The sequence below is a fragment of the Erithacus rubecula genome, assembly GCF_903797595.1.
Source record: "Erithacus rubecula genome assembly, chromosome: 9".
Taxonomy (NCBI): domain Eukaryota; kingdom Metazoa; phylum Chordata; class Aves; order Passeriformes; family Muscicapidae; genus Erithacus; species Erithacus rubecula.
Window position 1 is genome coordinate 10,654,986 of NC_136660.1, and position 288,358 is coordinate 10,943,343.

Below are 288,358 nucleotides of genomic sequence, written 5' to 3' on the forward strand. Positions count from 1 at the left end.
GCTAAGCCACAGTATTAAAAACACTTTATAAAATCTGTTCTCAAGGGCTCAGCATCCTTGTAAAATCAGGTAGTGCACATTATATGTCAAGGCTATTGCTGTAGAAACCTGAGATCATCCCCTTGATGTGCAGGGATACTGAGTCACTGGTTCAGCACTGAGGAATTGTGTTCACTTGAATACTCTATAGGAAGCAGCATCCCTGTGCTTTCTAAAGTATCCTCTCATGTGAGAACAGAGTGAGAGGCAAATGTTTTTGGAGATGGGTTGCCCACCTCACAAGCTGAGATGTGGGCAGACACAACAATTGTTCAACAAGCTGCTGCAGGAACAGAAAATAATTAATCAGCTCCCGTTACCCATGATGAGGACAACAGAGACAATCAATGAATTCTGTCAGGACTATCAGGCAAAGAAAACAGCCAACCCCAAACTTCCTAATAACAAAAGTACTGAACTACTGCAATAGGATGACAACAGCAACTCAGAAATCCATAGCACTGGAGCATTCAGGGAGTGCAGGCAAAACCCACAAACATGGGTTGCATTGTGGAATAGAAATGGAATCAACACAATTCAGGACCTTTTCTCTGAACTATGATTTCAAAAAATCTTCATCTTTTCACAAAATGGAATTGGAAGAAAAAGGACCATTTTCAGATTTTCCACCAGCTTCAGCAATTATGAAACATTCTCCCCAGTTAATATTACAGCTTATTTATCTACAGACAAAAAGTCCTTTTTTTTTTTTATAACATGGTCTTGTATTCTGTCTCCATGCAGTTCTTCACATTTCATAAGTAAACAGAAACACAAATATCTACACACAGCCAATGGCAGCTGAGTGCAGCCATCTTTTCAGCCAAAGTAATCATTCATACCATTTATTTAATTGGTTTTGAAAACATCATTTTTCATATTTGTAGACATATAGACATAATAACTGCCATTCAAAAAAACCCACTTGCATTACAGTAAGTTCAGATTCTTGAATAAATACATTTCTAACATCAAATGTAGTATTTTGGGCTGAAAACCAAAGAAAGAAAAGATACAACTTTTGTAGTGGTTTTGCATTTGGAACTGTACTTTTTAAGTCAATGATTTCTGTACATAGCAGATCACCACTGCAGTGGGTTTGCCCTTAACAGTCAAGGCTAAAGTCTATTTTACTTTTCAAAACTCAAATTTCATTAATTTAATCAAAATAATTTAATCAAAATAATGTTTGAGAGAGAAGATAGAGCAGATCTAATGCTTGAAATTTGTTACTGGAGTTTAAAATAACAAAATTTTCAGCACCTAAATTAAAGTGCAAAATTTTTAGTTAAGTATGGAGTCTTAAACAAAGAAACAAATGTCTGTAAAGGAAAAAGGCAAAATAATAATGAAAAACGGTTTGTTCTCTATTTGTAATAAAATACATGGAGGTGGGAGGGGATGGAATTTAGCAGGAGTAATGACTTGGATATGGGAGGGTAAGAAATAAGTACATGGGTTACATTGCTTCAGAAGAAACAGGAACATGACTGCTTTCCAGAGAGTTTGCTGATTTCTTGGAAGGCACCCAGCCACTGAACAGATAAAGCTGACCAGTCTGAAGTATGATTCTGCAATTATGTGATTTTCACAGAATCACACAATTAACTAGCTTGGAAAAGACCTTTGAGATCCTCAAGTCCATTTTTTTGCATTAAACTGTAAGTCAAGGAAAAGGCCCAACCCTAACCTCATACCATTTGTATATTCAGTGACTATTTAGCATGTAGGGGAAAAATAAAATCATGCTAACTCTATTTTAAATAAAAATACTTTCTTTTTTTTTTTTTTTCCTAGATGCCCTCTTGTTTTCTTGTGTATGTCTGAGACGGTTTTGAATACTGCAATGGCAGAGATGTCACAGCTTCCTCAGGCAGCCTGGGCTTTATGTCAGCTAAGGGCAAGTGCAGTTGCACTACCAGTTTTTGTATGCAACACTGCCAACCTCTGACTTAGAATTCAATTTGATTCTTGACCTCCTCATTATCTCTGCAGCAAAGACTCCCAATTATTTTGGCAGTAAGTAACCTAAGGACTACTCTGGCATATGCAAATCTTCACTATCTGATCTGAAGAAGGTTGTCAATCATCCTCTCCAGAAAATAACGTTCCTGTCATCAGCTAGAACTTCTAAATAAATAGACATCTGAGAGAGTTTTACTCATGCAGCTTTTGTAATATGTAGCTTTACAAGTTTAATTGGAATTGGAATTTACTCCATATTTACTCTGACAAAAGCAGTCATTGACAAAACAATGGCAGCAATCCTCCCAGCCAAACTGGGTATATTCTTCCCTAACCTCTTGCATTTAGTCTAATTTCAAAGGAGAATGGAATTTGCAAAAAATTAATAAAGCATCCCCTTAGGAATGTAAAGGACAAGGCAATAGAAAGATAGATTTCAAGGGAGTCCTTCTTATTCTTAAAATGTTTACGTGATCACTTTTATAATAATGTTAATGTCTTACAGGTATGATGTCAAGTGGGTGATTTAGTGACATTTTTAACAATGTGAAAGGTAGAAAGAATGGTACTAAAGAAGGAGCTACCAGCTCTGTGGTTCACTAAATGTGAAAGAATTCAGTCAGTCACAGTCACTTTAGTTCTCTACTCACTCCTATCCTGCCATGGAGGACACCCAGCTTCAGCCACTGCCATCTGTCACCTCAGAGAAACATGTTCAAGAATTTGGTTATATTCTCTGTCATTGGTACCTGTCTCTGCCCTGTCTCTCTCCACTGAATATTCACAGTGGTGCAGGATCTCAAGGGACAATTCCAGTCCCACACAGAGGGGCTGAAGCACAGTCTTTGTACAGCAGGTTCCTCCATGGCACAAAATCTTTTCCTTCTCCTACTCAACCATTTTCCACTTGAATACACTTTACAATTCTGGTTGACTTCTAAGAGCCCTGAATGAACCCTGGATAGACATCTTAAACAAACCTGATTGTCCATAATAATGCACTTCTCCATGGCCACTACCCAGCTGTACCAAAGATTATTTATCCTGATGAATTTAGGTCCACAAAGAGTTCAGATTAAATACTCTTGTGGATATAGTTCATGCTGTTCACTCACAGGCTGAAGGAGAAGTCTCTCTGTACTCTACAGAGGCACATGGTTCACCATGCAGAGTTAGATGTGGAAATTAATGGGATTAAAAGAAGGTTGCCATGTTTTTCAAATTTTCAGGGGGAAAAACCCCAAAGCATGATTTTGCCTGCAATCAGACTAAGGAAACATTTCCTAGGCTCTTGAAAATGGGCTGCTGTTCTGCTTCATTATTAGAGTCCAGTAAATCCCTAGTACCTTTAGTACAGTCAGAATTATATATATATAATTAAATCAAATGAAAAAAAAAATCAGAAGGATTCATATCTCATTCTCACAGGACCATCCTTATCCAATAAGACCAGAAATAAATAACCCAAATCATTTTGTACTCTGCAGAGGGAAACACAGGCAGAACACCTAATGGATATTTAACTGGTGCAATCATTTGGACTATCCTACATTCAGCTTTCTAATCAAGATTGTATACCTATCTTAGCTCTTTCACTTTTTGCTGTAATTATTTTCCCAGTTTTCTGGGGGATTTTTTGTGCCAATTAGTCAGGATTAAGATCATCTACACACAGTCATATTGCAGGAATATAAAATATGAAATTTGACAAATATTCAGAGCATCTGAGCATAGCTTGGCACAGAGGTAGTAATACAACTAGTTTAATAAAGGCCATTCAAAAGCCCATAAAAGCCTCCCAGATTTGGCAAACTAGTTAGCCAACAATGAGAATCTAAACATTTCTTCCACTTCTCTAGTGAAACTGAAGTATTTACAGCCCTCACCAACTTCTGTGCTGTCCTCTATTAGCTTCCTAAGGAAATATTTGTATAAACAAACTTGTGCATACGAGGGGTGTGAACGTAATGAAATTATTAAACCACACTTTGGAGACTTATGGTGATTAGTAACTAGCAGTGTTTGCCCAGAGAAATCTTTGTCATTTGGTGCGAGTAACCCACTATAACAGCTTCCTTTTTCCTCTTGAAAATTATTTTGGGAATCCCCAGGAGGGGCTCTGTTTCCAGCACCGATTTCCCATCTGCAGAGAGGTGTGCTGAGATGATAAACCAGAGACTCGTGAATTACCCCAACCTTGCTCTGTTAGGAGTAACCAGGAAATGTTTCTCTCCCCAACTTGTCTTATGCACAATTTTGTGGCTCTAAATTGCTTTTCCTATGTTTTTTTTTTCCTCCTCTGATGCCAGAATTACCGCCCTTGCCCTTGGTTTCCCCCTCCCAGATGAGCAGCCTATAAAATTGCTGCAAGAAGCCAAGTGCTGCTTTTCACACAGCCACAGACAGAACTCCTTCACTGAACATACTCAGCGTAGAGCATCCTACAGGAGAGAGATGGCAATGTGATCGCCGAAATCCTCGCCAGCCTCCACAGGAGAGATGAGGGTGTGATCGCCGAAATGCCGGGGAGTCCCTCCGAGCGCGGACTACCGAGGAGACAGCAGCGGGGGGGCTCTAAAATCGGGGAGTGCCTCACCTATTAGGAAGAAACTTTGGGTCAGCGCGCTGCGGGACGGGCAGCAGGCTGGGCAGGGCAGCCCGCAGGCACATGGTATATTGCACATTGTGTATTGTACACCGTGCCCGTGCCGCTCCGCTCTCCCCTCCCGGCGCTCCCCGGCCGCGTCCCGCTCCGCTCCCCCCCGCAGGCTGCGCGATGGGACGCGCCCGGTGCCGCTGCCCGCCCGCCCGCGGCTGTCACTCGGCGCAGGCAGTCCGCGGCCCGTGCGAGGAGTGAGCCCCTCGGCCCTTAGGATGACTCACTGGCGGCTGCCATTCAGCTCTCTTTTCCTCGCAGTGGACGGAGAACAACCAAAAAGCTACACTGGACTAGACCAAGGTAAGAGATTTAAGTGTCTTTTTACCCGGCAGCCACGCGAGGCTTCCAGGGTGCCAGGCTGGGCAGCGCCGGGTGTGTGAGCACCTGGCATTACATGCCAGCAGTGTGTCCTTGTGTGTGTTCCCCCCAGCTACCCCCGGGGGGACACGCCAGGTCATAACACAGCCTAGGCACTGCGTTTTCTCCCCTTAATGCAACTTTTGCGGCTGCACTGCCACCTGCTCCCGCGGATGCAGCTTCCCGGTATCGCTGAAGGATGAGGCTTTTGTGCCGTGCCGCTGGAACGGAGCGTAGCCGGCTCTGTCTGTCATGGACTCCGTGTGGGCTCGTTCCCACAGCGGCTGTTCCATCACTTTAATGAGTTGGAATTCCACAGCCCGCAGAAACGCTGCCCTGCCGTTCCCCCCCTTTCGGAGGGGCTCTCCTATGGATGCGATGCATTTTCGGGCTTTTCAAAAGTGCTGCTCGCTGGAAGCAGCAGAACAAGTCTGCTGAGGCACAGGCAGTGCTGTACTACATATTCTGTCTGCATTCCTCTCTGCTTTTTCTGCTGTGAATCAAAAATTCAGCGTTGCAGGAGGGTTTTTGCAAGGACAGTAAATGTCTCCGGCACAGCAATTTAAAGTAAAGGGAGAAGCTGCTTCTCCCCATTCTGAAACCCTGGCAAAATATTCTTCCATTTTCCGAGGAGGTACAGCATTTCTAGCAGAGTTGCCTAAGCAGGTTTCTGCTGGGGCTGATTGACAGCTTTTAGTTGTGATTTTAATGGAAATCTTTCACTGAATGTCTACAGCTTCATTTCTGTCAATCCAATGCTTTTTAGCAAATGGCTTTCTTTGGAGGGTGACACCTTTTAAATTAACCCAGGGTCATATTTTTCTAGACCTATAAACAGAGTATCAGACCAGCTAGTGCACATTGCAGAGTCCCACAATCTTACCTTTGGATTTTAATGGTGCAACTGCAGTGGAAGACATTTGGTTTGGTTTCATACTGTGGAAAGTGTCACAATTGCAACTATTTATCTGTGTTTCCTATATGTTAGTATGGTGTTTCTCTGCAATATCCTACACGTCCTATTTGTTTGGACATTCTGTGTACTGACAATATTAAGGGATGACTTTTAAACCCCTTTTTTAAAATTGCCCTGACATTACTGCCATGAAAAGGACTCTCTGCTCAAGGCAGATGACAGGTCCCACATTGATCACACCAAACACAATTAACAAGCAATTAACAAGAAAACACCACTCAGCTTCCCAGTAGCCACCAAGACCCACAATCCGTTGACCCATCATGAATATTTTTGGAATGAACTCAAACATGGCACCAATAAACATTCCCCTTAGCTCATACCCCCTCCATGCATTCTTTAAAATAGATTAGTGGTGAAAAGGTTCTTTCAGAGAATTTTCAGGGATTTAATACAGAGCTTCAGGAAGAGGTAGGATAACATCTTGATGTGTCAGCATGGATTCTACATAATTTAGTAGAATATAGTACAGAATATAGTACAATTTTACACTTGTAAAAGTGGAAAGCATTTACCAACATTATGTTTTAAGATTATTTCTAGTCATTTAGACAAGTGCAGAGACTTTGATACTTTTTTTTATATTTACTTCTTTCTCTTAGCATTTACGTATGGTGCCTGACTGCAAGGGTATCAGATTATTTCCAGGGAAAGTAATTTTAAAGCACAATTCAGACAACAGATCATTGTGATTCTATTAACAGTTGATAATATTCATGGCACTTATTTTTAAGTTAATACCTATTTATTGTACACCAGCTCTTAGTCACTTGCTAGTGAAGCACATGTCATGGTCTCTGGGGTCTGAGCAGCTATTTTTGAGCCTGTCTGGCTAATGTCTAGAATACAAAATTATTCTGTTCACAAGTTGGGCTTTTCTGTGTTATTTTCCTTTCTTCAGAGATATCAGTACGTTATCAGTTCTCATCTGGGTGGCTCCTTTCAGGTGGAATCTTAGTCCATTTAAATGCTGACAATTTACTGTGATAACAGTTTATTGTAACTTAGCAACAAGAGCTAAAAAAATCAAGCTGCAGCCATAACACATGCAAACCTTGTATTGTGCTGCCCTGTGCTCAGCAAATTAAACCCTTGAGATAAATGACATTCTAGACCAGTCAGTTTAATATCATTAGCTGGGCTGGCCAGTTGCTCTAATTACAGAAGTCAAAGATTGCAGGAAGCAGCTGCAAAGTCAGCACATGTCCAAGGAGCTGTTTGTAAAGCAGGAACACATGCTTTAACTTGAGTCTTTTTTGTTGCAAGATGAATTATTGAGGGAACGTATGGCATTTAGTATCACTGACAGAAAAATGGTCTGGCTGTGGTCCAGGTGGCAAGACTTGTGTGAGTGGCATGGTCTTTCTGTGAAGCTTTGCTTCTGGCATAATATTTTCACCAAAATAGACAAACAAACCCTTCCAATTTTATTTCTCTATGATCAGACCCTTGAGTCATTCATCGCTGCTGAGCTCAGTAGTGGAGGACAGCACAAGGAAAATCAGCACAAGGCTGCCTACTGTCCTACCTATTTTACTGAAAATAGAGAATCCACTGTCAATGGAACACGTCCAGGGAGCAATAAGATACAGAGCTGGTGCCCTGGAACTGGGAGGAAGCATCTCTTGAGACATGCTCAGCTCTGGAGCTCTGCTTGAGCCTACTAAACCAGCCACAAACCAGCTGAAAGTAGAGTCAGGCAGCTGCTCTGATGGGTGGCCAGGGATCCTCTCAGCTCCAAGTTTTGCATCCCTCCTGGAATTTCACCTCCAGAAATGAATTCAGGGCAGGCAGGAGTTATGCTGTGGTTAGTTAAGTGATTCAGTCTTATAACTGGTTTCATTTGAAAAGAAAAATGTTCAGCCAAGGTCTCTCCCTCAAAAAATCAGCTTGAATAGAAGGTTCTTCAGTTCTCTGGTATTTCTGTGTATTTCATTTGAACATAAAGCTCCACTCAAAGATGAAGAGCTCTAAACAAATCAACAAGGTTTTCCACATCAGGAAAGAACAAGCTCTTGCTAACAACCTCTAGAAGGTATCAAATCCATCCCAGCTACTTGATAAACCATATTCTGCACAGACCTGCAAAAATGGATTAAGTTTCATCTCCTTTGAAGCAAACACACTTAGGCACTTTCATAGCTCTCTATCAATGTCACTGTAGCTCCAGCAGCTGTGGATCTATTCCCTGCACCCTGAGCAGAGCTGTTACCTCCTGCCCACTGCACAGTACTTTGTTATAAACTAAGCCAACTGCACCTACAACTAACACTTTGAACAGTTCTGTTAGTCATAATTAAGATGGTATTTTGAGTTGAATTTACACCAGCCCTGTTTTTAGTAAAGGGAACACTTTGCACACTTGTATGTTGCTTTCCATGACCTTCTTGTAACACTGTCATCAATTAAGATAAATCCAATCTTAGTCTAAGACTGAGGATGTTCATAGGGGTTAAAATAAAGCATGTTTGTGATACAAAACAGGCATCCAACCCTCGTGATTAGGCATTACCTTTTGAGGAAAGCATTTTTCTTTTAGTAAAGAAATCTTAAAATTCTAAGATCATGGAATATTCTGAATTGGAAGGACCCATCAGGATTGTCAGTCCAGCACCTGGCCCTGCACAGCACCAGCCCCAGGAGCCACACCCTGTGCCTGAGAGGTGTCCAAACACTTCTGGACTCAGCCAGCCTTGGAGCTGTGACCTCTGCCCTGGGGAGCTGTTCAGCCCAAACACCCTCTGGGTGAAAAACTCCAAGTTAGTGATGAATGTACTTGGTGGATAAGAATTGCTTTCTTTACCTTCAATTCTGGCATTTTTCAACAAACTTTACCACACTCTTTTAGCATTTTCAGCCCAGTAGAATCTGAATGTTTGACTACCTACACTAGTGAAGAGCACATCCAACTGAAAAATAAAGGAATAATGTAACAAATGTGTAGTGTATCTCTGTATATATGTGCGGAAATAGTGTCAGATTCTAATATAAATACCAGGTAATATGCCCAATTTCAATCACTACTGAGTTTGAACAGACTATTCTTTGAAATAAAATCAGGAATTTTAGGTTTCTGTTTAATTATTTTGTTAGGACTAACTAATTTTCCATTAAAATCTGTATTGTTTCTGTATTTATTTAATCCAGTGGTCTGTATTTTCTCTAAAATAAAGCACAGATGATGCAGATTCCAAGGCATCATTTTAGCTATTTCTTCCTCAAACAAAGTAAAAACAATGTTGTGTTCATCCCAAAGTAGCTTTTCCCATACTCAAACTCTGTCAGATAATCTGGATTTGTGAAAACTGATGTCTTTCTAAACTGAACCAGCAGGAAAATACTTTTTGCTTCTTCTTCATTTCATGAGCATGTGAAAAGTCATTTCACTCAGTATCAGCTTGCTTGTTTGTGTTCCTTTGACTGTAATTCAAATATCAAAAATTATGAGGAAGCTAAGTATGCTAGACATGTATTCTCTTCAGGTTTTGAGGCAATTTCATTACTGAGTTGTTGGCTAGTTAAAGAATGCTGTGTTAAGGACAATCTGTGTGAATAAACTAACAACTGTCCAATGGGAAACACTTCTGAGGGCAAAGAATGCACTCTAGAGCAGTTCTGAATGACACTTCTGAAGTGCCTGTTTGACAAAATCTCAATTTTCACTTATACTCAGCAAAGTATGGCTTTTCCTTTCTGTTTCTCCTTGTGTCTTTCCCAACCTTTTCACATTAATGGTGTGTATTTAAGAAAAAATGTCCTTATTCCTCAGGGCACCAGCAATGCTGGGTAATGTTTAGCAAAATCTGCATCATCCAGGTGATCTGTAGGTTACATAGAGAACAATACCAGGATCCACAAGGTGAAGCAACCAGAGTAAAAACCTAGTAAATTGTTGATTTGTAAGGAAGCTTTGAGCTTGGAGCCACACAGTGCTTAAAATCATGTAGCAAATGATTTTTGTGTTGTAGAGATATTGGAGGTTTATGGGACAAGATCAATGCATCAAGATGTACAAGAGCACAGGGTGTGTGATGGTAACAGAAAATGAGATACATAACTCTCTGTTAAGGACTTCTTTCCAACTTTTGCAATGGAAAGACTCAAATTTTTTCCTAAGTTGCAAACAGTACAGATTCTATCATGATACCCAAAAAGATAAAGCATTCAAAAATCCTATGAAACTGTGTGCTGTATACACATACATGTGCATGTGTGACACCTAAAGAACCCAAAAACCACTCTCATAACAGAAATACAACCACAGCTTTACAAATCATATTTGATGCAAGATTCTAGGAAAATAATAAACTTAAATGGGTATCCTCACATAAATAGAAAAGAACATGGAGTCTTTGGGCAGAGTAGCCTTTCTTCAGTTCCTAAGCATCCCTAAACTCTGACTTCCTCACAACCACATCCTCACAACTTTACAATCACTACTGTGTCATGTCTAATACATTGAATATATAATAAGCAAGAAATTATCCCACAAAACCCCAGGCCAACATTCAGGCCCCAGCCATGTCAGGACATGGTTCAGGCTTTCTTCTGGGGGCTCCTGTTGGAACCCTGAAGCCTGGGAGTTTTGAGTTTTCTGTGCTTTTTGACACTGACCCCCAGGAGAACACTGCTTTTGGCTTGAGGCTTTGGAGAAGGCTTCCAAATTTGAGTGATGGAGTTGGAATCATGGGTGTGTAGCTGAATAGAGGTGTGTGATTTCACAAGGTGAAGGGTTTGGAATTTAAGAGTTTTATGATATAGTAATAGGTATGGGATTTGTGCTTTCAGGCAGTAGTTTTTGCTTGGATAGCTACTGCTGCACTGCAGGTCACAGAGGTTTGGTTATTGAGTCAAAAGTATAAATAATATGTGTTAGCTCTTTATTGGACTGTCTAGCTTTAAAAGACCTTGTAACCAGCTAAATTCACTCTCCATTTTGCTCACTTTTAGCTGGTAGCTAGAAGTGTTGCAGAACTCTCTGTCCTTTAGATAAGATTTAATAAACAACCAAGTCTGAACATGAGAAATTTGTCTCCTTCATGTTTTAATTCTGACTCTCAGTGAAGGCAGAAGAAAATGAAGACAAGCCACTAATTAGGTGGTGCAGCCAACCCATTTACAGACACCACTGGGGTGTGTGCAGCAGGACAATGCCCTGCTCTGCCAGGAGCCACCTGGCACTGTGCATGTCCCATCTACTGCTCTTGGAGAGCAAAACAGAACAGAACTGGGCCAGCACAGAACAAAAATAGACAACCTCTATGTCACCAGGACCTCAGAAAGCACCTGCTCTCTTACAGCCATTAACTTCTTCCTAGCTGGTGACTGATTTGAGAGGAAAGGAAGCAATACAGAAAGCCTTGCACTTCTAAGAAAGCCAAATATTGCTACAGCTAGTTTCTTTAGGAGGGAAATGAAAGAAATAGTTAATTAAACCTGCTGTCAGTGGTTTGAAATATTAACCTGACACTGATGTTTATCTCATGTGAAACAGCTTTAATGATTCTATTTATGCCTTTACATTTCACTCCTTGTTTTGCTCACTGTCCTCTGTTGCCACCAGTATTATTACACTTTCAGCAGTAGTAATAAAACAATTACTGAGCCTCTCTGCTGTTTAATGGGTTTGAAACCTCAGGAGCTGAAAATAATTAAGTTGGATTTTTGTGCTTGCAATGAAGTTTGATATTTGATGAAAAAAAAGAAAAAACAAAAAACAAAACTAGTGGAAAGATCCATAAATATTAAAGTCAAATGGGACCACTGAATGAGTTTGGCTTCCAGCATATCACAGCAACGCTGTCATTTCATCCAATTTTACCTGTGTCAAACCTAGTATCTTATATAGGTAAGTCCACTATTATAAAAATAGTTTCAGATCTCAAAAATAATGCAAGCTGCAAGTGGAGGACCTTAAGCTGCTCATCACAACAGAGTGGGATCATTGCTGTCTCTTCACACCAGCTAACCTAAAACCCCCTACCTTGCAGTACATTCATCCTGTCTAAACATGGCAATTTAATCTCAAAATGCATTTCTCACAGAAAGCTGACAGAAACTTTGAAAATAAAGGGAAACTGGTCAAAAGACCTGAGCTAGAATTCAACAGAGATGACTGGCATTTCTACCATTTGTTATAAAAAACAAAAACCAGACCCCAAAACTTATAATTTTAGAGGTCACATGAAAATTGCAACCACATCACGCTACTAATTTTGGGAGTTTCCTGCCCGAATAATGTACTTTTTCCTCAGCATTGTTGGGGAAAGAGGCATGGTTTAACTGCTAAGTTTAACATTAATCAAAATATTATCAGTGCTCAAAAGGTAAATGTAAATGTTAACTCTGCAATTTCTTGCAAAGAGAGTGTATAAAGTTGTCTGGAGCCAAATGCATACATAACAAAAATGATTTAAAAATGGAAGGATGGCTTTTACACAGTAGGAGAAAACAGGGCAAAGAGAGACAATCCTGTGCAGCATTACAGTGGGATTTACAGAGGAAAATTCCTCAGTTTCAACATTCCCTACAGCTGCCTGAAAAATCTGTTTGCAGCATTGCCTCTATTGATGAGTAAAATGAACACAGCTTAGGCAAAAACGGAGCAATAAAGCACACGTGAAGATGAAGGAAGGAAATAAAGAAAGGGAAAAAGAAAAGAAATAGATATTTTCTCCATCAGTACTCTCAACATTTCTGACACTTGTAGTGGATTTAGAGATGAATCAATAAGAAATAAGATTAAGGTAATAAATGCATACAAAAGAAAACAAATACAAATTGCAGAATCATTGAGGTTGGAAAACACCTCCAGGATGATCAAGTCCAACCTTTGGCCAAACACTACCTTGTCAAATAAAGCATGGCACCAAGTGCCACATCCAGTAATTTCTTGAGCACTTCCAGGGATAGTGACTCTACCACCCCCTGGGCAGCCCTTTCCAATGCCTGACCGTCCTTTCAGTGAGTGGAGAAATTCCTCCTGATGTCCAACTTGCCCTGGTGTAGCTTGAGAACATGCCCCTCATCCTGTCAGTGGCTGCCTGAGAAGAGACTGACCCCCTGGCTACACCCTCCTTCCAGGCAGTTCTACAGAGTGATAAGGTCTCCCTGAGCCTCCTTTTCTCCAGCTGAACACCCCCAGCTCTCAGCTGCTCCTCACAGGACTCATGCTCCAGACTCTTCACCATCTCCCTTCCCTTTCTCTGGACACACTCCCCCACCTCAATGTCCTTCTTGTAGTGAGGGGCTCAGAACTGGACACAGGTGGAATGAAACAAAGTTTCAAAGGCAGCATACAGGTGATGGAAGCCAGGGCTGGAAGCCAGGGCTGTCCTGTGGTCCCTCACTGGAACAAATGTCTTTAGATGTAAACCTTCTGACCAGGCATCAGTCCCTTCAGCTCACAGTGCAGTGGGAGCAGGGATAATGCCTTCTGGAGGTGAGCTGGGGTGGGGATGGGGGCTGGTGCTCTTAGAGTCCAGATACCATAGGAGAGCATGGCTGTCACCCTGACATGGCTTTATTGCACACTACAAAATCAATTCAACACCTTTCATCGTCCTGTCAATCACATTCTGAAGCGCTGCGGGACAAATGGATTTTCTCTGAGACAGTGGGATAGGGATCATGAATTCTGATCCTTCTGTTGGACAGTTCAGTACCCACTGCCAGTGCACAAGGTGTCCATCCAGAAGAAATAGATTATCATTGATGATGATGTATGGGACAGTGATTTTTGAGAGGCACAAAAGAAATAAAAGACCTAGAAACAACCACTGAAGTACAAGGAACATGGTGCAAACATCTTAAAAATCCTGAGGTAGTACAGAGCTGTAGTATGCTGAAGAAAGAAATCCTGAAGAGAAATGTGGGTGCCAGTATATCACTAATATAAAAGTGGAAAGCTGTAGATCCAAGTGGGGATTTGATTTTCACCTGTTGTGACTCAGAGCCATGCTAAATCATTACAACCTCTTTTCAGTGAACATCTTAGATTGCCAGAGCCAAGCTTTCTATGCCAGTTAACCTGCTGGGGATGAAAACTTCTGTGATACTAGCTGAGCATTTCAAGTAATGAAAACAAGAAGAAAAATCAACAGAAAAGCAACCTAATATGTATTATTTAATCTGTCATCACAGTATAGTCACTAAATAACAGCATTGTCTTATCTTCAGATTTGTACTGTTAATTCAAAGTGACTAATATCCCATTCATATAATGCTTCTTGATATGTTTTGACAGCCAGAAAATTGCTCCTCTGCCTGAACTTAGGAAACAATTTATTTTCTGAGGTGAAAATGTAAATACAAGGCATAGCAGAAACAGCTCAGTCATCCTTTGGTAAATATGAAAATTAGTGCTACATACATATACCTCATTAAGAAACCTACAATCATACATGTCTGTGAGTACTAAACTACTTAGATAGTCGAGCCTAATATTGCTAAAATGTTGTTACTGTTATGACAGCACAAGAGGGACAAACGCAGAAGAGAATAAACTAAACTGGGAATTGTCCCAGAAATAGTGTGGAAGTAGTAAGGAAATTAAGTTTAAGGTCCCCACTGTGGAATATAGACTGATGTCCTGTAAGTGTTGTTTAGAAAGCCCTGTGCTTTCATCACCCACCCCTCATTTCTGATCACTGCCCCACTCTGTCTCCACACTGCCAGCTCTTACCTAGGTCTCTGTGAATATAAATAAACAACTGTCTTCAATAGGCCAGGCAGCAGCTGACTCCAGGGTTTTAAAGGTCAATAATTTCTTTTTAAAAATCAATATGTTTGTAACTGGTTTAAAAGCTTCCAGCCTAAAAATGTGCTTAAATGGACAATCCAACAGGGCTGTTTTCCAAGCCACATGAATTTTAACAATGCTCACACTTACCAGTTTTCAGATTGTCACAAGGCCTTTTATAAGGAATAGGGAATTCTGAAGATTAATTCTGCTCCTGTCCAGGGAACCACCACTTCATCATCCCCTATTCACAGTTTATTATCACAGACAATGGATATTATTCAGCTGTGATGACTCAGGTACATTGAAATGGGAAAAGGATGCAAGCAATAACCAAACAATGGCATTTTGCTGTGTCAGAGAGAAGTGGATATGGTGTGCTCATCTTCCCTGAAATGAGCACTTTCTTTTAGCTGACACTGTTCTCCAGACATTTCTGTAAGTCATCACTGTTTCAAAAAAAGAAAGGATTGTCTGTAATCCAAGAGAAACAGTTCAAGCTAACACACTCCCCCAACGTGTATAAATGCTTGTACAATAAAAAAGTATCTAAGTCAGTGGAATCACTTGTTCTTCTAGAAACTCTTTGTTTGGGAAGCTATGATACATTTAATTTATTATTTATAGACCTGAGCTTTCATATCATAATAAGCCATATCAAGCAGACTTGAATGCTAGCATTTGAAATAAGTGTGATTGAGAAACGTATTGGGTTGAAAAGAATTCAAATAATTTGATTTCCCTTTGTGCTCCATCTTGAACTGCATCCACAAAGCAGCAATAAATCAGAATAACTGCTACCCAAAGAAAGCCTTAAAGTAAAGGTTGCAGCAGGGTACAGCTGATGCAAGCAACAAGTGCCTCCATGAAAATAGCTCTAAGTGTTGCCTTGGTCAAGATTTTTAGGCTCCAAGATAAGCCTCACAATTCCCTTGTAAGAGGGGCTCACAGAAAATAGGCTAGGGAGTAACACAGGACCCACAGGAACTCAGTTTGCTAAAATTAGGTCAGCACTGGTTTAAAATTAGATTCAATGTTCTGCTGACCGAACTGAAAAGAGGAGGAGTAATTTTTAATCACAAACTCTTGAGGGTAATGATATATCTTGCTGCAAGTGACCCAGTACAAGCCATGGACTTGCACAGTGGTTAGATCCTTCCTCTTCCAACTCATTTGAAGCCTGAACACAACCAGAACTTATAAATTAACTACGAGGGACAAATTGTTTCAAGTCAAAACGTGCAGCACTATTTAGACAAATGATTACACCCTATACTTACATGGCATTCAGTATAAGACTTACTTATCTACTTTAATTGATTTCTCAATTAAATTGTCTGATGAGATTGCTTTTGTTGGGGGGCATGGGGGGCTGTGAAACTAAAAATAGAAAAAACAACAACACACAAAACCATAATATACTTCAGTTCAAATCACCCAAACATTACATATAAGTTGGTGAAGATTGTAATTATAAAAAAGCATGAAGTAGCAACCTTGGAACATACTGAACGATGATCTTGAACAATAACTTTCTAAAATCAATTCTAACCATCTCTTGTCTTACAATGCTGCTCTGAGGCTTAGAAATTAAGCTCTGGGGAGAAAGAAATACTGCTTTCTAGTAATGAATGGATTGCCCTTGTACTACTGAATCACCTGAGCAAAACATCTAGACCCAAGCAATCAGAAAGAAGGCAACACAAAAAACAATCTCCAATTCTACCTTACCAGTATTGCAGGGCTATTTCAAAATATTTTATTATAAACTTGTTTGACCTACAGTATTATCATTCTGATCTGCAGCAAACTATTCCTACCCATGCTGCTGTTCAGTCCCACTGAGGTCACAGCCCCTGTGCACCCCTCTGCAGAGGGCTGGGTGCATGGACTGACTCAGACAGCAGACAGCAAGTGCAAACATCTAGAACCATGTCCAGAGGAGCACCTACTGCACTAAAAGTCCAGAAAAGCCATTTTCTGGATTGCCATAATATGTAAGGATAATGGAAACTGCCAAGGTTGTAAAGCAGACCTTGACAGCTCTAGGACAGGATTTCCCTGTGTACCTAGGGAATAGGCTAACTAGTGGAAGGTAGGATTTTCTTGGTTTGCAGACATAGTGACTCCAGAAATTTAGCATGAAATAATCTGACCTGGATCTATCAAAAATTTCAACAAAAAAAAATATCGTCCAATTCCTCCAGCATCTCAGTAAAGCAAAAGAAAGGGCTATCTAGTAAAAAAGTCTAAAAATTACCTTCTCCCACCATCCAACATCAATACTAGCTCATGGTTAATAAATGGCAGGTTAGGAAATAAAATCCCAGGCTGCTAGCCTGGATCAGCCTGGAATGGAGATTCTTAATACTATTGTAAAGGCTGTTTAGCTGGAATTGTAAATTGCAAGGAGTGTGATTCCCTCATTCTGCAGAGCTTGTACAGCACATCAGAAGGTTAATGAATGCCAGGGTGAGAAGCACTAATGAGATAGCAAACAGTGCTTTGAAGAGATCTGGCTTTTGGCAGCTGGAGAAACACTACCTTCCTTTCATATGATCAGTGACTAGGAGCTGAATTCCCAGCCAGGTCTCTACTGAGATGCTGAGTTATGGAGGAGCTCCTCTAGCCTGTGCTGCCATAGCTTTGGAGGCTTTACCATACAACTTCAGATCCAAATGAATAATCACATTATTTCCCTTAGCATTCTCCAGGGGCAATATAATGGCTACTTGCAATGCTGATGCCTTTAAGCTTTCCCAGCAAACTTCCCTGTGCAGTCTTATCCCCTGCTGTGTTCCAAATAGCTTATGTGAAACCAGGAACAAGCAACTGCTTAGGGAAGGGACAGTCAGTGATAATGGATGCCATAACCAATTCATGCAGCATGCCAGCAACAGCACTATATTTATTGCATTTATTGCAGGTGTGACAGCCTCCATGAGTAATGAAGTGCTAAAATGCATGTTGCTGTATCACAAGCTGCTAGGAAGCATATTGTTCTCATATGTGCTGGGGGTCTGAAACGCCAATTGTGCTTATTTTCTAAAACTTCTTGGGTGAAGAGCTTGGCAATCTGCATGGGGTATTTTGTGGCTGATTAATTTTATAGATAGTGCTAGGTAAGAACCCTCTAACTCAGAGAATCCAATAGCAATTTTAATCAAACTCTAGTTGCTTGCTAATTTGGAGACATAGGGTGCCACTTTATTGGCTTCTATAGACTGCTTGCTCTGCTTGTTATAAGTAGCTGAGAGAAACCTTCTGGCATACCTGTTCCTTTCCAGAGGAATGGACCTACACAAGGGCTTAAATGTAAACCTCAAAGTTTCATACAAAAAGCAATTTAAGAATAGTGCAGCTAATAGACTTATATTCCCTCTTCAGGTAACTTTCTAACATGACAACAATTACAAAAACAAACTCCAGATTTGAAAACAACTTGCAAACTGAAACACAAAATCCAAGAATAGTAAAAATACTACTTGTCATGTAGACTACTAGCCAGGTTGTGGAATGTTGCAAACAATCCTATCCCATAAGCAGCCAGCTAATATTGCAAAATATGCATGAACCTGTGCCTGATCCTTCAAGGAAATGTGGAACCGAATGAGGATTTGTAGGAAATTCTATTTCAGCATCAAGATCAGCAAATAGTATTGTGTAGATTCCTGGGTTTGCTCCCTTTCTATAATTTACACTTTTCTGCAATCTCATTGTGTAAATCAACAAAAGCTTCTGAGCCCCTGTTCACAGTATGAGAACAGCAACTATATGAATCCAGGGAATCTCTGAAAGTCATTCTGCAGAGGAGGATTTCTTTTTGTCATCTCGTGCAGCATCTTTCTGCCCAGACTCCTTTGAAAGTGTCTATGCTTCAAATCTTACAAAGGCTTTACAATTAATAAGTTTTCTTAATTCCAGGGTTAGATTCAGTATAATTTTCCTATATGGTCTGTACCAGCCCATGGATTCTTTATAGATCAGGGTTTTATCCTTGAGTTTGCAAGAGTTTTGGGTGGGTATCTTTGTTTGGGCTTTAATGTGTGCTGCTTTTTCCTAGATGGCATATTATATGTCAGAGACAAAGAATTAGTTTCTCTGAAGGGTTTTGTTTATTTATTTTTTTGTGGTTTCAAGTTGCATTGTTCACTGAGGACACACATTATGGAGGCACTGAAGTAGGAAAAAAAACCCTTCAAACCAGGACAATGGAGATTTTTGAAAACCCGAGGACTACACAACATAAATGAATTTGAGTACCCAGTGATAAGAGAATCAGTCATAGAAATAACTTTTCTATGACTGTTTCTCTTCTCACTGGGTACTCAAATAGCAGGCTTGAAATAAAACTTAAAAACTCAGAAAACACTACTAAATGCAGAGGACTTACTTTGTTGATCAGTCCTATAGAAAGAAATGGGAAAAAACCTTGTGGTCATTAAAACTGATAGATACAGCTCATTAACTAAACTATACTACCTCTGAAAAAATCACAATTTTCTGAATTCCACGCCTTTCCCTAAACTAGAGCATATGATTCCATGGGTATTGTACAGATCAGGGCATTGCTTTAGACACATTGGCTGATCTTCCCCTACAGCTCCTAGAGCAGAGGCAGTGTGGAGATTGCCATGCAAACACACAAGTTGTGCCAGCCTGCAACATCCACCACAGATGTTTTTAGTAATTTGTACTGCAACTCCAGCAAAGGACTGCAGGCTCCAAGAGGCTCAAATCCAGCTATCTCAAATGGCCTCATACTGTCTTTTACTTTAAAAACACAGGTACAAAATCAAGTCATCAAGTTGAAGGTGTGTTTGCTGGCTCTGTCTAAGCCCTTGTTACACGTGCATTGCCTATGATAAGCCAATTAGGCTCTTTTGAGACCTGATACCATCTGTTGGAATCACTGGCAGCCCAGCAGGCAGCAGTGTCTCAGTCCCTCAGTGGGTTTCACATTTTACCACTCAGAACTCCCAGTCACCCTCCCCAGTGCCAGAATGAAATAGAAAAGAGAAAAGCTTTAGTCCTTTTCTATTGTGGAATGAGGAATAAGAGTCAAAGCATGCATTTGTGCATGTGCAAAGTCAGTTCTTGCATTTCCACACTCACAGCACTCCTGATTTTACCTTGAAGAGATGAAGGTTTTCTGTTGCCACAGCAACCATGTTAACAAATAGCAGCATAGCTTTTACACAAATGATGTGATTGTCAGGAGTTGGAGGTGGTCTAACAGGCTTTTTATTAGATCCCCCCAAAATACACACTTTTTAGCTAAATCAATACTTTCTTTTTTCTCCATATTGTATATTTCTCATTTCACAATAGCAAAGGTTTTGGTTTATATAGGATATACCTTTACCAAGAGCTCTTAAATTTAATATACCTTATCTTTCGTGCCTTAGGAAGGCATCACATGATTGCAGCGTTCTTTAAAAGGCATAAACTGATTTGCATTAATGCTTCAGTGAGCCAACTGGGGGGCTATAAATACAGCTCCTGTCTTCAGGATTACTTAGCAATTTTGCTGCTTTGAAGGGGAAAAATAAAAGCAGAGGAAGGAATAATCTTCACCATCAGATGGAAAAGATGTGAGATTGTTCTGTACATCATACAAAAATTAATGATGAATCTGTTGCTTCATTTAAAAAGCAGAGAGTTATAAAAGCTAAATTCTGCAGTCTCCAACACTTGAACATTTCCATTTCATGGGTTTAGACTAAATTACTGATATTCCACTACAACAAATATTAACTTTGGCAGATTTTACTTCTAGAGAGAGCAAATTTTGTTTTTAGCTGAAATATAATAGCAATAACAGTTAGCACTTCTTTGGTCCCTTCCATCTTCATTCTTTCCTTCAAAGCACTTCAAGTATCAGATATAAAATATCAAGTATTAATTGGAAATACTGCCACATTTTAAGGATGAATAAATTAAGATTCCACCTCAAGGGGATGGGAAAAGTCTGAGGCATAACAAATCATAGGCCCTGGTAAACAAGAAGAGGTCATTAGCTATTCTGAACACCTAAGCACTTGCTCAGCCTTTTATAAACTGAAGAAGACAGATAAAGTTCCCCAAACAATGTCATAGTTAAAAATTTATGGATCTGTTTAAATACAACCACAGTGTCTGTGCAGACACTTGCTTAAAAAACAGCCACAAACTTTAGCTGGCTGAAGTATCCTTTTTGAATTCACATCTCATCTCCTCAGCCAAAGCAATGACTTAGCTCTTGCATTAAATTTACTTTCCACTTCACACAGCTATTATATGAGCTCAAAAAATGGCTTTCCTCCAAACTCTTAACTAACACCATGTCAAGAACTGTTCAATAGAATTACTCTTTCATGAACCCCAGCAGCCAGCATTTTAGACTCTAGTTACACATTTCCACTTCATTGTCCATTCCTACCTGAGGAAAAGGCTACAGTCCTGAGATCCAATTAAACGGCAGGTAGAGTAGATAAATTCAATTAAGTCCTGCTTTTACTTATTTTGTATCAAACAAATACAGAGGGGAAGGGTCTACTCTTGTGACATACAATTTCTTTTTACCTCTACAATAAATTCTGTTTGCATTGGGCACCTTTCATCCATATCTGATTGGTTTGGTAAAGCCATAGATAAACTTCTGTTCAGCTGTTTAAGGCCACTCTCCTCTTTTTTACACACATGCTACAAATCCAAGATGATACAGGTGCTGCTAGGAAGAATAACTTTTGAGAGTTTTCTTTCCCTCCCCTATTAGCCTCCCAAGTCTGTGTAAAGGCTTAGAAAGATCAGCTCCAACATTTTGATAATATTGGCAGCAAATATTCCTTTGCCAACAAATGGCAAAGGAGCCACCAGGACAAATTTCCATTTTCTGTGTCTTTGCAAGCTGTATCACCTTGCTAGGTATAAGCAGATGCTTATTTCACCTACCTTTAAAGCTGACTGAGCTCTTCATATGTTTTATGTGTCTCTGGTAGGCAGCACCTTGGAGAGCCTGCACGAGCCAATCACACTCTGTGCTTATTTCCATTGGGATTTCTCTCCCAATATATTCTAGTTATGCCTAAAAGATTTATAGAACAGTTTCCATTTTAAAAGAAGAGCTCACAAGCCTAATAAACCATAGAGCAGATCCACTTCACCTACACCAGGCACACAGAGCAGTTTGATAGCTTTCAATTCTAGCACAATAGACATTTTGAGGATTTCTGTCAATGAAAAAAATATGCCCACCTGACACTTCAGACAGAATTTAGGTAGATATACATTAGGCTATAACTGTATAATATGGGGTGATATTCTGACTATTAGAACTAAAAGCTACCAAGAGTGTAAAAGCTGTCAAATGGATGTTAAATGTCCATCAGCTTAAACAGTATTGATTTTCCATCTTATTAACAGTAGCTTTCACAGAGTACCCTTCTTCACCAGGGTTGCTATAAGGTTTGGATTTTTTTGGTGGTGTTGTTGTTTCAAGGATTTGGAACTCCTCATAAGACATTTAATTGAAAAAGACTGAACTTTTTCCAGTCAAGAATTAACATTTTGATTTATAATAAAAAGTGCTCAACAATAATTAGTAGGCCAGGGTGCATAAGTGGAACAGGCAAGCCTCTATTTCAAAACTCTTAAGAAATACCTCTTGAAACCATAATATGACAAGTGAGAGAGGTTTATTGCCAGTGTCTCTGTGCTGCTTGGTTCTGGTTTAACTGTGATGTGCACTAGATGCAGCATTTTCCCTGGGTTTCCCAGGAGTTCTAGACGGTTTGGAGGAGAGCTGGGATTAGTTTGGAGTGATGTGGCTCAAGGTTTTCACCTCTATTTATTTTATACATATTGGAATTGCAAGGCAAGTGTCTGAAATAAAAACTTAAAAGAGCAGGGGAGCCAGACATATTCTACATAGGCAATTAAAAGGGTTTTCTGCAGCTGCTTTTTCTTCCATACATGACTGGTCACAGGCAGACAATCTCATGCCAGAGTTGCAAGCAAGACCTAAATATTCAGGCTTTTGAAGTTCAAGCAGAATATCATACATTGAGTAACTCAGAGACCTTAGCACTAGAACATCAAAGCTAAGCCACAGGAGAACTGAAAGTATGGCTTGACAAAAAGTTATTCTTTAGCTGTACCACACTCTGTCTGTGCCACATTCTGCAATGCTGTGCAGAGACACCCAAAATAACCTAAGCATGCCAGCTAATAAATTAGCTGAAGTGCCTTAATTACTTCCTCATCCAAGTTCTTGAATTCTTTTGAGAAGCATCTTGCTGAAATGGTAAGTATAGGCATCTCTACATGACACTAAATTATGTCCCAAAGATTTAGAGCAGTAGGCAGCTTTGACAGATTTCAGATTTAAAAAAAAATGAAGGAAAAAAGAAGCCCTTTGACTTTTGTAATTAACTGCCTGCCCACTGCATCAAATCACACACTATATGAGAAGTCAGTTAGTATTGGGTTTTTTATTTATTTGAGAAATGCTGTTTTGGTAATTAAGTAAAAGTGCACATGTGGCATGTTCAAGGAATTTTTATTGTGCTTGAGAAAGAAGCCAGGCTGATACAGCCATGGAAATTGAACCACTCCATTAAAGCAGAGACAAGTATAGCATGGATAGTAGAAGTACAAGCTGCCTCCACAGCTCTGACAGCCAAATTACATCAATCACAGCCACGAGGGCGTGGATTTAAGCATAAGAGCAGCACTGCACCTCTCCAGCCATACAAACCTTGGCCTTACTGAGCCAGGGAGTGCCAGCTGCATGGTGAGGGCAGCTGCCCACAAGTCATTAGTCAGAAATCATCAGTTTACTGAACATAAAAAGTCAAACAGATGACAGAAAGTAACAAATTTTTGTCACAATAACCAGAGAAAAAAGATTCTTTGTGCCATTACTAATCTTATGAACCCCCTTTTTTTTTTTTTTTTTTTTTTTTTTTTGTTATTTTAGCAGATATCCATAAGAGAGATGCTGCCCCCCAGTTTCAGTTTGTTGATACATGGAAAACAGAACTTTATTCAACCATGCACAGCCCTGACTTTTGCTGCTGTATTTTTCTGCTGAGAATTCTTAAAAGACATTACCCAGTTCAATGCTGCTACTGCCCAATTTTTGTTCTTATTTCTGTGCCAAGAAAAAGGAAATCACCATCAATGTTGCATGTCTTCCTGCTATCTCAACATGTACAGAATGCAAAACCTTTTGCAGAGGACAGCAGTAATATGACAACAGAGAGAGATTAGGAATACTAGATTCTTTGCCATTCTAGCTCATTTTTCATACAACAGATATTCCTGAGTTTTGTAAACAGTGATATTAAGGCCCTTCCTGGAAGCCATGAAATGGTGCAGTCATTTTGGTGAATTCAGAAGTGGAAGTTGAAAGGAAAAGACACTACACCATGCCACCAGTCTCAGTCTCTCACACAGGCAAAATTCTGCTGACAGGTGCACCATGAAACACATTCTGATGCTCACCAGGCTGGGTAGGGGGCTGGAGGGGCTTGGTGGGGAAAGGATACAGGAACAACATGGAACAGCTGCAGTATTTGCATCACTCTCTCAAAACCCAGTTTCAAGTCCCACCCTTGTGATCTTGGGCAAAATATGCCCAAGCTGGGCCTGACATCCTCTGAAGTTCTGCTCTTTAAGTTAAATCAGTCCCTACTGTATAACCTCAATGCAGCCACATTGAGGCACTGGTCAGAAAGGAATGCAGATAGAAAGGCAGTCTAGAAATTATTGCAAGAGCTTTGTTCAGGCTGCAATGTTTTGTTTTTCTATGTCTGACATATACAAAGTTCCAAAAACTCCAGAGAAGTTTATAAAGAGTAGGCATTAGGCAGGAAAACTATTAAAAAATAGTTTTAATTTAAGAATCCTGCTTACTAAAAGTAACAGACAGTAGAGAAGTCATTGCTTAACACAGAAGACGGGAGTAACATCTGTAACCTAGAGATAGGTCAGAAAAGCCCTGGTGGCTGAGTTTTTTGTTTTATTCTGGAGGAGTTAAAAACAGTATTAAGGTAAAGAATAATCCTTGAGAAGGCTATCAAGAAGGTGGAGCCAGGCTCTTTACTGTGGTCCTGGATGTGAGACAAAAAAGAGCTTCAGACTGGGTATAAAAGAACAGTTTTCCTCATGAAGGTGGCCAAGCAGTGGAATAGGCTGCCCAGAGAGGTTTTACCATCTCCCTCCTTCCAGGTTTTCAAAACCAGATCAAATAAATCTCTGAACAACCTGGTTTGCTCTCCCAGATGACCCTGAGTTGATACGGAGCTTGAACTAGAGACCTTGTGAGGTTCCTTCCAATGTGATTTATCCTATGATCCTAGGATCTGCCAAAAATAACCCAGACATAATTATAGCAAAACAATCCATGCATAGGAAAGATCAATGAATAATTCAGTCAGAGAAGGCATTTATAAAACAGACAGGAAAGCCTTACATGTAACTCTTTCAGATGCATATGGAGACATATTCATTTTGCAATGTATAAAGTCTTCTATCTGGAGAAAAAAATGCTACTGTACTTGTGAAGAAAACAAAATGAAGGTACTTTCTCATCAAAATTGTCCCACTACAATAATCTCCTTACAAAGTAGAGTGTTTATGATGAACCAAGATAATTTTTACTCCTTTCACAAGAGAGCAGCATTTATTTATTTTATTTCAGGGAAAATTGACTAAACCAAATGAACAGCAGAAGTCTTCACCCTATGCCAGCAAGGAGTAAAAGTCTAGGAAAACTCATAACCTTTTCATTCCTTAAAAGTTTAGTAGCTATTCTCCTATCCTTACAATATTCACCAGGTTTCTTTTTCTTTCTTTCCCTCTCAGTCAGTGGGTAAAAGGCAAGTTGCACATTGTTGTCCTGTGATTCATTCTGAATTCAAAACTACCCTTTTAGTATGACATGTGGTGTTAATCACCATCTTCTTGTCACTTGATGTCAGAGTTGGCAATTTTCTAGCATCTTCACTGAGTGTCCATGTGTACACCATTTCCCATTTCTTTGCTGCATCCAAGTCTGGGTAGCAAGTGCAATTAAACCCATCTATTTCTATAGAGTTTTTTTTTTCTTTTTTTACATATTCAGAACCTCATGTTTAGACAGTGTTAGATTAAACTACTCTCAATCCCAGTGGATATAAATCAACATATCTTTTAGTACACAGGTTTTTTGTTTGTTTTTCTTTATCCATGCCAGTGTACTCCTCTAAGCTATTTATTTGTATGAGAAGAAAGCCAAGTACATTTTTCCACCCCTGCCAATAAACTGATTGTTCTTTGGCTCAAACTGCTCAATATTTTCCAGACTAGAGAAGGGAAGTTGCTTGTCCTCAACAGCTTGGCAGTGTTCTGATATATTAAACAGATGCTTGTGTTTTACACCCAATTCATAACTACTTATCACTGGTGGACTTAAAGATTTTATACATTAGCTCTTCTTGACTCCCGGGGCCAGGATGTGCATTAAAACACCTCATTTGTTTCTCTTTTGTGTTTGTGCTTTGTGTTAATTCTGTTGGAATACTTTGTTTAGCTCAAGTTGCAGCATTAGGACTGGCATGTGATTCTTGGTCCTTCTGAGGACCTAAGGTTTCACAGACAATTCCTCTGCTAAACCTCTTGTGTTTGTTCTCAGCAGGAAGCACACTCAAGGAAAGCTGTGAAAACTACAGACAAGTAACAGCAATGTATAATGAATTTATAAAGGAAATGCACAGTCTCACTAAAGTGTTCAATTCTTGGACAACTGTCTATGAAATGAACAGTTCAAAATTCCCTTTTGTAATTCTACAGCTAATACATATCAGTCTACCTGCAGCACCAAGGGTAAATGGAAAATCTGTTTTGAGTTCATAAATACTTCCTTAAAATAAACCCTAATTTCTAGAAGTGTATGGTGTTAGGAATTATGTTTATGCCATCCATTAACTCATTCCCCAATAACTCAATTTCTCAACCACCTCACTGCACCCTCCACACCTACACAATGCATTTTAACCAATTTGCACACCATTCACTCAAAATGAATAATAATTAAAAATAGTTATCCCATACTAGAGCAATTCAGCCTAAAAAGTGATAAATTTACACAACAAAGAACAACATGAACTTGGAAAAGATTTGCATAAACACTAATGCACAGCTAATGTAGTAAAGCATCCAGCATAACACACAATAGAAAGGATGTTTTCCTTTCAGGGTTAGGTCACAATCCCAGTTGTTACAAAGTCACCTCATATAGAGAAGATAACATGGGAAATTTATATTGTGGATACTGTTGATAATCAAGGAGCAGAGCAAAAACAAGATAATATGAAGGAGATTGAAGAGTAAAAGGAAGGCACTAATGAAGGATAGTATAGCATAGTCAGAACAAACAGAATATAAGGATTATTTGAAGAGCATAAAAATGTATGCTTGGTAGTAAAAATTCACTAATTTCAAACAAAATAGCTCTAGTTGAAAAATAAATATGATTCCATAGAAAAATATTTTAAAAACTTAGTGATAATGCTGTATAGTATTATCCCTAGTAATAAAGAACCAAATTTAAATAAGAACCAAAATTAAAGAGTAGTCTCAGATAAATGGGGATTTTTTTCCATGCTTTCACACTAAACCTACTCAGGAAAATAAACCATAGATGGTCAATGTACAAAAGAAAGAATAATTTAGGTCAAAAATTTTATTTATAATATCCAATGAAGATACATCATCACAAGTAACAGAAAAATATTCACTGTTCTGGAAATATAATTGCATTCAATAGCAACCAGACAAAAGGTATAGTAGGAACTTATATAATAATCAAGGACATAAAGCACTGATGCATGAAACAGAATCTTAGCAGACAAGTAGCTTGTCACTTCAGAACTGAACAACATAGGTTATGATGTGAAATGGTAGCCAGCAATATTCTTGGTTTGAAACTGAAGCACAGTTTGTGCACTGAGGTTGCTGCATCACCAGAGTCTGCCCAGTTTCTGTGTGGGTTTGGGTGTGAGACTGTTTCTGCAGGCAACACGGGGAAAATTCGTACACAGATTTTGTCCAAGCCTCTGTGGAGGGTCAGTTGTTGGGAAGGAGGCAGGAATTGATGTAACCCTGCATCACCTGCCCTCTGTGCCAACAGCACCTCTGCTCTGAGCAGCTTTACAAGCACTCAGTTATTACAGAAAAACAAAAAGTCTCCAAATACATTTTGGAACCATCAGAAAGTAGAGAGTATCTTTTATTTGGAAAAGTAAGAAGGTTAAGATTGTATCTGGCTTAGATGCACAGGGTATGATCAAGGGATGATTTTGCATGGGTCTATAAAACTTTAAGCAACAGGAATAATAATAAGGTCACCTGTGCTACTCTCTGTGTAAAAATGCAAATAGAGTATTTTTTACACTAAAATAAGAGGGTTTTCATTCCATCTGTCTAGACCCTAGAATTCACTGACACAGGATGGAGCAATCAGGAGGGAAAAGAATTTTAAACTGGCTGATCACACTTTGCACATTTGTTGCCCCCTCTATCCTGGTCTTAGTGAACAAGTAGAAAAAAATTATTTGTGAAGAGAGATGCATAAACCTTGCTACTGCTACATAAACAATCTGGGTTTGAGGTCTCATGCACCATTTTTATTGTTCAGTTATGTGCCACATAACAGCTTATTCTGCTTCTTTTGTGCTTAAATTTAATCCAGAATCCTTAACACCCATGCACACAAGATGTTCTAACACAAAATTTTCTAAGTTTTGATTTATTGAAGATGTATTAGCCTTATGACTAATACTGGTTTTTTTGAACATGCAACTCTGCTGTCCAATAGGCCTTTTGAGAAGCCATTGCCAGCTTTTCATTATTGCTATTTTAATTTTTTTTCATAGAAGCATGATCTCCTATTTTACAGCTGCCAAATGAGTTAAGAAAATAAGTAAAAATCTTGTTCATACACGTTGATCTCTACATTTGAGTGTAGGCAGTGTGTTCCAACAAGACACACTGGACAACGAATTACAGTCATTATGTTTTTTAGGGGGTTTCATTCATATGACACCTCTTTTAAAGCATACTTTCATACTGTTAATTGTACATTGAAAAAACCACGTTGAAAATATATGTTTAAAAAGAAGTAGCAAACAAAATATTAAGTCCAAAACCAAAGGGCCTACATAAGATTTAGTATCCCAATGGCTTCAAACCTTCATATTTACTGTTCCAAAAATATTACTTATGGTGTCAGAAAATGATGTGTGAATCCAGGACTCTAAAACTTGCATTAGCACTTGAATTTAGTCACAATTAAATTCAGCAAAGTGAATCATGCACCATGTTTCCAGAAATTCGTGCTGTTCCAAAAACCTAAACTACACAGGATTTATACTTTTATTCAATTCTCTAATTTACCTGCCTCTGCCTGCCACTAAACCATACTTCACTTGCATTTATCTCTCTTTCAACATAGCCAGGATAAAATTGTCTCAGCATTAAGTAGCAGAAAACCAATTCCCATATTTAAGGAAATTGTAATTTGGAAAGATAATGAATCAGGGGTGTCCTGGTTATCAAAATCCCTGAATAATTTCTCAACTGCAGGTCACAGCTAGATCAGGCAGAGTCCTGGTTGAACTGCAGTTTGGTTGCCTCTGGCTGCCCCCTTTCCCAATTTTGTCTAAATTGCATACATCCCAGGTGAAGCCACACTTGTTTTTTAAGCTGTCCTTTGTCCCCTCTGCTGCCAGTTGCTTACTGACCTGTGTCAAGCCCTGTGATTTCCCTCCAATACTTACATCACCTGTGCCCCACCAGAAACAGCAATACTGGGAATGCTGACCCATGAAGAATGCCATATGGCTGCAGATGTTCCTGAGAGCCATGGTGTCTAACCCACCTTACAATCAGCCAGATGCCATGGTAATTAAAGGCTGGACACCATCCAGAGGCTACTGTATAACATACTTCCAAAATTCTTCAATATGTAGAGATACAATAATTTTATCAATAATTAACTTCAGGAAAAAAGATTTAACGAGAGTTACAGCAACAACAACAAATATAATCTAGGATGTGCACTTACAGAGAGATCTGTGGGTCATCCCCACACACACACTGTTGATCTCATTTATGTTCAGATATTCTCTAACCAACTATAGTGCAGTGAACAGTCATAAAGGTGCATTTATTTTCACTCATCTGTTACTCATTGAATTGCATCGTTTTTGCCAATAAGAAAGCTTAAAAATAATTATCACCACCAGCACGAACATTTATGCTTCATTGCTCAAACATTTGTGCTAAACAAACCTCAAAGGGGTATGTCCTTTACCAAAGCAATCTCATTAAAAAATTTAAATGCATATTCAAAGGAAAACCTTCCCTAGTATTTCTCCCTTAGCTCTGAGATCACATTGTCCACAGCTTTCAGTCAAGCATTTTTATGACCATCAAATTAAATGAAAAATATTGTGAAGTGGAAGATCCTGTACAGCAGCTTACAGACCTGAAAAAAGTGCAATACACTAGCCAAACTTTTTTTTATATCTACAGAAGTCAAGACACATCTTCTTTGCATTCTCTAGAGAAAAGATCCTTATTGATTATCAGTACATCTCCTTGGAGATTAAAATTACTGAATGCTCCTTCATTACAGAATATTTTTATCTTCAACACCCTCAATAGATATCTTCAAAAAGGATGTGCTTACAGAGACAATACTTTTTCTCTCTGAAGACAGGAAACCTATGGCAAATCTATAGAGTATATTTTAATTTAACATCATTAGCTAACTCTGCCCATCCGTGGTCACACCATCAATATTAGAGCCAGGCTTTTAATGCCATTCTAGGTTATGTGTTTGGACACAGCCAGAGCAAAACAAATGTCCGTGATCATTTGACTAGTTTTGATTTTACTGCTTATTTTACCTCTATTCATTGCATAAATATTATAACAAGAGGAACCTTCAGATGAAGTTACCTCAGTAAGTAATTGAACTTTGATCTCTTTTACTGATTTCTATACAAAGTGACCATTCAAAACTAAAAGTTATTTTAAGGAAATTTAAGAGGAAAAGTTTCCCTAAGTTTAAGGAAACATAAGAAGAAAAGGGTAAGAAAGAAATGTGTAGGACCTACAGGCAAGTTTTTCTTGCAAGTTTTGGGAGGCCCACTTGTTCTAAGAACCTACCATAATTGGGAACAGATGAAATGGCTGTCCATAAGCCTTTGTCTTAACCTGATTTAATCAGTGTGCATTCCTCTGAGCTCACAGGCACTGTTTCATTCTTTGCAAAGTTTCTTTGTCTGGTCTGGGAATCTGGAGCCTGTCCAATCTGATTAGTTCATCAATAAAGGTATAGAGGACAAAAGTGCTCTTCTACTAAAGAGTTTGCTATTCATTCAACAGCTTCATCTATGTTACTATCCTTGACACCTTCTTGCAGGTCTCCCTTAGGACCAATTTACTGTTTTTACTTCTGAGAGTGTGAAAAAGAAATAAAATCAGGCAGGCATCAGTAATATCAATTAGAAATAAATATAACATGTCCCACTATGACCATAGGTTACTCAGAAGAGATGTGGGTGAAGATAAGTGAGTATTTTGCTGTCAGTTTCTAAAGAATGAAACATTCCATTGGAGTCACCCTTGTGCCCTCTGGAGCCACCACCCTGCCACTGCCATTTCTCTGTGACTCAGGGCAGATGCATAAGCACAGAGGAGATAAATGCAGCTGTGATATGAGCTGCTCAGATACTGTGGGAACAGAAATCAGGTAATTGTCCTAGGCAGAGACATTTGCCTGGACAGAAAATGGTATCTTCCCTAATACATAGTAGGATCTATTAAAGAGATTATTAACTAAATATAAAAGTAATTAATATCCCTTTGGACTAAAAGACAGATTTAATAATTTAGTAAGGGGCATAAGTCTGCCTTGAAAGAACAAAATGACAGAGCATCATCTTTCCAATGTTAACACTGAAATTTGGCTGTGCAAAATTCACACTGCAATCTAAAACTCAGTCATAAGAATAAAGAGCAGCCTTACAACACTTTTTGGATCACAATTCACACGTGCAGATGAGGTCATGCCAGCCCTATGGTTCGTGGCAAGAGCATGACAGTAACCAAGACAACAGCACAAATGCTTCCTGCAAATTCCTCTTGTCAGGGTTTAGAGAACATGGTGACCAGTGTATTCTTTCCTCCAGATAAAGCCCAGTTATTTATCTTAACACAAGTTCTCATTAAGACTGAAGCTTGTCTCAGCTAATCATCATTAATTCTTGCTTTATCATGCCCAGTTTTAATCAGCTGGTGCACAGTTAGGGGCTCAAATTGGGGTGCAAAGAATCCATTAGTTGTATCTCAACACTCAACAGAAGTAAATCTAAAATTCTTTGTGGGAAATTGCACAGGGTAGAAATATTTCTGTGAGAATTGGCCCTACAAGTATATTTCCCTGCCAATGATACTCTTCTTACATTGTATTAAAAGAGTACTTAAGCATACCTATTTATTCCACTTTATTTCTCTTAAATCTAAATGCAGTTAAGTCCTCCAAGTTTGTGGATTAGCATTGCATTGAAATTTGATGCCTTCTTTAGGAAAGGATGAACAATTCTTGAACTCTGGCAACTCCAGGATAACCTGAATACATTTCTAAACTTTGAAATAGTTTTCATTTAATTTCAGTGCACCTCTGCTCTTACTGCTCTCTAGGCACTTGAATGCTTATTTGTACAAAATCTTCTGAGTTATGTTCATCATTACTTTCAGGTTCATGGCTGCTTTAGTTTCCCTGACAACAACAGAATGAGTTTATTCTTCACATTCATTTGTTTTCCCACTAATAAATTTCTCAGGTCACATAAGTTCATTTCAAAGAGGTGTCTTGTTTTGTTAAGTGCCATAATATGTCAGTCATCCAGACATGTGATGTCTTCAGCTTCCTAATTCTCCTTGTGCTGTGTCAGGACACACCTTCCCTTGGCACTGACCCACACGCCCAACCCAAAGCTTAGTGATGCCTTCTCTCTTCACAGCATCCTCTAGATGAGCTGCATTTTCTAACCTCCAGTTCTTGGTACACAAAATTACATGCAAGAAAACAAGTTTCTGTCTATTCTGGTAGCTAGTCATTATCAAATGCAAACTAATTCCTCCCTTTTGAAGACAGAGGTACCATCTGGAGACGCAACAAAAGTAATTTTAATATTTTTTTTTAAATACTCTTAATGTTATCTCTTGCTTAATAAACTCCAAAGTCATAACAACTTCTTTTAAGCAGAAGGGCTGCAAAATCCACCCACCCAAAATTTGCCACAGGTATCTGCACTGAAAAGACACCACAAATTTAGGACTCAGTTCTTACTAGGATTTCTGTATTTTATCAAGTCACTGTGATAGGACAGAGTGAACAAAATGCCAAACTTCAATTTCTTCTACAAAATCAGTTCCCTTTATATTGATTAAATTTTTCTATCAATAGCTAATTATTTCCTAGTACAAAATCTCACAACTGAACTTAATTTTTTTTTTTTCTGAGAATCCACATTTTCTTGTGTGCTATACAAGAATCTAAGCTACTTCAGTATTTTTTGGCTTTTGAAACTTCTCAACTTTTGAAATTTTTCAAAACTGTCTATGTTCTCAGGATAGGTTTTATGGAAGAAATCTTATTAATATTTTATAATATGATGATGAGAAATAAATTTGAGGTTAGCTAAGAGACTTAGGGCATTCTCTGTGGAATCTTATTGTTGCCATTAAAACTGCAGAGCTGCACTTTTCTGCTTCTTTACTTAAAGATCAAATAAACTTTTAAATAAAAAGAAATGATGGGTATGGAGCATTGCAAGCTTGCCAGCTATTAAATAATTGTATCTTCACACTTCCCACCCTAATGGTGGATTTGGAGAGATGTTACTCAATTAAAAACAATCACAGAAGTTGATTGGATGTTAAAGCAGAAATATACAGTAGAAATCCAAGAAAGCTGTTGCTCATTTTAATGTTGTACTTTTCCCTCATACTCTTCTGCTGTGTTGTGATTAAATTAAAAGACCCAACAGGCAGAAAAAAATGTGGGAAGTTGTTTCACTGATACAACTTATTCTGGGAATTGAAAAAGACTGAGACTTTCTAAGCATGCTCCCAGCTTTCATAAGAAAATCATCTACAGGTCCTTCTGTAATGATAATTAGAAAATCAAATATTCATTAGTGGTGGTAAAGTATTTACAACAGATCAAATACATATGTTCTTCCATAGTCATTAAATGAATAATTATAACATACTTAGAAAGAATTCAAAGCATTTTAACAAAGTATATTTTGTTGCTACTTGTAACTATTGACCAAATTTACCAAAGAATCCTAGGTTTAAATGTGGGACTTTCAGCTTTTCCATAGAATTCATGCAGATTAAGAATCACATACTCAAGACTACACATGCTCGAGACTACAAAAAATAGTCATATGTCAGAAAGGATTTGAAGAAATTTAACTTTTAGAAGTTAAATATATTGGGAATTTTCAAAGAAAACAAAATTTTTTAATAGGCGTGGAGGATCTTGGAGAATCATCTCTCCCCTCCTCTCTCTTTTCAACACACTCTTCCATAATGTGTCCAAATTGTACAATTTCTAACTCATATCAGCTTAACTATCTTATGGTGCTGATTAAGTCTGCGTGTACATTCTTTCTTTATGGTCTTTTAAAAGTTCCAATGTTGTCATCCATTTAACTAAGCTAAATTAAATTAAAGTACATGAAAAAAACCAGCCTGCCTCCACAAATGTTTTTTAAAGATACTTAAACTATTAACAAATTTGCAAACATATTAAATTAACAAGGGCACATGCTTTTTTTTAGTCATTAATAAAATAATCTTTCTTTTCTTGCATTAAAGATGAAATCATTAGACACCTAACTGTCAGACTGAATTTCCTTCTGCTTATGGCTTAAACTGGCTCTCTGATTACTGCTGAAAGGCTCCACTAACAATCCTAAATACTGTCAGTCTTATTTTAAATTTCATAATGGAAAGTTCTAAATTTTAGATTCTGAAATGTAAAGATGTACCAAATATACCATCTTTTCTATGCACAGGTTCATAATGTGACTTATTAATACCTGTGTAAAAAGATTGAGTATATTGCCAATTATAAATAAAAATATTTTATACTTAGGTATTTTACATGCACGCAGTCTTCACTTGGTAGCTGGTGTACTAAGAAATGTGTGCATTAGTATTTTACATCTATAGCACTGTGGCACTAGCTGGATGCAGGCTTGCTCCAGACCATGCATTGGCCATCACTGCCACTAGTCATAACTACAGTTAACACAAATGGGTTTCTTGTCACTATAGCTACTATAAATTCACTATTTATTCTTTACCTGAAGCACTGAACAAATTACAGGGAGAGGGCAATAAGCAATCTCTGAAGGCAGCCAACAGCTAGGGCTGTCATCCATGACAGTAAATCATCATTTCTTATCTTGTGTGTACACCCAACACAATTCCATCTGTAAAGTACAGCTGGGACCTTTAAAAAGTCCCACAGGTTAGCTGTACAATGTTTTCTGAAGAGGTCATTTGAGACAATCTGAGCTAGATTTGTCAGAGTAACATCACAGGATCTAAATGTGCCAGAGCCAAGCTCAGCACCCTTCATTCCTCCAGCAGTGGATTCTGCAGAGCTATGCTGGTTTGTTTTATTCCTTTCTTTGCAGACCCTACACTGCAGAGATGTAATTGTGCAAAAAGCTCACAAGACTTTAAAGACTCTCCCACATGCTCCTTGCTTTCCCTTACTTAAAAAAAAAATAAAAATAGAGAAACAGACACTACACCTAGTGATGAATTCCCTGCTAAAGCTGAGGTAAAGATGTTTTCTGGATTACATTTTTAGTGTACAAAGACTGATTCAGAATATTCTCTACTTGTGTGACAACACATTCAGCAATACACCTATTGGAATGGTTTCAAAAGCTATTTGCTTCAGTTTTGTTTTCTCCCAGACAGCACAGACATGGCAGGTGTTTTGAGGTCTGGGACAGCTAGAGTTCTCTTCAGTGATCCCTTGCCTACACCATTACATTGCTTAATTGCTGTGACAGAGATTTTGGCAATAGCAAGTGGAACTTCTAACAAGAATTTTTTAGTAAAATAATCTCATTTTACAAGTCATGGTTTAACCCCAGCTAGCAGCCAAGCCCCAGGGTGTGATTCACTCACTCACTCCCCCACCAGTGGGATCAGGGAGGGAATCTGAAGGGTAAAAGCCAGAGGACTGAGGACAAACACCATCACTTCAAATACTCCCTCTTTCTTCCCCTCAGTTTCACCTGCAGGGCATGATGTCACATGGTCTGGAATATCCCTTTGGTCACTTTGGGTCACCTGTCCCAGCTGTGTCCCCTCCCAGCCTCCCAAGCACTCCAAACTTCCTCATCAGAGTGTCAGTGTGAAAAGCAGAAAAAGCCTTGGCTCTGTGCAAGACCTGCTCAGCAACAGCAAAAACATTCTATATTATCAACTCTGTGTTCTGCATAAAGTCAAAACACAGCCCCACACCAGACACTGTGCAGTAAATTAACTCCACCCTAGCCAAAACCAGAAGAACAACCTAGCTTGAAGCCTTCAAAAGCCCTTGAACTCATAATAATTATTTATTCAATAATTTAGCAACCATTTTGCAGTTTAATGCCATTTTCCCCCATATAACACTCTTCTGAATCAATATACCATTAGAGTGTCAAAAATAGTTTAAGGATCAATGAGCTATAAAACTCACATTGCTGCAAAACCTTTATTTTTTCAGTGAACTGTAAGCTGGTCCTTTGCTTCATTTTTTTTTATTTCTTTTCATTCTACCTTAGGCCTTCCTCTGCTATGTCAGTCACTCATGGTCCACCACAGACAGGAGTCTCTATGACAGGTATAATAGATGAACTTGATAATCATTTGCTCTTCTCTGCTTGTCAGTTATTTACATCCCCATCCTGATTCTTCCCCCAGCTTTTTTAAAAATGCCATTAGTTAATATTTGAAAAGTCATCTTGCTTCAAAGCCCAGACCTTAATCAACACCAAAAATAAGGGGGGAAAGAGTTTTTAACACCAAGTGCTTCTGCTATTTCAGATGTTTTTAGCAGGGCTGACAGAGGTACCTGTTCATTGCCACAGGCTCTGCCTCTCTGAGGAATGCTGTGCACTGCTGCAAGACATGAATAAGAGTTTGGAGGAGAATACTGCCATGGAAATACTTACAAATGCCTTCATTTCTGAGTCACACTACCACAGGGAGTTTCTGCTTGCTGGGAATGACTCAAGTGTTTACTGCCCAGTTGCAAATTATATCCCAATTATGTCTGGATTCTGAAAGTATCCCCTTCTCTCATAATTTTCTTTCAGGCTGAGCTACAGCTCCTCCTCATGAAGCAACTGTGTTTGTTGGTTTTGCTGTTCTGTTCTCTTCTCTAAACACATCCAATGGATGTCATAGCTCCAAATACAGACTGATTAAAAGCCTTTGCCCAAGCACCTTTTGATGCTAAAAGGTATCTAAACAAAGATCAATTATTTTCAGAAATGCTGCCTGTTCCTCAGCTCCAACACAGTCATTTATAATCAGACCTTCATGAGAAACTGTCATCTATTTTCAATAAATATTCCAGCTGCAGGGTAAAGATGTACAGCTTCACTTACTTCCATCATCCCTCCAATGCAAATTCATCCTTTATTAGGGCATAAGGTGATATTTGAGTTATTTGTTTCTGTGCAGAAAGATTCTCCAAAACTTATGCACACTTATTGTATTTCCTTATCTAATATGCTGCCAATTTCTTGGTCTTTCTGAATGGTCCAGGTTCAGTGGGCACTAAGTATTAAATTTTAGTCTTATCATATGGATCTTTTTCACAAGTCTGTGAAATCTAGAGTTTCTAATAGCTATTCCATGTTCAAAATGTAATATCCATCAAAACACCTTTGAATGCTTTAACCCTTCTAGTAAGTGCTTTGACTAGCAAATGCAACAGAGGTCAGTATCTCACTCTTAACCTTTCTAAACATTTTGTCTTTATCTGCATAGTTCCATGGTTTGATTTTTTTAAAGTGAGGTGTAGATTCTCTTTACTTTGCAAGAGAGATAATTGGCAAATAACCTCTTTTATAATGAAACAAGAATGACAATATAAAGGCTAATCATTTGCAGACAGTCATGTGCTGCTGCACAAATTTGCAACTTAACTGTGGCTCTCAAGAGATGATCAGAACTACATTATGAGTTGCCAAGCAGAGCCTGCTCAGTCTGTCCCTTGGTCAAGCTCTAGTAAGTTACATGACTTACAATAAGTCCTCTAAGCAACAAAAAAGTGTCAAGTCAAAGTACAGCCCTCACCTTTCCAAGATTATTGTGGAAACCCTGCATCTCAATTTGTCTCTGCACACTTCACTTCAGCTTAGATTCCCTGGATGCTTTCAAAGCAGTTGTAATTGGATGCACAGCAGCTGTCATCAGGAAAGGCAGAACTGCATGTTATTGATCCACCCTGCCTTTGTCCTCTCCCTTCACTGCCACCCTGTCCCCTTCTCTCAGGATGTTGTTGGTGATAAAATACTTGTTCACTTAATTATTTTCATTAATGATGAACCTCAAACTTCAAAACATGCAACAAAGACAAGACAGTAATTAGGTATTGAATTGTCTTTATCAGATTAAGTTCAGTTAATCCATGATTGTTCTCATTTAATTATTTCGGAGGGTACATATTTTCTTCTTAGAATTACCATCCACTGAAAACAGTAATCTTTTAGCCCTAGTATAGCCAGCCATTTTATGATGACATCTTTGGGAGATGTGTAGAAAACATAAAACTGAAATATTTTCAAGCCAATTCAGAAGGGCAACAAGAAATCTCAGGAAATTTGAATCACCTTCTGATAAAAGGGAAAAATCAAAAGTATAAGGGAAAACACTATTTCTTTGAAAGTTTAGGAATGTATTATCTGTCTTATAAAATTATGTGGCACTTACTGGTTTATTTTCTGATCTCTGTAGCATTGCATCAAAGCTTGTTGATCTTAACCATCCTGCACACTCTGAAACCCTGATGTGCAGATTTCACTGCTGTGAAGCTGCTGTCTCCCTTCTTTCCCTTCTTGTGCAGTGTTGCAAAGTTATCTGTGGCACATGCCCTCCTCATAGGTCTTCTAATACAACCAAAATGCTCATACTTACAGGGCAAAGATACTCAGGTTTCAGTAAAACAAATCATTTTAAATAGCAGCACAGCCTTGTAACAATGGATAAAGTGCCTTCCATGAGGAGTAAAAATGTTCTCACTTAGTCCCTAAGCTCAGAAATATATTTCCTCTAATACTTACCTGCTCACAGAATTCCCTCTACTTCACAGATAATGTTTTCCCTTGAAGGGTAATTCACTGCAGAACTGCTCCCAGTAGAAAGCACAGGCCAGAGCAGGCCAGCTTATCCATTTTTCATACCTATATTGTCCTCCAGATGCATCTTTTAAGCTTTGCACAGTTTAGATAACCTTGTGTCCTGAGGCATAAAATGAATGCCCTTAGAAACAAGATCAGCACTCTGGCAAGCCTAGAGCTCTCCCATTTAAACACTTGGAATTTAAATAAAATTGTGATGATGATTAAGCCAGAAGCACCACAGAGTAACCACTAGAAAGCCAGATTGGGGCTTTAGATCAGTCTAAGGGAGCAGGATCTGAGCAGTGTGTGGAAGAGCCTCCTGTAGCCCCTGGCTGCAGATCATTCCTTGGAGTGTCTGTAAGGATGTGGCTTTGTCCCTACATCTGCTTGGTGCTCTCCTTCACTTGGGGGTTTTTGTCTAATAGTAGCAGAGGAATTATGTCCTGACTATGAAGAAGGAGTTAGACTAAAGGTTGTTATGAATCAGCAGCAAGCCTGTCACCTGTTTTACCACTATTTCCCATCAAATACAGCATCACAGCATCACAGCATCAGCCCTTAAAAACCACCAGTTTTATGGGACTCCACACAAGTGATATACAATTAATAATCTTGTGGTTATATTAAGTAATCGGAGTGGTTCATAATACTACAGAAATATATTATGTATAATCAAAATCTTGAAAATGGTAAAAATTTAATTGTGGAGATTGTAAAAAAATACTGGAAAAATGTAATCCCCTTTAAAACCAATACATTTATGTTTCTGATATAATAGTCTCTAAAAGAGTAGGAAAGACTTCTTGGAAATTCTTAAAAATCTTGTAAATCTTTAAAAATCACCATTGTCTTTTTTCTCTGTTAAAAGAGCAGCCCAAGTAACCAAGAGCTCTGTCAGGAAGAAGTTGCCCCCAGTCACAGCACTTGTGAACAGCAGTGGTCTCTGAGTGCTCTCAGTTCAACTAACACCACCCAGGGAGATAAAGCACTAGTAAAAACAAAGTTTCACTTTAATTTCTTCATTTCTGTGGATTAAGAACAAATACATGACCAACTATCAGGCATCACCTCACTTCAGACCTGCATTTGCATGTCTGCACTTTATCCCACTGAATTACATAGATGGAAAGCCCCCCAATTCATAAATGTGATAGAAGCAAAATGACTTCCCTAGAGAAAAAAAGAAAAAAAAAGGTTAATCAGTTGAAAATGCAGCATGGTTCCTATCAAAGACTCATTTAAATGTGATATGTGCAGTGCAGTGAAATGAGGCAGATAGAACTTCAATTCCTTACATTGTAATTTTCTTCTTATTAAATGTTTTAGCTGTTCCTATCATGGAAATAGTTCTCTTTTCAGGGGCTGCCCTTTGTGGCTCTCTTGAAAACCAGTGCCACTTCCTTTACCTAAATTTGTTGCTATAAACCAACACATCAAGCACTGACTGAAATTTTTTATGGGTTAGAGTCTTTTAGAGTTTATTTGTAAAATATCCTTTCACATCTCCTGTTTTATAATCATATTGGCAATAATTAATGCACCTTTTTGGCCTGACAACAATAGTGATTCATTAGCAAAAAAATTACCTCTCATCCACAAACATTTTAGAAAGCTTAATGGATATTTTAATGGCAGCAAAAAGATAAGGTTTGTCAGTGAGTAACAGACATGTTAGAGGGTATTCCTTAAAAAGGCTGCCTTTCAACAGTCTGAGTAAAGCTCCAGAGAGTTAAAAAACCAAACAAAACCAGCTCCATACAAAAAAAATCCATCCCTCTAAGAATTTACTCATAATGACTATAGGCAGCAAATCAAAAACTGGAAAAAAGATACAAATTAATTTTGTGTCTCACGACCAAAGCTGCAGGGAACAGTTTACCAGAAATTCAAAGTCTGGTGAATAAGCCCCTAAAGGCTCACTTGGAAAAGCTTGAAAACAGACTGGCATTTTCCCATCAGGCATGGGATGAAAAGCAAACCTGGGAGCTGCCAGTATTTATCTCTCTGCATTTGGAGACTGTGTATTTTATCTGTGGAGGAAACCAGCTGGGGAGGGGAGAGGCAGAAAGGCTTTATGAAACCAGAACAAACACTTTACAGTTCCATTTTTTTCCCTCACAGCAATTTCCCTGCTGACATTAATTAAAATTTCTTTAAGGTTATGCACTTGGAGAGTTTGGGAATGTTTTTTTTTCCTTAAATAGCTTATTAACCATATGACAGTTTTTGTTCTGCACAGTGCATTCAATGCTCCAGGACCCAGCACCAGCTCCATCACCTTCAGAGCTTGCTTCTACAAAAGAAAGGCTCCAACACACCAGCTGCAGCACATCCTGCTGGGATCAGTTAAATCACTACTACCACAGATATTTTTCATGTTTCTTTGCCCCCTCACATAGCATTACAAGAACAGCACTTGCATGAATAACCATGTATCCCACAGACCCTGCCCCACAACTGGCAGCACTGTCAGGGCTTCCTTTTCTACATTCCATGCATCAAATATTTCTGTTTATACAACAGAGTTGATACTGATTTTAAAAATGTGGCCTCTCACCATAGATGGCAAAGTTTGCTCTCTGCCTATTTGCTGGGATTTCTGGTTAGAAAAGCTAGACGACTTTGGGTGTGTGCTGATGGCCAGCAGCTGAGACTGGAGCATCTTGAACAGATCATGAGCCCAGGCAAGTCTGGAATAAATAATAAAAACAAACAAACAAACAAAAAACACCACTGTGACATTTCTCCAAGTTTGACAAGTCTGCAGAACTTGGCAGCAAATCTTGTGAGAAAACATTAGTATTGCTACTGTATATATTAATGTTTACTTAGTAAAAATGAAATAAATCCTTGTTCTGCTGCAAAGTGGAAACAAACACACACAACTTGCTTAAAAGGTGTCACCATACACACCACCACCACATGTAATGAAATAATTAAGGTTCTTTGTATTGCTCTCTAAAATATGCTTTAATCAAACCAACACAGGTGACAGACGAGTGTTACTCTGTCCTAATTTACAACATGTCAACTGAAAAGACAATTTTCTGATTATTGTTAATTGTGTCTGAACAGAGCTCACCAGAAACTGTCTCAAGACACAGGCCTTGTTTGAAGGCAGAGATTTTAATTGCTAATTAATTAAATATCAATACACACACCTTGCAAGGGATGTGACTGAACCCTCCAGCAGCTGATGATGAAGTTTTGACAGACCCAAATTATAACCCATTGGAGTTCAAGGCGATAAATCTTGATTTCCCAGATATTTTGCTAAGCAAAATTCCATTTTTTTCTTGATGTTTTTATAAATAATTCCTAGATTTCTCAAATAAAAGTTATCACCTATAAACTCTGTGATTTTAAATTACATTAAATCTGCAACTTTTCAGATAGGCAAGAAATTATCAGTGAAAGGCAAAAAATACTTTACAGTGCTAACTGAGAGTACAACTCCAAGATTTAGTAGGAAGATTTTTAGGCTGAATAATGGGCTAGAGGAACTTTGAGTTGAGAGAGGAGAAGGGAAAGAACATCTGTAATTTGCTTGATTTCTAGTGTTGTGTCAATGATCTGTGAATAGCTGCATAACTACTACCTTTGTGATTTTTTATTTTAACCAAAAAAAAGAAAACAAACAAAAAACTTTTTAAAAACATTGTTATTTAACAAAATAATTATGTTACTTAAGAATAAATTATGTTACATTCTATCTTAGTGGAAACATCTCAGCCTTTAGACATCAATATTGGCTTTGAAAAATTTCACCATATACTTTTGTACATTACTTCACTCTTCGCAATCTAGTGACACTGACATGCCCTAAAGTACTCAGGAATTAATTTCTGGGTATTAACCTCTTCTGTGGGGAAAAAAAATAGTCGAAAGAAAGGGAAATTAATGGTTTTTTTGGTGACATACATGCAACTTCAGTAGCAACAACTTGCTTCTCTCTGCCAGCACAGAGTGCAGAACTTAGCTGAAGTAAAAAGCGAAAACCCACAAAGCTTCTCATGGAGATGAGTTCACTATTGTGATGATAACTCAAATGGACTGAAAGCTGTAAATATTGGGAATACAACTATTTTGTGATATTTGGATAAATTGTAAGGAAGTCTGGGATTTCTTGTTTCTAGGCATTTAGTGGAGATACTGCTTCAGCAATTTGATGCAGAAGGAATCCGTTCTAGAGAGAAGTCAACTAGTACACACTTAAAAAAGAATAGAAGGAAAGATGAAAACAAACGAATTTTAAAAAGGGGCCTGAAACAAATTCTAATCTTCTGGTTTGTACAGATGAATACTGAGAAGATTAAATAAATATATATTTTTAAAAAGCCCTAAATTCAGAAATGTTTCCAAAGCACTTGTCTTTGGCCAGCTGTTCCCCAAGTTTCACAATAGCATGGTTTATAATTCATGTTGAAAGGCCATTTAATTATGAGAAGTGATCTGTGGGTTTGCTACGCAGTTGTCAGTGAAAAGAGATGTTGAGCAAATTAAGCACTCTCCTGCTTGTAATCAATCATGAACATGGGTTACACACACTGCCAGTCACAGAAAGCAATTATTGAGACCCCCACATGATGGAAGTTGATTAGGCACAAATGTTTTCAGTCCGTTCAATGGAAGTTTTGAACACTCAGCAACTCAAAGGGTCAAGCCTCAGCTTTATGTGGAACTGGCTTTTCCATGTACATCACACTAACAGAAGAACTACTCTGCAATTAGTGCAATCACTGCAGACAAAAGGAAAAGGATATAACTAAGATTAAGCAACACTGGTTTTGGATAATTTTTTTTTGTTGGCAATCTGCACCTGTTTGTTTTATTCTTTTTTCTTAAGAACAGCCCAGTGGGAGTGGAGGAAAATATCTCTTTGGTTAAGACCACAGTCAAACCTGACTCCATGTCTCCTTAGATAAGCTTATCTTCAGTACAGTCTGAAGGAAATGATAAGAAGGACCTTGCTCCACTCTGTTCACATTCCTACTATATCATTACTTGTTTGGTGGAAACTAGCTCCTGATTAGGTGGCTGGAGAAATGGGAGGTGATTTGCATTCACATTGTCAGGATTTAACTTTTCTTCCAGGTCTTTACTGGTAAAAATCTCATCAGTATGATGGTCTAATAAAATTCAACAAACCAACCCAATCAAATATTTATAATCAGTTTATAAAAATCTTCCTTCTTTTTTTCTGCAAGGTCTTTTCCTGTTCCTTCCTGGAGTGAGTAGAATTTATATTACAGCATAGATCACACTAGCATTTCTGGGGTATTTTTTCAAATAAGAGCATCATTCTTATAACTTAGGTAGGCCTGATTTTTTAAAATGTTATCTGCAATGTGAGACTCTCTAGAACTGACCTGTAATGATAACATGGTTTTGAAGCATGAAGTTGCATCCTCAGTCTTTAGCACCTTTAACACAGCAACACATGCTTCTTCTACACTTCTTCATCTAACCATAGGACTGGTTTCTCAGGGAAGACAAATCTGGTGCTGTGTAAATTAAATTAAGATGTGCCTAAACCCCCCTTCTTTAAGTATTGCTTTGGCCAAGGGGCTTTTTTATTTATTTTTTAAGCTAGCAGTGGCAGTAGAGGAAAACCTCATCATACTTGGTTCAAGAAATACAGCTTTCAAACCAGCTGGTTTCTTAAGCTGCAAAAGCTTGTTGGAACAAAAGGAACATCCTGACATAAGTAAAATGGGAAACACTCCAATACAATTTTCCCTGCTTTGAAATACTAAACCAAAAGAAAGAAAAACCTCAAACCCAACCCTCACACAAAGAATCTGTAATGGTAACCACAACCCAGCACTGCTTTCACTGGTTCTGAGGTTTATATCATGTTTTTCTCCAGCAGCAAAAAGTAAAGTCTTGTTAATGCAGAAAAAAATAACACTGTAATTGATCAAACTGAGGTCTGGTTCCTCCTGATCTGTAAAACTAATATTCTCACTACTTTTATTTTCAGTCTTAACCCTATACTTGCTTGAACCTTTGATAGCTGTTCTGGTTCCCTTATCCCAGACACCTTTGTGTACAGCATATTAAAAAAAAATAAATTAAATGTGGTAGTGTTAGTTATTCATCAATATTTCATACCCATGGGTAATTAATTTCATGACTCTATAGTGGCAGCAAATTGCACCACTGCTTTGTATTAAATGTCAGTTTAACTTTGGAAATGGTTTTATTTACAGGTTACTGTAAAATGAGTTTGTTTGCTCCTTATGTTCCTACAGCACATGTGAAAGTTAATTACAAGAAAGAACTAAAGCTAGTGAAACAATAATTCAGTGCTGTTGAACAAGGCTATTTGAGAAAAGGCATTCTCCAGCAAACTATGATCCATTAACATAATAGGAATCACAAAGCCAAGGCAGCATTTGTCACCACAGATAAATCACATTTTTACATTGGGAGATAATTCAAGTATGATGAGGACAAATCACAGTGAGTTTCTCAGCTAGGTTTAGAAGAGGTGTGAGATTTGTGAAATACACATCCACCTAATACTAGCTTTTAACATAAATCACACTATCACCAGAGAACCATTTCCTCCAATATCTCACCTACAAAACTGCATCCTTATGTCCAAATTGGAATGATGCAAAATAGGCTGCTTCAGGATTAATGTATAAAATATGAATGTGCTAAATGAAATATTCTAGAGGCCTGACAGTCTTGAGATTGTAAGTATTTATCTGAGATATAAAAGACATGCACTAAATTCCAAGCTTTTCTCTGCCTCTTTTCCAATGCTGCCTTTAGAAGGAATATAAATCCCTTTTCTGCTTGGAGTAGTGAGATTTTCTCTTGAGTGATTATCATTTCCTACTGTATTAAATCTCCCAAGTATATAAGATAAAAACTGAAATCAAGACAACTCAAGATTGCAATGTAATTAATGTATATCCTCAATGCCTACCAGTCTTGGAGTATTTGCTGAGTATCTCACTACTTAGACAAAAGCTGGAGAAAAAACTTTTCCAGTCAGCAGAGGAGACAGATCTGCCTTTAGGTGTTGAAGTGGCATGCACCAGGAGGTTTTATTCAGTTCTTTTTGCTCCTGCATTACCAATGATATGCTGATAGGATGGTATTCAAATGTTTTCCCTGTACCTGGAGTACACAGTGTCACCTGAAGGCAGCAATGAGGAATCAGGTTTGTGGCAGTAGCCCAGAGATTCCACACGAGCCTTTGCAGACCCTAACTGGAAAGAGCATGTCAAAGGCTGAGCAGACAAATCAGTCTCACTTTTTCCTGATTTAACTAAAATTTAAAAAAGCATTTGCATTCATAAATATGCTTGCATGCATGCTTACTTACAGAGCATAGTTTAGAAGTTTGATCAACAAAGTCAGATTAACATGGTAGAATATTATACTGGACAAACTGAACAAAACTGTGTTACACAGTATTCAAAAAACACATTTAACAACCACTGCAAAAACAAAATCATGCAAGTACATTAAGAAATTTGAAATCTGGTGTGTTCTGAGAAATGAAATTTCCAAAGGACATTTTCTGGTCTGCTGTAAAATTTTAATCTTGATTCAGGCTTCAAAACCAGAAAAAGTGTGGAGTGCAGTTCCTTTTTGGGTGCCTCTTACCTCAAGAGTGATGGCAAGAAGTGGGCCAAAAAAAGCTACTGCCAGCACTTCTTTGGCATGATGTGTACATAAAACGTTCACAGTGTCTTCTTTGCAAGATGAATGTGTCAGGAAAGGGCAGAGGCACTTAATTTGCAAACTTCTTCATGACTACAGTTCAAGAGACTCAGCAATCCAGGCCATTCACCCTGCACACTTGGCTTTCAACAAATGCTTGCTGTTTTTACATTGTTAAGGGATTAATATACTATAACTGTGGCAATGACATGACACAAGTCACTTAGCTTTATTCTTATCAGCTGCATACAATGGTGTACTCTTCACAGCTAGGTGATTTCTCCCTTCTGACACTTTATAGGGGTTTATTTCATGGGGTATCCTTTGTTGTTGTGCATCTGTCATGGGAAATGAGGTTCACTAAACATAAATCTTTTCAGCCTTCTTTTTAATACTGCTGGAGAAGAGAAGAGAAGGGAAACAAACTCTAAGAACTGACAGCTCAGAACTTTTAGCAAAATTAATTTATGGCAAGAAGTTGCAGTGTACACCAAAATCCACTTTTTAAAATCACTGCATACTACAGTGGTGCACGCTGATTATCTGTTTTGAAAGAGCAACATGTCTCAAACGTCTTCTAGCCTTTATTCACTGCTCATTCTGACATGCAAGCACATGGTTTAGTAATGGGATTATATTTATATCAATCCTATTACATGATCGGATTACAGTTTCTGATCCCAGGAATGCTTTTCAGCCCTAACAGGAATTTTACATCATGCAGCTTTAAGGACCAGCAGTGAGTCAGTGAGCATCTTAGCTTTGAAATATTTGCAGATACAAGTAGGTACTAAATAAGGCAGTAGAGATGTTTATAGCTTGCACATATGATAATTGTACTAATTTCATTAATTCTGCTAATGTAATTCATTTATTTTATATTGTTGCTCTGTTCTAATTAGTCAATTCAGGAAATTAAAAGTGACATTTAGTGGGCTATGTTTCAAGAATAACAGACAGGGCACTCAAGAGACAAAGCCTACAGTATGTTTTCCAAGACCCTTCAATTGCAATAAAGAAAAATTTACCCCTTCTTCCTATATTTCAGTCTCTGTCTTGCCAACTTGAAGTTTATATTTTCCTCTCCCTGGAGGAGTTATCTTTTATCATGTCAAAATACAATATGAGTACTTTTATGGCATTTAAAGAGATTTATTTCTTAGACAAATGTGTCAATTCATGGAGTGAAGAGTGGTAAGAAAGGCCTTCACTATGTTAGACTGTACTTGAACAGATAATAAACATTCATGTTCATTAAATTTTAAAACCTCAGTGCTATCAGAACTGTAGTGTTGAGATAGAACAGGTGTAAAGCTTTTAATGTCTTTATGCTGGTGCCCATCTCAAAGGCACCCCTTTACTATAAGCATCCTATTCATCTTGCAGGAGAATTAATTTTTAGAGTGCTATGGTAGCATTCAGTCATCTGTTTACCTTCCATTGACAAGAGTTAAGGGTTAATTCAGTGTGATCTGCCAGGATGGCTCTGCTTTTACAAACTAGTATTTCATTGCATTTACTGTTAAGAGAATGTACTCTGGTGGTAAGAACAGGAAAGCATGTAGGCTGGTGATAAATCTCAGTGTTAGCCCATTCTGAGTCAGTATCAAAAATAGCTCTGAATTGAGGACAACACTCTCGTTATGTGTCATGAGAAGACTCACAATTAATTATGAGCACTCATAGTGACATGCCCATCCTTCCCTCCCTGGCTCAGAGACAAAGGTACAAATCCTGTCCTCTTAACTCCAAGTCAACGTAGGCACTGAAAAGATCTAACATACTCTGCCAGACTCAACCCTAGCATAAAGAGACATCAAACACAATCTTCTATCTCAAAACAACAGAACTCCCTTAGCAATCTGTGACATATTCAGCTGCATTTTGCAAGAATTTCAATCTCCAGTAAGAAAAAAACCTGTAGTGTTTCAAAGTGATATCCATCAAGCAAGCTGAAAGATTTATAGGCAAGCATCTCTTTAAACACCAGAAATTAAATCTTGTAGAGCATATGATTCAAATTCTGATGCATTTAGTCTTTGATTTGGAGTTTTGTGAGATTCTTAATAATATCAGAGAAAATAATAATACAAATATAGGTCTTATGCAACTGGCTTTCAGGTATGTATTATGAACATATTTTTAATGCTAGTCACTTGACATTCCTACTTTTGCCTTAATGTAGGTGTGGAAAGGACACAAAAAGAAAAAAGAAAGCTGTGGATATTTTTCTTCATTTAGGTAGATTACTTTTTAAAGATGAACAAGAGTTTTTTTTTATTTTATATGCAGAGATAGATGGTTGACACATCAAAAGTGTGGAAGATCCCCCACAAAGGGAGCTTGATTGAAAGTCTAGTGAAATAAAAGGAAGGGTGAATCCAGAAAAGGATCATTTGCTTGTGAAAGCACCTAACCTCTCCCAGCCAAGAAAAAGATGGGACTGCATATTCCCTGAGAGCAGTGCTCTGGCACTTCAGCTCATTGAATTATTTTAGTTGGCTTTTTCCTTAAATATTTAATCCCAAAGTTCAGAATCCAGACTCTTTTAAATTCAGAATAATTTGGTTAAAAATAAAAACACTGCTGATTAGATGTGGACAAAACTTGCGGTCACTGACAAATTTGAATATTTTATTCTTACAACATTTATTCTTAACAACATTTTGCTTAGGAAAATGGTGAGTGAAGAGATCTAATTGCCTGCACAGCAGCCTCAGCTGGTGTCTGCATCCCAGAGTCACAAACTGGGACTGGGATGTACCACATGCACTGCAAGGTAGCAACCATAACTTCAGAATTTAACAGAGGAGAATTGGGTCAACACATTTTGGGGGTAAAAACTGCATACAGTGCAGAGCAGTGAGCAGCCATGATGATTTGCCAGATGTGATCCTGCTTGCTGTAACACATTCCCCATATCAGCACTTATTATTAATCAAACCTTATAGGAAGCTGCCTGCAACAGCATTCTGCAACCATGATTAATTAACCGGTAGGTTTTAAAGGGGGAAAAAAAAATCACTTTTTGAGAGCCAAGGGTCTCTAGATTAATAGCTTGTAAGTACAAATGTAGGACTGCAGCATGTCAGCTTCTCAGCTGATTTTGTCCATCTTGAGTGGCAGAGGTGCATGTCAGGAAAATTAAATGTTCTCTGTCTTCACATCCAGAAGTGTGGCACAGAAGCAGCACTACATGGTGCTGAATTACCTCTGAAGAGTCAAACAATGATGATGCCTGGCTTTCTGCAAAGCACAGGCTCTCTAGTGAGAAGATAGAACCCAAACTTGATAGCTAGTAACAAATGTCTGTAATTCAGAGCAAGCTTTTAACTAAATTGCTTCTGAGAGAAAAAAAAAAAAAAAAATCTTAGGCTGACATAAATGACAACTCTCTCTCCCTGACGTCTGCATGAAAATCAAACAAGCATTTGACCTTAATATATTGCTGAATAGCTACACCCTACTGGAAAAAAATATATTAACTGGGATAAATACTTTATAATTTAAGTAACACACATACTTATTCTAAAAGCACTTTTGATGAAGAATAAAAAGTATGCCACGCACTTTTAACAATTAGTCATTCTAGTTCCACAAGTCAATCATATAAAATTCACAAAAATATTATTCACAAAAAATAATGGTTTTGCAACAGAATGATGGGGTTTTTTTCAGTGAATGTTTTTTTTACATTCACAAATTGAGGTTTTGGTTTCTAGATTGGCAGGTTCACCAATGCAGGAGTAGACACAACTCCTGGGGCTCTTTCATTCCAGTGCAGAGTAGGAATATTTAGGGCACATGACTTGTTCCCAAAGCAGGATTACCTTCCACACCTTTAGCAGCCATTCATTGTCTAATCCCCAGCACAGCATTATCATGACTCTTTATGTAGCATCTGACAGGCACAAGAGCCACACTCAAGTCATGGATCATTAGCCACAGGTTCCCCCAGTCCATTATTATAGTTTACAGAACTGAGGCCACTGGGCTCCTAAATTTGGTACACATGCAATTCCTATGTCTGTCAAATGCCCTCTGAGAAGTATCTCAGTTTCCCTGCTATAGATAATACCTTTTTTCCCATCTTTTAATTTTTCTAACCCTATTTCATTCATCCCTGTAATACATCATCACTTAAAGAATTTAATATGCATACACCAACCTTTGGCCAAGCCCAGGGACCTAGAGTGTGCTTAGGGTTTCCAGGACTAGTTTGCCTGCATCTAATACTAGTGTATTTCTCCAGGAGAAGGAAAAACCCCATCAACAGCAAAACCCCTCAATAATCATATTCAGATACCTATTTGTGAAAGTAACATTCATTTTGGCAGCTAGCCTCTACTCCAGAAAATGGAATCACTCTCAAAGTGCACAATCTGAATGTTAACAGCCTTTCTACCCCTGGGCAACAGCTAACACCATAACCAGCCTCACTGGCCTTGGTGACAGTGTCACACTGTTCACTCAAGGCACTTGAAAAATCAAACCGATTAAAATTTGGAGCCAATAAGAACCCAGATTTTTATTTTTGTTTTTAAGAAGTTCTGATAATTTAGGACTACTTTTTTGGTCACATGGAAGCAAATCAAAAGTCTCAGAAACCTTTCCTTGCCACACAGTCAAAATCCCTTTCTCCTTTTCTTTGTTTAAAAGAAAAACAGATCCAAATGTTATTGTGACCCTATTACCTTGCACCATAGCAGTGCATCTTGTGACATGTCAGGAAGGACATCAGTTACCATGGTATGACACTGAAGATATTTCATCTTTCCTTCATTTTCTAATAAAAACAAATGACATGGATATGTACATATAGATAATATTTTCATTATTCAAGTGTTTTATTTTGCATCTGCACAAAATAATTCAGCAATGAAAAACTGACAATACTGTTGGTGCTGACTATCCCTAGATTAGAAAGTTCTATTAATAGTTCATTTTCAGGGGCAGGAAAGAAACCAAAACCCCATCATAAGAGGAACATAACATGCTGAAAGATTTCCTTTTTGTCTGTTAATTTTCCATGGGTGTGGTATTTTTGTACCCCCACCAAAGGTCCCTTAGCTGCTTGTTACCATCAGTGTGTGCTCAGGGGTGAAGATAGAGCTGTTTAGGAAAGGGTAAAGTTGCAGGAAAAAAGCTTTTGGGGGATGGTTTTCACAGAGACTTCTTAGCATGAGCTCTTCCAAGCTCTGCCCAAGCAGAGTAGTTAGTGAGTTCTTTATAAATAATTGAAAGAGAGATGCAACAATACATGCAGACCTGAACACAGTGACACATACTGTGACACTGCCTGAAAGAAACCCCAAATCCACATACTCACGTCCCACCTTCCATCCAGTGTACCCCAGCTGGTTGCCAGACAACCAAAAAAATATAATTATGCCTGTGGATTAGGCATGGTGAAGAAAGCACAAACATGCAAAATAAATGTTTCTTTCTCTGAGTGGCTCCTAGCATTGAGGTGGCCCGAGCTCAGCTTGCATGCAGGTGGCCCTGGGCAGGTGACAGCACTGGCAGGCAGCAGCCCTGGTCCACCAGTCCTGCTGCAAATGCTTTGCAAGGAGCTCATTAAAAGACAATGTAGATCAGATAGCTCAGTTCAGCAGTGAGACCACGCTACCCAACATGATTAAGGGGTTGTGGCAGTGCTTTTCTGAGGAAAAGAGCAACCACAGAAGTCAGATACCATCTGGTTGCTTTCGCTCCACCAACCAGCACTTTCTTGCAATTTCTCTGCTCTGGAATGGGATAAACCTAGTGAGAATGACTGCTGGTGAGCTTGGAACACTACATCAGGATCTGTGTTATGCCCAGCAACTAATGTCACATGAGTACTACACACGTGAACGTGCACTTGTCTTATTTTCACCAAAGGAAATTCTCCACTGTGGAAAAAACTCTGCCTGCCAATCTGTTAAGTGATGACAGTTCAGTCCTGAATTGCAGCATGCAGGTAGAAAGGAGACCACAGAGTCAGCAAGCTGAATATGTGGCTCCCAACAGTCATACATAGGGGATAAAAAAGCAGTATTGTCATCACTGTCATGATAAGGAGGACAGAGAGGCAGAGAAAACTTCTTGTCTCTTCTGTAACAGGACAAACTCTGCAGTCAAGTTATTCCAAGACGTCCATCACCATAAATGTAACACCTTGGAATGGCAAAGTTTACCACAAAAGAGTAGAAGCATTTTTTGGAAGAGACTGCTGGTGGTCATCAAAGCCAACCTCCTGATCAGTTTGGGACTGTGGATTAAATGAGCCATAGCTCTGAGGCTTGCATTCTTGGAGGGATGAGAGTCCAGAGCCCCTGCAGAAAGCCTCTTCTCATGCTGAGCCATCCATCCAAGGAAGAAACATTCCTCCTGTTAAAGCCTTGCAGGAAGGGGACTGCATGGCCCCATGCTGGGGTTGAACCAGATGTACAAAGATGCCAGCTCTGGGTCCTATTGCTTGTCTCCAGAGACACTTATTTACCTTTATTTGATATTATTCTGTTATTATAGCACCTTTTATAGATGGTGAATTAAAAAGGTTGACTTACAAAAAAATCTCTCTCTTGACAGCAATACTTCTAGAAACTGACATTATTTGTCATGATTGAGGTATTTAAGAACACACTGAAATTGGCTTAATTTTCAGATAGACTGAAGTGAGTTTTATTTTCATGTCTTAGTCACCTTTTCCTACAAATATGTTGAGTCTGAAGATGAATTCTGATGATATAGAACTCAAATATGCATTTCTTTAAGTAAGGAGAAAATGGACTTGCATTTCGAAACAAGCCAGGCAAAATCAGTTCTTTATAAATCATGTTTTTAGACATAGGAAAGTGAAAGCCTGTGGGTTTAATCTGTGAAATTCTTCCACACTTGGACATGCACCTCTCATAGTAAAATAACCCTGCAGAGCAGCATTTTTGATTTGAAAATATCCATCCACTGTTCTTAACACATAGGTGCAGAAGGGACTGAGAGGAATGATGTAGTTACCACTCAATGGTCAGTGCTTCAAGGACAGCACTTGTTTCACTTGTGAGCATGAGAGAAACAGAATAAAGAAATAAAGTACTGCATAGAATTCCCTGCATTGATCTTCATTGATCTTCACCTTCAGACTTGCTTTCTTTTTGTCTGTGGCTCCATTCAGTGAGGCATCAGCTCAATGTTTTCATGGACTCATTCCCCGAGAGCTGCAAAATTATAACAGTTCCTTGTAAATCATCCATATGCAGCCTAGGGTTCACACAGTCTGTGAGGAATTGCATTCCTATTTTTGAAATCCAAGACTAGCAGACCTCTACAGATACCTTCAAGTAAAAGTCAATTCCATGAAGCTCTAACCCGTCATCCATGTTATATCCTTCTCCACTCAAAAAAAAAAAAAAAAAAGAAAAGGGAAAACTGTAGCAATTTTTAAATAATAACAATATTTAGGCTCTGTGTATGTTAAATACATGTAGATGTCAGCAAATCCATGGGTTTGGGGCCCACTTTTGGGCCTTTTTGGGGTTGAGGGTTTTTTCCCCTTGAAAGAAATCCTAGCACCATAGGAGAATAAACTGCAGATTTTCCTAGGAGGTTAGAATCACGTCATGAGTACAGAAGATTATGTGCAAAGATAATTACTTCCCATAGCCTGATTTGCCCTTTCATGATTTCCTTAAAATGGTGTGGTAAGCACTTAACACCTATTAGATGCACATCAGTTCTACCAGAAAACTCATACCTACAACTGCTTTGCTTAACCACTAATTAGCCAGACAAAAGGAGCTGTTGCCCTAGCCATGCTACCCTATATTCCAGTGATTTGTCATACCAGATGCTAACATCCAACCTATACTTCCCATATTAATGTCTCTGCCTGACACCTATGACAGCTACATGGAAAATGTCCTTTTCCCCAGGCAGATTACAATACATACAGTAGATCTCCTGACAGCATTACTTGCCAATTCCTCTCTTTTCAAAGGCTTTCCACTGGGATTATTAAAAATACGTGGCATTACCACCATGCTCAAATGCATTTCAAGGCATTTAACAAAGGCTGAACTGCATCCAAAGACCAGCAATGAAGTGAGAAGGGTTTAGAGAACAAAACTTATGAGGAGCAGCTGAAGAAAGTGGGGTGGAGGGGTTTAGTCTGGGGGACAGGAGGCTCAGGAAGATCTAGCTCTCTACAACTACCTGAAAGGAGGTGGTGGCAAGGGCTGGCAAGGGCAGAGGGTCATTGGTTTCTTCCAAATAACAAGCAACAGGACAGGAGTTGCATCAGAGGAGGTTGAGGTTGTATATTAGGAAAAATTTCTTCTTGGAAAGATTTATCAAGCACTGTAATGGGCTGCCCAGGAAAGTGATTGGGTCACCATGTGTAGCTGTGACATTCAGGGGCACAGTTTAGAGGTGGATTTGGCTGTGCTGGGGTAGCAGCTGGCCTCCCTGATCTCAAAGGTCTTTTCCAAGCTAAAAGATTCTGTGACACCAGCACCACATTCATCCTCAAATCAGAGGACACATTCCAACTGAGGACACTGTCACCTCAAGCCCACCAGTATTCAGACTAGTCAGCTTCCAGCACAGGCAGCAGCTTCTGCTTCCAGACCTGACTAAATGACTGAAATAAAAGGGCCTGTGGCTGTTGTATACTCATGAGATATAAAGAATTCTTGTTAATTTCCTAATTATTTCCCAAATAATTTTCACCAAGAAATGCTTCCTCCCACAACTGCATCATCTCAGCATGCACCACAAGTAGCCTGCACTGGGTTTTGAGCCTTCCTCCTGGAGCAAGCCTGCAGTCAGTTTTCACCTCTTCTGCAAGAATCCTCTCCTCAACTCTGTTACCAGTCTCTCTACTGCCAACAGCACCTTCAGTGTTTTCAAGGTAATCTACACAAAAGAAAAGTAATTTGCAATGCACACTGACTGACATTTAGCTCTCACCACACAGGCAAGAAAATCATCAAGGCAAAAAACGTCTGATGTAGAACAGGTAAAATAAAGCACGTCAAGGGAAGAATAAATTGTATGCCAAAATGTTGAGAGAGACAGACATGTTTTTTCTTTCTAAGACATCTGCAAAGGAAACCTGACATCAGCTGAATCAAACTCCCTAGGTTAGGACATAATAAGGAAATGAACTTAAATACAGCACAGTGCTCTCCATGTACCATGGTACCATGTACTAGTGCTCTCAATTGTCCATGTGCTAAACAAGCCTAGCCTTTTTTTCTACCAGACAGAGTTAGAAGTCTTAGGAATAATAAGAGAGCTCTCCTCCAGAGACTGCTTTGCAGATTAATTTGCATTTAGTATTTACTTAATAAAAGAGGTGTGCCAGTTGGTAACATGACCAAGGAAAGGGTTCATGTGTAAGAAATAATTTCCAGAATGGCATCACACATTTCAGGACCGTGTTGTTTGCTCTGACAGGAAAGATCTTGACTCAGAAGTACAGAGGCATGTTTCAGTACATCTTGACAACTTTTGCTTGTGTTCTCCCAGGAATTGGTTGACAAATTCATAATAAAAAAAGTTATATTTTACTTAGCAAGAAGAAACAAACTATTTTCCCCCACATTACAGGAACAGCATGTGGGAAATAGGACAAGAGTACTCTCTTCCATAAGGAATTGCAAATCTGTATCTAGTAGTGACTGCATCATGCAGACAGATTGCCAACTGTGTTTGGGGATTCACAAGAGCAGAGCCCACCAATCTGCAATGAATCACTTGAGAGCTAGTGAGAGTAGGAGCAAGGGCCACTTCTCCTTGGCAAGTGTGAGACAGCCCCTCTTTCAAAGAGCAAGGAGTGGGCAGGGAAATAGTTTATGAGTCCAACAAAACCATTATGTGCTATAAATCTTCTTAGAAATTAAAGCATGTATCTATCTTCTTAAATAAGTCTACCTTGAAAAAGTGAAGCAGAACTAACCTAGAGTTTATAAGGTCTTCTAAAGCCTACAGAGATATAACATTTTAAATCCTACTAATCTGGTATTTATACCAGTATAAATAGCTTCCTCATCCCTGTTCATGCACAGGCATGATTCATTTTACTTCTTGTACTCCCCCTTCCTTTTTCCTCTCCCTACAGGCATCTACTTTATTTCTAAGTGTAAGTGTAAAGGAATGAGAAAAAAGCCTGAGAAAATTTAGAACTAAAATACTAGTTATGCAATAGAAAATGCAAACAAAAGGAGGAAAAATCCCAGGATAAGAATAAAACTGTAGGCTTTGACCTATGTTAGAATTCAATCCTGCAACAGAATTGCAAAGGCTGAGGACTATAAAACTGTAGTATATTATTTGCAGGATTGGTCAGAGCTGCTTCCAGTATATGTGTTCTAGTCAATGTCTTAAAGCATGAGTTCTGCAAAGCACTTGAACATGCAGCTAACTTCAAATGTGTGCTTAAGTCACACTGATTTTAAAGCAGTTTAGACACAGAGTATTTGCAGAATCAGAATCAGAGGTGTCAGAGCCTGACTGTCAGCTGCCTGCAGTGTTTCAAGTGAGGCACTACATATTCCTGAATTTCACTCTTCAGTTTTGAACCACTGCATCAAGGAAAGCTTCTATTAACATTTTCATGCACCAAAGGCAGCCCATGTGCTTAAAAAGATATGCCTCATGTATTCTTCTCTCATCCTTCCATTGACTAAGTTCAAGAAAACCTGTGTCCAAGTATAATTAAGCCTTGACCAACACATTAAGGAGAATAAGTGACTAGAATTTTAGTCAAGATGTAAAGTACTAAAATTTCCAAAGGACAAAATGCAATTTTGCCTTCATTTTATTTTGGTATTGGTGAAACCCATTTATTATGGTTTTGATTTTGAGGTTTTTTGGTGGCTTTTTTACATTTTTCTATCCATATTACCACTTTTTAGAACAGGTACAGACTGCATCTATAGCATTGCTAACATACACACTGCTGCTTAATACAGAAAAATGAAGGATTAATTATAAACCACAAAGTGGAAATCACAGGGTACAAAATGCATTTTTTCTCCAGACATAATATAAATTTATGTAATGAGGAAGGAAGGGAGGGAGGAAGGGATAGAGAAAGAGAGAGAGAAAGAGAGAGAGAGACAGAGAGAGAGAAAGAAAGCAAGTATATACAATTTACTAGATTTCAACTAGTGTTACAACTGAAGAGATTTATCATAGAAGATAGAAAATAAGGGACAAATAATACCCTTGCAAATTTGGTAGGGAAATCACTCCAGTCACAGAACTGAATGAAAGGTGAAAAAGAACCAGAATACACGGGGTCAATATTTTTCAAGTCTCTTACACCAGGACAAACTGTACCTGAAATAAACCTCTAAAAGTTGCCAGTCTTGCCAAACATTTGTTCCCAGGCATCTCATTAGCTTTCAAGACACGCTGTCAGTACCCTTGCTGAGAGCACTATCAGTGGAGGCTGCAATGCCAAGCCAAGGTTCTGGGTTAAGTGGCTGTTAAAGGGAAGTTATTAATAGAGCACTCATTCTGTGAATTATCACTGCCATATCAATTACATCACTTGGATGCCACAAAAAGCAGGGCAAGCTGAGATACCCTAACCTGAGCCAAACCCAGAATCTGCCCCTACTTTTATCACTTCAGAGAGATGATGCTGAACACTGAGCTTCCCCAGCTGTGCCACACATTTGAAACATCTTGGCAGAGAGGATCAATTTACATCCGAAAAGCAAAAATCTGCTGCCTTGAATACTTGGGGTTTCTGCATGGCATTACAGTTGTCAGCATTGCTGCAGTACAAAAAACAAGGAAAGGCTTCCTTCCTTCTGAAGAAATGCTGCAGGGTTAATCCATGATGAAATGGGAGCCCCCAGCCCACCAGGGGAATTGCTCTGACTGGGAAGAGCCTGGGGAACAAGGACAATGTCCCCTTGCAAAGCCCAGGAAGAAGGGAGGGAGCTGTGAGGATTTGGACAGCTCTGGCTCCAGGCAGGCACAGGTGATGGAGATTTTCCAACAGAGGCCGCTGCAGCCTGTGGTACAGCCCTGGCCATGGGAAAGGACAGGAAAACATGGACGTGTGCATGGATCACTGCAGTGTGTGTATAAATATATAAAATAATTATAGATATATATATATCATTATATTAATACAATTCTATATTAATTATGCCTCACCTGTCAGGAACTCCAATAGGAAATTCAAGCTTTCTTAGTCTCTGCAGAGTCAATGCAGCTGTTCCCTGCCTGACAACCTTGCACTGTCCTCTGCCATCTACATTTGGCTGTACTGAATAAATATGCCCTGTGTGCAACGTTTATCCTACTTTTTTCTTTCAGATATATTTGCTCCTTAACTTTCCAGGCAATATGGGTTTTTACTCATGTGTAAAGCTCTTATAGTTTGATCATCATCCAGAAAGGTAATTTTAAATTCTACTATATTAGTAGTCATTCCCAGGTGTGTAATCATGACCAAATGTGAATATTCAGAAACATTTTTGATGACTGATGGAAAAAAAAAAAAAAAAAAGCAGTACAAATGCAGCTAACATGTTCACAGTCATATGCACATCACTAATAAAAAAAGACAATTTTGTAAAATGCAGATAAGTGAACAGTATATTCACTGTCTTCAGTCACATTGAAGCTCATTTTGTCACAGCAAGTGGTACATCCTTCTCATTTATTCAAAGCTGTAGCTGTATTTTCTGATGCAATGCTTATGTAGAGCAGAGTTCTGCTCTTTTCAGCATAACAGAAACTTATATGGGGCTGATACTGACTTAACTGAGGTGGTCCCCAATGGAAATGCAATAAAACTAGATTTTAACTGAAAATGCAGGAAAGGGCTTCTACTTAAGAGCCTTGGTAATCAGTGAAGACATTCCCTGAACACAATGGGTGGAAATCCTTGCTTCCCTTGCTCCCCAGTATGGGAGCACAGATGTGGTGGCTCGGGAGGGCGAGCACAACCGAGGCCCCGTTTCCTCTCCACATGTTCCTTCCTCCAAAGGACAATGACAGGCATATCAGCAGCCAGGTTATACTGGCACAGCAGGCAGAAAAGCCATTCCCTCCAGCAGGGATGGGAAGGACATCCCAGTCCAGGACTGCACAGCTGCAGCCAGGCTTCCACAGAGCTCGTCTGTGCCAGCACTGCCATGGGGTTTGGACAGAAACAGCCACTGGAGCTCTCTGCATGTATCACAGCAAACATTGACTTGAGAGAGAGACTGTGAGGATGTGCTCCTCCTTGGGCTCTCTCCTGATGTTTCCACCATGCAAAGGAATTATTTTGGTGCAGAATACTGCAGGTGATCTTCCTGCAGTGTTTTGGGGCTTGGGATGAGGGGGGGGATATTTTTGATTAATATTAACTATCTTAGCAAACACTCTGATTTCAAGCAACATGTGAAATGAGATTAAGTGCAACTCTACACAGAAATTTTCTCCAAGCTTTTTTTTGTTCTACAATTTAAACCAAATTAAAACTACTTTGAATGGTAATGGTGATACTAAACAATAGTGAAACTAAAGTGAATGGAAACAACACAGTCAACATTCTAAAACTGCACCTTACATGCTCTTATAATAAAATCTCAAAACAGAGTCCAGGTGTATTAAAACATTGTTAAATCCATCTTTGCACTTGAAAATATCACTTGGTAATAACACTTGATAAATAAGACATGGACTCTGTATTTTGAATCTTTTTCATCAGTCAGTACTTGCAAACTCTAATATGAACCTGCAGTCATCAGTGGTGATTGAACATTTTTCCCTAACCTGATTGCAGAGAAATCATAGGGAAAAATGTCCATAATTTTGATGCTCACACTCTTGCCTTGTAGGACAAAGCTAGAAATGAAATCAGGGAAATAATGGAATCAAAGGGAAATAAGTAAACCTATTTGTCAAGTCTTTGATTCACATGCAGAATGTGCAATAGAAATACTTCTACATATGTCTGTTCCATGAAAGCATGCATATCAAGATGTCTTCTAAAATTTCATTAATGGATCATTAATAGTTGGATTAATGGACAGCTAAATCATGCCCAGGAGGGTTTCATCTGTTTGCCTGATCATGGCCTTTTTTCACCTACTCACAGAATGGTGTATAATACCTAGGCCTGTAATCTCAAAAGACTGGGGTTGGTCTACATCAACTATTTAAACTAAAGAAAAAATTTTAGAGAACATTCAGAATTGTTTAGACTTGGATTGCGTGGCAATTTCTAATATATAATCTGAAGAATAGCATAGAGAGGCCAGGATCTGAAGGAGAATGTCTGAAGGCACACCAGCTACCCTTTGGATTTCGTTCTTCTAATTTTTTTGTTATTTTAATTATTTTGTTACTCAAGAACAAACTTTGAATTTCTGCATAAGAGAAACCTTATCTTTCAACAATTTATCAACACATATTGAAAGCTCAAGAGACTCTACTGTTATCTGGGTAATTTTGTTAGAAATACTTGCAAACACACTTTTTTTTTTCCCTGATTAAGGTTAAAAAGTCAAGTTTTTCAGGAAATAAAGTTATATGCTGACTTCTTCTTTGGCACCATAACTCTGCCAGTGTTTCCAAGGGGTTAAGTTTGAAAATGAGTGATTATGAAACTAAATGTATGTCTTGCACATGAAAACATTAATTATGATTTCTCAAATGAATACAGAAAAAGCCACACATCTTTTAAAGAACCATATGTTTCTGCTTTTAAAATGAAAACAAATTAAAATATCCACAGGAGCTTTTGTAGTGATTAAAATCTGCCAACCAACTGAGCTAAGTAAGTTAATTAGCACCAAAGAAGCCTCAAGTGATCTGCAGTTTTAGTCACAATTCCTTTGTCTTAAATTTAGATGACTAAGGTTACTTTGCACATGGAAAAGATTTAGGTTGCATGGTACAAAAGACAAAGAGCAATCTTGGAATGATTTCCACCTCATTTCTTTTCTACCATATTTCCTATGCTTGTCTGGAGCACAGAGCTATCAGATAACAGCAGCCATTTTACAATCATTACTTTACCAAATGCAAATGCCCACAAGGTTACTGTTTAATCCAAGTCAAAAGGAAAGATCTGATAGAGGTAAATTCCCAATCATAGACAAATTTTAAATGAACACAAAAATGTGCCCTTCTTGGTACCTTTTAAGCCTCAAACTGTTAGAAGCTCTTCATACTACTTTAATGCTATCTTCTAAAATAGTTAGTATTACAATTTTTCCCCCCAAACTAGCAAGCTTTACTGAAAATAAGTCCCTGACTTTTGCTAGGTGCTGTCTGACTGCGACCAAGAGCATTTGCTCAACAGCCATTTCACCCAGTCATAATATCACCAGCAAGGAAAATAATTTTTACTTTACTACTGCAAATAGGTCTGCAAAAATACTGAGAACAATTTTCTATGAATACTAGTAGAAATTTTAAATTAATCTCCATTGTATATATGAGCATCTGTGTTTATTTTCTCTGAATAGTCTATTTACTGGCAGCATTTCTAAATGAATAAAGTTACTGGCAGCACAATTCACGTAAACAGAATTCACTTCTTGCAAGCATTCTCAAAAAACCAAATTGAGAAGGAGTTCTTCCAGTGAAGTAACAAAAATAATAAATGCAAAGGAATAAACTTTATTGGAAGTTAGTGAAACACCTCCTATGTCAAAACAGGATCAAGCACCATGCATTGGGACAGAACATTCAGCCAGTTTTCCTATACCACATATTCACAATTGCTTGTTGATGATCTGATGAAATAATTTGATAAATTTTCTGTGAAATGCATCTGGGAAAAATTTCATCCATCAGTGACAGTTTGAAGACATGAAAAAAAAGAGAAGAAACTAGTCAAACAATTAGTACCAAATTACAAAAACATAATTAATTTAGACAAGAAAAATGCAGTTTTTGTGCATTCTGCAGGTGCAGAGAACCAAATGGTTGGTTTGTGCACAGATTGTGATTTCTTGCAATTTAGAAAAAAAGGTGTTTTCAAGTACACTTTCCACCACCAAAGCAGCAGGGGTGAAAGTGCCACTGCAGCCCAGTGCCCTCAGAGCTGTCTGGGACCTGAAGCATCCGAGTGGAACCATCAGAGGTCCTGCCAGGGATGCTCAAGGTATCTTAATACCAGCTTCTGCAGGCTGACATCCTCATCTCACACAACCAAAATACTTGGCCAACTGTCATGTAAAATTTCAACAATTTTTGTAATTTTTCCAGCCTCTAAAATTTATCAGCTACCTACTTTAACACCCTGACACAAACCCTGTTTTGCTTAACACAATCCTATTATACCATCACACCCCAATTGGTAGGACAAGCTGTTTTTTCACTCACATTACTGTAACACCATGAGGGAAGAACATATTTCTAATTTTACCAGTATCATTAAACTCCCTTTGCAGGGTTGCTTTTGCATTTGTACAAGATCACCTTGTCTTTCACTGCCAGTCAAGAGTTATCTGAGCAGTGCAACCCCTCAGAGTTGAGCTCAGAGATGAGATCAGAGGTAAGAGCTATCACACCCAGTCAGGACAATGCAGTCTCACAATTACAGCATTAAATCTCTGGGGGAAATAGTATTTATTTTATTTACTGAATGTTATTTACTGAAAAAAACCTGAGGCATATAGTTAAGGGAGCACAGGGCATGGAAAAAAAAAATAAATTCATAGTCTTCTTTTCCTGAACTGAGCCCGAGTCTTGGCTCAGAGAGAGGCACCTCCCAGTGAGAATGTGCCAAGCCCTCTAACCCCTGAGAATTAGGGATTTTAGTGTGGTTATCCACAAAAGGAAATGATAATGCATTTGGAAAACCTGACTGTAATGGGAGTTTCCTTCATCTCAGTGAGATTAGAGAAAAGTAAACAGTCTGCTACTGTACTAGAAGTCATTAGTGTGTTTACAACTGACAGAATTCAAGTAGGTGCAATAAAGAAAAATCTCTCTTGATGGATGGTTGTCTCATTTAATTTTTCCCCCAGCATATAGTTTGTGCAAAGAAATGATTAATTTATTTTAAATTAGACCATCTGATATTGCTTGGAAAACCAGACAAGTTTTGTGAAGCTGTAACTTTATGTACCATCGGCATTTAATTATACTTTTAGTTTTACTTGATTTTGTTAAACCACTGATTTGATAAAGAGTAGGGAGAAGCACAGGGATATTATATTTGCAGCCTATTACATTTGAAGGATTTTTGAACATGGTACAGCAGGGCAGACAAAATTTTCTCAAGCACAACAAAACAGCAAAACTTTGTAAACACAAAGCTTCTAGTTTATGTATTACTAATAAATTAAAAAAATATTAATGGGCATTAATTTGCATTACCATTCTAGAAAACATTGCTGTACTTTCAGGTCTCAAAATAACCCTTTACAACCAGCTGTGAATCACACACATCAAAAGTATTTTCCTGCATTGCCTTCAGTCATCAACATGAGCTAACCAGCAACATTCCTATTAGATATCAAATTAATAGGCATTGATGGAATTTGCCTGCTAATAACTAAGACTTTTGCTGACATTGGATGCAGCAGATGAAAGAAAGGGTCCTGATGCATCCTCTCCCATAATGAATGTTGATTTTTTTTTTTACATTTTCCTTCATAAATATGCATCACTTTTCTACTTAAGTAAAAGATCTTACCTTTGTGCTGCAATATGCCTGTGCTGCAAAGGTTTAAATCTTAAGCAGACACAATCGTGTATACCAAACTCTAAATTTAATAGAAAATATAAAACAAGTTGCAGATACATTTAGTTAACAATTACAGTAAGGTCCACCTGCAAGAATATGTAGTAATCAGAGGATAGAAAACTAGAGTTGCTAGTAATCAATTATCAATCAAGAGGGTAACATCATTAAAGTTTATTGAAATTAATAACTTCTGTTCTGAAGTGTTACTGTAAATTATCAGCAATCACTGTTGTCTACAAGTTTCATTTATGGGTGCATAAACTTTCAATACTTTATTTGGAAAAGGGCAAAGTAATGTATTTCTACAATTCCTGCCTCTGTTCTGTCCGAATACCAGAACTGACACCCAAAGAAGACTTAAAACTAAATATAAATAAATAAATATATATATCTATATATAAAATTTTATGATAAATTCCATCATCCATTCCCAAAGCCAATAATTTTTTCTGTATTTATTTTGTGTCATTGGGCATTGCATGCTCTTTTAGCAGATTTTTCAGATGCAAATACTTTTTCAGTAGAAAAAGTGAGGAGTAATTAATCTTGACTAACACTTTGAGTTTCTTCAGTATTCACAAAACATTGGCAAGTAACTTGGCCCTTTACAAGATTGATTTCCCAAGGACTTTTTGCTATACTTTAGTTGCCAAAGAATAAAATCAAATGCTGTGTGTCAAGTAGAATAGCAATCCAAACTGCAATTTCAGGTACCTTCTTTTGGGCACATGGAAGAGAGCCATTCCTATCAGAATAAATAATGCAGTGAATTTCTTCTAAAGATCACAGAAATGTAGCAAGGCACAGCTGGAAGGGAAAGGTGAAGAGAGGATCTAAGCTAACTGCTGCTTTGAATTAGTAGCCTTGCAGATATCCATCTAATCCATTTTTAAACACTTCCAAGGAAAGCTATTTTGCAGTCTCCTAAGGACACAGGAATACAGTTTACTTCTTGATCTACAAAACTTGCATTCTTAATTTGTTACTTAAATCTCCCTTGCTGCAATTAAGCAACTTAGCTTTTGTCCTGCCCTTGGTGAGAATACTTCCCTCCTTATGTCATTATATTTCAGAGTTTTGAAATACTGCTCTTGTCTCTAAATTCAACCAAACAGCTCCTCAAACCCTCATAAATCACATTTTCTAAACATTTCTGTCATTCTGTTGCAGTTCCTTAGACTCTTTCTAGGCAGTGCCCATAGCCAGGCCAGCCTCTCCACCTGCACACCCTGGCAGGACCAGAAGGAGAAGATTTCTGCCCATGATTTACACACACTGACCTTGCTAATTCCATACTCTTTTCTTCTGCATTGCTGTCTAGCCAGTTGCTCTTTTTTTTCTTTTTTTTAATTTTTTTTTTTTAATTTTTTTTTTTGACCTGTGGCTTTGAGTCTTAGTGCAGGACTTTGCTGTTGTTTTCCTCAGTGTCATCTTGGCCTGAGGCCATCATCAATTACCAAACTCTGGTCTCCTCCCTGCCAGTTCCCCTCTCAGCTTGGTATCATCTGCAGAGTTTTTCTAATCCCTCTTATAATGTCTGAAATTTATGGGGAGTGCAAATAGACCTGCAAACGTATTAATCCCTCCTGGGAAGACAGATACACTTACCTCCCTTTTGATGAATTTTATTGATAATTATTTTGAGGTACTTCACAGCTATTTGTTAACTCCCTTCATGGCAAGTTTGCTGATCCTATTGCTCTTCAAACTACAGACCACTGATCCTGATCAACATAATAAACCACTTCCTGCCCAGCCACAAGTCATTCCATTTAAAATACATGAGATGAAGCTGGTGAAGAATCACTGCTAGACAACACAGAAGTAGAGCTCTGGTTTGCTTTTTCTTCCTGTTCACATGTCCAAGTGCTGCCTTTGCACTCTGGTTGGATGGGATGCCATCCCCCATCTGCAACAGAAATGGTCACCAACATTCAGCAGTACTGTCCTAAATCTTTATATGATCTGGAATTAACTGGCTCAGAAGGCTTTCATTGCATATACTAGTGATTGTTTTATTTATTGCTATTTTTAATGGGCTATTTGCAATGTGTTGTCTTCCTCACCATCCCCAGTGATTACATGCAGTATCTGATCATTTTTTAAGCAGGATGAAGAAGCCATTATATGCTTCATCAAAAGGTTCTGTTTTCATAGATAAAATAATAACATCCTTTCACAATCACACCTCAAGCTGAGACTTTGGAAGTTTCCTACTAGAGAAAGACATATTTGTTTTTAACATTCAGCAGAAAGTTCATTTTTTCAGAGAGAGACCCCAAGGAAACCACACACACTGTTGTGCATTAATTTTAATCTGAGGTTATATAGGAGTACAATATTGAACAATTTTTGGAGAGCTGTGTAATGGCTGAGTTATTTACTGCAAACAATCCAGCAAATACAGACATATTTCCCTGTCTGCCCTCCATCACATTGACATGGCAATAAGTTATTTAACTGCTACCTTTGTGGTGGTCTAAGTCTTCCAAAAATAATAATTAAAGAAAAAGAAAATGTTAGAACATACATCACAGTTACTCTAATATTTAGCTATTTTAAGTGCTGGAATCAGAATTCATAAATCCTACTGAAGTGTTTCAGTGTATTCAGATTATTTTATTTTAATTGTGCTTCTTACTAGATCAGTCAGATTCTACTTTTGGTTCATAGAAGAGAGCATTGTGAGAAAGTTTGTGCTTTTTTTGCTGTGCTCTTGTTTTGCTTTATGATTTCTTCTACTTACTAATTCTGAAAGTTATGAAGGTACTAAGGATGGAGAGCAAGATACAAACACAGAAGATATTCTTTAGAATGTGTCTTTGCACATGCAGTCACTGCTATAAACACCAGTTTGACAGGTATCATTAATGATGAGAAAGCTGAGTTATAAGAAGCTTCTAGCAAATATTTTGTCCCAGATACCACTCTTTCCAGAAGACTATAGTTTTGGGTAAGCACTTAGCTAGAAACTAATTGGAATGTACTTGTTGTGTTCAAAATAAATGCCATAAGCAAGACAGTCAGTATCACCTCACTGAGTTGAGTAAAATGCAGTAAGGTGGAAGGCATTGGAATGGATTTCTTTGCCCAGCCAGGCTGTAGATCACTGCAGTGAGTGGCAAATGGTGGTGTCACTGTGGGGTACAATAGGAGGAGGCAGAAACCCCTGTGCTCTGTATGTCTCATGAAAGAGATTGATCTAAATCAGAAATGAGTTCTCTGCAATTCATCTGTTAAATTTGTAGCCAAGAAGCATTTTCCTTATGGAAAACCAAAAGCAATGAAAGCAGAAACATTACTGTGATAGAATATTTGCTCCTGTAAGTAGCTGCTTTTGGTAGATATTTCTGGAATTTGAATTAAGACAGATTCTGGGCAAATGCAGAAGGCAAATTCTGATAAGGGAACTGAATCTACATCTCTTCAATTTTACACAATCATTACCATTCACGTGGATTAATAAGGCTGTATCTCACCATTAGCAGCCTATTGACTGATGAAAAGGTTCAGGTTTTGTTCAGTGGGTGTCATCTCTATTTAGAAGTTAATGCTTTAGATAGGAAGTCAGAAATGCAGCTTTGGAAATGGCACTTTGAGTGGCAGAGAAGAACACAAAACAAAACAGTAGAATCAATCATGAATAGGAGCAGGAAGAACTGCACTATCCAGCCTGGGGCTTTCCATCATTAGCTCCTCACTGGAGGGTGGCACATTTCAAACACAGCATGCATGCAGAATTAGAGAGACATCAGAAGACAGACAGAGTCAGAAACCCTTGCATGAGTCTTGGTCTATACCTTAAAAGAAAACACACATTAAAGGAAAGATAACATAATTTGATAAAACTCAGCATGCTCCAAAATAATTGTTTTCTTCAGTAATGTATTTATGAAATAAAGATAACAGATTCTGAGGAAAAGAATGGAGTAACAATATCAAGCTCTAAAAAGAATGGACTGAAAATGGAGATGGAGAGCACCAGACTTGAAAATTAAGTTCCTTACTTTTCCTCTGTAGCAAGGCACCTACCATGCTGCATTAACTTGCACATCTAATGGTGTCACCCTGTCACCAAAAACACATCCCAAAGTTATCATCACTTTAGCAGATCTAAGAACTCTAAACCAAGAACTTCAAAGTACTTCCCGTGCTGCTTTGGATCTCACTATCATGTAAAAACATTGAAGCATGTTTATATCTGGGAATTTGAGTTTGTCCCTCTTCCCACCAACCAGAACCTATTTGGAGAGGTTCTGACTGTGACTCATTTCTCAAATGTTCATAATGGGTCAGTTTGAGCTAAGAGCTGGGGCATCCTGTTCCTGATTACTAAAATACAGGGGCCAATTTAAGTCCCTTTTTTTTTTCTTTAAGGCGATTGCTGTACAAGTGAAAGATGTCAAAGTGACGGCTCTGTAAGATAAACTTCACCATTAATCACAGGGTGGAAACAGTTCAGCACAAAAGGCAGCAGAGCAGCCTTCACAAGCAGCTGTGGTAGCTCATTTCTTACTGTGCAGCCTCTGCATCTGAGCCAGCAGCAATTCCCCAAGCAATTGCTTTCCTTGCTTTGTCTTCTCAGCTGATACCCCAACACATGCAAACTGTGCTTGGGTTTGGTTCTTAGTTATTTTGTTTTGTTTCCCAAAGGTGGAAAAACATTTCACTAATGCAAATATATGGTATACATAGCCCTAGAATGATAAGCCATTTAGTGTAGCTTAATCAGATAACAACCCATAATATTTCCTTGATTTTGCATTAAAATCCTTACTGCACACCTATTTTCAGCTCTTGAACTGATTTCCAGGCAGCGTTTCTAGGGTAGTGTGCCAAACCAGCTTGCAATCAGATTCATAAACTAAACTTGAACATTGCTCATGTTATTAAAATGGGTTTGTGATGGAAAGAAGAGTTTCCTGATTTATTCACCTTTCATGGATTTTTCTGTAACAAATTAGCATTGAAATTTCAACCTACTTTTTAGCATCCCAAATGACAGAAGCTTGGAGAGCTGCTGAAGGACTCAGAGCTCAGAAACAAGTCTTATGATCTGGTAACAGGCAGGAAATCTGCAACTATGTGGAATGCAAACAACATTAATTCCTCTGAAGAAAACATATGAAGACAAAATGCTAAATCACAATCCATAGCAAATTTGTCTAAATGATGAGCAGTTCCAGACCAATAGCCTTAGGCTTCAAAATTCTTTCTGCTTGTAAAAAATGAAAACAGAGAAATGAAAAATGGAAAGAATGAAAGGCTGCAAAAATGGAAAGAAATGTACAATTAAAAGCATATAAATGTTCATGTCTTTTAATGCCTCCTAAGAACATGATGTCCAAAAACTAGATAGATAATATTAATGAAGAATCATGATAGAGGAGCTGAAAAGCAATGGAATTTCTCAGTCTGAACCCAATAGTTGCCCTAAACAAAAATTCTGCTATCCCTGAATTGGGAAATGTTTGAAAATCTTTGGCCAGATCCACAGGTAATAGAAAAAGTATAAATTTCTTAATATTGGAACTTGCCTGGTGAGATGCCCGAAGTACAAGATATTGGATGACATTATTTAGATTTCATGAAAGGCAGCACTTTGTATTTTAAGCTGTGAGAGGGGGCAGCTCACCAGCTCCTAACAGTGCAGAGAGCTGGAGCCTGGGGCACACAGGTGAGCACAGCTTGGAGGGGAGGGCATTCAGAGCTGGAACACACTTTACAGACTGCAGAACGACTAGAGGTTTGCAATATTCCCCAAGAACACAGCAGTAATAACAGTAACTTAGCTGAGCTTCACTGGTCTGCTCAAATGATGCCCTGACAACATTTTAAAAGAACATATAAAGGGTGAGTTTTAGCCAGACTTTCTCTCTGTTACATATAAAGGGTTCCCTGCCAGCGTTTGCCCAAACTCCCATTTCATATTCTCTCAACCCTCTCACCAAATCATGCAATAGTGTTTTGTCTACTCACTTTTCATTTTTAACAAATGACAGCTGCATTTCAAGGATGCTTCACAAATCCATTCTTGGCCTGTAAAGCCCTTTGAACAAAATTCCCTGTATAAATGTAAAATATGCCACAAGTATTGTCAAGGCAACACAGGTTCAGAGAAACACAGCAGTTGCTAGGAAACACCACAGCAAAGAGAGATGGGGAGTTGTTTACTGACATATATTTGAAACATAATTATTCTTATTTGGGGTTTAGAATCTTAAACCATACCTATATATTTCTAGTTAATAATGATAATTTGAATTCTGTTGCTGAAAGAATCCATGTGTATCCCAGCATCACTGAATTAAATTCCCCTAAGCTCTAAGACCATAAAGAAACTAAAAATCATGGACTTGTATAGAATCTGTTGATGGGTTTGGAGCATTTGTTAGGAGACAGGATTGTACCATGCTTATCACAGAAAACTGACTAAACTGCAGGAATTTCATCCATTCTACGTGGGATCCAGCGGAATTTTTATCAAGCCATTGGAGACAGATGTTTAAAAACAAAACAAAAAACTTCTCATTTACTTTCAGGCAAGAGAATTATTTGCATAGTTGTTTGAACAAAGCACATAGAGGAAATCAACATTCCTGAAACTTTTGCAAGCAATAAGCAGCACAAAAAATAAGCCATACAGTATTATATAAGCTAGTCAGGTTAACAAAAAAATATCAGAGCAAGCACTCACATTGTCTGAATTTATTGCAAAATGGAAAGAATTTCCTCAATGTAGCTGAGACAAACAGTAAATGAGTGGCAACAACAGAAAACAAAAATGAGGAAATAGAAATTTTTTAAGTGCAATCATTCAGCCATATATTATGGGCAACAACAGGAAAAAGCATGTTAGAAAAACTTTGCTAAGGTTACCAAGTCAAACAGTATGAAGCTGGAAATAACATAAAACAAAACAAAACAGCCTTTCCATCTATTTTTTTAGTACACATATACCATGACTGTATGGGTGGGATAAAGACTGAGGAAACCCATTTTTCCAAGAGAGTGTTCAATACCTTAAGATGTTGCATTTCTTCATTGATTTCTTTCTCCAAAAAGGTAACAAAATCCAAAATTTCACCAAATAGTCATGCTCACAAAGGAGAGCTATCCAACACTTAAGTGAATCAAAGAAACCAGAGAAAAAAGTGCTACAATAACTGTTAAGTATTAATATTATGCTTGTAAAAGAAACAGAAGCTGTAAAAGCTATTAAGCTATAAAAGTAACATTAAAATGGAAGGTCTCAATTTATCAACATTTGACACTGCAAATGTAATTTTATGTATAATGCAGCATTCACACTTGGAACAAATATTAAAATACCCAGAAATTTTAACATGTCACACTATACTGAAATCAGTGTCAGCAGTAGTGAACTAGTTTGTTAAAAATTTTGATAACTTACTTGCATTACAAAACTCCATAGAAACAAACCAATTTCAACAACCTCTTATTCTATACAAATAACAAAAGAAGAAGATCCACAGGAGGCATTTCAGTAAGATGAAATTTCTTTCTCCAAAGTTCATTTTTAGACTGCAATTTATATCAAAGAAAGAAAAGCCAACACCCAACTGTGAATAAACCTTTTAGATTTTGATGGAGAACAGAGCATTTTGTGTGACAAAGGCAGCTGTGGCTGCTGTCATTCTTTCTGGGGAATAAAAATATCACTTAGCTGGACTCATATATGGCCCCAACTAGGTTGGGATAGTGTTGGGCTCATTTGGAGTTTCACAACACACTTTTATGTTCCCAATTTCAGAGCCTCAGGGCTTCCTGGGCTCACCTAACACAGGGTGTGAAGCCCAGGCACCTGCACCTCCACCTGGAAAATCTGCCAGAAGTAGAAAGTCAGCCCTCTTCTAACCACATCATAGAGATCCTGAACAGAATACAAAGTGCACTGACACCACTCTAGGAAACAGACAACTGAATGGATTATCACAAGAAAGATCCTGCACTTCTACTACTGAATTTATTAACAGAAATTAAAACGGAACAATGTACAAATATATCCATAACAACCATCACAGGCTGAGAAGTTGTCCATCAATGAGTACACAGACAACCAATTTTAAAAACCCTTCTTGCCAAGTTTTGAGGTTTTGATGTCATCATAAGTAGAATTACATTGAGAATTGTCATGAACCCAATTATTATTCCATTTCATTCCATGTGCATTTTCAACAGCAATTTAAAATGAAAAAATACCAATTTTCCATTGTCCATTTTTTATAGGCTTCATTCTTCCTCATTGTAATTATCTGTGGATAGAAATTGTACACTGTAAGTGTTGCTTTTAGGATGACTGGTCATAAAAAGTGGGTACAAATTCTAGGATCCTAGTAGCAGAAGAAAGATCCATTATATCTGCTGCATTCATGAACAGACTTGTAAAGTCCAGATGAGTTCCAAGGAGCATCATCTGTCAGTCTCCCAAACCCTGATGGCTTCGGAAGACAAGTCTGCTAAATGGACACCCTATCTTCCAAATAACTGATTTTAAAAAGAGCCCTTAATCCAATCATGCTCTATTGGTGTTCATAGGACCAAGATAATTTTAGTGCCCCACAAGGTTCTGTAAAGGAAAAAATTATAGAGATCTATAGTATAAAGTGTACTTCTCCCACGTACAGTCATTACCCAGACAGTAAACTGGCACCTCAGCTAAGAAAAATGTGTCCTACTGTGAACCAATTCGAATTTCCACACCAGAGCATAAGCCAAACTTTGGGAAAGAAATTACTGATTTTGGTCTGCTCTTGAATAGTAAAAGTTTTCTACAGGCAGGAACATGGAGAGGCTTCTAGTCAAGCACGCAGGTGAAAGTTTAGTCTAAAGATTAGCAAAGTACCTGCATTTTGGAAGCTTTCCCCAAATAAATGTGCATAGTTATTAAAAAATTTGAACACCTGAAAATGTTCATCATTACTTGCCTTCTTAGTAAAAGGATATAAATCAAGGGGATTTCAGAATTTAAAATGTGCCAAGGAGGTAACAGATTTAGGGATTAACTTATTCCTTTTGCCTGAAAAGTGTTTGTAACAATTCTAGTAGCCTTGATTTCAGTCTTAAAAAAACTAGATAGGAATATGATATGTTTTCATCAAAGACTGAAAATAGAACACTGACATAATTTATGAGTGTATGATGGGCAGTAGATGGGAAATAAAATACACATATAGAAAACTAACAAAAACTAAATACAGAAGTAACTGAACCCCTGAGCTATGCATTAGAGAATGTTGTGCTCCAGAAATTAGGGTCACATGCTATTCAAAGACCATTTACTGATACCTAACAATACACAAGCAGAATTATTTTTTCCCTTTGTGTATTTATCTTTGTATCACCCAGCAAAAGTGAATATACCAAGATAGATGGTACAGCAGCTGTCAGTTTAGTGACAATTGCTTCAAAAATCTGAATCCTTCAGTGTCCAGTATTATCTCCCTAGCAACTTTCTTACAGCTATAATTTACTGATAGGAGCTATATAGAAGCAATATATTATCATGTCTCCAGCAGTGGTGTAGCTTTAAAAATATTTCCTTCCTGAGATCATCTAGAGGGTTTCAGCTTCCCCCAAACATTTCACAGCAGGCAGAGCTGTAAATTTGTACTATATATCACCTGCAATTTGATCATTTGATCATCTGTGTCAGCCAGCATCAACTCTACTCCAGTACTCACTCCTGCAGTGCAGCTCCTGTCTGTGCTGCAGCTGCCTGGGGTGGCCAGGATTGATGGAGATCCCCCAAGAATTCACTACATAATAACTGCCCTACAAGTCAGAGAGCTGATAAACAAGTCAATGAAACCCATGGCTGCCCACAGATCACCTGTGGGTTCCTTGAAGTTCAACATTCATTGCAGCCTTCCCAGAGCTCAGCACTCCTCAATTCAGATAAATATATCTCACCAAATGTAACAATGTCAATAGGAAGGCTAGCTCAGAAATGCAGTCTTCACAGACAGAAATATGTGCTTTGCATTTATGAATATTATGTTTTAGCTCTTAATTACTACAGTTCTTGATCTGGAGTCATCATTGGAATTGTGATGGACCACTTGAGTCAGAATTCTGATTTTGCCAGGAACTGCAGTCATTGCCATGCAGGCTTACAGAAATTGTTTCCAACCACTCAGCTAGTTGTTTGGTGCCAAATATGGTTTATACAGATTAACAATAGTGTGCAGATTTAAAGAAATATTGCTCATCTTGGCTCTCACAAGGATTTGTACAGAGTTTCCCACCATTCAGATTATGTATTTGGTACTCTTATATTAGTGCTCTGTTGAAATAGAAAGGCAAGCACAGAAAACCTGAGCCGGTTACCTGAAACCAGCCTAGGGAAGACTATATGGTTCTCTGGGGTTCCATTTATCATGAGTATCCTATAATCATTCATTCCTTCTGCCCTCTGGTGCTCTGTACTTGTCCTGTGCATAACACCATTATAGGAAATCTAATTGCAGATTTATTAAAAAATCCAGATACTGAGCCTTTCTCAATCACATAGTAGATTGGGCTAATACCGAATTCAAATCTCAAATTAGAACAACATTTTAGAGATTAGCTTCAACACTCACACTTGCTGCTGTTATATTTCATGGTGGTCACCTGTCCTGGAATGTTTTCTTTCCATCTCACTGCAGCACTAGCTTAGGCTACTTGAGGCTGAAGTTTGCTAACTCACAAAGGTAAAAAAACCCAACAAACAAATGGTATCTGCAGAGGGATTTGCTGAACAGAAGATGCAGAAAAAGAGTATTTGTTTTTTCTGTTTTGCAAATGTGCTAATTCAGAGAGCAAGTGACATTGAAGCATCAACCTCTTCCAGTTCTGACAAACCCACACCAAAGAGCATCTACCATACTCTGTTCTACTAGCAAGTGATTCTCATTCTTTTCCTCATTAAAGCTCTTCAAATAAAATCATCTCTGGCTTCTTAAACTCACATTGGTCAGGATGAACATAATGTCTGTCACCAATCTTGGCTTTCAGGCTTTATTAGTCATACATTTAATCTGCTGTCCAAGGCTTCAGCTAGTGACTTTGTTCTATCAATTTTTGTGTCAGGCATGCTGTGTAGCTATAAAGAATGATTACTGTAGCTATTTTTCAGGAGGCTCTTTATTTAATATACAACTAAATTCTCAGTTCAGCATCTAAATGAGGTGTATGTTTGCAGGAAAAACTAACAGCTCAGGAAGGAGCATTATGGACTGCTACACAAATAAATTCACGCTCCAAGTCATCTGTTTACCTATTCAAATTATTGAGGCATTTCAGGTCAATGCAGTACAAGCATGCCCTAAAACATTTTGAGAAGACAAAGAGGGACTCATCTTAGCAAAATAATCAACTTCTTAGCAAAATTCTAGCAAAGACTAAATATAAAATCTTTCTTAAGCAGACCAAGCTGAAGTTTGATACAATGTGCAAACACCACATACATTTTAAAGCTATATTTCGCTTACACAGTGAGCAATTCCTTGTACATTCAGTATCTTGAGCTGCTGCTGAGGGGCAGGAAGGGCAGGAAATGTTTGCAGAACAGCTGTGGGGGAACAATCAGAGGAAGAAGTGGCGTGCGGGTGTCAGCCCTGTGGGACATCCCGATTGTGTCACACCTTCCTTGGGGTCCAGAGGACACGGGAGGAGGCGAGGGAAAGACTCTGAATGCAAGGACAAGTTGTGCATTTCTTCAAAGATCATTATGCCTTACAGACCTGGGCAAGTGAGCAGTGGGTCTCCACTTTGGCCTTCGCCTGAGGCTGCATGTAAAAGGTTTCAGATGTGAGCAGAGTGGTTCTGTCTCCTGGCAGGGAGGAGGAAACTCAGCCAGTAGGTTGAACCAGCTTGTTTGATGGCTTGTATTGGCCTAAGCCTTCTGCCAGATCAAGGAAGAAGTTTTTTGCTGCAGTGTGTACTGCTGTTACCTCCAAGTCTGTTTATCCTCATGTTCAGAACCAGGCACTTCTCCATGCAGATGACCAGCATGGGACAGCAATGGAAGTTCTAGATGACAAGACGCTTTGCTGGCACAACCACCAGAGAGGGATCAGAACCTGCAGACCACTATCTTACCTAATATGCAATATTATACAAACTGGTATTTTCATCTGTGGCCTTCACAATGCTTTACAAATGCTTTTAACCATCATGATTCCTAAGTGACAAATGTTTAAACAATCTTAGAAAAGTCACCTGGCATGTTGCAGATGTTGCCAAGCCTTTAGCATTGCTTTCATATGCATTTTGGAGGCACCCATTAAATGAAAAATAAAAGGGGTGAGATGAAGCCAAGTAAGCTGTTTGATGACATTGTATTTTATGGTAGCAATATTCAAGCAAAAAGGCAGCTCTCCACTTATTTCAGCAGCTGATGACTTCTCAGACCCTAAAATTGTTGTTGATAGAAATACAAATGATAGTGCAAAGACAGGAAATGCTTTAGACATAAGTGCAGACACAGCCACAGAAATCACTGAAGAGTAAAAATTGATTCCATTTGCTAAGAAAAAGCAAACACTTGGAAAAGATTAGACTGGGTTATTCCATTAGAAAGCTGATGAAGTTTAAAGCTCTGTGGTGGCATTCAGATTAGGTCTATGAAGAGCTCGTTCTGACAGAAACATGCTGACTAAGAAAAATCCCCTTCTATATTTAAAAATTGTAGCAGATGGTGCTAGCAGTAGGATGCTGCATCAAGTTGCTATGACTGTGGGCACTGTCATCTATCACTGAAAGTCTCAAAATGCCATCACTCTACTGCAGGTCTCAACCTGAACTCTGCAAAATGCTGCAAGCACTTACATGATTTATTTGGTACAGCACCCCTGGGTCAGGCTTCTCTGGAAAAGCTTCAAAAATTACATTCCTATGGCTTAGGAGGACTTGGGTTGTTTTTAAAGGAGTCAGGATATTGGAGATATGTACCCTGCATTCAAAACAAGGTATTCAAATACCTTAAGTAAAAATGTTGCCCCAGTTCCAGCATAAAGCCCAGAGCTTTTAAAAATCTTGTGTATTTGTACACAGCATAACACAGGGGTATTCAGGCCTGCTAGGATGTCAGAAGGGGTGTGAGCTGGAACCTGGCTGAGAGGGGACAGCTGGCATCTGTGAGAGATGAAAGGTGACTGAGAGGTGTCATCTTCAGCCTTGCTGGAAGCCACCAGGGCTGAGGGACCCTTCCCTGAATAGGAGGCTGCCAAAAAACCCATCAAGCTGACCAAAGTGCTGCCCCCACCTCTCCTCCTCCTCTGTGCAGAGGAGCACAGGGGGCTGGAGCCCCGCTCCCACTGCTGGGAGCAGCACTGCCCCACCACCCCTGCCTGCACAGCCAGGGCAGCAGCCTCTCTTCTCCTGGGGCTCTGAACACACTCATGGCCATGGCACAGCCAAAAATCAGCCACCACTGGGAGCCCATCCCCTCTGGGTCCCTGCTGCCCCTCTGCAGACGAGCAGGGCGAGACAGAGCAGCAGAGATATTCCCTCAGCCTTGGGGAAATCCACACTGCCTCTTTATGAGTTATTAAGCCCACAGCCCTGCTGAGCGATGATTTTTGGAATTATAAAGGTATTCACTACAGGAATTTTTTGCTCTTTTTCTCTCTCTCCATGGCAACCAGGCTATGGAAGCACTTGAGAGGAAGACAGCGCCTCGCAGTACACAATGTGTTTGCAGCACATCTCTTTCATAATGGGTTAAGCATCTTTAAAACTGTCTTGGAAAAATTGCTTGAATAAAACAAAACCTACACAGCATGATTTTTTTTTTTCCTGCCTGCTTTAATGAAAGGATGTGGATATAGTATGCACTCCATAGAATTTGTCCAGAATTCTGACAAATGGTAAAGACAGCAAAACGGGACCTAGTTTGTTTTTTTAGAGTTAGAAGGCACACCTAAAAGAACTGGCAAAAATACTAGAGAGAAAAAAAAAAGGCATAAGCAATTTGCCTTTTAAAGACCAATCTGTAAGGATTTGTGGAAATGCCTTAATTTAGATTTCTTTTTTTTTGTCAGTTCTCAAAATTCAGGATCCTGTTTCTGCATATCTTATTTGCATGTCAGTAGCTGATGTCTTTTGTCAGTTGTAAAAGATAGCAAAGAAATAGAGGGGGAAATTAACATAACTAAAATAATACATGTTTATAGAAGGAAGGAATTGATAGCTGAAGGACTCCTTTATCCAAGACAGTAGCATTTATCCCAATCACAATGAAACAGCATATTTTCTCATTCCTAAAATAGCTAGAATTATTACTGTGCCTCTAGGAATTTTACATGCCTGTTAGGATTATGACACAATCAGTAGACATGCAATAGTAATGATGAACTTCTTCAATTTAACAACAATTCTTTAAAAGAGTTGTCAAAAATCAGACTGATTTCCATATAAAAACAGCACTTCATTAGCAAGAACTGTCTTGCCTTCGTCTTGTTATCCTTGTTGAGGCAACCAGAATTGTCTCCCTAATACTTATTCAAGCACAGATAAATTCCTTGCCTTAGGTAATATCTGATGACAGCAATTTCAGCCAGTTAGCTAGAGCAACAAAATTGTTTATTTATACTTGCTTCTTAATCCATTTATTCTCATACAGTAGAGCACAGAAAACGAAAAATCAAACATCTTTCCCCATTTTTGGAAGTCCAAAACCCACTACAGTCAACCAACAGACTCCAAAGTGTCTTCAGCAAAATGGAGAGTAAGATTGAGGGCATCTCTTCTCTCTTCCTTCTTTCAGTACTCTTAACATGAAAAAAAAAAAGGACAGTGAAACAAATAAAACTCTTAAGAACTGTCTGAAAACAGCTTTTAAGCTTTCTAAGCAGTGTCACAGAAAATCAGGAAAATAATTTTATTCTCAGATACTAATAAATGGAATTTCCAAGGATGAAACATAATGAATGCTTCCACTAATGAACACTCCCCAAACACTTGTATTGATGCTGGTATCCATTTACTGAAGAACAACAGCCATCTACTCTTATCCAAATTCAAAACCAGAAGGAAGAGAATAGCCCAACAGTACAAATTATAACAAAATTCTTAACTACAATCAGTTACTTATTATGGTGTATCATATCCAAAAGTTATTATATTATAATTTTGGATAACATATACATAATTGAAATCTACTATCTGGGGGGCAAAGTCCCACTGTTTTTCAAAGTATTGAAGATTTCTTGGACATTGACTATTAATTACTATGATATTAATCACAATGTTGCAAACTCAAATTCTTCCCTTCTTTACCAAATGAGTTTTGGAAAGTGTCCAAAGGCATCTCATAATTGTGTTATTGCCCCCTGTAGAACAAATACAATTTTACAATCCAGCCCCACTATCTTATTTCAATATTCTAAAAATCATTTATTATTGCCTACTGCTCAAGTAAGTTCATTTACTCTTTTTTTCCTTTTTCTTTTTTTATATGCTTTATTAGTAGCCCATAATGCACAATAGGGAGGAGGCTTATTTCTTCTGGAGAACAGTATTTCCATGGCAATACACGTCACACACAGCAACAATCTCTTATCTTTCCCCAACACCTACGACTGCTGGAGCTTAGCTTAATGTTGTATAATAAAACACAGGACAAAGAACACAATCTCAGTGGAGGCTTTAGTGCTTCCCTCATGTATCTAGATGTTATTCTTGGTTTTATAAGAGCCTTTAGGTCATAATGTTTCTTAAGCAACTGGAAGGTCTTTAATTAGAAGCAGGTGCATACAATTTTGGCTCACATTTCCCAAGACAAACTCACCTGGATAGACTCTTAATGAAGTAACAGAGTGGATGACAAAGGCTACAAGACCAGATGTTTGCTCTTGCTTTTTTCGCAAATATTCAGATGCAAAATTTTAATGTTGCAAAACCATTAAAATTGCTGGGTTTGATTTTTTGCTTTGTTTGAGGCAGTAAGGGGTTGTTCTTTGTTTTGGATTTTTTTTTTAATTCACAGTGCTTGCAAAGCAAAGGCACACAATAGGACATACAGTAGGACTGTTTGTTGGTACATTTATAAATGTCATTACATCAGTATAGATAATGTCAATAAACTCATCTTTAATCTGACATACCAAGCAGAATTGCAGATCTGTCTCCAAAACATGCAACTGTCCAAGTCAATTAAACCTATTGCATCTGAGCATTCAAAGTTAACACTGAAATAATAATCCTGGTCAAATTCTATAGATGTAGATGAGATGATGGTGTAGATGGTTCACATGTGAATGTCACTCTGAAAAAATGAAGATAAATAGAAATAGAATATTTGTATCCTGATTAGTCTCTGTATTAGTGGGGAGTGCTTAAAATTTTAGCAATGCAAACCTTTCAGCCTTAATGCCAGCACAGCAGCCACAGTTGGCAATATGCGTCCTAATTCCCCTGTCCACAAGGCAAAATAACAATTGCTAGGGAAGGGTTGAAATCTGTTTATTGTGCTGTTGCAGTTAAACCCAGAGCCAGTTTTCACTGTACCAGAAAGACAGCATGACTGACATAGAATTGAAGATATTTTGACATGCAAACTGATTATTTTATTTCTAACCCTCACTGATAATTATCCAACTTTCAATCTGATCCAGCTAAGTGGGAGCACAAAAGCCTATTATAAACTCAAGCATATGGCACTGATCAAAGGAATTTAACTTTCTTTTCCAGGCTAAAATTATTTTCTTTAGTAAAACCAGAAAACAGCATTGATCTGCTGCTTTCTTCTTCATGTTTCACTGCAGCAAGACAACAGGAACTCAACTGCATTGTCAACAATGGACATTATCTTCAAGAGGAGTGACTTCAGTCCTGCCACTCATTTAATGACAATATGGTTTCTTAGTAGGAAAAAGGCTGGGTGATTACTTATGTGCAAGCAACAATTAAATCTGAGAAAAAGACTGCTTTTGTAACAATAATCTGGAAAGGCATTATATCATTCCCTGAAAAATGAGCAGTTAATGGATAGAGTGCCTCAAGAAAGGGTTGGCATGGACAAGACTAGAATTTAAATTGCATAAAGTGAAACTAAAACTCTGATTCACTCTAAATAACATCTCCTACAAAAGAAACATCTGGTCCAAAAGAAAATTCAATGATCTGGCATTGCAGTAGTGCATTAAATATTGATACTGGTGTTGACATGACCGTGCTGCCTAATGCAAGGATGTCACATTAGGGTCATTCTAAATGGCACCACACTGAAAAGTGGCTTGGTTTTGCTGCTGAATTGTCATTTCCAGCTTTGCAGTGCCATTCAGGAGCAGTCATGGCCCTAAGTGGAGTCTTGCTGAGGAAATACAGTAACTGTTCAGTGAGTGAGGAGGGGGAGGAGGGGATATAGATCCAGTCTAAATCAGGCAGCAATAACCACTTTATGCAACCATTCTGCACATTCTGATCAGCACTCATGGAGACATTTCTCAGCCTCCTTGCATAAACACATCTCTATACATCAAATGCTTCATGCTGCTGCCACATCAGTGGCAACTGTAGCTCTAATATATTCATAGATCTTCAAGCTTTTGATCTGGAAAATACTCTGACTGCAACAATATGTAGTAAGAACTAGAAACTTTTCTCATCCCTTTCTTCACTCTGGATTTTTAAAGAGTTTCCCTGTCCCTTTTTAAAAGAAGCTTCTTTGCAGTGGTGTTTCTCAACAGCCCAACAGGAGTAGCCAGTGAAGAAAGGTTCCAAGTGCTTTGCATTTACCTCCTCTCATATATTTGCTTGGTTCCTCACAGAATGCAGAGCTAAGAGGAGAAATATAAATTCATTGCAGCACATTGCAGCTCCAAAGAAAGATTTATATATTACTTCTCCCCCAAAAAATTGCCTTTTCAGAACATCACAAGGGCAAATGAGTCCCTTTACTCCTACACAACATCATCAGAAATAATTCCCTGTTATTGGTCAATAAAAAAGCTCCAATCCAGATATCACAAACTAAAGAAAGTAGAAAGGCTAAGCTCACAATTTTACTTACAAATGACAATGCTTTAGCATAAGAACAACCTAGCCTTCAAGCTGTTCACAGAGCTGTTTCCATAGCAGATTTTGTGCAGTGTTTGGCTTAGTGTTAAAGTCTCTATGTTAAATTGCTGGAAGAGGAACACTGCATCAGTAAGGATGGTTATCATGCATTTCTATTTTTTGTGGGCAATGCCAAAGAAAATAAACCATTTAACAAACTGCAGCATTAGGGAAGATAAAGACATCTCACCAACTGATGGTGCATGCCAAAAAACTCTCCTCCCCTGAAAAATGTGAGGAATTTGCATTGATAGCTCCAAGAGTTTACATATGGTTCAGTGATATATTTAATTCCAGAATGATCAAAAATTGTTGGGTGGAGGGGAAGAAGAGAGAAGACAAATATCTAAATATAAAAACTGAAATAAATATTAAAGAGGTAATTTTTTTTAATAACTTATGCATGCAAATAGATACATGAATCAAGGAAAAAACAAAATATATACAAATAGTTTTAGTCTTCTATTTGTGTTCTGTGGGTCATTGTTCCCAGATTGATTTCTTTTTTTCCTTATTTAATTAGACTGAGGAATCTGAACAAACAGCTACTGAGAAAAAACCTGTATCTTCCTGCATGAAGAGGAAATGAAATATAAAATAATTAAATGAGTATGCCAAGGAGAAGGCCATTAAGGCTGCAAAATGATTGTAGCAATAATTGCACATAGAGGTAAAGCATTCCAAAGCTAGGGAAGGTCATGATTAGAGAGGTCTATATAGTCTTGACTTGACCCTCTGTAGTATTTTGATCCAGCCTTAAAGTGACATAAATCACACCCTGCTCACTCTGTGTTCACAGCAGGCAGTGCTCAGAGAGCCAGGCAGCAACAAAAATTCAGTTTAGTCTCTCTGTTCAGGGTAAACTACCACGGGCTGGCTGAGGACACAATGAGAAATTACATACTAAACAAAAACTGCTTTAGGACAGGTCTGTCTGCCAAAACTTTCCCTCAATGCCAAGAGCTTCACCAAGAGTCCTTACTGCACCTCTAGGGAGGAGAACTCCTCTCTGCTCTTGGCAGCTCTCAAGTTTCTTACTCAGCACTGAACTTTGGAGTGCAGCTTCAGACCCAATGCAGAAAATCTCTTAAGCCCATTTCCTTTAGACCAGTAGCAGCCATCTAAAACACCTTCCAAACAAAAAGCATGTTTCTAGTTGTTCTAAAGCCAAGCAGCTTCATCCCCAGCTTTTTACAGAGCCTTTGGAGAGTCAGAGAGATTGAAACAAATCTGAACTTGCATGACACAAAAAAAATCCCTCTGATTCCCTCAAAACCCTCCTGTCTCAGTCATTTTCTTCAAAGCTGGGCTTTCTCTTACTAGGCTGGAGCAAAAAGGTTTCTCTTCATTTCCCCATAGGTTTTGACCAGCTTTTATTCTCTCCTATTCTAAAAATTTCAATGATATTCATGTATTTTCCAACTGTTTTAATGCAGTGAGAAATAAGGGGAAAAGGGAAGACATTGGCCCATTCTATAAGCTTCTGAAGGCAGTATTTTAAATTCCTTCTTTTTCCAAATACTTCAATCAAACAGGTTTGCCTTTTTTTAAAAAACAGAAATTATTTGTCCCAGTGACCAATGGGGGACAAAAATTTACAAGCATTCCTAGATTAAAGAAACTGAATTTGAATGGCAAAATACTTCTTTAAAGATTAATATTCCAGCCTTTTTATGAAATTAAGCTGTGTGGTCCCAAACATTCAAAGGACTGCTGAGAGATTAAGAAGAATGCAGCAGCTCACTCAGAAGTTGGGGTCAGTTGTAGGGAAGATACAGGGATTCTTACTCAGCACATTTTTTCCAGTGTTTTGTTACAGAAACTGTTGAACAATTTTTATAAAAATAACAATAAAAATCTTTATAAACAAGAGAAAGGCAACATCCTTGAGAAAAACAAAACCCCCTCTTTTGACATCTATCCTTGCTTTTCAATAATGAAAAATGTGCCTTAACTTTCCTAAGAGATTAAAAGAACTGGGAAAAAAAGGCTTGCTTATGTATTCATGTATTTTTAAATTTAAAAAGGTCATGTTTTCAAGTGAATAGTACAAAAAATAGCTTTAATCAGATTTTTATCCAAATCTGTATTTCTCAGTGAGAAAATATTTGGGCAGCACTCCTCTAGAAACTTAGCCTGATGCTTTTTTTACAATGAGGTAGGACTGCCACATTTTTAACCAGGTGACTAGTTGAAATAATTATGTTTTAGTACCAGATTGTAACCAGGCCATTTAGCTGACATGGCTATCTGGATTAAGTAGCACTGGCTTCTTTTTGTTTAGCACACATTATAGCAGTTTGATGTTGATGTATGTGTCTTGAACCCAGGACAACAACATCAGCAGGCTGTTTTCCTAAACCAGGTTTTCCCAGATCCTGGAGGAGAATTCCTACAAATGTAGACTTCTCTCTTAGGGATGATTTGACACATTAAGAGGATATTTCTCTGGCATGCACTGACTATAAAGAGAATAAAACCAGACCAGCTAGCACAGCAAAAGTATCTGTAATGTGAGGGGGGAAACCAAGCATTTAAAATGAGCAGTTAAAACACAGAGTCTGAGCCCTGGAATAGAACAATTCTTTGGAGGTCTCAGTCCAATGCTTCTGTTGGTCTTGAAGGAAGCACATTTTGCATCTCCCCTTGATAAAATCACAGAACTTCTATTAAAAAACATACATTGGAAGCTAAGGAAAGATATGCTTACATAGGTGAAGCTGTGAAAGGATAGGGATTTCTCTGGTGTAAAGTGACCCAAGACATTTTATCTCTTAGGCAGGAAATGCCATTAATCTAGGACAAATTATGGTTTACTAATGAAGACACACACTAAAGAGGACAAACCCAAAGAGTATAACACAAAAGTCACTGAGGCTGTTATACTAGGGCATGTAACTTTTGGGCAACATGGAATTTCAAGGAAAAGAAAGCAATAAGATTACATCCATTTTAGGACCATTTTCACAGTGATTTAAGTAGCAAATTTAATCTAGTGGTTGGTTGCTAATGGAATGCCCTCACCTCAGCAATAGCTTATAAACCTCCAAAAATTTTGAAAACCTATTAGCCCTTTTTTCCTTGCAATTCCAATGAAGCAGAAATTGTGTACATTAGAAATTAAGAAATGAAAGAAAATAAGAAAGAACATCTGTTGTACTTTTGCTACTAATAAGGCATTTTCCTAAAGAAAGCAAAAGGTCAGGCATACTTGAGCAGCAACTGAGATTCATACAAGGCACTTTGTTGAACAAATGTAGCTGAGCTCAAATGGATCAACTTTGTAAACAATGACAGAACTCAGTTTCAAGGTCAACATAATCCTTGCCTCCTCCACCTAATCCTATGATAAGGATGATGGTTTTGACAACCTGTGGAACTCCCAGCCTTTCCAGCTGAGCTGAAGCAACCAAAAACACACTTTACAACACTATGACTTGGTAGTTTCTGTACTTGGCCTACAAGCAAGTGCTGTGCACTGTGGAAAAATTCTGCAGCAGTAATTTGACTGACTTCATATTCACTTATATCTTTAACTTGAACACCAGCAGAGTGAGCTGCATTTGTTTTATCACACAGCTTAAAATTAACCACTTAAGCACAAGTTCTTACAAGTAGTTTCCCATGGAAGACTAGCATGTGCCACTAGATGCATCTTTAACATCTGAGATTTCCAAAGGGTAACTGGGATGTGGAGGGCATCACAAAAGTAAAGCCACTGAATTAAAGGAGAGAATACATTTTTTTTTTAATTGTGGAGGAGGAGAACTTGTCAGCCTACACTGCAGCACTGCTGAAAACCACCAGAGTGCTGATATGAATCATAGTTGAGTCAATTATGTAACACTGCAGAAAAAATAAAAGCCATCCTGGTGGGTAATGACAGGAATACTACATGCAAGATTGGAGAGGCAATCAACCCTTTCCTGTCAATGCATTCAAAGGGAATACTGGGCTCAAGCTGTAGTTCTTCACAGGAGAAAGGACACAGACCACACACAGTGCCCAGGAGAGAGAAGCAGAAATAAAAATCCTTTTTTGGGAAATGCACATAGATTACTTAATTCAAAGAGCACCACATTTTATTTTTCAGTAAGAAAAATATTTCTATAAAAAGGACAATATGAATTGTTCTGAATGGCCACATGTACATTGAGGGTTAGGAGGGAGAGGGAAGGGAAAAGGAGGCTGCAAAGAAAATATCTCCTTTTGCAGCAAGAAGAATTAATATTATATATTGTTATAGTGTCGATTTGTTCTTGAACAGGGCAGGTAGTCTTGGATGTAGTCTTGGTCTGACAAACTTTGCAGAATACAGAGGTGAACCCACCAGTGGACATGAAAAAGCAGAAAAGCTCCTTACAGAAAATAGACCCTAGTTACATGCAAATGGTAAACAAATTTCTTAGAAAAGGTCTTTCTTGATATTTGTTACAAAAAAACCCCCAAAACAAAAAAAAAAAAAAAAAAAAAAAAAAACAAACCAAAAAAAAAAAAAACAAAAAAAAAAAAAAAAACCTAAGGCACCAGAAAACATTGCAGGCAAATTTGATCTTCCTCAATGTAGGGTGCTAAACTAATTAATATGTTGAGAAGAAAGAAGCCTTCCTTCCTACTATTCTATTATTAGATGCAGTGAGAAAAATAATTTTTGAAAGTAAATTACAGGATCTACACCACAGCTTTAACTGAGATTAATAGGAAGAGAGTAATGAGGCTCAATTTCTAATAAAACTTGCTATAAGACACCTTAATGAAGTTTTAGGTTGGTCTATTTTCTTCTGAAACATTATTTAAACGTATTTCAGTGTTAAGATATTAAAAAGCATTAAAGACCTTAAAACAGCAGCTATAGTCAACATATATTGACTATATGACTTAAATTATACTTCTTATCTTGAACAAAAATGATCATCTAGAGATTTTAAATGAAAATGGAGCAAATTTATTAGCTTAGTGTGGGCTTGAAGGAAAATTTAGGGTGCATACAAATTCCCAATAATCTCTTAGTACAGAGAAATTGAAAGATGTCCAAGAGATGTCCATCAAGTTGTTTTCCAGCAGGTGTGTTTCCTAAGGAATGCCTTGCCTCTTAGCCATGACCTTGCCACCTCACCAAGGTGCTGGACAGTATTTCAGTGGTCCTTGATGGCTGCCTAACATCTTTAGGAGCTTGGACAACTGGAGCAGCAGAGCACTTGCAACAGCTACAGCATGTTGCTTGTTTCACTTTCTAAATTAACTGGTGACACCTCTGCTACTTTAAAATGTCTATGCAGTGTGAATCTGGGTGTGGTGCATCTCTTCATTTCCTGTGCAGGAGCCCTAGGTGGTAAATTGTCACTGTCTCTCCTGTCTGCATGAGATGGTTCACTATCATACCCATGAATGAATGGATGGCATCCCTTTTATTGATTTATTTATTTTTCTGAAAAACACTTTTGCAATGATTTGATGAAGCTCTGAGAGGAATAAGCATGCCAGGAATTATTTACCTGACAGTACCTATTATGTGCAGTCTTGTGCAACTTTCAGCAAGTCTTCACTGATGAGTTGCTCAACATTCTTCTGTGGGTGTTTGAAATAGTTTTCTAATACACTCTGGCACTAAAAGTTATAACAACTGCACGTACCACTGTCAGTTCTCTCACCATATCTTTTAGAAAATGAAGTTTCAAGCACTGTGTGTTATTGTACATATTCTACTCTGCAGCAGCTATTTTTGAACAGATCACAGCAGAGAGTTTCTGTGTGCACGTTTTCAAGCTTTAATATGGTTACTTGGACAAAGACTATTAGATTTAGCATGTTTTACCCCTTTTCATTTTGTTTTTTTATTCCAAAAATGAGACACAAGAAAAGCTTGAGATATAGACACAGGGGTTTTTTTATGTAAATGTTTAGCTGCTGTTTATTTGAAACTTATGATTTCCACACTATCTCTGATTTCCAATTTACAGCTGTGTGTGCAACTTGCACAGTCCTTGCTATCCTTTATCAGTGCCACATGGTTCTGAGTTCAGTGAATCAATCTACAAGGTTTCCTGTCAAACACTGGTATTGGGGATAATAGGGAAGATCCTGTTATAGATTTTTAAGAATCTCCCACATCTCACTAATTCACGCAACCTTTATTTACCACAGAGTGCCCTGCATGTAGATGTGAAATGCTTTGTGGGGAAAAAGCATTTACTAGTCCACAGCAAATTCGTGTCATTAGAGAGGCATTTATAATGGGATTTGACTTAATGGAGATGGAAACCTACAGACACTGTGTTAATGCTTTACAGCAGTAAGCTTGTAGCAAGCTTTTAGCACAACATAATGATTCACCAGGCTAAAATTATACACTGAGCAGTGCTTGGTGCAACCAGCACATTATGTTTTCAGTACATACTCACACAACTTGGCAAAACACAGCTCCTTCAAATTGCAAACATGATTTATAATAATTGGCACTATCTTCCAATTGTGCTTACACTAGAAGTTGTGGAAGAAAAAAGGGTTAAACTTTCCATACACCATCACTGGCAACTAATTTTATGGCTCCCTTCACAGACTTTAATATTAAAACCCCTGATACTGTTGTTTTTGGGAAATTCATAATGAATAAAAGCTAAGTATAATGTTTTCAGCAAGAGATTGTTTACAGAATAGGCTCTTATCAGCCATCTATGGAACCCTTTTACATGACCTTGTGGGATGCCTTTGTAGAGCAATGAACACCAAAAATTAGCATAAGATTTTTGGCAGAGTTTACTCTGCATTAGCTAGAAATTTTCATTAAATGCAGTACATCAAATTATCAGAAGGGTGATATGGCGTATAAGATGTTCTTGTATTTCTCTTGCTCACCCTATGGGCTTTTCCAGAGCCAAAAGAACAACTCTATTTGTCTTTCAAGGTGAATTTTAATATGCATGAGGAGCAAGAAAGTGATGGCTACTGTGAAAAAAGCTGTTTATCTAAATGATAGACATGTCATGGGCATCCTGAGGACAAGCTTCCCTTGGCACATGCTGCCCTCCTGCTGATCTGAACATTTGGAAGGGTGTCCTCCTCTATACACAATTACTCCTTCACCTCTCTACTAAGACTATGAGCAGAAGTCTTCTCCTTCTATTGCACCTGGGATGCCTCTCCAGCTGCAGATGTCTGACTCCAGTACTCTCTAACTCTCTAAGATAGAAAGGATGGATAGAAACATGTCAGATGACAAAGTCTGTTCAACACAGGATGTAAAACCACATCTCTGTGAATTGTATGAGTGTAACTGGGAGTAGCTACTAAATGGAACATTAGGAAATAATCAGAAATACCAATATTCATTAACCACATTTCCATACTGCAGTCTTACTGCACCAGAAGTTACATCTAGATGAACATGTTCAGGGACAGTAGTGAAGGCAAGTTAGAGATTGGGACATGTCATTAAATCTCAGCACCATTTTAATCACGGGCAGTGACAGATGATGACCAAAAAAAGAAAATCTGAGAAAGACCCTCAAAGATGTTTGGTTATCAGACACATATCAAACTGACAAATTTTATTGAATACCAAATCTTTTGGCAAGCCTCACATTATTAACTTTGTTAAAAAGCATTTTTATGTGAGATGCTCCATTGCTAGCATGTTCATTAATAAAACTTGTAGAATATTTCTTTGCTAGCTGAGGACAAAAAATCCCCTCATCTAGAAACAAAAGGAAACTGGAAGAAATTGCTTCTAGATTTCTGGAAATTTGTAAATATTAACAAAACCAGCAAAAAAAACCATGGGAGCTCTTGTGCAGCCTGCAGATGGGCTTCTGCTTACAATCATTGTGCAGCTTTCCAGCATTGAGCATCCTGGACCTAAACCAAGCAGAGATATCTGAATTTAAGTGACAAGAACAAAAGGTGATTTTTCATTTTGGAAACCAAATCTCAGAAATGAATACCTGGGGCAGTTGCTGAGGCTGCAGTTTCACAGCAGACCAAGACTGTCTGATTGCCATCCCCTGCAGACCAGCTTCTGCACCCACTTGCTCCTGGCCATGTATTTCAAGCTTCCTTTCACATTGATTCCCACCGCTGATCATTTTTTACAAAGCTATTTCAACACACAAAGTCAGTGGGAAGCTCATCAAACTAACAAAAGCAAATAGTTTTCTCACAACGTTCTGTGATGGCAATACTGAATAGATGGCAATAATGGCTGAAATTGCTCCTGCAGTTTCCCCCCTGCCCACCCCACAGCAACAGCAACCAGAGGAGAGGCAGAAATTATACTTACTCTCCAGATCTAACTGGAGGCTTCTTAGGTGTGTGGAGGTTAGTTAATTCTCAAGGTTTGTCCTTTGGCATTGTATGAACTGTAAGAACAAGCCAATCTGTTTTTTTGCAGTTTTATCTCCTGAATCAGTAACCAGGAGCAAGTCAATGCAGATTTAGCAACATCTACCATTTGCTATTTACCACAAAATATCAAAACACACAGTGTAACAATACATTTTAAATAACCAAAGTAGTCTCACACCAGAAAGAACATTTTCTTTATATGCTATAAGAAAAAAAAAGCATGTGTTTCTTAGCTTTACTAAGCTAAATATAGGGACTAGCAAAGCAAACTGAGTTTCTTCTCTATATGTCTAATGCAAGGAGTATCAGTTTTGCTTTGGAAGACAGGGAAAGAACACTCAAAGACAACCACCATTCCAGAAACAAACCCCATATTTTTGGAAGAGGAGCTTACCAAGTCAGCCAGGAACAGTTTTATAAAACAAAAAAAGTATTTTTTGAATGCAAATATGATTAGCTATGTTCTTTATTACTGTAGTTCAAACTGTGGATGCAGATTTTTTTTCTCTGTACCATTTGAAGAATTCAGTGATTCCTTGTGTTGCTACTTGTGGCAGAGAAGAATTCATATATTCATTTTCATATCTCTATGACAGAAATCTTACAGAACCACAGTATGGCAGTACTCAAAAGGCAAATAAGATCAGCTTTCCTAGCTCTGTAACTTCTTATACTCCCTGGCCTGCAGCAAGGCTGCCCTTCTTCCCACAGATCATCTGTGACCAAATGACTGGGCTGCAGCCTGTGCTCCCTGACACCAGGGAGGGAAAAGCAAGCCCACAAAAATGTGTTCACTTCAGTTGCTCAATAGTATAGAAAATTAGCTTATTGCTAAATGTTTCTACAAATGTTATTATGTTTGTCTCAAGTTATATTTCTGAGTGACTATGGGAATAGGAACTTCTTTTTGGTAGCTATTGCTTCTCACTCTTTCCTTTGTCTATTGTGATCACCATCAGTATTTCACATGTAAAACCACTCATGTATAACTAATTAATCCAAGCAGGACTCTAGCAATCACTGTGCAGTTTTTAAAGTTATGCAGTTATGTGTGTCTGTATATATACATACACAAAAAAAAAAAAAAAAAAAAAAAAAATCCCTAGAGTCTTAACAAAGCAGTTAAACTTTATCACCAGCCCATGGCATGCAATGCAATGACCCTATTCAATGGCCTGGGCAGTCTCTGGATAAATAGCAAAGCTGGGATCAAGACATTCCTTTTGTTTTCTTCTGTGGGTTATGAACAATGAAAAAGCAAGATTGCTGAGTGACCAAAGAAAAAATTATGCTGCACACTCTGCACAAAATCAAAATAAACAAAAAGCCAAACAAACACACTGAAAACCAAAAGGGCACAAAATCCAAACCCAGCCCAAGGAACTCAAAGCCAACTTGATGAGCTAATAAATTTTACCTTTAAAGTTCATCATTACCACATCACTGAGAAAGGTTTACAGCTGATTTAAAAACTGAAAACTCATAATTGTCAAATAAACTTTTCTAAAATAGACTATAAAAGCAATTTCTAGCAAGAATAACATTTAAATGAATGGAGGCAAAAGAGGTGGCAAGCCTGTCCAAATGAAGAATGCTTCTTTTACAAGATGATTAAAAAAATAGAAGAGACATTTAACTATATAATTACAAAAAACTTTATCACACAATGAAATACTTCTTGGACTGAAGATATGAAAAGGTATGTTCAGATTTGATTAGGTCTGAATAAAAGCAATGTTCCAAAAGGTCACAGAATATGAATTTACACTCCAAAAGACAAAGCTTATTTTTAATAGCAAACAGAGAATTCCTGTCTTTACACACAATATTTTAAGCAGTAGCTGTGTGAGTTCAGCAAGTTTCTGTAGGTTACCCTACACTGAACATTTCATGGAGGACCTTCCCAGAACTGGGAATAACACACAGTGACATTTCTACTATTATTATTTCCAGATCAGAATGAATAACAATAAAAATTTTCTCTTAACACTGCAGAATAAATTCATAGCCTAGTGAGCTTCCCTGTGACTCTCTGCTCTCCAGAAATTGGTGTAATGTTATAAAATCTCTGCTCACAAATCCTCACTCAGGTTATTACTGGTTCTGTTCATTAGCCTTGCATAGGTAAAGCTGATCAACAGAGATTGTCTGTGATTAAAGCACAGGAGCAGCCCCATTTATTCTAGGCTGAGAGCACTATACCCACAACATCTCTCAAAAGATCTGACTGAATTTCCTCTGATATCAACAGAAATCTCCCTGCCAACTTTGAGAGGAGATCAAATCCAGGGAAGCCAAATCCAAACCCAAGAGACAAAAGCTCAGAATAACTCCCTAATATTTCTGAATTGTATGTTTCACTTTTGTGCTTTGTTGTGTGGATACAAGAGGCCTTGACTCCTTGGCTGACAGAGGACAGTCAAGTATACAAATTATGTATTCTAAATTTTACTTGTCTTCATCTGGAACAAGCTCTTTCATAGCAGGCTTGTGAGGTGGCAGGAAGAAAGCTGATAAGAATTGCCTAAAAAACTGATTCTAAAACAGAGTTGACATTAAATGACACAAATTAATTCTCTCTACAAATGTAACCCAAATAATTTGCTTCAAGAGAATATCTTGATGTTTTTAGTAGAAGTAATGCAGTCAGAGGGTCAGTTACCCTAACCTGTAGCCCTTAAAAAAATGAATGCTGGAATTTTTGAGGTTGAAAAGAGCAGGTGAGCATTACAAGGGGGAACAGAAGGACCCACCAGTTCATGAAAAAGGATATCATAGATGGGTGTAAAAAGACTCATGGGATTTTACTCTTTTAAGTGCTGTCAGTTGAATTTGTGATAACAGTCACAAGAAATGCAGCAGATTTCCTGGAAGCACATTCCTGCACATCCTTGTATGTTTTTTGCTAAGCTTGGGAATAATCTCTTCAATATGAATGAAACAACAACAATTAAGTGCCTATATGCATTCTTTATAAATAATGACTGGAGAAAGGAGAGAGAACACAGAAATGTGAGCTTTGCACAGATGATGCAAATATGAAAAAGGACTAGAGCCCTGGATTATGACATTTTGAGTTACAGCCCTATTTTACTCTACTTTTCAGGGATATTTAGGCCTCATAAACACAAACAGATTAGCATCAGGGGTTTTTTTTAGCCATTTTTGCCAAAGATACTTGGGGTTCTTTGAGCAATGGCTGTTCAGGTGATCAGCTGCTCACCTGAGACGTGCTGGTGAACAGGCTGAAGGGTGTATTTGGAGCAGGACAGCTCAGCAGAGTCAGTATGACTGGGAGTCAGAATGTTGGGGCAAAACCAGCAGAAGCTGTCCAGGACACCAACTGTTTTATATCCAGGATTTGTTGTTGTTGGAGTTTGTGTGCAAAAGTCACAGTAAATTGAGCATAATTGTATTGTCCACGATGTAAATCTGAAATTCAGATAGCTGAAAACATTTGATGTTTGTTCAGCTAATTAATCCTCTAATAGCTGCAGTACTCAGATGAGAAGCTCACGAGAATAGATACGTAATTAGTTTTCCAACATTCCATTTGTGCCATAAGACTGTTTTGCAGCTTAGAAGGGGAGATCCTTCTAAGAGGAAGATGAGCAGAGCATTTTCCTAGGTAGAAGCAGGAGGGATTCATTGTATTGCATCCAGGGATGCCTGCTACAATGCTCAGGAGGACACAGGAAGGAAAACTGTTCATTCATGAACTCTTGGAGCACAATAAAGCGATGAGAAAGAGCCAATACAAGTTTGCTGAGGACAGGTCATGTCAAAGCAGTCTAACTCCCTTTTAAGACAGGAACTGCACAAGCAAGACCACAATCAGCTAAGAATCACAGTGGAGCCACAGTTATCAGTGACCTGCTCCTGTGTCAGCCAGCTGTCTCCAGTGGGGTTATATGGTGTCTACCTGCATGCTGCCCAGTCTACTAAGTAGTTTAATATCATCAAAAATTGTGTAAATTAAACATGAGAATTTTAAGAATATTACTTGGGAGATATACTTGGGAAGACAACACTTAAATTCAAACTGATAGTTCCTGGCAAATTAGAATTTAAAGACAACAGGACAAAGTTCAAGTTAGACACCTGCAAGGTGAGCCCTGAGAACTGCTAACAAATCCACTCACACAAAGAGAGGAACTCAGTAAGCAGGAGGTGCAGCAGATCACAGTGTGAGCCAACAATGTAACAGTTAAAAACAAGATTTTAAGAGATGAAAGGAATTCTGTATGCAAGCAGTAGTGGTAACTAATCCACTCTTTAATGCTAGTGTCTCTCAGCTGGAATACAGTACCCAAATTTGATCTTCAAACTATAAAAACCCGTGCAGCATCCAGAGAAAAGCAAGAGAGATGAAAAATAGCAGAAAATATCCCACAAAGAGACTGCACTGGCTTGCAGCACACACAAACAAATCTTTTGTTGAAACTTTTCAAGGGCCACTTCAAATCCATGTTCCATGAGTACTGTGTACCTTATCTTTGGTGAATTTCAAGTGAGGTCTCAGGTCACTTCTAGGGCCCATTTCTGTGATGCTTTTCCTGAAATATTTCCAATAAACCAAACCAAACCAAACTCTAGCACTGCTTTCATGGTATAAAATAGTTTTTAAAAGAAGAAAGGCTTAAACTTGCAAAATACAACAACTGAATTACATAATTTCTATAATTCAAAAGTAAAAAAAATAAAAACCTACTTAATCTATACCTAATTAAACTCTGTAACATTCTTCTCAAGAGGAGCATACCTAGTCAAAGAATTTAAGAAAGCAATCACTCCTAGTGTCCCTAAATGCTATAACAATCAGAGAAATTAATGAAGATGAGGAAGGAATGCTGCTTTTAATTCAGATTTAATATCCAGTAATTGGGGGAAAACTCCTCTTACAGTTGCAGAAAAAAATGAAATTAATAATAATACCTGTCTTCCAAATCAACCAAGATGCACAGTATCACATAATAATAATAATGAAGGACTTAAGAAGATTCAGAAAAAAAGCATTTTAAAATATTTTGACACTCTGGCACTGACCTCAGCAGAAGGAATTGCATTAGGTTTGTTAAAAAGCAGCTAGATCAGGCTTTCCACAGGAGGCCACGTGCCACCTAAACTGTCTGTAAGAAATTGAAACTCACTTTCATGATGCTATGATTAATTATGAATGAGCTTTACAGTATGATTTAAAATGAAATCTTTTTTCAGTTCTGTGAAAGCTAAGAGATGCTTGAAATGACTTTGCTTGTAGAAACTATACATTATCTCTACTGTAATGCTGCATGAAAAGTAGTTTTTGCCCATGTATCTACAAAAGAGTGATGAAAGGTCAAAGACAGACTGTTGTGCATGGGTTTCCTTGGAGGTTTTGTACCAATAAATGAGCTGAGTGTATCACTGTACTGGATGCCATGAGGGCTGGATGGTTTGCTGGCTTTGCCATTAACTCAGAACAGCATCAGATGAAAATCACTGAACACAGTACCCATTGCTTTCTTTGGAAAACAAAGTTAGTGGCACTCCTTTATATTTTCTGAATCCTTCCTTATCTATGAAGGAAAAGCTATTTTTAAGTGCCTTATTTTAAGCAATTTAACATCCCCTAGCCAACAAACTTAGCTGCTCAAAAACAATCAAATAAAGTCCAGTTCCCCCAGAAAAGATTAATTTATTACTGTTTGTATCACATTTAAGAGTCCTGAGACAAAAGATGAGACAAAAAATTTGTGAGACAAACAGCAAGAGTTGATTTCAAGAACGAAACATTTACACAAAGCCTTTGCTTCAGCACACAAGAGCAAAAGGGAATGCCTGCAAATGAAAGGATTGGTAAAGTCCCTGATGACCTGACTGAAGGGTGGGGTAAAAGCAGCCTAAATCTGTGTGAGCAGGGCCAAGTGTCTCTCAGCCAGGTGGGTGCTGGCAGGTGCCACCCTCAATGTGCAAAGCAGAGGTGTCAGAGTGAGATGGCACTTGCCCTGCACCATCTGTGCCTCTGTGGCCCCAACAGCAGAGCAGAGCTCCTCTAGGGCTCCCAGACTGCTCCTGTATCATCTTGTATGAGCCCCATTTTCAGCCAGTGGGATGATTTCAACAGAATTAACAATTAATTCAGCTGGGAATCACGTATATATTATCACTATCTTGAACCTCTAAGTTAAAATAAAATGTGACTAATGATGACTCTGAACTTTATTGTTAAAAGTTGGCATTTAGATATGCTTTAGTCCTGATACATTCCAAGAATTACAGCAATAGTTATACTTGGTACACCAGCTCATGCATTAGTAGATCAATTGGATGATGCATTTTTGGTGGCCAGGTCACTGTGACCATCAAAATCAGCTGATTAGGTTTAACTTCAGCTAAAGACTGAAATTGGATTTTTGAAGCAGTGTGAGCAGTTCCAATTCAGAACATTCTGGGATTCTGTAAAAACACACACCCCTCTGTCATAAACCAACACATGGACTGATGAAAATAAATGTCTTAAATAACCTAATGGGAGAGAAATGGTATTTCTCACCTTTACTGCTGATCAGTTCAGCATGTATTTACTCCTGTCCCCCTTAAAGCACAGATGAGTGTGTGACAGAGTGGATGTTATGCTCTGTTGAACAAGCTCAGTGACACCTACCAGGGTGCCTGGTCACCTCTGGTCTTTACCATGTCTGTCAGATTGAGGCTGATTCTCCTGAGATCAACTACAAAACAGAAGGATGGGAGGGCAGGAGGGGCATATCTGCATGGAGGCACCACACAGCTGCAGAAAACACACCAGCACCCCACCATGCCCTGGGGATCTTTTCCTTGTGTTGGAAAAAACAATTCCTGGGTACCACATGCTTCATGCTTTACTAGTACCTTCTGCATAATCAGCAACAGGGAAAAGATGTCCAAAAAGAAAATAAGAAAAAAAAAGGGCAAAAAGCCCACCCCAAAACCAAACTAAAAATCAACCCAACCAAAAAAGCCCCCAAGACGATATTCACCCTGCATAGTGGGAAAACCTAAATGCAAAGGAGGTGCTGGTGACAGATGCATAAAGTCATTGCTAAAATAGAGGAGGAATTTGGAAGCACAGGTCTTAATTTGCATGCAATAATGATTTTCTTTTATTTTTTTCCTGTGTCTCTTTGTGATGATGACTGTCTCATTTCTGCCATCACCAAAGGTGTCTTCTTGGTCATGTTATTCTCATCACAGCAAGGGTGTAATGCTAATGAGTTTTTGTGAGAAACAGAAATATACATTGGCAGTTTTTCAAACTGTAAACTGGAACGAAGCATTTCTGTTGTGAGGAAATCTCAGCACTAAATCATAATCTATCTTGTCTCACTGGTTATGAGGAAAGGAGGGTAGAGAGATGCAGAGTTACTCAAAGGAGGGGTTACTGTTGGTTTTGGTTTTTCTTTAGATAACTTTTTTAAATTATTAAATTCAATTTGTAAATAAAATCCTTAAGATGTTTATAGTAGTTTGTGACAGTATCCATTACATTGTGGACAAAATGGGGGAAAAAAACCAACAACTTTTTGTGAAACTAATTTAAAAGCAAGCTGTTGATTGAAAAAAAAAAAAAAAAAAGAATGTAGGAATTGGTAACTTTTCAAAACCTTGAATTAGCAACACGTTATCAATGAGGCCACAGCATGTGACACAGTTCTCATAAGCTGCAGGCTAGGATCAGCACAGCATTAGTTTCCAGTACTTATCCCACCCTTTTATCCAGCCTAATCTGAGGTGGAAGGTGGTGGAACAGGGAATTTCTAATTCTCTCTAGTTTTTCACTGTGTGTGACATTTTGCTATCAAAATGATAGAGTACAACCTAATACTTTTATGCTTTGAAATAAATAAATAAATAGATAAAAGCATCACAGTGTAGTGTGGGAGACTAAAACAACCCAAAGAAGGAGACAGGAAAGAAAATTTCATCCAGAAACAAACTCTAAGAGGCAAGGACTGCTTCTACCTGAATTATGTGACAAAGAAATGCCAAAGAATGCACATGTACAATATACTCAAACAAATTCTCAATGAAGAAAGGATATCACCAAGAAAATCACCCCAGTATTTTGATGCCTTGCATTTCTTATGCCTTATATCCTGATGTGTGAGAATTGTGCTCTCTCCTGCACATGGCACATAACAAGGTAAGAATCCACTGGCTGAGCTGAGGTTTTCTTTAGAGTGTGTGGAATGGCAACCAAGTTGTGACACACTTTTCCCAATCTCATTTGTCACAACGACTTTTATTTATTCTTTTAAGTCAATCTTCCACAGAGTAGCCCTTTGTATCTACCAGGAAAACAACGTGTCACTGAGACAATAACATTGTGATTCATGCTAGAAGCAAAGTTCACTGTCTGCTGGCCATCAGCCCAGATCCTAAAGTGCCCACTCTTATTTTGTAGCCTACATTACCATAAAAGTAATATTTTATTAGCAGAGAATTTCCAACTCTTAATGTATGCCCAGCTTTTTATGGCTTCATAATGCATGCAAAAATCAAGGTTTTCTTTGCTTCTTTTTCACTTCAAACCAATGAAACACATCCTGGCTGAAACACCAGCCCTCTTCTTTCCAGAAGTGCTCTGGCACCCTCTTTGATATTGTCTTTTTTCTTGGAATAAGGCCTGCTTCTCAAACTTATTCACATTCTTCCACACTATCACATTCAAACACCTTTTATAACAATTTTCATATAGTGACTATATAAACTGTTTTGGGATCAAAGAGTTTTGAGTTGTCTGTAAACAAGAAAAATGCTGAAGATTTATGTGGGAAATCTCTGGTGCTTTCCAATCTGGATTTTTTTTTTTTTTTTTTTTTTTTTTTTTTTTTAAGTTGCTGGGTATTTCCTTTTAGAATTAGGGAGAGTTGCTTTTTCCACAGCTTCTGCTTCGGTCACATGAGGTGGTTGCATGAGGCATCACGCTCTTTGGAGGATCCTCATTCTATTCTGGGACACCAGAAAAGACAAAGCTGTGGCCTCAGAGAGTAACTGAAAGCACCAACTCATACACTGAGCTTTCACTGAACAGTGAAGTTCATATAGTGAAGCTATAGACAATCACCTGAATATAAATAAAGCAAAACACAGCCCCCAAAACATGATAAAACTACTGACTCTTCTCCATGACATGCAAATTACCAGTTTTTAGTAAGAGACAATGGTTCATCATTAATGCAAATACCAAGCGATTCACCAAATGACATATTTTTTAGAAAAAATTAATTAATTAATGTGATGTGACCACATATATTTTTTGTTTAAAAAGATGATTAAAAGTGGATGTAGGGCCCAGGAATGGATATAGGCCAAGGAAAACCTGCCTTAAAACTTGAAAACATTGAGCCTATGCCAAGTAATCTGCTTAACCAAGGAAAACCCCAGTAAATAGCCTACTTCCTGAAAAGTGTACTGCAGTTCTACAGCCAGAAGTTCCCCTTCTGACTTGCAAATTGAAACACTTTTCAACAAAAAAAAAAAAATAACAACAACAAAAAAGGAGCAGACTTAGTGCAAGTAATTTGAGCTCCTTATTCAGCATCACCAAGAGTTCTATACAATGAAATAGTAAGGCATAGGCTAGCCCTGCCAAATAGTTGCCATTTTCCAGTTTTTAATACTGAAATAAAAGTGCTCATGGTTGGAGGTGATTAGTCATAGATAGAGATGGTTAAGAAATAGGTAAATATATTTTCCATCTTCCATGCTTCAGAAAAACAAGAATCAAAGCCAGTATAGCCAGGTATCAAACCAGAAACCAGGGAGATAAAATTCAGCTCACAAAAGAATCTGCAGCAGAACCAACAAATGGACTTGCTCCCAGCTTGTATCTTCAGACACTCTCAAGATTACATCATTTTAATCAGATTTATAGTAATGTAATACACCTAAACTGTCAAGAGTGCATGCATGATATACTGATCCATAATTATTATGGGTAGCAAAACATTGCATTTCTTTGTAAAGGACCAGCATTCTGCTGTGATCTGTTACACCTGAAGAACAGGGATTGTAGACATTGCAGCACTGCCAACATGGGCAAAATTTAGGTGACCAAAACAGTTACTACCACCCTGAAAGATTTCCATAAATGGCCATGCTTGGCTTTTTCTTGATGAGTCCTGGCAGAGATGGGATCATGCAAGTTGTGGTCTAAGGTCTGCATCTTTATTTTACACATAGTATTTCTGAGGAGCATTAAAAAGTGTAATGTAATAGAGACATTTAATACCATCTAGATCAGTACGACAAGAACATCTCCAGCAAGTTGCAGAAAAAGCAAAGGAAATCACTTAATCTACAGTGCCTGCTTAACAAGAAAAGAAAAGAGGCCACAGGGAAACCACTGTGGAAGAAAACATTTTAGTTCTCTCTCTGTCTCTCTATGCTTTTTAAAAACTGAGTACATAATTGCACAGGTACCACAGGGAGGAACAAGTATTTGAAGTCTAAGAGCAGCTTTTTGTGTGAAACAAGTTACAGGTAAAGCCTGAGGTTAAAACACAACATCCCAGGTGCTTTCCAAAGCACCATCCAAAAAAAGCAGCATCTCTCCATCTTTCATATGCATATAAATTAACCATGGAAGTGAGTTTTGCCCAGTATGTTTTGTCCATTTTTAAAGGGTCTAAATGCTGCAATTAGCTCTACAACCCAAGTCCCACTGTGTGGTGTAAAGCCCTGGGCTATTGCTCTGTTCCATTTCCTTAACTCAGTGCCTTTGAGAGCATCAACCTGCAGCACACACAGGCAGGACTCAGAGCAGCACACCCAGGGCACCTGCACCACAGCAACATGTGCTCTTACACACTTGTGAGCAGTTACCAATTTGCACTTCCTCTGCTAGACACTATGGTCACAGTACCAGGGATAGCCAAAGGGAAATTTATCATCATTTTTAAGGATGATATTAAGATTGTATAAGTCATACTCTACATGTTTTCCTGACACATTTCCACATTTGTCATATTTTCAAAGTTTAACTGACAAACATAATCAAATCTGGTTTCCATTCTGTTGTCATTGTCAGGGGGGGAAAAAAAGCCCTTTTTTTTTAAATAGGAAGGATGATCTCAAGCAGTTTCTCTTTCTCACCAACACTCTCTTAAACAAGTTGTATTGAGCAATCAAAGAATCTTGAGAAAGCCACAAATCAGACATCATGAAATTATATTCTGGGTCTTTTTCTGGAGTGCTTCCTCTTTTCCTACTTAAAATAAAACAGAAAGAGAGCACAGTTTTATTTGCCTGAGAACAATTTCCTCAAAATTTTCACTACTTGCTAAATGATTTTAAATTTAAAAAAAGTAAAAATTCCCACTTTTTCAAAATCCACAACTATTTTTTTTCACTTTTGTTTTAACTATTCCAAGTGTGCATTAAAAATAAAATTTTCAACATGAGATAACATTTAGTTCCCACAACCCTTGCAAATTCCCTTCTACAGTAATAGTATTAATACAACCACCTTTCTAAGGCCAGATTACTGCCATGCCTCTTGATACTTACTTTCTTATGAAAAGCACCTGCTCCCTTTTGGTAAAAAAAAATTAAAATCCTCTAAGAGTTCCCTGTTCTAGGTCAGAATCAATGGCACTGACAAATGATAGTAACAAACCAATGCCAAGCAAGAGGAGACACCAAGATAATTTTTAGCATTATAATGAAGTGCAAGTCAAAATATAGCCACTGTGCAGATACAAAACAAAACAAAAAAATTAAATCCATATTCATATGTTGCAGCAGCCTTGCCAGAGCTTAGAGATAGTGCACAGCAAAACTAAACTGCAGTAGTAACATTCAGAAATAAACTCTTGTTAAATGTTTGGAGCCAACATTTACATATCAGAAATGGAGGCAAAATAAGTGACTCCTTCCAAAGTCAGTGACTTCCACTGGCAAAAGAATTCTATGTCTGTGTTCACAAAATTAGAAGTATGAATTACAATCTAACCACTTAAGACCCATCTTTTGTTCAACAGCACTCTTACAACTTTCTAGGGAAATATAGTGCTTCTAATTTGAAGCCTGCAGCATAGAAGGGTTTTTACATTAGGAAAAAACAAAACCACTTAAGCTTGCCAATGAACAGCTCTCAAATAGTGAAAACATATATTTGGGACATCATTAGTATTATCATAATGTCTCTACAAGGAAGACACAGAAGATACATAAGTGCTGTATCCTTTAATACCCAGTTCTGCAAAAACATCCTCAGATTCTGTGATTTCTAAGGGATTTTATTAGCTTTTTTCTCTTCTCCTCCACATCATTATATACAAGTAACTGGGTGAATGATGAAAAAACCCCATGAGAGCTTTTTTACTCCCACAGTAGTTCCCCACTTCTCCAAAAATAAACATGCCATTATGTTTTTACACTCGCTGTAAGTTCCACTACACAGCATTCTGAGGGGTGGGGGTTTCCACTCTACAGAGACTCTGCACTATCAGTGCTAGCAGGAAGCTGCTCTCTTTACAAAAAAAGGGAAGTTGCCTGTCTGCAATGCTCTGAAGTCACAGCCTGCTTAACCCTATATGGGCACATCCACCTTCCCCCAAAGTCAAGTGTGATGCACACAAGAAGCTGAACCAGGAAAGAGAGCAAGTGGTGATTGCATCCCTACCTGTGCCTAACACAGCTCAGCAACTGAAAGCACATCGTGCTAGTGCTGGAAGTCAAGACAAACCTTGCCTTAGAATGCTTTTGGCATTTGAAGCACATTTAAAGCACATGCACTCCTTTATTGGAAAAAAAGCCAGTCTTGACACAGGAGCTGCATAAACGTTGTGGCTTCCTGGTAACCACGTTTATTAACAGCCAAAACTAAGCACAAGTGTCTGCTCCTGCTGCTTTAGGCTCTGATGGCATCTGCAGCAGAGCTTGGAAGGCCTGCCAAAAGATTTCTTAATATTTGCAGAGAAGCCATGTTCATCTTCATGACTGTTAGAGAAGCTCCCCTGAATCAGGAACACATGTACTGTTTAAAAAGAACCGCAAACAAACACAAAACTAGAAAAACCCCAACATCTTCCCTTCAGTTCCAGTAGGAAGTGGAGCAGCATTTCTTCAATTATATAATTAACACAAAAAATCTTGCATCACATAAAAGTAACAGAAAAATGTACATCCAACTCAAAAATCCATTTTTGATATTTCTTGCTTACTTCCTATCTTTCCATCTGTTTTGGTGATGAAAATCAATGAAATAAGATTTTGCTTTGTAAACTTTTATTTTGAATTAAAATTAACTCAGAGTTTATTTAAGAATACAGGGATCCTAAAAATTATTTAAAAGTTGCTTTAAGCTAAGAGTTTAATCAAGTACTAACTGGAAGCAAAATTCATTGACAACATTGAAACTCTCTGTATAATTCAGACTTAAAGGTACAAGTATACAAAGATTACTCCCTTAATTCCTTATGACATAAAGTTCTTATCACTCTCATAACTGACACCTACCCTACTTGGTGTAAATATTTATACATTCAATCATATACTATGGTTTTAGGCAAATAAATGAGGTTTTTAGTCTTATTTTCAAGGGAAATTAGTTTTGTGTGCTTATTCTGCTTGTCTGTCAAGTTACCTCTATATTTAATTCCAGCAAGTAATTCAAATTTGAAAAAGGTCGAGGTCTCAGTGCTAAAGAAATACCTGCTCAAAGAAGAGCAGCTCAGGTAAGGGCCATGGCTGAAGTCAAAGAAATTTGGCTGTAATAGCACCCTGTGGCTGCTCACAGCTCTGATTTAACTTCATATTAAAAAACAAACAAACAAACAAACAAAAAAAATGACAAACTGCATCCAAATCGACGGTATTAATCACAACATAAAGTTCAGCTTAGTAATGCAGCAACACTGAATTTCCTGTAGAAAGAAAATGTAAAAAAGGAGGGGAAAATGCTACTAAAAGGTCCTACTAAAAAATCTACGAGGTGGTTTTCAAATTGTTCTGTAGTGAGTAATCTCTGTGTTTACAGTAACTACAGCATGTTTTTGAACAGCTCAAACCTGGATTCATCCTGATGAGATATGATTGGGCTGTCACTTTTCTTTATGCTGTGATAGTACTTTACAAGAAGGAAAAAAAAAAGATTTTCTATTTTTCTATGATCATAACTACACTAAGGAATAAAATTCTCAACTCCAAGTTTTTTTGTGAAACAGTTTAATGACTAGCCAATTTAGCAATATAAATATTGGTATTTTACTAGAAATAACTTCTTAGTGGCTATTAAAGAACTACTGTCACTGGTGAATTTGAGCTGGGGGGGGTGTTAACCCTTCCAACTCTTCCTATTGCCTTCCTCTTGGCACATAGTATTTAAAATTCTGCCTTTTTCACTTTTTTGTATACCATAATTTGTCCTGTTTCCTTCTTATGATACTCCCTTCTCTGAAAATATGTATGTCAAATTTTATTCTGATGCTACAATGCATTTTCAGTGCAAATTAGCAGTGTGTTCTAATAGTAATCCATTGCACCCCTCATTTTAAGGGGAAGGAGGCAAGACACATGACAAAAATCATAGAGTGAAATAGCTGGAAGTCCACCCACTGGGAAAGGCTGGATGGCAGAACCACTGTGCAAAGCTGCTGTAAAGAAATGCAAAGTAAGTACTGTTTTACTTTTTATGAGTCCTACATGAAAGAGGTTTTTTTACTTTTAAAGCACTGGTGTAGGATAATTTGTAGTTAGAGATTTATATTGTTCAGAAATCACATTTTATACTTGAATAAAATTTAGTTCAGACATTACAGAGCAGAAGAATGTCTCTTGGAACTACATGAAGCCAAACTGTGCACTGGGAAATGCTAGCAAGCATGCTGCAATAACAGTTCATTGTAAAATTCCATATTGTTGATATTTGCTTTCAAAACACACTCCCCTGTCTCCCCATCCTTCCTTTCTGTTGCTTCAGACACATCTCTGGTTATGGGACTCGTTCTGTGCTCTTCAGTAGTCCCCTTCTCAAATCTCATCTAAACACAAACCTCACTTGGTAAAGTCAAACCATTCTTATCCATCACTAGCATCCATTGCAGAAACCTCATCCCCTGCAAGCCTAAATTAAGTTCATTCCACTAACCTCTTCCAAAAGTATCCTACTAGCATGTAATCACATCCCTGTCTTCTTACCTTCCCCTTCTAAGCTGCTTATTCATGTTTCCTGTATAGAAATGTCAGTTCCATTTCCATAAAGTTATGTCATTGTCTTTTGCCATCACCTCTGCTTTCTTCCTCATTCTTCACCAACTGTTCTGTTTCCCCAGACTACTTATTTCTATATCCTTATTAAAATTCCTATACCTTTACACAAAACAAAACTCACCTCACACTAATATGAAGTCCTCAGTAACTACAAACTAGATTACCTACACAGAATATTCCTTTCACTATTTACTGATTTGCCTCTGTTTGGAAGATTTTACAATGTAGACATATATGGAATGGAGAGAATTTCTCATTTCTTATTAGTTCTGATTCAGGTCTCCAAACAGAATACATGCATGATTTAAGTGAGCTTCTGAAGAATTTCTGGTATGCATTGGACACTACTATGCAAAAATCAAGTACAAAGAATGGTCAAACAAAAATTGATTTAAAAAAAATAAAGTCAGCAAGTTTAATTGCAGAGTGTTAGTTCCTAGCTGTTAGATTTCCAAAAAAAATACATTGCAAACAGTTTCTAGGTAGCTTTGTAGGAATTTTATATTAAAAAGAAAACCAAAACAAAATTGCCAAAACCCCCGAATGAACAGAAACCCCCCAGAAAACAACAAATTAAGTCATACTACACCAAAACAGGAATTTTGGAATAATTTTAGCAGCAATGATATAAGAAACCAGCCAATTAGAAATGCCCAGAACCTGCTTCCTTTCCTTCCCTACATCTGCACACAGGTTTAGCTAGCATGTGAATTCCTGTAAGCCCAAAGGCAGAGGAAACAGCGGAGCAGCCCTGGTTTCACCGCGGCTTTAGCACGGCAGGGATGGAAGTTCCCAGCCGGTGCCCAGCACATGACACTACGTAATGGAGGGCTGGGACTCCGAATTTCCTCCCGTGCAGCACCGCCCGCAGCAGGCTGGGTTTCGCTGGGTATAATGGTGAGGCGGAGCAGCGATGCTCTCACTGCCCGCACGCTCTGCCTGAGCGCAGCCGGGCACAGCAGGGACAGGCTCCGGGGTGTGCCAGCTGGGAGAGGACATGGTCCTGGAGAGCCAGGTGAGTCTGCACCGTGCCAGGGGCTCCTCTGTCTGCGGCAGAGCTCAGCCACGCGCGACAAAGTGATTCAATGCTGTGCTGCAGAGAAGGCGCGCTGAAAGTTGTGGTGCGGGTTGTGAATTCACTGATGCTCCGCGCATTAGGGCGTGATCAGGTCACCTGTAACAAATTGATAGCACCCAGAAGGAAGATTGCATGGTGGTGTGGAGAAATGGAAAAAGAGGTTAAATATTTACGGTAACTGAGGTACATGAACTTTTCTTTTGCTCTGGAGGGGAATAACAGAAGAGGCAGAAACATAGATTTGAATGAATAGTCACCAAGTGAAATGGTTTCAGTATTATGTATTTAGGTTTAAAGTGATGCAGGACACTGCATCATAAACACGAACTCAAAGTTCTCTTGCAGGGATGCTTGAATTTGTCTTTTAGAGTCAACCCATCCAAAACTCAGGTGATGCTTTCCAGAACACCAATAATCAAGTTTCATATTTGCAGCAAAGATAGGATAGGCACTTTCTCCCGAAGTTTTCTCTCAGTCCCTCTTTTTCCAAGTTAAGCAGCCACACTGAAATTTCAAGAGTAACAGGGTATTTGAGTTGCAACATGCAGCAGAATAACAAATGTTTTCCATAAGATTTAAAAAAAAAAAAAAAAAAAAAAAAAAAAAAAAAAAAAAAAAGAAAGAAAAGGTTTTATTTTCAAAAAAATTGCAAAGGGGTGTTTTCCTTTTAACTTCTGCTACATCAAAAATACTATCATGGTACTTTACAGGGAAATAAAGGTTTCTGCTGCAACAAATAAGATCCAATTCTGAGCTAAGTTTCTCTGTCTGGTGCATTTAAGCTTTAAGTGGATTGGTAGGGACCTGATGCACATAAGTCATGCAATCCCTTGAGAAATTATTTTCAAATTAACTAATAAGATATTGCACTGTGTACAGCTTATTAGAAAGAAAAACTGAGCAGCAACAGCACACTGCTACTGTGCCTGGGATTTAAAAGCTGGATTTAGCTGTCATGTCCATAATTCTTAGTGCTTGCTTATGTAAAGGAGTAGGTGAGAGGAGGGTTTAGTTTAATATTAAGGAAAGTAAAAAGGCTCTACAGAATGTAATTGAAGGATTAGTAAAAAGTATAAGGCATCTTTGCTCCAGTATTTACATATCAAGGCAATTCATGGAAATCCTCATATAGAAAACGTGAATAATTGAAAATGAGGTTGAGGAACAACTTGGTCTAACATTAAAGGACAAAACATATGTTTTCATTTTAAAAAATCGTATGTGTAGAGAAGAACTTGGTAAATTTTCACAGGAAACTTTAAAGGTTAATTCCACAATGACACAGAATAATATTCAAGAACTTTTGTCCAACACTAATAGTTACTTTGGTAATATCTCTGCAGCTTTCCAGATATTCAAGAGATCTACATGTCACAGGATTTCTATGCATGAGAACACTTTGACAGTAGCTGCCATTCATCTTGAGGGGAAAAGTGAAAAGTAAAGCGACAAAACAAGTATTGAGAATAATTTTTAGAAAGAAATTTTAGAAAGGGGCCAACACTTAAGAACAGAAAACTATAAATGCAACAGATGAGTCAAGTAGTTGAATCTAGCTGGGCAGAGAAAGAGGACTCATGAGTTAAGGGTGGAAACTTGTCAGTTTTGGTAATATTCATGTGAACAGCCCTGATCACAGAAAATTAAGTTATCATAAAAACAATTTTTAGCAAAGTTGCTGTTCCAAAACCAGAAGGACACAAAAATTTGAGATTGCACACCAGAATGGATTGGTGAAGTCTACAAAGGTAGCACTACACTTAGGAGTAGTGCTAAGGGAGGAAATCCCAGGAAAAAACTAATTATTGACTTTAGCCTCATGCAAAAGTCACATACTGGGAGACAAATGATCTTATTGTATGTGACTGCAAAAAGAGGCAATGAAAAACAAAATTAAAAACCACTCCAGAGACCTGGAGTACATATAAAGACAGTGACTACTGCCTTCCAATTTGTGAAACCAATTGCAGAACATTCCCATTGAAACAGAACAGGTTACTGTTTTTCAACACAGATGACATGTTAGAGGAGCTGAAAACATAATTGCCAAATAAACGGTTCACTTGAAAATGCAGGTTATTAATATAACTATTTAGTGCTTTAACTTGTAAGGACCTCCAGTTTCAACCTTCAGGTGCAGTTGTGATGGACTTAGATTACCCTTTGTCACGCAGCCATCCTCACACCAGCCCTTGCACAACTTCTGTCCTGTCCTAAGGAGACACAGATCAGCCTTGCTGTCACATCCCATTAGGAGCAAAGCTGATAAAACCCCCTGGGATTCCAAGGTGACATAGCTTCTTTCATTACGTTTGTCACAATATTGATTAGATTAGGTCTGAAGCCCATCTTTGGCCTGCTACTGACCCATCCCATCTCCTGGGAAATTCTGCAGAGTAGGAAACAAAATTGAAAATGACTGGAACAATAGAGATGTTCAAGATGGTAATAGCTCATGGGACTCACCCAGATGTGACAAGCACTGATTTTTACTAAGTATGCATCCTAATACATTAATCCCAAACTTGACATTACATTATCTCCTTCACAGTAGTCAGCCTTCAGGAGCTTAATGGAATGAAAATAACCCACCAAAGATTATAATTTCTTTCACTGGAGTAAATAACAACATGGTCAAAGTGCTGCCTAGCTAATTTTCCCTATCAAAATTTTAAAGAGTAAATTAAGAGCAGGTTGGCTTGCTGTCTGTGCAGCAAACCTTGTATCAATTGTCTCCCCTGGTATGTTTAGTTTTAGATGTTTCACTCATGCAGGACAGCTGAAGATTCAGTTCAAGGAACTGCACAGCTGAGCCATATGGCATCCACATAATTGTAGCAGTTAACAGCTAAAGATCCCTGTTCTTATGTTTTCAACAGGCTTCACTTATTGGCATTAAATGCTTCTAATATAATATTCTGTGTTGATACAGGCTTTGCATGTGGCAGATTTGATAGTTCCCAAGGAAAAAAGGACTACTCAGGATTGCCAGTTTTCAGATTTAGACAGAATGAAAGTTGGAGGGTTTTTTGTTTTTTTTTTTTTTTATCATTTTCAGTACTAGGTCAATTTTTCCTTTTTCACATGTGGGCTGCTTTACAAATACCATCAGTAGGCACAGTTGAACTACAAGGAGCCTGAGCAATAAGCTCAGTAAATGTCACTCCTTTTACCTACACCTTTACCTCCTACATACAACACCCACTCCCTCTGTCAGCACCAAACCTATGGCTTGAATTTGCCTTTTTTCTAAGTGTTCCCTCCTTCTCCTTATCTTGACTCAGCTTTACAAAATGGGACAGCTAAGCAATTAGTATCCCATAAGTAAAATAAATCTTCCTATTTGCAGCAGGGAAGCTGTAGCACATCTGTTCCCCTCAGTAACACTCCTGGCAGAAAATGACACACTGTGATAACCTGGAAATCTCAGGGTCTCATGAAACAAGAACTTCCAAATTTGATTCTTGTATGCTTTGAAGGATAAAGCAACATGAAGCAGAACAAGAACTGTGTATTTCATGCCAGTTCTGCATGCCAGGACACTGGACCTAGATGCTTGTTTTATTTCCATGGGAGTAGGAAAAAAACATATCAAGAGGGAAAAAAAAAACCAGACATACAAGATTTTCTTCAATATAAAATATTATTTCTTAAATATACATATGAAAATACACATTCCAGGTTGCTGCTTTGATCCTTTTCACAACTGCTAGGATTCCTTTAAGTCCTAGAAATCCTCTCACCCTGTTGTTAAACTAATCACTCTTTTTTTCACTCAGAAAAAAAGGAGAAGAGATTCTCTTAATGTAATCCCACATATTTTAATATTATAAATTTTTTGCATATTACTGAAAGATTTGACAAGCAATTAACATTCCATTGAAAAAGACTTTAAAAATTAAGAGTACACAGAGAAAGAACAATACTTGATTATGGATTTATTTTAAATAAACTTACTTTAAATATACTCTAGGATGTTTAAATTGGATGAGATTCATCTATCTATACTCATAAATATTACTCCAAGCCCCAATAAATTCACACAGTATATCTTCATGCTCTGCAAAATCTTACCTGTAGGTTATTACTGTGCTGACTTCAATTAAGATGCAATAACAGCTTTCACATCAAAAAACTATGGTTTGCACCTTGAGGATGTAAAAAAAGCAATAGTCTGAGGATTGTGCAGGAATAGGGGATCAGTTTTTTCATGCTTTAGGGGCTGAAAATTGTGGGAGGAAGTTTCAGCCAGAACTAGAAGGTTTTTTCCTTTGGAAGGGTACAGTTCATCTCCTAAATAAAAATGGTCAGAAGATCTCTTCCTGCATTATCAAACAAGATCCTCTAATTATGTTAAACTTATGCCCTTGCTTAAACCATTAACCAAGTGGTACAACAGCTGTACTCTTCAGACATTATAAAATCATTAAATCCTGAGCACAAACCAAAATAAAAAAATAACCATTCCTCAACACCATGCTATACAACTAAAAAAAAAAATTATAAAAAATTAAGCAGGTATTTTTGTTTACAAAACCCTACAGGCATTTCTTTTTGCCCACAATATACGTAACACAAATCTTGGAGGAAATTTGCAATGAAACTCTTCACTCATATTAACACGGGAAGAACCTTTCTTTCCTCAAAGAAATATGCAGTACATTTGTGGTGAAAATAACTTTTCAGAAGTTTTAAATAGCTTTAGTGTCAAATAGACCTTGTCCCACTTCTGTGTTCCTACTTCTCCACCCTCCTTTCTGCATTCCCTCTTACATGCACTACTTTCCCAGCTCATCCACCCCTCCTGCTGTTGCCCCAGCAGGTACATGTGCCCTGCCTTGATCCCTTCTCCGTGTTAATCCAGTGTGTGGCCCAGCTGCAGGAATTACATTCCTCTCCTGTCCTTACCCCTGCTGGCTTTGGTTACCAGGAAGAGGATTTATTTCCATTCCCCACTTCCCTTCACTCCCTGTCATCTGCTGGCCTAACCATGAGATGTGCTGGAGTCCTGCACGTGAGCCTAAGCAAATCTCCAGCTCTGCCACCTGGTACTTTGCAACTCAGAAAGAAGAAACTCTGGCTGAAGGCTCAGAGTTCTTGCTCTGTGTAGATCACACACTGACAGAAAATGGACTTGACACCACTGGTTTTGTTTGATGGTTTCTAATGTGCCTTCCCACTAGAGGAACAGAAAGCCAAGACATCCTAAAGCTGGCTCTCAGCTGTATGAGTTTGATACTTGGCAAGCTTCAGAAGGAAAAGGGTAAAGATGCAAAATTTTTTGTCAATCATTTGGACTATGTGCAGCTTGCTTATGTCAGGGTGCTTTCCTCTCCCTGGTGATTGTTTTAGCCAGAGCCTAAGATATAAATGTGTCTCCTGCCCATACTGCCTCTCACCTGCAGAGAAAGAGCTTCCAAGCCAAGGCTGAAAAGTATTACAGTGCACGTCAAAAGAAGTGTACAGGAACCCACTTCTTTGAAACTGCTGACATTTTGGAGGATGAAAGAAGCTTCCAATCTCCAGGGCTCCAGCCTTAAGGCACTGAGAAAAAATAAATCCCTTAAAAAGAAAAGAAACAGAAGGAGAGAAACTGCCTATCTCTGTATTTAGAAGTTCATATATTTAAATCCCTTGAGGAAGAAAGTAGTTTGGGAAACTGACAGTGAAAAGTAGAAGACTGAAAAATAAGTCTGATTTTTCTAAAATGTATTAATTTTATTTTTTTAATGAGAAAAAGGTTATGAAACAAATATAATCCGTGAAAGCAATACAATTTAACCACCAATAGGCAAGAAGTTAGGAAAATACCATCTAGAAATAGTCTGGCCAAAATTTAATTAGTTTTCAGGGCCTGTACATGTTTACCATCAGCAATAGACATCCCATTACTGCTTTTGCCACCAACCCATATCAGAAATAAATATTGCTTGGTTTTGGTTTTTTTTAATTCAAATAATAGTCTTCCTTACAAGACAGAGTAAGTGAATCCTAAAACTGGTACTATAAATGTCAGTAATCCATGCAAACCTTTCAGGCAAACTGGATGCTTGAAAGTAAACTACACTAGCCCTACCACACGAAGGGTAACTTTATCTCACCAGCTGGTGTCTGCAAACACAGAGCTGGACAACAACTACCCTGGTTTTGATAACCACTTGAAATGAGAATAAAGCTGCTTGGAGTAGATGGGAAAGTTAGGACAGCAAAGCTGCAGGAAGCACACCAAGCTGAGGTGGGGTATGACCCGACCCACTTTACCTCTGCATTGTGCCCAGGCCTATGGGCAGGGACTGGGGACAAATTAAAGCAATTTCCAGGTTTCTCTGCCTTGTGCCACGGGGCATCCATATGTTTTTTAGGAATAAAACCAGACAGCAGTACTGAATGCTTGCAAATTATAACCAGAATCTAGTTTAGACATATAATTTTATATTATCTTCTGACCTTGCTTTTGCCAAAGGAAAAAGAGCTTTGAAACTCATGTTTGCATACCTAAATGAGAAAAGGAACTGCTATCCCCTTCTATTTTTCATTTCTGAAGGTCTTAAGGGAGGAGTGAGAACACACAGTAAATAAATAGCTTAACAGACTGTAAACAACTAAAGCTTCCCCTCTTGCAAAACTATAGATCCTGTGATTAATGTTTCAGGAATTATATTAAAGTGCAACAACTTCCCCTGTAGACTGGTGATACCCAGGAGAAAAGATTCTCTGCCTTGAATGAGACCATGAAATTTGATTTGTGTATTCTAAAGCAAGAAATAACAGTCTGTTAATTTAGACAGATTTCTTAACAAAAGCAGTATCTTCCTGTTTTGATCACAAATTAAACAATAAAAATGAAGAAGACAGGCTGTCTGACTGTATGAAAGAAAGGAAGAATCTACATTAAATAGCCCTATCTTGTAATTAATAATAACAAAATGACAGGCATTACATCTACTCTGCACCTTCCATATCATGACTCAGAACTGTACTGTAAAAACTGTACGCACTGCTAACAGCTCCTTTCTTTAAGGGTTGTTTGTGCTGAAGAAAAGTCCTGAACTGAGTAAAGAATTTAGGGCATCAGTCACCACTGGACTAAGATAACATCTCAGAAACTTCAGGGGTTGTGGAGTTTGCCCTTACTCTTTGGTACTTTCTCACCACTCAGACCAATAAGCAGGTACATGATGACTGACATTAATTTTCAGGGAACAGACTGCAGTAGATTTGTTAAAGGATAGAGGAAAATGCATAAATTAATATTAAATGCAGCATTCACAGATGCAATCAGCATTAAACCCGTGCTGCAGGCAGAGGTGCCCTTACCAGGCACTGCCCCTGGCCAGGGAAAGGCTGGCTCTTCCCAGGTCCTGCCTTCCCCACTCTGTTCCCATGACAGCAAGCTCAAATTTCACCACAAATTTAGCAGCTCTGTTCTGCACCATAGTCACTGATTAATGCCACGACCCTTGACTCGTTAACCTCAGCAGTAACAAAACAGAAGGCGCTGGGTTTACAGCCCCAAATTTTAAATTGGTTTAAGGATGGTCCTTCCTGTGGGGCAAGAGTGGGGCTGGCAGAGATGTTTTGTATGAATAAACAGAGACAATTTTTACCCCTCTTAGGCTTTTCTGAAATTTAGTAGCAATAGAAAACTAAACAGGTAACTCTTCTACCACAGCCTTAAATAATTCAAAGGATCACACTCTTCGCCTGTCTGAAAAATTCAGAGCAGGCCCTGCAACAGTAAAGAAGTTTTTAATAAATCCTAAAATCACAAGGATACGGAAGATAGATGACACTAAAACTTTTTTCTATTCGGCAGAATTTAATAGAGCCTGAATGCTCCTCTCAGAAAACTGAAATAGGAACACAAGTTTTAAATAACCTTCTTCTGGGCACATCTGCAGGGATCAGTTCACGATCAAGCAGTCCTTGAATGCCATTTGCTGTTACTGTAACACACAAGTTTTAATCAGTGCAAAGAGCTTCAGCTGTGCCTAGGAGTTTTGTTCTTCCTAGCCATCCTAACCAGAAAAATCCTGGAAGAAGCAGGTCATTGCAGCATGGGGACTCAGTCCCTGTGCTTCCAGAGGGGTGAGGCCGAGCAACGCTGCAAAGTAGAGGTCAAATGTTCAGATGGAAACCAGTGAAAGGTCTGTGTCAGCCAGGCTGTCCTTCCAGCCCACAGCTCACCGAGTGCTTGACCCAGGACAGCTGATCCCACTCAGCCTTTGCCAGGCTCCCCACAGCACACTGAGAGCCTGGGCACTGCAGCCAGGAGCCCTCGTTGCCTGCCCTTGGCACAGGGAGCCCCAGGGAGAAGAAGCAGACTCTTCCCCTCTCTACTGTGTAGGCTGGTGAGTGGCTGCCAGCAGGCACTGCCACCGAACAGCGGGGCGAGTGGGCAGGGGCAGGAGCACCAACAAGGAGCCTTAAGGATATTCATTCACCACTGGCACTGCTGCTGTCTGTTCACAGCAAGCTGACACTGTTGGCTACATTGCACAGCTGCTTTGGACCCATCAGCAGCTTAACTCATTGCTACAGCACTGCTGCTGCTACCCTGTCCCTGTGTTCTGACCCTGGTATCTTCAATTTAGTTACTTAAGGCAGAGAGATGCCCAACAATCATATGGAAAGGGAGCACAGAGAAACATAGTTGATTGTGCCCATAATCTTACAGCTACATCTCTAATTCCAATCAGAAAATATTCTTTTACATGATTGTCAGGCAGAGAAAGCTACTGCCAGCATTTCATACCCCGCTTCTGAGCACTCACTCTATCTCTTTAAATTAGCAAGCAATCAGCACCCAGAGCAATTAACATTCCATAGACAGTATTCCAGTTGTACATTCTCTCCTTGGTCTTTTCTGCCTTTTCTGCCTTTTATCACACAGGGCTTGTTTTGACAAGATATCTCCTTTTTATTCAAGAATTCTATGTACTTTACACTCAGATTTTCAGATTCAGTCAGTCACTATATCCTCGAGCTGTGTGTAGCATCAACATAAAATAAACAGAACTCAACAATCAAAACTATTTTCTCTTTCTTTGTAGAAAAAGTCATACTGCATGCTTCCACCAGGGAGATTAACAGAAAAATGTTCACTATCAGTTATGTATTAATAGAAAATTACAACTCTTGAAGTGGATTGGATCTAAAGACCAAAAGAAGTCTGAATTTGGCTATTTTGAACATAACTATTTGCAAATAAGAATGAGAACTGAAACTACCTCATGTCAAAGGCACCATCAAAACCTACACCAATACTGCATCTATGAAACACCAATTTCTCATTAACTCTCACTCCTTTTCAACTCACATTCCTGCATATAAAGCATCTTTCCCCACACCTGTAACAAGAAAAGTAATTTATATTTACCTATGTGACCATAGCAGGAGTGCTACCAACACATCTTTCCCCGGAGAAAATTATTAAGCCCATCCACAGAATAATCACAGGATATTTGCTCTGTACCTCTCACAGAAATCATGTATGGTGTCTTTCCCCGCTGCTTTAGTCTACTTTATTCCCTCATTGACAGTAACTATTCCTTTCACATTATAGACAGCATAGATACAGACACAGAAAAAAACATGTGAAATGAAATTATATAATTCCCGATGTGGTACATATTCATATTTATGATATAGAATTAGTTTCAAAATGAGCTAATAAATAAGCTAATAAAACATTCCCAAACCAAGCAGTTATCATGCTAGGTTTTTACTAAACCTGAGGTAAGGATGATTTTAGCATCTTAGGTGGTAATGTAGTTTGGACCAAAAGAAAGGACAACAGCTGTTTCAGTTGAGCTCTGCATTTGAATTTCCAGGGTTTGTTGTAACCCCTATAAACTCAAGACAAAACTCAGCTGGTGTGAACTGAAACAAGATGTTTGAGTGAAAAAACTGCCAGTGGAAACCACTGAGCCTGAGAATCAAAACCTGCACTGCACAGATGTCTGGCAAGCCTGATGCAAATGTTATGTTTTCTTGCATATAATTCCAAGACCAACTATTTTTTTCACCGAAACCAAGGCTTTAGGGGCCAGGGAAAGAAATTAATTCAAAATGGCATCTCCTAATAAGCAAAGAAAGATCATGGACCCAGCAAGAGCAGGGAAATTACCTTTGCATATTTAGCTTTCAAGAGACAGAGGAGAGAACGAGAGAAATGGAACTGTGATCACAGTGGGGAAGTTTGTGAGAAACACAGGTTGTGTGGTTCAGGCAGCTTGAGGGAGTGCTGAAAGATTTCAGAAGGTGCACAGATTCCTTTCTCATTAATGAAGGGGCCCTGACTCCAGATCCACTGAACTCGCTCTGAGTGGAAGGCTATTCAGCTCTCCCCTTTGACTGAAAGCATGAGTCTGTCACTTATGAGCTCTCAGTCGCCTTCCTTTTAATAGGAAGTGGGGGAAGGGGCAAGAAGATGGCTGGAGGAGGGGAAGAAAAAGATTTAAAAAAAAAAAAATGCTGGTAGCTGAACATGGGACTTCATGGGATTTGCAGGACGGGCCTTTGGGGAAAGGTTAAAATCTTACAAGGTGAATGATGCTTTTCCTGGGCTGATTTTTTTCTCATTATTCACCAACATGTTAAGAAGTAAACTGCATCTTCGATCCATCCTTACCCTCTTATTTTCTTGTAATCTGACCAAATTATTTATTCTGCTAGCATGGAACTGAAAAAAAAAAAATTAAAAAAAATCTGGTCTTCAATTTTTTTTTTTTTTTATGGTAGATACCAGCTGTATTTTAATAATGCTAAAAAAGAAACCCTAAATAAACCAAATCCTAACCATCTTCCCTGCTGTAACAGGGAACATGCAGCCTGCTGTTCCAAATTGTAGACAGTCACGAGCTCTTGTCAGACTTTGTGTGGGCTTGAAATGTTCTTAGTCCTTTGCAGCTGAAAACAGAGCACAAATTATCACTAAAAGGATATGAAAAATTATGCTGGGACATTTGCTATAGCTGTACAGGAATGTTCCTCAAAGCAATCAGAAAAGTGAGCAGATAACTTAGCTCAGGTTTGAGGACTGTATTGACAGCTAGGTATTTCTAACAAAGGCTACTTTTTCGTTTGGAGAAAAAGACAAAAACTCACTGACCAAACTGCATTTTGCTAGTTTTTATGTGTTGTCAATGAAAGGGTATCAACTGCTCCTGGTCTGTAAAAACTTTGGTTATCTTCTAAACTAAGCAGAGATCTTGGCAGGAAACTGAATGGGCAACTTCAAGATAAATCTAAGTACTTCCTATGTGTATCAATCTGGGATGTAAATTCAGTACTGTAACATTTGGAGTGCTGTGCTTTACTCAGTGGAGCTCCTAGGTGTGTAGACTAATAGTAGTCACTTTTACAGAGATAGCATATCCAGAGTTTAAAAAAAACAGCTCTTAAAAAAATTTTTGCTCTTTGTGAGGTAATTTTTAACTGCATTTAAAACACAAAATATATGCAGAATCAGACTTTGAACCAATTGTAGCAATACAATCTAGAGGAAGGAAAAATAATAGTAATAAAAAGATAAGATCATTTTGCTCAGTAATGAAAACTGAGACTTGTGATCACAAACAGCACCAAAGGGAAAGGAGGGATTAAGTAACACTGAACATCAACCTTTACTTGGGGTCACTTAGATGAGTTCTGTTGCCTCTGACAAGTTTTGTACCACTACTCAGATCTCTAGCATTGGATGTGATAACCTCTGGCACCCCTTCCCTCATTTGTAATAAGATTACAAATTTATTATCATTTATTTTGAAAGAAGAAAGTGGAATATCCCAACATCACTAACCAAACAACATTTCCTCACTCTTTAAAACATGCACATACATATACCACAAGAACAATGCTAACTTCTGAATTGATGCTCTTTGATGTGTGAACATACAAGACAATTGGAGACATTCCAATTATCTCCAGTTCAAAGTTAGGCCAAAATTAGAAGCAGTTATGAATAATGGATTAGGTTTTAGTAGAAATGGCAGTGCTGCACAGAATAAAGATGAGAGTTTAGCTTAGCTGTGAATATGTGAACCAGGTAAGCCACACTTCCTTACACAGACACATTGGAATTGCACATCCTCAGAAGTTCAATTAACAAAACTCTTGTCAAAGCAGGGTTTTGTGACAGATTATAAATTGTTTTCAGATGCAATTCTGATGTTTTCCGGATAAATTAGAAGCCAAAGTTCCTTATGAAAAGTATTGGATTTAGGAGTGTTTTCTTAAGAAATAACCATGCCAAAAGTCTTGTCATTTACCATAGCAGCCTAGGAGTCAATACCCAGGCAAAACACGTATCTTGAAAGTTTTATCAGTCAACATGAACACCAGCTCAGATCAAAGGGTGCCTAAGCAGTCTATTTCCATTCATTGGGAGATTTTCCTGACAATCCAGCATTTTAATTAAAGAATAAAAATCTTCCAAGTAGTAATGCTGTAGTTGGATAAGCTATTTTTGCTTGGATTTCTATGCTACATTATAAAGAAAAAGATATGGAGTGAGCATTCCACCGTTGCTTTTTATTTCTGTAATTCTACTTTATTTTTTGGATTCTGTGAAGATTGGAGCTCAGATGCTCATGATAGTGCAGATTTGTAGGAATGAGAAGATATACATGGCTATTTCTTTGACTTTTGCACTCTATCAGAGACCTGTTTTCCTTGACTTGCTTTGCTTTCTCCAGAGTTCTGTGTAAGTGTGGGCAGTGCCAAGTTAGGCAGTGGTTGGCACTCAGGCTCAGTGCCTTGTTATTCACAGTTTTGACAAGGGTAGCAGACAACAGGGCAGAGATGATCTTTTATGGTTTGTGCCCCTGTTTCTGTATGGTTATTTACAGACACCGTTGTTGAAATCCTGTGTTGCCATTCTTCACCAACCTCAGTTTAAGTCTGCCAGTATTTTGCAAACCATAAAAACAAAATGATGACATAAAACAACTGATGTTCTCTAGATTTTTAGTAGCATTAAACAAGCTTTTGCAACAACAACAAAAAAAATTATCTCACTCAATAGACTCACTGGGAATGGAAAAACATAAAGCAGACATTTCAACAAATATATAGAACATCCATTAAAAAAGTTAATTAATTAACTAGCTAATATGAATTATTATGTATCATGCAATGCTAGAGCCTTTCAGGACTTTCATTTACTTTAGAAAATAACTACCACTAAAAAATACTAGCATATTCAGTTCTTTTCATCTTTTGCTTTAAAATTACAATTCCATTTCTAGAAGCAGCTGCTCCACTTGAACAAACCCTTCTTTACTTCAATAGACGTAGGTGTGAGAGGGGGTAGGTGTCTAACTTCATCTACCACAGGCATGCAGCAAGACTCTGCTCAACTTACAACACAGAGGTTTAAAATGCCAACACTTGAGTGCCTCTCCAGTCTCAAATTTCTCCAGCATCACCGAATTTTCATACCAAAGGAACAGCAGATTCAATAAGTAACATGGTAATAGTTACAATGTGATATACACCCCCTTTCCTGGACTGGTTTGAACAAAGTATAATATGACAAGAAATTCCTCAGCCTTCTTATCAGAGGGATTTGATGCAGGCTAGTGGGTAATCATGGTAGAATTTTGTCTATATTTCTTTATATTATGGTCTTAATTATTCTTAGAACAACATAAAATTATAGAATACAGTATCTTAGGTAGAAAATGGTTGTGATATGTAAGCATATAAAACATTAATGTTGAAAACACACAACAGAGCATTTTAGATCACCCTAATTAAAATTAGGCTAGATTTTATTTAAGAATTTGCAAAAGTAACTGTTTAAATAACTTAATGCATTTGCAACACTTCATGTGAAACAAGATGTGTTTTTTGGTATTTTTAGGTATGAACCAACTCCCAGTGGGATGTCTTGTAAGTTTAGGATTTCTAGCTAGTCTTTGCACATATTCTGTGGGATCCACAGGTGAGAAAAGAGGCAATTATAAAATACTCATAGGGAAGCTACTCTTGTACACAAGAAAAACAGTCTGATTTTCAGTGAACATTGCCAAATTAACAATCAGTACTGCAACACTGTTAAGTCATTATGCTTAAGCAGCTTCATTTGGGGGCAAGGCAAAGGTTTGAAGGTTTTTTCATGTATATAGATTTTAAAGAAGTGTTTGGCCAAGTTTTACCTGGCAAAAAAATCTCTTATAATTAAGAAAGTTAAAGGCATTATGAATAGACTGGCCAGGAAATCTGCCAAGACATGGAAAGCTTTTACTTTTAAACCACCAGCTCAAATATCAGTCAAACAGTAGGTAACTATCAGTTCAGGATACACAGAAGCACCAGGGAGGGACAGGATGGCAAGGAAATTAAATACATTTTTAAAATTGTTTTCATTCCTGATATCCAAAACAATTGAAACATTTGTTGCATATTTTAGTTTTTATGCCATGTGTGTGTATGTGAGCTTTACATAACATTTTACAGTTTGTATGTAGTGCACTGTCTGTTTGTTTCAAGACTTTACAGAGATAAAACTAAATAACAGAGTTGACTATATTTTCCTGGACAAGTGGAGACCACACTTCTGAGCACTACTTAATGCTTTACTACATTTATTGTAGCCATGTCTTAGAGACAGCTATTGATTTCACAAACCCAGCATATATCTCAACAGCTTCTCTCCTCAGCTTTATCAGTCATCTGGATCTGTTTCTACCTTGTCTAGCTCTGGAGGAAAAAAAGGTAGTTAGGAAAGTAGAAAATGCAGAGAAAACAGCATCAACCACTACTGCACTTTCCGATTTCTACAGAGATTACAGACTTCTGAGATCTAGTCTAAAAAAATCTTTTACTGACATGACCGTGGATTTTAGGGAGCTTTAGCATCCCTGCACAGATGAAAACATCAAAAATAAACCCCCAAAACAAACAACTCAAAACAGAGAAATCCACCCCCAGACAACCTTAAAACAAGTCTCTAAACCTGAACTAAACCATGCTATTCACAGCTTTTGCAAACCCGAGCAGACAGCCTAATGGGGAACACAAGTGAGCAACAGAAGGAACAAGCTTCCCCTGGGGAAATAGGATCAGTTTTAAGTTTCCCACGTGCTCATGCCTAGGGAATCCCCTTTGAAGTTGCTGGCTGACACAACATCTGTTTCATGCCACAGCAGCAGCTGTAGGGTTGAAATCCAGACTCATCAAAACATACATGGCTCTTGAATTCACTGCACTTATTTTATACTATTTGATTCTTCTTCTGGTAATAAAGCAGAAGAATAAAAATTTTTAAATTTAAGTAAAAGAATAAAAAACCTCCCTAAATGATTTTTAATTCTGGCACAATAAACTTGAAAAAAGCAGAGAAAAGGGTGAAAAATCCAATAACATCTTGCTGACAAAAATATAAGTGCTCTCCCTGCCCCTAAAAAAATATACAACTATAAATTATTGAAACTTGTTATTCAACTTAGCCAACTTTCAGGTGAGTCTCACCCCTAAGTGACAAAGCAAACAGGTTCAATGAGCACTTTGTTTTTTCATCATCAGCTATTGGAATTGTGGCTTGACCAGTACAGACCACAGGGAAAACAAAAGCTCCAGGAAGACAGTAAATCTTTTAGTTGTAGCACACTTACATTTATGTCCTCATAAAGATACTTTCATAAGGGTTTGGGCCGAAGTAGCTCAGTCATGTGAATTCTGTGACTGATTCATGTCAATATGCTTTAGCAAAACAGAAGATTAAGTAATTATTAAGTTAATATCACTAACTCACAGGTAGATAATAGAATTTTTTCTATTTTTTACTTTCAAAATTTGTGTATCTACAGCAGGGAGTTTGTTCACTTGAAGAACAATCCTCAGATTAACCCAGTGCAACTTTGACCACAGAGTCATACCACTTTAGAGCCTTATGTTCAATAGTTTATGATTGAATAGTCTGAGACTGTGTCCTAGGATGTGTATAAAAGGATAAACATGTATATATATATATATATGAAACAATAACCTCTGTTCTGTACTACCCAGCACCAATTCAAAACACAGTTTGTGATGTTATAGTGTCAGTCCTTCCCAAACTATGCAAAAGTCACTGTAAGTGGTAGAAAAGTGCTTATAGATAAAACTAAGTAGGCTTGAGAGCTCATCCATTTGCTCACTAGCTCTTGTTAGTCATCAAAATGCTTCCTTAAAAATTATTTTTGAATACTTAATTTGGTGGCAGCCGATTGCTAAAATTGTGCCATATTTAACTATTTTTGCAATTCTTCTCCGTCTATTTTCATCAAGATATTGTCAAGACTATCACATCAAATAGAGCCATTAAAATTAAACCAAAAGCAGTTCAGAGCCCTGCAAAATGAGTAGGCTTCAGACTCCCCCAAAAAACTCTCCTATTAACTGTTAATTAACTTCTTGGCAGTATCAGCAAAAGGAGTCCAAGAAATAGAGTTCAAGCAATAGATGTTCATGGGAACTGAATTACTTGCAGTAATTCAGGTAAGACAAAACACATCACATGTTTAACAGAAATGCTTTTAAACTGATACAGCTGCAGGTGAGTTACTGCAAATGAGCTCACCAGCCCAGAATTTCTCTCCATCAGCTGAAAAATAAAATCTGTAGAACCAGATAATGAAAACTGAGGGGGAAAAGTGGATCCCATAATTGATTGTAATGAATCTTCTAAAATACCTGTGGGAATGCTAACAATGTCACTGTCATAGTTTCTGCTAAAGCAAACAGAAGGTTGACAAATCAAACTGGCAATTTTGATCTGCTAATTGTGATGCCCTGAAGCTTGTAACACTAAAAATAAACTTATTTTTTGTTGAGCTCATTAAAAGAAATAGCAAGCCACGTGCATTTACAAAAATACCATATCAAGAAGATTGACATCAGCAGACATGCAGATTTTTCTTCCCCTGGGCACTAAATTGCTGATGTATGGACATGCTCCCTTCTTGGCATAATTGATTTTCACTTTCTGCTCAGTGGCATAGTTTTGGAATTGCTGGTGTCACAGCAAGCATGAATATGCAAGTAAAGGACACACTAGCCTGGATAAGTCCAGAGCTCTTTCACCTTGAACCCAAACTTGAGCCCAGTTTAAAATAGAATATTAGTTGTTTTTAAGTACTCAACTTTAAAAGGCCTGAGATTAAATTAATATAAAGAGTGCATATTACATTAACATACCTCTGTTATTTCTTGCTGGAGTCAAAATCAGACTAAATCCCAAACATTAAAAGCAACTAAATAGTTTTTTTAATGCCTTTTCTGCCCTTTCTTAAAAAAAAAAAAAAAAAAAAAAAAAAAAATTTGAAGACTCCATCAGCCCCTGAAAACACACAAATTGCCATTTATGTATGACAAGTTTTAGCAGCTCGTTTAAGCAGAGAAGGCCCAGCCTACATCTCCCTCTCAGATCTGCTTTAGCTCACTCTCTAATTCTCCTCTGTCTTTAAGTGAGCTAAGGTCCTCAGACTCCTGTAAGGGATCTCATGTTACATCCTTGAAACAAAACAGAAGTATCAACCCTTTATATTTGTATTTTATTTAACCAAAGCTGACTGATCCAGTTGGTTTCCCAACTGAATGTACCTTAAATCTTAATCAGCAGGCAAGACAATTCCTAAAAACTACAGGTTTCTATGACTAGAGTATCTATGAAAACCCAAAATCAAACAGACTACCAGTGGCAGCAGTGCCAAAATAACCATTAAAATCTCAGTCTTTAATTAACAGCCACACACTGGTATCACAGGCAACTCATGTCAGGCTATGTTAAAGCTGTTATTTTGGCAGAGGCACAGAAATACCTGGGGATTAACACCATGTCCTCTCTAAATCCTGGGGAAGACCTTTCCTTTCAGTCCAAGGGGGAGCTACAGTACCAAGAATCAGGGAAAAATCTGTTTCACGCTGCCCAGCAGAGTTATTCTCAGTGATGTCACAGAGCTGACTGTATGCTAGTAAAAATGCAGTTTACTCCACAGATACAGAACAGAATTTTCACAACCAGTTTTCCCTTTCAGTCAGAACTAAAAACAACATGGCCACAAACCATATCTTAAGTTGCTCCCACATTTTCATCTTAGTTTGCTCTTAAAATTGCTGGATACCTAAGGGGTAGAGCTGGACAGGACCTCTTCAGCAAAACATTTTCATAAAGGAAAATGTTCCATTTTCAAACTACAATACCCATTGGCTCTGACAAAACTATTGTGTGGGATGATTCTTCATGCCCCAGGCCAGAGAGAGGGAGTATGGTCAGTAATAAATACAGACTGCTGGCTAGCATGTTCAACCTTGCTTCAAGCTTACAAAGCTTTGCTCAGTTCAGAATCACTATTTGAAACTCTTTCCTCCCACTCCCATCTGCTGCCAAGTTATTAATGTGCCATCAAGTTATTCCGCAGCATGAATCTCTGAAATTTAGAAATCTTCAAATTCATCTAAAAGTGGTTTGAGAACAGCTTTTAAATCTTAAAATTTGTGTACAGCAAGGAAATCTTGAACACTTGTGCAGCCCTATGAGTAAGGCCAGGACCCAAATATTTCCTGCAGAGACCCACCTGAGGCTTTGAACCTCTAACTACATTCTACTCCTTAAATTTTAAAGTCTTACAAATGGTCCAGACTAACATGTGCCCATGTAAAAGCTCTAAGGCCATTGTTGTGAGTTTAATGGCATTTCCTGGACAAATTCCTTATCTCAAGTCCAGATAAAAGTGTTCAGTCTACAACCAAGGCCATCAATCCATAAAAACCATTAATATAATGCACAATTTTAATGCAGCATTCTTTTTTGAATTCCAAATGACAGTATCAGGCTGTATATGTCTCAAAGCCTTCCACAATGGCAAGAAGCAGAACACTCAGCTGTAGCTATGCCTGGAAAGGTGGTGGCATACAGCAGGGCTTCTGCACTGCCCTGTGGGTATAATGGACCTGTGGAAGGGAACATAACATGCAAGCACAGTCACCCTCTATACCCTGGCCACTTGCAAGGCCTGCAGAGCCCTGGGCAAGAGTTCAGACTGCCCCTCCAAGAAACAAGGCTAGGCATGAACCCAGCAGAGCTTCAAAGACCTGAGCAATGAGCTTTATTCATCCTACTGTGTGCATTAAAGGGTGGGAATGGACAGATAAAGGCTTGATCCCATGTTGGTATTTAATGAACACCGTGAACAATGCCATACACAATTAGGTTCATTTTCAATGCCAGTTTCTGTGGCTTTGTCCCTCTTTGCTTCCTTTAGTGCAGATGCTGGGGCTTTAAAGCATGTTGACATACTCTGTTAAACAAAACCAAGTGTTTATTATTAACAGACTTGTGTGGAAGGTGACCAAGCGAGTGACTTGAGCAGCTTGACAATGAAAGCTCCAAGGACAGCATTTCTAGGAGAGTCCCCTTATAATTGACTTTATAGCCTCAGATCAGCGTTAATGACATTTGTAATGACTGACTTTTCTTAAGTACAATTACATTTTAAATATACACACAGGCACATTTGAACAAGTTGTTTCCAAAATGCTGTTATCTAAGATGAGTGGAAAAATTCAAGTTCCTTCTTCCCTGACTCTATAATCTTCACTCTCAATTTGATCTCTCCTTCATTTTCTCCCGTTTTTCTTTGCTAAAATTCCTTGTTTTTACCAAGCTATTGACCAGCAATTTTCCACTGAAGATGAGATGTAACTGTGCTAAGAAACTGCATTCCAACAAGATAAAGTAAAAACTTACTGCTCAAATATAAAAACATATAAAGTAAGTGCAACAGTGTGAAAATATCCTTATCAGCATCTCACATGAATACTAATCATACTCACATACTTTGAGTACTAAGGCCACAGCGAGATTAAAAAATTTGTCAGTGTCCACAGCAGAAGCAGGAATAGAACCCAAATACTGCAAGTGTCAATCCAGGTCGTTAATCATAGGACATTGGAATGTGTTAGGGTGATGTTAGCCAGTGTGAGAGGCTGAAACAACCTTGAAGGCTGAGGCAGTCACGGCGTGGCTGCTGCTGACTCACTCTGCAGCAAGATGCTGCTCTGACCAGCTCAAGTGAACCACAGCAGTGTTGCCTCAAAAGCAAGCTACAGAATGAGTACAGGCTCTGCTCATTAAACCTGCTCTAGGGTCCACCCACCAGAAACATGAGGCAATGCCTGATGGAAACATCTTCAAAGTGCAAGCAATTTGCTGAGGAACAGGACTTACATAACTACAAAAACAATTAGACCTCAGAGAGTTTCTGTATCAACAGATTTCAACACTCAGAATATAGATAGCTAAAGGTCATCATCCACACTTTACAGAAGGGGAAATGAAATAAAATGATAACATGATTCATCTGTTACATGCTGTACGAGCTGAATTTAGGCCTTCAGCTCCTCTGATTTGTAAAAACTATCTTTCCAACATGATTGCACAAAACTGTATCCCCTAAACCAAGCATCATGTATCCCAGGAAAGGAAAGACATTTCACTGAACTTTTATCATAACATACCTCCCAACATTTGTATACACATACCTAGGTATGTATATAAACAAGAAATATAAATGCTTATGCTCCTTTACATACACATACAAAAAAGGTCTAAATAGACTCTGCTGGACTGCTGAATGGAGAAATATGGAAAAACACCACACTATAGATATATGTCTCAGAGAAGAGAGAGCATGCCTAGTGTTCCTTAATTCTATTGGAATGTTTCTTAATTCCTACATTTCTTAGTTCCAGTGACAGGTCAGATCTAAATTCTGATGTCAATAAAGCCAACAGAACCCCAAACAAACAAAAAGATCAGGGGTTGTTTTTACAACAGATTGAATCTGTGACTAGAGCTCAATTAACTAGGTATGTTTTGGTAAGATTAACAGACATATTCTTCTACAAGTCTCAGCAAATGTTTGAGTAAGGTGGGAAAACAGATTAGCACAGAATGGAATCCAATACCTGTTTTTCATGCATACTTATTTGCAGGCTTGCTAGTGTTATTCTTAGCCATAAATACTAGATGAGGTATTGAAAGATATTCATAGCATTCAGAAAGAAATATTATGTTATACAGTGGTAGCCTACAAATTTTTACCCTCTGCTTTTGATAACTTTTTATAAAGAACTTCAAGATGTTTGAGCAAGACTTAATAGAACTTGTCCCTCACCATCCTGTGGCATTACTCAGTAAGGTGCTGATGTGGCAGTGCAGCAGGTCAGACACCACTCACTGGGTTCCAGCCTGGAACTTGCTCAGTGTCCAAGGCAGGCCAAGGGATGTTAACTGAAGAAAGCCTCAGCATAAACAGGCATCAGCTCTGCTACAGCACCTGCACACACTAAAAGCTGTGGAGTAGAGCTAAGAGGCAGGATACTTGGCATGGGGAAAAAAAAGCGTAACTTTTCTAGTAGTGGTTTAAAAGAAAAACCTCGTTTTAAATAAGGAAAATAATCTCTATAGCAGAACTGTAAGCATTTGGAAACCAAGAAGGAATTCAGTAAGCAAGCAGTAAAGATGATGAGTAGCTACACATCCTACTAAAATCGATGTGTGTTTAGGATGGATGACAGTGCTTGTCCTCAAATTGTGAGCAATCATGAATCTATTCCTTACACTCATGAGTTCGTGCGTGTACCCAAATTCGTTTGCCGTGCCCACCTACCTAGAGTGGCGCACCTACTTCCAAAAAAGCTTTTCCTACATTAATCACCATGGAAACCAGTGAAGGCTTCAGCTACATATTCAAACACAGCGATCAAATAAATAATTTTAATAACAAAAATAAGTGTAATTAATGACTGGAGACCACGTAGCAACTGCTAAACCATCTCAAGTAAAACGAACAACAGGACGGAAAAGATTTGCTTATGCGGGAAAAAGCTGCAGAGATGGCAGCTCTCAGCTGCTACTGGGTGCAGGTGAGGGACTCTGTGGGGAGGCTGGATGTGCCTGGGAGCTTTTCTATGGAAGATAGGGAGTTTTTCCATGGGAGATCGGGAGCCTTTCCATGGGAGATCAGATTCTAGACAGGACCCGTGCCCGTGTGTGACACAGCAGGGGCTGGTCCCGCGTCAGCCCTACGGCTTGGGGCAAGCCCAGAGCTATCAGATGACTGATAGAGCGGAGAAACAACTCCGACCGAGGGAAAAATGAAAACAATTATGAGCGGGCAGGGCTGGGTTCCGGAGCGGCGCGTCCCGGCTGTGCCGTCCCGGAGCGCTCCCCGCGCACCGACCCGCGCAAACACGGGCGGGCTGGGGGCTGCAGAGCGTGTGTTTGGGGGAGAACACGGAAAAGGGAAAACAAACAAATCAATAAAAAAAGGAGAGGAGGGGTACAAAGCACCGCCGAGCGGGACGCTCGGGCGTTCACAGGAGGAAAGCCGCCCCGCGGAGCCCCGGCCGGGCGCGCCCGCCCCGCGCGGCCCCGTTTGAACGGGCCCCGCCGCCGCTCAGCCAACGGCGCGCCGCGGCCGCCCTGACGTCAGGCGCGGCGGGAGCGGGGCGGCCGGGCTGGCGGGGCGGCCGGGCTGTCAGAGCCGCGGGCCGCTGCCCGCCCGCCGGCGGAGCGCGGCGCCCAGGAAGATGAGGGTAAGGACTGCACCGGGGCCGCGCTGCTGCCGGAGCCACCGCGGGCTCGGGGCACGGAGCGCCGGGGTGCCGCCGGGCGGGAACCCCCGGACGCGTGGAGGGCACGGGTGGGTTTGGCGCGGAGCTGCCCCTGCGGCGGAGCCGGCGGCACGGAGCGGGTCCCCGGGCACGGAGCGATTCCCCGGGCACGGAGCGGGTCGCGGGCATTGATTGAGCGGGTCCCGGCGGTGGCCGGGGCTGTGCCGCAGGTGCCGCCGGGCTGTGCCGCAGTTCTGCCCGTCCCAGGACCGCGGTGTGGCAGCCCCGGCCGTGCGGGGACGCCGCGGCATGCTGCAGCGCGGAGAGCCGGGGATGGGAGCGGTACAGGCTGCGCACCAGAGAGGGCTTTAAAAACAAACTGATGCGACAGTGAGCGCCGTAAAGGGGTTTAAAAGGCTTGATGGCAAAAGCAGGCTACGTGTCCCGCTAAAGTATCGTTTCGGTGGGGATTTGTTTGATGGTTAGCTTTGCTTAAAAGCCCTGTGCGACTCCAAGTTGTTAACCAGAAGTGCTCATCACAGCCAAGCCATCCTGAGAAGCAGCTTGGGGCTGTATTGCTATGGACCTTAAAAGGGAAAAAAGCAAATTACTGGCGAGTTACATAGTGCAGATAGCAAAGCCGTTAGCTTCAGCCTGTGCTTCAGCCGTTTCTCGTGTTATGGACTGCAAAGCTCAGGCCTCACAGATAAATCCGTAAAATACTGAGTAACCTCAATGCACTTTTGTGCAGAACTGTCATTTTTCATTTCTTTTGATACGACATTAGATGCTGCATTTTCTATTTTATTGGACTTTGTGTCCTGAACTTCTGAAACTGAACTCCATTCCTCTTGTGGTCTCCCTGGTGGCTGTTAAACAGCTACTTTATTTAACTTACAGGGAATTATACTTCCCTTGTATCGCTTATCATGTATGTACCCAATGGTCTTTTGGTGAAAGCCACGAAATAGTTCTACTTATCAGCTTCACACATAAGTAAATCTGTCACTTTGATAAACAAGTTCTGTTAATACTGGTATTTTTTTTCCTCACAATGCATCTAGCATTTATCAGCGCCTAAGAAGAGAAAAATGTTCTGTATTCCAGTTGTAAAAATGAATGATTGACTTCGGAGAGTTCGAGAGGAAAAATGTGCCTTGCATTAAAAAATTGCTCAGGAGTAGACTGAAGTGTGAGAGATGAGTGCAGTTAGGAACAGCTGTCAGGTTAAAGGTACCAGTAATGGCCTAATCCTTTTCATCTACATAAGTGCTTTCCATCTATGTCAGTATCTTGTCTCCTTCAGAGACACTGAGACAGCAGCTCAAGAGTTAACGCTGCCTTCTTTGCACTTGATCTCCTAAACAGCCTTGACTATTTCAGCAGCCAGGGGGAACTGTTTTGATGCTGAGCAGCATTTTCAACCTTTACATACAGTAGCAGGATGTTTTGTTTCGCTTTCTGCAGAGATTTCAGCTGTAGCCAGTTTAAAACAAACGAGAAACCCCCTGCAGTTTACTCAAAGGCTGTGGTACAGTGATACAGCTGTGGCCAAGGGCAGGGAGGTGCAAACCCTAAACCTTCCTGTGGTTTCTGTGTTGCGACAACAGGTTTGTATCCTAAGCAGAGATCTCCAAAGAGACTGTTTAAATTAGGCTTGTATATTACAGTGTATGTCACAGTTCCACCCAGTTCCTGGTTTCATGTACATGTTAAAAAAAAAAAAAAAAGGCAGTTTTCATCACACAGGATATCTCCTGCTATTTCCAGTGATAGCTATACACAGCTATACACAGATTGTGCTGAGACCTGGATTATATCTAGCTACAGAATTGGAGAAGGATTTATCATCACAAGTGAAGTGTTTTGGCCAAAGATCTGACTTCAAAATGAGTAAAAATGGGAACATTAAGGCTTTGTATTTGTTTGTTTGCTCAGTAAGGCACCACTTCAGTATCTAAGAAATTCAGACAGCGTTCTGTATTTTCATCTCTGTCTAGTTTTATGCATAAAGAACTGGGGGAAAACTGGGGAGAAGGAAGAAATCAAGTGCAGTGAGGCAAATTCTTACAGCTCGTGCATCTACAGCCTTAGAGACAGTTTAAAGTGCATTTCAAATGCCAGAGCCAGCTTGCAGATGTGTGACTGCTTGGATTCAGAACTCAGCTTGAATGCTGAAGCTGCCTTCAGTTAAATATGTAATTGTGTTTAATGTATGCCTCTGTAAAACCCACATATGAGAGAGACATCCTGGAAGAGAGCTTAACCCTCTCTCCCTTTCTTTGCCACTTCTGCAGGAAACTATGCCCCAGACGCCAATATTTTCCAGCATGCTTGGTTCCAGTTGTAGTGGGCAAGTGCAGCCAGACATGGGAGAGAGATGTGTGGACCCTGTTTATCAGGATGGGAACCTTGTTTCTGGATCTCTGGAGGCCTTGATAGAGCGCCTGGTGCCCACCATGGACTATTACCCAGACGTAAGTAGCCACCAAAAGTTGTTTGTTTTTTTTTACTTCCCATGGTTTTACTGCATTAGTATCTGGACTGGTGCTCTCTCATGAAATTCTACCTCTGTCTGATTCAAGATTGATGTATAGGCTAAAGATGCATTTATTTTACTGGCACTATTCATTCATTAAAGATGTTGCTCAATAGGGATAGTCTCTGTTTCTAAATGAGAGCACTTGTTAGAAAGATAAAGCCATCTTGAACTCAATTGGGTGCCTTAAGAACCAATTAAAAGCAGCATTAGCCACAGAATTTTCATACTTCTAAGCTGCTTTAGCTCTAATGCAGCCAAGATTAACTACTAACCAGCTCCTACCTAAGGAAGCAGACCTGAAAACAGCTCTAGTATTTTTCCCCCTTAATATTCTATGCATATCCTAGTTAGGCCATCAGGAAAAAAAATCACAACCCAAAATAGATTTTAATTAAAATACTCTCTTTCTAAAGACATTTTAATGGGCCAGTGTTGTAATAATGTATGTTCTTGAGCCCGAAAATGATTTTGCAACTGGTTGAACATCCTCAGTACAGTCCTCAAAGTGAATACTACCTAAATATAACTCTAGGGTATGCAGAATCTGAACCTAGCATATTAAGATATCACTTTATCACTTAAAATTACTCTTTGTGCCCATTAATGAAGGATATTATTGAAACAAGTAGCGAAAGATCAGAGTCTTTATAATTTATATTCTGTTCAAGCTCTGAAAAAGCAGCAGCTATGACAGAAATATCCCAGCACTTTGGAATACTGACAAGGAAGCAGGAAACTGCAATCACTATTAACTTGTATGTCATACAATGTTTATTGTGGAGAGCCATACTATATCTTGTATGTTTCTCAGTTTAATTTGTGTGGAACATTTTAATGTGGTCTCAGTTAAATCACAGATAAAGTTCCTCCAAGGTCCCACACGTAACACCACACATCCTCACAATCCTCACCCACAGAAAAGGGACTCTGCATGTGAAAGTTCAGTGAGAATGTGCAGAATTGCCATCAATCATCAGTATAGGATTAGAAAAGCCAAACCAGCATGGTTTACTATTCTGGTTCCAAAGTAATCCTAAACCTTATATTTAAATATGGCTAACATACAATTGAGCTGCCAGTATCAAATCCTTTCTAAGACTCAGAGGGATAAAAATTGTTAGACATTAAATCTCCATTCCACACCCCCAAAAACATATTGTAGGACAGATTCACAGAAGGAAGCAGTGGGTATTGCTGGTGTAGTGTAACAGTGGAATGAATAGCTTGAGGCTAATCCAAGGAGTCCATTCCTTGTCTTTTGTATGACACTAGAATATGGTTGTTTGGATTTTGGGAATGTAGCTAGGTTTTTTAAGTAGCTGCTAATGCACATCCCTTATTGTACTTTGCAACATAAAATCTATTTATAACACAGCTACTCTGAAAATCGTTCCATGAAGTGAGTATTACTTAAGGGGTCTACAACTTACTTGGAATACTGCTGGTTTCCATGGTGCTATCCCTTCATTCCCACATAAGAGTGCATTACAAACCAAGCAGCCATGGACCCCACCCTGCAAGCTACTGCTTAAATAGACAGCAAGCTCACAGCTGAACATCCAGCAGAAGCTGTCAAGGGAAAGAGTCCAGGGAAAGAGAGATGGACAACAGCATTAAACCATACCACATACCTTCAATTAAATCAGATCACCCAATTTAGGTGAAAGGATTAATTATAAAATGAGCAGATAAATAAGCTCTGAACAATATGAAACAGAAGCTGCTTTTGAGTCATCTTCAAACCCAAGTTTTCTATTTCCCTTCAGTTACATGCTTGTATTTCATTTCATGCTCATTTGTGGTTTTAGAGGAGTTGCCACAGAGGGTTAGTGATGGCCATTTAGGCTGATACTCTGTCAGAAGAGTAGCCAGTCCTGTTTTTTCAAAAAGAGAAATATCAAAACCTCTTCGACTTGTAGTCTCTGGCTACTCATCCAAAGAAAGACAGCAAGATATCACCAATGAATTCTCATCAAGAGAAGCTACTGGTAGTGTTGGAGCAGAGGCTACCTCAGTTTCAGAGTGACACAGCTGTAATTTACAGTACATCATTTTCTGATCACTACACACAATGCTCAGAGTGCATTGCTGCCTGTGTGCACACTGAGCTTGTGATCACAGTAACCTTCTGGACACAGAGAAAGGGAGTGGGGGAGAGAGCAAACACACAGTATCTTTCTGTGCTGGTTACAGAGGCAGAACAAAAATATGTTTGCCATGTTGGCAGAGCATGGGACAGGCAAGGGAGGACAGGGAAGATAAGAGCCTGCATTGGTGTGCTGCTCTTTAGAGTCTTGTTTGTGTGCAGGACTGGCTCTGCACATAGGGAAATGTATACTCATGAGACTGAGGAGTTCAGGAGGTTAGGAATGGAATGTACCAGTCTGCAACCCTTGTGCCCAAGCAAGAAAATATTTGAAGAAAATATTTCACAAACACAAAGTTCCAGAATGAGCAGTGAGTGCAGACAGAGAAATTTTATTTTTTTCCCTTCCTCAAGAAGTCATCAGTGCATTCTTGGGTCAGAGAGTAACAATTCCTTCTTTAGTCTTGTGCACTCATGCTCTTTTTTTTTTTTAATATAATTCAGCTCATCTCTTAGCAACAACTTTAGGCACTAAAGGAATCTGGCTTCTTATTCTCTTGCAAAGCACAAGCCCCTTTTGTGTCTCCTTACGTTCTTCCAAGTGCAGAAAGGATTTTTTTTTTTGCCTCTCCTCCCAAATACCTGTCACTTTTAGGATAAATGGAGCTTAACTTTCACTCTTATAGCTTATGGAAGCATTTTTTAATCATTCTTTATTAAACCAGCTGACTTCAGAGTTAAATTTACTTCTCCAAACCATCCTCTTCATCATTAGAGGATTACCTGAGAGTCTGTAGGTTTTTACACTGTTACAGCACTTAGCCTATGTACAGTAGTGCAGATGCAGCAAACTACATAAATCCTTGATCTAGGTAAGGTAGATGACATAAGTATGACATCTTTACTATCTAAAACAACTGTGTTCCTAGCCCCTGAGCCCTACCACTAAGCTGAAATGCATGGCTTAATAAGGAGTGGCTACTAGCAGAGAGGCAAGGAAATAGGGGGTCAGTGCTGCTGTCATTTTTAATTTGGTTCTTAATTGTAGTCCTTGTCTGTGTCAGTAATAAAAGTATCCAAAAACCCCCTCAACTTGATACCAGTGCAGTATAAACCAGCATATCTTGATTGACCACAGTGGAACAATTTTGTTTCCCAAAGTAATGAACCTCATTCCAGTTAAATGACTTTTAAAAATGGAATAAAAATATAGCAGATGGATTCCAGAAGGAATGATAATTTGTTTGTAAAACCTGAAAGTTTGATGTCTGAAAAAGCATTGCATGGGTCCAGTACAGCTATTACTGGTTACAGAGACACATCATCAAGCCTAAAATGTCATAGCCTGTATCTTCTTGCATCTTGCCAGTTCAAAACTTTTATGAACATCCCAGAAAAGGTTATCAAAGAAACCAAATAAAAGCACAGGTCATCTGTGTCACCCTTTTTGTGCTGTGTGAAATGCAGCAGGGAAATGATGCTGTGAGTGGCCCTTTCTCAGAGTCACTCTGGATAAACACTGTGCCACATCACACAGGCTTCCACCAAGGAGACCAACTCTAGAATTACTATGAGAAACAAAATTACATCTTTGCTTTAAAGAATGTGTTCCAGCTTATCAGAGCAAAGGTCACTGCCAGGGCAGTGTGGCTGTGTGGTGGTTCCCTGCTACTGACACATACAGCATCTTTCAGACATCCCTCAACTCCCAAAGCAAGAATGTGGGGAGCACATCAGTGTCAAATCCCTTTTTTTGTTTTTTTTTTTTTCTCCTCCCACCCATCTCATCTCTCACATGCAACATGCAGTAAAAAGGGAGGCCTGCTTCAAGTGTTCAGTGCAAAAAATTTCACACAACCCAGTGACAGCTGACACACCCAGCAGTTAAATTCCTGTCCCACATAGTCCAGACTCACAGTTTTAAGTTCAGGGACAGCAGTGATAGCAATGAACACATGAGATAGGTGGAAAGTGTAACAGAGGATAATTAGGCATAGTTAAAGACAGAAGCACACACCCCAAATCTCACAACCCAACACAGTTCTTTCTGTTGCTTTCATTCTGAGTAGGAAACATGTCAGTTCAGGAATCATTCTCATATACACAGGAATAGAAGATGTGGTATACTGTTCCCTAACACAACGAAGTCCTCTTTTCTGAATCAGGTTAGCTTGTCACCCTAATTTTAGTGCCCATTGCATATCACATACACTACCACAGATCTTTATAGAATTGATGATCTTCAAGTTTTTGTCACTATAAATGTAAAAATAAACTCTGAAGTTCTGGAGAGACATGAAATATTAAACAGAAGGCTAATTTCTTAGATTTCCAGACATACACTTGTGGGGGATGATTGCAACTGTGCAATTAAGGAGGGAGGCCTTGCTGTCAGTGCCCTGGCCACCTTCTCAAAACCACCAAGAGCTCCATTGTGAGATGGCCCCACAGGGCATCTTCTGTAGACATCAGTGGAAGCACTCAGGAACCTGACCCAAACTGCCCATCCAGTTAGCCCTTCACCTCCTCTCTTCCTCCACCCATACACAGCAAAAAAGGCAAAGACTACAACTGAACTCTGGTTTTGATTGTGCAGAATTAATGCTGGTCCTAATGTAATACATGAACCCCAGAACTAATAAGATCTTCAAATCAGAATGAGCATTTTAAATGCCTCTGCTGTATCACACTCCATTCTGTACTTTCATTAGCTTCCTTCAGAATCTCAGGACAGAGTTGTATGTTTAGGTATATGTTTAATCTATTACACTTACTGCCAGAATGCTGACTTTTGATTAGTGTTATTTATTTTGTTTTTTTTTAAATTCCTTTTTCCCTGATATTTGCTGGCTAGTGCTAAATCTGCATTATAGGGCACACTGAGTACTAGAGAAATGAAAATATTTTTCATTAATAGCACATTTTACTCTGATTAGAGTGAGAGACCACATAACTTCTTTGGGGTCATAAAGATACCATTCCTGTTTAATTATAAGCTTGTTTTAGAGACTGCAAGCAGCAGAATGTGGTAGCTGGTAGTAGAGATACCATATTTTAGACAACTGTTCCTAAGGTTTTAGCTGTTTTAATTTACTTGTCCAGCCCAAGGTGGTACAAGCTCACATTGACTATTTAAATGCACTTGGCTCTGCCCTCCAAAGTCACATTACTTAAACAAAGTAATGGTCAAAGTAACAGTGCATATGTCAAAGATAACAAAAGTTAATTGAAATACAATTTCAAGGAGATCCCCTATAATTTCCCAAATTCAAATTTTACCAGAAAGCCTAAGGGGAAAATGGAAGTACTTATGAGATGCTACTGTCATTAGTCCAGTACAGCAGCCCAGCTTCAAACACTGGACCAAGACTAGGACAAAAGTGCATCCTCACTTCAATTAAACCATCCAGAATATGATACAATGGATACATGTCCATAGCACCATACAGTGCATCACAGCATTTATATTACAGATAGACAGGCTGTTTCTAATGAGAAATTATCATTACTGGTATTTATTAGCAGTGCTCATATCCAAAAGACTCTGAAACAAGCCCCAAATAAATAAAGTCAAGCTTAAAACTAAATTATTGTGAAACTAAGTGAAAACTTTTGTCAGTGATTGTGGGGAGAAAGGAATGAAAATCCCCATACATGAAGAAATTACAGCTGTGGTTTGGAAGGAGTTTCCTGCAGGACAGTGAAAAACAACCACTCTTAAAGAAACAAAGCAGCATTAAATAGTGGTGTTTAAGAGTCATAATACCCTGCATTACACATATTTCATTTGTGGCTTTGGTAAGCAATGACTAATTAGGCACACTGAGCCTGACATTTTAAAAGGAAATCATTTGATAATTGGAAAACCCTACAGTTAACAGCCTTGAAGCCTATAGCATTTCCTTCCAACAGAGCTAGAAAATACCAGCATTTCTCTGGAGACAGGAAAAATTAAAGAAATTTTAAATGAAGGAAAGTTACATTAACAGTTTACAGATTAGTTTTTTCAAGGAAGACACGTTAGTTTTACTGAAGCTTTTCAACTTTTTCTTTCCTTTTTCTCCTTCCACAGAGAACTTACATCTTTACTTTCCTGCTGAGCTCACGAGTCTTCATTCACCCCCACGAGCTCCTGGCTAAAGTGGGGCAGATCTGCATTAAACAGAAGCAGCAGCTGGAAACGGGGACTGAGGCAGAAAAGGTAAATGGACCATTATGTCCCTCAGTCACTTGTGCTGCTGGCATTTATTTTCCACTCTCCCCTTCTCATTGTAGAGCTAAATAGACTGATAAAGAATAATACGAAATTGTAATTGGCATTTGTTGCTGGATGCACTTGTGTTTGTGTCTTTTTCTTGGAAGTATCTTTATTTCATTTACTGGGGGTTATGTCCTGCCTTACCAGTCAGCTGCAGGTCAGAGGAGCAGGGCACTGCAGCAGTTGTGTCTGCCATGATACCTGCCCAGCAAGCTGGTTTGCACTTCTGAGCTTCCACCAAGTTAGGAAAATCAGATTCATGAAAATCCCTTTCTCCAGTCAGCCTCATCATCCTATTGGAGTTAACAATAACCTCTGCTGCAGGTTATTGTTGGGGTGTTTTAGCTTGGTATAACAGTAAATCAGAAAGTTACCTCTCACAAAAGTTAAGAGATGCACTTATTTAAAATGGTAACCAGCACTGACATGTTTTATTACAGGTAAACCAAACTTACATCCATCTAAGTGTCACCATTTGTAAAGGAAATAATTTGATAATTGGAAAACCCCACACTTAACAGCCTTGTGTATTGAAAGACACTTCACTGAAATTGAAATTAAAAAAAAAATCCAAGCTGGGCAGCACATTAGAGTGACAAGAACAGGATGGTACCAACAAGTATTTAAAGACCTAAGTTGTTCAAATCCTGGGCACATTTTGGAACCTTTCTTTTCTGATGAGACATTACATTCTCACATTCCTCATCTTCAGCACATTAATAGTTCCATTTTGTTTTCTCCTTGGTGTATCAGCACTCTGAGTGGGGAGCACAAAAGGCAACTCTGGTTTGCCAATAAAGCGTTTTGACAGCAATACTGACCTAAGGGCTTTTTCTCCCATACTATCCCTGATGTGCATCCTCTTAGTAATGTCCCAAAATTGCTCCACAGGACAAACTAACCATGGTGCAAATGACTTTCATCCAGGTCAGTCCCCTGATCTACTCTCCAGATATCTGCATAGCTCATCCTGTAGGTGCTGGGGAAACCAAGGGTCAGGGACATAAGGTGCCAGAACCACTGGATCCAGTTTTGTGCTCAGAGGTGATAACTGTCCCTAGCACCTCTGCCCAACTTAATTTGTGACTGAGCAAACTCTGCTCTATATCTTGTAATGGTTCCTTAGCAACATGTAACTAAACAACAGAGATGGGAACCTCTAAAAGATGCCAGGACTATCTGAAATATGAAATGAGTCAATCTGAACTGTAGACATACATAGGGAAAGACTGCAGTGAGTAGAAAATGTCCAAATACATCTGTGAAATACTTGGATTTAAAATGAATGGGATATAAGATGAAACTTGTGTAAATAACAATGCACTTGAGAGATTTCCCAATGAAAGCCATCTCTGGGGACTGAATCAGCTGGCTGTTTAGAGGTACAATGCTAATTGTAAAGTAGTGTTAGTGTGGCCTCTCAGCAGATGTGTTAAAAAGTCATGGCTTCCTAGCAGAAATGAAATAGCATTGCATCCTAATGTCAAACAGAGCAGCTCATATTCCAAACACCCACACTGCTGCTGGCACCTTGGACATGGGCCTACAGGAAAACCAGCAAACAGCAGGGTGACAATCAAACACTTTTGGGAGGTGGCTTTAATTTACATAATTTACATGCTTTTCTGATTGCTCTATTATGTCCTTGATCCCTTCCTACCTCCTTCATATAAGCTGGGAATTTTTCCTTCCTTCTAAACACAAACTTCTTGGAAAACACTACATGAGCTTTTGACATTCCTCTCAAATTACTACTTTACTGCCCTCTACTGCAAGCACCTGTATGTTTTACAGAATAGTTTGGCCACTAGCATTTGCAAACATTTGCTTTTCTATGTGGCAACAAATGTAATCTCATTTCACATACAGCATACAAACTCTTCACTCAAGATACTCTCAAGTACTCACAGTCATAATCCATTAAGGTATCATCAGCTGCCAGCACCTTCTAATTAAGTGGCTGCATAGCAGGAAATAGCTGACAAAAGCAGTTAAAGCTCCTCTGATCATCTCTGATAGAGTTTGCTTATGCAAATCTCTTAAGACAAGCTGGGCAGCTTGGTGCCTGGATAGCATGTGAGCTGAAAAAGTGGCAAGAAACCAGGTTTTGAGGTTACACACCACAATATTTATCATTCTGCAGGTTTGGACATTACTGGCTAGCCAAAGAGTTCTGCAGAAACACAGCCCAAAAAAAAAGTGAATTGCAAAGAAGAACACTCTGAGGTGTCCTGGTGTCTGCTTAGAGTCCTTTAAACTACTCATAAAAAGCAAGAATTTCACAGTTTAAGACATCAATTATAACATACAAGTCAGTAGTTAAGATTGACCATAAAGGAAAAAATTTAACTCTCTGTAAGTGAGTTGGAGACTGGAAAGTCTTAAACAAGATTATCAGGGAAATATCACTTGTGTAGTATTACTGAATGGAAAAAAACCCCTGTTGTTACATGTACCTGTGGTACATTTTTTTCTTCATCTGGGGTATGTTATATATCTGAAATTAAAGTAGTAAAAAATGAAAAGAGAACATAGAAGTTAATTTCTATTAAGTTTGTTTTGCCTATCTTGGAATATATAAGTCCCTTCAAAAATTACAATTTCCCCCAGGGTTTTTTGCCAATAAGTCCTCCTTTTTAAAACTAAAAAAATGAAAAAATCCTCATAACCAGGTCATTGCCATTAAATCTTTCCTACAAGCTAAATATTTCCTACTGCTATTGCCCTCCTTTCTAACTGGGAGTTGTTTTTCAGTCCTGTCTTGTGTAATGCAGAACAGGGTCAGTCCACAGAACAACTAAATTAGTGGAGTTATCTTTCTTCTCAAAGAAATATTTGTGGGAGAAGTATTCCAGAGAGCTCCATCAGAGTGCACAGCAAACAGAAATCCCATGTTCTACTGCACTAAGGGTTTTTGGCATGTTCTCAGAAAGTGTACACCTTATTTTCATGGGTGTTAAAAAGCACCTGATGAAACATTAAGCTTTGTTAAACCTGCAGAGTGGTACAGTTTGAAGGTTGTCCTGCAAGATGCCTGGCTTGCCATGCCAAGAAGGCAAACCATAACTCAAAAATAGATACAAGAGATGGGAAGTCAGTGTTCATAAATCACTATGTTTTAAGCTCTACATGGAATATAATTTGGGGTAATTTGGCTGAGTACTACAAGCACAAAACTTCATTTTTCTCCTTCAAACCTTTTCCTTCTCTATCAGTGCCTAAAAAGCCTGATGGAATATAGCCTGGTGTTAAGCTGCACCTCCTTCAAATCATGACAGCTAATGCTACCTCTTCAGTGGGCTCCTGGTCTTTAAGGAGCAATCCTACACACACCAGCATTAAAAAAGCATCAGCTGTGACTGATTTAGACTCTTCAGCTGCTGGGGTCAGTCTAGACAACCTATACATTCTTTATGAACTGAGTGTTCATATGGAGATGCTTGCCATGGCCTAAGGTGGGATTTTGAAACTTTTCTGCCTCACCACTCCTTTTTCAGTTCCAATAATTAAAAAGAAAGGATGATTAATACTGAAAAACAGTTTTGTAGCAGCTTTTGGTAAACAAAAGGGCACATACCTGTTAACTTTAATTGAATGGAAGTGCACTCCCTGGCTAATTAATTGTCCATCACCACCTACAGATTATTCTTTTAATAATGTCAGGCTCCATGCATTTCCTAGCAAATAAGTATAAATTGTCTTTTCCCCAAGGCAGATGACAGTGGGAGTTTGGAGGACAGGCAGCTATAATCTGGAACTCTGTCCCACACTGTTGAGAAATAGCTTGAAGCTCCACACAAGGGGCACTGCTTCACACTGGCAGGCACTGCTTTGCAGGAATACTCACTGCTGGCAAAAAGAATGGTGATATTTTATGTTTTCCCTCCCTATGTAGCTATTCTGAGATTAGCTCATTAGCAGCATCAATTAAATACTGTCAATAAAGACAGGTAGGAAATGCATGCTAGCAGATAGCAGTTTGCTGGTCTTAAAAAACCCAAAACAACCCAAGAAAATTCCCTCTAGACTTACTAGGAGGCTCTGGCTAATTGTCAGATTGAGGATTCAAGGGTTCATGGTTTAACTTCAAAGTTCTTATCAATGATTATTGATATTCTCATCGACTATATAATGGTGAGATACTTAAAAAAGGCAAAACAAAACCAGCTTAATTTCACTGACCTTTGGTTTTGATTAAATAAAGCAGGACAGACCATGATGAGATGTTGTTTTGGCAGGAGCTGCCAGTATTTGGAGACATTCACTCTCTGTCTTGCACCAGTTTCCTGTGGTGACACTCACATGCTCAGGGACTTCTGCACTTCCACAAGTGGGCTGGGACCACAAACAAAGCTTCCTCTTTTTCCTCAGGGCATCACAAGTTGGGTAGGAGGATGAACATAACCTGAATTAAGGTTTGGTTCTTCTTGTTCATGACAAGTGCTCTTAGCACTCACACTCCCAGTTTTACAAACTGCTCCCTTGGATGTACTGATGCTGCTGCCCATTGATGCAATGGAGGGGGGAGCAGTTGGCACCAATTCGGGTCTAACTGCTGAAAAGTCTTAAGAGATTCACAGGTAACCAAAAAAATATATGGGAAAACACTCTCCCTGCCCTTTCTGTGGATGGCTTCTTGAACAAGAGCCAATACCTTTTATTGTCAGTCTGTTTTGATTTAGACTGTGTGGAGAGAACACACACGTCTTTCCTGTCATTCATTTACTTAATATACAGCTCAGGCTGGATGGTCTGATAAATTCTATAGAACAGAAATGTCTTTGTGAAGGTTTCCCATGGAGGATAGTTGGTAGTGTACTCAGGGTGTACACATTTGAATTCAACACTACAGTACTGATGGCATAAATCAGCTTAAATCCCACGGACTTCAATTAAATAAGTCACTTAAACTGTTCTGTCATCTTCCTGGTTTATACAACTAACCTTGACAATATCTTCAAAGTGTTTGGTAAGAGACATCAAACTATCATGGAAGGAGGCTAAATGATACTATTTAGGAATCTAGTGCACAGTTAAACATGTTCTTTTTCCTGTCCCCATCACCTACTATTAATGCAAAGTATTTTCAAGGGTGTCTAGATTTCTGTGAATCTTTATCAGCCAATTTAATCTGCAGTCAGACAAGTCTACAGTCAATAATCAACTCATTGTCTCTTTCTAGGCAAAACTAAAATCCTTTGCTGCCAAAATCATCCAGCTCCTGAAGGAATGGACTGAGACTTTCCCCTATGATTTCCAAGATGAAAAATCCATGAAAGAGTTGAAGGAGATTGCTCACAGGATCACACAATGTGATGAGGTAGGGGTGGGAGAGGAAAAAAAAAGTTAAGTGCTAAAGCAGTATTTGTCAAGTGTTACATGAGCTGTGCCATGTTCTACACACCCCTCAGGCAGTATTTCCTAAATGAACTGCAGCAGCAGTTGCTGAGTTGTCAGGGTAATCACAGGACATGGGCTGCCTGATGGACTTAATGGTCCATTAGTAGAAACTGTCTATGTCTAATCACTTCATGTAAGAAGAGAGAAAATAGTCTTGGCAATATGAAAAATGACTGTGGTGCAGAAGGAGAAAGAACAGTAACTGTAATGGCTCAAGAGCATTTAATAATTAATTACATACCATCCTTTGTACATTGTCACTACTCTGTATGTCTGAGTTCTGCAGACACACCAACTAGTTGTACCATGTACTCTTGGCCAAGGTGAAGGTTTTTATTATTTTGCAACTCATTCCCAGCTTCTAACAATAAAAAGCAGCTGGTTTAGGTGACAGGCACAGTATTTCCACAAAGCAAGTTATCTTTGAGCTTGCTAGCTGGTCCATCACCAGTCTTAACAGCTCTGGGTTTCTAGCCTGTGAAGAAAACTAAGCCTTGAAAAAACCTTCTAAAGCAAACAGATAAAGTGAATTGGAATAAGACAAGGGCTGTTAGGTTTGGTTTTTTTTTGGGGGGGGGGGAGCAAGGGGCCAGGAAATGGGGGGTTATTGGGGTTTATTTTTGTTAGTTTTGACTCTTTCCCATCATTCATAAAGCCTACACTTTTTGTTAATTGAGAAAGTCACTGTTAACAGAAATAAGAAGGAAGAGTATAATCAAGAACTGCAGGACAATTAGTTGTAAAGTGTTTTTACAAATGTGAAGTCTCACTTATGTACAAGTAGAAGTTCCTCATTGTTTTTAAACCCACAACTTCAAGATATTTTTGAGAACAATTAGGAGGGACCAGGAAGACAGTTGTATTATGTGCTTTGGTTGATTCAAGTAGAGAGAAAATGAAGAACAACAGGTTTGACAGCACCATGAATCAGGGAGAGGACAATAGAGTGAGGTGTTAGCAGCTCCTCAGAAGGAAGTACCTCGAGTTTGTTGCATCAGCAGAGATGTTTACGTGGGTGCTGGATGAGAACAGTGCCTCAGGAGGAGGGGAAGAGGAAATAGGACCATAACCTTCTCTTCTCTTCTCTTTGAGACAAGGGCAAAGGGGTGGGTGGTGGCAGAGATAGCTCTGTGAAAGGGGATTGGCAGAGGCTTTATTTAGCACCTCTATCTTAGTATTTATTTTGTCTGTTATTTTGAACTAGAATGAAGTTGTGCCCTTTCTTTCTTCCTCTTCCCCTTCCTTCCCACTTTTATGTATGAATAACTGTCATTTGAGGAAAACCCATCTTCATGGAATGGCTCAGTGCTGTGGTGTCCAAGGCATCTGATGGCTCCATTAATTACAGCACCACCTCATTTAGCCCCTTAACAAGGCTGTCAGTTAAGGATCATCAATGAAGAGTATGCCTCATCTGAAATACTGATTTGCCACTGACAAAAAGCAGCTCTCACTCTTAAGTGTTTGTTAGCACATCAGATTACCCCCCATATTATGCTTCATTATTATGGAATTATGGTAAAGGCTGGGGGTTTATTTTGTATTTTAAAGCTTTAAAAATCTTCTTAGGACACTATTCTTCATATATAAGGTAGAAAGTAAACTGAGAACTCACACAAAGCAGTCAGGTATTGTCCTGGTGACAGCAGCACACCAAATAGCTAAAGCTACAGCCAGGATTGTGCCCCAAATTTAGTAAAACTGAACTCAGACAAGGACAAATCCCTGTGCAGTCATTGATTTGTCTTCCAAAGTTGTAGGGAAAATTAGGGTAAAACTAGTAATGAAAGGAAGCTGCTGAAACTCTTAAGGACATTTGTCTAAGCATTAAGATGCTAATAAATTCATAATAACTTAAGTAACCATAGCTTTTCATGTCTGAGTTTCTTTCCTCACTTTCACATAATATCTGCTATACTCTCCCCTATCTTCAGGTGTCATTTTCTGCAATGCTGTCAGCCAGTCTGCTTCCTCCCAGGCACAGAGGATGAAGGCAAACCATTCACATGGAAAGCTTAGCATAACACAGAGGAGAATTCTGTTTTGTTTTAGTCCCCTCCACCAGGCTCCCTTGGCATTTCTGAGCACTTGTAGCACAGTATCAGAAATGACTCCAGACAGCTGCTGTTCAGCAGTAATCCAGCCTCAAGATGAGCTACACTGCCTTCAGCTTTTCATTTGATTTCACTTGGGAGTCAGATTATTGCCTTGTAAAGCACCATTCTGACACCATTATTGCTTAATTGTAACACACAATATACAAGTGTTTGGTAGTCATCTCTCGCATCTGCTGCATAATTTCAGTCATCACTGCACATTAGTGGCTTCTCTGAATGGTCACAGATTCATTGCAGTTCTGTCTAGCCTGTCCTGTTGACTGGCAGGAGTGAACCTTGTGGTTAACTTCAAGAAAAGTAATTTGCATGAAAGCTAGAGAATGATTCTGTGAGGAAAAGGACTGTCTGGGTGAATTAATTTTCCCAGCAGCAGAAGAAACCTGAGTCACCCAAAGCAGTAGCAGACAGGATGGAGTAGGAAAGGAATCAAGTTAGCTCTTTGGGGGTGATCTCAGAGAAATGTCTATAGGACACAATGGCAGAAAAAAAAATCACCTTGGTTGTCCAAACACTGAGCAGATGGTTTGTGTTCCTGTGGCTTTACCTTTCAATGAATCCTTACAAATCTTACATTTGAAATCTGCACATGATAAACAGGAAAGGCATTTTAGTTGTCCAAGAACATGACGTATATTGTGCTCTTGTATAAATATTTGGGTGCTGTAGCTGTTCAAAGCTAAGTTAGGATATTTTAATGGTATATTCCTGGACATAATGTGAATTTCCTGGATTCTGCTTGGGCTAGACAGACTGGATTCATCAGTGGGCCTGGTCAGAACGTGAGCTTTTGGTGCCCAGAGGTTCCAGAAAGGCTTGTGCAAGCAACTCCAGCACCTTTCACATGCACACTGCAGCTGCTGACAGAGATCCTTTGAAATGGGGCATGACCCAAAGGAGCAGACCAGCCAGCCAAGCAAAGCAGGGCTGTGGAGCAGGCAGGCAGAACAGTGTCATTATGGACTGTGTGGGTATTTAGGACAAGGTCATTTGTCACAGAATGATCAGCTCAGAAAAGAGGAAAGAATGTGGATAATAGGCATTTATTTTTCTCCAGCAGAAATTCTCTGGTGATCCGTGTCTGCAATAGCTAAAGGTTTTCAGCAGTTGTTGTTTCTGCCTCTGCTTAGGAGAATGGAACAGTGAAAAAGATCATTAGCCAGATGACACAGAATCTCCTGATGGCCCTCTCTGCACGGAGCCAGTACCAGGAAATCAGAGAGAAATTCCGTCAGCCTGTTACTGACAAGGGCACCATCCTCAAAACCAAGCCCCAGTCAACTCAAAAGGACATCCTGAGTGTGTGCTGTGACCCTCTGGTCCTGGCCCAGCAGCTGACCTACATCGAGCTGGTGAGACTGATTGGGGTGGAGGATTCTGTTTTCCATTTATTAAATATTAATATACTCATCAATACAAATTATGCTACTTCTTCACTGAAAGCCTCCAGTGTTTTAATAAAAAACAGCAAGTCAAATAATGAACAAGACCAATTGGGTACTCTGATAAAAGCACCTTGCCTGTCAACACTGTAGGAAGATGAAGTTACCAAAATGTTTTCCTAACTTTGATTTTTCTTTACAGAACTCTGTTAGTCTGTACAGTGACAATCTCTCCTCTCTCCAAACACAGGAAAGGGTGAGCAACATTTACCCAGAGGATCTGATGCAGATTGTCAGCCACATGGACTCCCTGGATAATCACAAGGTACAGAAAGGTGTACAGAGGGAAAAAGAAGCATAGATGAGCCAGAGTAAAGAACAATACTCCATAGTTTGAGTATACCCTCAGCAAGAAAGACTGACATTTTCTAAGCTTCTTTAAGCTCATGCCTTAAAACACTTGCAACAAGATTTTTGTCAAGATATGAAAAGGAAGTTTAACCTTTGGTAAGCTTTGGGTTTGTCATGGTACAGGAGAGGTTTAACACATGACCTGTTCTCTTACAGTGCCGAAGTGATGTGACCAAAACCTATAATTTGGAGGCCTATGACAATTGGTTCAATTGTCTCAGCATGCTGGTGGCTACAGAGATTTGTCGGGTAAGTGCTCATAGAAAACAGGATAGCAGAGGGATCCTGGCCTTAAGGAACAGAGGCAGGCAGTGGTATAAATGAGATTTAAATATTAGCAGTGCAATTAAAGATAATAGCATTACTCAAGCATTAAATTATTTGCATGCTCATATGATTAAGAGTTCAAGGCTATGTTTGACTTTGCATATATTCTCTAATTTTGTGCAGCTGCATTAGTCATGCAGTGAAATGGAACTTGTGTGGACTTGTGAGGAGCTCTTTCAGATTTATCTTTTTTTAAATACATCAAAAGATTCTTAAAAATACTCATCTTTAAATACAGAGTTACCAACAAACAGCTGTTTCTCCACTGCATTTAGATAACATTAGCACCATGATATATTCATTTTTAAATTTCTATTAATTCATTTTATTAATACAATATTCATTGTACAAAAATCAAGAATAAGCTTTCTTTAAAGTCTGGAAAGAAAGTGGACTACTGGAAAGTTTAAAAAAAAATAGGGAGAATAACCTTACTAGAGGTTAAGGTAACTTCTGTCATAGAATAGGTGTACTGCCCCAGAAATTTTTTTTTTTTTTTTGCATGCATGTTCTCTTTTTAGCTTCTTATTATTCTTTTTAGATTTCTATTAACTCCAGTTCTAGCAAATGAGATTTTTTTTCCCTATTCCTGCTTGGTCAGTAGCCCTTCAGTGGAAATCCCAATGCCTGCTGCATTTTCATGAAGTCCAATGTACTGATCTTAATCTGTTAAGATTTCCTGCTCTCAGAAATTGCAGAGGCACACCAAGACACTTCCAGAGCTGGCTGGTGGGGCTCATACATTTAGTAAACCATCAAAGAAAGGTTTTAGCACACTGAAGCATTTTCTTTTGATATGACAGAAACTGAAGTACTGAGGTCAGACAGTCTGCAGTCACTGCTTAGGAGCCATTTTTATATAAGCCAGACAGAAACTTTAGGTTTAAACAGGGAAAATATTTTCATGAATGAATGCAATCCAGGCAGTTAATTTTGCTTTGCAGTTTATAAAAGAATTTGCAGATGAGATGTTCAGCACCAGTGCTTGATGCACCTTTGATTTGCTCATCACTACCTGCTCACACCAGGTCATTTAGGAGTACATGCAGAACAAGAAAAGCAGGATGTGGCAGTTGCTTTCTCTCACATTTAGGTTCCATGCCCCTGATCTTCAGTCTGTCCAATGTTTTCCCCACTTCTTGAGAGGTTTAAATGTTTTGCATATATTCTGACAGCAGCATCACATTATCTTCCTGTTCCAGTAACAGGAAATTGCTGAAAGCATCCAGCTTGTTCATGCAGAATTGCCTAAGACATGGACTTTTTTGTATAAACAAAGATGTGCACTCCCCCAGAACTACACAAGTAGTTGGTAGTTACCCCAAATATTTCTGCTATTTTATTAAAAATGAATCTTAACAAAAATTCCTGAGGCCTATATTAATATTTAGCTGGACAAAGTCTGGAAACATGAACCTGCTACAGTACCTTTGGCTGGATATTCCATCCAAAATTCAGACCATCCCTTCCCTCTTGGGTTTTTCTCCAGGTTGTAAAGAAAAAGCAGCGTACAAGAATGGTGGAATTTTTCATTGATGTGGCAAGAGAATGCTTTAACATTGGGAACTTCAACTCAATGATGGCTATTATCTGTGAGTACCCTTAGTGCAAAAGGCACTCCATTTTACAACCTGACTATCAAGACTATGCTCACATGGCCCTGAATTGTCCAACCACAGCTTCCACAGGGACAGTATCTGCCAGTGGCAGATTAATGTGTGGGTGGGTGAGCTTTAGCTGCAGCTTCTATCTGTTAAGCTGAAGCACCTTCCAGAATGTGTGCTGTTGATCCATAAGCCCAGCTATATTAGTCCCTTATTTTTTTCAACTCAGTTGTTTCTTTGTTTCCTCTCTCCCTGCATTCAGCTGGCATGAACTTGAGCCCTGTGGCACGGTTAAAGAAAACCTGGTCCAAGGTCAAAACAGCCAAATTTGATGTTTTAGAGGTATGTATAAAGTTCTGACTTTATATAGAAATCCACCAAATAGTTTCATCCAAATCTCTGCTAATTGTTGTGGAGGGGAGTAGGCTCCTCTGTCAGTGGTCCTTAGCACATAAACAATATAAGCATTTCCTCCATTTCAAACTCTCTACTTGTCTGCAAAGAAGAGTGGATGCCAGCTCTCTTTAGATTATTTGTTCCTATTTTTGCCAATTAAACTTCAAGGTAGTTTCCACTCCACTTAAAACTTACTAGAGCACTCCACCTAGTGGAGACCTGCATGGAAACAAAACCAAAACCCTCATCAGAAACAGAGGTGGCAGCGAAGAATTTTGTTTTTTCCCCCCCCAGAGAGTCATTTATGATTTCCTTTCAGTCTGCTTTGTTAATGGAATAGATGCAAAGCCAGTACAGAACCTTCCTTTCAAGCAAGGAGGAAGTTAGAAAAACCTGCACCCAGACCCGATCAGTATATTGAAAATTTAAAAAAGGACCAAACAAAGTTACAAAGAATAAGTGCTGATGGTTAGAGCAAAGTTTTAATTTTTGGGAAATGTGTTGTTCGACTGCCCCCCTTTTCCCCCCTCTGTAAAAACAGCATCACATGGACCCGTCCAGCAACTTCTGCAACTACCGCACGGCGCTGCAGGGAGCGGCGCAGCGCTCGCAGAGCGCCAACAGCAGCCGCGAGAAGATCGTCATCCCCGTCTTCAACCTCTTCATCAAAGACATCTACTTCCTGCACAAGATCCACACCAACCGCCTGCCCAACGGCCAGATCAACTTCAAGGTGGGGCTGCTGCTGCACCCACTGCTCTGCCACCCACTGCTTTGCCACCCACTGCTCTGCCACTCGCTGCCAGCCTGTGGCTCCAGCTGCGGGTGCTGCCCGTGGGATCCAGCCCGAGCGCTGTCGTTACCCAGGGGAGCTGATCTGAGTTAAATCTGTGGCAGCAAGCCATCAGATCTGATCAAATTTAATAGGTAACTTCAGCCTGAGTCATCAGGCTCAGCTGATTGCACCCACCAGTTTCACTGGCTGTGAGCACTGCACACAGCCAGCAAGTGTTTGTCAGGTCTGCAAGGGAGGTTCTGCAGCCTCTGGGTTCTCCCTCCTCAGTTAAAAAACATGCATGTCCAAGTTACCACAGTCTGTCAAAAGCACTTCTTGACAAATTTTTTTTTGTCATCATTAAGGCTGTGTAAGTGGACAGGGGCATGCAGTAGATACAGGGCAAACCCTAAGTAATTACAGATTTCTTAAAATCTTAGGAAGGAAAGGATATCTGTTTCTATATGTTACTGTGATTTCCTAAAGAGTGCTTTCTGAAAAGATCAGATATATGTCACATTCAATTGAAACTGAAGTTTGGAAATGCAGAAAGTAAAGCAAATAAACTATTTACTGTCCATTTCCAGTCACAGGGATTTAGACACTCAACACAGAAAACAGGCACTATTATATGGGAAGGAAAGGTTGATAATGAAAAAAATTGAAGGCAAAAAGATTAGAAGGTTGGCTGAGACACACTGTCCTCAACTTGAGTCTGGCAGCAGATGAGGAATGAGCAGGAAGAGACAGAAATTAAGAGAGCCATAAGAAGATAGGATAACAAGGAATCACCAAGCCCAGCTCCCAGCCCTGCTCAGCACCACCCCAAGAGTCACAGCATGTGCCTGAGAGCATTGTCCAAATGCTTCTTGAATTCTGTCAGGCTGGTGCTATGACCAGTTCCATGTAAGGCTGAGTAAGGGACAGCAAGAAAAGCAGAATAAATAAGGATAAGACTGAGAGGCTCTGAAATAGAAATGAACTGGTGTTTCAAAGAGAAAAATACTGTTTTAATAATACTCTTTTAATTACTTCTTGCAGAAATTCTGGGAAATTTCCAGACAGATTCATGATTTCCTGACATGGAAGCAGGTCGAGTGTCCTTTTGAAAAAGACAAGAAAATCCAGACCTATCTACTCACAGCACCTATTTATAGTGAAGAAGGTAAAACCCTTTGTTGAACATTACAGTGAGTCTTTCTATTTAAAATACAAAATACGCAGAGGAAAAATATATACATGCAAACCTGTCTTTTATTAGTAATTTTCTAAGATTGTCACTTCCCTATTGGCTCTGATGAGAACAAATTTCATAATGGAGACTGCCAGGTTACATCTGCTATATTGTAACCCTTAATTTTTTTTCTCAGGTAAAGAACTCATGTATCTGATTGTTACTACTTTTTTTTTTTTTTTTAACCAGCTCTGTTTATTGCATCTTTTGAAAGTGAAGGTCCAGAGAACCACATGGAAAAAGACAGCTGGAAAACACTCAGGTATGAAGCTTCCTCAGAACATGAGTCTTTCTGCAGACACACAGAGGCATGTAACCATCAGCTTAAAACCATAATGCAGTTCTTTTTCCTTCAAACTTTAAATCTGAAAAAAAATTGAGTGGAGCTTGGATTTTGCTAACAGCTTTTCCAGCCAGATCTGTTGAGGCTGCAAGATCACTGCTGGGACTGTGAAAGAGAATATCCTTTGATTAGGCTATCAAATAGAGTAAAATAATCTGTAGTAATTTGTAGTAGTGTTCAGACATGATTTTCTCAGGGGAACAGACCTATAAAGATACTAAAAAAGTGCTCTCATCACAGCTATGCTCCTAAATCATATAAAAGGGTGAAAATTTCTAGGAATATGCTAATTGTCAGCCTACCCTAAGGGATAAAGTCTCAAAGACTCCTCATCCTTCTGAGAATGGGAAACACCACTCCCCTGTACACGATGAGATCAATTAATTAGAATTTTTCCCACACTGAGGCCAAGGCAGAGAGATTTGTGAATCATTTGTGCAAGACAGGGGATGAACAAAGCCTGCATGCCCTGAGCTCTCTTGAGGCACATGAGCACTGTATTGTCACTATTTCCAACTGACCCCAACATTTCCTGGGATGTCCATATGAATTTTTCACTTCTGACCCCCTGCAATGCACCTTGCATTAACTCCAGCACTGGTCAGCCTGCAGCAGTTTGGGATGACAGACATGCAACATATGTTCTGTGCCTGAGCTCATCCTAAGGGCCTGAGGTAATGTTATGCAAGTTAAATTCTCATCTCATTTAATGTCAGCATCTTTACTGAAATGCACAGATTTATTCCAGTTCCTAGCAGTTGAAAATCTATCCCTTGAAGAGAGGCTGTCAGCTAATGATGCCAGACAGATCTAGTGCCAAAAATGAAAAACTTTTTGTGGTGGCAGAAAAGATAATTTTATTTTTTTTATTGCTTCATTTTTTAGGACAACTCTTCTTAATAGAGCCTGAGATTTTTGGATCAGATTTGCAGACTTTGAAGCACATCTAATGGACATGTTTTTACAACCTGAATGAAAGACTTGGACTGAGCTAAGAAAGACCTCACTGGATGAGGTCTGTTTTGTACATACAGTAACTTTTATGAAATAAAATGTGGTAAATATTTCACATGTCAACCTTAAGGCACTTACTGAAGGGTTTTGGTTTTTTATTTTAAATATAAGGGCAGGGCCCTGTTCTCAGAGATGAAATGTATCATGGGAGATGGTATCTTATTCTATCAGCATCCAAATTTTTATTTTTTATTACTTCCACCAAAACAAATACAAATTAAAACACACATCCTAACTTAAGCCAGTGTTCAGGTTAAATACCCCATTGGACCAGTATCCTACAGAACACTCAGTTTGTCTCCCTAGCTCTGAAATGAAGGGTCTCCTTCCAATCAGCAGAATTGCTCACAGATTTGTTCACAAGTGTTTGTTCCTCTCCTCCATCAGCAAATAGTGCCTTACAAGGTACTGAGCTTGTGTAGTTGTACCTTCTGACTGGGCTGGAAGTAAGGGAAATAAAAATATGGATGTCTTGAAACCAGCTACAATGTACTTTTTAAATAAAGTGGAGAATTATGGCACATGAAGTAGAGTATACCTGCCTGTAACACTGATGGTGCAGCAAACCTATTTTTGTTACATGATTTAAAGAGATAAGAGGGGGTAACTGCTGGGGTCTGTGTGTTTGTGTGTGAGTTATGTGTGTGTGCACACATGTCTGAGTTTTAATACTTCTGGGAACTCTCCTTTACATTCTGGCTGTCAGAATAGTTTGTGTTTTCTTTTTGAAAAATCAGGGATTTTTTTTTTGTTTGTTTGTTTCAGGAGAAGAATGTCTAACCTAGATTATAATCTCTGCAAAACAGGCCTAATATGCTTTTAAAAAAATTTTTTGGAAAACAAAAAATCAGCATGGGAAAGGGAACTAAACTCCAATTTGAAGTTAAGATTAAAGTTTCCAAGGAACCTTAAGAAGAGTTCATTACAGTGATTTGGTCATTTAATTCCACTGGTTCCTTTGAAAAGTCCAGTCTGCACTTACAATTAAAACAAAGACCAACTTAGAATGTAAATTTTTCTAGTCTTTTGCAAGCCATGATTAACTGTCTGTGACAGCACCCATGGAAATCTAAGGGCAAACACTCTAAGAAATTAGTCAAACCTTTGGACAGGTCAGTACCAAAATTAGAGGTGATCTGCAAACCCACTGACACTTGCCATTTCTAATTTCTCCTTTTAATATTGAGTTTACACCTAATTTGACTATCTAAGTACCTGAAGAGCTTAAGTTCAAAATATTCATTTCCAGGGAGAAAAAAACTATATATAGTTAAGACTTTTGTCAACTGATCTCTGAGTTAAGAAAGAATAACAAACAGGCTCAGACTAAAAATTCTTTTGTCTAATGAACAAATTGTTACCCACAAATACCTACTTTGCTTTTCCAGTAATTTCTCCTCTGAAGGCTTGAGGGCTGAATATAAGACAATAACTTGAGCCAGGTAATTAGACTGGGTTTTTCTTCTTTTTTTATTCTTAAAAAGAAAAAAAAATCAAGCCAAAACCAGTTCCTCTGAAGCTGACAATGGTTACAGCCTCCCTGCAGAGACTCTGCAAGAGCTCCTTTAAAAATGACCAGGTCAGTGGTGTGAATGTTATTCTGCCTTCTGGTGAAGAAGGGGCAAGACTTGCTGGGCTGAGGGTCAGGTTTGTCCCAGCCCAGCACCCTCTCCCTGCTCAGGTGCCCACAGCCAGGAGCAGTGCCACTGCCTGCTGCAGCCTCTGCAGGCACTTGGCAGAAATTTGCTCTGTTGGCCCTGCAGCACGGTGAAAAATTAAAAAGCTTTCCCTCTTTCACTTCCCCCTTGACAAATACTTAAAATTAGAGGAGTAAGTTGATGTAGGGAAGGGAGACAAATCAACATTTCACTATTCCCATAGCATTGGCATCAAAGAGAAACAAAAGCAAGTTACAGCACGAGGAAGGAAGAAGTAGAATACTAACTGTTAACAGGAACAGCCCAGGAAAGGGGAAGGGATAATTCTTATGACCTGCTGCTATTTTTCCTGTGCTGAAGTACTGGCCTTCAGCCCTGGATTCCAGTAAGAATATTTATACTGTATTATTACAGTGTTTTGCACTTTCAGAGATGTTCTAGCTAGTGACATTGTCAGACACTATACGAGGGATTGTATATCAGCTTTGTTTATGTAATTGAAGTTTAAAAGGGATGCTTAAAATTTAAGAAAAAAAAAAGATATATATTTGAAATTCAATTTTAGAACACTTTCTGTAAATGTATAAAAGAGCTTTCACATGAATGTGCACTTCACCGGTCAATCAGTCCAAGTATACTTGAAATCCATGCAGTATCTACATTGGTTCCCTTTTATTTTCCCTCCCTAAGTTTGATACATCCCTTAAATACCGTGTTTTTTGCTATTCTGAGCTGAAATGCTAAATATAAAGCTGTACCATAAAGCAGGATATTCTGTGTTTGACTGGATGTGCTTGCATTAATAAAAAAAAAAAAAAGAAATTGCTTCAACCATGATTAACTTTTTCCATAGTTATTTTTCCACTTGCAAATGTAGCAAACCACAGCCCAGAAGCTGAATGAGGTGTGGAAGGGAATATGGTCACAGTGAACCAACTGGTTATTTTCTGACTTGAAAAGTCATAGTATGAAATATTTAAATTTCTTTCAACAAAAGCAAGAGCAACACAAAGCCAACAACGTGCTGCCACTTCTAATGTTCTTTCTGTAGCAGTATTTTATGGATTTGATAGAGCCTGTGCTACAGAATATTTTTGTTCCCTCAATGGAAATGTTTAACAGTTCCACTGTGTAAAAACACTTAGTGTCCTAAGAGCTGAATTTCACTTTTTCCTCCCTGTATTTATCCTTTGAACAGCAGAGCACAGGAACATTTGCAGACTGCAGGGTTTCCTGTGGCAAGGTTCTGTTGGCATTTCAACAGCCCAGCACCTCTGCTTGCAACCACTGCCCTTTTTCATGCTGTACAGAAACAAAGCCACTTCTCCAAGGTGACACAGAGAACAGACAAGCACAGAGCTGTGAGCAAAATCCAGCTTTTCTGCTCCAGTGCCATGCCTTTCTCAGGGACATGAGCCTTCAAAAAAAAAAAAATTACATCTTGGAAGTTCAGGAGCTCTGGAAGTCCCCATAAGCAGCTTTGATCTGTTGGAAACTCCCTAGGGAAATGGTTTTGGTAACCAGACACCCACATCACACTTGCAGAGCTGAACAGTGCTATGCTCAGTCATCACAGCTCATTAGAAAAGATAATGATGTTTACCAGCATGCAGAGGATGGAGCAGATAAGAGTCTTCCTGATGGCCAGTTCACACTAATCATTAATATGAATATTGCATCCTTGAAAACTCACTGCCAATTATGTCCCATCCAGTCATTAGGACAAATTAGCTATTTACACAGGCATAAGAGTAAACAATAAAATTGCTTTCCAGGCACTTCACTGCCATTAGAGCACAACACAGTGTGACAAGCAGTACCTCAATGCCAGTAAGGTATCCTTAGTTACATTAGCAGCCATTTGATTTATCAATTTTATAAATCCCAGAACCAGCTTTCTTTTAGTAAATGACTAATGGGGCAAAATTCAGCTGAGCAGTTAGCTGCCAACTGATACTAGCACATCTTTTGGGGAGAAATCAGTAATTCTTCTGAGGATGTGCTGACTGATCTTCTCTCTTCAGCCTTCAATATATGTAATTTTATCAGAGCAGCCCAGTCCCAGCTAACCAGAACAGCCTACAAGCAGTGTGTAGAAGCACAGTTTTAACCTTGTCCTCTGCAGCAATTGAACAGGGCTGTGTGAACAGCAAGATATTTAAATAATTTTAAAAATCAAATTGCAGAAAGAATTCATCTGCAGCTGTTAATGCATTTTATCAAGGAAGTTTCCAGACCAGTAAGCATACAAATATTAGCAATAGCTTCTTTCATGCTTGTCCCTGGCAGGGCAGGGATAACTGGGAATGATTTGAGGTTCCAGGTTTCCTGACAGGTTTCCTGACAGTGCAGAGGTTTTCTGTCCTTCACTGCTTCCCAGGGTGGACCTTGGGCTTTGGAAGAGAGAGAAACCACATTTGGGGATATAGTTCTGCAGTAAGGTGAAGGTATAACATAAATTATAACCATCTCTCTAGCATGGTAACATAATTGAAGCATTTCTAGTGTTTCCAATGTTATAAGCAATTTTTTACATCAATGTTTTTATGGCTTCCTGATAGCACATTAAGCTCTTGCACAGGAAATGCTTGATTGCTGTAAGATAACTTAGGAATATTGGTTTATTTCTGTAAAGAAATATTAAAAAGCAATCAAGTTCTATGTAAAGCAGGCAGTGCTGGACAGTCTGAGGCACATAAGATGTGTGATGAGGAAGAAATTCAAACTACCAGGAAATGCAACAGCCAAACCCCACATTGTTCCTGGTCTATTAGGATGCATACTTTACAGTATTGGTTATTCAGGCTCCTGACAGCCAATAATAAAAAGCACTTCCACAGAGAAATCCTGTCAGAAACAGTGTTTGGCAAAAACAGTGCACAGCTACTTGAAACTATTAGCACCTACCAGGAAACCCACCCTCCAAACAAAGCAAACAAAAAACTGAACACACACAAACAGAAAAGCCAATCCCCAGTCTGTGGCCACACAGAGGAGTCCTGTTTACAAACCCACTTCAGCACTAGGCCTGGAGACCATTTTACAGGATTGAGAGAAAGATGAAAGTGAACACAAACCTAAGCACCAGCCTCAAACATCCTCACTAATCCAGGACAGTAAAGAAGAAACTTGAAATTTAGTGGCAATTTGCTTCTAATATTTCTAATCTTATCTAGCTTCTTAGGATTAAGAAGCAATCTTAAAAGTAATGTAATTCTGTTTGGGGACAGAAGTCAAATGATTTCTAACAGAATCTCATTACAGAGAAAACTACTTGACATCTTTTTAATCCCTGTCACATGAGAACACTGTGGCGTCTTCTGATTCTGAGGCACATTAAATTAAATATAGCATCTTGCTATCCATCAGTGGCAACATTTAGAGTTCCCTTCAAAATATTTACGCAACATCCATTTGTTTACATTCAGTTCAAAGAAAATATTGCTAACAACACTCCACCTCCACAAATATCTGTTAAATCAAAGTGCAACATCTCCTCAGTAACAGCAACACTGCACTGGGGGACTCAGCAAACACAGTTGTAAGTGATGGAGTTGGCTGAAGTCTTGGCTGTTTATGGCAATGCCATAATTTAACAAAACAGTGAATTATTCTTCTATGGGGACATAATACCTCACTGTTGAAGACCTGGTCTCGGTTTGAAAAAGAAAAAAAAAAAAACCAAAATACTTTTAACACACTTCAAAAACATAAAATCCAAGCAGACAATGAATAATTGGATAGATGCAAACAAATCCATTTTGTTCTTCTACACACCTCTTATTTCACTTTATTACTTAAAAATTTCAGAGTACCCAAGTATTCCAAAAGGAATCTCACAATAATCCAGCAGCCAAAAAATCACTTTGCCAAGATTTTTGAGAGCACACAGTCACAACCCCTCCCCAACATCAGCTCCATGGATGCATTGACAGGGCAGAACACCATCCCAGCTGCCCCCCAGGAACTGCACAGACCAGGAAAAGCTGTGACTTGCACCCTGGCAGTAGCCAAAGCTGTCTCAGAGCTGCTCTCCAAAGTGTTCCTGAGCACCAAGCAATCCCAGAGGGTTTTATTTTTGCTTCACTATCCCTCTAACAGGATAATTTTCCCCATGGATTGTAATGAAGGCAGCAAGAAGCCACTCAGGCTTGCATAAGGCTGCAGGAAATCTGCAAAGGGCTGAGGCTCTCACGGGGCCAGAGCCATGCTGTGCCTGCTAGCTCGTGTTTCCACACTCTGCTCAGCCTCACCTCCACATCCATCACACTGCAGAACATCATTTCTCACAGCAGAAGCTCCCTGGTTGTCTCACAGCTGTGAGTTTGCTGCCTGGGCACATGTGCTGCTGCTTTCAGCAGGAGCCAGGTCAGACACCACATCAGGGAAGGCTGTTCCAGAGTGTCTCTGTTAAATCCCATTTCACTCCACAGATATAGTATTTTTTTTTTAAAACAGCACTTCTACTCAAAGTCTGAGAATGCACCAGTGCTGGCAAGGAGCATATGCTCCCACCGTGGATATGCAAATGGCAAAGCAATTGAAAAGAAATCTCAAAACAAACAATGCCCACAAATCAATGAGAAATGAGTTAATACCCTCTTTCACTTGCAAGTACAAATGTAAAGTATTCCACCTATGAAAGAAAATTCTAAAGCCCTTTGCTAAGTTAACTTACACCAGCAAAGAGTTTTTACACCATTTATAAAGATGAGAGAACACTTTAGTCATATGTTACATAGAAGCCCTGTAGCTACAAGACAGCCTTGAAACTAAGTTAAAAATGCCCCTGAAAACTTCATCACATAACAGACACATCTAGACAGCTCAAATAAGCCAGTCAAATAACCACAAACTTCAAGTTCAGGGGAACTTCTTTACTTACCCTGGGAGAGACTTAGCTAACAAAAACAGAGCTGTGCTTTAATAAAACCTTATGTAAACACTTAAATATAAAAGGGATTTGTTTAACATTCTACCTGCAGGTCAGAAGTACTTTTGCTGCACAGCACTTCCACCCAGCTACTCTTTAGGCCCACCACAACCTCTACAGGAGCAAATAAGGTCTCCTAATAAAAAGGTGGAAGCCATTCCCTTTCTAGTGCAATCTCAGAAACAACAATGAAACACTTTACTTAAACCCAGAAGAGAGATCACATTTCTTGGAAAAGAAGAAGAACCTTTCCCTGCCAGCTTCAGGCCCCAAGGGAGGAGAGGCAGTTATTGCCCAGGGCTAATGAACCCCAAGTGCCTTTTCATTGCCAGCCCCTGAGCACAGCTCTAAGGCACTGCCAGACTTCCAGAAAAATTATGCTATATATATTATATGTGTATGTGTGTGTGTGGTATGTGCTATACCACAAAGGCTGCAGAGCCACTGCAACCACAGAGATCTAAAAAAACTATTTTATCAAAGTCTCATTTCCTGTGAAGCCTTTCCAGTCAGAACAGGTGGGGTCCTTCAGTTTGCAATCAGGCCTATCAAGGGAAAGGTGAGCATCACTGGGGCATGAACTAAACACTGCTTAAACTCATTATCCTCATTTTCCTTCACAGCTGAGTAAAACCTGAATGACTGATCCCCTTAAGGTGTATTTGGGAGTCACACACTACAAGAACACCTCATGCAAATGAAAGCTATGCCCCTCTCTGATACACAGAAATGCATACTGATGCATCAATAAGTTACTAATTTATAATGAGACACCATCTTAAAGGTAATTTGAAGTTTTATTCCTTCCATTCATAGATCTGATAGGGCAAAAATTTTGATCTAGTTTGTATTTTGTCATGAACTAAAGCCATTTCTGCATTCAGAGACAAGTGGTTAGGGCTCACCTACTACTCCTCTTTCCCTCCTGATGCAATTCTCTTCTTGAGCACAGTTTATAAACAAGTTTGATTTTCATAGGTGTGTGCATCTCAGAGTCCAAAAGCCTTTATGAAATTTTAAAAACCCACTATTTTTTTCTGGATTCAAGAGACCCAGAACTATTTCCCTAAGTTTTTTCCCCACTTTTCCATCTGTATTTGCTGATTCTCCAAACCAGTATTTACTAGTCCATTGAATAACTCAAAAGCACATCCCACATTCTTTCCTGCACCCTGAGCTAATCTCACCTTGACTTCCCCTACTGAAGAACACTTCTCTCTAGGGAAGACTACAGATTGCAAATTCCTTGGAAAAGGTTACCATTTATGTGAATAGCATGCAACAGAATCGAAAATTACTTCATGATTCAGTGGAGCATGTATTTAAGTAAGTGTTACGATATTTACTACTCCAGCATTAAAACACAGTGACTCCTCCAGGAAAAGCACTTGGACCACAGCTCAAAAAAGTGTGTTATGTAAAGAGCATCTGTCAAAACAGGAGGACAAGGCCCAGCACTTCGCCATGTAACCCAAGCACTGACCCTGAGCACAGACTGTGACTCCAAAGCCTGTCACTTTTCCTTGCAGCACCCCAAGCTAAATAAACCCCTCCAAGGTGGGGTTTATTCCTCCTCTGCAGGCAGAGCACATCTTGGGACAGCCAAGAACAGCTCCTGCTCTCAAGCAAGAGATTCTCATATTTGAAGCACAATTAACTGGCTCCCTTTCTTGGAAGAAGTTAGGAAACACATCCAAGAGAGAGTTACCCATCTCACTGGGAAACAGCATCCCTGCCCTGCACTACAGCTCACAGCAGCACCCAGAAAACAGTGACACTGCTGCTCACAAACACCTGCTTGCAGCACAGTGTGCCTGTGCCCCAAGGCAGGCAGAAGCTGAACAAGCTCAGGTAACAGAAATCACTTTGGTTTTAATGAGGCATATCCCTTTATTTCTGTTCTAGCTCCAACACAGAGCAAAAGCAATGGTGTGCATTCAAGCACTGGGTGCACAGAGCTGCTGTGTGCCACAGGAACATCCCACTCAGGTGGGTATTGCAGGGAGCTGAACTGAGGCAAGGAAACCCCAGGCCTGCAAGGGCTCCTCTAAGTTCAGAAACCCCCAAACCATGAACCATTCAGAATACTTTGTGTATGGCCCAACACACACAACAAATATTTCCAGGTGTTCTGACTTCCTCTTAATTCCAATGCATTTGCTTCCACCTTCTGGGATAATGAATGGAGGAAAGTTTCCAAAGTGGTTCCTGTGCCTACTTTAATCTCCAGCCCTCCCCCACAGCATTCCAGCATCAGCACCATGGAGTGGTTTTCACCCCTCAGATGGGGACAGCTGACACTGATCTCCCTCACTGCTGCTGATAAGCACAGCCACGCAGTGGAAAACAGCAGAACCTAAGACACCTGGATATCAGCACTCTGCCACGTTTCCAAAACATGAGAACTGGGACACCTGGATGCTCCTGAGGCAGGTGTGAGTGCTGAGAGCTGAGGGGCAGCAATGCTGGCCAGCTGTGCCCCACCTCCATGCCCATCCCAGGTGTGTCAAGCAGTGGTGCTGTCACTGAGAGGCATTTTTGGATGCTTATTCTTGAGCAGCCAGAACAGCAGCAGCTGTCCCAAAGTTTTAAAAGGCTGGAGTCTCAGGAGAGTGCCCCACTTGGCTCTTTACCCCAAGTCATAATACCAACATATTTAACCTTGTCCTCACCAGTACCTTACAATTGCTGTTAGCAACCAGCAAGATATCCAAGTAAGGTAAAAGGTCTAAGTTTAAGCTACTCTTGTATCTGGTCTGGGTAGATACAGAGATGCAAAGTTGAGCTGGTTGAACTTCTACAGCAAATATTATTTCAACACCATGAGTTATGCTTTGTACAATATTATTGTAAAAATGTATTTCAAAGAAAAAGCTTAGAACAATTTCTAAAATGCAGAAATTCCATTTATTATATTAAGAATATCAATTGCAAGAAGTCCTGCAATGCATTCTCTTCATTCTAAGTACAATACAGTACACTGCTCTCCACAATAAGTTACATAAAGGCAAATTTTATATACATATAAAAAAGGATCAGTGCCCAGAACTATTTGCACAGCATATCTGCTATTCAGAAATCAATCTTTAATTACCTTCAGAATTCTTGAGCAAAATAAATCCATAAACAGATCTTAATTACCTGGTTTGAGAAAGGTTTTCAGCTAATATTTAAATTCAGCAGAAACCACGCAGATGGTTTAACCACTGAATTAGCATTCTCTGCACTCATTCTATTAACAAATGTATTAAAAAATGAGGCATGCCATATGGTATCATATAAGACAACATGGAGAAAAATGACCTGCCTGCATTTGAAATGTTTATGCATCCCAAAACACCCAAAAGGGAAGTACCAAAGTAGTAGTGCCATTGTACAAGGCACTAATGAGACCACAGCATAATTCTGCTTAAACATGCTCAAAAAAATCCAACAAGAAAACAAAACAAAACAAAAAAAAAAAAAAAAAAACAAACCCAAGAGGAAAAAAGAACCAAAACCAACACCCTAAAACATCCTCAAACTGAAAAAGTGAAGAATAAGGCTACTAGGATGATCAGTGGAATGAAGAGCATTGTATAAAGAAAGACTTAATAGCACTTGCTTTTTCAGCTACTGAAACAACTAAGAGTATATGACACCGTACAAAAACATGTCAGGAAAATGCCCAAAAGAAAGAATGCACAAGGAAAATATTGGCATAATAGCAAACAGGCCTCTAATAAATTGATATGGGAATGAAACAATGGTTCCTCAACTTAAATGATAAAGGTAGGGCCTTGGAATAAGAAGGATGGGCCAAAAATATTTAAGAAAACAAGTTTAATAGCACAGCTAAGTTTATAGAAGGGATGTGGCATCTACTGTGGGAAATGAGCAGGCACAGAAACACCCAGCTGGAATGTTCCCAGCTTGTCTGAAATAAGAAGGTGGTGTTTCCTTTGTAGTGTGAACTTCCATTATATGCTCTAAAATTCCACTTAAAAGGATTTTCATTCCCACACCCCCCAAATTCGTCTCTATTCAACCATGTCAATGTCTGTTAATACAGCCCTTGCTGTGGAATCAGCACCCTGCACAGCTGCTGTACTGGTCAGCATGTCCATATCTCTCTCACGGTGAGGTTATTTTTCCACACCTTCCTCTTGTTTCTACAACGGAGTCTAAGTTTAGCATCCTTCTAAAGTCACAGTGCAGTGAGCCATACAGACTGAAAATACTCAAGACACAAAATCATTTAATTGTCAAAATAATGCAAATATAAGAACAGAAAGGTACCACATGGAAAGGTGTTGAATCGTACATTCCACAATACTGAAGATGCTTTCCTTGAACTACACCCGCTGTCCAGTGGAGCCTGAATCCAGGTGTGTAGGTGAGAGCAGTGGAGGTGTTTCTGGGAAGCAGGAGAGCCCGGGTGAGCTCTCCTGGAAGAGAGGCACTGCGTTGTGGGGAGTTAAGGCGCGGGGCGATGCGCGCTCAGCCCAGGGCCTGGCTGTTAGTCCTGTAGGCCTGCTTGCGCAGGTGCGCCTCGATCTCCTCGCGGAACACCAGCATGCCCAGGTGCGAGTGCGACGCCTCGTTCATGGCCTTGGACTGGATGCACATGCGGTACTGCTCGGGGGCCAGCCCGTCCGCGCAGTGCTTCTCGTGCCACAGGTGGAACAGCCCCGGCACCGGCGTGCGCACCACCACCAGCTCCCCGTGCAGGTACTTCCTGTACAGGTGCACGTCCTCGCCGCCCCAGCCCTTCACCTCCAGGTCAAAGCCCCCTGCAAGACAGCGCCACAAATCCTTAATGGCACAGGAGAGAGCATCGCTGCGTGCCCAGCGTGCTGCCGGGTCTGGCACTGCATTCCAGAGCACCGTGCCATAGCATGACAACTGGAGGGACAGAAGCTTCAAACTGCCCAGGACACAGATCTGCTAAGAGCAGCGCCTCCAAATTGCATTATGCATGACATCCCCTGTGACAGCTGCAGAAAACTGTAGGCAGACCTCACTGGTTATGCTTTGGGATTGTTTTTAGGAAGCAGAATGGATTTTAGCAGCTGGAAAATGAAGCAGTCATGCACTGTATGAGAAATCCTCTCTAACAATGCCAGCAATTACTCCATAGGTCACAATTCAAAAGGCTGGATTAAGGAAAGGAACATGCTTTACCATTTTAAGTTCTCTTGTTTTTCCAGGACCATGATGAAGAGCAACTCAGGCTCTTGTACAATTTCAAAACTCCAGAATTATGAAGTCTTCATCTAGCATGTATCATACAGATGGCAATTTGACTGATATTAGCAATCAGCCTGCATTCAAGCTACCAGACTGCATTCAAGCACACAAGGCTGTGCTGTTGCATCTTCTGGCAGATTTACATCCTGTGGCAGACTATCCTCACTACCACCTTCCACATTTAAGCACACCAAGCTGTTCTCAGTTTTAAGAACAGGCCACAAGGGGGGGGCAAAGCACATTGCTAAAGACTCCAACAGCTGCATTCAACTTCTCAAGGTTATTTAAAAGAAAATCTTTGAATGCTTCTTGTCTATGTGAGTGGCTTATTTGAGTGACATTTTTCTTAAATGTGATTCACTCAACAGACAGGACATTAAAATCCAGAAAAGCTAATTCATCTCATTGACAAGTTGGTCAAACTTGTCAAGCAAGTCTGACTGCTGAGATTGGGGAAATAATACAAGAAATAAATGTATTACTTTCCTGTCATTAGGTAAGACCAGAAAAACACTTTTTAAACACAATTTTTTTTCTTTAGTATCATCTTACCAACAGTCAGAAAGTCTGTCCGATACTGACAAGTCATCCCAAAGCCAAAATCCCGCCAGAAACCAGAATCCTTCTTGTGTACCTGCAATTTTAAACCAGTATCATTTTAAAATGTAAAATACAACCAAGGAGGTACGTTGCATTTGGTTTTGCAGAAAGCTAAGCTCTTCCAATCATTTGTTCAGTGAGCATAATAACACTTCTGGCATTTCTGTGTCATGCACTCATGTGGGGCGTCCCACTGACCTGCAGTTTCCACAGGAGTTTCTGCTGCACCACCTCTATTTTCTATGTATCTGCCCAGACCAAGCAGTAAATTAGTCCATTGCTAACACACCATTTTCTATGGCCACATTTGTCTCTTGAACTGATATGACAGGAAAAGTAAGCTTTGTGATTGAAGTCAGCAATCATAATACTGTTCAGTTTAAGAGGGAACACAAGAGTTATCAGGCAGGGGCTCATTGCTCTCTCAGCTGTGACTACCCAAGGCCATATTGCAAAACCTTCCCTCCAGCTTCCAGGAGGATCCTTGCAAACACAGGGAATGAGGGTTATTATGTTTTTCTTTTAATACAGCTCTTCTTCATACTACTCTTCTTTTTCTCCTCCAAACCTGACCATCCCAGAAGTCTCAGCTGGAAAACCAATTTCATCTATGCAGTCTCTTGAGAGGCAGACTAGACACATCATTCAGAGATTTTTCAACAATGCTTTGTTAGCTGGAACATAAGATGAAGCTTGCTGCCACACAATGCCACCATACTCCTAAAATACTGGCTTGTCAAGCCAGAATAAGCAGCACATCAGAACTACCAGCTTCATCAGGTTAATAGCAATAACTTCTTTTAAACTAGATGGAACTCCAAGTTTATCTAACAATGAGTTTGGGACTGTTTGACAAGGTTTTTTTTCCCAAGTGTTCTTCCCATAATGGAGAAAACTGTATAGCTATGCAGTGCCAAAGGTTGTAAGATATCCCAAACAGACTATTAAGTTACACTTAATTTTGTTTTAATACAAAGCACACCTAACTCTATCCAGAATAAATCAAGCTGCTTACCAATTGCTGCTCCACAGGAGGTGGAATATCTTGGTTGGCATAGACAATAGCAGGATTGTAAAGACTGAATACCACAGGATAGAAAACCTTTTTCCCTGGAAGCCAAAAGATAAATGTTACTCACTGTGGGCATGCTTTCTGAATGCAAAAAGAAACCAGAAACACTTTTTTATGTAGAATATTACCTATTGGGCATCTAGAGGAAATAAATAAAAACAAGTTCTAGCTGCTAAGACTTGTCACCTAGGAAGCCCATAACATCTAGTGGGGCAGAGCCCATAGGATTCAAAATAATACATATGTACACTTGATTTACATTTATACATAGTTACAAATGCTTATATAAAATATTAGATATCAGTATCATTCCAGGTGGCTGAAAAATTCTTGCAATAATAATAGGCAGTAAAACTAAAAATAATCAAATCCAAGTAACTTGCATTGTTGAGTTTTATGAATTTGTCTATTTCCACAAACATGTAAAAGCAGGAACATCCTGCAAGGGCACCATGATAATCCTGACTATGCTGAAAACATCAGCTCTGTGTCTATTATAAAAGCCAGATAAATATATTTCCACAAATGTCTTTCATTGCCAATGCTGCAAAGGTATTGACAACAGTCCACAAGAATATTCACTCTCTGGAGTTGGGCATGAAGTGAAGAAGTGAGCAGCATTTGCAGATCTCATTTGAAGCAAAGGTGACAAACTGCCAGTATGAATTTCAAGCAGTCTCTTGAACTCTCTTGTTGAAGCTCACAAAATACTTCTCTCCAAAATTTTTCCAATTATTTATACAATTTGTTTCATGAAGTATGGAGACAGACAGAAATGAAAGAAAAATGCAAGAAACAGAACCCAAGTATCTGGCTTCTGAAGAAGGTTTTTGCCTGTTTGTTAGGTGAAGGAAAAATATCTACCGATTCCAAACTGACATTTGGGGAAAACAATTTCTGACTGCAACAAATTTGAAACAAGAGTAAGCATCAAAAAAAGAACCAAAACAGTTTGACAGGAGGAGATCTTCAGCAGCATGCTTGTTAACTCAGGAAAGCTTTATCCTTCATGGCAGAAGCTTGTGGAACAAGCAAATGACATACAAACTTAAGAAAAGCCATCAGGATATTTCAGAGTTTGGGATGAACAGTGGAACATTAGCTCAGTCTCCATAAGGAGCACACTGTAGCTCTATGAAAACCATTCACATGTGACATGTCTTGGCCATACACATGTGAGAAGAGAGAAACCAATCTCGTTAGAAATTTCAGCAAAACAAAAGTCATCTTCCACTGCAGAGCATTACACTGAGTTTTGTTACACACATTTACATGCAGTCTAATTGTTAAAGCAGCTTTCTTTCAGACAACTAAATCTTACAAAAACATGAAAACTGTACATGTTGTACAAAAGAGACAGTGTGTTCCTAAAACAAGCTACACTAAGGCAGAAGTTATTTCTCAGTTTAAATGCTATTGCCTTTTGTGCAAAGTGTGATTCATTTTCCAGGGTGTGTGGCACTGAATAAGCCCCACCACTCTAGCTGCACTTTCTTTGTTTTCTGTATGCTCAGCACAGGCCAGTTGAAGCCAGGCACAGTGACAAGGCTCCACAGCAGCAACAATAAGGGAACATACCGGGCTCAGCATTTAAGCGGCAGCTGTTGAGGAATTCGGCTGTGAAATAAACATCAACATCACAGAAGAACATCAGCACCTCGCCCTTCTCCCAGGCTCTGGCACCCATGTCAAGTCCTCGGCCTCGGTTAAATTCCTCATTCAGAGAGACAAGCGTGTAATTGTGGAAGTCAGTTTCTCTACAAGGAAAACAGAGCCAAACCCAAAATAAATCTGTGGGGAGGGGCAGAGGGATCCTACAGTTTTTTTAGCATTTTATAGCAATTTCATTCTAGAAATTTAAAAACAGCTATATGATCACATGAGGAAAAAAAAAAAAATCTGTTACACTTAGTTGTCTGTTTTAATTTTAAACCTCATAAAATGATAGAAATCAGTCTTACTTTATAACTTCACTTTGTTTTAATCATTCAGACAGATTAAAAGGCCTTTTGTTAACTGACATGAATTAAAATGCTCTCCTGAATTGCAGTGGCATCTAAAATTTGCCCCCACAAACCAAGAAGTCCTGACTAACAGAGAAATATCTGTCTCCACCAATTCATCCAAGAGGGCAAACAGGAATCCAGAGTCCTGGCATCACCAGACTCATGTGGCAAAGGCCAGCTGTGTGGTGGTGTCACCATAACCCAGGCACTTTGCTTCTCCTCACTGTCCAACAGTGGCACACATGCCTGTACTCCAGAAGAGGGAAGGAGCAGCCAAAGGAGACTGGGAACACACTCAGAGAACATCTTCAAGCAAAGTCAAGTGTCTACTTCAGAGACACTTCAGAGGACAATGCTTGAAGAGAACAGAGTGAAAATATTCAACAGTAGCATCACCAAAAAGATGCAGAATCAGGTAAATGCCCTGTGAGCCTGCAGAACTGACTCAGTGCTCAGAGGGAGCAGGGCAGGCAGCAGACACCTCAAAAATGGAGGGGTACAGCAGATGGCAGCTGCTAGGGAGACTGCAGCAAAAAATGCAGAAATTGCCTCCTCCCTTCCTACAAGATGCCTGCACATGCCAGGCCAACTGTCCATCACATGCTCCAAGCTGGTGACAAAGTAGCCTGTGTCTAGTCTGTGTCATGGAGAGGAGCCTGGCCAGCATGGTGAGACAGGGGTCACACCAGAGCTCAAAGGGAACAGGTCCCCAGCCCAGGGATGAGTGCAAGAACTCAGGGAGTGAAGGAGCCCCTTGGTCACAGGGTAAAGGACCTGTCCCATCCCGCTAGAGAAAAAAAACATAAAAGACACATTCAGGAATTTTATAAACATACTGATATAATGCTACTGCTGAGACAGCCATGATGAACATGCTTAAAGTTATTTTACAGCTGAGAGTAAGTACAAGCCTAGTTTGATTACTGTATTTCTCATCCTTATCATTAAATAAAATTGTTTCTCCAGTGAAGTAACTATTAAAATGTACATCCCAGTTCCAAAGAATTTAAACGCTCAATCTGTTAGCATTACTGAATATCCACTGCAAAACTCACCCCTGTTGTTTTTTGGACTGTCAGATAGAAACCACAGTCTTTCCTGGCTATAAGTTGATTTTTAGTAGTCTTCAGGAAACTTTTGCAACCTAAGCTGTAAAATGGCAACCATAAATAGTGTAGAGTAAACAAATAATAAATTTCCTAGTAACCTGTAATGGAGTATAAACTTTATTTCGTTTATTTCTTCATTCTTTTTAAAAACAGCTTAAAATGCCAATCAATATTGTTTGTACTGACTGATATTGGATTGATACACTTACCTAGCTACAGATTCTAGGATGCTTTTTACTTCTGATAAACCATCCTGTCCAAAGTACACCACTGTGAGGTGAACACGCTTATCCTGATGAATACACACATCCCTAGAAGCACAGATAAGCTGAAATTAGTAATTACTTGAACAGGAATTCACTTTGAAAAGGAAACAAAATACTGAAAATCAGCATCATAGCTTACTATATAATCTCATGCACCTACCTAAAGTTTTGCATGAATTGTGCAAATGCCTCAGTTCTTCCAGCAAGAGGAACAATAACGTTAATGATTGATCTAGAAATATCGACTGTTTCACTCTTCACTTTCATGAGGGGTCCAAAAGGTCGGAACAGGGTGACATGCCTGTACTCCATTCCATCCATCTTCTTATAAAACAGCTCATACTGTGTCCCCTTATCTCTTTCTGTACGATAGTAACCTGAAGAACAAGTCACACAAGTAATATGTAAAGTCAAAGATCCCAGCAGTTGTATTTCAGAAACACTGATTTTCCTAAGAACTAAAGAAGTGGAGGCAAAGTCTCTGTGTTTCTCCTAAAAACACATGAAATTTCCACAAACTGTTATTAATCACAATCATCCTTATACCATTTTAGGTCAGACCTGAGAAACAATCTCAAATGAACTCCAGCTTCCCCCAATTCTTACAGACAACAGGTTTCATGGTCCTATGTCAACTTCTCAGACAGAATTAAGACTTGGGTCTACCCAACAAAAAGGGAATTCAGCTATTTGCTATGGAAAAGGATGGCTGAAATCTAATATTGCCTGCTCTTAAGCCCTTCAGTAAGAATCTAGCCTTGATCTAATCCACGGTAAAATCTGAGATCATCTGGCCAGTAATCAACACAAGAAAAACACAATTTGTTCTGTGGGCAGAACAAATGACAGTAACTTGCTTGACAAAGTCTGCAAAATCTGACATGTGGCATCTAACAAAACAACTGTGTGCTAATGCTGGAATGCTTTTAAATTGTTTTCATTGCTGACCTGTACTACACCCCCAGTTTTCTAAGGACATAGGTAGAAGTTTTCTACGTGGCTGTCACACTTTAGGACAACAGTCCTAGTCCCTCAAGAAACAGGACTATCGGTTGAGAGATTTTACTGCTAATGGGTAGGAAAAAAATCTGTCCCTTTCAGAACATGGTCAAGGAAGGAAGTTAAACCAACAGACTAATTTTAGACCACACAGGAAAGGACTGAGGCTCATCTCTGTTGCAAATTCTTTATCAATTCTAACCTGAAAGTAAGAAACGATGACAGGAAAAATCCTTCAACAAAAATGCTTTATGTTCATCCCATCCCTGCTCTCCTCTCACCAGGAAGGAAAAGATGCATTATCCAGAAGAACCACAAGCCATACCATGAACTGGCATTACATTCCATTTAAGTGGCCACCCAGACCATAGAGTTACAAACAGCTGCATATTCCCCTGCCCTCACACGATGCATTTCCATTCACCTGGCTGCCCTGAAATGCCCCTTCTCCAAGCCAGTCTCCTCTGCAGCTGAAATCCCTGCCTGGCCTCCCACCCAGAAAGCAGCTGGTGGCAAGCCACAGAGCACACAGGCCACACTGGCAACACAAAAGGTTCTCATTGATATCCTGTTTGTTGTCCTTTCTTTGCAAGTGAAATCAGCACTGGACAAAGAATGAGAAGGAAGCAGCTCACTCTTAGAGCAGCTTGGATTTGACTCTCTCAGGAAACAGAAAGAAGGGGTAATAGAACTTCATGTCTCTCCCTACGCCCAGGCAAGTATTCCCCATGTTCCCTTCCCTTCCAATACAAGAAGCAAAGGAATGTGCACACCACCTCGACCTAACTTCTTTCTATATATATCTACATTCCATTTGCAAACAAAGAATCCTTCCCTTCATCTACCTCTGCTACAGCCTCCATCCCCAAACCAAACCCAGTTTCACTCACCGATGTTCCCTCCTTCTGCCCAACAGTCTCTCTTTTACAGCAAGCTCCTTATGTCCCTCCCATCCTCAGCTCTGTAATCCATCCTGTTCTGTGGACTGGCACACCCAATGGAAATGTGCATGACCACCACAGAGGGGCTGTGGGACATAAACTAGTCCATCACACTGGAAGCCAGTGATGACTGAACCTCTTTACCTTTTGAGGCTTTTACTCTTTGAACAAAGCTCTGCAATGCTGTCTTTGAAAAGACTGAAATTCACATTTATGCTTTTGTCAGCTCAGAGACATGTAAGCATGTGCCACATTTTAATGCTTATTTTCAAATAATTATTAATTACAAGCACTGAAAATGGTGTTTCAAACAATGAAAGTCCACAATGCTGACCGCCAGAAGCAGCAAAAGATTTTAAATCCCTCTCAACCTTTTTCCATTCCAACCCTTTGAGCTGCACAGTCCAGCACTGTAGTTTGTAAACAGCCTCTTGGTTAATGGAGTAGCTGATGCACCACAGTGCTTGTACATCACACTTCCATTTAATAGACAGAAAATATTTTGTACCAGGACTCCTGGGAAAATTACCATTCAGTATTTTATATTTTATTATTTTCTCTGCTATCCAATAGCTGTTTACAGATAAAAACACCATTTACAACACAAGTGAAGTTTTAAAAAAGTGTACCAGCTGCTAATAGCTTATTGTTTAATCTAACAATAATCTCAGATGTCAATCTAAAGCAGAAGGCTGAGAGTAAAAATTTATAGATTAATTTTTAAAAACTAAACGAAAGTAAAATTCACTGCTGCAACTTCATAAATACCTTAATATGCAAATTGAAATCTGAATAGTGCCTTGCCAACATTCAACTGCTGAAATACAAGACTGTAAACTTTGGAATCTCAACATGCTACTAGAGCCACACTTCTTTTAAATAGTATGTACACCTCAAGTTATTGTCCTTGCTATGAGCTAGCCTCTGTTGCTAATCTACCAATTTGAATACTTCTATGGGACTAAAGTTTCTACGCACAGAAGCCAGATTTGAGAACAGCCAGATTTGAGAACAGAAAAAGAACCCACATCTGGTTTACTTCTTAGTGTATTCAGATTTTTAACACTTGGAACTGACTCATTTAATAAAACCTGTTATCTCACCTTCCAACTAGCATACACTGGCTGCCATCCAAAACAGAACTCCACAAGCAAAGTGGTAAAAAGCATCAGAAATAATTTAGCAACTGCTATTCCTGGTCCACGAAGCTTTACTCTCTTTGCAGAAAAGTTCTGCTTCTCACCAAGCAAATTAAACATAGAAATACTAGGGATCAGTTACTATCAAAGCCAAAAAGCTGTTCTGCTCTTGCCTTGGCTATCACTTGCTTTACAATCACCAAGAAGTGTTTGGTCTATGGATTGAAGACAAAGATCTGGCTTTTTTGGAGTGTGTTAGAATTCTGCACTGAAGCTCCCAGGACAGTGGCCAGTTTCTGGTCTTAGGCTGCACACAGGACAAGGGCTGTTTGCATGACAAACAGTCCACACTGTTCTATGGATGGCAAGCACTTGCAAGCTTGCAGCATGGGAATAAAGGATTTTTAAATTCCAAGGATGGGTGGGGAGCCTTCCCTTTAGATGATGACCTAAAGAACATTTCTAGACTTCGTCCATTCCAACTGGAAACAGAGAAGCAAGAGAAACGGACTCAAACTAGTCTCTGAATGTCTATGCACTGCTAGACATTCACTAACAAAATCTTTATTAGCAATTACCTAATTTCTAATTAGCTCCTGAAAACATGCTAGTGCTTCTATTTTCCAAAGGTTAATTTTAAATGTTTGTGCAACGGAAGAGCTTTTAATCTCTTGATTTAAAAAGCCAATTACACTGATAAATGTAAACCCAAATAAGCCAGTTACACTGATAGTGTGTCCATGAAGACTCCTCAAGGCTCCTCTATCATCATTCAAGACTCAATGTCAAAGCTTCCAGAGAAAGGGACAGACAGAGATAATACTATTATCTTCTCTGAATTACTCTCCATTTCTCAACATTATCAAATACTGATCTCAAAGAAATCTATTTTTAATGGAGGACTATCTTAGAACACACAGTTCAGCAATTAAGTCCATTGTTCATAATCCTAAATCCATTAATTTGAGAAAATATGTAAAATTGCATCTTTTATCCTCTCTAGGGATACTTTTCATCCATGGGGAATAGGATACTTTTGTTTCTCATACACTTAGATCTAATGTAAACACTAAGGAAAAAAAGCAACTTCAAAGTGTTTCTCAAACAGCAACTGCAGAACAAGACTTTTTTTCAGGTCAAATTTTTGTTCTTTTAGTATTAGAACTCTGCAATTTTCATTATGGGTTGCTGCAAAGGAAAACAGGTACAGCAAACAGAGCTGAGAAAATCGCTGGTTTTCTCTTCATCAGCACAACAAGTCAACTAAACTTTGTGAAAAAGAAGTTTTCAAAAAATATCTTTATAGTTGTAAGATACACTTAGAAATCTTTTTTTTCTTTTTAACTTAGTGCTATTGCTCAAAGCCAGCACATAACCATGATGTGCTGAGCCAGCTCTGCCTTATCACAATTCCAAAGCAGATTTGGATCACCACTTTGTCTTGCAACACTAAAAAAATAACACCAGTTCAGAAAACACTCAGCCAGAGTGCTTGCTGTTGTGGATACAGTTTCCTTGCACCACTGGTAGAAGACTGAACATCTTCCTGCAGAGCCCCCAGAGGCTGAGCATGCAGCAAGGCAGCTGCATCATCCATCAGCATGTATTTGGAAATTTTATGGCCTGCACAGTATTAAGATTAAAAAAATCATTAGATTCAGACTATCACAAGTATTACTGGCTAATTAAGTATACCTTTTCAGAAAAGTTTATTTAGAAAATTCCTATTTTTAAGATAGAAAGCAGATAAATTTTAAATTCAAGTTATTAGTATTTGTTGTCTCAAGTTACTCCAATGTAGATAAATCCTAAAACACAGTAAGAAAAACATTTTTGATTTTTCAAATGAAGACAGTGGTACTTCACTGACTGAGCATCAGAGGCAACAAATTCTGGGAAGGAACTTCAGACATTCAGCAGACATCAAAAGACACCATTAAGTGAACTCATCTATAAGAAAAGATATTCTAAGCTTATTTAAACAGTCACCAAATTATCTAAGGAGAGAGTACCTGGAAGCACATATCACAAAAAAATTACATGGTTCAAAGTTTAGTATACTACTTCACAGGCCTGGGAAAAGAGTAGACATAATTCCCAGAACCAAATATTGACCTATATAAAAATAGCCTGTTGAGGTAACAAGCTAGAAGACTTTAGAATAAAAATGCCTATTTCTTGTAGCACAGTTTTGTGGGTGAGTTTTTGTATATAGATATGCTGTAGTTTTGAGGGAAGAGATCCTGCAAATCAGAAGATACAATCAGCTTGTGTATACTGACTATAAAACATGATGGTTATATATTAACTAATGCAGTACCTATTTTCTTTTTTGTCCCAGAAGTAAAACAAGAAAAATAATCCACACATCAAATTTCTCAGCCTTCAGTTCCAAATTGCACAATATTCTAGTCACAAACCACGTATTACAAAATAATTACCAACTGAAGAGGATGTAGAGCTTAAATTATTTGCTTCAACTGATCCTACCAGTTTAGGACAGCTTAAGGGAAGAGTATTTAATAAACAGAATGGCATCAGCATTCCAGGTGAACTTCCATCAAAAGAGGATGCACAGGCAGTGGAGGCAGAGTGCTAGAGCCTGTTCTTGGGGCTGCAGGGCAAGGGACCTGCATGTACCAACACTGCTGGGTCTGCTTCTTACCTCTGTGTTCTGGAAAAACAGGAGTGGGAAAAATATGCTAACATTCAGAAGATGCCTTTTTTTGCTAGCTAAATTAGCCAGCAGTATTTGCACATAAACCCACAGAATACCCACACAATCCACAACTTCTGTCTGAACAAAGATACTAATAGATATGGATAATGCTATGGCTGGTTGCTTAACTCACTCATATGCAGCATAAAATAGTTGTCTTTCCCTGTAGTTCCTGTAACCCTGTGTTTGAAGTTACTATCTTAACAGCAAAAGGAAATTAGCTTGATTTCCAAAAACAAATACTGGTGTGAACTGAGGCAGAAGCATGAAGTATAATTCTAAGATCCTAGAGCTATTTGCTTTCTTGAACATCTGTCATTTAAGGCAATACACTGAAAAATCAACAGCTATTTCAGTCATGCTAAAATAAAAATCCACTAGAGTACAAGCAAGATCTAAAACAGCAATGGAAAAGCAGTTGAATACTTAATTCAGAAATAAAGCACAAGAATGACTACCCCTGGAAAAATAATAGGGTTTTAAATAAGAACTGTACTGAGAGCCTAACATAGGCTGTGTTGCATTGACCCAGCTGTGTGGATTCCATGCCCTGCACCACCTTCTGGAATGAAGAAGAGTACTTGCATCAAACTTTAAACACAGTAGCTGTTAAAAAGCCGAGACTTTTTCCACTACAGACCAATTACATCATCTGAGACTGAAAGAAGCCATTATTTCAAGGCCAATAGTACCCTTCTCCAACATGTTTGCTTAATAATACAGACATCAGTACTTCAAAATTCTTTCTGCAGTGATGGCCTTACAATATGGTCCACATTTTGGTTTTTAATGATTTGGTTTTTAACTGTATTTAATGCTGTAACTATAAATAAGAGGTACTAGGGCAATTTTTGATAATACTTATCTCCATTGCACGAGACCATACCTTGAAAACTACCTTTTAAGGGATTTGTCATTACTGCATCTTTTAAGGGCCTTACTAAGTGTTGAAAGTTCAACTGTTTCCTATGTCTTTATAATAATGTGTGTTCTGCAATTAAACTTACAGGCACCGAGACAAAACTGAAGAGAGAACAAGAGAACAGTTCAAGGCTGCACAGCTTAGCAGACCCTGTAACTGTATACCATGAAAGGTCTATTCAGGACACCAAGCTCTCCAGCTGACAGCCCAGAACATAGCCTACCTCTCACTCCAGTATGACTGTGCCAACTCCAAGAGAGTCAAACACCTGAATATTAACTAGCAGTGGCATAGAGATGAGTGAAGAAAAAACCACATAGCTTCATACTGGATTGCTTAACTAGTCTGCAACACGAGTGATGATTCAATTCCTCCCACAACCACCAGTTTCACTGAAAGTCTTTCAGTTATTCAGTAGCATAAGCAGCTGTGTCACACTCACTGGCTACAATCAGTTACAAATGCATCCCTATTTTAAACGGATACAGCTTCCCCCGTGCACCTCTTGTGGTGAGCCCTTCTGAAATGCATTTGTTACTCCACTAAAAACACGAGAACATGAAGCAGTAATATTCTCATCATCAGAAATAAAAGTACTTATTGAGTAATTACTTTTCAAGATTCTATTCAAGTAGGTAAAACACCTATAAAGTAAAAACACCATTAAATACCTGTTGTGACATTCTGCTCACAGGGGCTGGGAAGCACATAAACATACCTTCTATGAAATCATTTTCACTATATAGCTGCCTGTCTCCTACTCCATCATCTTCATCTTGTCCATCTTCTTCATCTGGATTATTGATAACTTCTAGGCCAGCCTCGATAACTTCCACCAGTTCATCTCGTTTATCCTTTCTAACGGGTTTCTCTTCCGGGTGCCGAGTGAGCCCCATCTCCAGCTGGAATACTTTCATGGATGTAAAGCTTTCAAAAGGAATGACTCCATACTCACTAGGCAGTTTGGCCCCCACGCTCACCTCAGCTTTGTCAATCTGGGAATGAAGAAACTCTAGGAGATCATTGGATGTTTGTTCTTTGGTGCCCTGGTAGTTCATACCACTGACCTTCGGGCTCTTTTTCTCCTGCAGGGACTTCAATTTGTCACTCATTTCCTGCAGCTCTTGCTTTAGCTGGGCAATCTGACGTTTCAGACTGGTAGCTCGGTTTTGATAATGCTCTTCTTGTTCCTGCAAGAGAGCCTGGTAGTATTCTTTACCCATGCTTTCGCCTACGACACCAGGCAGAGATCCATTGCCATCTGTCTGTGGAGCACACTCCAGCAAATACATGAGCAAGATTAAACTGAATAGTAAAGCAAGGCCCACCAACAGCCAACGAGTCCTGGCTTGAATTACTAAGCCTCTTCTGGGCATTCTCATATTATTTCTGTTTCCAATCCTAAATGATGACTTATCTGCTCTTGCTTTCCAGGGGACATCACCCCAGACTCCAAAACTTAGAAAAAGAGAGAAAACACAAGTGTAACAGCTACTACAAGTTCTGGTAACATAGCTGATGAGCAGTTTTCAAGCTTTGCCTTAATCAAGTATCATTGCAGTGATGTAAATCTGAAGTTCCTATGTCATCCATAACCATCAACTGTAAGTCTGGTTGACGCCATACAATTTGTTTAGGACTTCCTACCCCAAAGAAAAAAACCCTGCTAAGGGGGAGGAAGATGGAAGACACCAGCAAGGAATCATATTTCCATTTCCTAGTTCAGCCCTAGTTGAAGGGGCTTAGTTTATTTGAAGTTTTGTGAGGGAAATCTGCAAAAGTACTTTTGCAAGCTTTGAACAAGCAGCAATTTCCCCCCCACTATGTGTGATAGCAATCTATATTTTAGTAATAGTCATTTTCATTGGCTAGTCTTGCTTTTCCTCTGGCACTTGAGTATTTTATTCCATTTCCCCTCCTTTCCTTAGAATCGTTGGTTTGAGTCAGCAAAACGAAGACAGAATCTAAAATTAAAAGAAAGGTGCATATTAGAACTACAAAGCAAACAGTCATTTGAGAAACACATGAACAAAGTTCTAACACATGCATGCAAAAGACTGCTGGTGGAAAGACTGAGAAAGGGAGAAAGAAAAAGCATTTCTTCCCTTCGCATTACCCATCAGCAACTCCCTTTGACACAGTGTCTGGAAAACAGTAATATGGACAGTCCAATAAAATGCATTTGTCACACAGATTGCTAAAGCAGTAAGGGTTCTTCTAGTCTCACCATGGTTTATTGCACATTTGTTTTAACTCCCCCATTCCTTCTTGGGTTTTTTGTTTTGTTTTATTCTGTGGGAGGGGAAAAAAAGATACCAACAAATCCCATGCCCTTCCTACTCCTCTAAACTTAAGAAAAAAAAAAATCCATGAACTATTTTGAAGGACCAGAAACTTGCAATTTCATTTGCTTTTACTTTAAGTAAATACCTTTCAGGGTATAACTGTTCAGTCATGAATAAAGTATTATAGATTTAAATATCAAAGTTTACAGAAACCGCATTTCAGACTAAGTCAAATTCAACTGAAATTAAAATTCAAACACCAATCCCTGATTGATGAAAGGGATCCTGAGATAATCCATCTGCTAATATTTCCAACTTCCAATACAGTTAGGCTAGCATGAAGAGGCAGTGGTCACACTTCTACATGACAGACCAAATCAGCTGAGAGGGAAAGACCAGAGAAACAGAACACATTTATGCAAGAGGGGGGATACCTAAAATCCTACTCAGCACTGAGAGCCAGCTAAATGTTTTATGGGCCTCTTCAATGACAGCATAAAAAACAAAGAAGTAAGCTCAATGCATGTTAGTCTACTTTCAACATTAATAAAATACTTTCATTTAAAATTTGCTTGTATAAAATAAGTGAAGCTCATTAAAATTTATCCAGGGACCTATTAACTCTACATCCATTTTGACTATGTTGTGCAATTATGGCTTAGGGGAAGTTCTGAGACTCCCAGTTTAGTTTCACTATCCTTATGAGACTAGAAAAAAATTGCTCCCTCCCATACTCCTTCTGTATGTGTTAGACAGCCTTATCTGGCACTGCCAGCTGCCAGCCAGCCCATCTTGTGCTGATCCTGCAAGTCAGTCAGGGTGCCACAATGCCACCCCCATGTGTTTACAGCAAACACCTGGCACTGTTTCTCCCCAGTTGTGTCTTTGTGACACTGCTCCCTGCCCATTCAGGGATACCAGGATACTGCTCCAGTGCAAATCAGGTACCCCTGATCAGCTTCTTCACTTGCAAGAAAGCTCCAATTACAAGGTCTGAAAGATTAAGTGACTTATTCATACCACCAGCAGCAGTGCCTGCCACAGCTGACCCAAAGTTTGTGGGCATATCATGCACACCAAGTTTGGCAAGAGCTGCACACCTTATGTTGTCCAGCTGAAGACTATAGGACTGCTTGAAGTAGTTTTTAGTATCTGAAGTGCTAAAGTCCCTGTTAATAATTTACATAGATTACGTAGAAATTCTTAATACAGCAGATTAAAGGCAATTGCTCATCAGAAACGAAAGCTTTTGGAACCTATGGAAAGCTACTGGACACTTTGATACAAAACAAGTAACAGTTTTATCAACTGAATACTAGATAACTTCCTTTCCAGTCCAGACAAGCCAGAAGTTAGTCACTCCTCACTGCACAAACACAACATTATATAAATGCAAGTTAAATGCCTATAAAGAGCCATCAAACCTAGATGGATCCCCAGACTACTGACCAGCGCCCAGGTGTGATGAATCAAGGGAGAGAAAAGAAAAATATCTACACAGAAATGATAGAATATCATCCCAAGCTTTCTTTAGTACCAAGATGATCATATGACAGTTTTTTACATTTCTTACTGAATTCTTGTTATGTTAGACTGCAAGAGGTGAAGCCACAATTAACAGCATAAAGAACCACAAGTTCCTTTAAATTTCAGTAAATGCTAGACTGTACTAAAGCTACTCCATGCAGAAGCTGACACATCTTCAACCAGTAAAGGCATATTGAAAAATGATCAAACTATCTAACTTGCATAAATTGCCAGAAAATCAAGCCCCAACTATTCTAATTATTGTCAACTCGCAAATCAATACCCCTGAAGGTGGAGCATTAGTTCTAGTAGGCTTTTGTAGCCAGTTCTTGCTCCACTAATAAATTGCTCTGTGCTCACTTTGAGTCACTAATTTCCTTAGGTCTCATTCATGGCTTAGAAGCAAGGGAGAACAGACCTCCTGATGTGGTGTCAAGAGCACACAATGTGCCAGGAGATTAAGATCTCCTCAGAGACTAGCAGGGGGCAGTGAGGGAACTCTTGTTCTTCATACCTTTGCTCACTGTGGCCAAACACACACCATTATGGCAAACACGGATTAGGGAAGTCAACACGCCCCCGGGACCCCCTGCCGGGTATCTGCACATTCCCGGCCCTTCCCACTGGCACTTCCCCTATTTACAGCAGAGCTGTTTGGGGCAGCGCTGCCCGGAGGGGTGCTCAAGGAAGAGATACAATAAGCCATTTCTGAAGCAATGAACTACTCTAAAGAGCTCACTGCTACTTTTCCTTCTAGGCTCTAATTATTCCTTCATTAGCTGAAACCCTTTATCTACGGGCTAGTGACAATCCTATTAACAAGACAGCCTTTTTACAGAGGCAGGCACTGCCTATTTACGTTTGACCATTTTTTTGCAACACCATAAAGAACAGGCGTTTTTCCCACTAGAGCTTATCGTGGCCTTTAAAGGCCAGGAATGTTTGTGCAACTAGTTATGTCGAACATTAAAATTTTAAATTGCACATGAAGAGCTGAATGGGTAAATTAGTTTGCTAAAGCAGTGGGAACTGAGTGAATTGACATCTTTTTTTTCCTTCAGTATTACTTCTGCTGAGGGAAATCATCATAAAGGAGTAAGATACATTTCATCTTGAATACTTCAAAAAAGTGAAAGTAGTAAGAATCTTCCTTCCTTCTTATCCCCTTAAAAAAGGAGGGTTTATGAGCACTCTATTTTATTACATCCTCTTTTCAGAAAAAAAAAAATTAAAGAGGGGGGGGGAAAGGAAGCCATTTTTGCATATTTACAACCCAAATTTGATACAAGTTAGGCCTGGCACAGCCCTATTTTAGGAATTCCAGTAACTAGGCTGTAGAACATGATTACACGAGAAAGCAGGCTGTGAAACCTCAGAACAAACAAAAGCACATGGGATGTTAAGGCATGGGTTAGACTAAATGATCTTGAAGGTCTCTTCCAACCTAGTGATTCTGTGAGATCCCAAAAATCACAATAGGGAAATTAATTGGGCTATATGGAACACTCTGAAGTTTATAAAAAAGGACAGTAAGATTATCTTGTAATAAGTAATCACACAGAGGTCCCTGGAATTTCAGTGCTTAAAGATTAAGTTCCAAAACTATAAGTTGCACATGCTGGTATTTAATTTAATATCAGTTCTTCAAAACAAGTCTATTTGCAGTCTGTATGATCTCCAAAGAATGAGACATTTGAGACTTATATAATGCTTATAAAGATCTGCAGGTTTTCCAGAGGGACCTGATTGTTAATTCTTTCTGCATTTCCAGGGCCCTTCTGTATATTCAACAATGGAAATGTTTCTGTTCCTTACAAAAAAGTTCATTGATTCTCTAAGCACAAGGGAATAGGCCAGCATGCTAATTGAAAATGCTTTACATTTTTTTTTATTATATTAGCATTCTGTTTTTGTTCCTTGTTGCAAAGGATGAGTACATCTTTCTGAAGTGGGGAAACATTCACACTTGAGGCAGTGACCTAATTCAGTGTGCACTTGGCTTCATGCCAGACTGTGGGGACATGCCTTGTGTGAGCCTGTTTTACTTTAGACATGTCCTTTTCATTCAGCATGCCCTAGATGGTCGCTGTTTAGCTGCCCATGAAATTCCAACTGAGCTTTATTTTATTGTTCATAATTTCACCCAGAAGCCACACATATTCATTGTCTTAAGCCTCCTCCACACACATATTTCTCTTCTTGGCAAGTTATACAATGAAAACATAAGGTCCAATCTCATCCCTTGCATATTCTCTTCTTATTCTGAAGAATAGTGCCACTGAGAACAGAATAGCTTAAAATGTTAGAGGAGCAGTGAGTACACCTTTATCCTCTCTTGCTGAAACCAAACACAAAGCAAGTTGGGCATCTGCTGTTGCAGACCATATTTGAATAAATCCCAGAGTGAAAAACCTCAAACCATACCTTAAGTACACATCATATCATATCTGCTTAGACAGTCTGCTGAGGTATAGCCTCAGAAAAGACAAAAGAATTTGCCCAGGGTTTTATTACACAGTTCTAGTTGAGCCAACACCTAAGTCAGACTTGTCAGCTATTGGGAAGAAAGGAAGAGAAAAAAACAAAACAAAACAAAAACCTCACAAGAATTAACTGCCGAAGTTCTCACTTTCCACAGAAAGCTAGTCAAGAACCACACCCTCTTTACTGACCACAAAAAACAAACAAACAAACAAACAAAATCTTTATATTACAATTCTGCCATCTGATATGCTTTCAGCTATGGCTTTGCCTCCCAAGCACACACACACCTTGCTGGATGGGAGAGAAGTTAAAAGCCATTATTAACTTATGTAAAGACAATCGGCATTCAATAAAACCAATAGGGAAGTGAAAATAAACACAAAATATTTTAGACCTTACCAGTTCCTGAAAAACCTGAAAGCTTTGCTTGTACACATTTCAACCACTGCCCATAGTAAATCAATCAGATCAAGCATACACAGCAGCTTATTTTCAACTTTTTGAAAGTTTAGAGTATGACACACTATTCCAACTCATCCCAATGCTGCCCTTTATTGGTAAGCACTGAACTTCAGCTTCACTGCTCACATTACCTGGTTGATACCAAAAGGAATTCTTCAAGCTAGCTCTTGATTTTCATCAGTTTCCTTTCCTCTGCCAAAGCCAGAGTCTCATGGGGGAAACAAGGGGACAACAATGACAGTACACTGATCACTGAGCATCTCACTTCATTTTTAATAAAGAATATTGGGGAAAAAAAAATGAACAGTGGTGAACTGTCCACATTATGAATAGCCTGTGATGAATTTTAAACTGCTTGAGCATATCTGCAATAAGTAACTTCAGACATTTCTTTAGTTTATAAATGGGAAGGAAAAAGAAACCATACATTTGGCAGAAGGACCATTCTAGAACTCACAGTTCACCAGGAATAAGTAGTTCAGGCACAGGAACCATAGGAAAAAGTTACTTCAGTGAAGGGTACAACAATCACAGAACTTATTACTCAAAAAATAATACTCTCTATGCAAATGGTTTCTCTTACAAAAAGGAACATTGTTGTTTTGCCAGCTGAAATGCTGTGCTCCAAAATAAAATTAATACCAAACCTCCACCAATTTCCACTGCCACATTAGAGACTGCAGTAGGCAGGCAAGATATATGGGGTTTCTTATCTCCCTTGTTTCATGAGATAGATCAACTCACTCTCAACACCAGGGAGAAATAGAATCAATAAAAAACCCTACCTTTTCCAAATACCAGATCCTACTTATTAATTACATCTTTTCAGGACATGCAACTGAAGCAACACACTTTGTACTAACATTTAAAACAGAAACACAGAAAAGAGTAGGGTTTCATTTTAATAGTGGTGCTCAATCATCTTAGAAATCAAGAACAATCAAGCAGGTCATGCTCTTTACAGCTTGTCCAATCCCTCTCTTGCAATTTCTGCCTTAGTTTCAAATTCCCTGGAATGTGTTTTTACAACAGCTACACAACCCATGGGGGCTGCAGGAAGGACCCATCCTACTTATGCACCACACACCCCTTCCCTGCCCCATGTACATGGCCAAAAATAAATCAGCTTGCCAAACTGACAGAATAGGAAATATTGGGGGGTTTATTGCCTCTGCTCTCAGAGAAAGCAAGCAGAAGGAGATGTCCAACAACCTAGAAATGGTGCTATTTTTGCCATGACAATGCCTGGAAAAAGCAGTCATGCTGTCATCCTCAAAGGAAATATTAACTGTACTGTAGCAGTTTAAATGCAATTCTTTCATAATCTACTGTGAAATAAGGAAAAAGAGCAAGAGCAACCTTTTGCTGAAGTAGTTTTATCTCCTATAAATAAGAGAAGCAGGCAAGTTATCACTTGTCCTGGCATTTGTTGTTCCTAAACAAAACTAAATCCATTACATACTTAAGTGGACAAATGAAAGAACAGCATTATTCACATTATTTACTTTATAACAAATCCAAAGTAAGCAATGAGCTTATGAATAGAAGCCCTGCTTTGGCTTCAGTGAATCTAAAGCAAGTCCAGTTGTCTGGAAAATGCTGAATTAAAATTGAAACTTGAAACCCAACCAGCTACACCTTAACCACACTGGTCAGCATTATTCCATTTCAGATAAAGCCAGGAAACAAAAGTCAACTCATAGTCACTTTATTGTTTTTATGAAGAGAGACATTCTGCTCAGCAATAAAAACTAGGTAAAATGTCCTAGGTAGGACCAGCTGAAGGAGTTTCATTTGCTTGCTTGTTTTAAAACAGTGATCAAACAGTTATCATGAAAGCCTCTTCTACCTTCAGCTTTCACAGGACAATAGCTTTTCTATGACACACCTTTTCCTATCACTTATATTATTCAGTTTGTGGGTTTCTGCACTGTTATTCCTGTGAACACTGTTTCTGTTGGTGCTATTCCTCTTTTTAAATTTGGCAAGAAAACCACAAACCCCAAGTTTGGTGAAGCATGTCTTCTTCCCCTTATTGTCAGGGAATTAAAGGAACAGCAGCTTTATATGACTAACTTATTGTACCTAATTTGTTGGTTGGTAGAGTTCAACCCAGAAATAAGAACAGAAGAGCTACAAGAGCTACCTTAGCACAGTTACCAGGGAAGATCTTTTCCCTGGTATTCTAAACATCTCGTAAGTAATGTTTTTCACATGAGCATTAGGCAAGAACCCAGCCTACTTTTACAACAGGCTTTGTTAAACCCTTATTAAGGACACAGTCCCCATAAAGGGCTGCAAAAACACAAAGCAGATTTGGGTTCCTGGGCCAGGGCACACCACCTGAGCAACCACACCCAGCAGTCTGTCCACTGAAAGGTGGAAGAGCTTCCCAACATCCTATGTAATACTGCACACCCATGAAGGCAAAAGAGACTGGAGGACAGCTTAAGCCAAACTAAATCACACTTCTTACAGCAACCACAGCTTATCTTCAAGGATGCACAGTAATCTCTATTAGACCACATGGTGGGATATGCTTATATTTCCTTCTGTAGCATAGAGCAACAGCTGCAGCAAGAGGCAGAAATTAAACTTAAGATGCCCAGCAGTCTTCAAAAAGGTAATGCTGTAGGTAGGGCTTTTTGCACAGAAAGCAGCCTGTTTTAGAAGGACAGAAAACCAGTTACACTTAGCAGCACAGCATCACCTTGAATCAAAGTGAATGAGGAAAGGTGACATTCTTTAGGCACCCAGAATATCCAAACAACTTAAAAGGCCCCAGCTAAATATTTCCCCCACACAAGATGAGCATCTGAGCTCCCTCAAATGCAACAGTGCAGTAAAAAGTAACTGGTGATCCCATCTCACATGCACAGCATTTGCACAGCACACCTACATTTTCACTGATGCCATGTTCCATTTATTAAAACCCATCACTGAGAATGACTGCAGCCATCTACTGTGGAATGATAGCTGGCAAAACCAAAGAGATGAGAATAATGTGGTTTTCTTGTCATTGCTTCACCTGACTTTCACATCTAACTACATTCTCAGAATGAAGTTGTCTTCTGTTTTCTCAGATCTCTGTCATCTACTTCTCTATATATAGAGATCAAGATAACATAGCTACTGTAACCTAAGCATAGTGAAAATATAAATGCCAACCTATGCCACCCCTTGAGCTGTTTTTAAAGGATAATTGTCATTCATGTTCATGCATGGAGCCAGTGGAAATCTCATTGTGGGAGGTAAGAATAAAGGTCATGCATGCCGTTTCCTTGTACTGTAAAGCAAATCTGAAAATGCTGTAGAGCAAAACAGATCCTCTGAGGCTCTCACAGGTGGTTCTCACATGGAGATTTATTTTTCTTACATTATAAAAAGAGGAGATGGAAAAGGACAGCCCATACCCAAAGTGTTCTTTGTAACAGTTGCACAGCAAAGTGTCCAGCATTTAAAAAAAAAGTTAGAGACTTAATAATGTGGAGGAACTAATTTTTTTATCCTTTTCTTAAATTTTTTCCCCTATGGCAAGAGTGACACTGTTTTCAAGGATGTAATATTCCAAACTATGATGCAGCTATAGCAGTTGAAGTGAAAACAGAAGTTCTCAAATGCATCCAACTTTCTTTAAAATACTTTCAAGCCTCTATTAATATCTATCTTGAAAACAGAAATATTTATAGGAAATTGATTTAAATTTAATAAAAAAAAATTTATTGGACAGCTAGTCACCTCAGCAATGTTCTCACTGAAGTTCTGATTTATTGTAACAATTTTTGAGGAGTACCTAGACCAGAGAATATGTGTATACAAATCTCCTCAGTGCAAGTTTAAAAACTCCTGAAGTGACCACTGGAAGACACTTCTCTGGACTTTGTCCAAGTGGTAGTTTGGCCTGAGAGTTTTAAAACAGCGAAAACCAGTTTAAAACACTACTTGATCCAGAAATCCTGACAAAATGCTGCTCAATCACCCTCAAGTTTTTCTTAAATAAAATCAAATCAGCTAGCTAAAATTCACATGTGGTTTTCAAAGCTGTGATCACTTTGCTATTCTTCAATCCACAATCAAAGATGGAAGGAGGAACATAAACTACAAATGTTTTCAGAAAGTCTAAAATTTAGCATAGTAGTTCAGGTTCTGCTTTCAGCACAACAAATCAGCCATGAATATGTCACCAGCCATGAAAGCTGGATACCAAACAATTGAGAAACATCTGGTGCATTCCAGAAGCACAGCTTATGTCATCTGTAATTTTTCAGTCTGACATTATAACTAAGCATTAACTTACTCTTAAAGGACTAGCAACACCAAGCTCCATGGGAAGCAGAAAAGCCAGCAGCTTGTCAGAGCTCTCTATCTTGATGTTTTCCTTGTATTGAAAAAGCTGCCAGTATGAACAACTAGAAACATCCAACACTGAACACTTTGCAATATGCTGCTTCACCTCTCTTGTTTTGTTTTTCAAGTCCCTGAAGCCACTCTTTGGATTTGAATCACCCTTCCTTCCCTGTTTTCAGGAAGATATAATCGTGGTTTGAAGGGAAGTTTTTGTAAACCTCTGCTAAGTTTTTGCATGTTCCTTGCACTCTTGTTGTATCCATATTTCACTACTGTTTTTTTTCTAACCTTTATTTGCTTGTTTTGCTTCGCAGGAGGGACATACCTGTTGTTACAAGGTATACTTGTCACAAGTGCCATATTTAACACAGGGTTATACTGGCAACAACTTCTGCTACACTGCTGGAACACTGCTTTAAAGTTGTTTTTTTTTTTCCTTCTTATCCCCTTACACAGTTGGTTTAAATCCCTATCATTTCCACCTGTCCATCTAATAGAAGTTCAGGACCTTAAACTAAGAAGGAATTCTGAGGAGTTAAATGCAAAAGAGCTCCAAAAACACTGCATTATGTCTAAAATCTAATTTTAAAAATCCAACAAAGAAATACGCATAGCAGCACCTCACAGGAGAGACTAATACAATTTTGGATGCTAACACCCAGTCCTTTGCCAAACACTGGGGGCACTGGGGCAAAGTTTGCCCTGAGAAGCATCTTACTAGAGCAATGCTTTGACTGTGCTGGGAAGAAACCTGCCAGTCTCTGTCCAGCCAGCACTGACTGTAACTAATACTCATCCTCCTGCTTCACAAATTGTACATCTCTTCTTCAGAAGACTTTTACATGCATCAGAAAGTCACAGAGCCCATGAAAGATGGACTAAACTATCACTCAGCAGTCTTAATTTTCACTCTACCAGAGCACAAGACATGCAAGGCATCTGCTGCCCCTGGGGCTGTGAGCAGCACCAACAGTGCTGACAAGTGCCATCCCCTGACACCACTGCTTGGGGAAGCCTTCAGGGGACAGCAGAAGTGCTACAAGTCATCAGAAAGCTGTCACCTGAAACACTCTTACAGGACAGATTTAATTTCACAGAAACTTATGACTTAGCTAACTGTGGGTTCACTCTGAAAGGGGCTCAAGACTAGCATTTTGTGTTTCCACAGTGTGCTTCAAAACACAAGCTCATTTACATCATTTCCTCTGCTTTAATTCAGCAGTGTTCCCAAAAAGCTTCAATTGCTTCCTGTGCATCACTGCTCAACACCTGCCCCTGCAGCAGCAACACCAACTCCACCCAGAACTCTGTAAGTATTATTTCTGCTTTCTACAGAGAAGATACTAACACCACACACCAGCACTGGGGCAGCAGAAAATCTGCCTAGTTACTGATCTGGTTGCAATTGACTATTACACACAACACACTACTACCACAACATCTACACACAGAATTAGCTCAGAACCTCTGAACAGCAGCACCTCAGCCATCAGCTTTAAATTTTCATGTCTTCCTGCAATTACACACCTGAAAGCCAGAAACTGTCCTTCCACATCTCTGGCAACTGGCATTGGAAAAACTGTGAGGGCTCTTTTCTTTACACAATTAACTGGGACTAGTCAATACAAAACTGCTGTAGGTTCATATACAACTTTCTGGAGAACTCAGGTGTCCTATAATTTTCATCTTCTGTGAAAGCACTCATCTATTGTCTTGACAAAAAGCAAAATTAACAGTGCAGACATAAGACATACTAACCTCATTTTGTGGTTGATGTTAATTTATCGAAGTTAAATACAAGAAGGTGTCTGTGTAAAAAAAACCTCATCCATTCAGCAAATTTACTTGCAAGTATTGCATTTCTAAGCTACTTTTAACTCCTACCTGTCCTGCACTGTATTATTTAAGCTCTGAACACACAAGAACCAGCCTGGAGCTACGTTCAGCAAAAGGAGGTGACTGCTGCTGGTGACAGCCATTAAAAGTATGTGGGTAGGACCCATCTCCTGAGGGTTTGTTAGCCATGAGAGATTTTTACTTCTGCTCTACAACTGGCACACTGGTTTCCTTGAACAGAAATTCCCCCCAGTATGCCAGAGAAGTGCCTACCAAACCCTCCCACAGCATCTGCCCAGCCATGCCTATGCTGCTGAGACAGCTACAGCACTTCTTTAGTTGTCAAGTGTGTACTTTTACTCAGGCTCCCACATTCCTACCCCTCCATCTATTGAAGCAATGCACTGATGGACATTTTAGGTCATTTCTGGCCATAGTAGAGGAGCTGATGGGAAGCCTCACTTTTGACAGCAGGATGCATATGGTGGCTGGTGGGTGCTGATCTGTGCTTTCCAGACAGCTGCCCTAAGTGACACCTCTACCAGCAAGCCCAGTATCACCGGAGAAGGATCCTCTGCCAGGAGCTGCTTCACCAGTGAAACACCACCATTTAGTACAGGGGAGGGGGAGAGATAAGAACAAAAGCCAGACAGACCTGCCCTTACCACCCACTCACTCCACCAGTGAAAAAGAACCAAAGGAAAGAAAAGGCTGAAGTAAAACACAGGCAGCTCTGCCCCTGCTGTCACCTACCAACACAGCTGACAACACTCCCCCCAAATGCACTCCCTAGGGAGACATGGGCACCCTCCACTGCAGGCTGGGCAGGGAGATGGGCTCCAGACCAAAACCTTCCCAGGAACACAGAAGGGCTAAAGGAAGCAATCAGACCCAAGGGCACCGTGCTGGAAAGCACCTACACTGCAAAGAGCCACAAATCAATAAACAGGCCAATCACTACAGTCACTTTTTATTACAGTTAGAGATGATTGCCAGGAAATAGATTTTAAAAGTACATACAAGATTTCCTCACAAGTCTCCTCACGTCATCTGATTTGGATTCTCTGAACTTCACTCTGAAACACCAACTCCTGTTGATGCTCTTTCCAGAGCTCACATTTGCACTCACAGCTTGAAACAACGTGCCAGTTTTATCAACTCGCTTCTAGAGGATTTGGTGTGAGTGGAAAGAGCCTTTAAAAACCAGGAAGGTAAAGCAGAGATTGTGCCAAGATATTATTCCACCACACCTCATTCAGAAATAAATGTGGAGCAAGTGGCTCCTGCCCAGCCTTACCATAAACCAGAGCTGCAGCACAGAGAGTGCAAGCTCCTCACAAGTATTTTAGTGTGCCATGTTTCCACATGCAGCACCTTCAAGGATTGGTGGGGAAAAAAAGCCCCTTTTCCCTTTAATCTTCCAGCTTTAGTGACCACATATAGCTTGCAATGATCACCTTGTTATTCCTTTTAAAAAAAAAATTCTCAGCTAGCAGTGACCATCAGAATTACCAATTTAGACTACACGCACCACAAAGTATTAGATACCCAAGAAATATTAAGCTGAATAACTTGCCAGTCTACATTTTTAGGTACACACAAAATACCTGCAGCCTTTACAATATATTTTTTTAAAGGCCTGGATAAAAGCAGAAGCTAGCTGCACCCCAAATGGACCCCTAAACCAGGGTCTAAAACAAGACCCTGTTCAACTACTTTTGCACCAAAAGGCACTCATGAATGGATGGCTGCAATTTGCAGAATCTTTCCTGCCCTCAAAAAAAAAAAAATTCAAAGAGCTTAATAAAAAATAAATCCAAGATTTTAAGTAATTGCACACTTTCAGATTTTATTTTTTTTTTATGAGCTATAATATTAATGGATGTGCTGGGCTTTTCTAATCATCATTAAGAATGAAACTGTTCTGGCAGACAGCAAGAAGTGCCCTTCCACAAATTATTCTTACAAGCTGTAGTTCCAACTCAGAAATAAAACTATATTCCCATTCCATTCAAAAAGCATTGTATTTCTTTTATAAACATCTTGTGAGTTCTGGTCTCATTTCCCCATTTCCAGCACTAAGCTTAAAAGAACATAATTGGATACACAGATAAAGCACAGTTATTTGTGGTTTGGTCTTTTTTGTAAAAACAATACGCTCCTGAAAATATTTTCTTCACATTGTGTCCCTTGAGAATAACTTTTTTTTAAGAAAATCTTGTACTCTTGAAACCCCTATTTTCTACACTATTTTTCAGAAGCAAAATTATTATTGCCTTTTCCCATACTTTTATTTTGAAGGGCTGATCCTTTAGAGGGCACATGAGCTAACAAAAAGCCAAGGACATTATCAGTTCCAGCACTTATCCAAAGCCTGACTTTCATCCTACCTCTGTGATCCTGTTTCTGCATTATTTAAGGAGAAAATACTGCAAGTCATGAAGCTTGCTTCACAATGTCAGGCTGCTTCAGAGATGAGCAAAATATTGTGCAATTTGTTTTCTGCAGTGAAAAAAACTGACTTCATATTTCTCACACTTGTCCTCCTGGGAGTTTAGTTTAGACTCTCTTAAAAGTTTGGGTGGATTATTTCTATAAAGAGGTCCACAGAACACTTCTGGCAAGCATGAAGTAGCAGACTGTGATGCAGGGGTTGAAATTCTTGTACCAGATATACTTGTGGGTTTTCTTGGTAACAGACCACAGCTACTTATCATTTAACTATGCCCTCAGATGATGTTTCTCACTGACTTGGGAAGACCCATATCCCAGGGTTGGAACATAAAAGCAAAGAATTTAAATTCAAGAGTAACTTGAGGCAACTTCTACCACAACACAGTAGCTGTACTGACAGGTCTGGGGGTTTCTTTTTTCCTTCCTTCCTTAAGCCTGAGAAAGATGCTAAAACAAAGCTGTGGGAGCAAGAAGGAAAAGAACCATTCAAGATCAATTAATCTTAATCACACTGAAGTTTTCACATGTTTTCTCCAGCAACAGACAAGCTAAAGAATGTTTGGGCTGTACAGTCATGTACTTCAACAACCACTGTTCTTCCTTCCACGTTCAGCTGCTGATGGTTTATGACAGTGATGGTGTAGCAATGCTCAGTGTGGGTCTCCTGATATTTCTGATAAGGACTTACTGGCAGAGCCTCCCATAAAAGCCTCAGGGTGTAACTGAGGCTCGTAGCTAACACCCCCCAAAAAACACATCTACCTCTGCTGACAGTAACTGGGAATATTTCCAAACTGCTGTCTTTGGTGCTCCTTGGGGACCCACTATCTAGCTAATAAACAAAGGGAAGCCAGAAGCTTCCTTCAAACACACTAAAGCAAGATAAGAACTTGCAGCTAGTGCATGCTGTAAAGAAGAAACTGTCCTACGAGGCCTAGTGTTACAGCCTCCAAGGAAAAAAAAAAAAAGAGGAGAAAAAGGTATTTTTACTGTATGACCTTAACCTTAATGAAAGATATTGACTCAGTGTTGAAACAAGCTCCCTTTTCTGCATCTCTTCTGAGTTAACCATGAGAAGAGAATAAAGTTAGTCCTTTATCCATCATCTACAAGTTTAGCAGAAGACACAAGTGTCTCAATTTTCACCTGACAGAGGGACTTGAAGAGAAAGAAAACACAATCAAACAAAAAATCCACAGAATAAAGTAAACACTGATTACACTTCACTGACAACATGTACTATCAAGTTTAAATTTCTACATACTTCGGTTTTTAAAAACAGCCTTGCAAATTGCAACACCCCCCGTTTCTGCTTTAGCACTTCTAAATTAATTGCCTGGTGACAATTACACAATTTATTTTTATGTTCAATACCAAAACGTTCCAACTCTCACAGTTTGAGAGAACACGGAATTTACCGAGCAAGAACGCGTCTGACAAAAACCAAGAGATGTAAAGCGCAGTTTAAACAATGCTCAGTATTTCACTGAGGATAATTAAGCCCCTCACCATCATTTCCCCAATTCTGGGAGGTTGGTGGAGGGAGCGGGACCCCAAAGGGCCGGCACAGCCCCGCACAGCCCGGTACAGCCCCGCACAGCCCCGGTACAGCCCCGGCACAGCCCCGGCACAGCCCCGGCACAGCCCCGGCACAGCCCCGGCACAGCCCCGGCACAGCCCCGGTACAGCCCGGTACAGCCCCGGCACAGCCCCGGCACAGCCCCGGCACAGCCCCGGCACAGCCCCGCACAGCCCCGGCACAGCCCCGGCACAGCCCCGCACAGCCCGGTACAGCCCCGCACAGCCCCGGTACAGCCCCGGCACAGCCCCGGCACAGCCCCGGCACAGCCCCGGCACAGCCCCGGCACAGCCCCGCACAGCCCCGGTACAGCCCCGGTACAGCCCGGCACAGCCCCGGCACAGCCCCGGCACAGCCCCGGCACAGCCCGGTACAGCCCGGTACAGCCCCGGCACAGCCCCGGCACAGCCCGGTACAGCCCCGGCACAGCCCCGGCACAGCCCCGGCACAGCCCCGGCACAGCCCCGGCACAGCCCCGGCACAGCCCCGCACAGCCCCGGTACAGCCCCGCACAGCACGGCACAGCCCGGTACAGCCCCGCACAGCCCCGGCACAGCCCCGCACAGCCCCGGTACAGCCCCGCACAGCCCCGGTACAGCCCCGCACAGCCCCGGTACAGCCCGGTACAGCCCCGGCACAGCCCCGCACAGCCCCGGTACAGCCCCGGTACAGCCCCGCACAGCCCCGCACAGCACGGCACAGCACGGCACAGCCCGGTACAGCCCCGCACAGCCCGGCCGGGCGCGCCACTGCCCGCTCAGCCGCGCTCTGCCGGGAGCCCCCGCTGCATCCCGCCGCCTGCGGCTGCACGAACGCGCTCCCAGCACGCCTACGGCAGCGAACACAATGGAAACGCAGCCGAGAGGGACAGATTCGTTTTATTGTTGAGACAGCGCTCCGGTACAGCCGAGCGGCGCGGCGTGCCAGGCCCCGCGCCAGGGCGGTGGGGGCAGCCCCGGCGGAACCGCGGCCGCCCGGGGCGCTCGGAGCGGGCCGGCCGCAGCCGCTCCGGGCCGGGACACGGGGCCGGGCCCCCGCGGGTGGGCTCCGGGGCGCCGCACGGCTCCTTCTGCCGGCAGCGGGGAGGTGAGGTGAGGGGCCGGGGAGGAGCGGGGCGGCGGGAGGGGCGCGGTGCCGCCGTACTCACCGCGCGGGCCGGCGCGGAGCCCAGCTGCACTTCCTGCGCGCTCGGAAATGAGCGGGCGGGACCCTCCGCCGCGCCGCTTAAAGGGGACGGGCCGGCCGCCCCCGACCGCCCCCGGGGCGGGACCGGGTCCCCGCGCAGCGCCGCGGGGGAAGCGGGGCCGCCGCACGGAGCAGGGATGGGCCGCGGGACCTCCCTCAGCGCCTCCCTCGCTCCCACCCTCACTCCCACCCTCACTCCGCCCCGCGGCGTCTTCGCTCCCCTGAGGCGGGGGCGCGCCGCGCTCCGATGCGCCCCGGGGGCGGCGATAAGTTCGTGTCTGAGGGGAAGAGCGTGTCCGTGCACCCTCCATACACCCTCCGTGCACGCTCCGCTGCTGTGCCGGCACCGCCGCCGGGCGGGCCCTCAGCGCCGCGGCCTCACCGAGCGCCCGGAGCGCTCCGGCCCGCAGCGCCCGCGGCTCCCGCTCGCCCCGCGACACCGCACCGGGAGCCCTGCCCGCCCTGAGCACAGCTGCCCTGCCGCCCTGGAGCTCCACCGCCCGCAGAGCAGCGGCACAGCGATGCCGAGCTCTCAAGAGTCAGCAGAACCGTGAAACTGTGCTGTAGCCTTTATGGTGGAAACAAAAAGCAGAATTTACCAGTAATTATTTTCTACTTATCGAAGTATTGATGTTCTATATTTCCGTTTCATTGCACTATTTTATTTATTTTTTTAATTGTTAGTTTTCTGCGGGGCTTGGCCTGTAAGGAAGCCAGGCTTGGGAACTCATGCAGCCTCCAGGCAGTGTATGAATGGTGGCCTGCAGCAGTGTAACAGCAGGGTAAAGCAGCAGGTAAGGTAGGAATATTCTTGCACAACCGTCTGCCAAATGTTCTTGGTCCCGCTCATTAAAAATAGAGTCAGAGAAAGCTAATAAAGGCTGATTATGTACAGGGCTGCACCCTTAACTTGACATCCCTCTGCTGGGCTGGCTGTGCCTGCTCACCTGCCTCAAAGGCTCTCCAGAACAGAGCCCCAGTGGTCTGAGCAGCAGAGCCTGCATCCCTTGTCACGTCACTGCTCTGTCGAGGTCTGTGCCCCATTCAGCACAGAGCAGCCCTTTGTCTTGAAGCAGGCAGAAACCCATTTGTTCATAAATAGCTACACCACACAGCATTGGAGGGGGCTGGGTGTCCAAGGACCAGAGCTGTTCAGTCTAGATTTCAAGCCTTCAGACAGCAAAGGTCTTTCCAGGGAATACCTTAAATGAACAGGGAAAAGACACTTGGCTGGTGTGACCAGCTACCTATTCAGGCACTTTACTCTCCAATAAAACTTGTCACAATGCTAGATCATCTTTTTAGGCATCCCTCGAAAATATACTTGAAAAGTATATTCATAGAAGAGAATTATCAGAAGGTTTAAAATATTCACACGTGCATTCCTCAAACTAGGTAAACGTGGCTTCATTACTCTTTTAGAACAGTATGTAAATATACTATTTTAAACCTAACCTCATGCAAAGTTTCAGTATTGCATGTTACAGATGACTGTTGAACATCCTGCTTGTTGTCTTTGTTGTGGATAATGAGTAGGAGTTTAGCAGACACCAACACACTGGAGACTGCAGTGCTCTGTAGACATAGTATCTGTGAGTACAAGAAGATAATGGAATGGAAATAACTGAAATTACTGATTTTTTTTTTTTTTAACTAACCCTACATTGTAGATCTGAAACAAACTCTGACAATGCTACAGCACCCACTGGCTGGCCTACAGAGAGCAACCAGATCTGAATATTGTCCTTCCAGTTTCCCAGCAGCTTGCTGCTGCTATGTGGGGAGAGCTATACAGGGCCTTCCAGCAGATTATACACACAACACTTTTTCTTCTTCTCTAAGCACCAGTTTCTTCTGTTTACCAAAATTTCCTCTCTGTCAGAAAGATTTGTTTTTTTCCAGATTGAGAGAAGGAAAAAATATATTTCTTAACCTCTCATAGGAACAACATGGGTATTCATAGTCATCTCTGTATGAAAGGTCTACCATGTCAGGAAAAATGATGGGTATGCAGTGATGTACTGTATAGTTTCCTGATTCTTCTACCACAACAAACTGTTCTAAGATTAGATATTCCTTCATAACTCAGACCTATATTTATGCTGACAGATGTTATAGTTCCTATTTGGTGTTAATCTTACAGGCCTATAGTGGAATTCCCACATTGTCTGTGAATAAATCAGGTGATAAAACATTTAGGAAATGTCTTTTAAGATACAATTCATTTCAGCTTAGGGATTTTGCTTACACAGGTAGTTGCAGACCTCCTAGCATCTGAAAGCAATAGTATGTATATTTATATATTTATAATATATGTGACTCAGCTTTGAATTTTCCTAAAATATTATGATAGGATGGTTATTTAGGAGACAGAATTTAAAAATGTTTCCCTAAACTTTGCTAAACACTGTTCTTAAATTGGTACAGCTGGGGGAAAGGAAGTGGCTGGCTCACACTAGCTTATTCAAAAAAGAAGCATTTTCCAGAACAGCATTAGCTCCAGCCTCTAGTGGTTTTGGTTTGCTTTTTTTTTTTTTTTTTTTTTTTTTTTTTTTTTAAGCATATGTGTGGGCTAGAGGGGAAGATACAAAAGAAAAAGAGAGAGAAGAGCTGATCAGAGAACATGATACCAAAGTGAAGGAGTAATGTAAATGAGGCCAAAGGAGAGAAGAAAAAAAAAGCAACTCTTCAACAAAGGATATTTTTGTTCTATTAACCTCTTGAGCCAAAATTAAACTTGTATGTAGAATAAGAAAAATGGCCCATTATTTTGCCTGAAAATTCTGAGCTTTAATTGTCAAACAATAGTCATTAGTTTGCCTTGACACAAGGCTTTTTGTCAAATACCACAGCTCAGCTTTACTGATGGCACTATTCCAACACGATCCCATGTGAGGCTGCTTTCTTTTTCCTTAAATGTTGCAAATTATTTATAACAGATACTGAACAATGCAACCAAAATCATGAAGAATTTTTAATAGCCTGAAATCAACCCTCCTACAGCATTTTAATCATGGTGATTTATATCCCTTAGAATCCTCAATCTGAGCTTCTCACTAAGGGCCACTCTGTGACCCTGCCACTGTCCTGTCCAAATGCATCCTGTTGCTCTGGGCAGTGAAACGGGCTCTTGGGAGAGGCTTCAGCAGAGTTAACTCACATCTGCCTTGGGCAATGCCAGGCTTGACCTCAGGCTCTGATGGCAGCACCAGCTGGGCCACTGAAAGCCCAGTCCAGGGCTTGCTCTGTGTCTCTGAAAGGACACTGATTGTGCTCGTGGGGCATCAACCACATGGGTTAAAGGCGCTTGGAATGTCAGGATATTTTATCTCACTGCTTTCAGGGAGGGACTCGAATAACCTCTGGATTTACCACAGCTTGAGGACAGACAACACATCTGTAAAATTATTTTGTACCAACATACCATGCAAAAATCTTCCTGTATTTATTGTTTTTGTCAATGCCTTGGCTTTTGGCCTCTACGTTGTTGAGTGCTGAAGGACTACATTTTTTCATGCAGTGTTTTGGGATCAAATAAATAGTAATTCTTTGGTATTATAACGTACTAAATTTTGGACTCAGAAGCATATAATTTATATAATGTTTGGGAAATGAAGTGCTGTGGATTGCTCTTTTCCTGTTCTTTTGGGTTCACAGTTGCTAAATTACTTCCTTTCAAAAATTCTTATTAGAAAACAGTATCAACCAACTTTAGATTATATAGAGTCCTTTCATACATTAAAGCAGACTCAATAATTATGGTGCTAATTCATGAAAGTAGAAGACATTCCTTATCATAAAAAAATCAATAAAATCACAGCTGTAAGTGAATGTAATTAAGATTTAGTTTTATCTACTATCTGAAAAGACTTTCTTCTGATAACAGTAGTGCTTACTGTAGTCCGCTTGCTTTTTTCTTTGAATAGTGTTAGTTTAGCATCTGGAAAAGTGTACAGAAGGATAAATCAGAATTTTTTGGATACAGTCTCTTCAAGTAACTTTTTTCTTTTTGAAACCGGCATATAGTTGCTGCTAGCAATAAATGTTTACTGAGCTCTGTGACAGTAGCAAATGGATTATGGAAACATTCCTGTACCACCAGTACAGTGTTGCTCTGGCTGGTGCCATGGGGAAAAGGAATACAGAAGGGGACAAGCAGGGATCTGCATTAAATGCCTGGGCTCTGCTGCTGCTCCAGCTGGGAGCAGCAGGCAGTGTTCTGCAGTGGTGGCTGAGCATTTTTCCTGGCCACATGGCCTTATTTTTCCTGGCAGGAACAATGGGTTGCGTGCCCAGGGTTCCACTGCTCGCAGCTGCACCAGGGTATCACACCAGAGTCAGCACTAACAACATCCATGGAAAGAGATCCATGTAGGTAGAGCTGGAATTCTGCACTGCTTTATTTCTGACTATTCCAAAACACCTTTACAATATAGCTTCTGTCAAACAGCACCAAGAAACGCTGTAGATATTTTTGTAAAAAGAGGAGAAAATTTTGTCACAAATACATTGACTGCAAAGCAACCCTGAAACAAAGTCCAAGCAACCATATTCTGTCCCTAGGATGGAAAACAGGAGGGTTTTGACTGGAAGACTCAGCTTCATGCAAAACATACTAAAAAATACACTTTTTTTTTTTTTTTCTGTCCTTCAGTACTGCAGAACAGTAAACTACAAAAGCCATAAAGCAACATATTTAAAATTAATTCTATTAAATTACTTTTTAAACTGTAGACTTGACTACCTAGGATGCAGCAAAAAAAAAGTTAAAATGTTCTATATATGAGATTTAAGCCAGAAAATCTTTTATGAACACTCCTTGTCTGATGAGATAACAATATAAATTATCAAGGTCTTTTAGTTGGTTATCTGGCTGGGGTTTTTTCTGTGATTGAAAGCCTCATACAGCCAAGCTCAAATTATTCAGATAAATATCTACAGTAAATGCAGTCTCCCTAGAGAGAAATATTTTGCCTTTCTTAATCTGATGTGCTTCATATTGTATACAAAATACTCAGTATGTCAGTATTTACTATGTGTTACTGCATGATCAGCTCTACCCACTGAGCCTGCCCAACAGTCAGTAAAACCTCCACCACCTTCCTCACAAAATAAACACAAAACTGTAGAAAGGCACAGAGATGAACATCCATGCTGATAGTTTAGCAAACAGTTAGTACAAAGCCAGTGTTCATTTCTTCGTTCACTAGACAGAACCAGAGACTAAGAAACTTCTATTGTTCACTGTCTGTACTGGGCTGGTCCATTGTTTGCAATATCTACTTCAGTTTAGGATTTTTTCTAGTGTTAAGACTTTTCTGTCATTGCCCAAAAAAGATCTCCCTCCATTTGAGTGAAAACTTCAGCCAGTTCATAAAAGAAATTGTTTATCATGTTTCCGGTACAATTAATTGTTGCATATGCATCATTAAAATGTTTTTAAGTGCAACATTTTTCATACTTTTAAACTCCTCCCATAAAATGCCATGGAAGTAATAATAAAATCACCTAACTACTTTGATTTTATTAGCAGTCCTTTTTCAATGACTGAAAAACTCTCACAGGGCTGTAACAGTGTTAAGACAGGGAAAAAGGAAGGTTCCCTTTCAAGAGAGAACCCTCCTGGGTACCACAGAATATCAACAGACAACAGACCATACCTCACTTAAGCAGCTGAAAATACTTTGCTTGGATTTTCATGGAAATTGGCATCTGTTCCTGTGGTGCATAAAAGCAGTGGCTGATTTTGGAAAAGTGTTAAGGTATGCTGTTGAGACTTCACTGTTATCATTATAAAACCAATGGGTAAAGATGAACTGATTTGCAAAGTCAGGATCAAATGTCACTGTATTCCTACCAGTCTCACAAGCTTCTCTTTAATTGCTGGCTTGTAACGATTGTTTTATCTTTGTTAGGAAGAAGTTTTGCTAATGAGCATCTTACAATGACTCACATCTGTTGATAAAATGAAACTCCAAATCAAATTAATTCAAAGCAAGATTTTACATTAGAAATGCAATTACAGGAGAGCTGAACAGCAAGACACTTTGAAAATCACTTGAATTTGTTCCCACTCCTTCTCAAGAGCAAGGAAAATTTTTTCTTTCTTCTCCTTTCCTGTCCCTATTTTTAGAATGAGAAAGACCTGATCTGGCAGCCTGCACCCCTTATAAATTATGGAATATCAAGTTCAGAAGTATTTACTTGATGGAATTGAGGAGTTACACATGACATTTCTATTTCAGCTTCATTCTCTTTTTAATTTAAATTTAAAGAATGTTCTGGCACTATGCTAGACAAGTAAGGATTTGCACTATTTAAAAAAACAAATCATATTTATGACAGGATAAACACAGAGAAAAAGAGGTTTTTTTCAAACTGACTTTTTCTGCAACTCAAGCATCTTAGAAGCTGTGTGCAAGCTGTGTTTAAATTACTGATATATACTCACAACATGAAGATGTTCATTATGAGTGCAGAAAAATGCAAATCATAAAATTTGGCCACATGTAGGAGGTGAAAAAAAATAGCTTAACTTGTGAATGCTAAAATGCTGCTGATAATTTTATGTATGTTTTCTGCTCCCCATGAGCTATGCTTAAATCTTGTATGACAAGGTCTGTAGTGTAGACTTGATGCCTTTCATAGCAATTCAGGTAATATATCCTATTCATACCACTGGGTTTCAAAGTATAATACCCTTGGATAGTTTTCTGCTATGTATGGCCTAGTAAATATATTTACCACTTGAAATGGTAACAATTAGAAGGAATCTCTAGTTTAGGATCTAGCATCTCAAAGAATGCATTTCACATTTTCTAACATGAGGAAACCATAATGGAGACTCAGTAACAAACAGAATTGATTCCATAAACATTTCTGTTTGGTTACAAAGTGGTCTCAGATGGTAACCTGTAGCCTAATTGATTGCTTACTTTATCTTTGTGCATTTAAAAATGAGGAACAATATTTTGCAGTATAAATTAAAGCATTATTTGCAGTATTTTTATAAAAACTCACATAATCTATTTTTCCTTGGTATTTAACAAACTGCCACAGTTCACTTTAACAAATGATCCTGGAAGAACAACACTGAGTTAGACCTCCAGCAGCAATGTTTTAAAATAAAAATCCTTATAGTCAGCATAAACTTTATGCCTGTTTGCTGGCTGGACCAGGCCACTGTTCAGAAAGCCTCTGCTCAGGAAAAACAGTGAAGTAAGTGTTTAAATTATTTCCTGACTCCATGCTAAAATCTCCCTCAATTATTTATACCCTGTACCAGAAAGAATAATTTTTGTCTTCTGCTGACACTCTTGACCACACAAAAACTATCTTGGAGAACTGTTAACCCTGCTTGTTTCTTACTGGCTGCTTCTCAAAGCTCTGTACACATTTAAAAAACTATACTACAGCTCTGGTATTGATCTACATAAAATATGGTACTAATTGTATCATATAAATATGATCTTTTAATACACTTTTTCCACATTTCAGTCTTTACAATGCTCTTCCAAGCTTCTTAAGCATCTGAAGAGGAATCCTTACCAGATTTCTCAAGGAATGAGATCAGCCCTCTCTTTCAGCCTCCTCCTCTGTCCCATCAGCCACCATCTACTTGGGATTCTATTTTTTTGACGTGCTTTTCCAACAGAAGAGAATTTATTCTGAATCTCTTCCTTTATTGTGGAATACTCTTCAATAAAGGGATACTATTTTTGTTATTGGCAGCAGTTTGGCAAAAAAAAGTAGGATGAGTGTATCCTAATAGTTTACTGATTTGCACTGGGCTATAGCTTACACCACATTACATTCTCTGAAAGAGTAAGTGGAGTTCTTGGGGTTCCCTCTCCCCCCCAATAACTTTCACATATACCTAAATACAGGCAAGCAAAATTCTTTGCAAACCAAATGCTTAAAATACATATTCATTTGATTTAGTTTTATTAAAAATTTTAAAATACTCCCATCCTTAAGCACAGTAAATTCAGAAAGGAAATTGCATTGGCAGGAAGCTATGAAAATGGCACATGTTCCAAATGAAAATCAGCATTCACATCAAACTCTTTCGATCGTGATCATGTCAGTAAGGAAAGCCCTGAACAGCTGAACAATTATATAAGGGCTTTAACAATAATTTATGTGACCTGCTGAGTGCAGAAAAATCAGACCAGGAACTGCAATGACTGATTGATATCCCAACTGGGGCTGAATTGTTCAGGATTTCAAATCTATGTCAAGTACAACTGCAATGCTCTTAAACTGTTCTCACTATTTAGATTACTCTGTAATCCGTTTGAAATATACTGGTACTGCTTTCAGAGGAGATAAAGTTGCATTTTTATGAATTGTACCTTTTTAACCCAAACAAGGAGCTAATTATTTCTGATGAGCTTAAGGGAAGGTGTACTCATCTATCCTCAGGCAGGCAAAATGCTTTTACTTAACTTCTGAACATTATCAGCAAAATGAACTTTGATATCAGCTCAAAGTAAAAGGTTTCAGCAAGAAATCTGTTGTTTTACAATACATGTAACCCTTTAAAAGACCAGGTAAAGCCAAAAAACACTATAAAAAGAGAGGAACTATTAATTTTCTCAGAATGCATTAGGAGTATTTATCTCTCCACTGTAACTGGAAAACATAGGATGCTGTCCTGAAGCTTAGAAATGAGAAATACGAAGCACAGCTTAAACAAACAACTCAGCTTTACTAGAGAACTTGATAAATACCAAAAAATATTTCATTAATTATGTCTTCTAGGTGCAAATTAGAAATTTATTTGTGCTTGTCTTTTCTCTAGTGTTTAGTACTTGCTTCCCAACAGGCAAGTTAAAATGTTGTACCAGGGATGGGTACATCAAGGCTATTGCTACTTTGTCCACAATTCAATAATACCCTTTATACTTTTGCTATTTGACTCTTGGGATATTGGATTTTAGACCAGCAAATGTCTAGGAATAATGTATTTATGAATGATGCCACTAACTTCAGAGGGACTACTTAAATGTTATGAAGTTAGAGAGGACGTGAAAAACTCAGGTTTTCTTATTAAGACTTTAAGTACTTGCATACATTTGTAGGGAATTATTCAATTCTTTTCCAGGAAGTTTGCTTCGGCTGGAAAGACCAAACTAGTCATCACACTGCAGCCCATCTGCACACTTTCATGGGGAACATTCCCTGGTGCTACTTAAGGGCTGGTGCTTTTGAATATTATTTTGTTACAAATTTACCACTGTAGCTACAGTGAGAAACAAAGCTTTCATGTAAGCTGAGTTTTGAAACAAAGTATTTCAAAATTACAAGCAGTTTTTTTTGAACCTTCAAAAGTTAGAGTAGAAATATTGTTTTTAGATGTATTTTGAAGCTTGTATTGTTCATATAAGAGTGATACTAAATCAATAAGGAATATAAGCTGGTTTTTACTGTATGTTTTTGAAAATTCCAGAAGAGATTCATGCTTATTTTGCATGATGAGTTGTACTTAAAATCCCCATGCTTTAAATATTATGTACCTCATATCCATGGGATAATATTTTTAAGAGCTTTTATTATATGGAACAGGCTAACATCTGCAAATTAAAATTAGCAGCGCTCACAGTAGATATTCTGAGTATCCTACCTCTGGAAGTTTGTGGAAACCAATATTGCAATGATTTCCTTGTGCTGCTCTAAGGACTGTACTTCAAGATTCATGCTCTCCCCCATCTGTCACAACTCAAACTACAGATCAGGTAAACCATGTCATTTCTGCAGATATTTAGAAATGGTTGGCAGAAAGTTTTAGAAAGTTATTCCCTCCAACCTGTATATTTAGGTGAGTCATTTGTTCCCTCTGAATTCACTTTCAAGGCAGTCAAGTGCATAAGTATTTCTGGCACTGATGGAAATAATCATCTGCTGTATCACTTTTTTCCCATGTGGGAAGTACATTTACTCTCCAAAGAGGAACTGAAACAAAATTGTCACCATTTTGACTAGTGGCAACACAGAATAAACAGGAAACACTTCAAGGGAAATATTTACAAAAATAGCATACACAGAAGACATAAGAAGCTTTCACATTATGAATGAATACTTAAAAGCAATAATCTATTTATTGCTATTTCATGAGCAGGAAGTGAGTCAAAATTAATTGGATTAGGAAACATGTAATTTTTCATTAAACTGCACTTGATGCAGGTAACTCTGCATGGAAACTAATTATGAGCCATGTATGTATTTTATATGTAGGATCTATGTCCAGTAGTTTAGGTAGTAATAACTATTAGTGAAATATTCACACAAATGAATGATTGAAACAAATTAATGGTTGAAACAATATTGACTTATGCTGAAAGTCTAAAGTACACACTACTCACTGCATCCACTGGTTTTTTCAGCATCACTTAAGTGTCCCACTCACCTACCGTACAGCAATGTTGTCACAGGGCTGCTGGATTACAAACGGGGTGTTTCACATCTCTCAGCTGCAAATTACTGCTGAAGATACTGGATGAAGTTACATTCTTCATTTAAGGAAGAAAAAAAACCCAAACAAATGCAAAAATCTTGATGCCTTGGTTGCTTATGTCAAGTGAGGAATCCCTACTATATCTCACAGACATAAAATATAGGAAAACAACTAGACAAAGCATAAAGTTACCACAAATGTAATTTTTATCTCATTTTTTGTAGATCTCTCACCAGAAAAAACACCCCATATAAAGGGTTTAATTTTCAGTGCCCTTTGTTTTCCAAGAATGCACTCTGACAGTCGTGTCATGCCAGTGAAGATCACCGTGGTGTCACAGCAGAGCCCCTCCTGCATACAGAGCTGTGTGTCTGCTGTGCATTACACAGCATGGCAAATGTCTGTGCAAAGGAAAAGCTGTGCTTACTGATTGTCCAAAATCAGGACAGGATCAAGCATGCAATTCAACAGGGAAGCTCTTTCAATTCCAACACACCACTTCATATTACACTTCTTGCAAAATGAAAATCTGTGTTCAGGTTTTGGCAGTCTGACTCGAGACCATGTTTCTGAAATCACAGACTTTAATGGAAACATAAAGTTGATACACAAAACAATATCTGAAACAGATCTGAAACATCTAAATTGGACTGTTAGTGACAGGAGCAAGCTTTGGTAGAATTGGATTGTTTAGAATAACCATCACGACGCTAACAACGAGTCACTCGGGATTTACATCCCAACACTTGTAGCAAATGAAAGGTTACCCTTAGCCATGGTAGATTACAAATAAAGACAAAAATAGTGCTGATCATTTACTCTTCCACATAGAACATGACTCATAGGCTGATTGTTCTTCCAAATATCAAGTCACTTTTGTAAGGATAACATTTTTGTATTTCACCTTAACAAATTCCAGTGACATTTTCCTTGTGTAGTTTCAACAGCAGAGTTTTAGACCAATTTTGCTGTGCAACTGTTTTTTATTTGTTACTTTCAAGGTAACAGGTTTATTTGGAATTAGGTTGTGGCAGTGTCCTGTGCAAGGCAGTATATGCAATTTAGAGCTAAGAGGAGGTCTCCAACCCACTTAACAAGACTGCAAACAAAATCTCTGTACTTGAATATCTGCAAAAGGTGTGCTGAGGCAGAGGACATCCTGTGGCAGAGATGCAGGAGGGGGTGAGAAGGCTACATAACTTCAGGCTGTGAAGGAGCTGGATGGCTGGTTCCAAAGGCAGCTTGCAGTAAACTCACAGTCAAAGAGGGAAAAACTCCCACCATGCACACACAGAAGGGAGGTGGGGTGTCAGTAAGGCAGAATAATGGCCACTTGAAATGACAAGGACAGGGAGGAAGAGACTTCCCTGAAGCCTGAGGTGCCCCTGCAGAACCACTTCAGCTGAGCAAGGCAATCCCATCTGCTCTGTGTAACCACCAGCACAGCTAGCAAAGGTGACACGTAAGAGAAGCAGGGAACTCTCCTCTGAGAGGCACAGAGGGACCCACTCATCAACCTGACTGATGAACAGAGAGCTGCAGCAGGGATGTCAGCCAGACTCTCTACTGAGCCTCACAGTCTCCTGACCATTATCTGCTTCTGTTTCATGTGTGTGCCAGGGATACAGCCAGGAGTGGTCTGAGAAGGGCCATGGACATTACAGATCCCTAGGAGTGGTGGTGAGGGACTCAAGGGTTGGCAGCTTTTTCATCAGTCCTCCCTGTCAAAGGGAAGGGCATTGAAAGGGCCAAGTGAATCTGGCAAATCAGCAAATGGTGAGGGGTCTAGTGCCACAGCCAGGGGTCTGGCTGCTTCTGGAGACTCACACTGAAAACCTGGGTGGATGGAGTCTGATGGGGACCCATCTGCCAGAGCTCAGGCAGAGCATCTCTGGTCACAGGCCTGCCAAGCTGCTGAAGAAGGCATTAAATGGAAGTTGCTGGGAGAGAGAATAATCCACTCCACTCCTACTTGTTTGATGCCAGGACCAGCAAGGGATGCCGAGAGCTTGGAGAGGGATTGCAAATCAGCAGGAGAGAACCTGAAATGCTGCTCAAAGGAATTTCAGCCAATGCTGGCAGTAAGTCTGCTCCATCAGGGGCCCAGCTTAAATGCCTTTATGCAAATGCATGTAGCATGAGGGATAAGCAAGAGCAGTAGGAGACTGTGGACACCTGCAGGGCTGTGACCTTACTGGCATCAGGTATGTGGTAGGAGGGCTCCTATGACTGGAGTGTTGGAGTGGAAGGATACAGGACCTTTGGGAAGGACAGGCAGGGAACAGGAGAAAGAGGTGTTTCCCTCTATATCCATGACCACATGGAGTGTTTGGAGCTGTACTGGGGTTGGATGAGGAGTTTATGGGTCAGCATTAAAGGCAGTTCAAGGACAAGTGACATTATAGTGGGGGTTTAAGGCCAGGAGATGAAACCCAACCAGATGAGACCCTCTACAGACAGAAAGGAGCTGCCTCACACTCACAAGCCCTGGTTCTCATGGGGGATTTCAACTACCCCAATATCCATTGGACAGACATCACAGCATGACATGAGCAATCCAGGGGATTCTTGGAATACTTGGATAACTTGCTTCTCCAAGTGACAGAGGGGTAAACAAAGAGAGTTGCTATGCTGGACACTGCTCTTTCCAACAAGGAGAGGCTGGTGGGGAATGTGAATCTCAAGGGCAGCCTTGCTGCAGTGACCATGAAAAGGTGGACTTCAAGTCCTCAGCAAGGAGGCACACAGTAAGCTCACTAACCTGGACATCAGGAGGGCACACCTTGGCCTCTTCAGGGACCTTCTGGGTAGAGTACCATGGGATAAAGCCCTGAAAGGAAGAGTGACCCAAGGAAGGTGGTTAATATTCAAGGGCCACTTCTTGCAAGGTCAGGAGCATTGCAACGAAGAGGAAGTCAGGCAAAAATGTCAGGACACCTGTATGGATGAACAAGGAGCACCTGTACAAACCCAAACACAAAAAGGAAGCCTATGCTGCCCCCAAAGAAAAAGGGTGAAAGGAAGGACAGATAGCCTGAGAGGAATACAGAGAAATTGTCCAAGCAAACAGGGATCAGATTAGGAAGGCTAAAGCACTGATAGAATTCTATCTGGCCAGGGACATCAAGGGCAACAAAAATAAAAGCTTCCACAGGTACACTGGTAAAAATGTGAGCTCTCTCTGGAAAAAATGGGAGACCTGGGATATGGAGAAGGAATGACATTTTTGCCAGCAGGTTCTTCAGCCACTGAGGCCCAAGTTTGCACGAGCCCCTTTACAGAGGTGGCAAAGGCAGGGACTGCAAGAATAAAGAACCACCCACCATAAGGGAAGAGCAGGTTCTGAACCAGCTAAGGAAACTGAGGATCCACAAGTCCATGGAACCTGATGAAAAAATATGGAAAACAGGGTGATTGGTGACAGCCCACATAGCATTCACTAAGGGCAAACCCTACAAATATCCTCCTATGACAGGATTACAGTGCTGGTGGATAAGAGTGATTGATGCCATCTACCTGGACTTGTGCAGAGCATTCAACAGTGTCTTACATGACATCCTTGTCTTGACACAGGAGAGGCATGGATTAGAAGGATGGAACATGCAGTGGATAATGAATTGGCTGGATGGTCACACTCAGAGTCGCTGTCAACAGTTTGATGTCCAAGTGGAGACCAGTGATGAGTGCTGCTCCTGTGCTGGTACTGGGACTGGCACTGTTTGAACCTTTGTTGGTGACAATGACAGTGGGATCGAAGGCACCCTCAGCAGGTTTTCAATGGCACCAAGCTGTGTGGTGCTGCTGAGACACTGGAGAGAAGGGATGCCATCCACAGGAACCTTGAAAGGCTTGAGAGATGGGCCCACACAAACCTCAATGAAGTTCAACAAGGCAGGACAAGATCCTGCACATGGGTCAGGGAAATCCCAACACAAACACAGGCTGAGTGGAGAAAGGATTGAGAGAAGCCCTGGGGAAAAGGACTTGGGCTTGGGTTTTGATTGATGAGATGCTCAGTATGACCAGGCAATGTGTTTTTACAGCCCAGCAAGCCAAGGCTACATCAAAAGCAGCCTGGGCAGCAGGTCAAGGAGGGGTTTCTCTCCATCTTCTCTATTCTTGTGAGACCCAACCTGGAGTGCTGCATCAGCACTGCAGTCCCCAGCATAAGGAATTAATGGCCCTGTTGGAAGGAGTCCAGACCAGGGTCACAAAGACCATCAGAGGGCTGAGCACCTCTCCTACAAAGACGGGCTGAGAGAATTTGAGATGTTCAGCCTGGAGAAGAGGAGGCTCTGGGGAGACCTTAGAGCAGCCTTTCAGTACCTAAAGGGAGCCTACAGGAATGCTGGGCAGGGAGTTTTTTACAGGGGCATGTAATGTTAGGATAAGGGGAATGGCTTTAAACTGAAAGAAGGCAGGTTGAGGTTAGATACTTAGGAGAAATCCTTTACTGTGAAGGTGGTGAGGTACTGGAACATGTTGCCCAGAGAAGTTGTGGATACCTTATCCCTGGCAGTGTTCAAGTCCAGGCTGGATGAGAATTTGAGGAGCCTGGTTTAGTGGAAGGTGTCCCTTCCCACAACAGAGGAGCGGGCAGGGGACAGGGAGTTGGAACGAGATGACCTCCAAGTTCCCTTCCAACACAAACCATTCTATGATGTATTGATGTATTCTATTCTATTCTATGAATTCAGTCTAAAAATCCCGTATAGCCTATTTTTAAATCATAAAAGAAACTATGATTGTACAAGACTGTATGTTTTAACATTACTAATATGTTGGTGATGGAAAGTAAATGTGTCAGATGAACACTTGATTGCCATCATCTATACAGCTTATCTTGTAACAAATTTATCTCCATTGTGCTAAAGGTAAGAGAAGTTAAGACTAATAAAACAAATTCTCTTCTCATTAAGACAAGACAATACATTTTACAAGACTTCAAATGTTGAATCTCAAGTCCTCTATTGAGTTACTAAATGTTTGCTTCCAAACCAAGATATTGGCTTTGTCAGTGCCAACATTATTCTAACACTTGTCATTTGATAGCAAGCTCAGTAATCTGGGAGCCTGTTTTTCTCCTCCCTTCTCTTTATTGTTTGTGCTTCCTGCTTAGATCAAGTGGTTGTATGCTAACAGCCACTATAAAAGTAGCAGTTCAAGTACATTTTACCATCCCAGAACGTTGTAACATAGGATGGTTAGTCTGAAAAATCACTGAGGATGAAGTGCAAGGCCATTTGCACTAAGAAGTTGCCAAATAGAACCATATGCAAACTGGCAACTTAGAAAGTACCAGAACTACAACTCTTATCCAGCTTGATATGTTTTCTGAGAGGGGAGAGTACCAATTATAGTCTTCAGCATAAATAACATATTTTAAAAACTACCAATAAAGGGATTTGCCAATTTAAAAGTTAGTTGTTGACTGAACAAAGAACGAGCCAATGGACTTCTCACTCTTTGCCTCCTTGTCTTCCTCAGGAGTCCATTACCTTTCACAAAGAAAATTTAGCTATCAAACTTGTCCATAAATTTTGCCGCTGAGTGTGAAACCATCCAGTTAGCATATACACTATCATTTGCATATCTTGAAAACACAGAGTTAGTGCCATCGAATCTTGTGAGTGGAACGGGGCTCTCCTCAGGCCAGTTCGGGTATGACATGCCTAAAAATGAAAACAGATAATTTTTTCTGCACTGAAGAACCATAACTTCATGTGCAGACAGTAAGGCCCTTGGCAAAACTCCCTTCAATACTTAAAGCCAGTCCACTGGATTTTGTCCCAAATCAATTCATATAAATGATGTTTTGAAATCCTTGAAGCAGAAATTGAGATGCAGGCAAAAAACCCTGGATAAATTAAAGTGCTTACTCAATAAAAAATTGTGTGCATGCATGCACATGTGCATAGTAAAAAGCTAAGAATTGTTCTTCTCATAAGCCTCCAACTTTGCATACTTTTTTATTTTAGGAATCATGTAGCAATATATTGCTTTGCAAGAGAAAGTTCTTGCTGTACAGGAAATGCTCCAAGAATTAACAAACCCATTTGGGACAGGATCCAAAGTCCATTTCAATGACAGAAGTAAATCATTTCAGTGATTTACTTAAATGGGCGCTTTTCCTTTGGCTTCAGTTCTGGGGACACTTCCACACCCCCATCAGGGATCCCCTACTTAATTTCAGGAAATCCCAGGAGCACAACTGAGTAAAGTCCAACAAAGTGCTGAGCACTCCTGTCCTGATTCAGCATTTAAAGTTGTATTTCAGGCCTGTAATTACTCACACTAAGTGCAGTAACTGTTTCTGTGTCTAGGCACAAGTGATCACCAAAATGGATGCAGAGTGCTTAGCACCATGTTGATTCAGCTGTGCAAGCACAGAACTATAGCAGGGTCAAGATTTTCAAAAACAGAAATCTGATTCTGTTGCTTATTAAGCATTCAGCATCTGCCATCAACCTCATGGCAACTTTTTTCTGCTACTTCATTCTTTTAGCAATCTAACCACTAAGTGCCCCAAAATCAACATGAGTTGAGAAAACCCAATGAATAAAATAATAACTAAGGTATAGATCAAAAATAGACCCAAAGCCATGTATTAATGGCAACTTTTAAACTAAAAGATCCAACTTTTCAAAAGTCATACTGCATGAAGAATGAAAAAAGTATCTGTGATGTTAGTAAGTATCTAAAACCATGTAGAATATTTAATCAGAAGACAAAATATAGGAGTTTTGGCAAGAACCATTTTTACTGTCCATCTCACCATCACAATATGAAAGCATATGTTCTTTTTAAAAACATTTGCTACATCATTCAATCAAGGTTTAGTACTAACATGTTCATAACAAATCAAAGGACGTGAAAACAGCTGATATTTTCAAAATGCCCACTGTTAATCAGGTTTTCAAAGGATTTTACATGTCAGTTTAGTCTGTATATAATATTTATATACAGTATTTCTACCTTCTGTATATAATAATCTGTTTTCATCCTATGATACATTAAATACATTTCAGCTTATAGATCCAAAATGTACTAATAGCAGCTGAAATTTAGACATCCTTCTTAATAAATGAAAAATGTTGCAGTTGAGTCCTAGCACTAAGTTATGGCAAAAAACAGTATTAAAAAAAAAGTGTATTGCTTAAATTAGAGGTGCAGAATCTAACATATTTTAAATGTTGTAGCCTCCCCCAACAGGATAGTTGAATTAGATACTCATTAGCATTTTATATTTCCCCTGAGAATACTTCCCTGATCTTTTTTTGCTTTTATTGTATGATATCTAGTCATTTTACTTATTTTCACATCCTTTTAAAATGTTTATTTTAGACACAGCTGCAAAATGACTAAAGGATGATCCTGATGCAAACTTTGACATTTACCAAAAGAAAAAACAAACAAACAAACAAACAAAAAAAACCCAAAAGAAGCTTCCAAGCAAATTTTGATTGGCTTCAGACAAGAAACACTGTAATGGGGTTACAGAGTCTGAGAACAGTGCAGAAGAAAAATCAACTTTTTTTGTGTGTGTTGCTAGAATCTAGTAAATGCATGTGAAATTCTACCATAAAGTTTGTTTTCAATCCATGTGGAAGGGAGGGTTCGAGGGAGGGGAGCATTATTACAGTCCACGAGAGGAGTCTCCTCTTCTGAGAGCCCATCATCGTACAGTAAGGAGTCAGAGGGTGTGGAAGCTGCAAGGTCTAAGTAGTCCTGAGAAAGGAACACACAAAAAGCTCTGTTAATGCACATGGCAGTGTTGCTGTCTGGGTAAAAAGGATAAATGTGCACCTGCTTTCTTTACAGCAAGGAACTACAGACCCACTGCATTTATCTTTCTCTAGAACCTCTGGCACCTGAGCTGCTTTCCAGCAGCCACAGCAGCTCTGGAAGAATCTGATTTGTCTGAACTGCTGATTTCTCTGCTAGAGACTATGAATACTTCCCCTACTTAGTTCTGCACACATCAGCCAAACACTCAACAAATTAAAAGCTGTCCTAACTGCTTTGTTTGACCTTCAGCTTCTGGTACACCTGAAACATCTATGTGGAGATGCATATACATGCTTAAAGGACAAGGTGCTCAGATCTCATAATCATGTTACAAAAGCTATTACATAACAATGCATAAAATAACTATGCAAAAACTTCCAAATAAAGCTTTGGCTGCTCTTCTAAAACTAAATATTTAGGTCACTGATAAGAATTAATTGTTTTTTATTTATGTTGCTGAATTGCTTTGATGTAAAAAAAAAAGAACGTGAAGCATATTCAATTATTTAAAATGCATGAAATACTACATTCTTCTAGTTCTGGCTCTCTAATGTTATGTATTCAGGAGTGAAATTTAGAAGTAACTTTTCACAACAGTTTTTAAATTATTACTATTGTTTAAAGCAAATAGGCAGGATAAGGATAATCCATCCACATTTTGGGTTGAAGTCACCAAAGCTATTAGAAGAGGCAGTACTGCTTTCAAAAGAACTAGATATGTAAATGCTTCAATATTTAATGAAAAACAAGTTAATTTGCTTTCAAATAAAATGAAAAAGTAATTATTTCTGTACATTCAAACTCAGAAGACCACAAATACTTTCAAAATCCATGTTTGCCACACTTACCCTACTCTTCACCATCATCTTCTCTAGTTCCTTGCTGATCTCAGTAAATGTTGGTCTTTTATCAGGTTCTTGCTTCCAACAGCGCAACATGAGGTTGTACCTGGGGCCCATCAGAGGATGAAAAAAACCCCAAACTGTTAGAAATAGGTCATGCTTCTGCTCTAAGGATTTATAGTACTGAACTCAACTGTGGCATGAAGGACATCCACAAGGGCATCAATCCCTGTTGTGAGTTCTGTTAAATGTCCCTGGAATTAACAACTGACACTCACAACAATGGGCTTTTATTTTCAAGAGTCTCCATGAGTTTAAATGATGATGAACTTGGCTGTCCTTGAAGAACTGACGTCAGGTTTCACTTTCACAAGGGACCACCTTAAGTGTAGAGCAGCATGCCAGATTTCTATTTCACTTTGCATATGACACTGAAGAAATTTGTATATCAAGCTGAAAAACTCTGCTGTTATACCAAAAAGCAGAATTTTGTTTCAAATTGTTCAAATTCTTAAGTTTCTGTAAACTTTTCTTCAAAGCAAAGTCTGATTTAAGACTATTTGCAGAAACTAATGTTCTTTACATTACTTCTATTATTGTTCTTTTGATTAAAAACTGCCTCCTATAGCATAGAGTGTGGAAAGGAAAGGGAACAGAAATGAAGTTTTATAGTTGAGTGACTATCAGACAGACATTGGCAAGTTCTGGAAGTGTAACTTTCCAACCTGTGCCATTCATGATGTTTTAATAGTTCAGCTGCTCTCAGGACTGAGATCTGACCACATAAGTGCTCTAATGGTGGAAACAGTGGGCTGTGAGAACCATAGGGAGCTACTGAAAACCACTGCATTTTGTGCCTTCATCCATGATCCCTCTCGTACTTGACTGGGTACAGGAGAGAATGCAGTTTGAGAAAAATGGCCCTTAAAGTGGGCTTTCACAAGCTGTCAGAAAAATCTCTGAATAAAACAGAAGAAAATTTGAAAAAAGTCATAAAACCATGATTTAACTTCAATAAAAAAATCCCAGAAACTCAGCTGTGGTCAGCTTGCCTAAACTAATTTATCAATGACATAACATGTTTGCAAAATGAGTATTACTCACTGAGAATAAACAAATAAAAATTACTATTATACATTTCTTAGATGGTAATTGCCAATCATTCTTGTAAACTTCTGCACTGGCCTAAATTTGGAAATACTTAGTATTTTACTCTGTATGCTAAAAAAAGTTCATATTTATACTATTATTTATTTAAACCTTTTTTTCTCAGCCCAGATGTGGTCAAGGCATTCTTACAACTGAAAATCAGTCAAAAGAGTGGTCACAATGATTAAAGCTTGGGAACTTTCAAAAAACCACAACCACTATCAAATTTGCAGGCTGAATATAAAATCATGCCTCATCTCTAATGCCATGGAAGATCACAGACAAAAGATATTTCACACTGAATGTGTTTTAATAAATCAGCCAACAGATTATGAAATGTCTCCAAAGCCATGGGCTTATCAAGTCACAGAAAATTTTTGTCTTTAAGGGTGTAGTTTTCTGGGCCAAGGTATCCTTTATCCTCTGGAATGCCCTGACAACTAATAGACAATGACTGTGCATGGAATATCTGCTTCATTTACAGAACATAATGAATATTTAGTATTTTCAGTATTGAATATTTCAGCTACTACTGTGTTTTATGGACATTTTCTCCTCCCTTCACCCCAGAAGTTTTGAATGCACAAACTCTTTTAATTGTTTGGCAAGCATGTTATTCAATACCCTATAAATGGTTTGGATATAGCTGTAGGCATACTGTGGGCAATTTTTTCCCCTTGCTTTACTGTTCACTAATCTCATGACATTCTTTAAAGCACAACATTTTGACTATATCTCTAAGAAATACAGAATAGTATTTATGAAGTAATTATTTAAACCTTTTTTTCAAGAATATTTATAAATGTTTTCTGAATCTAATCAGACCAAGAGTTACTTACATTTCCTCACTGCAGTTTTCTGGTCTCTCCATTCTATAGCCTGTTTTTAGGAGGTTAAAGAGTCTTTCAGGAGCAATACCAGGGTAAGGATTTCCTCCTAAAGTAACAATCTCCCAAAGCAGAACTCCAAATGACCATCTGAAAAAGACAGAATGAGTTTTTATATGGAGTGGTAGGTTTCAGGTTAGTGTTGGCATTTACACAACAGATCTCCTCCTAGTATTTTCAGGACCCAACAAAATTCAAGACACCTCAAGCCAAAGGAGATGTACAGATTCAAGTAGGGACATCCTTGTTCCCAAATACTGTTCATTGAACAGACTATGAGACAACAGAATGTATTTATTTCAATCATAAGTAACACCTTTGATTTCAGCTAGTCTGTTGGGCCATTTCAGTGATTCAGGACTTAATTTTCTTCTTAGAGTTGCTGAAAGAAGAGGAAAGAATTTCCTCTGGAAATACCAAATGCCTAAAATGAACTTTGACACAGAACAGAAGAAATAATTTTCTGAAATGAACAGAAGAAATAGTGGAATTTTAAACCTACTTTACTGCTGAGCTCAAACAAAAAGGCCTTGCACAAGGGGTGAGAAATATTTAGATAAATTAGTTCATTTCTCGAGAGTAAGCCAGGAGAAAAGAGGCCAAAATGTTTTTCTTTTCTTAGTGAAATTCTTTTTGAGACACAAAGAAGCTACAAATCAGTCTGAATCTGCTCTACTGACAACTGACAAAATCTGGATGTTCGAAAGGAAGGAAACCAGCCAACACTGGGGCTGCTCAATGGGATGCATCTGGAAGCAAAATTGCATACAATTTATGAAAAATGCTAGCTTTAGGCAATTTCTCTGTAAACTCCATTTTAAAGAGAATTTTAGGAAGTGTTAGACACCTACTGCCAAAGCCAACAGCCGTGTCTAATTCCCTATGAAAATTCCATCTTAAAGTGTTAGCCAAACACCTCACCTCCTGCCCGACTCCCTTCCACCTGCACTGCACACGCTTTAAAGCACAGCAGCAACCCCAAAGCACAGCAATAAAACTTCCCAAATTTAGAGAAAAGTCAAAGTGACTCGCACATGGTCCCGAGTGGTATGCTGCCATTCTTCTCCCTAATGCCATTCACTGAATTAAATTTTAATCACTCAGCACATTCTTGAAAGCTTATGAATATTTATAGCATTTTCATATACTTTATTAATATTTCTCCTCATACCCTTTTTGAAGGCATTTATGCTCTGCCATCAGGTTACAATTCTGTCCATGATTAATTCAAATAAACTTTGGAGGATGGCAGGTTTTATTTTTAAAATCCACTTCTGCTTAAGAGGAGTTTTACAGAATATGGAGGGAGGGATCAGATGAACAATTTCTAACTGCAGTTGTTTAGTTAGTGAACATATTAGAATAGAATGCTGTAAAATGCTGCAGTACTCTCAAGACTGTTATACAAATAAAGTACTGCAGGAGGAGAAATGAGAGATAAAGAATTCCCACTGTATTGTTTATTGCTGAATAAAAACATGATCGCAAAAAGCCAGGAAATAAAAGTATATGAAGAGGAAGACAGAAGGTTAGCTTTCCACTGATGTCATCGACCCCTGAAGTAAAAATGGGTTTTTTGTAAATGTTGGCAAGTGGCACTGTTATTAAGCTCTGCTAACCACTAACTATAAAGAACAGCTTGAGAAGGAAGAGGGTGGAAAACAGAAACACAGAATACCAGAAAAAAGAGCATATTGGAATGGTTATTGAGTAATATGTTCACCTAAAATATAACTGCATCACCGCAAACAACAAAGAACATCCATAAAATAATATTTTCAGTGAGTGCAATGATCTAAAAGTATCAATCAATGCTGCAAAAGGAGTACTTCACTGATCAGTGTGATGCTGCTGAAATGTCACAGTGGAACCTGGTGCTGCAGAGGATTTGCTCTGCAACTCTGTGTGTGTGTCAGTTCTGCTCTGCAGGACTCTGGCTAAATTAGGAGCTGCTATAGAGCACTCCTGGATTATTTCATGCACAATGACACAACAAAGGTGAGCCAGCAGTGAGACAAAGACACAGTGTGAGCATAGCCTGGACCCCTTCTGGCACGGCATGGGTGCAGATGTGCCCAGCACAATGCTGTGCTCCCTAGAACAGCATCTCCAGGAGAGCTGGGCAATCAGCACAGCTTTTCACAGAGATCCTGAGCCAGCCCTGGGAAGCAGGGAAGCAGCACAGCACCAGCACATTGTGCTGCCCAAGGCCCTGAGCTGGCTGGCTTGGTACCAGCTGGGCAACCTCTGTGTGCTGCTGGATCCCATGGACAAGAAACACTCCTGGGCTTACTCAACAGCAGCCCATCAGGGAATGAAACAGGAGGAATGCTCTTGGATCCAGATGATCAACCAGCAATCAAAGGACAGGCAGTTACACCACAACACAATCTGTTCTGGCCCCAAACCATAATAACAAAATTATTTTGAAAGAAACTGAAGAAATTAAAAATACGCTGAGAAGTTTTTAAAGGAATTTTAACGATTCTTTGGGAAAAGCAATTTTAGAGAAGCAAGTCAGCACAATGGGTGCTCTGAGGAGAATAAAAAGAGACCAAGAAAAACCTATAAGCTTATCTAAGTAAAAGTGACATTCTAACCAGATTTATCCCTATTTTTTTTATTTTCTTCCTCCAACAGGAACGAAGTAAAGGCAAATGCTTTGGAAATTAATTTTTTAAGGAAATTCCCAAGGCACACAAAATATTTTATTTCACTAAAACTGCTCTGATCTGCAGAGAGAAGAGTAAAAAGTGAAGGTAATCATTTTAGAAGTACAAATCTAAAGGTGCATACTTTGGCATCCTGCTATTATCAAAATGGTTTCCCCCTCAAAGTGCAATGCCACCCAAATTGGCATTTCACTCCATTTGAATGTAACAAAAGCATTACTTTAGTCAGATTCTCTCTTTCAAGATAAGTTTAGAAGGTATCAAAATGCTGCCTTGCAGAAAATCAAGCATAAGTACTGTTTCTTCCACAATCCTTTAGAGACTTTTCTCCTAAATAAATAGTCTGTAGCTTTAGAGTCTGCCTGGTGACTAGTCACAAGCATCGTTCACCCCAGAAAGAAATGAAAGTATCTGATCCTCAATTAAAGATGTCTACAAACACTCCTCTGCTGGCCCCTGCTTTTCACACATGGCAATAGCTTAGCTGTGGCTGCTTTGCCTGCTCCTCATCACAGGTAGAGAACCCAGCATACCCATCTTCAGGGTCTCTATTTCCCTAATCATGAAAATAAGCTTGTATCTTGGCACAAACTGGACTGAGCTGACTGAAGTTCTGCCATTGATTACAACAGCAGAGAGGTCAGGCATTAAATTCCCCTTCCTTTCCTCCAGTCCATCCCTCACCTGCCACTCAGTGTTACAGACAAGTGATGATCAGAACAGAGAAGTTCAGGTATGATCATTACAACTCGTATCTATACATTCAAAGTCAAGCAAGTCATTTGAATAGATCCAATCCTTGCTGATTTCAACAGGAATTATGTACATAAATACCTCTGATAAAGTTTTATTCAGATTTAATTCAACAGCAAAAATTTTGGGCATCATTGCCAGTTGATAGTGCCATCCATACTTCCTTCATGTGTCTCTGCAAGATTAATGGCTTTGGCTCCTACACACCTTGCTGTGCATCCTCCCCCAGCTCCATAAACAAGCAGACAATCCAGAAAGTATTTAAGATTTTACACTTACACATCACTTTGTGTTGTGTAGATATGGTCAAATAGTGACTCTATGGCCATCCACTTCACAGGGATTCGACCCTAGGAGGTAAAAAGCAGTAATGGTCAGAAAAGTAAGTTTCCAAGTGAATAAACAAGGTATTTATCTTCAGAATGGTAAAACACTGTCAGTCCATATTACAGCATTTGCCAATGTACTTGTGATTTAGTATTTCATAAGAAAAAACAGTGAGGAGAATAATTGTAAGAGTTTTTTAAAAAACTACTTCATGTATTTTCACACATGTGAGCAATCTAACTATGTGCAATAAGCTGGTGTGGCTTTTTGCAAGTGGTCACCAGTTTAAGTCAGATAAATTCAACTCTTCTCTTAACAAAGAGCTTTGAAAATGTACAAGTGCAAACATGATGAGGAATAGTGATTAAAGAGGAAGAGCTATTTGATTTATACCAGGGATGAAGCATAAGTAGAAGCACCTGGACAGTTTCAGAACTGAACCTGGACAGTCATATCTGGTTAATAGTTTCTAAGTGGAATCTACAAGTTGCTATTTTTCACTGGCAGAAATTCACTGAGAGAATCTGAGAAATCCACCCCAAATATTCATGAAAATCTAGGTTTGCAAAATTTCCAAGATGTTTCATAACCTCCACAGTATGATTAACATTCATATGCCTTACTTCTCATTCTCATGACATCCATATATATCCATGCAAAAAGTATTTCAGTAGGATTTGATACTTCTTCCTTCTCAAATTTTTCTTTTTTCCTGTCTCTCCATCCAAGCAGACAGATGCTTGTTAGGCTCTGAATAATACCAGTGATGAGCATCTCAGAAGTAAAGAGCAAATACCCACTCAGTATGTCATGCCCCACCAAATGAAACTAAACTGCCAAGCTGCCTTTATGTAAATGCATTACTCTCAAAATACAGAGCAATTGGTATAAATCAATGTAAAAAAACACCATCAGAAGACAGCTAAATGAACATGGCAATGCTCTTTCACATAAGAGCATGTCTTCTAGAATTTTTTTTCTTCACAACTCATTTTGACTTATGCAACATCCACACAAACTGGCCTTTAAAAATAGGGAAAGCTAAACTAAAAATTCACAGTATTTATGGAAATCTCATAAAATTTTAAAATTTTCACAAGCAAAAAAATTCTGTTGGCAACTCTTTCATATTAAGCCATAGAGGGAACTGAACAGCACTGCTCATTTGACACAGTCAGGGGGAAGCTGTGTTCAGGAACACACAGCCTATCCTAGGACTGACTTGCAGAAGGTGTGTGGAACTTGATATAAATTGTCCATATCTTTTTCAACTATTTGGTGTTTTTAGTTTATATTTTTAATTATAAATAGGAAGATAAAAAAAAGATAGTTTATTTTTTGTTTGTGTTTTCATGTAGTTTGATGAGGAACTGGATAAATAAGGAATGGAGTGAGAGGACTACATAAAGGAGGAGTGGAAGAGGTAATAGTTACTTGAAGATGATACATATTTTACATATATATGTACGTATTTCTATCCCACTGGTTAAACTCATGATGTTGCTTCACTGGCATTTTTATTTCCTTAAAATAATGACCTTAAGTTAATAAAAATAGCCATTCTCCATTTTATCCATGCTCAAGTCCCACTGCATAAATCCATTTTCTTGATCAGGCAATAATTTCCACCACTGCTTTTAATGCACACTGTACCTTGCTCCTCTTCACATACGAATCCTCTTCATATACATCACGCGAGAGGCCAAAATCAGAAATCTTCATTTTGCGCCCTTCTGCCACCAGCACGTTCCTGGCTGCTAAATCCCGATGCACGAGCTTTTGGAAGGAAACAGGAGAGTTTATGCCTCTTGTGAGGAGCCAGCTCTCCCCCTCCATCACACCCAGAGATCCCCCTGCCCTGCCCTACCTTCATCTCTGCGAGGTACTGCATCCCTCGGGAGATCTGCCAGGCAAACGATATCAGGTCTCCCATGGTCAGGGCTCTCTCGTCGGGGTTTTCCAGGTAGCTGGAGTTCCTGTTGCCATCACTGCCCATGTAGCTGGGGCCCACCTTCCGGCTCTCCCTGAGGAAACTGCGCAGGGAGCCGTACTTGGCGTACTCCACAATCAAATACAGAGGGCCTGAAATAAACACACACGCTGCTCCATCAACAACGAACAGACAACCTTTCCTCTATGCAAAGAGAGTAAGTTTCAGGCTAAAGCAAAGCAGAATGCAGGCTCTTGCCTATAATCCCTTATCTAGATAATCTGAGACCAAAAAAGCAGACAACCTTCAGACAAATTGGATCTGTGAAACAGGCTAACTTAGAGAAACTTTAGAATAAAAATAATCTTCTTGAGACACTGAGCTCAAATCATCTGCTAATTCCAGCACTGTGTTTAAGGTGCCTTCTGAAAGCACTTAGAGACATTCTGGCATTACAATCCATTAATTTCCCCTCCCCATTACCCAAATGAATAATACCTATTCTCAGTGCTGAAATGCTAAATACATTTGTCTGCTGTATCAAAGCCCTCCTACCTCATATGCCAATGAATTAACTTGATATTTATTAAAAGCTTGTGACTCAGAAGCATTTCACTTCCTTTGGGATGAAAAACACATTGTACTGAAAAGAAAAAAAAACTAACCCACCCCACTGGTTCATTACCTTACTAAGACTCAGAGATGACTCACTCCTGAACAACATTTTCTGTCTACAAGTCTAAAGTGACAATTGCAACTGAACTGGGTGGGCAAAGAAGGCAGAACAAGGTGTGCAAAGAGGTTGTAGAATCCATGCTGGGATTTTAGGCTGCACAACTTAGATGCAAAAGGATGAGAATGTTGCCACTCCACTTTAAATTAGCAATTCCTATGCACGACAAAATTTGCTTCACTGGCAATTTATAATACATGTGTCTGCAGATTTTTCCCCTTGAAACATACTTGTTGATGACTATGGTTTTTAGAAACCATTTCATAACCAGAGGGAGACAATAGCTTTATGACAGTGGAGGAAAACTGAGTACCAGCCTAACTATCCAGCTATATTTGTCTTTATATGGCTGTAGTTGTCCATTTACATTGTTTTAGTATAAATAGCAACAACAATAATGAAAAGTCAAACTTGAAATATAACTCACATTTGAAAACACTGACTATTAATCTAATATAAAAATATATATTGATTAAAGAGAATTTGTAGACTTGTTAATTTAAAATAGCTTCAGAATCAAATTGTGCATTGAAGAAAACCACAGGAAAAATGCTTAGTTACAGTGAATTAGTACTTTCCTTTCCTTTCAATATAGACCTCTTTTTTCAGCCAATAGCAAATTTAAAAGATGCTCAGGAATTATTAAGCAGTTGTTAAAATCCATCAACAAACTGCATTTTGTTTCCTTTCTGGATGGTTTCATCTCAGTAACAAGCTTTTAGTATTTACCATCTTGACTGCAGGCTCCATAGAGTTTGATGACGTGAGGATGGTTGACTTGTTTCAGAAGGTTGAACTCTGACAGGAGATCTCGCAGCTCACTCTGGGAAGCATTTTCTGCAGAAAGTGACCAAACACAGTTTTGGTTAGCAAAGCATCACTCAAGACTTCTCTATGCACAGCCTGAAATCTGAGATCTACCATCTCTCCCAGAGTTAGTAAGAAGTTGGAATACTCCATACTTCCCCACAGGAGAGAAACTGTCCCATCTCCAGAGTCCTACAGTCATTCACATCAGAACCAAGTGAATGTGTCTGCTGCTGCTCTGGCTTGGTAATAGCCTGCTCTAAGCATTGCCCTGCCCTGATACAACTGACTGCAGAACAAGGAGGTCAGGCAAGAATCAGGAGCAGAGTCTGTAATGTCTTAAAGATGCCATGAAATAATTATTGACCTTTTCTAGTGTTCTAAAGCAACTTCTTAGGGTGAATCAGTGCAATAAAAGCTTCAGAAGCATATGAAAGTCAAGATCTCATGTTGATCAAACAAAAAAAGACTAAACTCACTCCTTCTCCAAAATACATTTTCCAGCAGAGTAAAAATCCACTAATCTACTGGCTTACTCTTGTTGCACACATCCAGATTTAGAGCTCAGAAGCTAAATATACAGTTCAGACTGATTTTACCAGGGGACATGTATGCAGACTTCACTGATGTCAGTGAGAATCATGTGGCCCCAACAGGCTTTCTTGGCCTTTCAAGTGTTTTGCCTTTTTGCAGAATTCTTCAGACTGACAAGCTTCCTCTTTGAGTGCACTGGGGCCTGAAGGAGATCCCTAGTCATAAAGACACCAAAGGTCAGAGATAACCCTTCTTCTTCCTCATCCTTAATCTCTCTGACACAGAAAACCAGTCTGGATAGTTCTTCCAGTGCCATTACTGGGCATTGACAAGGACATGTTCACCCTGATTCAAAGATAATAATAACAACTTTGGCACTGTACTGTGAATTTTTTTAATAAAGGTTGTGAGCACCAAAGGATTTATTTGCCTATTCATGTGCAACCAGTCTGCCCTCCTTATAAAAACAGTAATTCTGTTCTACTGTTATGTTTGAACTGTAAGTTTGTATCTGCCTTATATTATCTTGTAGTCTGAATCTGCACTCAGAGTAGAGAATCTTCTACCACAGGGAACACAGTATCAGTTGGCCTCTCAATACTGATAAAGTTACATAAAACAAAAATTAAGAATGTCAACATAATGCCTGTAAGAAAAGTTGTATTTTTCAGCTCTGGAGCTGTGTGTGTGAACAAACTGAACAGAGCAAAGTTCCCTATGTACCATGCCTGGTTGTCTGCTAACTACAAATGGAGACATTCAGCTTTAAAGCTGTATGCCACTCGTTTTAACAAACTGTGAATACTTTGTATTTATGTACTGGTTGGTGATTTCCTCTTTTATTTTATTGTAATGAGGGCTTTCATATTAGGCAGAAGGTCAAATTTAATTTGTGTGAGAAAAGTGAAAATAATGGGCTGAAAAAAATGTTATTCACTTGTTCATTTAAATCTTCATCCATAGCTTCCAGACTATTTTGGCTCAGCTAATTGCTCCCTGACGCCTCCACAGTACCCAATGCCAAGTTGTCACAGTAGGGAGAGCCCTGCCTTGGTCTGTTCCTAACCAGATTGAGCCCATCTACCCAGCTCAGGCAGGAGATCTCTTTTATAAAGCAAGAGGCAATACCATACCATGTGCCAACCACTGCCTTTCAAAGATCAGCCAGTGTGTAACAGTCCCAAACACTTGGACAAATGACCTGCTCTGCAGCTGGTACAGGGAAAGCATGGGTGGTGCTGGCCTGATCCAAAATAACTGTTCTTTGTCCTTCCTGGCAGCACTGGAAAGGCCACTGAAGCTAATGCACCAATCCTTATGCTTCAACTGCCATGTGTGAACAGTAAAGTTAAGCCAATAAAAGCACATAAATGTTTGCAGAATTAAAAATACTCTCCACAGTCAAATTGGAAAATGGAATTTCAGGTGACTACCTACAATTTAATTTACATTACAGAGGGATTCATTAGAGCCTGAAGAATTACTGTAAATGTCAGATCAATTTATTTCAATAAGGTGATTAAAATAAAGGTTTACTCCTTCGCATTGTTAATTCTGTCAGTTTTTTTTTCCTTCATAATAGATAAGGAAAACTGAATGTCAAACCATCTGCAAGTAAAAGAAACATTTTGAAACTCTGGAACTATTTTTGAAACGTTTTTCACCATGTCTTGAAATCTGAACTCAGTCACAGGTTGATGAAAATGTGCTAGAAAAAGCAGTGTCACTAAATGCACAAATAAACATGAGATGAAGTAGTGACTATTGTATTGACAATGTAATACAATACAGGTCAATACTTGAATATTACAAGTAACAGTTAATTAATCTTCACTTCCAAAAAATCTTAGTTCCTAGAACTTCCTCCTCCTTTACATGACCTACTGTGCACTGAACCTCCTGCAATGAAGGCATGCACTGCATAATGCATTTATTTCTTAGGCAAAGTGGTGGGATATACAGCATCTTTCCTCTCAAGGAGCAGCAAATGTGCTTTGAATATAACAAATGGTAAGAAGTATAACATTTTCCTGTAATGACATGCTTTTACGTACAAGCAGCAGTGAACAGTTCAGTGCAAGGTCTCATATTATCATCTTAGTATTATCAGGAGACAGCACTGGGTTATTCAAGCCATTTTGACAGAGCTCCCAGTGATTGAAAAGCAGATCAGAAAGTATAAAACCAGACATAATTCTCCATCAGGAGAGTAAGTTCACGGGTCTGCTCTGTCTCTTCACATGATTATAACATGATTTATTTAAAAAGCTTTGTCCAAGAAAACGGGATAGATTAAAAGAATCAGAAAGCTTTAACAAACCCTTGCAACATTTCCATCAATGCCAAACAAAATTGAATGCATTTGCTATATTAAGACAGAGGCTCCTTGCACATCATGATTTAGAATTCCTTAACTTGGATCAATGTGATGCTAACTGCTAAAGTCACAAATGTGCAGATTGTGACTGTCAGAATATATCAGAATGCTGGAAGGAAGAAAGGCTGTGACACTGCTAGGGTTTTAGCTGCCTTTAAAATCCATTCAGAGGTTACCACAGATAGTTTGCAAATCATTCCAAACCCCATGGGAAGGTACCTTTTAACATTTTCACTGCCACTGTGGTATAGCCAGCTCTCCCCTTGAGTCGGAACGCTGTCGCCTTGACAACCTTTCCAAACTCTCCCTCTCCAAGAGTCTTGCCCAGAACTAGGTTCTTCCTAGGGAATTCCCACTTTGGATCTTCCTGCAGGAGAGAAGAGAAACCCTGTATCATCAACCAAGGGAAGGAGTGGCTATTCCTCCTATTCAGTGTGCAGTGTTTGGCTGCTCTTTTTATCAGCATCAGTGTGTTCTTTCAAAACCCCCTGGATACTGAGGAATTTTGAAAATGCATTTCCTCTTACCTGAAAACAACTCCTTCAAAACAAGCTGTACATGTAGTCTTTGGATAATGGATTATGTTTACAGGTCTGGGAAACTGGGTACAAATGAAAAATGAAGTGATACAGGATAAATTCTTGATTTCAAAATAACTACAAATATGTGACTTTCATGGAGAAGTTAATCAGTTTTACTTGCAGAACAAGGCTTTCTCTTAAGGACTGATCAGAGACAGGAATCATCCTCTTATAAAATTACTGCTAATAAGCCTTAAGGTTGCAAAATTATGACATATGTACAAACCAGTATATAAACTAAAGCAAACAGAGCACATGGTATGAAGACCTAATGCTCAAATAGATTCAATGTTGCCATATAAAGTGACAGTGTTTCTCTACCATGTTGGTTCATGAAATGCCCCATCTGGCAGGAAATCTGAGCAGTGTGTCATTCAAAGCAGGAAAAAATAGAGTAAAGGTATGACAGCATGACTGGGCAAAAGTCCTTAAAACCCTCACACCAATTGAGACCTACAAACTGTATATCAGAAATCAGGAAGAGATCTCAGAAGGGAATTTTTTGAAATGTTTTAAATCTAGCCTTGTTGCACTACTTTGGCACATCACAGAGAGTACAAACCTGCTGGTCATTAATACTTATCTGGACAGTGTTAAAAGGAAAACCACAGCACTGTCACATGAAGATACATTAGTAAAAATCATCAGCTTAAATTAAACCTAAAATGTTACAGTGCATTAAAGCATAGCAAAAAAGGAAGAACATAGGAAGAACATCATTTGCTCTGCCTTACAGAGTAAATTAAAATGTGTATCTCAAGAAGTATCTTCAGTGCACCTGACCCCCAGTGCTGTTATTTGAAGGTAATGGGTGTTTCATCCTGTATCATGGTCTGCAGGCATAAACAAGGCTGACATCAAACCAGAGGATGAAATGTGATCAGGCTCACAGGAATTTTGAAGGTGTCCACGGAGACCTGGTTGTCCACGGAGTCGAGGGAGGGGCGGCGGACGTTGCTGGAGGAGTAGCTGATGGGGTAGGGCTGTGCGGGGCGCCGGAAGGTCATTTCCGCAGAGGCGATGGGCGCCTTCGGGGACTGCTTGTGGTAGCGGTGGATGCAGTAGTAGGAGACCAGCACGGAGATGACAAAGCACAGCACCACCGCCCCCGTGATCACAGTCTTGCACAAGTCATCACACAGTTGCTCTGCGGACCAAGAAGAGCTTCTTAAAACTTTCTTTGTGGTCTCTTACTTCCGCATAATAATTCAATTTTAAAGATGCGAACTACTTCATGCTCTGTTTATTTAAAATAGCCATTATCTGTTTCAAAAAACTGCACAAAGCTTTTCTGTTTAAACAAAGGTCAAGGAAAAATGTAATGCACTCCTCCTGCTAACGCCATGGGTGATGGTAATCTCTGACATTTTGAAGCTGAGATTTTTCAGAAATTATCAGGAAGCTGGAATTACTTGAAAGTAATATAAATCATTATTCTAATTCTCCAAGCTGCCTCTGCAAATATCAGGTAAGTCTCACTGAAATGCAAATGCTGCTGGATATCAAAGGATGACCGACTTGTTTGTCAAGTAATAATGCATAAAAAAGAATCCTTAGCCAAAGCTATAAATAACCCACTCTGGAAATTTTCAGGCTCCATAGTGGATGCCAAGGTGCCAGTTCCTCACTGGTTCTGCATTAGCAGTCTCTGACCAAAGATATGATTAATTAACATGGCTGTAAGTGTAGACTGTTTATGTACACATGATGTATAGAGAAAAATATTACTATGAGAACAGCAGAGAGACTTACCTTTGATATCATCTTTCTCACAGTAACAGTTCTGTCTTGGGAAGCAGTAACAAATCCCATGTCCTGACTTAATTCCAAGATTTCCAATGCCCTTCCCATGGCCACCAATAATGTTTCCACCTAATCAAACACAGACAATAGGCTAAGATTCTTACATGTAGAAAAAGGGGGAAAAAAGGCTCAGTTTTCCATGGATTTACCCCAATATGAATCTGAAGTACGACCAGACAACATAGTGCAGGGACAATTGCAGGGACTCCTGAGGGGGATGGAATACTCTAAATTCTGAAATCTCTGAGGTTCTGAAATGGGGGGACCTTGCACTGGTTAAACATTAGTCCTCATTAGCAGTTACTGAGTTCTGTTCCTGCTTCTGATGCCAATTTCCCCTTACCTTGGAAAAGTCAGTCTACTGTTCTGGTATCATTTATTCCACTGTCAAATGGAGGTAACAACACTCAACCACCTCTGCAAAATGCCACATGACAGTCTAGTCAAAGCACTAAGAGTAAATGCCAAGTGCAAGTGATAAAAAAATGAATCTCGCTATCTAAAAGTGCATTTTTTAATATTATAAAAAGAAGAGCAGAAACTGATATCCTTAATTTCAAGTAGTCCTTCATGCAGGGTAACAGCAATTGCATTTCCACATAAATATTTTTTTCTGTATATTTTATAAAAATGACCAATAGTAGTGACATTTTTATTTTTAAACTGCCTTAATCACGAACAGCATTTTACAGACAGCTCAGGTGGTTAATTTTGGAAGACAGTGCTGAGTCACTGTCCTCTGAGCTGACACTTAAAAGCACAGGTGTTCCCAGAAATTCTGCATTATCCCCTCTGCCTCTCCCAGCCAGCTTCCTCCATCATGAAGAGGTGATGAAATGAAGTTTCCATTTGCCACAGAAAATCCTATGTATTTATCTATATCTGCCTATGTTTGAAGGCCTGGAAGAAGAGGAAAGCAGGGAATGAGCCAGTCCTAGCTAAGCTGCTCTTGACCAGTTGCTTATCACCTGAAAATCTCTTGCTCAGAATGCAATTAGGTTGCCTCTATTTGATAGGCACAGCCACAGCAGCAGCTGTTTCAGCTGAGTGCCCTTGAATGCAATATTCATAGTGTTACTGTGAGAAAGCAATTTTGGGACTCAAGGACATAGCCATCATAATGACAAACGGATTGCAAAAATAAGTATTTTCACAACTGTCTGTACTTAAAGAATATCCTTGATCTTAACATCTTGGCCTATTTATTGTTTGCCATTCCCAAAGAAATGTCCCCTGCCAGTGAGAGCTGATAAAATGGTACTCCTGAAGCTCTGAGCTCCCAGAACACACTCATTTTTTTTGTCTGCAAGTACACTGTTTTTGGGCACCAGCCCAGGTTCTCAATTGTGTCAAGTCATAAACACAATTATTCAACTCAGGTGTTAAAAAGGGCATGCATAACATCCTGAAAGCTTGTCTTACTTGCCTGCTTATTATCCAGTAAGACAACATTTCTTTCAGGCTTCTGTTGAGAAAACATTTGATGTTGCACATGTTGTACATATTTTAGCATTGCAGCCCCTGGCACAAATATTTCCACTTTCAAAATGACGAATTATTGCAATTATTACCAATAAAGAATTCTTTTCAGATAATTAGAGAAGTTATTTGCATTTCCTTCAAGCATTTCTGCCACTTAAGGGATTGTTTTTATGCACTCTGATGAAATAATTATCTGATAACACTAATTTACAATGCACAATCCATTCTTGCACGTAAGAAATACTAAGAAGCCTCTTTAGTAATTCATTTTATAGAAGAACATTAAGTCCCAACCTGTAAGAAAATGCTAGTTCCTCTAAGACTCCATTTCAATATCTAAACTTGTAGTACATGATGTCAGAGTCAGAAGAAGCATTCAAGAAACATGTATGTCTTTATTCCTGAATTAGACTGTCAGATAAAAAGATCCACCTAAACATTATCATCTCACAGAAGGTGGAAATTGCTCAAGAGAACTACACTGTTTTTACTACCCTGTACATCTTCAAGGTGTGTTGTGAACTTGCAGCTATTCACAGGTATATGAGTGGAATGCAGAAATAAATGCTCAAGTAAAAAGAACCAACACAAATGCATTTCAATTTTTCCTTCATAAATTCTGCTCACATGAGTCTCTGCCTGGATCTTAAAACAGGTAAGGCATTGGATCATCCTGGTTGCCACTTGCCAGAAAAGGGCAGGTACATTTCCCCAGATGATCTTTTGTAAACACATTTATTTGAAATGGAATTTTTTTTCTTTTTGCTTATTTACCCAGGAGTTCAAACAGGAATGGTTCCTATTGTTCTGCACTTGAGTTAGGAAGTGGGGCATTAACGTGCCTAGAACCTAGAACCTTCAGCAAGTATCTCCACTGTAAAACACCACCTGTGAATGAACAGGGAGCAGAATGGGGATTACTGAGCAAACCTTATCCCTCCATCAGTCACCCAATGGGTGTCACCTGCCTGGCCCAAAAAAGGTCAAGATTAATCCCCATAACCGTAACTTGCTTGTATGATTGCAACACAGATCTGTTGAGCTTGTAAAGGCATCTGCACTTGGGAAAGTGACATTTGAGAAGCAATGAGAGGTGAAACAGAGAAGCCCATCCTAAAGCATTCCCTACTTGTGCAGTCCTGGGGGCACACAGCCGGGTCTCTGCTCTCCACCGCATCGCAGACGCCGTCCGGACACGTCCTGATGCTCGGGGTGCACGTGGAATAGTTGGTGGTGATCCCTGTAAACACACAAACAGCTGCACTAATACCACCAGGAAGGAAAGTTCATTGCAGTGTCTCAGGGTACACTAACACTCCAAAACACAGGTTATGGTGCCTTTTAAAATGAACATCTGTGACTAACAACACCTGCTAAAGTAACAGGCAAGACAACAGATAAAGGCAACTGGAAGAAACCATTTTTTGCTATCTTTTCTGCTTTTGACAGCTCACTGGTTATGTCACTTGCAGTTACTCTGAACGCTTCTGGAAAAAGAGCTGCTGACCACTCTGAGACTGAAGAGCAGTTTTCATAACTGAGGATTTCTCTACACAATTTCACCCACTTGAATATGAGGGTTACAAGTGGTTGTACAGAATGCATGACACTTATGCAGTTTGAATGGATCAAGCACCAAGAGGAATCATTGTTCTCAAAGAGTCAAGTGCTGTCAGATCTGAACTACAGACCACAGAAAGAGACCCTGCTTTGTGCTCACTGTCTGCTGGATGCACCTGCTTCAGTCACATGCTGCAAGCTCAGCTCACTACCTGCTGGTATCATGTTCAGCATCACCAGGGCTAAGATGAAAAATGGTTCTTCCAACTTCACCTCGTTTTTCCTGTTTAGTGCATACTTCATATGGGTATTATGATTATTTTTTTTAGCCCCAGCTTCTGTGTAATTTAACATACCATGTTTCCCAGCCAGAATAAATCAGTTTGTATCTATGGAAGTCAAATGCACAATTACAACTAAACAGAAGTTTGACTTCATACAACATAAATGTACCTTTCCCACTCCCCTGTCTCCACTGGCATCTTCCTGTTAACACTCCCAGGCCACCACACTCTTCACATTCACCACGGTGCTTGCTTATAGCACAAGAGTCAGGGCAGTCCTCTTCTTTTTTTAAAACTGTTGAGAAAAATTCAGGACAAGGGAAATGAACACACAAGTAGGTAAATTCAAAACAGGAAAACTCTGTTATTAGGGATAGATACGAAAGAAAGATGAAGAAAGCAATGAAAGACTGAAAACTGACTAACCCAGTTATCAGTAAACTTAGAGAACAATTTTAAAAAAAGCCCAGGTGTTCCTTTTCTGTGAAATAAAAGATAAACAGCAAGATCATGAAGGCAGGGTCATGTCTGCTTGACAGCACTGTCATTGCCAAGAACTATAGATTTGTGCAAACATACTGATAACAGAAGAATGGAGAGCACAAATACTTACAGCTTCATACATAATTCTTATCAGGGGAAAATACTTAGTTCTTGGGTTAGCACAGTAGTAACTCAAAGAGCACTAGCTAGAAATGTGTGTTTTCAGACAATATGAGGCTTGTACAAATAGAAAAGTCCACTGCATGTTTTTCTTTCTTTTTCTTCAACCCATTTGCTCCCAGAATAGGAGTTCTGATCTGATAAAATGTAACAGAGGTGTTTATCAGGTACAATTGTGTGGTTTTGCATAAAATGCAATACAGTTTGCAAAGAAATGAGTATGTTTCCAGTGAAATCCTCCTCTGTGAGTGTAACAGAATATTTCTAACTTCCTTCCCCATAAGGGTGGGTCATCACACTGCCCTTAAGAACTTGAATTTGGTGTGATTGCTACATAAATACATGAATACTAAGAAAACTATTTTAAAAAAAGTAAAAAATAGAGAGAAGGGAGGAGAAAAATCAGTGACCAAATATACTCAGACCATACAGTTCTTTCTTCAGATAGATACACACACACACATGTACCTATAGACACTTTTTCTTCTTCCACAGGAATATATGAAATACAAAATAAAGGTCACACACACTAAAGATTTTTCTAAATCAAAGGCCATCATGAACATTATGAATTGCATATAATAACCCACCTTTCTGTGCATTAGTTCTTCAAACAAATAGCTAGTACAAGAAGGCACAAATAAAAGAAAACCTCAACATACAAACTCTGTGATCCATATCTTGTAACTCAGACTCATTTTCATTGTCAATGCCATCATTTTAGAGATCACCCTGCCAGTGCATCACCTCACACTGGTAACAGTTGTTAATAAATAAGTGGTTCTGAGTGGGTACTTACGAGTCCCTTCCAGGACAACAGTGAGGAGGGTTTTGGTGTGTTTCCTGCTCTGCCTGTCTGTAGCTTGCACAGTGTACTGTATTTCCCTGCACTCGGGTCTGCGCAGCGCAGAGGAATCGTTCACATACAGACTCCCATACTTGTCTTCTCGGCCCTGCTGGATGCTGACAGGATTGCAGCTGGCATTGGGGGACAGCAGCTTGTAGGTGATGTTCACACCACGGAATTTCATGCAGTTTTCAATGCAGATCTTTCCTATCTAGGCTCAAACACCAACAAAGAAATCACAGACAGGAACACAACTCTACACAAAAAATATTTAGTGCTTCTCAAAAAATATCTGAAATAAAATGGAGTATACTACATCTTGCCAAATTCAGTGTTTATTTGGGGTTTAAAGATATATTATTTTCCTATAAATTTAGTATGCAAATGCTTTAAATGCAATTTATTCTCAGTAAAAATGAGACATAAAACATTACTGCTGTCTTCAAACTAGCAGTGGAAATGGAAAAAAGCTTTGACACAGATTCAATGGCATTTGGTGCCTACTGCTGATGGTCAGCAGCGTGCAGTGAGAATAAGACCCTGTGATTTGGGGAATTTTGAGTTCAATCTCTGCTTTATCCCAGGCTGATCATTGAAAAAAAATTTTAGTTGTCTTTGAGAAATTGAAGAACTCAGCATGAATAAAGCTGAGACTCTCTTCAAATAAAACAGAAATTGGTATGACATAATTTTTATAATATTACAGTCAAAAAGTTTCTGGCCAGAAGAAAGCCTTAAAAGGAATAAGAACCTCATTGTTTCCCATCTGCAATTTTACAACATTTTAATCTAAAAATGAAAATATGTTGGTTTGCCATATTTGAACTTCTGTGTGCCAGAGTATCTAGGCTAGAACACTCCTCAGTCTAAAACACATCATCTAAGAAGCACAGGAATGTAAAGCCCCATCTCCTGTCCAGTTCTTACAGGAACTGATCCAAAGCTCACTTTGCTTTTTCCATTTACAAGAGTGGGATTTCCATCAGGCCCAGAGGCATTGGCTTTCTTTGCAGGGAAAACCACAATGTGAAGGGTGGGGTGTTATTGAAAGGAACTTGGTGATGGATTATTTTCAAATGCTGCAGTTAAGAAATGTTTTCAAGAAACACCACTGCTGGTAAAAGCATATCTGTACATCTTGGTTTCAGCATTCTTACTAAAGAATGTTATAAAACAATGAAGTTTTTGTGTACTAAGACCTCTTCCCATGAACCTGGACTATTTGAAGTCAGAGAGAAAGCCCTTGCTGTTCTAGAAGCATGCTTTGTTACAAGATAATCTCACTTCATCTAACTTATTCCCATTCACATCACTGATGGCTCATTTGGCACCGCTCCTGTTGGGATTTTAGGTGGCAGGATAACATAGACTATTAAAGCCATCAGAAGCAAGGCCATTTCTTTCTGGCTGTCTCCTCTCCACAACATGCTGGGACTGGCAGGAAGAAGAAGACAAGATTTCCACTGTTCATAAACTCTGTCTAGACACAAGGTCTAGACATGTCCCTTCCAGAAGCGCGTCACCACAGCTGGGACAGTGCTCCTTCCAGGCAGGAGCAGAGCACAGGGATGACCCATGGCATTAACCCTTAACTACACTACACTGCCCTTTCTGCCTGCTCTGCCATCACTGCTCTTTCCAGGCACCTTTTTGATCACAGCAATTTCCTTCAATGGGGTTGGAGGAGATCCCATAAATCCAGGGTCCCTGAAGGGCAGGTTATCCTTAGAACATCCTGGCACGTTGGCCAGTTTTGCTTTCTCTGTATAATTTGAGAAGAAGTTATAAATTTCTATGAGAAAGACAGACTTTCTTTTTTTGCCTGATTCCACTAAAGAAAGTCCAACCTTGTAACTTTGTTCTGCCTCACAAACTCTGGAGCCAGCTCAGTTCTCAGGTGCAGCAGAGCACAACTCCACGGGAAAAAGGTAAAAGCAGCTACTTCCCCCTTCTCATGAGAGTGAAATACCAAGTAATCAGGGTAAAGGGGAGTCAGGTTTAACATCAGCTTACAGGGGAGGAACCTAGAAATTTGCAAGACTCTCAACAGTTAACACAGAAATACCATTATTAGAAATAAGAACAGAAAAATCCATCTTTCAAATTCCAGTGTTTAATAAAGTCTGGATAATGATACTGTTCCTCTTCACTGAATTCCAGGAACATCTGGACATATAACCTCTCTAAAAATCTCAGCCAATGTTATTCATCATTTGTCTCAGTAAATGTCAATAGAGCTTTAAGTCCTTTGATAAGTTAAATGCCACTGGGCAAGCCTGCACCGTCAGGCTGTGCTTCTGTTACTCAATTCATTTAGCTGCTCAAATAGACAAATGGCATCAGCCCAGCAGTTAATAATTTCTTCACGCTCCTGTGTTTTCCTTAGGGCAAGAGACAGTTCAGCCTTCATATTGATTTGGCCCAGTACTTTCCTGACTGCTCTGGCACATCATGGCTAATTATGCAGCCAGTTTTAATAATGTGAAGTGCTGGGGACTAAGCTGCTTACACTGACTTGTGCTCCAAGCTGAGAACACTGTAAATTCAAACCCAGTTTTAGAAGTAAGTGGATGACACTTTAACTAACTGAGAACACCATCTTCAGAGCCAGGATGAGTTTTGCACTTCACTGCTCAAGAATCAGAACAAAATCTCTTTGTGAATTTGTGTTTAGGCAGCACAAAGAGAAAGATCTCTTCCCAGAGACCTGGAGTTCTTGCCAGGAACAGTTTTCCCTGCTACTACTGCCACCCAGTGAAACTGCACAATTAGTGGGAAATGCCACTGTTTTCAAAGATCCTAAAATTTCTTTTCAGATATTTGACTCCTATGAAAATATTCAACACCACTAGCTTTAAAAATCAACTGGCTTTTCTTGGTTCTGCACCCTGAAACTAAAAAAAGCCACATACTCCCAGATTTTAAAACCAAAGTGTTCAAGCAATCCAGGGTATACACAGATGACCATGGTTGCTCAAATTTAACCTGGAACTCATTCATTCAAAATATTGTATGGATACACCTATGCATAAAAACATTCACACACTTGTTTCAATTACAGTCATGTTGTGACACAAATACAAGAGTTCTAGATGCAAGGGTTAGACTATGAGTATCTTACACACCTGTGCTATTATTTCTTTTAGGTGGAAACCCAGGCTTCACCCTATCCCCAGGCAATAGGCAAAGATAAAGCTCTCACAGTCTGGTGCTACAAAAACCTCAGATCTGACATCAAAAATAATTTGATCTGCACAAAAAGAAAACACTATCCTCTGAAGTTTCTAACAGACTGCAAATTGAAAAATTGCAGCCAGGAGGCATCATTAAATTACTCCTCATAAAGGAGTAGCTTTTGTAGTAAGTCTGCTACATAAACACATTTAGTACCTTTTTTTTTATTTAGGATATTCACTACAGACTATAGACAAAATATCCCTTGTCAGAGCAGTAGAATTTTTATTGGTCATGTACAGCCTGTTCTGTACTCTGAAGAGCTATCAAGCTGCAATGTATTTCATCAGATGAGATGTAAGAACATGCAATGTATGTAACTTCCCTTTTTGTTTCTTTTTAAAATTAGACAGAGGCTCAAAGATTAATAAAACTTAATTTTTCTTAAAAATTCTTCTAATTGGTTTTCTCTGCAACTGGGATGACCATATTTAATCTCAGTCCTCCTCTCTGCTATAATAGTTACAAGGCATGTTTTCCAGCAGCTCTCCCAAAAGGGTTCACCACTAATGTTTTTAATATTCACTTTCATAATATTAATTATACTGAACTAGTACCTTATTAATGTACATGTTCCATAGGAATTACATTTTAATTTTCATCTGATTAATGTCAACCTGTTAGAAAGTGTCTCTGGAAGCATTATTAATGCCAATGGTGTTGATTAAGCTAAAACAAGGGTTAAATTAGGAAACACAATAATTACTAACTAGCCATTACCTAAAGAAAAGCCATTAATATACTGAGACTGCAACAGCTGGACAAATTCCTTTTTTTTGCCCTTGACATTGTTGCAGTTATTCATGCCTAAGCCACTCATGGCTGCAAGTCCTCCTGCCCACAACATACTATTTCTCTCCATTAGTACTTCCATGTGTGGTCCCTCCTCTGTCACTAAGTGGTGGGAGAGGTAGTGCTTAGCTTACTTCTACCTCCTACACCCAGCAACAGCCACAGTGACTACCCATTTTTCAGTGATTCTGCTGAAAACAGTTAAAACCAACGAGGACTGTAACACATCTGGCCCCAGTGAGCCAGCTCTGAAGCTCCCCCAGAAAGGGGATGTGTAATTATCATGGCTCTTACCTGTGCAAAGCGTTCAGCATTTCTGTTCACTGTGAACTGGTAAGTTATGTTTGAAAACTGAATGCTGACAGGGAGGATGGAGACATTGAAATGAAGCATCACTGATCTTTCTGGGCCATGAAATTCTGTGTCATTCACCAAAACATCCAGCTGGAAGGAACGATGCTCTGTGACTGAAATGCTTTTATTCAGTACCAGTTCTGTGAAGGAAAAGATTAGTCTATTAGCAACCCACATTATCTGCAAATGTATCTTTTAATGTTGCAAGCCCAACAAAAATAGATGTATCAAATTTAATTATACACATCCAAATTTCCTAACAGGAAACAGAAGGCAAGTTAAATATGAAGTATGTTCTTATGGAGTTAAGCTCTCTGCCATTCAAGATGTTTGGGATGTCTTCTTCCCTGCTACCTAACCAAGCTGAGAATCCTACAATCAAAACCTCCTGCCTATAAATTTATTCATTATCATTCCATACACTCCCTATCACAGAGATGCACAAGCTCCATTTTCTCAGTACATATTTAAAACTCAGTGTTTTCTTTACTTGAAATTTCTCAGCTTTTTTGGCTCAATACTTAGAAAATGGTAAGAAAAATTCAAAAGCTTATTAGTCAACTCCTAACAAGCAACTTCTCCTTTATTTGAAGAAAAAATCCTTACTGTACTCGTGCCGAGTTCCCCTCACTTGGCTGCCATTTGGGCTGAAGTGGATTTCATCAAAGATGTGCTCTACACGAAATGTTTCACTTATCCAGGGATCATCAGTGATGATGGTTCCTGTGTATTTCTTCCTGCTGCTTTCAAGGGGATAAATAGGTGTGGTGTCTGCATCGTACACAGTCAGCGTGGAAAGAACAGTGCCCTGGTAGGAAACAACAAACAGCACTGCTGAAGAACCCAATCTGGTAACTGTTTTGGAGACTGAAATATTGGTCAAATGAGACCATACAACTTTCACTGAAACCCAGGCAAATGTATTCATAGATGTCTTGTCATGATTTGTTCTAGTCAGGAGATGGCAGCAAACTCCTAAACTTTTCCTTTCCAGACTCAAATATGAAGAAAATGTACTTTGAAGGAAAAACTGACTACCAAAAGATCTTGTTGGTAGGAAACAGAAGTTCTCTCATGAAATACACATCATTTATGCCCCCTCCAAAAAGGTCTTCTCTACACCATTGGCTTATAAAGGGTCATAGCTCCCACAGAAGAGCCCACATGTGTACTTCTCTACTGAAGTGAGGCGGGTGTGTGTGCAAGGGCACCTAAGACATCCACGGATTCAGACCTTTTGAAAGATCAGCTTGGCATGGTAAGGGAAAAATGGGAGGCCACCATTAAAACAAGATCCTGGAGCTTGCCATTAACAGCCTAGAAACTTCACAGGTGCAGTGGATTGTAGAAGACAACCACTACTACTAATAAATATTCTGAACATAGTCCTGATACATTACACAGATTGGCATGTATGGGACAGATACACGCACACACTTGCTCTAACAACACAATTTTAATACCCTAGAAGAAGCAACCCTGTAACAAACAGAGCAGACTCATTATGCAGAGATCCAGAGCAATGTGAGCTGGGAAACTGCTCAAATTTCTTCACACTCTTTAAACACTAACCCAAACTCCTATTTCTTTGGGATCTGAGTAAGAGATAACTTAGGGCAGAAGAATCCTACAAACAGCATTTTACAACCACAGATGTGCAGAGTGTGGCTTGATGATGGACTTGTGGCCAAGATCATCACCCAGGCAGAACACGGTACTTCCCAGGAGTTCTGCCTCCTGCTGCTGTGCTCACACTTCGGGGGCTAGGTAAAGCAGAACATTACCAACATTACCTCTTTCCTGTTGAACTCCACGACAGCCTCTGCAGTATCAGTGCCATTGGGAAGGAAGGGAGGAGAGTCATCTTCATCTAACACGTTGACCAGGAAAGGCACCTCCACCTGCATCTCCCGCAGCCCCTCTGTGACGGTGCACTTGGCAATGAGCTCGTAGCGCTCCCTCTGCTCCCGGTCCAGGCGCTGCGTCACCCACACGGCCGTGGAGTTCTGGTTGTACCGAAAGGGAACGCCTTCAGCTGCAAAACACACCACACACACACACAATCGCTCCCTCCTGCAGGGCTCTGAGGCTGCGGTGCTCCTCTGCAGCTCAGGGAATCCATTTGGACATCGTGACTGCACAGTAAGACAGACTCAGAAGGGAAACAGAAGGAACTTGGGTGGTTATATCAGAGTAGGGAGAAAAGCATGGAATATATGGGAAGATGCTACATTTCCAGAGCAGCACAATTTAAAGCTCAGGATATTCTCAGTCTACTTTTAGCAGACATAAAATTCTAAAACTGATCTTCTCTTTAGGGAAGGGGATAGTCCTCCTTCCCATTTGTTCTGCATATCTCAAAGGCAAAACATTCAGGCTCAATTTAGGTTTGCAAGAAACTTCCTTTACAGAATAAAATCTACAGGATCTACCAAAAAAGAGATCTTTTAACAGTGCAGCTGTTTGAATCTATTGCTAATACATGAGCAGCTCAGATCCAGTTTTACCTGCAAGCAATTTGTAGGAAATGCTGAGATTCTGACACAGATGACGAACTGAGGGTAGCTGGAGCTGATGAAATACACCAGGAGGTTTATTCTCCTTGATGTGAAAGGAGAGATCCATTTCTGTGAAGCAAAGCTGTCTTGCTGTCAGGGAACTGCAAGCTGGTGCAGTCCCATTGATCAAAGAGAGGAAAACCGTGGCACGTGTAGTGGGGTCACATTCCTTCTCTTGGAAAGGGCGGACGTACAGCATCACCTTGGGTAACAGCTTCCAGTTTCCAACAGCTTCAGGAGGAGGAAATCACCATAAGAAACATTGTACAGAAGGCAAACCAACTTTTCCTTATGTTCTACCCTAGTCCATTATTCCATAAAAGATCTTTTAATCCTATTATGTGGCAAAGCAACTCTTCAATATGCCAGGGGCAGTGGGGAGACCTTGAACGTTAATAATCCAAATAAGCCTGACACTATAGGGCTTGGCACCAACTTTGCGTTATAGAATCTCAAAAGCAATATAAGTGTCTGTAAGACACTGACCTAAAAACACATCACTGGCAGTAATCAGCTCTTTGACAGGACTGCTTTTTGAAGAGACTACAGCAGAGCAAGGTGGAAACAGGAAAAATAAAGCATGAGATGGCAACAGACACTCATGACAAACCCGTATCAGGACCAACATTTCAGTCACAGCATCCCACAGTATGAACCAAATTGTCTAGGTTCAGAGAACAGATTGCTTCATCATTTTGAAATATGAAGAGGTGGACAAAAGATAAAACAGAAGTTAAAATCAACCTGTGGCATCTACTAATACATCCTCAAGCCTTGTTTTGATTCCCTTGCCTTGACTACAGACAGCACAGTAATACCTCTGTAATAGATCTAACTCACTTGAAAAGAAGTTCCAGGTCACTTTGATCTGTATGAACAAAACAAGGCTCTCGAGTGTTAAGTAGCTATTCCTCCTTTGTTCAGCACGAATATTTGATATACATGAACAAGTACCAAAAATGGATGAACTATCAAACACTCAGCACTTCAAAAATAAAGCATTAAGTGTCTGAAGTTGAAAATTTCAACATCAAGGCACCTAAGTCCAAAGGCAGTGTTGATAGATGGATCTTACAAACTAAAGACAGTAACTACAGACTCTCTTCAACAGTAAAATTTCTGCAGCTGGTCACGGTATGCCATTAACTCCTCATCCATTTCCTCCTCCACCATCTAATGATACCTAATTTCCTCACAGATCAAAATCACCAAAACCAATTTACTGCAAGAGAATAAAAGAAGAGGAAAAAAACCTGAGAATATGATGTTTTGTAGTTCAACAGTAAGCTTCTCTAACAAAGCCAAATCTCAAGAGAAGGAGAGAGGTACAATTAACCATTTCTTCTAAGAGCTCTCTGGTGTTATATGCAAATATAATTTGTGAATCCACGTCACCAGAATTCAAGGACCATTTACATAGGAATTTGAACCACTCTCACAGCCATTTGTCTGGAAGTCCCTAACACAATGGAACTGGTCTCATTTGCATCAGTAGATGAACAAACTGCAAATCTCAGTGTAAAGCTGTGACCCATACAGATGTGAAATGCAGAAAAAATACTTCCAGTAATGCAACTGTCTTACCCTACTGGAGACCCCAGGATCTGTCCCAGGTCAGCATCTGCTTTGGCATACTGCTATGGGTTTCATGGGGTCTGGTTCCTCATTTTAAAGGGGCAGATGTGTATTTTCCAATTTTGATGCTCATCTTCCAACAAAGAAATCCCATTGTCTGAACATATTCAGCATTAAGAACAGATATCTCAAGAAGAAAAGCTGGTATGCTCATACTTACACAGCATGTTAAAGTCCTCTCTATCCAGGCTTTTGCTGAGGTAGAGAACTCCTGATTTTTCTTTGATTTGGAACCAATTATTTTCATGTCTTCCTCGAGAAATGATGAGATTCTGGCACAGATGGAAGTGGGCCACTTCCTCAGGGGAATCCTTCAGGGCATGGATGCGCAGCAGAGGCATTCCTGCTGGCTCATCAATGTACACATTCTCAAAGTACTCCTTCCTGGGGAAGTACAGACCCAGGGCCACTGCAAAGGAAGGAACACCACACAAGAGTTAAGCCAAATCAAATGATTTTTGCACTGGTGTTTTCTTAATAGATATGTTTCCAAAGAAACAAAGCATTCTCTAAGTAAAGAAGCATTAAAAAAAGATGTGGAAAAAGGCAGATCCTCATCTAGTGTAAATAAATACAGTTTTACTTCACTGAAGCCAAGGACACAGACACCAAAAATATTATATAAACATATTGTTTATGTTCAACTATAAAATTAACTGCTTTTTGAAAGCAAAACTGCTTTTCTGTAGACAAGGCCCAGTTTAAGATGAACACTTAAGGAAGCTCTGCTTGCCAAATTTTACTTAAGTTCCTATCTGGCAGTCAGTTGTAATTCCATCACCTCACAGATGATATTCAAAGAATATCACACACTTTCAAAGCCTTTAAACATGCCCTCTGCTGAGAGAAAACACACAAATTTATCAAAGCCTTGCCTACTTTTCCTCAGGTGATGTAAAACCCCTCTTAGAGAGCCTCTTTGGCTCCCCCCATCTAAACACGTCAGCATGACACTTTTGGTGCAGAAAATGAGAGTTGTTTAAAAAAATACTGAAAGTGATTTAAGTATTTTAAATATGACAGATGGGAAAGCTGAGAAGTGACTGAGAAGGGAAATGTACATTTCTTTTCTAGTACAATGACTGTGACTGACCTGATAATTTCCCACCCTGGCACTGAAGGCATTTACATCTAGCAGCTCAACTGGCCCTTGCTGCTTGTTTCTTCAGCTGACCCCACCTCACCAGCTCACTGTGCAATGGCCTCTCTACCTGCTGGCAGTGCTTCCCTTCCAATTTCACTCCTTGTAAATGTGATCCCAGTGGAACACTTGATTTGCAAGGAGGTGACAAAGTGATGCTCACTGCTCAAACTGAAATACTGGAACTGTCACTCTTGGACTTCCACATGCACTGACAGTCAGTACTTGTTCTCATCCAACAGAATACTTGAATACTGCAGAATTATGCATCATTTAATCCAACTGATAAGGAGTCAGGCATATAAAAATCTCACACATCTGCTGAATAAATGTAAACAATAACAACTTCCATATGTGACTAATACAAAACTTAAAATCAGCTTAAATCAAGCCACATACAACTGGAAATTATGGTAATGCAGCAGTAAAATTAGGGATACAATGCCAAAAAACCTTCAAAATAGCATCAGGCTACAGCACATATTTATGTGTTAGTATGGGATCCATACACTGTTCTACTGAATGGAGTGCACTGCAAACAAACTGTAAACAAGAGACCTCTAATTTCATTTAGAAAAACCACAGAAACCATTGTACCTTGCAATGATTCATGACATCATCTGTATCCCTGGATGCAATTACATCCATCAGCTTTTCAGAGGCCTATTTTTTTTTCCTAGATATACTTTGCAATATATGAATAAAGTGGTAAAGTAATATGGTAGGTGAATTTGTTCTAAAGGAATTAATCCAAAGAGAAGCCAACCAGAGTCTTTTTGAGAGTTTTAGAAAAGCATTAACTCTTGACATTCTCTGTCCAGAAAAAAATTATTACTTTTGATTCTGGCTCTATCACCCTCTCTTCTTTGTAAGCGAGATTCCTGAATATTTGCATTAAATTTCAAATCTTTTTTTCAGTCCTTCTGTCTTTTTTGAAGTGCAGGAAAACCTGTGCTGCTAGAACTCCTAACAAATGGGCTCAGTAACGAGGAACAGGGTGACATCCAAACACAAAGTCCAGTCCCAATTCAAGTAAATCAACTCCTTTGAGGCATTTTGTGTAAAAACTTGATTTTAAAACAATGAACATTTCTTCACTAAAAAATCAATGCTGAAAATTCACTACTCAAAACTAAAAAATTACTTTGAACTCATAAATGCATATCAATGAGACTTACACAACAGTAACTGTTATCTCCTTATTTCCAAGACTGGGATGAACAGCCCTGTGTGCTCAAATCATACAGTACAAGAACCAGCACCACTGGAGAGATAAATCATCTCCAGAAGAAGGAGCATATATACAGTACATATAAGCAACAGAAATGTGTAACACAGGAAATTTAAAAGGGAAGAAAATGGAATATTTTGAGTAGCAATTATTTGCTTCCTTATCTTAAACAAGTGTGCTAATGTTTAAATGCTTTGCTCTACAAATGAGGGCTCACACTGCATGCAGGTACAGGTATGTGTTTAACCAGGCACACAAATACAGACATGGCCACTGGAATGCCTGAAACCTGGCATGTAACTGCATCTCAGCAGAGACACATCCCAACTGCTCTGCATCTGAAAGAAAAGGTTCATATTGATGCTGCAGACTCTCTGAAGCTCTTTGGCACCAGTTCACAGGAGGAGTCTTCTTCATGGTCAGAAAGAAAGGGAAAAAATCCTGTAATATAAAAAAATCTGATTTCTGTGTAAATAACAGAAATGCAAAGCAATGCTTTGTATTTTGAAGAAAGGAGCATTCCTTAATAAAATCATTTAGTGTTTATTCACCAATTAGCTGGTAATGTATTGCACAAGTTTCAAAGTCACTTCAAGAAATTAGAAAAAGATTCTGTAAGTGATTTGTATAGACACGTGGCAGTTTTCTATTCAATTCCAATCTAAAACTTACTAAACTAAATCCTGTCCATCAAAAGTGTTAGTTTTTAGTACAGTGCAGACTTCCATATTGAGGATAATACCTAAGGATAGTTTTAAGTGGCACCAGTGAATATTTCAAATTTTCATCATCAACTTAAAGAACAAGTATTTGAAGTGAAGAGACTTTACAACACTGCATAATATATATATATATATATATATATATATATATATATATATATTTGATTTAGCCACAAAGCAAGATTCACCCAATACTGTGAAATTACTTGGGATTTTGTAAAGTGGTTTGTCACTCTGACTCAAGCACTGAAAGAGATGAGAGATTGCAACAGACTGCCCAGGTCACAACCACACTCTGCATATAAATCTTTGGGGGCTAATTTTAAAGGAGACCTTTGAAGTAGAAATGCAGCACCCACTTCTCAGAGCTGTGTTCACTCCCTTAAATCCTAGTGAGTTTAAACCAGACTCAATAAACTTGCCATCTGGCAAGTATGCTGCAGGAGGAAGAGGTTCTAATCCTGGCCACAGTTCCTTGTGTCCTAAAAAAAAAAAAAAAAAATCCATTTCCAAGGACTTGTGCAAGCTTCCTATGGAAGCCAGATGGAGTTTTTAATGAATCTGCCATTTAAATAAAGGGGAATTGAGATGGTTACATTCAAAACTGATGGTTAAAGTGCTTTTGCTTAGGAATTAAAAGCAGAGAAAAATTTTGTGTTACAAGCTTGAATGAAATGCACCACAAGAAGGTTGTGCTCTGTAACATCACAGAATCATTAAAATATTCTGGCATCTGTGAACATTTTTTAGAGGATGCTTCAGCTCTCCATACTACAGCCAGCACAGGAAACATGGCAACCTCTGATGGATGAGCAATATTATGGGATAATAGCATATCAGTAACACACAGAAGAGAAAAGTGATCATGTTTAGGCGGATGTAATGCTACTAACTAATAGCTCCTACAGGAAATAGATACAGTTATGACAGCAGTTTTCCAGTTCAGGGAGAGAAAGCAGGTAAAATGAGAGTACAGAAATGAGATTATATGTACTTTGAAGCCTTCATGATTGCCTTTGGAAATAAGGCAATTTTTCATGTGGCTTTTTTTCAGTCATGAATGATTAGGTAAATAATGCTTTTTTTAATACAAATTGATTTTTTTCTGTACAGAATATGCCGTACAAAACTTTAGATGTTTTTAGTCCTTTTCATGCTTGCCACTATCATCTTGAGAACAATCTGGAGACAGCTCTTGATGAAAACTATTAAAATTACTACAGCAACATTATATTCTTAATATCAACTCTGATGACAGAAAATACAGTTTAAAAATTTAATCACAAAATGAAGGAGCAGGAATTTTTTTATTAGATACAGAGAAAGACTTGACTATAAGGCATTCTCCCCAACAATGTCTGTAATTATCTTTCAAGGTACAACTACAAACTTTGAATAGTTTTGAAGCAGCAGATGTCTTATGGACTTCACAGTCAAAATTCAAAGTTTGCATGAACACTGCTTGGTTAAAATTACACTACATATTTGAACAAAAGGTTCACTCTTGATTTTAAAAAATCAAATGGCTGAAATATAACATTACTGGCTAAAGTCATTTTGGGTTTCATTATTCATGTAACTGAAAACTGTCTCTTGAGCCTCAGTTACTGTTACCTTCAAACCTCTTCTCACTAGTTCATGTTAGTACATTTTTGTCCAGTAAATGAAAATCTTCACAGATTTCAAGGTGCATTTAAAAACACTAGGACCAGTTCATTTTTTAAAAAAAGATAAAAAGGAAAAAAATCAGCAAAATAGAAATGAGAGTTGTTTTTCATTCAGCAAGTAATATACACCTATAAAACCCACATCTGACAAAATTTACTTAGAGCTTCTCAGCATTTTGGAGGACAATAAAACAATTTATTTAGAACAGAACAGCCCCAGGCAATCAAAATTTTTAATCCAGAATTGACATGTATCTCCAAGAAAAGGGAGATGCTTTTAATGCAACAATGGCCCTGTCATTGTAACATACAGGATTTAATGATATAACAGATGAACATGGGAGTCTGTTGTTAATAATCTTCCATTTGTTGCACAGCATCAGATTTCAACAGGCAATTATCTGTCAAGGTTAGTTTTGTGTTCCTGAAATAATTATCTTTACTTCTGACAAGTAGCCATTATGTTCCATTACTAGTATTAATATACCTAATGTTCCATTCATCAGAGAACAAGGCCAGTAATACACTTTTGTATTTTAAATTAAAGGACTTGCCCACTTAATTCCCTTCTAGTCTCTACACAATTAGGAAATAAACTTGCCCTCATAAACCAAAAACTCTGTAATTTAGGAAAAACACTGTTGTTTGACAGAAAAGTAGTATGGGCCAGCAGAGCTAGAACCACTTTGCATTCAGTCATGGGCTGAGCAGGTGGTCAGACACGAGCCAGCCTGCACCAGCCATTAACACAGCTCAGCAGCATGATGCTGTTTGCTTTTAGATGTGCCACTTTTAAGCTGATCACTACAGAAATTGTAAATCTAATTGTATATGTGGTATGAACCCAAGAACACAAGAAATTGTATTAAAGTGAAAATGAATTTTTTTTCCATTTTGCCACAAAGCTTTCCCACTGGAGCCTAGGCTAAAGAGGACTGGAGAAAGACCACTGTAGGGATGCATACCAGAATTTTCTAACAGTGGCTGTAGTCAGGCTGGAGCTGGACCATTGCAAAATGTCACCTGTTGTGTACATTTATATGTAGCACAATTGTTGCAGAACAACAAAATAAATATCAATACCAGCAGCCTCAGTGAAATTCATGTGCTTTACAGAACATGATACCTCCAGGGAGAACAGGTCCTTATGAAGTGATGCTAAGCAGAAACAGTCCTTAACTGGAATATAGTCCAGACCTGTTAAACTGCTCTGCTTTGACTTAATTGCCTCTCTTGCGATTTTCCTCACCAGATTCCCACGCTCATATTGGAAATAACCCTGAATTTTAGACTGAAAATATAGAAATTAGGGAGAAACAAAAATTATATCAGATATTATATTAAATATAGTATTATATAATATATAATTATAGAAGACACAAATATAGAATTAGATATAGTAGTAAATGTTCCACTAGTCAAGCAAATGAGAAAGATTTTCTGGTACAGGAAACTAAGACAGACATGGTAAAGCAGAAGGATGGACCTAACAAAAAGAAAGTTTGTTTCTTATATCAGGCATATTGAACATAAATATAGAAAATGTCCAGATCAAAGACAGACCCTAAATTTATCAAAAAGAAACGAATTTTCATTGGTGAGAATCATTTTTGTCTCAATTCAACACTGGAAAATCTGTGCAGATCAGGACCTACTAGAGAATAGGGCAGCACCTCTGCTGAAGCTTCACTTGTGAGTTCAGACTGAGGTCACACCTGTGCCTACACTTTCCTTCCAGAGCCTGCACCTCTATGTAAGTTTGAGAAAATTCCTCCTTAAGTGCCACAAAGGCTAGAAGTTTCCCTCCTCTTGCATTCTTAGGATCTGTTGTTTGCTTTGGGTTTTTTATACTTTAGCAAAAAGACAGATTTTTGATGTTTCATTGTTCTAAATATCAGTGTTAGCAGAACTTAAACTATCCCTTGTAGAAATTATTATGCATGGAAAGCTTCTGTGAGAGATTGCAGGGTTTCTGAGAATTCTTAGGATCCTGATTCTGCCACTTCTCCTTATTTATGTGATTAACTACTTCTTCTTTAAAGTATGGCTTAAATATTTGAGAATACCTGGATGCAATTTTGCTGTGTAGGAGTACAGAGCTGAAATGTGAGACAAGGAAACTCTATACTGTATTCCAACACAAATTATATTAATAAATACTTAATAGAATTTATTTACTCTGCATATGACCTCATGTGCCTTCTAGAATGTATTTATGTATTGTGTATGAAAGGATGACAATAATGAGAAGCTAGAGAAGACCAGTGATGTGTCTCACTGCTCTGTTCTAAAACGGACACACTACTTGTATCAAAACAATAAAATCCTCATATGTCCTTGTTATACTTTAATTAGCCTTCACATATATTTACTCTAACAGGGCTGAGCTCATACAAAAGGTAAACATTATAGTAGCAATTTGGAGAACAAAGTACTGACAACTAAATATATTTGTTTCATAAGAACATAAAAATAAATCACAGGACAATTATCTGCAGAAAGTGTTCAGCATACTTGATAAGACAAAAAGATCCTTAAAGCCAAAGACAAATAAGTTTAAATCAATTATCTTAGTTAAAAGGATATCGGCAGCACAACGCATTTCCTATATTAAGATACAGATCTAGATAACTGTGCTGATTCCTTAATAAATATAGAGTACAACATTTTCACAATCCCAAGTCTTGAAAATGAATGAAAACCAATTAACTGTTGATTTATGACAAAGATTTGTATAAGCACAAACTCCTGCATTCCATTACTACTTAAGCTCAAATTTCTCCATTTCTCTTCCTCCAGCTGCACTTGATTCTGCATCACTAAAATGAACACAAGTCTTCCTGTCAATTATAAATAGATCAAGTCAGACATAAGGGATCACTTTGTGACAGCTCAGTGCAGTTCACAAACACCTCCATCCATTTCCTCTGCCTAAGCCACCTTCAGAGAGAAAACATGCTCAGGTGAAATAAGTGCCAGTATTTCTCACAAATAGCTTCTTTCCCCCTCGGCATCACTGGACTGCAGCAATTAACAGAACCTTGACCAAATGTAACAGTACCAATTTGGGATAGTAACACAATGTTTAATTGTCTTGATCAACCCTGCACCTGGGTTGTGGTAAGAGGAGTCTGATTTTCAGAGAAAAGTTGCATGCAAAACTTTCTCATTTTCTAGGGAGTGGATGACTTTACAGGATCTGGATCAAATTTTTACTTTGGATTCTCCACTGTTGCACTGCAAAACCTATTTTCTATATTTAGTGCAGATGTGTAAAAATTAGCCTGCTAGACATCTTGTAGTAACATAGGAAATAGCTCAGCCTGAATTGTGTTTTATCCCTATCTAATACCTCTAGCTTCCCTCATTTTCTCCAATTCCTGCAGCTCATGAAAGAGAGACAGAGCAGTATAATTACTGCTGTACAGCAGGAGGCAATCAATGAAAACTTTTGCTGCTGGTGGTTGAAAAGTTGCCAGAAAAACGGTAATGACATGAACATCCACCCCTCACAGCAAAGTTCTCTGCTATTAAGAGCTGCTATTCTCTTTCCAAACACTCAAGGGAGCTATGAGCCTGCAGTTCAATTTTTCAGTCCAGGAAGTGAAAACTCACTGCAACTTTGTCTTGAATTAACAGAGCATTTTGGTTTAATCATTATATTGTAGATGATCTGTGACATCAAATGCAGAACATAAGCTCTTATCCTATTGTTGTTTTTATATTTTATTATCATTCTAATGCATATACAAAGAACTAAAATACTGTTAAGACACACCTTCACTTCTTGAAGCTCTAATTCCTTAAGACACTCTGGCAGAGAATACATTTTCTTAAGTACTCTTACAAGGCAGACTGCTTCAAAATAGTTTCATAAAAATCTATATCACACCTGCCATCATTAAAAAAAAAAAAAAAAAGAAAAAAAGAAAAAAAAGATAAGAACCCTCACTACCCAACTGTGAACATCACTGCTTAATAAAACAGAACTTTTCCTCTGGGGACTTTCAGTCATTACTGCACAGTAGCTACTCATTATGCTGTTGTCTTAAAGCATAAATGCTGTCAGCAGAAGGGCAGAATTGTATTGACAAGGCTTGGAAAGGGGCCGACAGACCACTACTGATATGTGCTGGGCACTGCTGCCTGCTCCAGACAGCTCTTCTCTACTGTTCTGAGACAGACACCACCTACATCACATCACTGACAAGGGAAGGAATGAACCAGAGAAGCCTAAAAGAAACAACAGTAAAAGCAGCAGTAAAATCTGGAATAGCAGGGGGCTTTACAGGATTTTACTTTATTTTCCTTTAAGTGAACTTCTGGGTTCCAGCCCAGTCCCTTGCTAGAGGGCATGCCAAATCACCACAGACTGCCAAGCAAGCACATGCACAATGAATATTAAAGAATGAATTTGATTAATATATTTCATAACTATTTCAATGCCTTTTTTACTCTACAAACATTCTTACTGTAACAGCTAGAACTTTGCCCCATGTTTACACCCTCCACTGCCAACAGAACAGAAGCAATTCTTTGTGTGTCTGATACATACAGTCACTTTTGATAAAGATTTTGCTAATGCTGCTATGCTGCAGTTTCTCTATTGGGTAACTTCTTATTGTCTTTAATTATTAGCTATTTCTTCTACATCAAGGTCTGCATTGAGTCCTGACTTTCACTGAGCCACACAGATAGTCCTTGATGCTGACATTTATTCTGAACTCAGACTACCAGAGCAGTCATTCTGATCACACGTTTTTGATGTATAAACAAACTGTAAGTGACAGACCCAGAGTCAGAGAAGTGCTATCATCCTTCAGTGATTAGCTCCTGGGCAGCCTGACCCAAAAGGAATATTGAAACACGAAGTTTATACATTCACATTTTCCTTAGATTGTGAAACTGATGCTTTCTGCTCCGTCCATGAACTGAAAACACCTCCAGTGGCATCTCCTGTCACAAAGAAGTAATCAGGTTTTGCTACAGCACAGTATCTCCATGCACACTTTATCAAGGCATTTTGCTTTTTCAACTCTTCTGCAAGGAGCTTGTTGCACTATTTCAACAAGAGCTCATGTTTTAAATTTAAGTGTCAGTAAGAAACCTCATTTCCTCTGCTTCCCCTCTTTCCTGATCAAGGCAGCAACATTCACAGGCTAGTAGACTGTAACATATAATGAAAACACAAGTTCAGATTTCAATTGAATGCCACAGAAATGCAAATTTAAAATTTGGATGACTCTGTTAAGAAGTGCCTTTCTTTACCTGTGCCTTAAACACCCTCCACACACATCACAAACATTGTCATCAACAAACCAATCTGGGTTTTAAAGTCATGGTACATAACTCAAGTGTGTTCACTTTTCTGTGAATGCTTCTCATGAAACAGTTTCCATGCATCAGGAATCAAAAGCTGTCTGGCTTGATGTTTTTTATTATAAAAACTTAACAAAGCTTAAATTTATAGTATACACTTATCTATTCCCATTTTATCATTAATGACACCTGTTATGTTTCATCCAAAAGCAGATGACAACATACAAACCTTTACAAGTTCCAGATTTCTTTCTATGCCACAGCTACCATGAATATGCACACAGTAGGGTGGATTCTTCCTTCCATAAATCTCATCTGCCAACAGGTTCAGCACTCAAAGCCAAAGATAAATGTTTCTAGAATTTGTGAAGTCAGTGTGACAAAAAAGGGCAAGAAATGGAAAAAAGAACAACCTGCTGGAATAAACTCCTGGGATTCTCTGCTGCATGGGATTAAAAAAAAACTGGCTTAGGAAATTTCAAATCAAAGTTCCAACTTGCAGGTGCAATTAGAAAAGTTGAGAAAGAGAAGAAAGAAATGCAGTGTGATCTCATAATATAATTAAATGTCCATAACAAAACATTATCTGTGTAAATCTTTATATTCAAAAACTCACTTTCAGTTTCAACATGGATATACATTGATTCTAGACTCTGCCACTACCTATATGAGGAAAAATGCACACCACAACCAAGCCAGATACTTAGGAAATTTCTGGAATAGTTTCAGGCTATAGAATAAAAGCTCCAGGGTGTAACTCAACCTACAGGTCACATAGGACCCTGATGAGCATTAAGGCCACTTCCCAGAGCACTACCCAACCACAGGTGTATGTTTTTACATTTTTGGCACACATTTGCTGGTGTGCTAATATTTTTCTGAGGACAGTAAAATCCATTGGGCAACTGTTCACTGTGTTAACCACACATCAGTGTGAGAAAAGTGAGGACAGAGCTGCTTAAAAGTATTTTGGTGCTTTCCAATTGCTCTGCCCTGGAATGAACATTGACAAGTTCTGCTGGCCCTCCCTGGGAGTTCCCACACACCGGCTGGCAGAGATGAAAGCAGCTGGGAGGAAAATAAATGTCATTCCTTTCCATATTTCTCCAATTTAAAGCAATTATCAATTTAATAAACACCGGTTTCAAGGAAAGGAAGAGTCTGGCTTTCAGCTTGCATGAATCATTTCAAAGGTAATGCTGTTCCCAGTGACTATTCCCTAGTTTTTGTATGTTATTACAAAAGGCTTGACCTCCTATATTTTTCCATGCACTGGAGATCTTGCTCATCTAGCTAACCCAATAGCTTGTGCATTTGGAGCACAATGAAGAACAGGAAAAAGAAAAATAAAAGAAAAAAAAAAAATAAAAGGAAAAAGGAACCCAACTTTGTTTCTGGTACAAATGGACTTCCAGGGAAGCCTGGCCCACTCATGCCACTTTGAACATTCCTTGGGAGGTTCTCTGCACAGATCTGCCTCCAAGTACCTCAACATATCAGTTCCAGTAATGCTGCAAATCCAGCAGCCCACTGGGAGACAAGACAATTCCAGGAAGCAATTTAGGCAAGCCCTGTATTTAGGAGTGGCATCACACTTACATTTTAATGCTATACAAAAAATAAAATGTCAAGAGCACTGAAAGCACTGACCACAAGCTTCTGCATGAGCTTACATACTTGCATATAGAACTGAGTGCTTCAGCAAGATGGAAAACAACTATTACCCAGCACTTCTGACTAACTTTCAAGCTCACCATCTGACTGGTCCTTCTGAAAGAGAAGAATCTTCACAGAGTTACAACTATGTCTCACTCAAGGATGCACAGCAGGCTCAAAAGTTTCCTTAAATGCTTCAAAGTTTTAAGGACCAGTGTTTTTCATCAGCAGCCTTGTGTCTTAGACTGAAAACAAGTTGGGAAGAGCTGGGCAGGAGACACAGGTAAAATGGGTGGAAGTTTCACCTCAACATGAGGAAGAGCTTCTTTCCACTGAGCAGTGGAAGGCAGAGGCAGCCCAGGGGTATCAGGGAGCCTCCCTCTCTGGAATCATTCCAAAGCCACCTGGACATGGCCCTGCCCTGGCCACAGGGTGGGACTGATGATGTCCAGCAGTCCCTTCCAGCCCTACCAGCTCTGTCATAGCACAGCTGGCACTGCACCAGGCTACAGGCTCACAACAATTGACAACTGCTGGCACATCTCATGAAAATACCTTTTTTTAATACAACCACAGCCTCACCCAAACTTGCTGATGTCAAGAACCCTGCAAGACTTGACCAGCTTTCAGAGTACAGGCAACATTTTGCAAATACTTGCTGACAGGATAAGAAGGCAAATTTTATCATAATCCACAGTGACATAAATGTGTGATAGTATGGATTACACCTAAGGAGAGATGTATGCTTAGGGACTATTGCATTAAAATGTTTAGTCAAAAAGAATGAGAAAGTGCTATGTTTTAAGATCTTATACTAAGGAAAACATATTTAAAAGTCTCAGCTACAATTCCCTGGGTAATGGTGTATGTTGTTCTAAACTTCTTTGTCCAGAAATTAGATTCAAAATATTAGTTGGACAATTAACACTATTCTAAGAGTTTAATGTGGTTTTCTGCAGCTCTAATTCAGCAATGTTTTGTTTTTAAGGTTGGGCAATATTTCCTTTTAAACCAAAATTAATGTAGCACATCAATTGTAATTTTTCAATGATCCCCATCCATTTGAATGAATGCTACTTTACCAAAAAGCCCAGTGGAGTCAGTCAGTCTATATATCATTAAACCCTCTATTTTTTATTGGATGCCATAAGGACTTTGTGGACCTACTCAAAGCTTTCTGGCTGACCCAATTTTTGCTGAAATACTACTTTTTACAAAGATCACATTGCTCTGACTCTGCAAATGGGAATGCCTAGCTGCAGATATTTTGTTTTGTCTTTGCACATTTGATTGGCAAACCTCAGAAAGGGTCTCACATGTTGCTGCAGTGAAGATCAACAATGTAATTTTAAAATTAGATTTATTCATTACGGGTTTAATCCACTTTTCTCTGAAAAAAGGCAGAGCAAATCAACTTATATAGCTGTATGAGCAAAATATAACTCTCTTCTGGAGCAGGAGACAGAGAATAGAGTTATACAACATGCTGCTGTGGTTATAAGGCTGAAGTCCAGAATAGACTGGGCCATGTATCTTGGATCCACTGTAAACTGGATCCACCTGCTCACCTGCAGACAGCATTTCCATCTCCTCAGCACTGCCCTAATCATGGAAGGTTAGTTCATATCTGAGACACCTTGGCCATCTCTCAAGCAGATATAGTCACCAGTAGCTGTTCCACTTCTAAAGGAAAATTGAGAAGGCACAACAGATGGTATTTGATCAGAAACAGAGATCCTGTGCCATAGATTTTTTTAAAAGCAGCATATCACAGAATCACAGAATTCTTGAGGTTGGCAGGGACCTCTGGTGATCATCTGGTCCAATGCTCTGCTCAAGCAACACCAGCTAAAGCCACTTGTCCTGTTCAAGACAACCTTTTAAAGCCAAGGCCAGAAGTACACCAGCCAAATAACATTTTGATCACACAGAGACATTTACAGTCACAATGGTACTTCATACACTTCACCTTTGATTCAAGAAAACTAAGTTGCATACAAGTGAAAGAGGATTTTCATAGAAATATTTCCTTTTACAAAATAAGAGCTGTCTGCAAAGGATTTAGCACAATCATAAAAGATTAATAGCAACTACATTAAAAAGTTGCTATGGATTTGATATTTATAAAAGCAAACAAAATCAATATACATAGAATCCACAGTTTATAATCTATACATGCTAATAAAAACTGCACTGCCTAGACCTAAATTACAATCACAAAAAAATTCAAATTGCTTCTTTAACCAGTAATCACGCTTTTTTCTGGAGGAATTTGGATTAAATCTGTCTCTTCGTAGCTATGGAGAAAACTCTGTTCTCCAAAACAATTAATTTACAAAGCTCATAAATGAACCTGTTAGCTAACATTCAGTATATCTTCATTACACAGTCCAATGTTTCAAATATACAAAGCAAGAACAAGACTAATACTGCTCATATTTCTCTTCTTATTTAAAAAATTTATATATCAACACCTAAATTTCATATTGGTTATGCACAAACTACACTACACACTCATTCACAAGCATGAATACACATCTGTGAAAAGCAGTAATACAGATATACACACATATATTTTGAACCCTAATCTTTTAGGCAGTCAAGAACTGTTCAGCATAAATACTCATATGCTCTTTTTCTACATAGGATATTAAGTGTGTACAGAATTTTTATCTGGACACATTACTACTTCCAGCAGTCCTTACAGAATTGTAATTCATTTTTTCAGTGTTAACCTACAGAAGGCTGTTTGCTCTTAGTTTCATACCCTTCTAACCTACTGCACAACTCTATTTCCCAAGTTTTCCTTCAATCATCCATGACTGGCACCTCCAGAGCTCCAACAAACTGAAAGCCTTCTACTCATCAGCTTCTAGCTAAAGACAGAAAAGTGAGTGAAACTGGACTGTTTGCCCAAATAATGCTCCACAGTGAAGTTTCCAGTCCTGGAAATACAGTTCATGGGCTGTAAAAGCACACAAGTGGTTCCTGTGAAGCAAAGGTACTCATGCAGTCTGTGCTGAGCTCATCTCTCGAGGCTCTGGGACTTTGTGCCACAACCTTTGCTGCTATTAGCAGTGCCAGCAGAAGCTGCTCTCACACACATTTTGTCTCTTCCTCTCTGACCCCATTGCCTCAGCTGTGGAACTGTGTGTGACTAAAGGAGCAAGCTGGGCTCAAACTGTGCCCAGAAGGATGTACAGACCCAGCCCAGGGCATGGGGCTCTCCAGAGGAAAGGAGAGTGGTTCCCACTGCTTCTCCCTTCCCCTCTGACAGAGGTCATCAGCCCAAGCAAGGCAGACTGAACTGCTCTTTAAAAGCTGCTGCTTGCAATCCAGTCAATTACAATTATTTGGAATATCCTCACTTGAAGATGGCAATGCTTCAGAGGGATTTTCCAGAATTTTTTCTCTTGCCCTCAAGGTGTCACATGTTCCCCAGGGGAGGACAGACTGGCAGCCAGGGGACAGAGGGAGGCACTGCAAACTGAGTTAAAACTTTAGGCTTTCACTGGATCAAGCTCTGAGGGTAGGACCTCACCAAGAGTGCAACCAGGAGACTCCATTTCCCTGGCAGGACTTGTGAGATATTAGTTTGGGGGACACATGACACTTGTCCATCTGCATGGGAAACGTATGCTAAGGTCTTTTAAGGAGCACTACATTCAATGTCTGGTAAGAGAACAGATTGCTGCATTACCTCTTCCACCATAATCCAGACAGATTGTCAAGCAGACTAGGTTGGTCACCATGTGTTTTTATTTTTATTTTTTTCTGCAATTCTTCAGAAAATTGACAAAAGAAACATAGCAAAACCCCAACAAAAGAGTTTATGGCTTTTGTATTTTGGCATTACTTCACTCTGCCTTTGGGATGATGAACTTTCTCACACATTTGATTGATGTAACCAGCTTAACATTAATCACTTTGCCTCCTAGCAGTTCCTTCCTGCTTATAGCCAAGGAAACAGTCAATTAGGACCATAATTAATTCTTCCTTTCATGATGGGGTAAATTTGGAAGGTTGTGACCACATGAATGCAGGCAGTGCAGCTGGTTAATCTGCAACCCTGAACCTCATGCTCCTAATGAACAAACTACAGCTCTTATACTTCAAACAACAGACAAAACACCCAAATCCTCTACAGTCCATTTGGATGCCTACAAAATGGCACATGCAGGAAACACATTTATCCAGGCAGTTGCACTGAAAAAATCTGTGATTGTGCTTTTATGTCAAACACATAAAAAAACCCTTCAAAATCTACAAGACAAAACAAAATACTGAAAACCAGTAAACCAAGGTTAAACACATTCAACAACCAGGCACAGCTAGTAAAACAGATTTTGAGGACAAACAATGAAAAACATCATAGGATATAATGGAGAAAGTTTTCTCCATCACGTTTTAACAACTACACAAGCTGCTCTTCTAAAATAAACTCCACCACAACAACAGACCTTGAGAGGCAGAAATTAAATCAGGGAAAGTGCATCTTGAACAGACTGTTCAAATGTCAGTCTACACAGTTACCTCACACCTTTCTCACCTGAAGGTAGCAGTTTTCAGCAAATACCTAAGGATGAATTCAGAGAGTATTTTAGTAGCTGCCTGCTCTCTTACAAGTTTCATCCCTTTATCTGCACTACATTTAAATAACACTGACTCCAGAAAATACAGAGATCTCTTTCTTGAAAATACCACGAGTTTGGAGACTGTTATATTATTTTTATGAAATAAACTGGAAAACATGTTCTAAGTATCTAAAAAATATTCTGGCTGGTCAGACCATGTGAATTCTGTAACACTTTAAATTACTTAATGTATCTTTATATTGAGCATAATTGGCTACATAAATCTGATAAAAGCAAGATACAGAGGCAGATGAGCAAACTAGTAGGAATAAGCTTCTGAAATTACAAGTGAGCCAAAAAAGATACCTTAATTAAATTTTTTTTGAATGAGTGAAGAGGTGATACTGAGTTCCATGTTCATAAATTTCCCTCAGAGTTACAGATCTGGATCATACTGCAGACTGAGAAGTTTGGTATCCTGCCCAGATCAGCTGCAGAGTAATTTCATGAAATTATCACAATTCAATAGAGAGACATGAAAAAAATCTTAACTTCTGGTTTGCTTCAGCCTTGAAAATTGCTGAATTCACATACAGTTTAACTTGGGTCTGTACTTTGCTCCTCTGAACATTCCAAATGGAAATATCATTATTAACTTAATCCAAATCATCATTACCTTCAGACTCAGCTTCTACCTCTCCCTCCCTCCCTTTTTTTAAGTCCCATCAAAAGGAAAAATTGCTAATGAAAATGCTAAGTAATGTAGCAATTCCCTACTGCTCATCATTATTTACATGGAAACAGAAAATGGGTACTTAAAATAATAATAGTTGGTAATTTGATCACAGGTTCCAGATGATTTCCAATTTTTAAGGCATTAACCACAATAAAGTTTATTATTACATTTTCTCTACTTATTCTTCCATGAATGGAATAAAACTGTGTCAGAAAGGAACAGCTGAATAAGACAATGATTTTTATTCCTCTGCACGTATATAAGCATGTGTACTCAGAAAAGCACTGGATACACCTTTAATTAAAATCCAAAATATTTATTTTCAACCAAATAATATTTGAAATAACCTCTCTGAAAAAGATCAAGCTAACATCACACCAATTTTTTTTTCAAATAAGCAAACAGATGTCCCAATGAAATTTGCCATTATTCTTTCCAGGAGGAGAGCCTCCATGACTTTTCCAGTAACTTTAACAGAATTCACACCAATTCTGTTTTCCTGGACAACATACTAGGGAAAAAATGGGAAACTGGTGTTCTGAACTCTTCTTATGAGGAAAATACCATTAAATCAATCCTCATTGATACTAAAACACCAGTTTGAGCAGGAAAGTGCTATATTCTGCTCATTATTCTATTCAACTTGGGTTGTTTTCTTTCTTAAAAGTTGTAGGTAATTACAAGGAGTACAGTTTTAGCAGTGTCATCCAAAAGATACTAATGTACAGTTAGGTGGCCGCATACACAAATCATCAATGAGTATGCCTGCACAGAAAAGTGCCTCTGTCTTATCAGTATATACTACTTGGGTATAACATGTCACTGATTCTTCTGTCTGCATTTTTCTATACATTCTTAAAACATGAGAATCATACTGCTGAACTTCTCCCTTTTATTAGGGTTTGCTCTCTGAACTATTTGTAATGACTACAAACTTGCCTGTTTTCCATGTAAAGACAACTACTGCAACTGTTCAAAGAACTAGAGGGAAAAACTTCAAAGCAAAATAAAAGCAAGCAACCAACTGTGAAACTGAAGTATTAAGACAATTTGTTGGTATTGGCTTGGTATTACTCATGAGAAAAAAAAAAAAAAAAGAGGGTCAAAGTAAATGAGTAGTTCATTAGAACTGTTGTCAGCACGATATGTGAGGTGCACTGGGGGTGTCTGGTATCAATCTACACACCTTAGAAAACAAAAGTATCCTGCCAATACACAGCTGACACGGATGTAGACTGGGAGCCTTGCAACTGAGTTCTGATTTTATCAACTCTTAGAAATAAAAGAAGTCTACCTCCGGTCAGGAAACCATACAAATGAGGAACCTGCTGCACTGATCACTGTTACAAGTCACTGATCTGACTGAGAAGGCTTCAGTGGCTCAGGAAGCAAAGCCTAGACTGGGAGCCCTAACAAGTGGCTGAAAAAAGCCACTTAGAGAAGCCTCCTGGATCACACCACTGTCAGCCACATCAGTTCTGTGTACACTGCCAAGAGGTTGGAAAAAAGGCAAACCTGATCTTAAATGTCATTTCATCCCCTGTAAGCACTTAGTGTGTTAGTTCTGCTCTCAAACTAATATCCACTGAAAGATGATCAAGGTTACTGAAAACCAAGGCTGCTGAGAAGTGTCTGATGGGGACTGCTGCTTTGAGGAGCAAAATAACCACAAAGAACCTCAAGGTCCAAAGTCTCCCAGTTCACATCTCCTGCCCAAACCTCAACCACAACTGATGGAATATTTTTTGTACTGACTGGGTGAATACTCATTTGGTTTAAAGTCACAATGAACAGGGAGAAAAAAAAGCCATGTTTGTTTACATATTCCTGGTTCTTTACTGGTAGAAACAAAGTTTTTGAATCACCAGCATATTTATTTCATCCTTTTCACTGACCTTATGCTCTTTCCACAGTACTTGACTTAGGACAAGAAAAAGAAGTTCCAACACTTTACTGGCCCAAACAGAAAAGCACAGGATAGTTTGAATACGAAGGTCTACAACAGCACTAAGCTATTCTAAGATGCAAAAGACTCCTTCTTTGCAGCAGGTTTTCACAGTATAATGGACACAAATTTGCGGTGTAGTTTCTGTGTGGATAAGTATTGCCAAGACCTTAAAAACATAAATGTGAAATCCTATCACCTCATTAGAGAATTCTTCCCCAGCACTGTAATACTAAGTGGTCTCACCATGTTTAATGTATTTCCACTTCTGTGAGTTGTCAAGAATCTTATCCCTGTTTCACACCTGGAGAACTGGGGCACAGAAAGGTTAGAATATATCTAAATGGCAAAACTATGTCCATCAGGCAAAATCTCTAATAGAGATGTGCATTCAGTACAGACCTAATCCACCTACAATCTGTTTTTAAGGATGCAATTTCCTTTGCAAAGAGAAGCTGCAAGTAGTAAGGGGTTTATGTCCAATACAAAGTTCTCTGTAAGAGTGGTTTGCACTGACAGTTCTGACACACTGCATACCAGGGGACCCAGGGGACATAACTAAAACCATGTACCCTGCTTTGTCACTGGCACCTCACTGAACTGAGGTCTAATAAATAACAGATCAAAGCCCTGGCCACGATATCGTCTCTTTTCTTGCTGTGACTCTTGTAAAATTGTACAAAAAGAACATTCAAAAACAACGTTAAAAGAGCCAGAAGGTCTCTTTATGAAGGCATCTACAAAGACTTAAAAATAACCAAAAAATCAAAGCATTAGAGTAGGACTTTGCTCAGATGGTATCTGCTGATGGCCAAGGCAGGCTCTGCATCCAGCGCCGCAGGATGTCCCGAGCAGCTGGAGATGTGAGCACCGACACCCACGCAGCACATGGAGCCAACCCAGGGTCTGCAGGGTGCCCAGGGACTCCAGAGCTCCTGTGGGCATGAACCAGGGCTGCAGCAGGGGATACTCAAGGACAGGGACTGCAGGGAATACTGCCACAAACTCCCAGAGACAACATCATTCAATGGCAGCTTAAATTTACTGGATTAAGGCAATGCAACAGCAGTGTCACTGAAACGGCTTTGATTTGGCTCTTAGGTGTTCCTGAGTTCCAAGATTTTAACTAATTACTTTGAGGTTTATCCACCAAAATAAGAAGGGCCTGATAGGAAATGATCACAAACACCAGCAGCTGCTATGCATAGATGCTACTGATACAGGGACAGCTGGGTACACATTGCTGCGGTCATTTCCTTGATGAATAGAGAGTGCACTGTTGCACATAAAAATGGCATTGTCAGCCCCTCTCAAAACACTATAGGTCCAGTCCTGATCTGAATGACTAAGACTTGTCTTGAAGCGACAGAAGGACTCCAAAATCTGTCAGTCCTTGTCCTGCTGGCATTCCATCCCTAGGAAGACAATAGCTTCCACCAGCAGCTCTCAAACCTGCAAGGCATGCATCTGATTCTGCAAAAGGTTACAAGGGACATGTCCCTAAAGTGCACAGAGAACACAGGTTTTAAAAAGGATACTCATTCAGCCAGCTAGGTTCATGCTCCAGCAGGAGCCAAAAAAACACGTCACAAGGTCTCTGGGGAAACAGAGCTCACTGCTCCAGGCGGGCAGCCCAGGACAGTTTGCAGAACAATGCAAGAGAAAAAGAGGAAATTTCCTCTTCAAAGGCTAGCACCCAGGACAGTTTGCAGAACAATGCAAGAGAAAAAGAGGAAATTTCCTCTTCAAAGGCTAGCAGGGGAAGGGGCAAAACATGGGCATGTGGAAGCCTGCTCCTAAATGTCATTATTCAAGGGGAAGTTAATGACTCTTCCCTCATGCACAGGATGTGCTCTTCCCCCATAAGCTATCATTTAAAGAATCAACTAGTGCTAACTAAGCACGCTATTAGCTGTTGATATTTAATAATACAAGACCAGAAGCCACAGCTCTGGCCTTGCCAGGCCTCTTGATTAAGGGCAGCATCGTAACCAACAGTGCCTTCGGCACTTTGACAGGTTCAGAAGGTTAGTGCAAATTTCTGACAGGATTTGCACATCAGTGCTTTACTGAATCACTCAATAACCAACCTTTCTGGACAATAAAAAACCAAACCAACCCAAAAATAAAAATTTTGTGGCCTTAGGAAAAAAAACAGCAAAATTATGACATTTTCTCACAGGGCATTGCTCCAGACCTTTGGATGTGGTAAAGAGCAGTGCAGCATTCTATAAACTTCAGATTGAATTTCTCCATTGTATCAGCAAAATTATTATTCAGTAATAGATACACTGGTGCCCCAGTAAACAAAACTGTCCAAGAGTTACTGGTATGCCAGTACTCAGGGCATGAAGAAGGAAATCATCAGTAATACAGAGAGCTGATGAAGAAAAACTCCAAGGTGCTTCTATATTAAAACCAAGCTAGATCCATAAATATAAAAATCTCAGAGCAGGGACACAGCACTTTATCCCTATAGAATCCACATTTGCACCCTGAATACCTGTATCAGTTATAGATGTCTTAGCCCCCAGAGAACAAATCAAAACACAAAAAACCCAAACAGCCAACCAAAAAAAATTACACCAAAATCCCCCCAAAAACCCAAATCCAAACAAAAAAGAAACAAAGAAATAAACAATATAAGAGATAATTAAAAAGTAAAAAAATTAAACACACCAAAAAACCCATGCAAAACCCTACTAAACCATTTCCACAAAAGCCACAATCCAAGATAAACAAATTTTGGAAGAAGATATTATTTGCATTAACCAGCTACAAAGCTCTAAAAGGCTATAAAAATACAAGAGCCAATATACAAGGAAATGTATAAGCAAATGCAAAAACAAGACCAAAACCTAGGAAAATCATTTTCCAAGCTTCCTTCTCATGAAATGAATTAGGCCATGGAACAGTTCCATTGCTTGGGCAGGCTGAAGTTGGACAGAACACTGGAAATGCATACTGCAGGGAAACTTGGAAGCCAGACCCTTCCAAAAGTCCTTTCCATCTTTAGCCTCTCTTACTCTACAACAGGTCTAAACTGCCAGAGAGTTTCCAGGTTTTCACTAAAACAAGGATGGGATATTTGTCATTGCGAAGCTGCCTCTACCAGGCAGGCAGTTGCTCAGAGGAACGAGATAACACAGAGATGTCAGAGCTCTCCTGCTGAGTGCTTTAGTCCAGGGCTCAGTTTAGCAACATGAAGATGTTTATGCTGCCTGCAAGAGGACTTCAAATGGCTTGTCTACAGAAATTACTTTAGAGGAATATTTTACATGACATCATCCAACTACATTAAGTCAGTTCAATTACTGGTAATCAACTTAGAATATATCTGTGTAGTTATTTTTAGAGGTTTTACTGAGGTTTATTAGGAGAACATATTCTGGCACTCCCTTTATTAAGATGCCCTAATGCTCAGCTATTTTGGAAAAGGACAATTTTATTTTTATGCCTTTTGTGTAACATTTGGGGTTTTGAACAGTTTTATCTCTTCTTACACTCCCCAGAGTTAGTTACTTCTGAGGACAAATGTCCATTGATTAACAATGAAAACACACAGGTTGCAGAGAATTTAATTAAGGGATAGACTACAGAGTGCCAGGTCTAACTATCTAGGAAATCTGCTTCTCCCTTCTCAATGAAGCTCAAGGAAAACACTAAGTCCTGACAGCCCCAGAGACGTTATGTTTCTTGTTTTCAGAGTTCAAAATGGCACACAGCATGCAAAGGACAGTAGAGTTCCCAATAAACACACTGGGATAGCCAGTTCCACATTTTGGATGCTGCTGGGATGTGCTAACTCAGTGCCAGGGGGCTCTGCAGCCCTGCCCTTGCTGTGGGGGAACACTACATTTTCCTACCTAATAAAAAAGAGTTTCAGCAGCATGTAGGAAGGGCAGGCTCTTCTGTGATACCACCACTACACAGGGAAACTTCACTCCTCTGGGAGCTGGGAAAGGGAGGAAATGTATTTTAAAATCTTCTGCTTACCTGTTTCACAAAGATGTTGCCTTACCCCTTGCTGTAATAGCTCAGGATGGAGTCCATAAAAATAATATTATGCTAACATGAGTGGGGTGAGGATAAGACAACACAAAGTTGAACAAAATAAAAAAAAGGTCTCCCTCCCACTCTACACTTCCACCCTTTCTTTAGACTAGCTTCTATTACTTGACCAACATTTTTTAAGGGTCTGTTTTGTTTTCTATACACATGTAACTCCCATTACTGTCAGTGGAAATTATGTATGCACATCAGTAGCAAACCAGACTGCAAGATATTTAGCTCTCTAAGGTATCCATGTCCCTGTTACAGTCATGATTCAGGAGAAAAGCCAACAATATTTTTGGAATCCTGCCTTTAAACAAACGCCATATTACAACAGGCAAAATTACTGCCTGATTCTTCCAAATGGAGGAAATACACAAGAGAGAATCCTACTTAAACCAACAAAAGCCTGGATTAACAGCATTTATCTTTTTCCACCATTCCCTCAATGTTGCAGTGTCTCACATGATGAAATTGATCAGAAATATCTCTTTGGAGAAACAAAGATAGGATTTTTCACTAACCTTTATACTGAAATAGTTAAAAATTATAGCAATACTTGAGAATAGCAAACAAGAAGACTGCAATATTTAGTTACTAGAACTAAGAGTACTTTTCCATTCACAGACCACAAAGACCTTTTACAATATTGGATCTCCACTGCCATAAATTGGAATGGGAAATAACCAGTAGAATGGAAGAAATTTGGCCAAGAACTGAAAGGAAAAGGAAACCATTTTTCCTAATTCCTCATCTGACATTTTGTCCTCTGCAGCTGTCAAGCTCTTGACAAGCGAGTGTGTTGCCCTCTCAGAAGCCAAAAATCCCATGAGATCATGGAGGTTGTTTTTTCCCACATATAGAATCCTGATATGCAGAAGCTCTGTAATAACCTGTTCATTCAACTTGCCATTATTCTCCAACTATGAGCAAAAGTCCCTTCAGATACCTACACCAGTTTAGTTCCTCAGGCTTTTATACTCACACCTCTTCAGTGTTCCTCCACTTCTAAGACAAAGAGTGAAAAACACATATGAGTAGCAGTATTTTCATCACTGTGCCTTAAAATCAGAGGAAGGCACTTGAATTCCAGTAAGAGCATGTCTTTTCATTCCACCACTAATCATCTCACTGCAACATTTTCCCTAAACCACACTCAATGTTTTTATTAAGAAATTAAATCTAATCATCAGTGCAGGGATATGAACTACAGAGTCTCTGGCACAGACACTTGTCCTGCCAGGCTAAACACCACAAGACTGTAAAAGTAATCATGCTTTTTAAAACTCACTTTTCTTCAAGAAACTCACTGCTTTCTCTGTGCCAAATGCAATTCTGACAGGGTCTCAAAACCAACACAAAAGGTGAAATGAAACTTAATGAGAGTTTTGCAGCTGAAATCCACAAAGCTTGATCCTACCCGAATTTATTTCACTTTAGTCACAGGAGGAAAACTCATAATAGACCTTAAGCTCCCTCTGAACACCTCTGTTAGAAAAAACAGACCCATATTAGCAGTGTATTAGCAGTCACAAATGCTAGTCTAGACATTACAGCTACAGCCTCCTCCTTTAATCCTCCCTGGCTCATACATACCTGCATGCACTAGGCTGTGCTCATCCACATGGTTTTCTTGGCAATTTGGATCTCTCAAAGAACCTGGCCTGAATATTGCTCTAAGAATACCCAGTGCAGTTTTACTTATAAAAGTGATTAATTGAAAACTCTAAGCTGTTACTACCTTGAATAGGAAATAAAATGTCACTCAGCAAGCCATAAATCACGGAAGCTGCCAATAAAAGCACCTGAACCATACAAGTCAGAATCATGCAGGCCTACAGTCTGGAGAAAAAGTGCATCCTTGCAACAAAATAATACCAATTACTTGTTTTATTAAACAGCCATAAACTTTTCAGACAATAGCTGACTTTGTGCAAAATATCCTTCCCTGATTTATCATGGAAAATAAGCTTGTGGATGCAAACATTCAGGCATTTTTAATTTTATTATTTTTTTCTTAATGGTGTGAGTCATAAGGATTGATCCCAGTCCTCTGAAGGCAGCAGTGCTTGTCAATGTTTGGACAAAATTCAAACTCTTTGGTGGATGCCTATCTTATCTACTACTAGTTCATTTATTTATCTACTTTCTCCCTTAATAATTTAACACACAGGCAGCAAAGAACTGTTTAATTCTCAACTAACATATTGACTTTGCAAGGAGTAATTGAAACAAATTAATTCATTTGGTAAAACTTACTTGCAACGACAACAAATCTATCATAACAAGATTAATTTTTATCAAGCCCGCTGTCTATTAGCTTGTAAAGAAACACTGTAAAATAAAAGCAGTCTTGCTGGCACATTGCATTGTCTTCCATAAGGTGTTTGCTAAACAGTGTAGCTATATTGTGATAGTGGCTTTCACTGTAAATCTGTTTCTCTCATCAGTGCTGTTTTCTCTGTTTTCCATAAATCTCTTTTGCATGTGGCAGGGTAGGAAGAAAAACCACTTCAGTCAGGCAACTCCTACTCTCCTTTACAATGATTGTGGAGGGATAGCATTGAGTATCTGTTTTATTGTTGTCTGACAGATCTTATATAGAAATATATTATGTATGTAGCATGTATAAGACATACTGTATGTAGCATGTTAAAACATACCTTGACAATTTAACACATGCAAGCTACCATGTTTCCACTTTTTCCCAGCAGGAATGGTACACAACAATCACTAACAGAGTCTGCACTACATGGATCTTGCAGTTTTCTAATAAATCAAATGGCCTGGTGAAGAAAGATATCTTAAGTTACATTGTTCTCAGGAAATTAAAAATGCTTCTCAGTACATGACACCTATCAAGAGCTGTGAATAAGTATAATCATAGTCTAACAAAACCAATCTACTTCATAATTTTTTACAGTGCTTTTGACTGCCATACCTAAATGCTGCCTAAGTAAATTATTTCTATACTCAAAAGATTAAAAATGCCTGTAGCAGAAGAAACTGGTCTTTTCCCTCCATCTCCAGAGCTCCCCAGAGCACAGAGATGTCTTTAAATCTGTCTTGGACACAGTGTTTCCTAAGGTTTTTTCAGAACATTTAAAGAGTGGGCTGCTCCTGCTTCCACCCTGTCTTTTCATTGTCCACGTTTCCTCACGAGCAAACAGTCTGATCCAGAATTTTCATGTGCTTTGCTCAAGGTCTGACAAGATGCCTTGCTCCAGAAGAAGGCAGTAAATGAAAAGGTAATGCTCTTGACTTAGCATGAATGTTTTCTTGATCCCACCCCTCCATCTGCAGAAAATAATGTCACTTCTTCGAAGCAGCTAATGACAGGAGCTACAATCTGGCTGTCAACCACAACAGCAATATTTTACTTAGCAGAAGCAACCCCAGGTGATGAACAGGAAGCATGGATGGAACTGCCATGTGAAGAGAGCCAGATACAGCTTGTTTCTGAAAAAAAGTAACTTTCTGAAATATCCTTCCATGGCTTGTTATTACATTAGACTTTTCTTGTTCCCTTGCTGCAGCTGTCTTTAACAAGAAAATGTTGAAAAAGCAAACACAGGTGTTTACCCAAGGATCAGTTCACCTGCTGTTGCTCTGCTCCACCTGGCCCTGTCGCTCACTACCTGGCCCAGCCGTACAGCTGGGATGACTCATCTCTGCACGAGAACACTTTTCAATGATCTATTTTCAGGGGTTTGGTGCTGCAAAAAGCAGAAGGAAGGATAAAGACCTTTCTCTAATACCACATCATTTATCTACTTTGCCTCATGCCTTTACCTTCTCTGAAACAGCAAAAGCACAGAGGCTGAAACCTCCAGGCTCTGAATGCCAGGCTAATGTGCAATTCACCCCCTTGTAATGAAAGGCATCATAATTCACGGGCATCTGCATCATCCTCCCCCAGATAACAATTCACTGAAGCAGCAAAAAGCAAAGAGCTTTCCAAGTTTGTTGCAGAATTTCAGATCTGTGTTTGAATGGAGTTGATGGATTTCCAGAAGCAGAGTGGAGTGCTCTGCTTTGAATTAGCCATTATCTTTTACATCCCTCCATGTTTCCTGTCATCACAAAAGAAGATGAGTTACCCTTTAACTTACTGTGGAATAATCTCTGACTACCAGCAAAGGGGTAGTTAATGCTATTGGCAAGGATGATTTAAGAGACAATTTCAAAGTTCAGCTAACTATAAAAACAGAAGTCATACTAAAACAGCCTCATTCATTCTGCATACAGAGTGTGAGGGAAGCAGGGCTTAATACCACAAGTGCTGGGAGATGTGACAGCATGAAGCAGAAAGGCACTTTCTCACTTTCTCCCTTGACAAATGCATCCAGCTTTGCTGACAGGAATTGGTGCTCATCAACCACTGCTAAAATATAATATATTAAGTATGACATCAGTGCCCAGACCAGATCTGGCAGGCCTAAGTGTACAAAGAGGAAATCCTTACCTTACAGATCCAGCAGAATAATCCTGACTTTACAACTTTCATATTTAAACAAACCAAGTAACCTAACAGCTGCAGACAGGTTACATTCTGACAAAGGGTTGATTCTAAGCTTATTTTTAAGTATATTTTTAAGCCTCTTATAATGAAAATGCCCATTGTTTTCAAAAGTAAAAGTCCTTTTCTGTCTCTTAAGAACAGCAGCAAATGCCCTCAAGCTGTTTAACAGTCAGAGGATTTTTTGCATTGACTTTTTTTTTCAACTTGTTATTTTTAGACACGTGCATATACAAATAAATATATACATATAAATACATACATATAATTAAGTTTTTTCCACAAAAAAAGAAACCCTCCTTTAAAAAAAAAAAAAAAAAAAAAAAGAAGAAGAGGAAGGAGCAGTTGTGTATTCAAAATTGTTTAATAAAATTTTAGTTATGGAAGCTTGTCACAAGAGGGGTTTTCAACATTTTCTATCACTGTATGTCTCTCAATCCTCATCCCCTTTTTATGACCAAATACATATTTATCACCAAGGCTTTAATTGCAAGCACTACTAAACAGCTGTTTAATAAGGCATCTCTGATCTTCACCATGGCTGACAGTCCATCAGAAACCAACAGTCCAAGAACCAGAGATCAAAAGGTAACACATTTTCCCATGGAAACTGAGCTGCCAGAGGCACAATACTGAAACACTGACACTGAGACAAAGACCACCACCACCTGTCATTCATGCACTGAAGGAAACCACAGTTTGAGAAGTACCACTCCAGAAAGAGCAAACCCAAATAAACTTGCGTATATTTATCTGTGTGCATGATACCAAGTAGACTCTTAATTTCATAATGAGAAACACAGACTCCTGGAAATGCAAAGTGCTTTAAATGCACCTGATTCTCCAACAGCACTTGCAAAATAACAGAAACATTATTTAGGGAGATAAAATCAGCAAAACAGTCCATGTGGCTTATTTACTTTCCAGGGTACTCATTTTATGTCACTCTGCAACTTCACACTTCATATATCACCATACAACATCTTACTATTAAAAAACACCCGTGGATACTTAAAAAAAGGGAGCCCATGAAAAATCCCTTTGTGATACTCTGTTGGTAGAATTGCTAGGTGACTTGTGACTAGGGCTTGAAGACTGTTAAATATTGACCTAACTCTGGCAGACATGACCATGCCCACCACTGGCCATTTGTTCCCACAACAATCCAAATTCGTTTACCCAGACATCTCTACAAAGACATTAGCAGTGAGAAAGCTGCCAATGACCACACTTTAATGACTTTAAGATTTCAGGGCTAATGTCTCCTGAGATAAATGGAAAATCCCTCATTCTCACAGTTTTTCTTCCAAAGTGATTTGCAAACTCTGGAAGTTACCACCAAATGTGTTTTTCATAACTTGATATTGGGAAAAGTCACCATGGCAAAAGGAATAGAAAGTAAGTCCCACTGTGCTTTCAAAAAGCAAGTATAACATCTTTAAAGAAAAAAAAAACCCCACTATTAATAATAGTGACAACTGTGCTCTTGTTTTAATCATTTTACAGTCCACAGGTTACCTGAAATCTAGGTGAGAAATCCATCTTAATTAAGTAATGCTAGCAAAACTATGACCCCATTGAACATGCAAGCAAACCATTATCTGAAAACCTTTCTGCTTTTGACAGTACTTTTGCATTGACAGTTTCCTGTTTTTTCCTAAGCTGTTTTCCCTCATCCAATAAAATTGGTATAAAGAACAGAAAAGAAACAAGCATTTTAACACCCACTTTGTGGAAATTTGCCCAGGTATGTATAACCGGTACAGAAACTGGAATGTAGCAACTGAATTAATTTCATTGTGTTTTTTTTATTATTTTAATTTCTTATCTCATTGACAATTTTTTAAAGCTCATTCTTGCTAAATAGGGTTATATTTTGGAACTCTGGTCAACCCTGAATCCATATGGACATTTAACGAAAAAGGTACAGGCTAGCCTTTGCACAAAAGGCTTCAGTGTTGTTACCATTTTGGCAATATCCTCCCTGATCCAGGGGTATACCTATATCCATTATCTGGCAGAATCTAAGGGCATTTGTAATTAAAGCTGACAGAAAGAGGTGTCTGGTGCGAAAAGGGGAAAATGAGGTTTTGCAGTTTCTCTGAATCACCTCTGCCATGATAATGTTCTTTCCTATCTTTTTAATGAATGCAGAAAAAGCTAAGGCTCAATGTTTTCATTCTATTGTGAGACAGATTGGACTCACAGGCTATTCAGAAGTTAAATGTGGAAAAAAATCCAAATAAAACATTCCTCCCAGACAAAATCACATGTCTAAACAATCACACAGATGCTGTGACAGTGTCTGCACTCTCTATCAGGACATTTGGAAAGGTAATCACGCACCCAGTGCAATTTCATTTTCAATGGCAGCTCCACACATTTGTAGGTTTCTGTCCAAATGCCAGAAAAGGTGACAAGGTAACAATTCTGCTTCAAATCAAGACTAGCTAGGATTGAGTTTAGTCCTTGGAAAGGAGGAACAATAGTCTTTCTCTTCATAGTGATTTCCTCTGTCTTTCTTGCATTCAGAGTGAGATAATGTCACACTGACACATATAGGGTAAACAAAAATCTTCTAAAGAATGGGAAATAGGATAACACTACAGGATTGCACCATATTCCTCTGGAGTTTTGTAAAACCCCTTATCACCAGCTCCTTCCAAGAGACCAGTGCTGCCAACCACTAGTTAAGTAGCTCATGTCCCAAACCCCATTCTACATTAAGCACATTTAAACAAACATTTAGATTAATGAGAAACTATAATAAATGGAAGATGCTAACTGTGAAACAGAACCAACAGTAGAAAAACACAAGCCACAGTTCTTCAAAGATCAAAATCTAACAAAGCATTGCATTGAAAAAAGGGAGAGTTCTCAGCAGCTGATGTCAAAGACAGATAAATGGTCCTGGCAATTGCAGTTTAGGATTCAGGGTGGAAAATATTGACAGCAGAGTTACAATCCCAGTGCTAATTTTTTTCATGGTCTCTCTGCTGCCATTAAATTCTCATTTAACAAGAACTGCCTACCAAATCATAAATCCAGTTCAACTCTTAAGAAAATGGATCTTCAAATCCTGTGTCTACTTCAACAAACATCATCACTCCAATGCATTTCATTTTTTATCTGAAGAAAACAGCACTCTCTACTCTTCTGGGTGACAAGGTTAGGCCATATGTACACAGACTTTTTCAAGGCCTTAATTGAAAATACTCAGTGCCAGTGTGAGGTCCCTAACTCACTGCCTGGGATTTGAGAATGCTGAGCATGGAATTAGAAATTGATTTTTGAGAAGACAAAGACCACCATATATCAAATATATCCCTGGGGATATTCTGAAAACCAGAAACTCCAGAAGCTCATCTTGACATCAAAGGCATCTATCTCCTGTCTATTCAGCTGTTGGTGATTAACAATGTAAGTATTTTGATATTAACTCTCAAGTTGCATTAGCTGCAGACTAAGTTATCATGATCTCATAAGGAGCTCTGATTGACCAAACACCAGACATTAGCTTCAGCAGACATACAAAGGCTGCACTTGTCCTGTTTGTAACACCCCTAGTATAAAACCATAATAATTTGAAGGCAGAAGTTTCCAAGAGAGGTCCTCTACTCATCCAAGGCAGGATTGATTATACCTAACCAACACCAATACACTGCTGTCCCACCTGTTCTTAAGAGACTCCCAAACAACAGAAACCCCACAATGACTGCAAACAGCAGATCCTTGTAGCTCCCTGCTACCAAAAGATTTCCCTTATATCACTTGCTATGTCCCAAGTGTTTGTTTCCACCATTAATCAATTTCCACTAGTACACCCACCTTTGTAATAGCTCTGCTTGAACTGAAAAATTTGAACTCTGTGCTTTCTCATGAATAAATAATGCCATTCATTTCTATTTTTCTTCAGCATTCCTAAATTTCTTATTATTATCCTTTGCATTCCAAGAAGTATGAAGACCAAAATGCACCATTCAAAACTGGATACTGCCAGGCATCATCAGGAAATAAATTACTGTGTCACATATGACTATGTAGTAATTCTTATACTACCCTACATACCATAACCAAAGTTTACCAGGGAAAGAAGAAAAAAAATCTCTCATCATTAGGACTCCTTATCAACAGAACATTTTTATAAAATAAGTAAAGTCCTTGCTACCAGTCTTATTACAATGATGAATATAACTACTATATTCAATCTTAACCGAGTTTTTAATGACCGATCTAAATATTTAAATAATGTACATTTTCTTTATTGTCTCCTGGAGTTGTGTTGTGGACAAAAAAATTCTGAAAGGCCAAAGTAGAGACTTGCACAGATCCATCCCCTTTGTTTTCTAATTGCCAGGTATTACGGATGGCTCTGCCATGATGCTAAAATTGCCTGTGCAAAGACAGAGAACAAAATTCTTCCAATAAACTAAAAATTTGACACCCAACTGCATGATGCCAGGAAAACAAGAACTTAAGAAATTATTAGAAAAATTATAAAAACACAAATAAAAATAGTCTACAGCAGCTAGATTGAAAAAAAAACCAAACAAACAAAAGGTGGAGGGGCAGAATTCAAAGCTAAGAAAACCTTGGGCTTTCTATTATTGCTTATTTTCTTCAGACATTTAATGCCCTAAAACCTTTGGTCCAATATTCACTTCAAGTTTTATTAGATGAGAATCTAAGAAAACAGTTAAAAATAAAAACCTTTTTCCAACAACAGGCTCACTTCAATGCCTCAGTAAGAAAAAATAATTTTATAAATGTTTCTGGTTTTCACAGAGGTTTTAAGGGTGATCTATCGCAGTCTCTTAAGATGATCCTGTTTGTTGTTAAATATACAGAAACTAAGTTTTAAAGGTTTGGCTTTTGTCTCCCTTTTAAAATAAAAAAATTCTGGAAAATGCATGTTATGAACTCTCTCACTAGCCAGAAAGTCCTCAGCAAAGCAATTTTAGACAACTTTTCTAATCTTCACAAAGGCAAAAGTTTACTAAAGCAATAAAATTCTTTAAAATGCCTTCTCATCTAGAGCATGTCAGCAATGCTGAACTGAAATGTGCAATAAAATTTATATTACAGCCATATTGTTTCCCCTTCATTACTTTAAAATGTGCACGTTCAAACCCAAAATCTAAACATTCCCAATGCTTTTTTTGTTTCATAACAGCAATTAGGATGAGCCATTTTACACAAATCATCTACCTCAGTCCTTTTTTACTTCAGCATCCGCAAGCTCGGCTAGAGAAAGCTCTACTCAGAATTGCTGAAAAGCAGTAATACAATCATAATTTTTTAAATATTTGTTTCTGTATTTCTCTCCAAATGCACTGTGACTATCAAAATACAAGTGGGGCACCCAGTACACGACTCCATTCAAAGGCAGCAGAAGCAAGCCAAGGTGTACCAGAAACCGCAGCCAAAAATCTACAGCCCAGGGAAACAGCAGTCTTAAAGAAAGGCTTAAGGGCATCTCCCCTACTCTAACAGAGGAAAGTTAGATTATTAAGGCTACTGATTAAAACTGTCCAGTCTAAAGAATCACTCTTGCTATACAGACACACATAGAACTTAGCTCATGCTGTCAGTGAACAGTATTTCAGATGTGTATCTCAGCCTAGTCATATTTCCAAGTTGTCAGGAACACTGTACCCAAACCTCAAGTGACAAAGGAGGACAAAGACATACAAATCAGCTCTAAACAAACTAGCCCTGATATTGTAAACCAAGGCAATAGAGAGTTCTGTGCAAGCCAACCTCATCTACATGCCTGAGTAATGACATGTACAACAGTTTCCAAACTAGATGAATCCTTGTATTGTCCACGCAGTAAAAGAATTTGAGATGTTATTTTGCCTGTTGGTGTGTTGGTCCCACAACAGGGAATCCTGTACCTCAGAGCCATTTTAATGGTTAGACAGCACACACCAGGAAAGGGGAACTCAAGATCAAATGGGAGCAAAGAGAAATCTGGCACCTGAGTGTACTGCCAGAGAGCTTTAACTTTGGGAACTGTGCAATTCTTTACAGGGCTTTGATGCAGCAGCCCCAGTCTAAAATGCTTTGCTGACAGGGGATAAAATTAAGCATATGCCTAAGTACTTCAGAGATGTGAGAAGGCTTCACTCAAGTGTTTTACAAAATTATGACTTCTCATTGCAGTTGCCAAAGCACTTTGTCTTGTTAATAATCACCACTAGACACTCTCTCCAAAGGTCCTGTCAGAACTTCCCAGCTATCACAGTGCAATTTCACATGGCAGCCAATGCTCTCCACCCAAATCTACTCTCTGCCACTACTCACAATTTCAATTTTTGCGGTTTTTTCCTCTGGAAAATAAACTTCTTTTCCTATTAAAATAGAAACTTCAAGCCTTTTCTTGATGAGAATTCTTTAGATTCTTTCCTTTCCCCTTGCTGTTATTCAGATTTCATGAACAGCACACTTTCAACTTACAGTCTTGCACACCACAATTCAGCAATATAAATGTGTTCATATAATTTCCTAGTGCCTGTTCCCATGCTGTGTAAAAGAAATCCTGATTGCTGCCCTGGAGTACATATACATTTCAATCCCTCTGGTCTTCCGAGATAACTGACTGCCATAAACATATGCATTAATCATTCTATGATTAATCTCCAGATACACCCATCCAGCTAGAAATAATTAATTAATTTAATAAGCTTTTTAAAGTCATAGATTGTTATGGACTAAATTTCAGTAAACAATAGCTTTTCTTTGACATTATTTTATTTTACATTTTATTCACATTAATCCAAATTATTACTCCCCTTCTTGACCAAGCAGCAGTCAATACCTTCCTCCCAAACAAACAGCAGCAACACACAGAGCTACTTTTAACAGGAGAGGTTAGCTTTAAAAAACACAGTGGCAGGGGGTGGAAAGAGAACCTAGAGAATAAAATCCAGTCTCAACATCTTGTGAACCATTGGTATTTTTTATATCCTTACTTCTCTTTGCACAGAAATACTTGTCTGCTTTAAGACAACAGGGCATGGAAGGACACCACCTCAACAAAGACAAAAAAATCCCCAGAAGCGAACCTGTGTAGAAGTACTACCTCTTAAGGGAGTCAAAGGAAGCTGCTCCATACCATCCTTATTAAGGGTCAAACAAAGTGTCCTTTATGCAGGAATGGTAAAGAACTACCCACAATAATGCTTCTGCTCTTCCCAAATCCAGAGAAACTATTACTTGTGTCTTTAGACCACTCAGAGATTTAAGTCTCATCTCCAAGACACCTTGAGAATGGCACTGACAGGACCACAGGATGCCTGCTGTAATTCAGTGGCAAAACTAGCCTTTAAGGGGCTTCAGAGATATATGAAATTCTGGTCTATTCACGTCAATATGAGTCTTTCCATTTCCCAAGTGAAAAGAAGAGATAATGGAATTGTCCATATAAAAAAATGTGGTGCCTCTGAATTAGGAGGAAAAGCTAAATTTAATTTTATTATCTGAGATTGAAACTTGTCTCACTTAGAAAAGAGCCATAATGGACACTAAAAAAAAAAAAACAAAACGACCAAAACCAACCAAAACCCAACCACCCATTACAGCAACACAAGCAACTTTGTTATATCAGTTAAATATATTGTTTAATTAGTTTTCTAAATGCATAGGCTGAAAAGCCATTAGACAGCCATTAGGAGCAATATATCCATTTTCTTTTTACAATCACCTGATTTACAATCAGCCAAATTTCTAAACTAATTCAGTCAAACAACATTTCTGGCACTATTACCCCAGCAAAGTTTCCAATTCCCTTTTTTACTCTGATCACTGTAATTTTCCCTTAGGCTCTAAAGTACTGATGATCATCTTCATTTCAGCAGATTTACAGAGCATCTCTTAGGTTAAAATGTTCCTAGTATGTTTATGGTCTCATTTCAAGATCCAGAAATCTGAAACTATTTAGCCATTTTTTATGAAGTAATCTTTAAGAAAACCAGCTTTGTGATCTCCTTATGTGGGGGAAAAAAAGAGACCACTTTAGATAATTTTTAAAAAAATCCTGAGCTTCCAAAGGAGCAAAATCCATCTGGTTATTCACACCTCAGCTGATTTCCTATTTTGTTAACAAAAACTTTCTTAATATAATAACTTTATTAACTAGCAACATATCTAAATTAAAACTTGTCAAAAGGCTCACAATGACTTTGCCAAAACATTGTGAAATATCTCATTTTATCTCCCTGATAAAAGAAAAAAACCACACTGTATAAATAAAGCTTTTGAATAGATTTGATTCTACAGTTTCTCTGATGCTGTTTTTCATTGATGCATTATCGCTCCAGAGATTCTGTAAAGTTTCCCATTGTTTTCCCAACTTTGCATTGGCTCCAGTATAGCCCAGTTTGGAACTGTGTTAGTCAATCAACAATGCACATGACATTCTAAGGATAAAGTAAATGATGGTGATACTTTACAGAAAACAGAGAGAGTGTGAGACGATGAGTAAATGTGTAGCACAGCTGTCAACTGAATTTGAATCCTGATCTAACCAAACTAATATGCAAACCTCAAATCTGTCCTTCTCCCACATTAATTGCTGTTTTTATCCTGCAATGCTTCAGTTGCCTGCTTTCCAAAATATAAGACAGTTAAAAAAAAAAAATCATCTGGAGAATAAACAATTCCAAAGTTTCTTAAGAACCTTTTGGTGAATTTTTAAGCTTTGCTTCTGCCAAACCAAACAAAAGTAGAAAGTAAGAAAGAACTAAGAACAGACTACAGCATGAATGTGCCTCAACCTGGAAGATGATGCTCTTAACCTCCCCCTTACTCCCATAGGGAACTCCACCTCTGCTCAGGTAAGTTTTGAAGTGTTCCTGATACAAATACATTCAATAAGCAGTGTCAGGCAACGTTTTACATTTCAAAACCAAGAGATAATTGCGGTCCATCACCAGCTGGCACCACTCGTGGCTCAGCCAGAAAACTGAAGTTTGCCAATGTCTGAACAAAGCAAATCCTCTCCTCACCGCAGACAGGCTCTAAATGACCTTTACACAACAAGGCTCTCCAGAAAACACCAAGCTTCTATAGCATGGATTTCTTCCAACCCATGGCATATTTGTGTTTGCTAGGCTGCTTTATGGGAGAGAAAGCAGCCTGGAGGAGCGGGACCAGCAGTGCCAAGCAAAGCATGAAAGTACAGCAACAAGTGAACAAATCCTTTCCCTCCTGCCAGGGGCCAAACTGGGGGAAAGGGAAGAAATGAAAATTAACAAAATACATGTGTTTTCACCAGCTTTTTCAGTAAAAAAACCAAAAATGTAAGGGACTGTGACATGGCATGCAGATGGAAAACTGATAGTGGGCATGCTACTGAATATGCATCTTGCATTCAGGTGCTGAACCCAAACTGTCATACAGAATGACTGCTGATGTTAATGCTATGAAAAATCTTGTCTGTTAATCAAAAACTAACAAATAAGCTTTAAGCATTAAAATGCTGGCTTTTTGTTATCTTCGTATTCATTTCCTTTATACTGTCTCTATGATAGTAACAAAACCCTTGAATGAAGCCAAAGACCAAGACTCCAACTAACTGACTGGGAGAAATAATCAAGCCAGTAGCACATATTGCCCTGACTGACACCTTGAGAAGGCAGCACATAACAATGAGAAGGGAACTAAATATAATACAAATATGGATCCAATTAGCATGAATTTAAAAAACCCAACACAGTAAATTACTTTCTATGAAAGGGAAAATGCTGCAGGAGGTGAACTTCAGTGCAAAATTTCATTTGTGAAGAAACTGGAAAGTGAAGGAGCTGACAGTGGGAGTAAAATGAGGGGAGATATGAAGCCTAGAGGGCCAGAGAGGGCCCAGGCTCCTCCCTGGTAGGAGTGCTGGGATGAATCTCAGTGAGTGCTGTGCCAGTGAAGCAGCAGGTGACACAGAGAGGACAAGTGCCACCCAGGGAAGAGTCAGAAGGTAAGATGATGAACCTCTGGGCAGAGAAAAACAACAAAATAGGAAGGAACCAAAACATCATTATTAATACTCTTTCCTATCAAAAAGGTTTGAATTTCCCACATAACTCTTTGATCCTTCCTGATTTAAGACACATAAGATCTACTGAAGTTATTCTCATGGTCCTCCACAGATTCCCTTTGCCCACAGTCAGTAATAAAACAGAATTTTATAATGTAAAATCCTGATCATATATTATCTGACCAGATAGCTGTTAAAAAACAAAAAAAAGCAGGCATATAAATTAAGTGTTATGAGTTCCTGACTCATGCCAAAGGTCTGTGCTCCACCCTTTGATCTGATCAGCACTGTTTTGATCTAAAGGTTTGAGTGCACAGGAGATCTTTCATTTGGCAGAATCACATAGGTATTCTTTTCCTAGAGAAAGCACCCAGTTTCTATAATGAAATACAAATATTACTTGAAATATCCACACATGGGGGAGAAGAATGTCAATATTTGCAGTTGGTTTCTGAAGTTGGTCTGTCCTTGATCTGGATGCACGAGCTGAGCCTGGACTTGCTGTAAATTGTAACCAGTCAAAACATTAGCAGCAATCCTAGCAGCAGGGAAATGCACTGTAAGAATCGATCCCAAACAGTCCATAAATGAGTATGAGAACTAGTACATCCATCAGTAGTTTTATATTACAGTCAATAAAATAGAAAAAAAGTTTGAATAATCTGCATTCAAGAGCACATCGTTGAGGTAGGATACCTATCATTTCCATAAGCAGGTTTCCCTTCCAATTTCACGAAATTTGCATAGTGCAATGCTTACAAACTGTGTTTTATTCACTGAAAAGAAATTATCTCATCAAAACTATTTTCTTTAGTAACAAAAATTACTTTCCAGACAAGACAATCCTACCAAGTCTTTCCCACGGGCACTCTTTACTACATTTAACTGAACAAGGTCTTCCTCTGGTATCAGTGAACTTTCAAAATCAAAACTCCAGCACCAAACAGCCAGGCAGCATGATATGCAAGTAAACACTCTGAAGTCTTACAACTGACAAGATGTAAAACTTTTGAAAAAGACATGTGTACACACCACAATAAACCCCTGCATTTCTTTTAACTGGTAAAAGAGACAGAAGCTTTTCTTTCATTTGGGAAGCAACACTCCTTTTATTTTTGCTATTTCTAGGCTACTGCATGTTAAGAGCAGTGCCTGCAGGAGATTCACGCACTGTCTGTGGTGCAAAGCGCCAAGGCTGTGCCTTTCTGCTCCAGAACAAATGGTCCAGTGTGCTTTTCAAAACCCACCAATACAAAATAACCAAATCCAATCCTTCCAACCAACAGCATGCTCACCAGATTGATTACACCAGCTCGCTATGTAAAATGCCTTTGGGTTTGTTGTGAGCACATGTTTTATGAACTACAGCAGTTTTGAGCTTTCCAAAACATCACATTTAGATAAACCAAAGATGTAACAACAGCAACTGAGTGCAAGGGTATCCCTGCAGGTAACTTTGGCTGGGAATCCCTTTGCTCTAAGAGATTCCTTCACAACACCTGGCAAGAGCACAGCAGTTACCACTGAAGGATCCCTGGCTTTCCCCTAGGATGGAGCCCAGTGAAGTTTCAGTGTTCCCCATGAGGGGAATGCATCATCACTCCTAAGACAGCTCTGTTTCTAAACTAGAACTCTGTGAAGGCAAGGGTTTTGCTAGCACCTCCATCTCACCCCTGTTGTAAACTCAGGTCCTACTGCATAAAAGCTAATTAGCATCACGCCTAATCAATGTGAAGTAGTGCTTCTCTACCAACAGACACCCATTGCTAGCAGCTGGACTTCTTGAAATAACTATGAATACAATTACCCTAAAGTGTGGACATAAATGTATACAACTTTTCTTCCTCATAGTTTTAGTAGAAACTAAGAGGAACCAAGTATTAAGCCTCAGTAGTCAAAGCTGAGAGCATAAGAAAAATATTTGCAATTTTAAGTATAAACAAGCAGTATACAAAAAAAACCCTATTTGGCAGCCTACTCTACTTGAATAAATTAGCTCCTATAATATTCCTCCAAACTATGGGCAGATCCAAAAGTTAACAATTTATGGCTACATTTAATAATAAAAAGCCTTTGAAACTATTTCCAACCGCTGAGGTCTGATCTTTATAAAATTTAGATATCTATATTGAGTGGAGAGAGCACCTTTCCCATTTGAGAGTTTCAGAATGAAATTCATGTAAAGCTGTACAATTAAAAGTAAAATCAAATGGTAGTCCAACTCAAAGGGAAATGCTTCAGGAAAAAAAAAAAAAAAAAAGCCATATGAGAAAGCAGCTCCAGAGTTCCTAACACCAGTTAGGTCAGGATGTGCAATAATCTGGGGTATCACAGCATGAATCGAAGTCAGCTCATCTGTCCAGCTTAAACAGAATTCACTGAAAATAATCTTCAAGCAAATGCATGTGAATCATTTTGGCTAATGAAAACATACCCCTCAAGCTGAAGAACTTACGTAAATTACATTTCTCCTAATTCTGCCTAAAACATTAAAGAAAATGGATTTGCCAAAGATAAAAGCAAAGTAGGCATGATAGATCATCCATTAGCAATACAAGTATGGCTAATTCTTCTTGACAGTGAAATGTCTTGGGATACAACCCACTTTATTTTTTTTACTAGATGTGTGTGTTTAGATGCAGTATATCCTACACATTTTATCTCCTTATATCCTAGATTTCTCTACCAATGAAATTTTACAAAGATCAGGCCTTAACAATAACATATTAAGAAGAGAAAAAAATAAGGGCAACTTACAGTATACTAAAGAAAAAAAAAGGAAAAAATAAATAGGAGCTTTATAATGTCTGTAAGTACAGAAAGTAGTTTGTGCGAATTAACACAGTTAATCCAAATTAACAAAAAGGAACAAGTGACACACTTATAGGGAATGACAAGGGCAGAATTAATACTGCACTCTACTCACTGTTAGACCAGCTAGTAACTACTGGGCTGGTTTTGGCTTTACTTTTTTCCATAAATGCATTTTTGGTGTGCAAGGTTGTACTGCATTCTGTAGCATACAACTTTGATTTATTCATGTAAACGTCAGAAATCCATCAGCAAACAAAGCCATATGGAAGAAAAAGAGATATAATGGATTTTCTGTTTGCTTTAGAAACTTGACATCTGTGGATAGCATCATGTAAGTTGCAATCCAATCACTATGCATATTCTGGTCATTTCATTTACCAATCCAAAACGCATTTTACCTGACGATACAAAAAAGCTCTGGGAGTGGGATAACAGAGAAGAAATCACGTTTCAAAAACTTAGAATGGGAATATACTTCAATATTTTCCCTTTCACATAATAAATTCAGAGAAAAAGAAACTCACATCTGTTCCAACTTAGCTTTTTAAAAACGAAGAAACCTATCAGGATTATTTATATCTTGTCTGTATTCGCGGCAAGATTTTCGGAGGCGGCCGGAGCCGCCGGTGGCAGCCGGTCTGGGCGAAGTTGCCGTGGCGGGCTCGGCGGTACTTACCCCCGCAGAGCAGGAGGCAGCCGGCTGTCCGCGCCGCCGAGCGCATCTTCCCCGCGCTGCTGGCCCCGCCTGCCGCTCCGGGCGCGCCGCCGGGCTGCGGCCGCTCCGCGGGCTCTCAGGCGGGCCGGCCCATGGCCCGGCCGCGGTGGCACGCACGGAGCCGGGCAGGCACGGGACGGCCCGCGCCGGGATGCTCCTCCGCCGCTCCTTCCCCGCTCCGCTGCCGCCCCGCCGCCACCGGCCGGGAAAAAAGCGCCTCGTCCCCTCGGCGGTGCCGTCGCCTCTCGGGCTCTGCGGGGAGAAGCGAAGTCACGAGCGCAGCCCCCGCTCGGCCGCCGAGCCCCCCGCGCTGCCCGGGCGGCGGCACCGCCCGGCTCCGGCCAGCCCCCGGCCCCTCCTCCGCGGCCCGGCCGCTCTGCCCGGGCCGCCCCGCCCCGCCCGCGGAGCCCCCGCCCCGCGCATCCCCGCGGGCAAGGTGCGGGGCCGGGCGGCGGCCCGGGGCACCGCCCGCCTCCCCCGGCCCGCGGCAGCGGCGGGGCGCGGGCGGGAGGAGCGGCGGGCGGCGGCTCGGGGGAGGAAGACGGGCGAGCCGCGCAAACACACCAGGTGCGAGACAAAGCGGGGACAGGCGCTGCGGCACCAGGATGTACCCGAGTGGCCGCCTTCCCCGTCAGCCGAAACACATTAAACGTGTTGAATAATTAATCCTTGGGAGAGGAGACAATTTTTGCTTGATGGTAGGAGGATGCTGTAAGAGATGTGCGCTACCTGGCAGGCAACCAAAGTAGCCCGGAACGCACGCGTCCCGCTGAGCGGCGAAACGCCACTTTTAAACCGCAAGCGGGAGAGGGGGGTGGGAAATCCAACCGAGCCAAAGCAGAAATACACTTTAACAGGTCGAGCTCGCCGAGAAAAGCACTCCGAAAAAGCCGCCGCTCACAAACACCGCCCCGAGCCCCCGCAGCGCCCGGGCCGCCCTCGCTCTGCCCCGGTGCCGCCGCAGCCCGGGAGCCCCGCGACGGGCGGGCACAGCCCCGAGGGGCCACAGCGATGCTGGCAGAAACAAACCCTGCCCCTCTGCCAGCGCCCCTCCTGTCAGGGCATCTTGAACCTGCCGAGGAGATATTTTCTACTCCTCTCCCGAAAGCTGCTGCTGCTTCCACACAGCCGCGCTGCTCCGGAGATCTGGCCGTGAGGATTCAGACACGGATCAGCAGCGTTCCGCTTCCCCAGCCTTCGCACTCTGAAACGCCCAAGCAAGGTCAAGTAGACGCACAGAGTGGATTGATACTCAGTGCTGTTGCACCTAGGAAGAATGGCTATGGCTTATTTAAAAAGAAGTTAAATAGGAAATTCTCTCTAGATTAGTGAGGACTCTGCTTGCAATACACAGCACTTCAGGGGGCAAAGTATGAGAAATTGCCCTATCGGAATGGTAAATGAACTAACCTATTTTAACTTTTCTGTTAGATCTTCATCAAGTTAGATCTTCTATCCATAAGACTTAGGAAAACAATAAGCCAAGTCGAAGCAACTAGAACTGTAATAATGAATTTGAGATGAACAGTAATGACCACCATTAAGTAATTGCTTTTGAAGCTGCCTGTCAGATAGTATAAATTAAACTTTTGAATACTTACTCACGTGTCAAGTGTTTGTGGGGCTTTTGCAAGTGCTTGTAAGAGGGGGCTGAGAAGGATACTTGGGAAGTCTCCATGAACCAAAGGAAAGTCTATAGCAAGGAAAGCAACACATAAAACATTAACATTAAATCAATGCTTTGTGGAGAAATGTCTTACGTTAAGCTAAGCTTTATCTTAAATCATATTTAAAAGCTCGTGCAGTATACAAATCAATATTGATGCCATCTAAAATACACCACTATCATCTGTGCTGATAAATGCCAGTTTTCATCCAGGACAAAGTGACTTCTTGGAAGAATTTCAAGGACTTACAATCTCTTCTGGCATCTCAGCAACTGAAGCCAAAGCTGTACTCTTCTGCCAGCTTCAGGCTCTGCTCCAGCACACTAAAACTGGTTTTAGATGCCATCATGTTCGTCATACAAGCAACAGAAGTAAGGTCACCAGAATAATTTTTTCATTTGATTCCCAGGCTTTTAAGCTAAGCAGTTTTATGTGTTTTCAGAGGATTGTAGTTTTCATACAATATACCTGGAAGAAACTGGCCAACTTGGATGAGACCAGGACTAAATACAGGTGTCTTCTGTGTTCCAGCTACTGTGATCATGGCTTTCATGTTATGTAGTCACCCTTTTTCCTGGAGCTGTTGTCCTTTATGGTCAGCAATGGTATACTGAAGAAACATAGTTCATCCAGGAAACATAGCCTACCATATGGAAGACAAAAATAACATAACTGCAGCATCTCTCAAACCCTGCAAAAGCCTATCAAAATGGAGGCATTTTAAATTTTCCACTTGAAATTCAAACTTCAGGATAAAAAACTTAAACCCTTCCTGCCCAGCCTGGTTTCCACATCCCTGAAGAGGCCCAACACAGGCTGTGAACCATCTGCCCTTGAGTTTACAGGAGCAATACAAGCCTATAGCAACCATCTCCTTCCAACAGCTAACTTCTGCTCCACTATGCATAAAATACACATTCACGTCATTCACTTGGTTTCTTTGTCTGAAGACCTTTTGAGAGCTGAATGAAAATCAGTGCTAGTAAACGGGGAATAAAAAAAGTGAGGTGTCCTTAATTTCCCAGACAAGCTCAAGCTTTACAGTGACATCTCCCATCACTCTCCTAGCAGAAATACTTTGGAAGTAAATCAACACTTTCCTGCAGGCTAATGCAATTGTGAAACTATGGCTCATACTCCTTCTCTTTCCCCCCCTCCCTGCTTTGACTCATTTATTTGGCACAGCAGGCTGAGCTATTAAATTATTGTAGGTTTTTCTTTTATAAAGGCACCCTGAGATGTCTTGATACAATAATGCTTCCTGAAACTGATGCTAATTGATAACTGTTTCTTGGTTTCATCAGAAGTCATGTTCATTTTGCATCAGGGCATGACACTTGAGAACTGTTCCACCTTTCTGTGTTTTCTAAACACTCATGCATGAACACTGAAATATTTTCAGGTAAAACCTCTCCTAAAATATTGTATTTAAAATCCAATTCTTGATCAGTCCATGATTTTAATACTTTTTTCCCCCCCATACTATGAGGTTGGTTACTGTAGAAACTCAGTCTCAGGTGCTACTGTTGATCACATAGAAAAAAACTAGTTTAAAACTGCAAAAACAGGTTATTGACATTCAACACTATTTTTTGATCAAACTGTCAAGTCTTTCATACAACTATGGGGTGACACTCTACAGATACTCTTCCTGAGTTAAATAGTAATAATAAAAGGACAGATCAAATTTTGGTCCTGACAGTGACAAAGAATTTGTCTGCATGTCACATTTAATTGAAGTTCTTATATACGTTTTTCCACAATCCCTGGGCTTTATTTTCCTATCCTTCTGCCAAATTTCTTTCTTTTCTACTTGTTAGATACAGCTGACATAAACTGCACAGTATCCACGTTACCTATTTAATTTTTATTCTCTTGAGAGCACTGAAAGAGCTGAAAACAGTGTGTTTTCCAAAATACTCATCAAAAGTGCTATGAATTGGCTAGAAACACTGACTACCATAAGGAAGCAGCAAGCCTGTGCTAGGACATATCTCCATCATGGCACCTACAGAAGGGAACCAGGAAGCTATTTCTTTCAAGTCAGGAGGAAAGAAATTATTGTGGATAAAGTTCTACAGACTGTCCTGATAACAAGAAGTTTAAGCAAGAGCTTAGGGTTGTCCAATAAATAGATTTCAAGGCAAAACCAGGATTCTTGTGGAAACAGTAACAAGGGACTGGCATAACTGAAGATGCTGTACGAGGGAAAGCAGAATAGACCATGAGCCTGGGCCAGGACCATGACCAGGAAGAACCAGTATCCTCTGGTGACCTGACAAAGCTATCCCTCCTGAAAACTGGCTGCACCAGGACTGCCCTTATCTGACCTCACTTCTTCTTCTTGGCAATAAAATTATAAGTTCCTCCAACAATAGCAGTTTGTGTCACTGTAAATGTAATGCAGAGCCTTTTTGAAAATGCATTAATCCACAAAAATTACCTGATTCCTGGCCATCAGATTGTTTCACTGAAAGCATAAACTTAGCTATCAAAACCATAATGAAATCATAAATCACAGGCTCAGTGTCTGGTGCCATCAGAAGTCAGTCATTGATTTATCTGAAATTTTCACCTGCTTGCCCTTATTGCTGCAGGTTTCCATGAAATGCAGGATATCAATGCTGGAGCATTTCCATCCGAGGTGGAAACAAATTCTCCCAGTATTTGCAAACAATGGGTGTTTTCTTGTTTCAATTCTACACAGAATTTCATATCATCTTGCATTTGTATTGTTACAGCCCTCTAAAGTGACAGGGAATAAAAGCTCCGTTTTCATGTCTGTGTTCTAAGGATTGTCCTGGAAGTGCCATGGATGCATCCATTATGTCAGAAAAAGGCATCTGGGTGAGAGGCAATGTGATACACACTGCAGCTCAACTGTTGTACTTTCAGTGATGCAAGTTCCACAACTCAGTGGAATCCAAAGTTATATTTCTGTACTCCAGTGGACCAGCAGGATTTCAGGGGTGA

The 288,358-nt window shown here is 39.3% G+C and overlaps 3 protein-coding genes across 6 annotated transcripts in view; 1 reads left to right on the forward strand and 2 right to left on the reverse strand.

Annotated features, from left to right (window-relative positions):
- Positions 1–4,790: 4,790 nt before the first annotated feature.
- RASGEF1A (RasGEF domain family member 1A) lies at positions 4,791–156,291 on the forward strand. 4 transcript variants are annotated; one of them, XM_079311890.1, is made up of 14 exons: positions 4,791–4,963; positions 105,514–105,628; positions 132,208–132,387; positions 138,611–138,739; positions 143,979–144,116; positions 147,441–147,662; positions 147,943–148,017; positions 148,260–148,352; positions 149,920–150,022; positions 150,297–150,376; positions 150,972–151,163; positions 152,247–152,370; positions 152,629–152,701; positions 153,668–156,291. In XM_079311890.1, the coding sequence occupies exons 2-14, from the start codon at positions 105,587–105,589 to the stop codon at positions 153,690–153,692; spliced, it is 1,476 nt and encodes a 491-aa protein (XP_079168016.1). In that variant the 5' UTR covers positions 4,791–4,963; positions 105,514–105,586; the 3' UTR covers positions 153,693–156,291. The 4 variants fall into 4 exon arrangements, with proteins under 4 accessions (XP_079168016.1, XP_079168017.1, XP_079168018.1 ...); XM_079311891.1 differs by lacking the exons at positions 4,791–4,963; positions 105,514–105,628 and adding an exon at positions 107,190–107,242; XM_079311892.1 differs by lacking the exons at positions 4,791–4,963; positions 105,514–105,628 and adding an exon at positions 129,655–129,892.
- Positions 156,292–163,271: 6,980 nt separating this feature from the next.
- On the reverse strand, positions 163,272–195,665 carry CSGALNACT2 (chondroitin sulfate N-acetylgalactosaminyltransferase 2). Its single transcript, XM_079311889.1, has 8 exons — positions 195,511–195,665; positions 178,108–179,353; positions 170,830–171,046; positions 170,613–170,714; positions 168,867–169,045; positions 167,232–167,326; positions 166,169–166,250; positions 163,272–165,159 (listed from the first exon to the last, which is right to left on the reverse strand). The coding sequence occupies exons 2-8, from the start codon at positions 178,769–178,771 to the stop codon at positions 164,867–164,869; spliced, it is 1,632 nt and encodes a 543-aa protein (XP_079168015.1). The 5' UTR covers positions 178,772–179,353; positions 195,511–195,665; the 3' UTR covers positions 163,272–164,866.
- An 11,739-nt stretch (positions 195,666–207,404) lies between these two features.
- RET (ret proto-oncogene) overlaps positions 207,405–288,358 on the reverse strand; it is a 289,942-nt gene continuing 208,988 nt past the window's right edge. The window contains exons 9-32 of the mRNA XM_079311877.1: positions 285,854–286,028; positions 285,320–285,411; positions 285,129–285,213; positions 284,748–284,985; positions 283,680–283,970; positions 242,757–243,005; positions 240,911–241,192; positions 240,197–240,438; positions 239,010–239,211; positions 238,344–238,543; positions 233,976–234,234; positions 232,683–232,808; positions 231,799–231,909; positions 229,137–229,256; positions 228,275–228,531; positions 227,023–227,170; positions 223,815–223,922; positions 222,290–222,504; positions 222,076–222,198; positions 220,375–220,445; positions 216,623–216,760; positions 214,641–214,740; positions 213,585–213,732; positions 207,405–211,676 (exon numbers count right to left, since the gene is read on the reverse strand). Coding sequence (XP_079168003.1) covers positions 211,519–211,676; positions 213,585–213,732; positions 214,641–214,740; positions 216,623–216,760; positions 220,375–220,445; positions 222,076–222,198; positions 222,290–222,504; positions 223,815–223,922; positions 227,023–227,170; positions 228,275–228,531; positions 229,137–229,256; positions 231,799–231,909; positions 232,683–232,808; positions 233,976–234,234; positions 238,344–238,543; positions 239,010–239,211; positions 240,197–240,438; positions 240,911–241,192; positions 242,757–243,005; positions 283,680–283,725 — 3,303 coding nt within the window. The 5' untranslated portion in view covers positions 283,726–283,970; positions 284,748–284,985; positions 285,129–285,213; positions 285,320–285,411; positions 285,854–286,028 and the 3' untranslated portion in view covers positions 207,405–211,518. The remainder of the gene's footprint in view (positions 211,677–213,584; positions 213,733–214,640; positions 214,741–216,622; positions 216,761–220,374; positions 220,446–222,075; positions 222,199–222,289; positions 222,505–223,814; positions 223,923–227,022; positions 227,171–228,274; positions 228,532–229,136; positions 229,257–231,798; positions 231,910–232,682; positions 232,809–233,975; positions 234,235–238,343; positions 238,544–239,009; positions 239,212–240,196; positions 240,439–240,910; positions 241,193–242,756; positions 243,006–283,679; positions 283,971–284,747; positions 284,986–285,128; positions 285,214–285,319; positions 285,412–285,853; positions 286,029–288,358) is intronic.

Excerpts from the sequence above, each read along its gene's own strand:
- CSGALNACT2 (XM_079311889.1), bottom strand. The coding sequence starts at position 178,771 with ATGAGAATGCCCAGAAGAGGCTTAGTAATTCAAGCCAGGACTCGTTGG. Across the intron at positions 169,046-170,612 it reads ATCCTAGAATCTGTAGCTAG|AGAAACTGACTTCCACAATT; the intron begins GTAAGTGTATCA and ends TTTTCCTTGTAG. Across the intron at positions 165,160-166,168 it reads GACAGACTTTCTGACTGTTG|GGGGCTTTGACCTGGAGGTG; the intron begins GTAAGATGATAC and ends GCTGTCTTGCAG.
- RASGEF1A (XM_079311890.1), top strand. The coding sequence starts at position 105,587 with ATGGCAGAACCACTGTGCAAAGCTGCTGTAAAGAAATGCAAA. Across the intron at positions 138,740-143,978 it reads CGGGGACTGAGGCAGAAAAG|GCAAAACTAAAATCCTTTGC; the intron begins GTAAATGGACCA and ends GTCTCTTTCTAG. Across the intron at positions 144,117-147,440 it reads GGATCACACAATGTGATGAG|GAGAATGGAACAGTGAAAAA; the intron begins GTAGGGGTGGGA and ends GCCTCTGCTTAG.